The sequence below is a fragment of the Mesoplodon mirus genome (assembly GCF_964341445.2).
Source record: "Mesoplodon mirus genome assembly, chromosome: 5".
In the NCBI taxonomy this organism is placed as follows: Eukaryota; Metazoa; Chordata; class Mammalia; order Artiodactyla; family Ziphiidae; genus Mesoplodon; species Mesoplodon mirus.
Window position 1 is genome coordinate 101,265,228 of NC_138980.1, and position 222,938 is coordinate 101,488,165.

The window sequence follows — 222,938 nt, forward strand, 5'->3', positions numbered from 1 at the left end:
GAGAAGATGGGCTACGAGTTGGGTGTCAGCCACTGCCCTGTTGTAGCTCTGTCTCATCTGTCTCCAAAGGTCACTGAGATACATTGGGTTGTTCCACCATTCCTTAGAACTTGCACATGCCAGTCTGGCATTTGTAGATGTCCTCCTGATACTCTTCATTGAAATACCTTGCATTCATGTTGGTGAGAGATACACTAATAGTGTTGGTTCTCTTCAGGTCAGAGACTGGGACAATCTGAGCCTAAATGTGGCCAAGTCAGGAGCAGCTGGCCAGTGGTCCCAAAGTGATAACATGTCAGATTCCAAGAAGGCTTTCTGCAGCGCCTGAGCAGTCCCAAGCAGCCACTCCACTCAGCTGTAGCACCCTGACTGGGGAACTTGGTGGGACCCTCAAACAAGGATTTCTGCCGGCCCTAGATCCTGACTTGCCAACCCAGGCAAGAAGCTGAGGAGAGCATCTCCTGGCCCCATCTCACCAGAGGAGCTGACACCTGGAAGCTGCTCAGTTTCTAGTTTTTAAATTTTATGCCGTACATAGTTCAGTATCACTAAACATTGCTTTATTCATGCAATATATATAAAAAAGTGTCCATCTTATTTAAGTCATTGTGAAATTAAATGGGAAGTTCTAGATAAAGTTCTTATTTTAATGCCTGAAACATAGCATGTACTCAGTAAATAAAAAGTAGTTATTTTTAATTATGATAAACTATTCGGACCCTAGATGTACTTAAGCCAAAGTGGAGTGAAAAGGGAACTGAGAGAGGAGGCAGAAAATTTGGATTCTAGTCCAGCTCTGTAACTAGATGGTGATTTATCTTGGGAAAGTTGAGCTTCGGTTTTCTAATTTGTCAAATGAAGGGTTTGTATGGCTTATATGGGTCTCAACTGTAAGCAGTGCAGGTAAGTAAGTCACAGTAGTTGCCTAGGTAAGAACCGTACTTTTCAAAGAAATGGTAAACAGTCACTCTTCCTCAGTCTCTGTGATCTGCCATCTCTTTCCAGTTCTGCCTCTCACAGGTTATCTGTCTTAATTGAGTTGCTAGTCATAACCTTGAATTGTTTCAGTTAATCATGTTTCTCTCCTGTACTTGCCTAAACTTTTTAGATGTTCTTCATCTGTACTAGTGAGCTAGTGTGTATCTGAACCTCCTCCACTACTCTTTGAAAGAGGCCTCATGGATGACTCCATGGAGGGCAACCTGGGGTTGCAGACCAAGATGATAACAACTTGGAGGACCATGCCAACAGACTGGCAACTCCTGGCCCTTAGTTGCTCAGGGTTCTGTTTGTTTTCTTGACTTTCTTGTGTGTGTGTGTTTTTTTTTAAACAGTGATGTTGGTTCCTTGGCTTCTTGTCACCTCTTCCTTGTTCTTTTGGTATTCCTCAACCCCAATAACTAATTGGTTGAATTTATAATGTGAAAGGCTCAGTTATGCTAGAAAGGTTAATTCCTAAGATCTCTCCAAGCATAAGGATTTTATTCTAAAATCATGCAGGAAAAGCTTCTTCTAGAGCTAAAATAAGATGGTCAGCTTGATGTTTAATTGAGAATTGATCCCTTTCTTCTTCATAAAAAGAAAGTGTAATACTTATTCAAAAGCAGAGGCAAAGTTGTGTTTGTCATTATAAGAAATATCTCTGAGATTTGAAGAACTAAGTTTAAGGAGACTACAATTATTCTCAAAGTAGAAATAAATGGTTATTTAAAATGCATGTCTTATAGGCAAATGGTTCTAAAAAATGTTCACTTTTGCAAAGATGAGAAGACAAGGTTAAGAGGAAGGTTTTATTGACCTTCTGAGTACTAAAAGACATCCCTTTATCATTCTTTTAAGAAAGTTGGTGATATTCTAACAGGGCACTAGGTACAAACAGTTAAAAAATTAGGTCTGAGAGCCAGGTGTTAGAAGATGAATGCATTATGGTTGAATTATGAGTGTCAGCTACATCTCTTCTTGTCTTAATTAAACACCTCACTAAACCTGCTGGCAGATCTGAGCCACTTCATCAACAGACTCTTCCTCTCATGAGTAATCCCAGCGAATGGCAATTCTGCTTACCCTCAAGAAGTGTGAGAGATGCCTGTGAGGGCGTGTGTGCTTTCCATTTGAGGAATGGCATGTGAGGATCAGCTATGGAAATTAGCAGCTTTGGGGTAAGCTGGGTCAAGAGCAGGCAATATATACTCAAATGCTCTCTTAGACAAGAACAAAACATGCTAGGAATATGTAGAACAGGAAGCAGGGTGAGCTTCTGCTACAGTGATCAACAAAACATATTACTGGATATTTTTGGCAGGAGAATATTAAGCTTCCCAGACCCCTATGCACTTAGCCAATTGATATCAGTTTATGCCACTGATGGTAATTTTAGTGGAGTGGCATGATAAGTTAGGCAGACCAGCAATTCATTTCTCTTGGCCCACTGCAAAGCCCTACATGGTTATAATTTTCTCTTCACATTTACCATGACCCAGGGTTGCAGCACTCTCATACTCATTTTGTTCAGTATCAACCATCCAAACGTTAACACTCAGGTAATGGAAAAAGAATGGTTCTTAAGAATTACAAAGTTAAGAAATTTCATCTGCTGAATACAGGATAAGTAGATACAAGTATCTGAATACTACTGAGGTCTATAAAGCATAGAAATTATGGATAGTATTTTACTGTTACTTTATTTAAGAAAAAATAGTTTCCATTATAATCATCCAATTTAATACTAATATGCAATAGTATATTGAATACAATATAATATATTGTACATGTTTTAGTTTTTTTCATTTTAAGAAGTATATCTATCTCCACAGTAGACCATAAGCTCCTGGAGGGTAGGAGAAAGGGTCTAGCAATAAACCCTTATTCATGACAGGGTCTAGCAATAAACACATGCTAAAAAATGTTAATTGAATAAGCGAATGAAGTATTACCAGATCCCTTTAAAATAAACTAACAAAAATACTTACTACGTGTTAGGCTATGGAAACCTTATTTCACTCATTTCTAAGTTCTCTTTTCTAAGTTTCTCGTTTCACTTGTTTCTAACTGCCACTGTAAAATCTGGGTACTTTTATTTTTTCTAATTTAGGGAAGGAAGAAGAAGAGGCCTAGCAGGTTAATTAATGTGCCTAGTGGCATAGCTAGTAAGAGTTGCAACCAGGATTTGAACCCAGGTCTTCTAACTTCATAGTTAGAGTAAGATTTCCACTTAAAATGAACATATTTTGAGAAAGTGTTTGTGTTTTATTAATCAAGAGAGAAAGATGTGGTAATACTACTTTTTGTGCAAATTCGAAGGTAACATTATATTTGGACTAATGGCTCTTGGGAACTTGATACTTTTAAAATGCTATGGCCCTTATACAGTGAAAATCTTTAGTTACTTAGCTGTTGTTTTATATAAAACAGGTTTGGAGATAACAAGGACCTACTCTATAACACAGGGAACTATATTCAATATCTTGTAGTAACCTATAATGGAAAAGAATCTGAAACCGTATATATATGTATATATAACTGAATCACTTTGCTGCATACCTGAAACTAACACAACATTGTAAATTAACTGTACTTCAATTAAAAAATGATTTTAAAATAACAGGTTTAGGCAGAAGAACCTGCTGATTCCAAGTATGAGTCTAGGAGAATGGGCTGAGTCAGAACTCGCTAACATTTTCAAAATGGTCTGGGAACACTTTCTGCCAGCTAGACCGCAGGATGAGTCATCCAGGGGGAAAAATCACCCACTGTATTTTATTAATGGGAAATTTGTCATTCTGCTTTTAATTGAAGGATTAAAAGGGAGAAACAAGAATACTTCGTATTTGAATTCCTGTGTGATTTAGGGTTCCAGGCTTCAGAGATTTCTCCCAGGCACACAAGGATGGCAAGGCTTGGTCAAGAGTCACTGCCTTTGCTTGGTTCCCCCCCACCCCCCGGTCCCGAGCCGTACTGTGAGACAAGGATTTGTGTGCATGTGGTTTATTCAAAGGCACTCCAGGAAAAAGCATTGGGCGTAGACAAGTTAGACAGGGAAGGATAGGAAACCAACAGAGTTTAGTATCAGGCAAGTTACTACTGTGGTTAAACGGGCCCTTATTCCCTCTGAGGAATTACAGGAAGGCCTGTTGAAGGTGCACTTCAAGTTATTCCATCTGAGGGGCAAGGAAGCTGAGGTGTACTATCCACCAATCTCTCTGTCACCATTGATTGATGACTACTTCTGAGATAAGTAACTGGTACTTCCTGCTTGCCTGGAGTGGGCCAAGCTTCTCTTATGATCAGAAAGTCACAGGTGTTTTTAGTGATCAGCTTTGGGTGTGTAGAAGTGAATGCTAAGGGTATAAGGAGCTACATACCTCAGCACCAGCTACAGGTATGAAGGGAAAAATAATAATGCCCAACAACATCTTTAGCACTTTACATTTACAAAAGATTTTTAGAAGCAATACCTGATCTTAGTTTTGATTCTCACAACCATCTTGTGATATCAGGACAGGTACTACTATTTTTATTTTACAGAAGAGGAAATGGAGGCACAGAGAGGTTAAGTGTGCTGTCCACTCATATATCCATTCACCACTTATGGATGAAAGAAGAGGGTAAGTGAGATTATCTAAGAGAAAGAATTTTTTTTAATCCCATGGAGACTGTGTACCACATAAAGGGACTATTAAATTATCAGATTTTTTAAAGCTTTAAACAGTTGGCTATATAGTTTACCCTTTTCCTACTTAGCAGAGGAGTGGGGATGGGGAAGCAAAAGGAAGACTATATCATCTAAAGATAAAATGAAAACATTATTATTTGCTCTTCACTTCCAAAATGCACTGTGATTTAACATTTTCAACTCATATATTCATGTTCTTTAAAATATCAACTTTCTTAACCCTTACAAATGGGGACATCAAATTGGCCTTTACCAAATCCTCTTCATTCTACCTCTGTAATATTTCTAAATGCCCTTTGTCCTATCTCCCTTGCTATCACCATAGTCCAAATGCTTTTTTTTAACCTCACATGGACTAAATCTTCTAATTTGTATATTCAATTAATGTCTTCCCATTCCAGTCCATCTACAGACTTGCTGCCATGTGAATTTTACTGAGAACACCTCATATCTTGCCATTTCCTGCTCCAAAATCTTTTTGCCTAAAGAACAAATTCTGTGTACATCAAAATGGGATTTGAAGTTTTTTTGACAGGGCCTCAGTCCACCAGTAGATCCCTCCAGGATCTTTGGAACAGTGTATATGTCCCCCTATTGCATCTTTGTACTGGCTCTACTTCCTGGAAGGTCCTTCCTTTTCATCTGTATAGGCCCCTATACTCTGCAAATTCAATCTTTAGAACAAATGCCACCTCTTCCAGAAAGCCTTTCCTGATATGTTCAGGCAAAAATTATTTTTACCACCTAGTCTCAGCATTGTTTGCATGGTCAGTATCAGTGTATCTGTTTTATTCCTCCATTAGACTGTATCTTTTACAGTGACTTGCTCATGACAGATGTTCAAAATATGTTGATTTTTTTGAGTGATTAAAGGGAGGCAATATATCTGTTCAACTATAACACCTAATTAGTAATGTTAAACATCTTTGTGTTATTTACTATACATGGACACTGAATGATTTTTTTTTTAAATTTTTGGCTGCATTGGGTCTTTATTGCTGTGCATGGGCTTTCTCTAGTTGCTGTGAGTGGGGCTACTCTTCGTTGCGGTGCACGGGCTTCGTATTCTGGTGGCTACTCTTGTTGTGGAGCACGGGCTCTAGGCACGCAGGCTTCAGTAGTTGTGGCACATAGGCTCAGTAGTTGTGGCTCGTGGGCTCTAGAGCACAGGTTCAGTAGTTGTGGCACACGGGCTTAGTTGCTCCGTGGCATGTGGGATCTTCCTGGACTGGGGCTTGAACCTGTGTCCCCTGCATTGGCAGGTGGATTCTTAACCACTTCGCCACCAGGGAAGTCTGGACACTGAATGATTTTTAAGAAACACCAATTAAATACAAATAATTTCTTATGCCATGTAGCACATCTATAAATATTGTTGCTGATAAGTTAAACAGGAATGTGTGAAAAGTTATTGCAGGATCTAACAGTTGGAGTGGATGCCAAGACCTATAAATACCTAAAGAGAACTCTTGAAGACTGAAGGATGCTTTTAATGGCACACATTGTTCAATGTAGATTATATAAACGCATGGTTTTAAATACATAGTTAGAGTCTTGTTTGTAGTTCTGTACCCACTGGATCTTAGCAGATTCTTTATTTTCAAACCACTTGAAAAGAAACAAATAAAAACTTACATAACATGAATGAGTTAATATTTTTAACCTGATGTATTTTTTTAATGGAAAAGATTTCTTCCTTTGAATCATCATAGGTAATATTTATTCTGATGATGAACATGTATTAAACATAACCTATAATTTCCGACAGGTGAAACAAGATTGGATTTCACATATTAAAATAGTTTGATTTTCCATCTCCTTGAAATTTATTTGAAATGCAGACATTCTCATTGATTTTTGTTTCCACAGTCTACATTCCAAGGACACTGCATATTTTGGATACAAGTAGTATTTTCTTTCTTTTCAATTCTTGTCTTTGTGCAAGAGGAAAGTTTGGATGGCCAATAAAATGAAATTATTAGGCATTCCTCTAAACTGTAAAAAATAGGGCCAACAAATTGAATAAATATTCCTTAGACTCTTAAGATCTTTCATAGACTTAGATTTCTTATAGTTAGGAAAATATTTAATATAGGGGACCTATTTAAGGAGAGAGAAGTAATACTTTCCTTTCTATAATCTTCCTCATCTCCTGTTCCTTCTTCAAACAAGATTTGAAAACATGAAACTTGATTAAATAATCTAATTTTAAAATCATAAAATGAACACACAAAAAGGAAATCTTTGTATTTCAAATGAAATTCATTCTTGGCATTAGGGACACCCCAAAGGGAACTAATTTTAACCAGTGTCTCAAGAGTAGCATTACACTTTAGTAATTACACTTTAGTAGACTAAGCAATAAGAAAACGGCTAATCCAAAAAAAGTATGTCTATGTGAATGTTTTTAAAGACAGATTGGGGGCTTCCCTGGTGGCGCAGTGGTTGAGAGTCTGCCTGCCGATGCAGGGGACACAGGTTTGTGCCCCGGTCCGGGAAGACCCCACATGCCGCGGAGCAGCTGGGCCCGTGAGCCATGGCCGCTGAGCCTGCGCGTCCGGAGCCTGTGCTCCGCAGTGGGAGAGGCCACAACAGTGAGAGGCCCGCGTACAGCAAAAAAAAAAAAAAAAGACAGATTGGGAAACTGGGCTATCATGATGTGCATTTAACCATAACCCAGCAATCATTTCCCTTGCCCTTCGTGATCCAATGGAAGGAGACACAGGGAGGATTGCCACTTCCCAAGACCTCCACATTTCTCTCCTCTTTGGCACACCTTGATTGACAGCCCCTCACATCTCGTTTCCCTCCATTTGATTTATATACACCAGGTGACTGTTCTGAGGGCTACATGATTATGTTTGTTTGGTACAATTGATGAGCCTTGACCTCATAAAAACTGTATTGGAATGACACAAAACAATTGTTTTCAAATCCAGCAATCTTACAGCCAATTAAAAGACTCTTTAGAAAAAACAAAATGCATTTTATCAGGCTAAAAAATTCAGTGATTCGTGTGAGTGCATGTCCCTCTTTTGTTGTTTTTTTTAAGTTTCTACTGTATGAGAATGGCCCACCAGCCAAATATCCATTTGCAAAGCAAATATTATAGATTGGTACTCTATGGTGTTTTTATTACATGGTTAGTTTAGATATCTTTCCTTTCCCTAGTGAGGCATTTTGATAATTAGTTGCTTGCTTTCTGAAATTTAGATTCTAATTCATCCTTTAAATCTAGCTAGGAGGAAATTTAAGTTAAAATGATAAACATGGTATCTCACATACACTAATTGTCTTAAAAAAAAGATGGCTTGCATGTGTATCTGTTTAACATGTTTCATCAAAACTGTTGTGGTGGTATGTAATTTTAATGTAAAATAGCCCTCTTTGCAGGGAATTGAGCCTGCTGCTGGATCTTTAAATTTTCAGTGTCTGTTGCCATAGCAACCAGAATTGACTCTGGTACCCACTGTGTTCAACATAAATTAATTTAAAGACATAGCATTTGAAACAGTTTAATCAATTTTAAGTCCATGTCTGGCTAGGCCTCAGATTTCAATGCTGTTTTATATTTAAAATGTCATTAAAATTTGTTCCTTTTATGCTAATTAGACTTATTTGTAGGATTCAGTGCCTTAAGTGTGATTTAAGAAAAATGTTGGAAAACTAGTTCCTGTATTGTTTGTAAGATGTAAGCTTCTAATAATGTAAGGAGTGTTTCCTTTTTTTAAACAGTAGAATGTTACTGCTTCTCCTGCCCGAATACCCTGATATTAGCTGAATAGATAGGCTTGATGTTACCTAAATAAATCCTCATTTTTGCATACTTTAGTGGATCCCTCAGGCTCTGTACGCTGATAATCTTCTGAGAAGAAGGAAGCTGGCTATCTTCTGCCACTTTTTATGCCTAATCAGTCCCTGTTACCTTGAGACATGAATTTTTTCATTAAATAATTTTAAACAGTTTTAAAATATTTTTCTCATGTAAACTTTGGGACATTTGGTTTTCTAGGTAGACAGAGTTAAGAGACCAAAGAAGTAATATATATATAGGTATTTTGGTGAGGTTGAAACTTGTCCTGCTTGCTTTTTTTTTTTGACCTAGGCAATTTTTACAGCTAAACCTACTGCACTTGTTCAGTGAATATTTTTTATACTGTTATTATAAAAGCAAACATATGGAGGTAGACTACACATTGTGATAGATGTGAAAGCTTAAGAAGAGAGAAGCTGTGCTGTTTTTTCACAATAATATAGTATTAATATTTTGATTATAGAAAAAGATTTCTAATATTTTCTAATAGTTCTAATTTGTCCAGTAAAAGATATTACACCTCAGGAAAGACTGTTTTTCATGGTGCTATTTAGCTTTATATCATGCTCTTCTGATCACAGGAAATATTATGGCTACTATGTAGAAAATAAAATACACATTTAAAAATCTCCTCTTTCCAGAAAAAAAGTGTGATTTTCTTTGGAATAGTTTCATTTCTTCTGAACCATCTAATGCCAACTTGAAGTCATTTGAACCATAACCCTTCACGTTTGGATTTAAAATGAAAGACTAGCTTGTGGAATTTCAGGAGCACTGCCTTCATATTACTTCTGAAATTTGAAAGAACCCTGTATATTAAATATTTAGGACTTTAGTTAGATACATAAAACTCAGCTGCTACATCAGACTAAGGTCTATATGAATGAGTTGTTTTCTAGCTTGCTATATTGATGTAAATTAGAATAAGACATTTAAGGAAAGACAGGAATCTGTTATAGCCCTTATGTGACTCATTGATGCCCACCAGTGTCATTAATATACCAGCAGACAACACATCTGAAATTCACTGCTCCTGAGGGGATTTACTCTGTGTGTGTGTGTGTGTGTGTGTGTGTGTGTGTGTGTGTGAGAGAGAGAGAGAGAGAGAGAGAGAGAGAATCAAAATGTGGAAGTCTAAAAACTTTCCTGTTTGAATTAAATCCCATGAACACCTGTCTCTAGATGAGTATGCCATCAATCATTATGCTAAACCTTTTTTTTGCCAATTACCACAAATTTGGAAATTTATCACTAGATTCAATTGAGAACACATTTTTAAAAGAAGAGTAAGGGCTTCCCTGGTGGCACAGTGGTTAAGAATCCACCTGCCAATGCAGGGGACACGGGTTCGAGCCGTGGTCCGGGAAGATCCCACATGCCTCGGAACAACTAAGCCAGTGCACCACAACTACTTAGCCCATGCGCCACGACTACTGAAGCCCGCACGCCTAGAGCCTGTGCTCCGCAACAAGAGAAGCCACTGCAATGAGAAGCCCACGCTCTGCAACGAAGAGTAGCCCCGGCTCGCTGCAACCAGAGAAAAGCCTGCACACAGCAATGAAAACCCAATGCAGCCAAAAATAAAATTAATTAATAAAAGAGAATTCCTTAAATAATAAGCACCTACTTGGGGATTAAAAACAATAATAATAATTTGACCCATAATTGAAAGCTTGATATGAATGGAATCTGATGCAGTTTATAATGATCCAGAAGAGGCAATAGTTAATGATAGAGAAAAGAATCTACCAAGAAATTTCTGGGCTTAGATAGTATTTTCTCCAAATTATTCTTACTTTCATCCTGAGAAGCTTAAATTTGATATGGTGACTCAGACTCAGAGAATTGGGAAAAATAGGAGTTTGACTTCCATAAAGCATTATTGTGAGGCTTGTGACCAGAGCTACACCCTTCACTAATATGAGAATCTCATGCTAAGGAATTCTATCTGAAATGCAAGGGGCCTCAAGACTCATATGACTAGTAAAGTTATCCTGAAATGTATTTCTACCTTAAAGCTCTGTCCATGTAGCATAGTCATAAATAAAATACATTATGGAGTAATAGTAATATTTTGAAAAGTGTCACTGTACTTCTCTCTGTTTCTCTCTGTCTCTCTCTTTCTCTTTGTCCTATTCAGCCTCAGCAGTCCAGATGTCCAGGGAGAAGATCAGAGTTTGCTGGAAAACGAATGCAAAGACAGAGAAAAAGTAGCTTCTGCTTTGACAGGTAAGGTTATAAAACAACAATAGCCAGGCAATTGTCTTAAGACAGTATTTCCCAATTTTCTTTATCCCCTCCTGCTCTTAATAGCTCAGGTATTAAGGTTGTAGGACTCTGCTTATAGCATTCTTCTGTAGAATAGAGATGGTGCTTACACAGAGAGAAGGATATAAACTACAGGAAGAAATAATACCTTTTCCTGGCCTGGGAATTTTGTTAGAGGTTGCCAAGAAAGCAAGAAGGATTTCCTCTCTCCAAGTTAAAGTCCAGAGGGTGTAAGACAAGTCAGAGAGTATCAGTAGATTTGAGAGTGGAGAGGATAGGGAGGGTTGGGGGACAGGGAGAAAGTGTCATCTTGCTTCCAATTTGGGACTTTGAAAAGTGGTCACCTCTCTGGCTGTACCTGTACCATCTTGGAGGCTAGGTTATATCAGTGAGACTGTTCAGTGGTCAGGAAGGAGGCTGTGAAGCTCAGGATTCCAATGTGGCATTGAAGCAGAATTGAGCCGGCAAGTCTATCATAGCAGTAGAAGCCAGGGTTGAACCAATGGACCAAAAGGCTGGAAGAAGAATGCGGCAGATACTTGAGAGACAGTAGGAATGGGAGCTTAGGAGAGGCTCAGTCAGCCTCTGTCCTGCTCACAGCAGACCTTATTTTCACTAAACACAAGCTTTAGTTGTGAGTGTCAGAAGGGGCAGCTGCATTCAGGTGGACAGGGACATCATCCCAGAGATCAGAGGACCTAGTGCCCAAGGACCCTGATCCTTCTCTGCACAAGGTCAGCCAATTGCTTCCAGCATACAACTAGTCATCACCTTGGGAAAAGGGAGAATGTTTGTGGAAAGGAGCATTTTTTTCCAGGAAAGATTGAGAACTGCTACCTATAGAAACCAGATTTTCAGATTGAACTGAGTTTAAAGCTGAATTGAAACCTATCTATCTATCTATCTATCTTTCTTTCTATTTGGTTGCTCTGTTTTCCCTCACATTTCTCTCTGAAGGACTCCAGTCACTATGTGTCCCAAGTTCACAGAGGTTTTGTCCATTATTTTTTCAATCATGCTTCCCTCCATGCTTCAGTTTGGATGATATTTTGACTGTCTTCAAGTTAACTAATCCTTTCTTCAGTTATATCCAATCTACTATGAATTTCATCCACTGAATTTTTTTTTCTCATTTCAAAATTTTATTATTTATTTAGTTTCCACATCTGTTCTGAAATTCCCTATCTCTTTACCTGTTGTATCCAATTTTCATTATAGATTCTCTAATATATTTATTATTATTCTGAAGTTTAAGTCTATCAATTCTAACATCTGGTTTGTCTTGTCCAGCAACTGTTTTCTTTTTCCTCTTGACTATGAGTCATAATTTTAAATATTTTCATATGTCTGTTCATATTGATTGCATACTGGATATTGTATTGATACACTATAGAGACTCTAGATTCAATTATCTTCCTCTGAAGGGTGTAATTTTTTTTCTATCAGACAGTTAAATTATTGGTAGACCACTTAGTCCTGGTTTGTAGTTTTTAATCCTAAAACGGGGTCCTTCTGGAGCTTTAATGGAAATCCTGATGTATTCATTAAGCCACTCTAACTCAGCAGAACTCGAATTCCAAAATCTGACTGCTCTGTAGTGTCCATTCACTGAATTCTCTCCTAACTGTTGCTTTCCCCCAATACCCTACACATCTGCAGTTGAGGAGTCAGTTACGGATTTGAGTGGGGGTTATCTGTGGATTTGAGGGTTTTCTCTTCTCTTTCCTTCCCAGAATTACCCCTTCTCAGTTTCTAGATAGCCTCCAATTTTCTCCTTTGACTCCTCAAGCTAATAATGTTTTACTTGAGTTCTATTCACCCTGGGTTGTAGACTGGGAAGTGCCATTAGTGGAAAAACATATAAATGTTGGTCTCCACTAATGTGGTTTCCTTCTTTCAAAGGTTGGATCTCCTTTAGTTTATGCTGATTTTGTCACTTCTCTATGCCTTCAAAGAGTAGTTCTTTTCCCCAAGGTTTTTAGTTGTTACAAGCAGGAGGGCTAGTCTGATACAAGCTACTTTGCTTGTCTAATACAAGCTATTTGGCCTTTATACTGCCATTTGTAGTATAGAGGCCAAGGAGGAACGATGGGAGATAAGGTTGGAAATATAAAAAAAAACTTAATCATATAGGGCTTTGTAGGCCTTGGCAAGGAGATTGAAGTTTATTCTAGGCGTTAGAGAATTTTAAGGAGTTATTCAATCTTATTTAAAGATACAGTGGTAGTTCTACATGAAAATATGGTAAATAATAGTATTGGTAATTCAACATGGAAACAGGTATAAATAATAGTATTGGATAGGGTTTATTAATCATAAAATATATGTCTAGGTCAGTAATAGGTGACATAATATAAAACTTAATAGTGGGGAATAATAATGATGACTTTACTTACCAAGGAAGGATGCTCACTAGTTGACCTAGGAAATAAAAGAGGGATGGTTATGGCTTTAAAAACTGAGATTCTTTTGATACTGAGATACATTACCTCATTCATTCATTTATTCACACTTCCTAGCTACTATTCTAGGTACTAGGGATACAACAGTGAATAAATACATTCTTTGGAGAAACATAAGTCTATGTGGTTTTGACGTTTCATCTCTGACATACCCCAAATAAAGTCAGAGACTTGGTTTCTCAATGAGACCTGATAATTGAAATTTTCTTTAGCGTCTTTCACTAGTGATTAAATTTTAGCCCTAAATTACAGAAAAATATATATAGTGGAAAGAACGCTTCAGGCCATGGCTACAGTATGACAATAAAAATTCCTTTTAATTTGAGTTCTGATTTGACTAAATTAATTACCTTTTTTGGAACAAAAGATTATTTCTAACAGCATGGACTACTTCACATTTCTTATGGGAAAATGATGAGTTAGGGTTGTAGTTTATCTGTTAATGTTTTAGGTTTACAAAGGAGACTGTAAAAAAAATGGTGTAAATTAAGAAAAAGTCTTGCCATCAGTTTCAGAATGAAAACCATGTTCCTCCTGATGCAAATCTCTGAAGGGTGTGTGTGCATGTGCACACGAGTGTGTCAGTGTGGGCAGCTCAAAAGCCGGCAGCTAAATAATAAAACTAAAAGGAATATTTACAGATCCATTGCATACAGATTTGTTGTCTAGGTTTCTCAGGGAGTCTTACTTAACTTTATTATTTCAGGGCTTTTGGCTCAATTTTGAATAAACAGTGCACATCCATGTGGGAGCAATGAGGAGGAACTGTAGCATCTGCTATGACTTTAAAAATAACTTCCTACTTATATAACTGAGATTTCACCAAAGATCAATGAGATTTTTTAAGTCTGAGACCTAAGGTTGTATAGCATGAAATAGTTCCTTTAGAAGCTGTTGATTCATGTAGCACTGCTATTTGGAAAGAAAAACATTCCTACCCAAGAAGCAGATGTTAACAGACCACGGCCCTAGAGTCATAACTCCAGGTTACTGAGATCCGAGTTTGTATTCTCAGCTTCATTTACAATCATTAAGAGTCTTTTACTTTTAATTACTTCTTTATTGATCTCATACCTCACATTTCTACTAGCCTGTACAAAACGTCAGCTTCAGTGGAATGGGCAGGACGGCATTCGCAATTCACTATCAAGCCAGCCTGCTTAGCTACAACACAGAATGGTGCCTACCAGTCATTGTTTCTGGATGACAATGTTATTCATGACGCTGTATGCTTCTGAGACAAAAACCGCTTTATTGCTTTAGCAGCTAAGCTCTGTACTGTTTTTGAAATATGATATTGTAGAACTGTCTTTAGCTTTCTAGCTCTGGGGAGATGTGGAACATGTTGAAATCAGAACTTATTTGTGCCCCATCTAAAAAAAATATTCATCTGGGTTCTCTTTTAAACTTTCTTTGGAGGATGTTTTTCTTCAACATGAAATGTATCTGTAAGTGGAAATCACTTCCTGAAGAGTTCTGAGCTTTGACAAGTCACAATAAGTGTCCCACTATCTCTAAGTAAGAGCTTTCCAAATGTTACGTTATAAAGCCCAGTGTATAATAATGAATGTTAATCCTAGGCCCTTAAGCAATATTTTTTAGGGGAGATGGATTAAAAAGTGGGTACCCATCGTCATTTCTTGACAAATTTTAAGATATTTCTGTGACTTATCCCCTCTTTCTGTGTTCTCCTTTTCAGTTCTCTATCAATGGCATATGAAGTTGCTGCTCTCATGAGCTGAATCTGAGGTTCAGGGGAAACTGAATTAATGATGTATATTTTATTTTTATTTTATTTTTTTTTTGTGGTACGCGGGCCTCTCACTGTTGTGGCCTCTCCCGTTGCGGAGCACAGGCTCCGGACGTGCAGGCTCAGCAACCATGGCTCACGGGCCTAGCTGCTTTGTAGCATGTGGGATCTTCCCGGACCGGGGCACGAACCCGTGTCCCCTGCATCGGCAGGCAGACTCTCAACCACTGTGCCACCAGGGAAGCCCAATGATGTATATTTTAAAAGAAAGGTTTATAAAGGTCTTCCTGTACAAACTATCAAAAAGAAAGAAAAAGAGAGAGCGCACATATTTTGTAGGCTGTAGTATGCCTAGCACATATTTATGGTCTCTCATTCCATCATCTGGTCATTAGCAGTTGATTTCGCTGTTATGGTTGCTTTTAATAATTCCTGTCTCTTTTGAGTTCTAGAAAAATAATTTGTGTATCCTAATTGGCCATCTTTGCCTTATTTCTTTGAATTATGAAAATTTTAGTCATTCCTATACCCCAAATAATCAAATTACTGTGCTAATAAAACAGATTGCATATACTTAGGCCACAGACTCTATCATGTGCTACAAGAAACACTGTTGCTTTCCTAAATCATATTAAATGTAATAAAGAATTTCTTTCATGCATGAAGAAATAGGCCCTGAACAATGTTAGAGAAACATTATGCAGTGTGGAAAAGAATGGGGCAAGGAATCAAGGAAATAGCTTGATAAAGTACTGACAGGAGTAAATTTAGAAAACTTCTACTTCTTTTCATTGAATATATAGATATATATATATATTTAAACACTTCAATAAACATCAAATAATACTAGCTTACTTTTTGGTTATTTATTATACCCCTTATGTGTGCACAGAATTCTGCTGGAGGAACTCAGAAACAGTTAAAACTAAGACCTACAGTGTAATAGTCAAACCAGTGCCCAAATGTACATGTTCTCCAGGTGATTGGCTATACAAAACATTGTTTGATTTGGCAGATTTTCTCCAAGTTCTCTTAGAACCTTTATAATAGCTAAATGATGGGATATTTCTATTAGCCATCTGTGAAGCTGACTATGAGGTTATTGTAACAGAAATTAAGTACTAGGAAATGACTTGCAATAACCTTATTGTTAAACTGAGTGTGAGAACTGAAATTCTCCATGCTGACCCAATTCCAATCTTTGAATGGCCTTTTATTTAATGAGTGGTTTGTCTTCTTGCTTCATCTTTTCCATTGATTATCTGATGCCTTCTCTAGCAGCAGCCCTCCCAGCATTCCAAATGAATATTCTGTACTCCCATTGTGTGCAAGGCCTCCTGTGTTAACTTTGAATCCACTGCTTCCACTTTGTGCCTTTATGGAGAGAAAAATTGGAGACAAAATATTTTTTTTGCATCTTATCATTTTTATATTTTCTCTTTCTGTTGAAAATTTGCCATCCTATCAAATAAAATACAATACAGTTTACAAAGTCAAACCAAACCCAGCATATTCACATATGGTAATTCCTTTCGGAATATTTCTTCTATCCTTCGATTTGTAACAAGGCATTCTGGTTGTCAGTGCTGAGACTCATCAATGCAACTTGTGTGCAGTTTGACAAACTCAATCTCTCTAGTGCCTATCCCAGAGGTATTTTTTGTTTTTTTTCTTTCTTTGTGCTCTGTGCAGGCAAAGCCTCCTTTGCCGTCATAGAATCCTTGGGTATGTGATCGGCCTCTTGAGAGAAATATTCCTTTGTGTGAAGAAATGATCTGTCAGGATAGACTAAGCTAGCAGCAAGTCCTAGTAGTGTTCGAACCATCACGTTAAGAATTTTAGCAGCACCTGTATGCATTCGGAAGGAGAGAAAAGGGGATAAGTGTAAAAGAACTGTATTACTAGGTCTCCAGCCCCTCTGTTCTTGTGCTAAAAAGAGACTAGATGAGGAGCCCCACGAGTGCTTTAAATTTGTGCTTCTCAAACTTTAGCAAGCATGAAAATCATCTGGAAAGCTTGTAAACCAGAATTCTGAGATTCTGATTTGGTAAATTTAGAGTGTGGCCAGATATTTTGAAATTTAACAAGCCCCCAGTTCATCTGATACTGCAGATATATGGACCACATTTTGAGCAGTTCTGCTGTAAAGCACAGCCCGTCAGATTTCAGTGAGCATCAGAATCAATTAAGGTTTGTTAAAACACAGATTGCTTGGCTCTGCCCCCAAGGATTCTGACTCATAAGTCTCAATGGGGGCCCAAGAATTCGCATTTCTAACAAATTCCCAGGTAATGTTGATGCCACTGGTCCTGGGACCACACTGTGAGAACCACTGCTCTAAAGAATGGAGGTAAATAAAGAGTCACTAGCACTGTGTGGGCGGTCCGAGGAGTCTATTAGTAGCAGCTTTGGGACATAGCCAATCTGGAGACAGATTGAGGTGCTCTAAGTGACAGCTGTGACATTAAGGTTCTAGCAGTCCACAGGATTATTGGAGACATTTTGGAGACATGTTGCATTTTGTTCAAACCAAATTTTATTTGAATCTCAAAGAACAAGTATTGACCTAGAACAAATAGACTGCCAGTTATTTCTCTAGCCAAAAAATGTTTTTTTTTTTAAGATTAGCAGAGAATTGCAATTTGGCGTCTGCCAAATTGGTAAGCCACAAGAAATCCCCCTGTACAGTAAGAGAAGGAGAACTCTTTTACAGAGAGGAAAAAGGAAGTTGAGAGGGCTATAGTAAACACAGAGTCCACTTTTCATTGGCTGATTCATTGTCAGGAAAGAGGAATCTTTCTTCTTCCTGTTGGGCTGTTATCTTCACAAGGCGTGAGAGCTCCCCCTTCTGGTCTCCCAACTGTTTAAATGAGGTTTCTGTTTATTAATTTTTTACTCAAGATAACTTCACCTAACACTTGGTTCGTAAAATTTAGAACAAAGAAAGTGCAGTGTTCCAGGCATGACTCTAATTATACTTAAGATAGTCTCCCTTTGGGGGATTCGTAAAAAGGCATGAGAAGAAAGAAGGCTAAGTGAGACACTCGCTTTGCCAGTATGAGTGACTAAATGGCTGGGATGGGGGACAAACTTACCTTACTTAGGCCATGTGAGTAAAATAAAAGAAGGAAGGCTTTGGCTGTGATACTTTAATGAGAGTAGTTATGCTTAAAACACCCCCAAAGAACCCCATTTTCTTTATTTTTGAAGTGGAATACTTACCTCTTTACACCATAGTGTCAAGGGTAAAGTGTTTTCATCATCTCAGGAGAGTCTCTCTCACAATACTTCAAAGTATCAATAACTCTCTTAATAGTAATCTATTCATATGCATTTCTGTTCAATCTCAGAAATCAGTGTCTCTAAGGGGACCCTATATCCAATGCTCCGTTGGAATAAAACCTCTTTCTGTGACAGGGATATTCTCAACAGAAGGCTGAGAATCAGCCTATCATGGGGATGCTTGATCAGAATAACATGGTAGGAAAATGCCACACATCCTCCTGATGTTCTGATGTGGCTTCTTAGGTGAGAGACTCCCTCCCCAACTCTCTTCCCTCCCACACTGAGAATTCTAGCCAGCTTTATGGGTGAGGAATATGTGAGAATCCTTAGGAATGTTGAGGCAGAGAAAAAGTGATTAAATACTGTATTTGAGCCTGGTACATTAAGATTATGTTCATAGATTCCATCCACTGAGAGTTTTCATCAAGTCAGACTCTGCCTTTCCTTTAAGCCATGTATTTTCCTCTTGTGGGAAACTTGAGGAGGTAGCTAAATGGTTGAGCAGAAAATATTCCTCCTTGCTGGAAATAACTCAAAGTGGAAATATGCCTCTCAACTGTGGGTAAGTTGGGCTAACTTCTCATATACAAAGAATGCACATATCCTCATCAATACCTTATAGAAAAAGACACAATTACAATTTGACCCCCATCTGTAAAAATCCTTCAGGATACAGGGGGGACAGGACAATTGCAGCTTATGTATGTTTGTTGAAGCCACTGATTAAAGTTCTTTCCCAAATTTGGGCTGATTCCTGCTAAGTCAAGATTTGGAATTTGGGAACTGGAGAGCTAATATTCTGCTTCTCAAACATGCCCAGGTAATGATTGCTTGAATCAAGTACATCACTATTAAAGTTATGACAATCCTGCCTTTTGGTTCATTACCTTTTAGGAAGGTAATGAATTTGAAAAACATCCGATTGAACTTCTTTTTTAAAAAAATAAATGTATGTATGTATGTATGTATGTATGTATGTATGTGTGTATGTATGTATGTATGTATGGCTGCGTTGGGTCTTCATTGCTGCCCACGGGCTTTCTCTAGTTGTGGAGAGCAGGGCTACTCTTTGTTGTGGTGCGTGTGCTTCTCATTGCAGTGGCTTCTTTAGTTGTGGAGCACAGGCTCTAGGCACGCAGGCTTCAGTAGTTGTGGCTCACAGGCTCTAGAGCGCAGGCTCAGTAGTTGTGGCCCATGGACTTAGTTGCTCTGTGGCATGTGGGATCTTCCCGGACCAGGGCTCGAACCTGTGTCCCCTGCATTGGCAGGCAGATTCTTAACCACTGCATCACCAGGGAAGTCCCTGAACTTCTTTTTAACAATCTAAAATGAAGATAAATTTATATAAATACCAAGAATTAATCATGAAAAGAAGATAGAGCAATATTGAATAAAACTGATATGGTTTGCATTTAAAATGCAGTTCACCTCAGTTCAACAAACATTTATTGAATGCATATTATATTCCGGGTACTGGTGACAGAGACGAATAAAGTACTGTTCCTGTTTTCAGTTAACCCCAGTTAAGGGGTAGGGGGAACTGATATAAACAAATAATACAGGCAGAAATCGGAGGTAGAATGTGGTAGTGGGCAATGTATAGACTTTGGAGATAGACAGGCCTGGAGTACAATCCTGGGTCTTGCTTTAATTTTGTGGCTTTGAATAAGCTACTTTACTCTTCTAAAGTAACCTTTGTTATTTGTTTTATCATCTCTGGAACAAATGGAAGCTAATAATAATAATAATAAAAACTATGTATAAGGTACAAAGGTAATACAGCAGAGAAAATGATTTTGGTGAGCTGATCAGGGAAGGCTTCAAAGAGGAGGTTGTACCTCCAAAGTGTTTTGACACATGAATAGGAAATTTCCAGGTAGACAATATTTGTGAAAGGACTCCAGGTAGAGGAAATTACACTTTCAAAGGCATAGGAAGTGGAAACTGAAAAATAATAACAGTTTAATATTGCTGTTGCTTATTTGTGGATAGTAGTTGGAGATGGGGCCGGAGAGGAGGCAGGGGCTAGTTCCTCATCCCAGCCTGTGCTCTGATAAGAAGTTTGGACTTGATCCTTTAGATCAGAGATGGAAGCTGTGTTTTTTTGTAAAGAGTTTTCTGTTTCTGTTTTGCTTGAGTTTTGTTTATATCACCCAAGGTTTAAAAATAGGGATATTTCATTTAAAACCCCAGGTTTTTTCTGACTTCTCTTAGAAATTTGCCACATCGAATCTGCATTTGCTCATGGCAACAACTGGTTGAAATAGAGGCTGCCCCCTCAGGGGGCCATGTGCTTTCTTGCTATTGATGGGTAATGAGGAAACTTGGAGGTTTTAAGTAGGTTGGTTATATGGCAAGATATGTCATAGGGCTATCTTTGTCTCTTCCTACCACAGTTGAGGGAGAGGAGGCCAGGAATCGAGAAGAGGTGATTGGACATAACACCTTCCAAGGCCAGGTTAGTGGAAGAGGGATTTGTAATGTTATTCAGGTTGGTAAGGAGAGACATACTTTTAAAAAAAACAAAACAAAGTAAGGTTAAACATTACTCTAGGAGAGGGGATATGAATGTCATACATAGACCCCCTTGACTGTTATTGGCTGGAGAATAATCCTTGCAGGATAAGATCTCTGTTTTGCTTTTTTTTTTTTTTAAAGATACCTCTTAAAAACAAAAATAAAAACTAAGCTGCAATACAAAATGGTGATCACTCCTAATGTGCTTTCTCACCTCTTCTAAGAACTGGAAGTTCCCCTTCTTCCCCTTAGTCAGCAGTAGAAGTAGATAGAGAATGAATGGTTATGGCTGACTCACAACTCAAAACCAGCAACCCTCAGCATACAACTTGGAGACCATAAAGATTTCCAAAACCCAAGAAGACGCCAGAAACCTAATAATTGCTGGGGGAAGGTTCACTATCCAAGAAGGGAGGAGGAAGAAGAAGTTAAAAACTCCAGGCACAAGGGAGGAAAGAAGAGGGTAACATGAGGAAGACAGAGGAAGTGGTCTGTGGGGAGACACTCTGCGATTGAAGGGAACATCCATGTGGACACATGCTGAAGGTCTAGGAAGGGACCTTCAAGAATGGAGATTAGATAAAATAAGGATGCAAAGCTATCCAAAGTCCACCCTGACCCCACCCTACCACTCTATACAATTTGTATTTTATCCTCTGAAACCTCAGGTAAATAGCTGTTTGGATCTTCTTTAGATTAACTGGTCAGAAAGACGAGAAAATACTCTCCCTCCAGCCCAGAATGACAGGCATCATCATCTTTCCTATTACAGGTTGGGCAGCAAGAGGAGCCCCTTGTGGACTTCACACAACCAGAGAAAGAGGCAGAGTGCTTCCCTGACCATCCTCTTCATTCCCCAGAGGAGCAATACACACCTCTCCCGCTGTGGGCTGAAGATAAAGTGCCTGGGTCACAGATAGATACATCGCGGGGCTGAAGAGTACTGAGTGATTTGGTATGTGCATGTACAAGATTGGGGACAGTGGTTAGAGGCTATCAGTTAGAAGATTTTTGAAATAGTTTAAAGAAAGAGGAGGGCCTGAATTAACCTTAGGTATATGAATAGAAAGGAGATGGCTTCATGATATCTCATATCTCTGGGGCTTTGCATGTTCCTCTTACTTCACCTGGAGTAGATTGCCCTCCTTCATCCATTCAAACTCAGTGCTACCTCCACTGTGAAGATTTCTGTAAGAATACTCAGATATTTCTTCTCTGTATACTTTCTACCCTATAAATAACTTAATTTTAACAAGGAGGTATTTTGTTGAAACCCTGTCTGCCTGCTCACCAGAATTTAAGTTTCTTAAATCTAGGGCACAATGTCTTTGAGAACTGTGATCACCTACATCAGCATGACATAGTTATTAGGACTGAGAACAGAGACCACCTTTGTCGATATGAGTTAGTGTTTTGCTCCAGGAAACATTTGCCCAAAAAAGATAAGACTGTAAACCAATAAATAGTCTCACTATTTGTGTCAGGTAATTCCTGCAAATCAATTTATCTGAGACAACAGTCTGCTCATCTAGACAAATAGCTCACTTATCAAACAGCAGTTTATGACGACCAATTGTAAACTATTATGTCATGACCACTGCTCAATCCCAATCAGCTTTCTGCTTCAAAAGACCATTTTAAACCACTTGAACCTAGACCTGACCCCTTATCAATATCTTCTCTTTTGTGACCCTGCTAAGACTGTCAAAGAGATATTCTCTCTTACTATAGAAAAGGACATGTCTAGTGGTGATATTTTGGGGTATTCAGCATCTTTAGTCTTAGTCCAGCCTAGACTAGCATATAGTAGTGCTTAATAAATACCTGTTGAAAGAAGTATTGAACAGAGAAAATCAGTATAACATGGCGCTTTGACTGGATGGGGGCAGGTGGGGAAAGAGTCAGGGAGTCAGAGATGCTTCCAAAGTACTAAGTGTTAATTTGTGCCATCACTTAACATGGCAAAAACACAAGAGCAGATATTCAGTGAGAAGATGGTGATTTCAACTCTAGACATGTCGACTTTGCGATTCCTGCGATGTGGAAATAGAGATGTTCGATTCTGTGCTCACTGATGGAAGGCCCCAGGTATAAGTTTTGTGGGGGAGACAGGGAACTTGTTTTCTTAATCATTGGTTCTCAAAGTGTGGTCTTCAGACCAGCAGCAGCAGCATCACCTTGGGACTTGTTTGGAAATGCAAATTTTGGGGCACCACAACAGACCCACTGAATTGAAAGCTCTATAGGTGGGGTTCAACTGTCTGTGTTTTAATAAGCCTTTCCAGGTGATCTGATGCACCATAAAATTTGAGAACTATTGCCTTAGAGATTAATCACAACCACGAAGGTCTAAGACAAGATTTTACCCAAACTTCTGATGATGTGCTTGCTAAGGCATGCTAATCCTGTGTTCTCTGCATGAGCAGGTCTTCTCTAACATGGTGGCCTGAGAGGCTTTATAGCAAAGCAATTAAATATCTTACTTACTGCATCTGAATCTGGCTATACTACTTTCTTTTTGTGTGCCTTAGGGAGTCAATTGCTTAACCTTTCTGAGCCTATGTTCCTCATCTGTAAAATGGGAACACTAATAATACCTACCTTATTGAGTTCTTATAATTAAATGAGTTAATATACATAAAGTATTTAAATCTATAATAAGTTTGGTGCTTTTAAAATCTTTACTTCTTGAGAAAGTCACTGCCCTTTTATCTACTTAACTAAATATTTTCAGTCTTTACATGTTCACCTCAAAGCTCTCACCTGTTGAAAGCTTCTACGGGTTAGCCATAGCATTAATTATCTTGCTTGACCCATGGGAGGTATTCAGCAAGTTATTAGTTGAGTGAATGCACAGTCTAGTCTTCATTTCCTTATTTCTTCTCTGAGTTTTATAGTTTTTATTATCAGTACTCTTGTTTATACATTGTTGTATTTTTGCCTTGCTTCCTGATTATAAGCTCTTGGAGGGGAAGTATTATGCCTTACTTATCTTGTCCACCTACACAGCACCTGGAACAGTGTTGACAACATAAATGAAATCCAGTAATAGTCTGTGAAAAATAAAGAACTGAACTTATTTTGGTCTCAAATCCATTTACTAAGTTTTTTGTAATTTCCTATCCCTCAACCCCTCCATTACAATTTCAAGATCTTAAATCTCTACTGTCACTTTCTCCCAAGAGTCACAAGATGAAAAGAACAGGGATTCTTTTCCTATTTCTGTTGTCATCCAGTAAGATGAGTCATTATTTTGAGTCTCCATGTCAATGTCATGTCTCTCTCTCTCTCTCTCTCTCTCTCTCTCTCTCTCTCTCACTCTCTCAATACACTTTTAAGACTAAGATACAATGTTACTTACCTTCTATGTAGCCTTATTTTTAAGACTAAGATATGATGTTACTTACCTTTTATGTAGCCTTATTTTTACCAGCAGCTTCCATCAGCTTTCCTTTAACCCTTTTTTTTAAAAAACATCTTTATTGGAATATAAATGCTTTACAATGTTGTGTTTCTGCTGTATAACAAAGTGAATCAGCTATATGTATACATATATCCCCATATCCCCTCCCTCTTGCATCTCCCTCCCACCCCTCTAGGTGGTCACAAAGCACTGAGCTGATCTCCCTGTGCTATGCAGCTGCTTCCCACTACCTATCTGTTTTACATTTGGTAGTGTATATATGTCAATGCTACTCTCTCACTTCGTCCCAGCTTACCCTTCCCCCACCCCATGTCCTCAAGTCCATTCTCTACGTCTGCATCTTTATTCCTGTCCTGCCCCTAGGTTCGTCAGAACCATTTTTTTTTTAGATTCCATATATATGTGTTAGCATACGGTATTTGTTTTTATCTTTCTGACTTACTTCACTCTGTATGACAGACTCTAGGTCCATCCACCTCACTATGAATAACTCAATTTCTTTACTTTTTATGGCTGAGTAATATTCCATTGTATATATGTGCCACAACTTCTTTATCCATTCTGATAAGCTCACTGCTTTGTGTAGCCCTGAGTTAAAATTCTGCTGGCATGGAGGATTGAAAATGTCCCTTCTTATATAGTTATGAAGCTCCTTTAAACATATAAAAAATTGGTATAATGTATATAATGAAAGAAGGCACACTTTGGAGGCAAATAAATATGAGATCAAATGTTAGCTCTGTTACTAATTTGCCATATGGACTTGAGTAAACTACTCAACATGTCTGGGTCTATTTACTGGTCTATAAGCAGGGATGTAAATATTTACCTTATAGTGTTATGTGAGGAGATTAAATAAGGTAAGTTATATATTGTACTCAGCATATGGAAGGTATTTAATTAATGGTGAATATTATTACAATGCAAAGGAAAAGAGCAAAATACTGTAAATTTCAGAAACAGAGTCTACTTTAGAGTCTATACATTGTCATTATCTATAAAATATGATCCTTGATATTGTGGACATTAGTTCAGTTCTGAAATTCTATTTAAATTCTGATCAAGGATGGCCCCATCAAATCTCAAATCACTTTGCCTTTGACAATTGATCTTCAAATAAGGTTTTCTAACTAATTATGTAACTGAAGGGTCTCTCTCCCTAAGTGTGAAGGGAACCTGCCACACTTTACCCTGAAAACTGTTCACTGCTCACCCGTGATTCAGTAGACAGGGAATTTTCCTAACCTTAGGCAAAGGCTGGCTACAGTTAACTGATTATTCACTAAGTCTGTTTCCTCCCCTGGGAAACCTTCAGTGTCCTTCCTTTAGGGTCTCTTAGGAATAGTTTTTCTCCCCAAGGGCTCTTCCAATCTTTTCATAAGACTCTAGTGGAGACAGTGAGAAATTGGAAATCCAATGACATATTTTTTTCTTCTCTAGAAGGACATATGTATTCAAGAGAAAAACAGAAAAGCTATTCTAGGCAAGCAAGGTCCAGTGGTCCTGGGTGACTGAGAGGGTTCTGAAGGGCTGTTTGGAGATAAAATATAGTGAAATACAAACATGTCGCATGGCTTCTAAGGCTCTCTATCTATATTTTTTTCCTGCAACGTTACCTGGAATAAAATTCCTGATTAAAATTCTGAATCCAATTGTAAGTACCACTAACTTATACATAAGAATAGCTATCCTCATTCCTGCCCTCCTCCATCATCTCCTGCAAGGACCCACCAAGAGGGAAACGGTATTCTTAAATAACTTGGGGTTCAGAAGTGGAGGCAGAGAAGAGCTAGGGCTGGTTTATAGAAGTTGACTTCAAAGAAGGACTCATGTCCAGACAGAGGGCAGACTTTGCTGCAGGCCTTCTTCACATTTCTTCTTCATACTGCCAAATAGAGCTTCATTTTTATTAGTAAACTTTCTATATTTTAAAAGGGATCTAGAAACTCAAGTCATTAACACACTGACATGAATTGCTTACTTGAATTCAATTAAGTTATTATTGTCTGGTTGTCTACATTAGGAAACCTATCACAGATGTGTGATAGTTTGAATAGAAGAGTGAACCATTGACACCTATAAATAATGGTTAAACTGATTAAGTTACAGCTAAATATACTTTGTGCTGTAATTAGTTTTTGTTCTCTATCCCTCCTTCTCCTATGGAGAAAAGTGAAGGAGTATTTTTCATTTTCATATAAACATGGTTCTCAGTCATTTCACTTATGACTATAAAGAAGTATGTGTGGAGTCAGGAATAGTCAGAATGTTCTCACTTCAAATTTGGTTTTCATTTATGAAAGTGCCCTACTGGCATTTGCACTTCCAAGTTATTTCCATGCACTTTCCCTGTCATGGTTTCATCTTTTACCTTAACATCCCTTTTAATATCTTGAAAAATTAGCCTACATTTACTTCTACTTCCTCTCCCTCATTTGTTTTTCAAATCTTTGTAATCCAGATTTTGTCCCCACCATTTTACTAATGCACTTCTCAGAGCAAAAAGTATCCTCCTGTTAGTTAAATTGAAAGCCCCCTCTCTGTTCTCATTCTTTCAATTTTACTGCAGAATTGAATCATCTCATAGCTTCAATTTAGTGGGTTTTCTCCCATCTCGTAGAACATCTGATTTACTCATTTCTCTTCTAGTGCCCATCCTTCAGCGTTCTTTCACAAGCTTAAACCAGTGGTTCTCAGCCTTGGCTGCACATTTTAAACATTAATGATGCCTGCATCCTCCTCCCAGAGTTTCTGATTCAGTTGTTCTGGGGTGTAGCCTAAGTACTGGTTGTTATTAACAGTTCCCCAGGTATTTCTAACACTCTGCCAGGATTGAGAACTGTTTTAAACTGTAACTCAGATTTCAGGGGAGCCTCTTAACTATCTTGGAGGCTCAAACAAAATTGACTCAAGCTCTCATCCCATGGGAAGACTCAGGACCTCTTTAAGATAACCGTGAATCCTGAGGGCTGACATTCTCATGGCCTTCTGGTTCCAAGTTCCTAACCTCCAGAATGTTTGGTATCATTTGCATCTCACCTTCTAAATCAACTGGTCCTCTTGCCTTTGGCTCTACACAAGTCATGATGTAGAACTCAGCCTCCTTTCTTTGCCATCTCCATGAACCATACATTGAAGACAGTTTTATGGTGGCAGACTTTACTGCAGGTTTGTCAGTGTCAGGGTTTGGGGTCAATGTAATGGTTTTACATTAAAGCAAATAGACAAGGGCAATTTCTATGTAGACTCCAATCTCCAGCCATATACCTGAGTTTTCCCTTGCCTGCAAAATCCTTCTCACACTTTAATTATCCTCATAATAGTATGAAGATAAGTAATTTAATTAGTAATTTAGATTTCCATTCCTTTTGGTACCTCTTAGCAGGAGTCTTCTCTTACTACTGTTTTAAAGTGGAATGGGGTAGTATGTAGATTAACTTTTACTCTGATATAAATAACATCTCCTCATGCCTCTTTCCTTACCCCTACCTTCCTTAGAAGACAGAAGTTCCTACATTCACTTCTGGTTTTAAACTTTTTTTTTTTTAAATCCGGCAACACATGGCTTTAGTGATCCATTACTATGGTAGGCAGAATCCTAAAATGTCCCCTCAAGGTTCCCATCCTCTGGTTATTCAATCAAACACTTATGTAGGTACTGCTGTGAAGGAACTTTGCAGATGTAATTAAGATTATGGACCTTAAAATAGGGAGATAATATTGGATTATCCATGTGGGTCCAATCTAATCACATGAACTCTGAAAAGCAGGGGTCAACAGACCAGAAAGGCCTGCCAAAGACTCAAGAACATGAAAGATCTTTATGTGTGATGAAGACATTTCAATCAATGATATACTGGACTTCTAGGCTAGGTTGCATAGTAAATGCATGATTTGTTCACTCACTCCCTGTGGTCCAAATGTATAGCAGCAATGGAACATAAAAAGAAAGAAGAGAAAGATCCAGTTTCAAAAACAAAATAATCATTGCTATGAACTGAGAAAGTAATAAAGCACAATACAGTGAACAGGGCTAAATCTCCAGCTTATTGGTCTCTGAGTCATTTGTGCCTGAGATGGGGAATCTTATAGGGTAAAGGGTGGAGGAAAGTAAGTCAGAAGTCAGATGTTGGGGTTAGAATGTCTCCCTTATGAAAGGAGCCTTAAAAATAAAAACACACTAACCTGATCTCTGCTTTAGGCTTTGAGAAAGCTGTGGGCTTAGGGAGGCAGAACGAAATAGACATAAGACATGGGACCAATAAATGAGGCAAGTTATCCCTGTTCTGTGACCAAATCGGCAAAATCTACAATACCTCCATAAACAGGACCCCAAATCACTGTGATAAGGTCCTGATCGGGGTTCTGGAGGGCTGCAAGAGGCAACTGCAAAGTCAGTAGACTGCCAGGGATATTGCAGGCGGGGTGAAAAATGAAAAGAGAAAAAGCCTCTATTCACAATGTATTTGTAATTTGTCTCCACCTCTTACCTACTCCCTGCCCCCACCACCAAATAGTCTGGAAGAAATCTAATACCAGGACAGATAGATGACAAAATAGTGGTCGAAGCAGAAATTTACTCCAGATTAAAAATAAGCATTTTAAATAAGTATGCTTAGAATGTTCAAAGAGATGAATGAGGCATAGTTTCCATTTTTTTTTTTTTTTTTTTTTTTTTTTTTGCGGTACGCAGGCCTCTCACTGTTGTGGCCTCTCCCATTGCGGAGCACAGGCTCCGGACTCGGAGGCTCAGCGGCCATGGCTCACGGGCCCAGCCGCTCCACGGCATGTGGGATCTTCCCAGACCGGGGCACGAACTCGTGTCCCCTGCATCGGCAGGCAGACCCTCAACCACTGCGCCATCAGGGAAGCCCCTCCATTTTTAAAAGACAACAGATTAATCATCAACACCAGACAAAAATGAAATAAAATAGGTAAATATGAAATAGAATTGATTATAAATCTTAGAAATGAAAAATAGTCATTGAAATAAAAAAGTAATTACTTCAGTTATCTGTTACAGTGTAAAAAACTATCCCCAAATGTAGCAGCAGTCTTCCCATCATTTTGGGTCTGGACCTCATGCAGTGCTCAATTAGTAGCATTTGCAGGGGTGACTTAGTTGGCTGCAGTCAGCTGGGCTGTACGGTTCCAGGAGCGTTCATTTACAAGCCTCAGGGTTTTACCATGTGGCTTTTTCTCTCCACCTTGTGTCCTTTCATTCATTAGTCTAGTCCATGCTTCTTTAAAGCATGGCGGCTGGTTTCCTTGAGAGAGTATGAAAGCAGAAGCGCCAGACCTCTTAAAGCAATGGAACTGGTACATGCCTCTTGTGCTACAGTCTACTGGTCAGACAAGTCATAGGGCTGACGCAGGTTCATGTGGATGGGACATAGACTCAATCTCTTCCCGACAGGAATAGCAAAGTCTCACAGCAAAAAGCATGTATACATATATACTACCAAATGTAAAATAGTTCGCTAGTGGGAAGCAGCAGCATAACGCAGGGAGATCAGCTCAGTGCTTTGTGACGACCTAGAGGGGTGGGATAGGGAGGGTGGGAGGGAGGCTCAAGAGGGAGGGAATATGGGGATATATGCATGCATATGGCTGATTCACTTTGTTGTGCAACAGAAACTAACACAGTATTGTGAAGCAATTATACTCCAATAAAGATCTATTAAAAAAAAAAAAGCATGTGGGATGGGAGGTAGTGTGTGATCATCTTTGGAAACACAATCAACCACAGCAGTAGATGGGATAAACTTCATAGAGAAAAAAATTAGTGAATTGGAAGATGGTATTGAAGAATTAACCCAGAAAACAGCATGAAAAATAGACATAAACAAAGTGAAAGGGCAGTTAAGAGAATAGATTGATGGTTAGAATAGTGTTGAATGAATGACAAAGAAGCAATATTTGTTGAGATACCTGCTAAAAATTTTCCAAAACTGAAGAAGTAATGAGACCTAAGGTCAAAGTAACTGGATAACAAGCAAAATAAAAGGTGATAAATCTATACCTAGAAATACTATAATCAAACTGCAAAGTGTCTGAGAAAAAAAATGATTTAAAGCTCTTGGAGAGTTACTCTACAATGGAATGAAAAATGAAACCTAGACTGTTACATTCCAGAATGCAATGGAATGTATTCAATGTACTGAGAGAGAATAATCTTCAATCTAGAATTTATGTCTAATAACTATAAATCAAGAATGCTGGCAAATATAAGACATTTTCAGTCATTGTTAGCCTTAAAGAATTTATGATCCAGACTCCAGTTAACTTTGCAAGACAAAAAATGAACTGAAAACTAAGGATACAAGAAATAATGGAAATCACAGAGATTGATAATATATGTTAGTAAATTTAATTATATACAGTTAAAACAAATAATTGTACTCTTGTGTTTTGAAAATTGTTGATATTAAAATTTTAAACAAAATAATAAGATGGGGGTAGTGTTATAAAAGACTGCCAAGGTTCTTGTCATTGTCAGGAGAATCAAAATGTGGAATAACTATAGGCTTTATGAGAACAATTTATGGTTAATTATGTATGTTAAAATTTAAGATTAAGATCTAAGATTAAAAACCAGCAGAGTTTTGTGCAGAAAATATAGAATACTTTATCAAATCAACCAAAGATAAAGAATTAAAATGAAAAGATACAGGAAGTTAACAGAAAAAATAAAGATGTCAGAAATAAGTCCAAATATATCTGGAATCACAATAGTAAAATTGGATTAAACTCATGTATGAAAGAAAGATGGTCAGATTAGATTTTTAAAAATCTAACTGTATGCTGCTTACAAATAAAAAGCTGTGTAGCAAAAAATATAATTTAAGGCAAAAAGGGTGAATAGACATAGTAGCTCTACATAATAATACAATGAACAGTCAATCAGGAAGACATAATAATCATAGCTCTTTTTTCATTCACATCACAGCCCCAAGATATATAAAACCCGGGCTTCCCTGGGGGCGCAGTGGTTGAGAGTCCGCCTGCTGATGCAGGGGACGCGGGTTCGTGCCCCAGTGCGGGAAGATCCCACATGCTGCAGAGCAGCTGGGTCCGTGAGCCATGGCCGCTGAGCCTGTGCGTCCGGAGCCTGTGCTCCGCAACGGGAGAGGCCACAACAGTGAGAGGCTCGTGTACCGCAAAAAAAAAAAAAAAAAAAAAAAAAAAAGATATATAAAACCCAAACTGACAGAATTAGAAAGACAACTGGGTACGTCCTCAATCATAATGAGATTTTAAAGATATTCTGTTAGAAGTGGGTAACTTACGATGTCACAGACAAAAATTAATAATGGTGTATAACAGAACTTTTGTGTGCCCCATGGGTTACCAGTATGCTAATATATTGTCCTTCTTACCTTGTGATTGTTGAGTGGGCCTGGAGCACCTGGAACATCCCTCCACTCCCTAGAGTTATGAGCTGCTTAAAACATTTATAAAACTGATCATGTACCAGCTCAAACTGGTGAGAAAAGATTAAAAAAGAAAACATAACATCTAGCATAGGGAATGGAACCAGAAACTTAGTACATTCATACACAGTTTCTAGGTATTTAAATTGGTATAAACTCTCTGCACTGTAATTTGGCGATGCTTTTTAGGAGCCGTGGAATTTTGCATATATTTTGATTCAGCAAAAACAATTCTAGAAAGTTTTGTTAAGAATATAATTATACAAATGGGCAACTATATATGCAGAAGGATGTGCATCATGGTGTTATGTGTAACAGGGAAAAATCAAAAGTAACCTAAATGTCCAAATACATGGGATTGGTTTAAATATATATGCAATTATATGATAGAATAACATGTGGTATTAAAAGAGAGAAAGAAATGAACCAGCAAATATACGGTGTTTGTAGAACAGATCCCCTAACCTGGACTTGTGGGGACATTGCTAAATGGATCAAAGCCTTCTTTCTCACTTAGAACATGGTCTCAGAATCCTCACTATCAAACTCTAAGCAGCCATAATCAGGACCAGAAATAAAAGGAAACATGAAACATATGAGCCATACCTATGTTAGAGTAATAGCTAATGACATAGAAAAATGTTCATTGTATATTGTTAAGGGAAAAATGTAGTCTACAAAGGAGTATGCACTGATGATTACATTTTAAGGAGTATTCATGCTTACATATGTATAGATAAAAATGTTGAATGTTAAAAGTAATTATTTTCAGGTGATGGGATTCTGTGTGATTTTTTTATTTTTTTTTCTTTTATTTTCCACAGTGAAGTAAGAAAAGTAAAAGAGTTTTACTCATTTTTTAAGCCCCAACCTCTAAAAATCCTTCCTCATATTGAATCAATTTCTCCCTTGACTCCCTTAGGTTTCTGAGCCTCTTTCATCACACTTATCACAGTTTGACCTTTGCTAGAGTAATCTGTGTATGTGCATCTTTCTCCTCAACTAGATTGGACACTCTTGAGTGTAGTGATTCATTTAACTCAACGAAAGTGTATTGCTCTTAATAGGTGCTAGGACACGTTTTGTTGAATTGAATGAATGAACCTTTGGAACACATTTTCATCTAAGTCAGATAGCAATAATTCCTTATACCCTATGCTCAAGTACAGAGTCTGTAATTGGAAACTCTGATTCCAAGGGTCTGTGGAACCTTGAGAGAGGAAAGAAACTGGCTTGTTAGGCTTAATGAATTTGAATCCCTTTGTAGAGCTCTCCCCATTCAATATTTCCATCTTGTGCAAACAAAGACAGATATTTTATTTTACTTTCACTGTGTGGAACTTGGCAGGATGAATTATTTAGGCAATAATTTTTCAGTTTTCCGTCTGTAGCTGAAGAAGAGTTCACCTTTTCAAAGGTTCTTAAAGACAGCGAAGGTAGACTGTTTTCACCTCTGAAAGGCTATGATGTGTTACTGTTAAGAAAGGTTGAGCTGGAATAATTTCTCTACAGGGCAGAATACTCAGTGATGTGGTAAAGCAGTTCCCTACTCAGATGCCTTGTTTGTATCTTCAGAACTAATTTTTGGTAGAAGGCACATGAAAGAGGAAGTAATCTAAACTCAGGACCAAGTAGAGTGGGGGAGAGAAACTTCTGGTTCCTACTTAATGGAACAAAGAACTTGAGAAGCTAACCTGGGCCTGGAAAAAAGGTACTGGAGCTGAAGAATAGAAGTTCAGGAGAAGTAAACTATTATTAGCAGCTAATTTTTTCATAAGTTAAGGCTTAAACAATGACAACAAATCATAATGCTGGAGTCCATCTTGTTCACTGTTTTGCTTTTATATTGGTCATTGCCAAACCTTTTCTAGAAAGAAGAGGTGCCTTCTTTTCAATGATCTTCAAAGAAGAAACGTGTGTAGCCTTTCTTGGTAAACTATTCCAGAGTTGAGCAACACATACTCTAAACAGGGAAGGGCATTACATATATAAATAACTGACAGTAAAATGAAAGCCTAGGCCCTTTTGTTCTATGCTTGATAGATATGGGATTAGTGATCCTGGTTCTCAGTATTATCAAACTTCTTTTTTTTAACTTTTTATTTTATATTGGAGTATAGCCGATTAACCATGTTGTGATAGTTTCAGGTACACAGCAAAGCCTCTCAGCCATACATACACATGTATCCATTCTTCCCCAAACTTCCCTCCTATCCAGGCTGCCACATAACATTGAGCAGAGTTCCCTGTGCTGTACATGACAACTGATACCAGCACCAGAGTTATAATTATAAGGGAGATATCAGTAGGAGACTTAGATGTGCCTAAAGTTTACTGCAGTCTTTCCAATTACTTGTGGGTGGTTAAAGCAGTTGTTTGACAGGCATGAATCATTATGCCTAAGTCCATAAGTGATTTTGTGTAGGTCATGGAGCTGCGTCCAAGCAAATAATTTTCCCACTTTTCTCCACGTTAAATAACCTGGCCCATTTTTCTTCAGAAGTCTTCACTTTGTTTTTATTTATTTATATAGAATACAATTGACTTTTACATATGGCTTTTGCATCCCACCAAATAACTAAAAAGCCTCGATAAATTTGCTTTTTAGTTATTGTTGTTTTTTTGTCCCTAGATTATTTGATTGTAGAAAGTAAATTACAATATAATCAATGAATAAAGACAGTTTTGCATCTTCTTTCAGGTATTTATGCCTTGTGTCTTTTTCGTACCTTAATTCGTTGGCAAGCATCCCTCGTACCAAGCTGAGGTAAGAGCAGGCATCTTTACTTTGTTCTTTATCTTAAGGAGAACATATTATGTGTTTTACAATTAATTGTGACAGGAGCTGTAGGTTTTCAGTAGATACTCTATCAGTTTTGAAGAGTTACTTTCTATTGCTAATAATTTTTTAATCAATGGATATTAAATATTATCAAATGCATTTTCTGCAACAATTTTGACTATGGCATTTCTCCTTCATTCTGTTAGTATGGTGAATTTCATTGTTAACATGTGGATTTCATTTGCATACCTGGAATAACCCCATTTGGTCATGATGCATATTTCTTTCACCATAATGCTGGATTCAGTTGGCTAATGTTTTGTTAAGAATTTTGGCATCTGTGTTTATAGGAACTAGAGGTCTTTAATTTTTCCTTTTTTGCTTTGTTTTGTTTTATATTTGGTCTGATTTTTCTATCAGGGTGATAGGGTAAAATGTCTAATACAATGTACCAGTAAACCCTTCTGTGCATGCTGTTTTTTGAGTGACATTTTAAATTGTGAATTCAATCTAGTAAATATAAAACTATTCTGGTTTTTTAATGCTTCTTATTTCCGTTTGTGTCTTAGGAAGAATTTGCCCTTTTGGTTATAATTTGCCAAATTTCTTGGTGTAAAGTTGTTCATGATATTACTTGTTATCATTATAAATTGTGTAGTATCTGTAGTGATATCTTCTATTATATTTCTAATATAAATCATTGTGTTTTCTAGCTTTTGTTCTTAATGTGTCTAACAATATGTATATAAATATTATGGACTGTTTTAAAAACCCAGCTTTAGTTTAGTTGATGTACTGTATTTTTTCTCTGTTTTTTACCTCCTTGGTTTCCACTCATTTTTATTTCTACTTCCTTGTATTTACCTTGTGTTTAATTTACTCTTTTTCCCCCAGCTTCTTTTTTTTTTTAAACATCTTTATTGGAGTATAATTGCTTTACAATGTTGTGTTAGTTTCTGTTTTATAACAAAGTGAATCAGCTATATGTATACACATATCCCCATATCCCCTCCCTCTTGTGTCTCCCTCCCACCCTCCCTATCCCACCCCTCTAGGTGGTCACAAAGCACGGAGCTAATCTCCCTGTGCTATGTGGCTGCTTCCCACTAGCTATCTATTTTACATTTGGTAGTGTATATATGTCCATGCCACTCTCTCACAGAAGTCTTCACTTTAAAATCTTTAGTCATAAAAACATGAGGTTTTAGAGTTGGACAGGAATGCTAAAATCATTTACTAATCTCATAACTTTCCAGGTGAGAAAGTTGGAGGACTAGAGAGTTTCAGTTAGTAAAAGAGCTAGCATAGAATACAAGGTTCCTGATCTTCGGTCCTGGGCTTTTAACACCACATCATTATATTGGTCTGCCTCTTCTGCTCTACTATGGGTTTTCATTAAGAGATATATGTACACCAGTGATACGCCAGATGTTGTTCATGGACCTGTGTTGATTGAGGAATGTTTGTAACTGGTTCATGATGAGACAAGTAAAGAAATTGAAAGTAAGCATTTAGAAACTTCTATAAGCAATTTGACAGAATAGTTTATGTCTGTTGAATGTAATAATAAACAACTTGGACTTGTTTTTATGTCTGGTTTTATAATTTTGTTTACCTTATAATTTGTTTTTAGAGTATCTTATAAAAGCATCGTTCTTCAGTGGATTACAAATAAAAATCAGTCTTTCACCACAGATGGATTGAGAAGCACTGATCTAAGTGGGTCACTGGATTTTCATAACAAATAACAGGACATTAATGAACAGGATGCTTATAAACTTATAAAAGTAACCAAAAGAAGTGAGTTTAGTATTTCTATTATGGTAGGATCTGGATACTTTGAGTAGTTTATGGGAAATAAGACAGGAAAAGCTGAAGAGCATTGAGCTATGTATGACACATTTTCATGGCACTGTTCTAATTACCCTTCAGTTTTTTTTTTTCTTATTGTACAAATGTAATGCCTTTTCCACTTTTTTTTTTTTTTTGGTAGATGTTGGGGGTAGGAGTTAATTAATTAATTAATTAATTTTTGCTGTGTTGGGTCTTCGTTTCTGTGCGAGGACTTTCTCTATTTGCGGGGGCCACTCTTCATCGCAGCGCGCGGGCCTCTCACTATCGCGGCCTCTCTTGTTGCGGAGCACAGGCTCCAGACGTGCAGACTCAGTAGTTGTGGCTCACGGGCCTAGTTGCTCCGCGGCATGTGGGATCCTCCCAGACCAGGGCTCGAACCCATGTCCCCTGCATTAGCAGGCAGATTCTCAACCACTGTGCCACCAGGGAAGCCCTACCCTTCAGTTTTTAAAGTTCTTTTAGAAATGTGATTTTTTTTTGCAAAGGTCAAAGGTCAAGAAATCTTTAAAAATTTTGTAGCATATACAACAATTATTACATACTGACTCCAATACATTTTCCACTATACTTTTTAAAATTAATTTTTATTGGAGTATAGTTAATTTACAATGTTGTGTTAGTTTCTGCTGTACAGCAAAATTAATCAGTTATACATATACATATATCCACTCTTTTTTAGAATCTTTTCCCATATAAGTCATTACAGAGTATTGAGTAGAGCTCCCTGTGCTATACAGTAGGTCCTTATTAGTTATCTATTTTATATATAGTAGTATGTATATGTCAATCTCAATCTCCCAATTTATCCCTACCTCTGCCCCTTTCCCCCTTCATAACCATGTTTGTTTTCTACATCTGTGACTCTATTTCATACGTACCTTTCTTTTTAGATTCCACTTATAAGCAATATCATATGATATTTCTTTCTCTGTCTGACTTACTTCACTCAGTATGACAATCTAGATTGTCCACTATATTTTTTAATATAGAATCGTCTACTCTCTTTTTCCTCAATCTGAATTTTCTTCCCACATATGTTAGTACCTGCCCCAACTTACTTAACCAAGTTTATTGTAATCACTAGTCAAATTTTATCCTGATTTTAAAAGTTCTAATTCAGTCTTCTGGGCTTTCTTTCACCTCCAGATTCAGTAAGCATAATTGTCTCTATAATCCAGGTCAAAGAAAAATGCAAGGATGCTTGAATGCATTATCAGTCGCAATGAAATATTCCTGGATAGCTCCTCCAGGGTTGATAATGACCTACTGATAACTGCTCCCTCAGATACTCTAACCATTTATTAACCCATATAATGCAATAAAGGCAGACTCCCAGCAACCTCAGTTACCTGACACAGCTTAAATCTGTGAGTAGTGAATGAGAGCTATCATAAAAGCTGCACATGGTTCTAAATACCAGGTTGGAGCCTGGAGCTGCACCAGGTCAGCATGTAAAGTCTTGGTATATGCTCAGGCTGGGAACTGATGCTATTCTTTTTGCCCTGAATAGCCTAGTCACCCTGTACACCGACCCCTCAACACCACTTCCTCTATCAAGTCCATTCTGAGACCTTCATTCTCAGTGCACTAACAAGGTTTGCATGTATTTCTATGTCTCTGATCTTACTTTGTTGTACTATTTTGTTTACATATCTGCCTGTCAGTCCTTTCTAATGAACAGATAGAAGGCAGGGACTATGTTTTATGTATATTTGTATCCTTAGCACTTGTACATAATAAGCATTCCACGGTGTTGAAGGAATGAAATCTGATTTCACCTTCAGTTCTGAGGTATAAAAACACTCATGCAGCCCCACCTATTGTATTTTTCCTTAGTAAAAAACAATCTCTCTGACAAGTCTTTTACTTTTGTGTGTGTGTGTGTGTGGCTGCATTGGGTCTTTGTTACTGTGCACGGGCTTTCTCTAGTTGCGGCGAGCAGGGGCTGCTCTTCATTGCGGTGCATGGGCTTCTCATTGCGGTGGCTTCTCTTGTTGCGGAGCATGGTCTCTAGGCGCACAGACTTCAGTAGTTGCAGCCCGTAGGCTCAGTAGTTGCAGCACGCAGGCTTAGTTGCTCCGAGGCATGTGGTATCTTCCCGGACCAGGGATCGAACCCATGTCCCCTGCATTGGCAGGTGGATTCTTAACCACTGTGCCACCAGGGAAGTCCCACGTCTTTTACTTTTATAATCTCATTTACTTTTCATTAAATGACACCATTATCACTCCCATTTCACAGATAAGAAAAGTGAATCTTGGGGAGATTGTGTAAATTGCCCAAGATTCCATTACTTGTAAGAAACAAAATGAGGATTTAAACTTAAGATGTTTGAATACCAGCTTTGCACATGTAATTGTGCCTTAATGTCTCTCTATGGACGTTTGGGTCCCTTCCCAATCTCCTTCCCTGTGTTATCTACGAAATTCACTGGTGGGAGAAGAGTAGATCTCATTTTCCAGCTCGGTTTGATAAATTAGCAGGTATTATAGCTGTCATGTGTGGATTTATTTTCCTATATTTGTGGAGAACATGCAGAATCTTTTAAGTAAATTTGTAAGAGATTACAATCTGTAGCTTTACCCTAACATATTAGGCCTGTTACCTTAGCATAGATTAGATTATTATTTTAAAATTTATTATTAAAAAAAAAGCAGGTTAATACCCATTGCCCTGTTCTCTATAAGGATTTTGCAAATCATTTTGGCTTTGATTTCTTCTCAGTATTCTTTTCAGCTAAGCTAATAAGTTTTTTGCTCTAATTATGCAATTTTTCCTTTTTAAAATAGAATCACCATTTTTGTCTTCTGAAATCTGTTCAATCTTGTTCAGATGCTCAAAAACAACAGCTAGTTGACCCATAAGGACCCTGATAATTTTATAAACAACTCCTTATGAAAGCAATCAGGCACTTCAGGCTTGAACCCATTTAATTTACTCCCAGGAATCCTCCTACTGTGGCTTAATTTCTTGCCCTTCTATCTTTGGTAAAATCTGTTCTGTTTCCAATTACAGTTTATTTTACTAACATGATTTTTTAGTGTTTCCTATGATCAAATCTCCATTGCACTATAGCAGAGAAAAAACAATGTACCACTTTGTCATCCCTATGGTAAGATATGACACATTGAGCCAGAATCATGTTTTCCTATAAGATAGCAAACCCTTGTCTTTCTTATTCTTCAGGTGACTGGAACTGACTACAGAGTGGAAAATGTCTTCTCTATTTTATATGTTAATGCTTCTCTGATACTTTTTTCCCCATGAAGACAAAACAGAAACCCCATAATGTGTTGAAAAAACTAGGTATTGGTAACTCACTGGCGAATGAATGTATACGTGAGTGCTTGATGTGAAGTTTTGAGTTGTATTTTTATTAAAATTACTTTCTGCAATATTTGAAGCTATCTACTTACCTTGATAATCCCGCTACCCAAGAAGAAGCAACAGTAAATTCTGTGTATTTAAGTGGAAGCAACAGATTGAATTTTGCCAAATATTTGATTATTAATGCTGCAATTAGCCTTTTTATTCCTAGTGGAATTTAAATAATGAGAATTATGTTGTTGATATGTTATCAAATCAAGAAGCAGAATATTTCTTGAGCATTTCATAACAAGAGAGATTTTGGCATCAAAGATGTTTATCATGTAGGTTTACTCATACAATATAGTGTGATGCATTAGCCAGGGTTCTCTTGAGAAACAGAACCAATAGGATGTGTGTGTGTGTGTATATATATATATATGTGTGTGTGTGTGTGTGTGTGTGTGTATGTATATATATGATATTTATTTTAAAGAATTGGCTTACATGATTGTGGAGGCTGGCAAGTTTCAGTTCTGCAGGGCAGGCCAGAAGGCTGGAGACTCAGGAAAGAATTAATGTTGTAGCTCCAGTCTGAATGCAGTCTACAGACAGAATTCCTTCTTCCTTTGGAGACCTCAGTTTTTTCTCTTAAGGCCTTCTGTTGATTAGATGAGGCTTACCCACATTATGGAAAATAATCTGCTTTACTCAAAGTCTACTGATTTAAATGTTAATCACATCTAAAAACTACTTAAACAGCAACGTCTAGACTGGTGTTTGACCAAACAACTGACCACCATAGCTTAGCCAAGTTGACACATAAAATTAACCATCACAAGTCGTCATGTTTTTAACCTGTTCTTAATTATTTCAAAATTCACCACAAAATTTAAAGACTCAAAATAATTAAAGTAAGAATAACTTTCTAGAATGGATGCCAGAAAATTTTATAAAATCCCATATAAGAAAACAGACCAAACTGAGGCCATTTTTCTCTAGTCCTCCTACTTCAGGCACAAGTGTTTATGAATGTGGAGATGCAGTTTGAAATTAAGAAGTTAGGTGACTGTAATGAAGACTGTGTCATCTCTGAGCTAAACATCAACATGAGCTAAATAACAAAGGTTATTGTCATTTCCCCAAAGAAGGAATAAGTATCCACCTATGAATTTCTTGCCTTCCATATTAAGTTGTAAATGGCTTATGGACAGGGATTATATATCACTTTTTCTCTGCAGCTCATAGATCCTAGCATATGGTTGGACAGTTTAAGTGGAAAAGTTAATCTCTGAAAAAGTTAACCCATAGATTCAGTAAAGCCAAAGTAGATTGAGTAAAGCCAAAAGGCCATCAAGGGCAGAGTGAAGTGTAGGAAATTGAATGACTGTTGGGCTAGTGAGGGAGGAGATCAGGTACTATGAGTGGTGATGGAATAAGAGATGTTTGGAAAAGAGTCTGTTGTTGGAAAAAAGGCAGTGAACTAGACACCTTGATCATAGAGTAGTGCTTTTTGACCATGTGATTCCCCTTAAAGTGCAAATGTCCTGAGGTAGAGGTAAATGTATACCACTGATGTGAGGAAGAGCAAGAATACTGTGACGTTCAGGTGGCTCAGTTCATGCATACATCATATGTTACTTGGGATGATGGCAGAGGATATGGATTGGGAAGAAAAATGTGAGCCAAGCACCGTGTTATCTAGGAAGGTGGAAGAAGTTCATGAAAGTTATATATGAAAGCAGCATTGTCAGTATTAAGGTAATTGACGGATGTTTATGAAGGTGATAGAAAAAAGCAGCACTTTTGGAAGGCATTAAGGCTTTCAAGAATGGGAAGCCCAGAGAAGGTGTTCTTTTTATGATTCTTAAATGGCACCGGGAATGAAAAATTATGTCAGTTCAAGGGCTAATTTGGAAGAAGCAGGACTAAAGTAAAATGTGTGTGGACTGTCTTGGATGAGTGTTCAGGGAATGCAACTGAGCTAAAAAGTCTGGATTAAGACTAGTTGGTTTCAGGACTTCCCTGGTGGCACAGTGGTTAAGTATACGCCTGCCATTGCAGGGGACCCGGGTTTAATTCCTGGTCCAGGAAGACCCACATGCGTTGGAGCAACTAAGCCCGTGCCCCACAACTACTGAGCCTGTGTGCCTAGAGCCCGTGCTCCACAAGAGAAGCCACCGCAATGAGAAGCCTGCGTACCACAATGAACAGTAGCCCCCACTTGCTGTAACTAAAGAAAGCCCACGTGCAGCAATGAAGACCCAATGCAGCCAAAAAAAAAAAAAAAAGACTAGTTGGTTTGGAGAACAGCATTTCAGAAACTATGAATTGGGAATAACAAAGGTCATATATTAAAGACACAATCTTCTTTCCTAGAAACACTGGGGGATTTAATGCTTTATGAACCTTGTTAGACACACACACACAAACACACACACACAAGCATACACACATACTCATCAGCAATGCCTCAAATTCTATTAAAAAAATTTAGGAGTAAAGTTAAAATTATGAAGAACAGCAGATGTCTCATTGTTTATTTGCTAATGTTAAAGGACATTGATTTCAAACAGTATTTGCATATAAAATATTTTAAAAATTTAAATCTTTGTTAAAAAGAGTTCCAAAGAATGTTGTTATATAATGCCAAAATATGTACAAAGTATTACACAGCCTTTAGAATCAAGTTTCCTGTCCCGTGGATTAAAAATTTTGTCATGATAGATAAGACTTGGGAAATAGGATGCAGAGTAAAAGTGAAAAGAAAGTGGAGCAATTAGTAATCTCCATCCTATTATGGTGAATGGACCCAAAACACTACCAGCTTACTATTTGCACATGAATGATGGATGGTGGTTTACAGTGCTGAAATAAATCCAAATAATAATTTACCTACCTAGATATTCTGCTTCCAATACTTTTTTAAATCAAGAAATTTACTAATACAAGTGCCAGACTCTGAGTTCATTAATGTTAAATAGACAAATCTGCCTTTCATCATGTGACTCAACTCCAAAGGCAAACACAGGCCTCAGTTCACAGAACAGCTTATAAAGGAGAGCGAAGCACTGATCTCCAAGGTTTCTCAGACCTTTGATAGGCTTCTGACATTTACTGCTTGCTTTCTTGCCTTTCATGCTGAAGCTTTTGTCTCCTTTGAGGGTTTGTTCTAAGGAGCAGACACAGAGCAACAATTCCATATATCTGGCTATGCCAGTTGTTCCATCACATTTGGGGTACCATTAACTTTGGGAATCCACACATCTCATTACTGTACAAAGAACAATCAGCTCAATTCTTCCCTTCTCATTCTGCAGACTGCAGCAACATGTCCTCTGTGGGGATAAGCATAAAATCTCTCTGTCTCATCCTGTGGGAGGAGGCCTACTTCTCCCTTGCTTACATGAACCTGACAAGGGCATGCTTTAGCAGCACAGATTTGACCCATGGGTTGTAGAACTGGACTGAATAACTGAGTACCTTGTGAAAGCCCTCTGGGAGATGTCTCTTCCAAGACAATGTGTGCTCCTCAAAAACATATAAAGGAAAAACTTTGGGCTTGAAATGAAAAGATATAACTTTGAATCTAATCCCACAACTTGCTAGCTGTGTAAAATTAGGCCAGTTACCTTTCTGAGTCTCCTTATAAAATGGGAATAATAAGGTTTACCCTCAGGCTGCTGTGGAGAAATAATGAGATGCTATATGACCAATAACCTGGCAATGATCCTGGTCCAAAAAAAGCTGCTCAATAAGCGCTAAACCTGTCGTGTTCTTAGTGCGCAACTAAAAGAGGCCAGTCTTTGCGCTAAGTGCTTTCCAGATATCATCTCATTTAATCCTCCCAGCCATCTGGGTGAGGGAGCTATTGTTTATCCCCATGACTCTGATGAGGAAATGAAAGCTGAGAGATCAGATAACTTGCCCCAGTCACCCAAGGTAAGTATAAATCCTGGGATTTGAGTTCATCTGATGGCACACTCTTTCCTTTAGCCTGCGTTGGCTCTGAATATGAAGTATAAAGTTAAAGAGCCATTAAAAAAAAAAATAGACTGGAGCTCTACTGGGCTCCTGTCCTCATATCCAGGTTACTTGACCCTTCTCTTACCTGACTCTTGTTATCTGATAGTTCCCCAAGAGTCATTAGAATATAAGCTTCTTGAGGATCTGTTTTATTCATTATTGTTATTATTAATGTATCAAGCACAATGCCTGAAATATAGTGAAACTCAATAAAAAGGTTTTGAATGATTGATGATTTCATGTGCAGGCTGTGGGAGTTGCATGGAGGAAGTAGGGTCCACAACTGCTCAAGAGACGAAGAATGAAGAATGGGTTCAAACATGACTCTCAAAATTAGTAAGAACTTACAAGAAAGTTCTGGACTGCTGCTAGGTCATTCCAAAGATTCCTTAAACCAGAAACTAGCCTGGAAACTAGCCCAGATCTGAAGCAGATGTTGAGATGATTTGGGTTTCTTTGAGATTCCTCGTCAAACTGGCACTGATTTCAAGATGCTAGTGTCTCTTCAGGTTTCCGTAGTACCAGTCAGACCCAGGCCAATAATGCCATCTATGAGCTGTGGAGATGCACTTGGAATTGCAGCTATTTCAGAGTAAAAGGGAAGTAATAGATAAAGTGACTTATGAGGAATGTTGTTTCTCTTGGAATTCCATTGCAGGAGAGGATCTGTAGAACTAGAAAAATAAATCGTAATAACATTTCAAAATACTGAGAGAAATCCTCATGTAAACTGGTAGTAACTTCATCAAGGGCTTTGCCTAAGAGAAGAGGGCTCTTCTCTTGGACATTGATTCTGAAAATTTTTATCTTCTTTCCCCTTGTGGCATCTTATGATCTCTATCCAATAAAGGCAAAAAACACATAGAGAATAATTTGATTCTTTCTTATCAGCTGGAGACATACCTGATGAGCAGGTTTGGGAGAGGAGGAGAAAATGGGGCTAGAGTGAAAAGTTGGAAGCAGCCCACTAGATAATGGAAGAGAAGGATATCATGGATAAAGGATCTGCCCAGAATTTTAAAAAAGGGTTGTCAGATCTGATTCACTGTTTCCTTGTAGGCCCCTAACTCTCATAGTTTCTGCTTTTGAGGTATTCTAATATAAGTATGGAACACAAATGTTAAGCTAATTTCTTCTAGAGTGCTCACATTTTAAAACTTATTTTAAAAAATGTCTATTTCCCAAGCTGGAATATTCTTATCAGATTACAGTTTCTCAGTAAACAGGTTTAAAAAATTAGAATCTCTTTAGATTAACATGTTAGCAAATTATGATTTTAAGTGCTAGAGTTTCTTAGAAAAAAAAGGGTATTTTAAGTCTCTTTAATATTCATAAGACTCAGGAGTCTAGGAAGAAAGTGGCATAGTTTCAGTGGGGAAAGCCCCCACAATATTCTCTAATGTAGTAATCAGATACCTTGTATCCTGGTTTGGATCGTATATGAATAAGTCATCTCAATATCAGTAGACATTTTAAAAACTATCTCATGCACAGGGAACTATTCTTGGGTCTGAATTTCCTAACAAATATTTCCAAGTTCCTCTACCTTCCTTCCCCACCAGCTCAAACAATTCTACAAATGTGTGATTTTAATATATTTTTTGTTCCATTATTTAAAACAACCTACGGTGTATTTACATATGTTGCAGTTGTAACCACGAATGAAAATTTATTGTATCAGGAGAGATTATTACTGTCTATACTCCCCCAAAACAAAAACAAAACAAAACCAATGGGTGTGTCCATTCCATTCTTGACGTCATAATTAGACATAGGGAGGATAAACGAGATAATGAAGGGAGATCTTTGAGCTCTGAGGACAGCTGATCCATGCAGTCAAGACATCATTATTATTAATTACCTTTATCCATTTTCAAACCATCTGTTTTCAAACATGAGCACTTGTGGCCTGATTCTCCTGTTAGTGCCCCCCTCAGTGTGTTTCAGTATTTTGAAAATATTCAGCTGATTTCAAAAGAAGCAACATCTTGTAGAGGTGGATGGTGCTGGAACAAAGGAAAAACATAACCCATTTCTTTGATGATGATTTTGTTTAAGATTATTCACTCATGTATTAAACTATTTTGAATACTTTGCTGCTGGTATTATGTTAGTTTTTTTAAACTTAAAAATAACTAAATAGTGCCATCTGCTGGTGAAAATAAATACATTAATATCTGGACAATATTTCTAGAATTTTTCACATTTCCTTCTTGTATTGTAATAGCTTTATTGCTGTAATAATTTTTAATGAATTGACTGAGATCTTTGGGAAGTAAAATGAAGATTTGACATATCAGATATCAATAAATAGTTTGGAATATATCTAACCAGATACAAATGTACAGTGACAAAATTCCCAACTCAAAAATTCTTTTCTCCCATAAAGAGTGATGAGAAATTGAGATGATTGTATAAAGCTGTGAAGCTGGTTCTCATCTTAAGTAATTAGGGTGACATTTTTCTGGTATCTGATGTTATTATTTACTCTGTGGTCACATATTAAAAAAAAGAGATCCACCTATGAAATTCAGGGCTCTTCTTGTGGGAGATGGGCCAACGGCCTGAAGAGATACGATGTTTTACTGATTCCCTCTGAATTTTGCTCACTCCTGCAATCCAGTCGTGTCTGAAGCCTAGTGGGGTAGACTTGCTGGAAGGTTTTTTTTGTTTTGTTTTGTTTTGTGTTTTATGCATGGAAGTCTGAGGAACCTGCTATATGAACCCAACGGGGCTGAAGATGAAACTGGAGGCCAATGTAAATGAAAAACTGTATTTTACTTCTCTTTTCTATCCTTTAAGAACTGAAGTATGTCCTAAGAGAAAACTTATCGAAATGGGAACTGTCTCCAGGCAACAAAGTTGATTCCTCTTTCGATTTCACTGAAAATTGGCTTTTTCTGGGAGGACAGGGAATAGGTCTGGCACAAAGACAGTGTTCAATAAATGTTTGTTGAATTAAATAAAAATGAAGGATGCTTCTTCCCTTGTAGCCCTCATAAGAGGAGACTTCAACCAAAATGAAATTTCTAGTATTCCAATCTACCACATCACTTCCCTGCTTAAAAATCCTTCAATGGCTTCGTACAAACTCCTTCCAGAGTCATTGGCAATCTTGTCCCTGTGCACTTTGCTTGACTCATCTCCTCTCACTCCTCACACCCTCACTTCACTTCTCTGTCCTAATACAAATGTATATCCATGTGCACGCATGTGCATGTACACACACATACACACACACACACACACACTTTGAATAGATCTACTCATATGAGACTACTTGCCATTCCCCAAGGCCACTATATTCTGCCAAGCCTTTGCTCACCAAAGCACCCTTTTTCACTTTACCTTGTGAACTCTTTTTTTTTAAACACTGTGATTTTTAAAAAATATTTATTTTTATTTATTTATTTATTTGGTTGTGCATGGTCTTAGTTGCGGCAGGTGGACTCCTTAGTTACAGCTTGCCAGCTCCTTAGTGTGGCATGCGAACTCTTGGTTGCGGCATGCATGTGGGATCTGGTTCCCTGACCAGGGGTCGAACCCAGTCCCCCTGCACTGGAAGCGCAAGTCTTAACCACTGCGTCACCAGGGAAGTCCCTACCTTGTGAACTCTTAATCATTTAAAAATATTTAGCTGAAATACTACCTCTGCTATGAACTTCTTGACTTTCTTTTGTAGACAATAGTGGTTTTTTTCTCTATGCTCAAGAAACCTCATAACACACTCCAAAATAATACAGTTACTCTGCTAAAATTGTTTCCATGGACATCATCTTCACTATACTGTGTGTTTCTCAAGAGCAGTAACTGTATTCTATTTTTTAAAATCATATTTGCTGTTTTGAATGGTAATTGACCCCATTAAGCACTTATTAAATGCTTGTTAAAGGCATGTATGATAGCTGGTAAAAAGTCAAGCTCCAACATGCAACCTCTCTTACTTAATAGAACAACCCACTGCATAGCTCTTCATAGCTACCCAGGTTGGTATGGTCATACCACTAAGTTCTTACCAATAAGATGTGACTGAACAAAATATGTTTTGTTGCTACTTCCTTGTTAGGATACTGCTTGCTCTTCATTTCCTTTGTCTTTCCTGCTTCCTACTAACTGAGAAATGGTGACAACTGAGCAGTCTTGAACCCAGAGATGAAAACTCATGTTGAAGTTGGCTGAACTTCCCTGACAGCCTGGGAACCTACATAACTAGGTGACCAGACCACCAGACCACCCTACTCCGGGTTGTCATTTTAGAGAAAAATAAATTTCTGCCATATTTAAGCCATAATATTTTGGGGTCTCTTTGTTAGAGCAATTCAGCTTTTACCCTAGGTAATATGGTTAAAATGGAAACTATTTTCTATGATGCTGAAGCCTTATTTTCTTTAGTTTTGTACCATAAAAAATAGTTTCTGTTTTTATTTTGTATTACGGTACAGCCTGAAAATATACCATGAGAAACATTTAAATATTACTTTTAATGATGAGTTTCAAGATTGTATCAAATTATTCAAATCATATAACATTATCATTCATTGTTGAACTCAAATCAATAAAAAATGAAAGCAAAAATTAAAAAATCCAATTCAGAGTACAGAAACTTTCCTTAATCTTTAAAAAGGCCCTCTATTCTCAAGACTCTACATTACTCTCAACTTCTGCATCTTCTTTCCAGGCTTAGGAACTAATAATCAGTTTCAGGCTCAGCCTTGCCTCATGTTCTAGGAAAATCTTGACCTTACGTAGGAGAGTTGATGGAACTCCAGACCAAGAGTCAGGTGTTAATTGCTAGCATGGTATTAATACTTGCCCTCAGCACCAATTCAGATTCTTGTACTTTTTATTCTGAAAACCCAATATCCATCCTTCTTTCTGTCTCTGATATCTGCAATCATGTTTTAGAAAACTGAATGGTAACTCAAATACTATAAGACCAGAGTCCCTTCCTTGCAATTCCCAGGGACCTTTGTCAGGATACAGTCCATTGATCCAGATCATATGACTTAGTACTTGACCTGCTTATTAGAAATCCCCACTCTTTGGTGATTTTCCTCCAGTAAGGACCGCTAGATGTCTATTGGTATGGTCTGTACATATCATCTTTTGCTCATCATGAAGCTATCATTATACCTACAGTCTGGTTTTGTCTCCTATCCCACCCCAGTGTACAATGCTCTCAAATAAAAAAGTCCTCGTTTTAGTATGCCTTTGTTCACTGGAGTTAATGGTTCAGTCGTGGTAATGTCCTGAGATATGATGCTGTTGGTGAATTGCTTTAATTTGGCTCTGCTCTGCATTTCTTGCCTTTTTTTTCCTCATAAATTACTCCTTTCCCCCCCTTTTATTACCAGATTCTCTTACATCCAGCAAGGCTAGCAATCAAAGGTCTCTCTTCTCACTCCTTTTGCCTTTACAGGAGTGGGCATGTGAGGTATGCTGAGCACTAAGAGGCCTCCTTTCACTGGCAACACCAGTTGATCCAAGGATGGGAAAATGGCTTAAGCAAAGCCCCAATATCTTTTCAGGGACTGATATAGTTGCTAGAGGAGACAGAGTTTTTCCTCTCTCCTTCTGAGATTTCAAGTAGTAAAGGCATTTAAATCTGGAGATGCTGATGGTGAAGAAATGAGGAATGGGTACCTCATAACATCTTTTGAACACTTAGACTAATATTTTTTGCTGTTGCTGCCAATAAATATCCAACAGATTTGAGCTGGCTTTCTTTTATTTGCAAGGAGAGTAGTCTAGAACAAGGGTTGCAAACTATGACCCCACCATCTGTTTTTTTTTACTTTTTTTTTTTTTTTTTTTTTGCGGTATGCGGGCCTCTCACTGTTGTGGCCTCTCCCGTTGCGGAGCACAGGCTCCGGATGCGCAGGCTCAGCGGCCATGGCTCACGGGCCCAGCCGCTCCGCGGCATATGGGATCCTCCCGGACCGGGGCACGAACCCGTATCCCCTGCATCGGCAGGCGGACTCTCAACCACTGCGCCACCAGGGAGGCCCCCACCATCTGTTTTTATAAATAGTTTTATCGGAACACAGGTACATCCATTTGTTTACATAGTATCTATGGTTTCTTTCTCGCTACAGCAGCAGAGTTGAGTAGTTGTGCCAGAGATTGTATGGCCCACAAAGTCTAAAATATTTACTATAGGGCCCTTTACAGCAAAAGTTTGCCAACTTTGGTTGCTTTTAAAATAGACTTTCTTAAAGGAACTTTTTCTTCTTGAACAATTTAAAGCATTTTCAAATAGAACTTTTTTTTCTTTTTCCATAAGCACTATGTTTTTTCTGAAGTGGGCAGGATAAAAAAAAAATTATGGCTTGAATGTATGGTTCAAAGTGTGGCACCAAATAGTAGGCAGTTTTTGTATTGTTGGTTTATGCTTGCATATGCTTTGTTGATTTCTAAGTGACTTCTATCCATTTGCCTTAGGTATAATCAAGTTAGGTACGCCTTAAGAATTCTATACATTATAACAAGGCATGTACTACAGGTGCAGTTTATTTTTGAGGTGATATTGGCACTTTTTGAAACTTTTAATTAGTAAAACCTATTTATAACTAGTATAATGCATAATGACCTGACCCATCTAGGGCTGTCCAGTATGGTAGCCACTAGCCACACGTGGCTATTGACACTTGCAATGAGCCAGTATGAATTGAAATATGCTAATGGTGCAAAATACATAACTGATTTTAGAGTTACCATGAAAAAAAAGCAATGTAAACTATCTATCTCAGTGATAAATTTTTAAATATTTATTAAATTTTGAAATGAGATTATTTTGGATATATTGAATTAACAAAAATATATTACTGAAACTATTTTTTACTTATCTCTTTCAAACTTTTAAAAAAGGGATACTAAAAATTTAAATTTACATTTGTGGCTCACATTATATTTCTGTTAAACCATGTTGATCCAGAATTACAGAAACACTTAGGATGACTGAAGATTAAAATAAGCTCTCATAACTTTAAAGTATTTTAAATGATTTTTAAAAATGAGTATTTTTGTAGGATAGCATCTTTTATGTTATTATTTTCTATTCTCTAGAGAATAGGAAACAATGAGTATGTTATGAATATGCATATACTGTTGAACAGATATTTACAATTGACCCTTGAACAACACAGGGTTAAATGTGCCAACCCCCCACATAATCCATGTATCCATGTGTGATGTTTGACTCCCCCCAAACTTGACTAATAATAGCATGCTGTTGACTGAAATCCTTGCCGATAATATAGTCAATTGACATATATTTTTTGTGTTAATATGTATGATATACTGTATTCTTGCAATAAACTAAGCTAGAGAAAAGAAAATGTTAAGAAAATTATAAGGAAGACAAAATATATTTATAGTACTCTACTGTATTTAGTGATACCATAAGTTTATGTTGTCTGTTTTCAAGATAGTCTGCAATATCTACATCAATATTGTCTTATATGATACCATAGATGTTATATGTATTACTAACACTAGATATCAAAAATTAAAAGATAATGTGAAAAAGAAATTCACTTTTATTTACAGTTATAATGATTCATGCATTGATAAAGAAGAAGCAATATGATTGCTTTATGGTAGCCAGTATAACTGATACAATTGCTTCACAGTAACCTAGCCTATACACTAATAAACGAATCGTTATAAAAATTTTATGGCAGGGACTTCCCAGGTGGCACAGTGGTTAAGAATCCACCTGCCAGTACAGGGAGCATGGGTTCGAGCGCTGGTCTGCGAAGATCCCACATGCCGCAGAGTAACTAAGCCTGTGTGCCACAACTGCCGAGCCTGCGCTCTAGAGCCCGTGAGCCACAACTACTGAGCCCACATTGCCACAACTACTGAGCCCACATTGCCACAACTACTGAAGCCCGCGTGCCTAGAGCCCATGCTTTGCAACAAGAGAGACCCGTGCACCACAACGATGAATAGCCCCCCGTCGCCGCAACTAGAGAAAGTCCACGTGCAGCAATGAAGACCCAACACAGCCAAAATAAATAAGTAAATTAATTTAAAAAAATCTATGGCATACAGTATTAGTCATATTCATAATACAGTATTGGAAATATTGTCACTTTTTTTTAAAACCACTTACCTTTGATGATAGGCTGATAAGCAATTTCTCCAATTATGAGAGAGAGGCATACTATACAGTAATGTAATTCTTGGAAAGCAAAGTTTTAAAAGAGTAAGAATACTAAGACATTATTAATTTTATAATAAATATCACTCACCTTAAAATGTGCAGAAAGAGAAGATGCACTGAGGCAGTGTTTCTAAGATGATGGCAGTATGGGAGGAAAACTGCAATGTGCAGGTGAGAGAGAGTAAGAGAAAGACGTGCTATGTGGGAGAACATCCATAATAATAACAACAACGATACTAATTTGGAAACTAGAACCAGTGTACAAAGTATACAAATAAAACCAATGAAGCTTCAAGAGTTAAAACCACCAAACCAGAGACAGCAGAGTCACAGCAGATGTTTCACATGACAACTCAGAACAGGATGACTGACCAAGAGAGCAGAACAAGTGTGAGGTGGAAAAACAGCCCAGACCTGGACCTTTTGGCTCCTGAACTTGAGTCCACACCTTGCGTAAGAATAATTAGTGAGTAGATTGGTTCAAGATTGCGGAGTAGAAGGACATGCACTCACTCCCTCTTGCGAGAACACCAGAATCACAACTAACTGCTGAGCAATCATCAACAGGAAGACACTGGAACTCACCAAAAAAGATACCTCACATCCAAAGACAAAGGAGAAGCTGCAATGAGATGATATGTAGGGTGCAGTCACAATAAAATCAAATCCCATAACCGCTGGGTGGGTGACTCACAAACTGGAGAACAATTATACCACAGAAGTCCACCCACTGGAGTGAAGGTTCTGAACCCACATCAAGCTTCCTAACCTGGGGGTCCAGCAATGGGAGGAGCAATTCCCAGAGAATCAGACTTTGAAGGCTAGCGGGACTTGATTACAGGACTTTGACAGGACTGGGGGAAACAGAGACTCCACTCTTGGGGGGCACACACAAAGTAGTGTGTGCATCAGGACTCAGGGGGAAGGAGCAGTGACCCCATAGGAGACTGAACCAGACCTACCTGCTAGTGTTGGAAGTTCTCCAACAGAGATGGGGGATGGCTGTAGCTCACCACAGGGACAAGGACACTGGCAGCAGAAGTTCTGGGAAGTACTCCTTGGCATGAGCCCTCACCGTGAGCCCTCCCATCCACCATTAGCCCCACCAAAGAGCCTCTAGGCTCCAGGGCTAGGTCTCCACAGTACAAACAACCAACAGGGAGGGAACTCAGCCCCACCCATCAGCAGACAAGTGGATTAAAGTTTTACTGAGCACTGCCCACCAAGCAACACCCAGCTCTACCCACCAGCAGTCCCTCCCATCAGGAAGCTTTCACAAGCCTCTTAGATAGCCTCATCCACCAGAGGGCAGACAGAAGAAGCAAGAAGAACTACAGTCTTGCAACCTGTGGAACGAAAACCACATTCACAGAGAAATAAACAAAATGAAAAAGGCAGAGGACTATATACTAGATGAAGGAACAAGATAAAACCCCAGAAAAATAACTAAATGAAGTGGTGATAGGCAACCTTCCAGAAAAAGAATTCAGAATAATGATAGTGAAGATGATCCAGGACCTTGGAAAAAGAATGGAGGCAAAGATTGAGAGGATCTAAGAAATGTTTAACAAAGACCTAGAAGAATTAAAGAACAAACACCCAGAAGAATTAAATAACAAACAAACATAGATGAACAACACAATAACTGAAATGAAAAATACACTAGAAGGAATCAATAGAACTGAGGCAGAAGAATGGTTAAGTGACCTGGAAGACAGAATGGTGGAATTCACTGCTGCAGAACAGAATAAAGAAAAAAGAATGAAACAGAATGAAGACAGAGACCTTGGGGACAACATTAAGCACAACAACATTCTCAATATAGGGGTCCCAGAGGGAGAAGAGAGAGAGAAAGGACCCGAGAAAATATTTTAAGAGATTGTAGTCAAAAACTTCCCTAACATGGGAAAGGAAATAGCCACCCAAGTCCAGGAAGTGCAGAGAGTCCCAGGCAGGATAAACCCAAGGAGAAACATGCCAAGACACATAGTAATCAAATTGACAAAAATTAAACAAAAATTATTAAAAGCAACAAGGGAAAAATGACAAATAACATACAAGGGAACTCCTGTAAAGTTAACAGCTGATTTCAAGCAGAAACTCTACAAGCCAGAAGAGAGTGGCATGATATATTTACAGTGATGAAAGGGAAGAAAATACAATCAGGATTACTATACCTGGAAGGATCTCATTCAGCTTTGACAGAGAAATCAAAAGCTTTACAGACAAGCAAAAGCTAAGAGAATTCAGCACCACCAAACCAGCTCTATAACAAATGTTAAAGGAACTTCTCTAAGTGGGAAATATGAGAAGAAAAGAACCTACAAAAACAAACCCAAAACAGTTAAGAAAATGGTAATAGGAACATACATATCGATAATTATTTAAATGTGAATGGATTAAATGCTCCAACCAAAAGACACAGGCTTGCTGAATGGATACAAAAACAAGACCCATCTATATGCTGTCTACAGGAGACCCACTTCAGACCTATGGATGAATACAGACTGAAAGTGAGGGGATGGAAAAAGATATTCCATGCAAATGGAAACCAAAAGAAAGGTGGAGTAGCAATCCTCATATCAGATAAAATAGACTTTAAAATAAAGAATGTTACAAGAGACAAGGAAGGACACTACATAATGATCAAGGGATCAATCCAAGAAGAAGATAACAATTATAAATATATATGCCTCCAACATAGGAGCACCTCCATACATAAGGCAAATGCTAACAGCTATAAAAGAGGAAATCAACAGTAACACAATAATAGTGGGGGACTTTAACACTTCACTTACACCAATGGACAGATCATCCAGACAGAAAATAAATAAGGAAACACAAGCTTTAAATGACACAATAGACCAGATAGACTTAATTGATATTTATAGGACATTCCATCCAAAAACAGCAGATTACACTTTCTTCTCAAGCACACATGGAACACGCTCCAGGATAGATCACATCTTGGGTCACAAATCAAGCCCCAGTAAACTTAAGAAAATTGAAATCATATCAAGCATGTTTTCCGACCACAACACTATGAGATTAGAAATCAATTACAGGGAAGAAAACGTAAAAAACATGAACACATGGAGGCTAAACACTACGTTACTTAATAACCAAGAGATTGCTGAAGAAATCAAAGAGGAAATAAAAAAATACCTAGAGAAAAATGACAATGAGAACACGACTATCCAAAACCTATGGGATGCAGCAAAAGCAGTTCTAAGAAGGAAGCTTATAGCAATACAGTCCTACCTCACGAAATAAGAAAAATCTCAAATAAACAATCTACACTTACACTTAAAGGAACTAGAAAGAGAAGAACAAACAAAACCCAAAGTTAGTAGAAAGAAAGAAATCATAAAGATCAGAGCAGAAATAAATGAAATAGAAACAAAGAAAACAATAGCAAAGGTCAATAAAACTAAAAGCTGGTTCTTTGAGAAGATAAACAAAATTGATAAACCTTTAGCCAGACTCATCAAGAAAAAGAGGGAGAGGACTCAAATCAATAAAATTAGAAATGAAAAAGGAGAAGTTACAATGGACACAGCAGAAATACAAAGCATCATAAGAGACTGCTACAAGGAACGCTATGCCAATAAAGTGGACATCCTGGAAGAAATGGACAAATTCTTAGAAAGGTATAACCTTCCAAGACTGAACCAGGAAGAAATAGAAAATATGAACAGACCAATCACAAGTAATGAAATTGAAACTGTGATTAAAAATCTTCCAACAAACAAAAGTCCAGGACCAGATCACAGGTGAATTCTGTCAAACATTTAGAAAGGAGCTAACACCCATCCTTCTCAAACTCTTCCAAAAGATTGCAGAGGAAGGAACACTCCCAAACTCATTTTATGAGGCCACCATCACCCTGATACCAAAACCAGACAAAAATACTACAAGAAAAGAAAATTACAGACCAATATCACTGATGAATATAGATGCAAAAATCCTCAACAAAATACTAGCAAGCAGAATCCAACAACACATTAAAAGGATCATACACCATGATCAAGTGGGATTTATCCAAGGGGTGCAAGGATTCATCAATATATGCAAATTCAATCAATGTGATACACCATATTAGCAAATTGAAGCAGAAAAACCTTATGGTCATCTCAATAGATACAGAAAAAGCTTTTGACAAAATTCAACACCCAGTTATGATAAAAACTCTCCAGAAAATGGGCATAGAGGGGACCTACCTCAACATAATAAAGGCCATATATGACCCACAGCCAACATCATTCTCAATGGTGAAAAACTGAAAGCATTTCCTCTAAGATCAGGAACAAGACAAGGATGTCCACTCTCACCATTATTATTCAACATAATTTTGGAAGTCCTACCCACAGCAATCAGAGAAGAAAAAGAAATAAAAGGAGTACAAATTGGAAAAGAAGACATAAAACTATCACTGTTTGCAGATGCCATGAAACTATACATAGATAATCCTAAAAAATGCCACCAGAGAACTGCAAGAGCTAATCAATGAATTTGGTAAAGTTGCAGGATACAAAATGCACAGAAACCTCTTGCATTCCTATACACTAACAGTGAAAAATCTGAAAGAGAAACTAAGGAAACATTCCCATTCACCATTGCAAAAAGAAGAATAAAATACCTAGGAATAAACCTACCTAAGGAGACAAAAGACCTGTTCTCAGAAAACTGTAAGACACTGATGAAAGAAATCAAAGATGACACAAACAGATGGAGAGATATACCATGTTCTTAGATTGGAAGAATCAATATTTTGAAAATGACTGTACTACCCAAATCAATCTACAGATTCAATGCAAACCCTGTCAAATTACCAGTGGCATTTTTTACAGAACTAGAACAAAAATCTTCAAATTGTTTTTGCTTTATAACAAATTTAATCAGTTATACATATACATATGTTCCCATATCCCCTCCCTTTTGCGTCTCCCTCCCACCCTCCCTATCCCACCCCTCCAGGCAGTCACAAAGCACCGAGCTGATCTCCCTGTGCTATGTGGCTGCTTCCCACTAGCTATCTACCTTACGTTTGGTAGTGTATATATGTCCATGCCGCTCTTTCACTTTGTCACAGCTTACCCTTCTGCCTCCCCATATCCTCAAGTCCATTCTCTAGTAGGTCTGTGTCTTTATTCCTGTCTTACCCCTATGTTCTTCATGACATTTTTTTTCTTAAATTCCATATATATGTGTCAGCATACAGTATTTGTCTTTCTCTTTCTGACTTACTTCACCCTGTATGACAGACTCTAGGTCCATCCACCTCATTACAAATAGGTCAATTTTGTTTCTTTTTATGGCTGAGTAATATTCCATTGTATATATGTGCCACATCTTCTTTACCCATTCATCCGATGATGGACACTTAGGTTGTTTCCATCTCCGGGCTATTGTAAATAGGGCTGCTATGAACATTTTGGTACATGTCTCTTTTTGAATTATGGTTTTCTCAGGGTATATGCCCAGTAGTGGGATTGCTGGGTCATATGGTAGCTCTATTTTTAGTTTTTTAAGGAACCTCTGTACCGTTCTCCATAGTGGCTGTACCAATTCACATTCCCACCAGCAGTGCAAGAGTGTTCCCTTTTTTCCACACCCTCTCCAGCATTTATTGTTTCTAGATTTTTTGATGATGGCCATTCTGACTGGTGTGAGATGATATCTCATTGTAGTTTTGATTTGCATTTCTCTAATGAGTAAAGATGTTGAGCATCCTCTCATGTGTTTGTTGGCAGTCTATCTTCTGTGGAGAAATGTCTATTTAGGTCTTCTGCCCATTTTTGAATTGGGTTGTTTGTTTTTTTGTTATTGAGCTGCATGAGCTGCTTATAAATTTTGGAGATTAATCCCTCGTCAGTTGCTTCATTTGCAAATATTTTCTCCCATTCTGAAGGTTGTCTTTTTGTCTTGTTTATGGTTTCCTTTGCTGTGCAAAAGCTTTTAAGTTTCATTAGGTCCCATGTGTTTATTTTTGTCTTTATTTCCATTTCTCTAGGAGGTGGGTCAAAAAGGATCTTGCTGTGATTTATGTCATAGAGTGTTCTGCCTATGTTTTCCTCTAAGAGTTTGATAGTGTCTGGCCTTACATTTAGGTCTTTAATCCATTTTGAGCTTATTTTTGTGTATGGTGTTAGGGAATGATCTAATCTCATACTTTTACGTGTCCCTGTCCAGTTTTCCCAGCACCACTTATTGAAGAGACTGTCCTTTCTCCACTGTACATTCCTGCCTCCTTTATCAAAGATAAGGTGACCATATGTGCGTGGGTTTATCTCTGGGCTTTCTATCCTGTTCCATTGATCTATCTTTCTGTTTTTGTGCCAGTACCATACTGTGCTGATTACTGTAGCTTTGTAGTATAGTCTGAAGTCAGGGAGCCTGATTCCTCCAGCTCCATTTTTCGTTCTCAAGATTGCTTTGGCTATTCGGGGTCTTTTGTGTTTCCATACAAATTGTGAAATTTTTTCTTCTAGTTCTGTGAAAAATGCCAGTGGTAGTTTGATAGGGATTGCGTTGAATCTGTAGATTGCTTTGGGTAGTAGAGTCATTTTCACACTGTTGATTCTTCCAATCCAAGATCATGGTATATCTCTCCATCTATTTGTATCATCTTTAATTTCTTTCATCAGTGTCTTACAATTTTCTGCATACAGGTCTTTTGTCTCCTTAGGTAGGTTTATTCCTAGATATTTTATTCTTTTTGTTGCAATGGTAAATGGGAGTGTTTTCTTGATTTCACTTTCAGATTTTTCATCATTAGTATATAGGAATGCCAGACATTTCTGTGCATTAATTTTGTATCCTGCTACTTTACCAAATTCATTGATTAGCTCTAGTAGTTTTCTGGTAGCATCTTTAGGATTCTCTATGTATAGTATCATGTCATCTGCAAAAAGTGACAGTTTTACTCTTCTTTTCCAATTTGGATTCCTTTTATTTCCTTTTCTTCTCTGATTGCTGTGGCTAAAACTTCCAAAACTATGTTGAATAAGAGTGGTGAGAGTGGGCAACCTTGTCTTGTTCCCGATCTTAGTGGAAATGGTTTCAGTTTTTCACCATTGAGGACGATGTTGGCTGTGGGTTTGTCATATATGGCCTTTATTATGTTGAGGAAAGTTCCCTCTATGCCTACTTTCTGCAGGGTTTTTATCATAAATGGGTGTTGAATTTTGTCGAAAGCTTTCTCTGCATCTATTGAGATGATCATATGGTTTTTCTCCTTCAATTTTTTAATATGGTGTATCACGTTGATTGATTTGCATGTATTGAAGAATCCTTGCATTCCTGGAATAAACCCCACTTGATCATGGTGTATGATCCTTTTAATGTGCTGTTGGATTCTGTTTGCTAGTATTTTGTTGAGGATTTTTGCATCTATGTTCCTCAGTGATACTGGCCTGCAGTTTTCTTTCTTTGTGACATCCTTGTGTGGTTTTGGTATCAAGGTGATGGTGGCCTCCTAGAATGAGTTTGGGAGTGTTCCTCCCTCTGCTATATTTTGGAAGAGTTTGAGAAGGATGGGTGTTAGCTCTTCTCTAAATGTTTGACAGAATTCGGCTGTGAAGCCATCTGGTCCTGGGCTTTTGTTTGTTGGAAGATTTTTTATCACAGTTTCAACTTCAGTGCTTGTGATTGGCCTGTTCACATTTTCTATTTCTTCCTGATTCAATCTTGGCACTTTTTGCATTTCTAAGAATTTGTCCATATCTTCCAGGTTGTCATTTTATTGGCATAGAATTGCTTGTAGTAATCTCTCATGATCTTTTGCATTTCTGCAGTGTCAGTTGTTACTTCTCCTTTTTCATTTCTAATTCTATTGATTTGAGTCTTCTCCCTTTTTTTTTTTTTTTTCTTTTTGCGGTATGCGGGCCTCTCACTGTTGTGGCCTCTCCCGTTGCGGAGCACAGGCTCCGGACGCGCAGGCCCAGCGGCCATGGCTCACGGGCCCAGCCGCTCCGCGGCATATGGGATCCTCCCAGACCGGGGCACGAACCCGCATCCCCTGCATCGGCAGGCGGACTCTCAACCACTGCGCCACCAGGGAGGCCCATCTCCCTTTTTTCTTGATGAGTCTGGCTAGTGGTCTATCAATTTTGTTTATCTTCTCAAAGAACCAGCTTTTAGTTTTATTGATCTTTGCTATCGTTTCCTTCATTTCTTTTTCATTTATTTCTGATCTGATTTTTACGATTTCTTTCCTTCTGCTAACTTTGGGGTGTTTTTGTTCTTCTTTCTCTAATTGCTTTAGGTGCAAGGTTAGGTTGTTTATTCGAGATGTTTCCTGTTTCTTAAGGTGGGATTGTATTGCTATAAACTTCCCTCTGAGAACTGCTTTTGCTGCATCCCAAAAGTTTTGGGTCATCGTGTCTCCATTGTCATTTATTTCTAGGTATTTTTTAATTTCCTCTTTGATTTCTTCAGTGATCAATTCGTTATTAAGTAGTGTATTGTTTAGCCTCCATGTGTTTGTATTTTTTACAGATTTTTTCCTGTAATTGATGTCTAGTCTCATAGCATTGTGGTCGGAAAAGATACTTGATACAATTTCAATTTTCTTAAATTTACCAAGGCTTGATTTGTGACCCAAGATATGATCTATCCTGGAGAATGTTCCAGGAGCACTTGAGAAAAATGTGTATTCTGTTGTTTTTGGATGGAATGTCCTATAAATATCAATTAAGAAAAATGTGTATTCTGTTGTTTTTGGATGGAATGTCCTATAAATATCAATTAAGCCCATCTTGTTTAATGTATCATTTCAAGCTTGTGTTTCCTTATTTATTTTCATTTTGGATGATCTGTCCATTGGTGAAAGTGGGGTGTTAAAGTCCCCTACTATGAATGTGTTACTGTCGATTTCTCCTTTTATGGCTGTTAGTATTTGCCTTATGTATTGAGGTGCTCCTATGTCGGGTGCATAAATATTTACAATTGTTATATCTTCTTCTTGGATCAATCTCTTGATCATTACGTAGTGTCCTCCTTTGTCTCTTGTAGTAGTCTTTATTTTAAAGTCTATTTTGTCTGATATGAGAATTGCTACTCCAGCTTTCTTTTGGTTTCCATTTGCATGGAATATCTTTTTCCATCCCCTTACTTTCAGTCTGTATGTGTCTCTAGGTCTGAAGTGGGTCTCTTGTAGACAGCATATATATGGGTCTTGTTTTTGTATCCATTCAGCCAATCTGTGTCTTTTGGTGGGAGCATTTAGTCCATTTACATTTAAGCTAATTATCGATATGTATGTTCCTATTCCCATTTTCTTAATTGTTTTGGGTTCGTTACTGTAGGTCTTTTCCTTGTGTTGTGTTACTTGCCTAGAGAAGTTCCTTTAGCATTTGTCGTAAAGCTGGTTTGGTGGTGCTGAACTCTCTCAGCTTTTGCTTGTCTGTAAAGGTTTTAATTTCTCCATCAAATCTGAATGTGATTCTTGCTGGGTAGAGTAATCTTGGTTGCAGGTTTTTCTCCTTCATCACTTTGAATATGTCCTGCCAGTCCCTTCTGGCTTGCAGAGTTTCTGCTGAAAGATCAGCTGTTAACGTTATGGGTATTCCCTTGTGTGTTATTTTTCCCTTGCTGCTTTTAATATGTTTTCTTTGTGTTTAATTTTTGACAGTTTGATTAATATGTGTCTTGGCGTATTTCTCCTTGGGTTTATCCTGTATGGGACTCTCTGTGCCTCCTGGACTTGACTGACTATTTCCTTTCCCATATTAGGGAAGTTTTCAACTATAATCTCTTCAAATATTTTCTCAGTCCCTTTCTTTTTCTCTTCTTCTTCTGGAACCCCTATAATTCGAATGTTGGTGTGTTTAATGTTGTCCCAGAGGTCTCTGAGACTGTCCTCTGTTCTTTTCATTCTTTTTTCTTTATTCTGCTCTGCAGTAGTTATTTCCACTGTTTTATCTTCCACGTCACTTATCCCTTCTTCTGCCTCAGTTATTCTGCTATTGTTCCCATCTAGAGTATTTTTCATTTCATTTATTGTGTTTTTAATCATTGCTTGATTCATCTTTAGTTCTTCTAGGTCCTTGTTAACTGTTTCTTGCATTTTGTCTATTCTCTTTCCAAGATTTTGGATCATCTTTACTATCATTATTCTGAATTCTTTTTCAGGTAGACTGCCTATTTCCTCTTCATTTGTTAGGTCTTGTGGGTTTTTATCTTGCTCCTTCTCCTGCTGTGTGTTTTTCTGTCTTCTCATTTTGCTTATCTTACTGTTTTTGGGGTCCCCTTTTTGCAGGCTGCACATTTGTAGTTCCCGTTGTTTTTGGTGTCTGTCCCCAGTGGCTGAGGTTGGTTCAGTGGGTTGTATAGGCTTCCTGGTGGAGGGGACTAGTGCCTGTGTTCTGGTGGACGAGGCTGGATCTTGTCTTTCTGGTGGGCAGGTCCACGTCTGGTGGTGTGTTTTGGGGTGTCTGTGGACTTTTTATGATTTTAGGCACCCTCTCTGCTAATGGGTGGCGTTGTGTTCCTGTCTTGCTAGTTGTTTGGCATAGGGTGTCCAGCACTGTAGCTTGCTGGTCGTTGAGTGAAGCTGGGTGCTGGTGTTGAGATGGAGATCTCTGGAAGATTTTCGCTGTTTGATATTATGTGTAGCTGGGAGGTCTCTTGTGGACCAGTGTCCTGAAGTTGGCTCTCCCACCTCAGAGGCACAGCCCTGACTCCTGGCTCCTCAATTTGGGATGATTCTTTGTCTATTCATGTATTCCACAGATGCAGGGTACATCGAGTTGACTGTGGAGCTTTAATCCGCTGCTTCTGAGGCTGCTGGGAGAGATTTCCCTTTCTCTTCTTTGTTTTCACAGCTCCCGGGTCTCAGCTTTGGATTAGGCCCTGCCTCTCCGTGTAGGTCGTTGGAGGGCATCTGTTCGCTCAGACAGGACAGGGTTAAAGGATCAGCCACTTCGGGGACTCTGGCTCACTCAGGCTGTGGGGGATGGAGGGGCACCGAGTGCGGGGTGAGCTTGCAGCGGCAGAGGCCGGTGTGACGTTGCACCAGCCCAAGGTGCGCCGTTTGTTCTCCCAGGGAAGCCGTCCCTGGATCCTGGGACCCCGGCAGTGACGGGCTGCACAGGCTCCCTGGAAGGGGGGCATGGACAGTGACCTGCGCTTGCACACAGGCCTCGTGGCGGCGGCAGCAGCCCCAGCGTACCACGCCCGTCTCTGAGGTCCGTGCTTACAGCCGCGGCTTGCACCTGTCTCTGGAGCTCCTTTAAGCAGCGCTCTTAATCCCCTCTCCTCACACACCAGGAAACAAAGCGGGAAGAAAAAGTCTCTTGCCTCTTCGGCAGGTCCAAACTTTTTCCTGGATTCCCTCCCGGCTAGCTGTGGCGCATTAGCCCCTTCAGGCTGTGTTCACGCCGCCAGCCCCAGTCCTCTCCCTGTGCTCCGACTGAAGCCCGAGCCTCAGTTCCTAGTGCCACCTGCCCCGGCAGGTGAGCAGAGAAGCCTCTCGGGCTGGTGAGTGCCAGTTGGCACCGATCCTCTGTGTGGGAATCTCTCCGCTTTGCCCTACCCAGGTATGTGGGGAGTTTCTTGCCTTTTGGGAGGTCTGAGGTCTTCTGCCAGCATTCAGTAGGTGTTCTGTAGGAGTTGTTCCACGTGTAGCTGTATTTCTGGTGTATCTGTGGGGAGGAAGGTGATCTCCGCATCTTACTCTTCTGCCATCTTCCCCGGAAGTCTATATAGCATTCTAACCTCCTACAAAGAAAAAGTTTAGATATCTTTAGTTGTTATTTTATTGTTAATTAGTTCTTTTTTAATGACAAGGAGAGTTATATACAATTAAAACATAATTTCTTCAATGAATAAAGTTAAGGCTAAATCTTTGGGCACATTCATACTAATTTTCTTAGAGCAAATTTTAGAAGCAGAATTATGCATATTTTAATCAATGAATACAAATGAATGAAGCATGCTCTCCAAAGCTTTAGTCATTTTATGTTTCCTCTGTATTTTATGAGATAACCATTTCCCATTTCAAAGGGTGGGCATTTTTTGGGGATGTATTTACTTGTATCTGGGCAATATATAATAAGGAAAATAATAGAGCTTTAGAATAGATGAGGTGTTTTCCCGTTATTAATATTGCATTGCACTTTGAGGAAAAGAGCTGTGTTGAAGAGTATGCAATTCATTCAGAGGATGTGCTAATGACTACAAAGAATTTATATGAAGCTAAAGGGGAGAAAAAATCACACATTTTTAATAGATTTGCCTTATATCCACATGCAAAGAGATAATAGTACCCCTTTGTTTTATGTATACATGAGTACCTTCTAATGGATGAAATAAGCTCTGCTAAATATTGTAAACGTGATATATTAAAAAAGATTTGCTGTTTGCTTCAGAGCTATGAAAATGAAGAAATTTCATCAGTGGTTATTGTCTGGCCTATATGAGGGGAATAAACCAGATATGAGACTATAAATACTGGATTGTGTTAATGGGAAGAGAATAGCAAAATTAGTGTATTAATTCTCATATATGCAGTTCTGTTATAGACTGCATTTTAGTTTTAGTTTGGTTTACTGTCATAGAATATGCTTGCCTTTAATTATTCAGTGCTCAATGTTGATAAAGTAGAAAATCTTTCTTATCTTAATTTGACATAAATCAGTACTTACCCCACTTTCCAATTCTTATTCTATTGAAATAAGTATGGGAGTTGTGTGATGTGAGGCAGTAAAAAGAACCCAGGAGTTTAGAAGCAGAAAGACTTGGGTTTAAAATTTGAACCTGGCATTTATTAACTATGTAAATTTGGTCAATTTCACATGTAAAAGGGCTCATTTATATACTTTTATTGTTTATAAATTAGAGATTTATTTATAAATGAGAGCTGATAAAGATGTATGAATCTTAATTGTTGCAAAACTACTATGTTACTCAAGGTAGGGTAACTGATACAAATTGAAAAATTTTTAGGTGACTTAATATAAGCTTATTTCTTGCTTATGTCAGAGACATAAGTCATTGGGTTGGGCGACATCTATTGGTTCTGCCATCCCCCAGTATATCAGAGTCCTCTGCTGGCTGAGAGACCAGAGTGAGCATGAGGAGTCATATTGGAGATTTTAGTGGGCCAGGCCTGGATGTTGCATAAATCACATCCATCCACATTTCTCTGGCCAAAATTAAGTTGTATATACAAATAGGCTAGCTGTGGGCTCAATAAAAAGAAAGAAGAAATTCTGGTGGCCATCTAGCCAGGCTCTGTTTACTGACCTAAGTGACCTAGGTCAGTTTAACTGATCTAAGTAATCTATGCCAATTGACTTAAACCAGTTTTGCTTTTCACAAACATTAGGGGTTTTTGTTTGTTTGTTTGTTTTAAATAGACATCATTAGACTATAATTATAGTGTTGTCTACAGGTTTTTAATCCCTGTTATGCTTATCTTTGTCTTCCTGTATTTAACATGTCTTCTATCTGTCCATTTTAAAGATTTTATTTTTACATGACTAGTTTTTGAGAGTTTGATTATGATGTTCTCTGGTGTCATTTTTCTTATTTTATCCTGTCTTGGGCTTGTTGAGCTTCTTGGATCTGTAGATTTATAGTTTTCATTAATCTGGACATTTTGGTTCATAATTGCTTCAAATTATTTTTCTTTGCCCCTATCTTCTCTACTTCCAGGACTGCCATTATATGTGCATTAAACTGCTTGATATCACCCCATAAGTCACTGATACTCTGCTTTTTTCCAGTGTTTTTCCTCTCCTTCATATTCATAAATATTTTCTATTGCTACATCTTTTAGTTCACTTATCTTACTATTGCAATGTCTAAACTGCTATTAATCCTTTTCAGTTAAATTTCATTTTAGATATTAAACTTTTACCTCTAGAACTCCATATGGTTCTTTTAACAAATTTTCTATTTATCTCATTATATTGATGTTTTTCTTCAAACACTTGTAGATAATTATAGTAGCTATTTTAACATCTTTGCCTTCAAATTTTATCATCTCTGTTGTTTGTGTAACTGTTTCTATTGACTGATATGGGTCACATTTTCCTGCTTCTTGGAATATCTAGTAATTTTTTGTTGGATGTAGGAAATTTTGAATTTTTCACTATTGAATGTTTAGATTTTGTTGTCTTCCTTTAAAGAAAGTTTGATTTCTGTTTTTATAGGTAGTTAACTTAGTTCAGCTTAGTTTGACCCATTCATGGCTTGTTTTTAAGCTTTGTTTAGGTGGGTCTAGGGTTTTCTTTGTCCTAGAATATTTTAGTCCCACCACTAAGGAATTGACCTTCTGGATCTTTACTGAATGTCCCAAGGATCTACACTGTAGGTAGTTGGAACTCAAACATCTCCCAGTCCTGAGTGAGCTTTGGAATGATTTAACTCATAGATCTGCAGCTTCTCTTTTCCAGCCTGTGCAGATTTCTTGGGTTTTCTGTGTAGCTCTTTCTTCTCTGGAATTCTGCCCTGCAATTTCCAGCTGTCTCAGTCACTGAACTCTGATTTTTGAGTTCTTGAATGAGCAAACTAATTGCCTTGCTGGGTATCCCCCTTTCTGCTCCAATGTTCAGAATGTCCCTCTGAAAAGAAGCTGGTCAGTTATAGGACTTAAGTCATTTGTTTTCTTTTTCTCAGAGATCAGATTTTTATGTTGCCTGTAGTCCAATGTCTGAAAATCCTTTAAAATATATTTATCTAGTTTTCTAGTTGTTTATGGTAGGAAAGTAATTAAGTTACTGTTACTCTATCATGGCCAGAAATGGACATCTCAATTCAATCATTTTTGTGCCCATTATCTGAAATATATTATTAATGTTCACTTTTTAAAAAAAGATTTCCTTGTCTGTAAGGGCAGTCAACATATTTTTCTTTATTGCATGCTCTTATACATATTAAATTAAAAAAAAACTATACCTGACAGATTTGTCTGTTTAAATCATTCCTTCTTATAAACTCCTTTTACAACATACTCTTAACATTCTCACTTTTTAAAATTTGGTCTTTAATCCTTTTCCTTCTGCTCATTTTCTGGTGAAAAGGTGAAGTCATGAATAATCAAGACCCTTCCTTAAAAGTACAATAATTATCAATTTGAGACAGACTTCTCATGGGTGCTGTGGTTACAAGTAATGAAAAATGCACACAATTTCAGCTTCTAGAATAGAGGATTTGCTTGTTCACACACTAACACCAATAGCAATCATTGTGGCCAATTGCTGTTGATGCAATTCTAATCAATCATAAAGGGGATTGATAAAAACCAAATCAGATGTACAGATGATTTTCTGCCTACCTAGTGCTTTAAGATACTCTTCGAGTCCCTAGTTCATAATATACCCTCCTTTAGAGTATTATATTAAATTAACCAGGTTATTGGTATTTTTAATTAGTTCATGTGTTAAAATGTTTAGCTCTGTTTCTTTTTTTGTTATTGTTACTCTGTATTTGTGCATATACAATGGGGCAGGTACTTGTTTCTGAAAAAAATAGATGAGTGAATTATTAAATATGTTTTCCTTTAATGGCCTTAATTCTTTAAAAGTATATATTTACCTATGTTCTGGTTACAATATTCTGGTGGACCTGATGCAGATAAAGATTTGCTAGGTTATGTTTATTTCTTTACATTGCATCTACTCCCCAAATGATTTGAGGTGACTAATATCAGGTATAAGATTATCCAAATGCTTTTTGAATTCACTGAGCCTGTCATTAGTTTTCTTTTCTTTTTTTCATTTCTAATGAAAGAATACATGAACAAGAAGCGTTAATTCTACTAGCACCTATTGAGTGCCTACTGTGTGGTAGGAACTGCTCTATATGGTTAGCAATTAATAAGAGACAGATTTTTGCTCTCATGGAACTCACATCCTATTGCCAGGAGATGGAAAAGGAAAAACACACAAGGAAGCAAGCACAGGAACAAATAAGAAATTAAAGTAGCAATAAGGACCATAATATAAAATAAAATAGGGTAGGTTTTAAAGTGACTTCTCTAGAAGGTAAATACTCGTTGAGGGAGTGAAAATTAAGCTGAAATGTGAATGACAAGAAGTTAAGTATGTGAAGTTAGGTGCAGGAAAATCTAGTGCAAAGGCCTCAAGGCAGGTGTGTACCAATAACAACCATCCCTCTCCCCAAGCAAAAAGAGAAAGAAAAAGTGAAAAAGTTAGTGTGGCTGGGTGGAGCATTGTAGGACATGTGAAAGCAGGGACCAGATCTTATGAGGTTTTGAAACCTATCATTCAAAAAACTCTTCTGGACAGTCGGACAGTTTAGAAAATACTTTTTAACATATTTTTAAAATATGTTAGTGTGGAGTTTTGACTTTTCCATATGTGATTTATGGATACCATTTTCTTCTTATGACTGCATTTTCTTGGGTTGTTAATCTACAACTAATTTTGAATGTCTGGAAACTCTGTGACCCAATGAACACACTTAAATGTCTTTCCCAGCCACTTCTTGGCTCATTTGCACCTGCCAAAAGATGGTGAGCATTGGACAGCCATGCACCTTACTGATACTTATTATCCTAATCATCTTTCACACTGGATTAAAAAGTATATGAGAGTGACTCCAAGTTCTTTAGGCTGTAATCAAAGTTTGGCTCTTGTACTTTAATGAGAGCATAGCCAGTTAGTTTCTCTGCATATTACATATGCCCATTTGCAGTTCTAAACTTCTAAAGGATTGGGACAGTTTAGCTCTAACTACCATTAAAATTGCTGCCATAATGGAAAGTGTGAAGATGCTTATTACATTGCTGCTGCTGCTGAAAAGCAGAGATGGTCAAAATCCCAACAACTGTAATACCAGCTGTAAATGATTCTATATTAAGAAAGTGTTCTTTTTTCCCCAGAACAACTATGAATGGAGAAAATGGAACATATTTTTGTGTCCATCTGTTTGTGGCACAGTTTAGAAAAATATTTTAAAGTGATTTGAGGACTAGTTTCTGGTACTCCTCCACACTGTTTCAAGTATTTCATAATTTGGCAGCCATTTAGAACACTTTGGATGCAGTTGGCTTAAATAGCTCATGTATATTGGTTCTAGAATATTCAAATATCATTCCAAAGGACAACATTCTATTCCTGCATGCATACTTCATAACCCCTGTTGTTAATGCAAAGAAACAAATACCCACACACAGACAGACCCATATGAGCTATTTGCATTACCATGCTCTGGAGTCTATGGTAATTTTTCTTTCAGCTGACAACTTTTCAGCTTATCAACAGATAACTTTGTATTGATGATGTCAACAATTAAAGAGTTAAGTGAAATTAGAATATTTGAAAAGAATGTCACCCTCTAGATAAACCATTAACAAGTCTTTCATAAAATCTTTGGTCTATGAACATCATGCAAGATTGGACGGAAATCCTAAAAATTGAATCTCTCATTTTCAGCTGCCAAAGGTAAATATTGCCTCAAGAAAATGTATTTAACGTTTTACAAGGGCAATAATGTTTCTAAGAGAAATTCAGTCTCCTCTTAGTATTTCAGCACAAGTGTAAAAGCTCACAGTCTGGCTCTGTTCAAGATTCCTCATTTGTAAGACTTACTTTATTCTTCTGCACAGAAAGAACAAAAGTGTTTTCAAAAGGTTTATCTGTGAAGGATCCAAAAATATCTTTGAGAGGATTTTAATTTAACTTCTGAGATTAACATTCATAGCTGTGATTTGGCAATGTTTTTCTCTTCCAAATACTTCATCACCTTTCTCGGGTTATGAAAAGTGAGTTTGAAAAAGATCTTATTTGTGAACTTTGCTACCTTTCTTTAATGTTAAGAGTGACTATGTGAGAACAACTGGCTGAGACTCTAATACAAATTTATCCAAGAAACTAAAAGCAGTCAAAGAATATTTGTTGATTTCTTATTATGAGTTAGGCATGATGAACAAGATAATATTCCTGCCTTCAAGTAGTTTATTATGTATTGAGGGATTGGAGCATATAAAAGAAAAATCCAATCAAACGTGTGTGTGTGTGGTGCAGTCAGAAGGAAGGCTTTCTGAAGGAAGAATTTCTAAGCTGAAATCTGAATGATACATAGGGGTTGGCTAGAAGAGGAGTGTGGAAGCTGAAGGGAAGGGTGTCTCAGGTAAGACCAGCATATGTAATAGCCTGGGGTTGAGAGAACATGGTCCATTCTGAGAAATGAGAGTGGTTCAAAATGACTGGATTATCAAGTGCATTTTGTTAAGACTGGTGTCTTAACTCAGCCTGCTACAACAAAATACAATAGACTGGGTAGCTTAAACGACAAACATTTATTTCTCACAGTTCTGGAGGCTGGGAAGTCTAAGGTCAATGTGCTGGCAAATTTGATTCTTGGTGAAGGCCCTCTCCTTGGTTGGCAGACAGCTGCCTTTTCATTTTATCCTCACATGGCAAAGAGGAAGCTCTCATGTCTCTTCCTCTTCTTATAAAAGTATTAATCCCATCATGGGGGTTCACCCTCATGACCTCATTTAAATCTAATAGCTTCACAAAGCCCCTCCCTCCTAACACATCACATTAGTGGTTAGAACTTCAACATGAGAACTTCGGAGGGACACAAACATTCAGTCCATAACAAATAGGATTTTCTTATGGATATCAAAACATGTTAAATTATTAATAATTATTAAATCATTAACTATTTGTTATTAATTTAACAATAGTGTATAGGACCTTATTGTTAAGTGCTCAATAAAAATCTTTGAGTGGAATAAGAAATCTGTAAAACAATTTCTGTTCCCAGTTCTTCTCCCCAGAAAACTTAGAACTAGAATTTTAGATGTTTTTGTTCTTCTTAAAGTAATTTCCTAGTATTTTCTCTGGTTTAGCGAGCAACAAATAATATTCCATTTTTGACTGGAAAAGAATGTGCAAACTCTGGAGAGGAATGGTTTTTTGAACCAGTACTCTGGATAATGGGCTTAAGTGGAGATCGGAACAAATTACCTTCAACTGCTTAACTTTTTAATTGGTTAAATAAAGATAATTATCCTCAGCTGTCTCCTTTCCTTCCTCCTTTTAATCTCTATTTTCCCTAATAGTAAGGAAAGCCACAATGAAATGTAACTAGGCAAGAAAGCATAGTTTATATCTGCTTATATGAAAAAACAAGGTTAGAGATTATATCAGTCAGAGTCCAAACAGGAGATAGTAATCACACAATAACTTGAACAGGGAAAGTTTAATATACTAATTATTAATTATAACAGAGAACTGACTATTAAGATGTTGAGAGAACTCTAAAGACTATCGAGGGCTAGTTGGGAGTACCAAAAAAGGGACAAACTTGAAGGGGTGGCTCCTCCCCAAGGCTGGGATTCAGACCTCATTAGAAAAGGGATGGCTGTAGCCCACTTGATGGTAGAGAAGTTCATGGGGTTGCCTGGGCCAGAGCTGGCCTACATTCCTCAGGCAAGTAGGAGGTGTAGGTAGCCTGAGGCTGGGAGAGTGGATACCTAAAGGAGTAGAGGTATGGGTGGCACAAATCTTGGGGTATGTTATGTCTGTGTCATGAGGGTCTCAGCAAGGTAGTCACTGGACTGGGTTTAGAGCTGTGAGTTTACCAAGTGGCTCCATGCTTTGGGCATGTGCCAAGGGCAGGATGTCCACTGAATGTCCCCACCCATGCTCCTCTGGCTGTGGCATGGTAGGGAAAAGAAGAAACAAGCAGAACCCATATGGGAACCAGAAGGAGAATCTCCCTTCTTCTGTAATATCCTTCCAGTCCTCTCTATTGAAAAAAAAAAAAAAAAAGGCTTAACATTGTGTTCACTGCAAAGGAGAATTGCTTAGAGGGTCTAGCTCCATTGTCACTGATGAGATAATGAAGGATATCTTTGGAACTGAGGGGCAATAAATTAATAGATGTCACAAGGATAAGTGGAAGATAAATTGGCAAAGGCAAATTATAATCTTAATTTTTCTTTGACTAAGGGAAATACATAGATGTCTATGTATGAGACTGCTATTCCTCTCACCATGGCACCCTCTAGTACAACAGGCCTGGAATTTGATCCTGAGACAATATTGCTATGGTGAAAATTTCCAGTGACTTTGGGGCTATTTTTCTTTATTCTACCCCCCACCTGCATGTATATATACATACACACTTCACCCAAATTCTAATCCCAGCTCTGAAGTTATTAGATTAGTAATTCTCTAAGACCCAATTGCCTTTTTGTCAAAGTAGGAATTAAATATGTACTCATAGTGTTGTAAGGATTACAGAATAATGCTTGTGAAAACACATTTTAGGCACTTAAGTAAATGTTTGTCAAACTCAGATCCTTTGTAATTTCTAACTCAAAGACTATACAATAGTATATAAATTGAAAGGATTAGAGCTGGTTTTTAGCTTCTATACTTGGAAGAAACTACAGAAAATCCTAACAGAACTGGCTTCAAGAAAATATTAGGAGCATATCTGTTTTGCAATTAAATTGATTTAGGGTTTGTAAACTGATTGAAATCACAAATGCGTTTTCTAAAGGTCTCAAACTTCTATAAGATAAAAATTATTAATTGCTATTCTATTTACATAGATGTTTGAAAGTTATAGTTTAGAGTTGATCAATCAGTCAATCCCTCAATGTGGTTATTTTTAATAAGGTTTCCCCGTTCTGCTGAGTAATTACCTCTCTCATTGAATATGTACTCCTAGGTAAACACACACACACATTTATTCCAGTGAGCAGAAAATATTCTTTGTTGAAAAGTGAATGAAGTTGTTTTCCTTCCAAATTCCAGCATCAGTCATATTCTCTGTTTTTTTACATCTTTCAGTTCTTGGTGCTTCCCAGTAATGTACCACATTATTGTAATCAAATTGTGCCATTTCTTCTACTTGGAATGTCATTGAAACCTTATGCATCCATCAAGCCTTCACTGATAGTGCAAGCCAGAAGTGATCCTTCAGGCTTTTGACTCCTCCCTCACCCCCTAGAATGTGGTCTGCACACTTCTTTTGTGGGTGTTTTCCTCATGTTTGTAGGCTTGTATATATTTGCTGTGTCCAGTTAAATGCTGTTGAATGAGAGGGTCAGCATATCCTTTGTGTAATACACAATGTAATATGGTATACAATAGTTGGTACCCAATGATATTTGATTATAATAATAATAGTAATATCTATAAGGTAAATGATATCAAACTGATTATAATAATACTACTATTAGCTATACTTAAAATTTTAATTTCTCAAAGCTAATACTTTCAGAGGGTTCAAAATTCAAAAAGTATAAAGAGCTGTATGATGAAAATGCTCGTCCTCCTCCTTCCACTCAATTCCCCTCCAGATAGGTAATAAATGTTATTAAATTCTTAGCTATTCTTACAGAGAAATTTTATGTATATATAAGTTTAAACATATATATATTTATCATATGTTTTAGAGCAGCATTGCCTCCTGCCTGTTTTTTAAATTGAGATAACATTGGTTTATAGCATTATATTAGTTTCATGTGTGCAACATTACACCTCTGATTACACTACAGTGTGCTGACGACCAAAAGTTTAGTTTCCACCCATCACTGTACAGTTGACCCCCTTTACCCATTTCTCTTTCCCCCCACCCCCCTTCACCTCTGGTAACCACCTTTCAAATTACCCTAATTTTTATTTTATTTTATTGTATTTTATTTTATTTATTTATTTTGTGGTACATGGGCCTCTCACTGTTGTGGCCTCTCCCATTGCAGAGCACAGGCTCTGGATGTGCAGGCTTAGTGGCCATGGCTCACGGGCCCAGCCGCTCTGCGGCATGTGGGATCTTCCCGGACCAGGGCATGAACCCATGTCCCCTGCATTGACAGGCGGACTGTCAACCACTGTGCCACCAGGGAAGCCCTTACCCTAATTTTTAAAGGTATTCATCACTTTGCTTTTTCACCTTAACAACATATTTAGGATACCTTTCCATATAGCATATAAATAATTATAACTAACATTTATTTAGTGTTTATAATGTACCAGATTTTGTTCTCAATGTTTTACATGTGTTAACTTATTTAATCATTACAATAACTCTAAAAGGTAAGTAGTAGTATTATCCCTCTTTCACTAAAGGAGAAACTGAGGCACCAAGAATTTAAGTAAACTGCCCAAGAACACATGGCTAGTAAATAGCACAACTTAATATTAGAATACTGACAGTATCAGCTCTTTGGTTCATGTTTTTACCACTTTGCTACACTGAAATTTGCAGAACTTCCTCATTCTTGTTTACAGGAGAGGACTGGATTGGATATTGGATATTTAACCACTGCCTTTTTTAATGCTCACTATATGCTAGGCACAGGGCCAGTCACATTGCATGACTCCAGGAGGCACAATTCACGTGGAATCTCTATGGCTGGATCACACTAGGTGTTGTGTGATGTGGTTACCCTGGAAGGCACCTTCTAATAACTCATGAAAAAAATTAGGTTAAGCGTGGTAATTTGCCCAAGATTACATACAGTACTAGTAAGTGGTAGGATTGGGAACTGAATAGTATCTGCCTGACATCACTCTGAACCACTATACCCAGCTTCCTCAATTGCTTTCAGGCTTCATATCCTTAGCAAAGAGAAAATTTGTCTTTTAGGCTGTAGGTGATGTTGTAGAAGAAACAGTGGTGCCATCTCTGCTGAGTTTCCATTAAGATGATCATATAGGTTCTCTGAAGATACCTCTTTACATGTCCACTACTTCCTCCTCAAACTTGCTTTATCTATTCCATTCCTATACTTCAATCATAAGAGGAGATATTTGAGGGGCTCATTTGGGTAAGACAAATGTTCAGCTTAAAATATGGATTCTGGGGGCTTCCCTGGTGGCGCAGTGGTTGAGAGTCCGCCTGCCGATGCAGGGGACACGGGTTCGTGCCCCGGTCCGGGAAGGTCCCACATGTCACGGAGCGGCTGGGCCCATGAGCCATGGCCGCTGAGCCTGTGCGTCCAGAGCCTGTGCTCCGCTACGGGAGAGGTCACAACAGTGAGAGGCCCGCGTACCGCAAAAAAAAAAAAAAAATGGATTCTGGAAACACAAGCTTTAAATGACATATTAAACCAGACGGACTTAGTTGATATTTATAGGACATTCAATCCAAAAACAACAGAATACACTTTTTTCTCAAGTGCACATAGAACATTCTCCAGGATAGATCATATTTGGGTCACAAATCAAGCCTCGGCAAATTTACAAAAACTGAAATCATATCAAGTATCTTTTCCAACGACAACGCTATGAGACTAAATATCAATTACAGGCAAAAAGCTTAAAAAAATGCAAACACATGAAGGCTAAACAGTATGCTGCTAAATAACCAAGAGATCACTGAAGAAATTAAAGAGGAAATCAAAACATACCTAGACACAAATGATAGTGAAAACACAATGACCCATAACCTATGGGATGCAGCAAAAGCAGTTGTAAGAGGGAAGTTTTTAGCAATACAATCCTACCTCAAGAAACAAGAAAAATCTCAAATAAACAATCTAACATTACACCTAAGGAAACTAGAGAAAGAAGAACAAACAAAACCCAAAGATAGTAGAAGCAAAGAAATCATAAAGATCAGATCAGAAATAAATGAAAAAGAAATGAAGGACACAATAGCAAAGATCAACAAAAGTAAAAGCTGGTTCTTTGAGAAGATAAAATTGATTAACCATTAGTGAGACTCATCAGGAAGAAAAGGGAGAAGACTCAAATCAACAGAATTAGAATGAAAAAGGAGAAGTAACAACTGACACTGCAGAAATACAAAGAAACACAAGGGATTACTACAAGCAACTATATGCCAATAAAATGGACAACCTGGAAGAAATGGACAAATTCCTAGAAAAGTACACCCTTCTGAGACTGAACCAGGAAGAAATAGAAAAAATAAATAGACCAATCACAAGCACTGAAATTGGAACTGTGATTAAAAATCTCGCAAAAAAACAAAAGCCCAGGACCAAGTGGCTTCACAGGTGAATTCTATCAAACATTTAGAGAAGAGCTAACATCTGTCCTCAAACTCTTCCAAAATAGAGCAGAGGGAGGAACACTCCCAAACTCATTCTATGAGGCCACCTTCACCCCGATACCAAAACCAGACAAAGATGTCACAAAAAAAGAAAACTACAGGCCAATATCACTGATGAACATAGATGCAAAAATCCTCAACAAAAATACTAGCAAACAGAATCCAACAGCACATTAAAAGGGTCATACATACACCTTTTATATATTGAAGAATGGAAGGACTCTTCAATATATGCAAATCAGTCAATGTGGTAACCATATTAACAAACTGAAAGAGAAAAACTGTATGATAATCTCAATAGATACAGAAAAAGCTTTTGACAAAATTCAACACCCATTTATGATAAAAACTCTCCAAAAAGTAGGCATAGAGGGCATTTACCTCCACATCATAAAGGCCAAATATGACAAACCCACCGCCAACATCGTTCTCAATGGTGAAAAACTGAAGCCATTTCCTCTAATATCATGAAAAAGACAAGGTTGCCCACTCTCGCCACTATTATTCAACATAGTTTTGGAAGTTTTAGCCACAGCAATCAGAGAAGAAAAATAAATAAAAGGAATCCAAATCAGAAAAGAAGAGTAAAGCTTTCACTGTTTGCAGATGACATGATACTATACATAGAGAATCCTAAAGATGCTACCAGAAAACTACTAGAGCTAATCAATGAATCTGGTAAAGAAGCAGGATACAAAGTTAATGCACAGAAATCTCTTGCATTCCTATACACTGATGATGAAAAATCTGAAAGGGAAATTAAGGAAACACTCCCATTTACCATTGCAACAAAAAGAATAAAATACCTAGGAATAAACCTGCCTAAGGAGACAAAAGACCTGTACACTGAAAACTCTAAGACACTGGTGAAAGAAATTAAAGGTGATACAAACAGATGGAGAGATATACTATGTTCTTGGATTGGAAGAATCAACATTGTGAAAATGAATATACTGCCTCAAGCAATCTACAGATTCAGTGCAATCCGTATCAGACTACCAATGGCATTTTTCACAGAACTAGAACAAAAAATTTCACAATTTTTATGGAAACACAAAACTCCCTGAATAGACAAAGCAATCTTGAGAAAGAAAAACGGAGCTGGAGGAATCAGGCTCCCTGACTTCAGACTATACTACAAAGCTACAGTAATCAAGACAGTATGGTACTGGCACAAAAACAGAAATATAGATCAAGGTAACAGGATAGAAAACCCAGAGATAAACCCACACACATATGGTCACCTTATCTTTGACAAAGGAGGCAAGAATATACAATAGAGAAAAGACAGCCTTTTCAATAAGTGGTGCCGGGAAAACTGGACAGCTACATGTAAAGGAATGAAATTAGAACACTCCCTAACACCATATACAGAAATACACTCCAAATGGATTAAAGAGCTAAATGTAAAGCCAGACACTGTAAAACTCTTAGAGGAAAACATCAGCAGAACACTCTTTGACATAAATCACAGCAAGATCCTTTTTGACCCACCTCCTAGAGAAATGGAAATAAAAACAAACACATGGGACCTAATGAAACTTAAAAGCTTTTGCACAGCAAAGGAAGCCATAAACAAGATGAAAAGACAACCCACAGAATGGGAGAAGATATTTGCAAATGAAGAAACTGAGAAAGGATTAATCTCCAAAGTATACAAGCAGCTCATGCAGCTCAATATCAAAAAAACAAATAACCCAATCCAAAAATGGGCAGAAGACCTAAATAGACATTTCTCCAAAGAAGACATACAGATTGCTAGCAATCACATGAAAGGATGCTCAACATCACTAATCATTAGAGAAATGGAAAACAAAACCACAATGAGGTATCACCTCACACACACTGGTCTCAATGGCCATCATCAAAAAATCTACAAACAATAAGTGCTGGAGAGGGTGTGGAGAAAAGGGAACCCTCTTACTGTTGGTAGGAATGTAAATTGATACAGCCACTATGGGGAACAGTATGGAGATTCCTTAAAAAACTAAAAATAGAACTCCCGTATGACCCAGCAATCCCACTACTGGGCATATACCCTGAGAAAACCAGAATTCCAAAAGAGTTATGTACCACAATGTTCATTGCAACACTATTTACAATTGCCAGGACATGGAAGCAACCTAAATGTCCATAGACAGATGAATGGATAAAGAAGATGTGGCATATGTATACAATGGAATGTTACTGAGCCATAAAAGGAAACAAAATTGAGTTATTTGTAGTGAGGTGAATGGACCTAGAGTCTGTCATACAGAGTGAAGTAAGTCAGAAAGCGAAAAGCAAATACTGTATGCTAATACATATATATGGAATCTAAAAAAAAAAATGGTTCTGATGAACCTAGTGGCAGGACAGGAATAAAGACATAGACTTAGAAAATGGACTTGAGGACATGGTGTGGGGGGTGGGGAAGGGGAAGCTGGGACGAAGTGAGAGAGTAGCATTGACATATATACACTACCAAATGTAAAATAGATAGCTAGTGGGAAGCAGCTGCATAGCACAGGGAGATCAGCTTGGTGCTTTGTGACCCGTGGGAGGGAGGGTTAAGAGGGAGGGGATATGGGGATATATGTATACATATAGCTGATTCACTTTGTTATACAGCAGAAACTAACACACCATTGTAAAGCATTTATACTCCAATAAAGATGTAAAAAAAAAAAAAGGATTCTGGTTGATTCAGTCAATTTGCTTTTCAGACCACAGTTGTCAGAAAGAAAGTGCAAGAGATGTAATGACAAACTTCTCTTAGAATTAAAAAAAAATATTTTTTTCCGATCTGGTTCAGCTCTGATGGTCTTTGCTCTCTTTGAGGTTAACTTGTCTTCAGGTTACATCTGAGTGACTCATGATTCTGGAAATGGATGGAAATTTGTAAGTGCTTGAGCAGCCTTTTTAACTCCCCCTTCAACTTTTGAAAGGGATTACTCTTCTTGGGAAAAATGAGCAGATGGTGCCTAAAGCATTTGGCCAGATTTCTGTAACAATGCTATTACTTGACTCTGTGTCATCGGCTGGAGCATCTGTCAGGAGAAGGAGTTATGCTTCTGTATTTCTCTCCTTTGACAATTAATCACACCTCTCCTCCATTTCTCACTGTTCAGCGTGTTGTCTTTTTCAAAACCTGGTGCTAGAAGATTTCAGTGACTCTGACATAATTCAAAAAAAGATACTACAACAACATTATTGAGAGTGCTATGAGACAGAGAGAATGCACTAGAAGAGAGGCTGACATTTGTTTAGTTATTTCTGACAAGAAGACTATTTAGAGTCAGTCACTTAATCTCAAGGGAATTATGATCTATGATGACCTCTTAGTAAACAAAAAGGCCCTACAGCATCATTCTCCTCCATCATTCTGACTTATTTCCGGTCTATATTCAAATGTCTACACAGTGAAGAAAATCCATCATTTCTTCTTCTTTTTTAAATTTATTTATTTATTTATTTATGGCTGCGTTGGGTCTTTGTTGCTGTGTGCGGGCTTTCTCTAGTTGAGGCGAGTGGGGGCTACTCTTCATTGCAGTGTGTGGGCTTCTCATTGCAGTGGCTTCTTTTGTTGCAGAGCACAGGCTCTAGGCACGGGCTTCAGTAGTTGTGGCATGTGGGCTCAGTAGTTGTGGCTCATGGGCTCTAGAGCGCAGGCTCAGTAGTTGTGGTGCATGGGCTTAGTTGCTCAGTGGCATGTGGGATCTTCCCGGACCAGGGCTTGAACCCATGTCCCCTGCATTGGCCAGTGGATTCTTAACCACTGCACCACCAGAGTAGTCCACATCATTTATTCTTGCCACGTGTCATTATTCCTACATGAGATACCTGTGTCAGAGATCAGGTGTCCAAATATAACAGTATTTGTAATTTTGTCTGGATCTCTTAAGACAGTGATTTTAAATGCCCATGACTATGCTTTGGCCACAATGACAGAAGAAAGGACACAAGACACGCACAAAGTTACAACAGTCATAGCCATAGCAATGAAACCATTGGTCATGGATGTAGACATAGTGTGTTCAAGTAGAATACTGTAAGGCTCTTCAAGGATAGAATGGATAACTCCATTCCACAGGTTAAAAACTGGCTTATGTTTTGTATCCTAGGCATCCAGCAGTTCCTACGGCTTTCCAGATACTATCTCAATGGCCCTAAGCTCTTTAGCCAAAGTCATAAATTTTTAAATGTTTCTGCTCAGCACTGGTCCAGTCCAACTGAGGCTATATATGGATTAAGCTAAGCCAATGGGCTGTCCCTCTACATCAGAATTAGAAACTCAAGTGCTGTCCCTGGGAATAGGGCAAGGCAGATGATTCAGTTTTATTTATTTTTCTTCTTCTCTTTGTCAAATCCTATGTTTATTGTTGTTCTTGTTTTTGTTTGCTTATTTTTTTTGAGAAGGATTTGATTTTCTTGAGCTGATGTTGGAATAGAGAGGATATTTATGAGAAAAAAACAAGAACAGGGACTGTCCATGGAAAATGTGGAAAGAAAATCAAAATGGAGTTGATATTGCTAAGAGAGCTTTTTAAAATGGAGCCAGGAGGCCACTGAGTAAGTGTGACTTATGAAATCTGACCCTTTGACCACTTATTGTCCTAATGGAGGCATCCGGAATATCTGCCAGAAACTCAAGATACTTATAGGACCCTCACCCTAAAACAACCTGTGACAACCATCCCTTGAGGAAAAAAATTTTCTTTTTGTGTCAGAGTATAACTTCATGGCTTTTGCCTTTGTAAGTCCCTGACTCTTTCTCTTCCCTAGAACACTCCTTTTGTTTTACCCAAATGTGTGTCTCCTGAATTACAATTCTTAAGACCCCAAATAAACTCTTCTTATTTGCAGTTTTCTGCATTATTTTGGTTGACAAAAACTAGTCTAGCATGCTATGTTAGAAAGCAAATGTTCTTGTGTCCTATTCCTTTGTTCCTCAGAGACTTTACCAAAATGATGTGGAACTGTATCCTCTTCTCCAAGAACAATGGAGGCTCTAGATTTCTGTACCAAAGGGATTAGGGGCACAAACTGGTTGGAATTATTGGAAGTAGGAGGCTAGAGAGCTTGCCTTGAAGTTGTACTTGCTCACTGTGATTTACTTATATTTTATGTTACAGACAAATGTAGCAAAAATTCTTAGATACTTTTATGTTTCAGATTAAAAAAATGTCAACTGTTTATATCAAATAATATTAATATAAAAATTATAATCATTGTTTTTATTTGGAATGATTTTCAGGGATAGTGGATCTAGCAGAGCTAAAGTTTCCCAAAATTACCCTTTGGTTTTAATTATCTTCATGAGATCTTCCGTATTGTTCTCACTTCCACCCCAGCACTGTCACCTGCTCCTCTGTGTTTCCACTGTACTTAATATACTTTTCTGTTGTAGCTCTTATCACTTAGAGTTGCAATTATTTCTTTATACCTTCCATTAGATTATTTGCTCTTCAAGAGCAGAAATCTTATCCTTTTCATTTTTGCATTCATCACACATAGAATATGCTCAATGTCAATGTTGATTGAATGAGATATAGAAAATGAAAGTTTGGATCAATCTCTGGGATGACAGTGTCCAAAGCTCTGCTTACCCCTTCCTCAGTGAAATTCATAAAAATTAAAAAAAAGAAAAACCAACCATTTAAACCTTCTGGATAGGGTCCTAAGGACAAATAGCAAATTAGGAAACATCTATTCAACATCTATCAATGTTCTGTAAAAAAAAGTGAGAGTTTGTGATATTTGAACCAAGACTGTTCCCTCTTTTCCTCCCTCTCTGCTCAGCAAGGTGAAGATTCCACTCTAGACTGCTGCACCCAAGAACAGAGGACGAATTCTTGCCCCAGCTTCTAGTCAGAGGGCTTTTTCACCCTGGAGGAGCATGACTTTGGTGCTTCTTATCCTGCCCCTGGCTACCTGTTGCTGAGGCTAAGCTCTAGGTGATTGCTAATGAGAGGTGGGACTCCCATCTTCCAACCCTCTCCCACTTATGGAATGGAGGTACTACTTTGAATACAGAGTGCTGAAAATACTGGGATCCTGATTGTACTTGCCCCACCTCATAAGGTAGTGGTTCCATGCAAGGAGACCCAAGCTGAGAGAACCTTGGCTGCTGCCCACCCTTCACCCCCATACTGAGTACTCAGCTCCTAGGGTGGGGTGGTCGTACAGAGAGAAGCTTGTCATTGTTACCACCCCTAGCTCCAGAGCCCTGGCTAAGAGAGTTTGCCTGGGGGAGAATCAGTCCACAAAACATATAGCTCCTAATCTCTTCCCAAAGGAACTGACTTCATTTGCAACAGCATGGAAAAGTTCAAGCCTAAAAGCACTGTCAAGAACAGTAGAGATCTTGGTGAAAAGCAATTGGGAGGTGACTTTTGGATTTAAAGACGATAAATCCTAGACTGTTGGCTGAAAAGTTTGCAGGAGAGAACTAGAGGATAAGATAGCTGGGAGAAGCCTTCTGGGGTTAGAACAAACATCAGATACTGACCACAGACTCCATCTCTTTAAAGGAAGCATTTAATGGGATTAGTTTGTAGAACAATAGAGTAATCAGCTGGCAATTAATGGCATTTAACAGCTGGGTGTGGTCAGTGAAAGAGGAAGAAAGCCATACAAATACTGTTATTGCAGAGTGACTGTGGGCATACCTAAAGCTGTGCCTTCCTGAAAAGCAGCAACAGAATTTTAACATTGAGTATGTGTATGTGTGTGGTGGTGTGTGTGGGGGGTATGCATGGGGACTAGACTATATTAAAATAATCTAGCCAGTTACTAAACAAATTAAAAAAACCAAATGACAATAACAAGCCCCGGAATGGGGGTAATCAGTACCCAGAGTTTGAGACTGACCAAATATCAGATTTCATTTATACTTTTCAGTCCCCAAATTTCCATTTTATTCTATTTTATTATCATTTTTACCTCCTTATTTATATTCTCTATATGATTGAACGTTGTCATCATGCCTTCCTTTACTTCTTTAATCAAGCTTTCCATTAGCATTAGTTCTGTGATCATATTTCTAATGGCTGCTTTGAAGTCTTTTATGTGAAATCTGATATCTTTTTTTTTTTTTTTTGGCGGTACACGGGCCTCTCACTGTTGTGGCCTCTCCCGTTGCGGAGCACAGGCTCCGGACGCACAGGCTCACGGGCCCAGCCGCTCCGCGGCATGTGGGATCTTCCCGGACCGGGGCACGAACCCGTGTCCCCTGCATCGGCAGGTGGACTCTCAACCACTGCGCCACCAGGGAAGCCTCCGAAATCTGATATCTTTGATGCTCTAGGTATTCTTCAAAAGGTATAGAGCCAAGAAGACAAAGCACTCTTATTAGAAAATGACCAGAAGAACTCATAGACAGGCTAGTTTTCTCTTACTTTGTAGCTGTTTATAATCCAGTTTTATTCCTCTATGGCGCTAAAGACTACAATTCTATTACAATTCCCAAGGCCCAATTCATTTAAAAATATTTTCATATGTTGTCACACTGTTGAAGCTTTCCTGCCAACCTCTTTTCTTGGCCATCTCATAGGCTATAAAATTATGAGTTTTCTCACACATGAATTAAATATGTGATTTCACTGAATATATTTTAAAATGTGCCAACAAAGCATGATTTTTTTCAGATATACTGGATGTCTTCCCTCTAGGAAACCCAAGTCCCATTACTCCAAATGAAATACAGATGGAGATTTCTAAAAAATATATTTAAAGATGAGATTTACTCTATTTATAAATATTAGGTTATAATGGTAAAGCTAGAACTAAATATATTTATTATGTAACTTTCAAGTTGATGATGATACTTTTATATGACAAGAGAAATATATAACTTATATATGTTTATAGGTAGGTATATATCTCAGAATGCTCTTCTATCTAAAATACTTATTTGATTTCTCATCCTTAAGAGTAAGATTCTTTTCACATATATATGAAAGACAGTATCCAATTATAAAAGAACAATATGTGGTGATACTTGATTTGTATAGATAACCAAGATGTTGTTATTTCCCAGTTTGGAATTTTCATTATAAAACAAACATAATCGCTATCACTTTAGTGTCTTTGAGTCTCTTAAACAAATACATTTTTATTAGAAGGCATCAATGCACATCCTTAAACTATGGTAGGACAGAGAAAAAAAGTTAAGATTTTTATGTTAACAGAGACTTTTATAAAACCTGGCAGAATTCTTCAGCGTGTTTTTAATCTTAATTCTTTCTCATAAGCAATTTATTTGTATGTCCCATTAATCGAATATTAAAATATTCAATATTAAGAAAACAAAACCCAATAATAATTGGACAAAAGTCAGTAAAAGTAAAAGTCACCATTTTTGAACAGTAAAAGTCACCATTTTTAGGTGTATATTCAATGGCTTTTTACAAATGTCCATAATCATATAACTGCTAATACAAACAAGGTATAGCATAATTTAATCTCTTTTAATGGTTTACCAGTGCCCCTTGCACTCAGTCCCTTCTCCTCACTCCCAGTCCCTGACAACTACTAATTCAATTTCTGTTTCTGGAGTTTTTCCATTTCAAGAATGTCATATGAATGGAATCATACAGGGTTAGTAGACCTTTGGTCCTGTCCAAAATATCCAGGACCAATGTCCTGCAAGGGAGTGGCCAAGTGCTAATAAGACTTTGGAGCAACTGGAACTTTCATATGTTGCTGGAGGGAATGCGTAATGGTATAGCTACTTTGGAAAACACTTTTGCAGTTTCTTATAAAATTAAACATACACTATTCCAGTCAATTTTCCTACAACTAGTTTAAGCAAATGGCTCCACCTAGTGGAAATAAATGCTTATAAAATCTAAATTTACATTTGATTTAGAAGAATTGAAGCATATCAATTTTATCCTGTTTTTTAATTTAGACATTCTTTTTTTTAAAATTAATTAATTAATTTTTGGCTACATTGGGTCTTCTTTGCTGCGGGAGGGCTTTTCTCTAGTTGCGGCGAGCGGGGGCTACTCTTCGTTGCGGTGCGTGAGCTTCTCATTGTGGTGGCTTCTCTTGTAGTGGAGCATGGGCTCTAGGTGCGTGGGCTTCAGCAGTTGTGGCACGTGGGCTCAGTAGTTGTGGCTCATGGGCTTAGTTGCTCTGTAGCATGTAGGATCTTTCTGGACCAGGGCTCGAACCCGTGTCCCCTGCATTGGCAGGTGGATTCTTAACCAGTGCGCCACCAGGGAAGTCCCTATTTAGACATTTTTATTTTATTCTGAATCATTTCTATGTGGTAGTTTATGAGCTCAAGGTAAGAAAATCCCAAAGATAATCAAGTGTATAAAATAAAATATTTCCACATATTTTCTTTTAAAAAATTATACACATATATTTTTTATTGTAGTAAAATATAAAATTCACCATTTTAGCCATTTTTAAGTGTACAGTTTAGTGGCACTACGTACCTTCATATTGATGTGCAACCATCATCACTATCCATCTCCAGAACTTTTCATCATCAATTGAAACCTGTACCCATTAAATATTAACTCCCTACTGCCTCCTCCCCCCGGCCCTGTGGTCAAACAAAAATAAATAAATGGGACCTAATGAAACTTTTGCACAGCAAAGGAAACCATAAACAAGATGAAAAGACAACCCTCAGAATGGGAGAAAATGTGTGCAAATGAAGCGACTGAGAAGGGATTAATCTCCAAAATTTACAAGCAGCTCATGCAGCTCAATATCAAAAAAACAAACAACCCAATCCAAAAATGGGCAGAAGACCTAAATAGACATTTCTCCAAAGAAGATATAGAGCTCGCCAACACACACATGAAAGGATGCTCAACATCACTAATCATTAGAGAAATGCAAATCAAAACTACAATGAGCTATCACCTCACACCAGTCCGAATGGCCATCATCAAAAAATCTGCAAACAATAAATGCTGGAGAGGGTGTGGAGAAAAGGGAACCCCCTTGTGCTCTTGGTGGGAATGTAAATTGATACAGCCACTATGGAGAACAGTATGAAGCTTCCTTAAAAAACTAAAAATAGAACTCCCGTATGACCCAGCAATCCCACTACTGGGCATATACCCAGAGAAAACCATAATTCAAAAAGAGTCACGTACCACAATGTTCACTGTAGCTCTATTATAGCCAGGACATGGAAGGAACCTAAGTGTCCATCGACAGATGAATGGATAAAGAAGATGGAATGAGTACAATGTATTACTGAGTACAATGGAATATTACTCAGCCATAAAAATAAATGAAATTGAGTTATTTGTAGTGAGGTGGATGGACCTACAGTCTGTCATACAGAGTGAAGTAAGTCAAAAAGGGAAAAATAAATACCATATGCTGATAGATATATATGGAATCTAAAAAAAAAATGGTTCTGAAGACCCTAAGGGCAGGACAGGAATAAAGACACAGACGTAGAGAATGGACTTGAGGACAGGGAGAAGGGTAAGCTGGGATGAAGTGAGAGAGTGGCGTGGACATATATACACTACCAAACGTAAAATACATAGCTAGTGGGAAGCAGCCGCATAGCACAGGGACATGAGCTCAGTGCTTTGTGACCACCTAGACGGGTGAGATAGGGAGGGTGGGAGGGAGACGCCAGAGGGAGGAGATATGGAGATATATGTATATGTATAGCTGATTCACTTTGTTATAAAGCAGAAACTAACACACCATTGTAAAGCAATTATACTCCAATAAAGATGTTAAAATATATATATATATTGTTTAGAACTATGGAATATATTGCCTAGGTTTAATTTTACATAACTATATCAAGTATCTAGAGCATATTAACATTTTAACTTGTTTATTAATTTACAGAATACTTCTTTTCTATGGCATGTCAATTTATATAATAAACCACTCAGTGCCATTTTGTTTCAATTCTTAAAATAGCTAAATAAAAAGATGCAATTCCAGGCTTTTTGGAGAATGATTTCTATAACCTATTAATAGGAGAAACTCTATGTACATCAAGCATGGTTAGTTATGAATTGTGGGAGATTTTAACCATAAACCTTTACCCTGTTGTATATAATAATTTGTGTACTTTTTGTGGTAAAAGTTCTGTGTAAAAGCTATAAATGATTTCTCATAGGCTACAGACTTATACTTCCTGTGTGGCTACATTGGTGATCTCTGCTCTTAAGAAGTACAACTTAATGAGAACTATATCCTGTTCCAACTCTTCTAATGGAAAGGAGTTTGTAACCTAATGAATTTATGTTTTACAACTTTCTTCCTTCAAAGGAAGTCAATGTACGTTTCATTACAACATGCTTTCAACATTCTGGTGATGAAAGAGTCAATACTTGCTTTCACAACTTACAATGAGGAAACTGATGTATGTTGAAGTTAAGTGGTTTAACAGAAGTCACCCAGAGGTGCGGGTCTGACTCTCTTACCTGCATTTCTTTTCCACTCACTCAAACCATGTTCTTCACATATTATAGATCCATAGCAATCTCTTATTTTGCTTTCTTAGCCCCAGAGTTTCTGATTACTTAAATTCTACAAGTCAATGTGCAATAAAGATGATGCTGATGAAGAGATTGAGTTTTCTGCACCTGTTTTATAGTGCAGTGTTTTGGAGATAATCAGCATTTTACTAAAGCTGTATGTTTAAATTTGTCTTGCTAAATATGACTTTTCCTTTTATTTGTGTCTGCTTTGTCATCAAAATCATCATCTGCTTTTTCCTGCTAGTAACAGAGGAAGGACATCATCCTAAATGGGTTGAGTAGGATAATTTTATCTGAAGAAAAGTTCTTAATTGCACAGATTTGTGCAATAGTGACAGGAACAGATAAAGAAGTTCATGAACAGTTGGTAAACTCTTTGTGGTTGAAGCAAGTAACCCAAATTCTGATTGGTAGCTGGCAGAGAAACTGGAAATTCTCTGTGTTGATAGGAAGAAAATGACTCAGCCAAGTATGATCCAGTTACGGTTCTCCAGAAGAGGGCACCAACTTCCAAGAATAGAATCAGAGGATAAAAGAATCTAAATCTATACCAAGATAAGGATAAAGTCAATTTTCTGGCCTTTATTGACTGAGGCTTTTTTCTAGGAAGGAAACTTTGAAAATTAATACCAAACTATAAATTATACTGCTGTAATTTACTTCAAGTTTATTAAAGCATTGGGGTGCTTTAATAAACAAATTTATTATATTGTTTTCTTGTTACAAATATCAGTCCTTTGTTGTTGTTTCCAAAAGTCATGCATGAAAGTACTAGAAAACATAACTTACTTAGTCTAAACCAGGTAGACTAGGCAATAAAGGCTGTACAGCATTTTCCCAAGCACCAGCTTGCAGTAATCTCATCATGAAAGGAATCATTTCATGAGCAATTCCTTTTAGATTTAACACTTAGGGAGTCATTTTATAGGGGCTCTTGTCCTAGTTACTGAAAGTTCCTTTCATTAATTTTCCTCTCATTTTTAAAGATTTGATTATAATGAACAACTGAGTAATTACTATTTGAAAACTATTTAAATATTGTAAATATGACACTGGGATTATTTTTGGTCTTTTATATTCCAAAACTTAAAACACTTGGTTTTTTTCCTAGCTCTTATTCAGAATGGATCTTGGTACTGACCAGGTACCGTTTGTTATAACATGAAGTCTTTGTGCCAGAATTCAACAAACATTTATGGGGCACCAACTCATTTAAGCCACTGTCCTGAGAGCAGGGGTGAAGTGCTAAGATTATTAAGCAATTTGAATAAATTTCTCCAGATACACGTACTTCTGATATGATTATTTTTAACCAAAATAGTCAATCAGTGCAAACAATCGATTAGTTCAACCTTACAATCAGGAGATCTCTCTCTTTCTTTTAAAAATGAATTAACTATTTGCCTGACTGAATTGGCAGGTTATTTTTAGGTAAGTAACTAAATTGGGCCTTATGTGTAAGCACAACCTCAGTTGTCAGAACTCTTATTCTCAGTTGAACCAGGCATGTAGAGGCATTGATAGTTTTCTCTTTTCCTTTATGTTCTCTCGATCAGCTGTTGCTTTTCTTTTCTACATGGTCTGTGGATTTTAGTTTTTCAATGGCTTAGCAACTATTATCTAAGTTTACAGACCATGTACCTGTGTGAAGAACTCAGGTTCTAGGTGGTAAATGCCATACTAAAAATACAGTGACAAACAGAAGATATGAAAGTTATACTATAATTTCAGAAACATCTGGGTGAAATTCTCCAAAGTATATTTTAATTTAAGGAATATTAAAAGTATACATTTGTTATGGTTTTATTTTTGTTTCTTGTGTGATATTCTGGGCAGGCTTTTCTCTTTTTCTTTCTAGTTCATGATCCATGATACCTATTTTAGCTTTATCTCTTGTTTTTATCCCAATAAGTCAGGCCAAATTGAACATGTCATTAAATTCATAAGATATAATCTGTATATCTCATTGTAATTTCTTACAAGTCTTCTTAGCTCTTATGCTACAGTCTTTTGCTTTGCAAAAAAACAAAACAAAACAGTAAGACATAAATAAAAATAACCTATATCAAAATTTATTTCCTTGAGGCACTATTTGCAAGATGATAAAAATTATGAAGTTCAAGAGGACTTGGTAACATCTCATATAATGCTCTTCTCAGTCCTAGTGAGGAACAGTAACCGTTCCATAAATTCACTTTGTTTCCATCAGCATCCTTAGGGCAGATTAAAGAGGAAATATGCTAATCTTTAAGTTCCACAGTTTGCCCAAATAATTTGTTAAAAGGCACAATATTATTTGGTTTAGGGTATGATATATAGACTATCTAAAATATCACAGAGTAACCACTCAGTAAACATTCTTAATGAGCTTGTTTTGAAAATAAGAGTTGTGCAGCCCCTGTTGGCCTGTTGTTTTCCTTGCCCAGGAGATACAGCCTGGCAGACTCAGGGCAGTTAATCAGGAGATTTGTTCAGCCCTTTGTCCTTTCTTCTGGGAGGTAATTCACACCACATCTCTCCACAGCACTTACCAATGCAGTAAGGCATACCAACTAAAGTCAGGTTGGGAGGCTCCAGTGTGTCCTTCTGGCTGAAAACATTTGCTTCTACTTGGGAACCCATGAGGGACAACAAACTAGGAACCCTCTTTTGATCCTTCCTCAGATTGGGCTTTAGGGAGTTTAAATCCTCCCCTGCCAGTGACCAAGAGTCACTGATTCCCTGTTCCCCTTTTTTCCTTAGTGTGATGGTTCTTTCAAACTTGGTTTAAGGATTCCATGGAGATGCGAAGATCAAGATAAAGGACTGGAAATTATACTTGAAAGGGTCTAAGTGGAAGAAGGAAGTTTTTAAGAATACAGTATTTGTCCCACATACAGGAACGTGGACAAAACTTAATGTTGAAAAATTGTAGCAGAGGCTTCAGTATAACAAAAGCAAACAGTAAGATAGCAACTGGTTACTTTTTAAAAAAATTTTATTTTATATTGGAGTATAGTTGATTTACAAATGTTGTGTTAGTTTCAGGTGTACAGCAAAGTGATTCAGTTATACATATACATATATCTATTCTTTTTCAAATTTTTTTCCTGTTTAGGTTATTGCAGAATATTGAGTAGAGTTCCCTGTGCTATACAGTAGGTCCTCGTTGGTTATCTATTTTAAATATATTAGTGTATATATGTCAATTCCAAACTCCCAGTTTATCCGTCCCCCCATGCCCTGGTACCTTTCCCCTTTGGTAACCATAAGTTTGTTTTTTAAGTCTGTAAGTCTGTTTCTGTTTGGTAAATAAGTTCATTTGTATTTTGTTTTTTAGATTCCACATATAAGCAATATCACATGATATTTGTCTTTCTCTGTCTGACTTACTTCACTTAGTATGATAATCTCCAGGTCCATCCATGTTGCTGCAAATAGCATTATTTCATTCTTTTTAATGGCTGATCAATAGTCCATTGTATATATGTACCACATCTTTGTGCATTCATCTGCCGATGGACCTTAAGGTTGCTTCCATGTCGTGGCTATTGTAAACAGCACTGCAGTGAACATTGGGGTGCATGTATCCTTTTGAACCATGGTTTTCTCTGGATATATACCCAGGAATGGGATTGCTGAATCATAGGGTAGCTCAATTTTTAGTTTTTTAAGGAACTTCCATACTGTTCTCCATAGTGGCTTTACCAATTTATATTCCTACCAACAGTGTAGAAGGGGACCATTTTCTCCACACCCTCTCCAGCATTTATTACTTGTAGACTTTTTGATGATGGCCATTCCGACTTGTGTGAGGTGATACCTCATTGTGGTTTTGATTTGCATTTCTCTAATAACTGTGATGTTGAGCATCTTTTCATGTGTGTCTAGATGAGTCACACAGAATGTTATTTCTTATTGAGAAGCAATACAAAGCTATGTGAAACGTATAGTTCAGGTTTTAGGACAGTGGTTCTCAACCCTGGCTGCACATTAGAAATATCTGGGGAGCTTTTAAAATTCCTGATGCCCAGATTACACCCCACACCTATTAAATCAGAATCTCTGAAGATGCAACCCATGCATCAGTATTTTTTAAAGCTCTCTAGATGATTACAGTGGTCATAACTGAGAACCACTCCTTCAGGAATAAACTGAGTTGCCTGCAGTAGTATGTCACTTAGAAAAACAATATAGTATTCCAGAATGTGTAAAACAAACAACCCCCCAACCAAAGAAATAGGTAAATATCATGTCTTAGACTTTTTTGTTAAAGAGGCTATTTCTGTGTGGTGGTGGTAAAGGTTACACTAACACATTTGAAACCATCTTAGTAGTCAATATTACATTTAATGCCTTGCCAGTTCTACATTTGCCCTTGTTTTTCTGCCAGAAATAGGTAATTTTGAGCTTCAAGTTTTGTGATATTTCTGACACATGAAACGTCTACATTGATTAAGCATGTTGAATAATCAGTATTGTTAAAGAACAGAGTTTTTATTAATTTGACAGGATTTTCAGCTTGTAGTATTAGAATGCACTTCTAGTAATTACCACTGGGTTATTTTTCATTAGAACTTGTGCTGTCTTTAATCAATTAATAATTTAATGGTATTTATAAGTATCCATTTGGTTAAGCTTGGGCTTTTGTGTTGGACTTGTTTAGGTACTTCTTTTGCCCGTGTAAAAAAATTAATAAACAGAAACCTCAATTAAATAGAGTTGGGAGACCAGAAGGGGGAGTGCTCATGCCCTCTGTTGATAGCAGAGCCCAACAGAAAGAAGAAAGACTCCTCTTCTTTCCTGGCAAGGACTCAGCCAACGAAAAGCCATAGATTTTTTGTTTGCTATATCCCTCCCAACTTCCTTTTTTCCCTCTGTAAAAGGCTTCTCCTTCCCTAGTGCATGCAGGGACTTGCATGCGGCTTGCCATGGTTGTAGACCCTAAGTGGTAATTCTCTGCTGCTACTGAATAAACCCATCTTTGCTGGAGAAATATCTGGCAGCTTATTTGTTTTAGGTCAACACCTCCTTTCCTTTATATCTGTGAAATCAGGATAATATGTGTGACTAATTCATAGATTATAGGATTCAATGACAAAGCACATGAGAAGTGCTTTGCACGGTGCCTGATAAATAGCACTAAGTAATAGCTATTATTTAATTTTAATAATATTATGCACATTGGGATAATCAGGAGTAAGTAAGGTTCTCATTTCTATATATCAAAGAAAGGAATGAGTATTTATTATGTATTTTGAGTAGCTAGAATATATCCAACTTTGGGCCAGAAGGCTTGTATAGATTTCTCATTTCATCCTCTTTGTGTGAAGTAGATCTTATTATCCCAGCTTTACAAATGGGAACTCTGATGGCAAGGGAGTTTAACAATTTATACTAATTTTATTCCAGTGAGCACATTTATTTAGCAACCACCTTAATAATGAGTCCCCCAAACCCCTTGCTCTTATATTAATTTAAATAGTAGAAAATGGTCATTGTATTCATTGTATTGTATATTGTGGTCATTGTATGTTGTGGATTATTTTTTTTTCTTTTTGTAGTTCTCTTTGTGATATTTAAACTTGGAACCCAGGACAAGAAAAGTCCAGCAAGTATGGGAATATCTCTATGAGTACCATTAGGTGTTATTTTTTCCCCCTTTGGGAAACAGAAGAGAAAGGGATGTGGAAATGTTTAGAATTCAGAAAAGGGGCACCATGTATACAATAGACCCAGGAAACCCTGTACTGGCCAGAATGACCTAATCAGAGAAATAGTTTGATTTCTAATTTTAGTATTCTTTTTTCCTAAGAAAAGTAGTTCAAATGGACCAATAATAATTAGACCTGCTTGCTCTTTTAACTGGATCTTAAATGAGCAAAGAGAAATAACAGTCCCTTTGTGCTCCAGCTCCTTTTTTCTCTTTCTACTTTGTCTGCCTTAAAAGAGAATATCCATCACAAGCAGGCTTATTTTAAGTCATAGGAGCTAGGAGACAGTATGTGTAGGAGAAGCACAACATGTGTCTAGAAGTGGGGTGGTATGGAGAATATTTTACTTGATCTAATTATGCTTTGAGGCCCTACTTTTTTTTTTTTTCTTTTTTTTGGTACGCGGGCCTCTCACTGTTGTGGCCTCTCCCATTGCGGAGCACAGGCTCCGGACGCACAGGCTCAGGGGCCATGGCTTACAGGCCTAGCTGCTCCGCGGCATGTGGGATCTTCCCAGACCCGGGCACGAACCCGTGTCCCCTGCATCGGCAGGCGGACTCTCAACCACTGCGCCACCAGGGAAGCCCATAATTATGCTTTGAGGCCCTACTTTTATGCCAGTAGATTATTCTCTGTAAAAACAAGATAAATTATTACAACGGAAGCCCAGTGTAGACTGGTTTTCGCCTAAGAGGCTCATAAACGTAGTACTCATCACTATCCCATCTATCCTGAGGAAGAATATCCAGATGGTGAAATTCATTCTTCTGTGACTACAACCGTGAATACTTTCTGCCATTTCTATCTTTTTGTTTTATCCACAACACCTAAATAGTGAGGCTCTTTTCTTTACTAGTGCTAGTACTTGATATTAAAGGTTCTTAATTTAGTTGAAATTTGATCTCATATAATTCTTCAGTTAGTCCATATCTTCATCTGAGACATTCTAGAAAGCAGAGCCAGAAAAAAAGGGTTTGTGTGCCAGTGGTTATTTAGAAGGCAGACTTGAGGGGAAGGTCAGACAAGGAGGCAGGAGAAGCCAAGATGAAGGTAAGTTACTGAGATGGTCAGTGCTGTAGGTAACAGGGCTCCATCCTTCTGAGGAGGGTGTAGAATACCTCAGAGCTGTCCTGAGGGTGCGCGTGAGGAAGCACTTGCCGTTAGCTCTCATCCCCCATTGAGTGAGGCTTACCCAGTGTTCTTACTCCCTAGTTGCCCTTGTGTGTGTGTGTGTGTGTGTCTGTGATGGAATCCTGCAGAACTTTCAGGGCACAGAATTGGAAAGGCCTGGGGCTGTCACTTGACACAAGACACTGTCAGTACCAAGTGAGTCAAAGCAAGCCCTTCGCTGATCGCTAGTGCCAAGCATGGACTCAGAGGTAAGGCCTAAGGAAAGTGAGGTTGGGCATCTGAGTTAAGGCAAACTGAAACATTTTTGTGACAGACCAACCTGGATTTGAATCTGGACTCCATCACTTGCTCTGTGAGTCATTCTGAACCAGTTATTTATCATTACTATGTTTCAGTATACGCCTTGCAAAATGAAAAAAGTACGTGCTTCATAGCAAGGCTCTGATAATTAGCACTACTATAGGAAAAGTGTTTGGTGCAAATTGCCTGGAAGATACTGAGGCATATAGAAGAGGTGTTTGCGATCACATCACATAACTTTAAAAAAGACTGATCAAAATTATTTCTGTTAAACCATACAGCAATCTTTACATTAAATAGGGCAAGCATTGTATTTATTTCTTGAGTAAGGACCTTGATACACAGAGAAATTATATGGTTTAACTAAAATCTCTTACCTGCTAAGGGACAATGCTAGTTTTCTGCCTCTACTTCTAAGTGTTTAATTTCTTTCATTAATTTTTAGCAAATATTGAAACAGCTAAGTTGGTCTTCAGTTTGCAAATTACAATTTACTTACAATTTATGGGTCAAGGCTTAACTGCAGTGGACTAATATCTGTTTACTTACTGAACTTGGTAAGTTCTCATTTCCTATCATTGATTTTACCGTTGAAAATTGGGCAAGGCTTTGCCATGTCATTTTCCCATGTCAGAGTTCACTGTGAAAGGGCCAGTTTAATTACCTCTACTGACTTATAGCTCTTAATTAAATTACTGATTCCTGTAGTCTTCCTTAAATAAAGTTCTTAGTAAGCAATTTAGTTGTCAAATGATTCAGATTAAGTGTTCACATTTTTTAATATAAATTTATTTATCTATTCATATTTTTATTTTTGGCTGCGTTGGGTCTTCGTTGCTGCGCGCCGGCTTACTCTTCGTTGCGGTGCATGGGCTTCTCATTGCAGTGGCTTCTCTTGATGTGGAGCTTGGGCTCTAGGCACGTGGGCTTCAGTAGTTGTAGCACGAGGGCTCAGTAGTTGTGGCTCATGGGCTCTAGAGCGCAGGCTCAGTAGTTGCGGCACACAGGCTTAGTTGCTCCGAGGCATGTGGGATCTTCCCGGACCAGGGCTTGAACTTGTGTCCCCTGAATCGGCAGGCGGATTCTTAACCACTGCGCCACCAGGGAAGTTCCTAAATGTTCACATTTAGATGTTATTTTAAAAAATACCTAAGTAGGGGCTTCCTTGGTGGCGCAGTGGTTGAGAGTCCGCCTGCCGACGCAGGGGACACAGGTTTGTGCCCCGGTCCGGGAAGATACCACATGCCGCAAAGCGGCTGGGCCCGTGAGCCATGGCCACTGAGCCTGCGCGTCCAGAGCCTGTGCTCTGCAACGGGAGAGGCCACAACAGTGAGAAGCCTGCATACTGAAAAAAAAAATAATAATAATAATACCTAAGTAACTGAAAAAAGTATATAAAAATAGCTTATAATTCAAAGAATCAGAGACAGAGTTATATAAACTTCATTAATCCAAAATTCACCATTTAACAGAAATGTTATTAGTGACCACAATAACTTTATAAAGATTATTCTTTGCATTTGTTTATTTAATGAAAAGTATACTGTTGCTCTATACCACAGCTTAAAAATAGCATCATATTCTCTCTTAAACATTTATATAGTGTTTATTATACTCCCAGCACTGCTCTAAGCTTCTTACATATACTAACACATTTAACCTTCATAATACCCTTACAAGATAAGAGCAGTTATTATACCCATTTTATAGAAGAGGAAACTGAGGCATAAAGAGGTTAGGTGACTTGCTCAAGGTCACATAGCTGATAAGTGGCAATACCTTGTTCAAACCCTTGTGATGTGGCTCTGAAATCTATCACTTAATCACCTTGCCTATTTCCTCACATGATTCCTAAAAGAAAAAATGAGAATTTATAGTGAGTTTACCAAGCACAGGTGATGCTAATTAGGGATAGGAATTTTTGCTTCTCCCGAGACCCTATTAAGTAAGTATATATAGAACTTTCTATTGAAATGTTTAACAAGATATATGAAATGACTACTACAGATAAAATGTTCAGAGATGCTTGTGTTATTTTATTTTGTCTATTCAGTTGTCTTGATCATAATTTTCATATTCTCGATCATCTGTATTATATTTTGGTTGCTAGAGGCAGAAGTTCAACTAAACTGGTTTAACAAGAGGATGAAATTTACTGGCAAATATAACTGACAATCTTAATGGATAGTGCTGGTTTAAGACTGACTCTATCCAGGACATTTTTTCTTTTTCTCTTTCCATCTTTTGACTCTGCTTTCCTCTATATTGGCTTCAGTCACGCTTTCTGTATGTAGCATCAATATTGACCCTGGAAACACCAGAGTTACATAATCTTTAGAGCTCCCAATATCAGAAGGAGAGCTCCTTTCATCTAGAGTTTATATTTATTGTCAGAAAAGAACTGATTAGCTCTGCTTGGGTCAAGTGTCTGCTACTGGACTAATCATTAATTCCAGAGGCATGTGGCCAACCTGGGCTGGTTGGGACTGATACATTGTTAGAATCACATCAAATAGGTGAAAAGCAATTCCCAAAAGAAAAAGAGGATTCAGTTACCAGAAAAGGAAAAGCAATCTGTGTCACTGGTAAGTCATGGCTGCTTGAGATTACAAAATCTTCAGGTCCCTTCCGATACTTCATGACAATGGCAATTATAATAGACATGGCTGGCCCTGTGTTCTTATTTCCCCAGAGAACAAGATACTTAGGATGAATCATAGAGACTCTGTTCCTTATTTACCATCTCCATTAAAGGGTCAAAATAACATGTTTTTTATTATTTATGATGGATCCTAAATTGCTTGTGGTGATCTATGAAAGTATGCCATTTAATTTAAAGTTAAAATTCTATAATATAACTCTTTGCAGCACATATAATACTGTATATAAAACATGCCTAATAATATGTGTGAACTCACCTCTTCTTCTCTAGTCTCATTTTTTACTGTTGCTTTAGACTCACTTTATTCTAGTCATGGAAAAGTATTGGAAATTCCCCAAATGTGCTCCACCTTTTATACATTAGCATGCTTTTGTGTGTTGCTCTCTCTTCCTGCCATATCAATCTTTGTCTGCCACACACACTCTTGATCTAAGGAAATCTACCCAGTCCACAGCCCTTAGAGCCTTGCACTGACCTAACTCCTATTCCTATTCCCTCCCCCACTGCTCCAAAATAGCTTTTTAGACTAGGAGGGATGTGTGTCACAATTAATATGGCAACCTCTCTGTGAGAGAGGCATGAATGTTATCCTTAAATTACATTTGAGGAAGCCAAGGCACTGAAACATTACATGGAGCTGGTATATGACATAGTCAAGATTCAGGCTGATTAATGTCCAAACCTACGTTTTTAATCATTATATTATATTAACTCTTACTTAATGATGCTTATTGAATGAATGGATAAATGATTATTGAGAACCAGCCCGAATACTATGCCATGGCTGACTGGAAAAAAAGAGCTAAAATTAAAAAGAAATCAACAGAGAAAACCATAATTCAAAAAGACACATGCACCCCAATGTTCACTGTAGCACTATTTACAATAACCAGGACTTGGAAACAACCTAAATGTCTATTAACAGAGGAATGGATAAAGAAGATGTGTTACACATATACAATGGAATATTATTCAGCCATAAAAAGGAATGAAATTGTGTCATTTTTAGAGACATGGATGGACCTAGAGACTGTCATACAGAGTGAAGTAAGTCAGAAAGAGAAAAACAAATATCGTATATTAACGCATATGTGTGGAATCTGAAAAAATTGGTATAGAAGATCTTATTTACAAAGCAGAGATAGAGACACAGACTTAGAAAACAAACCTACAGATACCAAGGGGGAAAGGGGGAGTGGGATGAATCGGGAGATTGGGAGTGACATATATACACTATTGATACTATGTATAAAGTAGATAACCAATGAGAACCTACTGTATAGCACAGGGAACTCTACTCAGTGCTCTATGGTGACCTAAATGAGGAAGGAAATCCAAAAAAGAGGGTATATATGTATACGTATAGCTGATTCACTTTGCTGTACAGTATAAACTAACACAATATTGTAAAGCAACTATACTCCAATTTAAAAACAAAGAAATCAAAATGGTTTCACTCAAAAGACGGAGAAGGCAACACTTTCACATTTCATTGATGTAATGTCTTTGGTCAAAGCCTTCAGAGTAACATGAGGATAGTTTTGTAGAGCAAGATATACGTTTCTGGAAAAAAATTTCAATCTATTAGAATCATAGCATTTGATTTAAACACACACACATATACACACAATCACCTTTCCAGTATGTCCTATGAATTCAATATATACATTTAATATTTAATTTTTTCCTCGAGGCAACAGTCAAATTCATGGTAACCTACATGCATTTATTTTTTCTTGCATAAAATGTCACTTAATGTTTGTTCTTTGACATTTTAGGAATAAGGTCTTCTGACAGTGCTGCTGAATCTGTGTCTGCTTTGGCTGGAAATTCAACTGTGCATAGTGAGGTGTGACACACAGCTGTCTGAAAACTGGCATGTGGTTACTTTTGCCAAATAACACTAACTTTCAAAGCAAACACTTGAAATGGATTGGATAATAATTAAGATTCTAAGGAGTCTAAAGCAGAACCAAACACACCATTGTAAAGCAATTATACTCCAATAAAGATGTTAAAAAAATTGTAAAGAATGGAAGTAAAGAAGAGAAGATGGGTTCATGCAAAAAACCAAACCAAACCAAACCCATATCTCCCTTAAAAGCAAGCCTCTGTAGGAGTAGAATTTTTGTCCAAAAGTCAATAAGGTTTAGACTCCAAATAGCAGAATTGTCAGCATATACCATATCCAGGAGAGCTTTTTCCTGTGTTCATTTAACAATTATCTTTATGAAATTCCAAATTTAATCTCATTTAAAAGATCATTATTCATCTTGATCTGTTGGCTCTTCCATAGTTAATGCTGGATATTCCTATTTTTATCTGAACTTTGCCAATTACCTTATGAATCTTTCACTCTCATTTCAAATATATTATTCACTACTAAGAACTTCATTGCTTTTTCTTTATTCTTTAAATAAATCACTGTCTATTTTTGACTCTTCATATTATATATTTTGAGATAAATTGCAAATAAGTAAAGAAGAATAATTTTACTTAGGTGCCTTTTTCATCATCTTCATCAAATACTTAATATCAAGTCCTTAGAATCATGGTTCTAAACCCTTAACTTGTTGAAACTCAACATTTAAGGTCTCCTCAATCTGTTCACTTCACATAAGATAAGCAGATATGAGAGAGACCCATGGAAAATTGTCGCCCAACACTCAGGGCTCTTTTTCCACTAAGTTCTCCAATGAATCCCTCATTATTTGGCTAATTCACCCCACTGCAAAGATATACTAGTACTGGTTGTCTGCACTATACTCACACATATATTCCTATTTCAGTGCACTCACACTCCTTTCCCTATAGCATCATGGGTTTGTCCAGGGGACCATAGCAACAGGTGACAATTCCAAGGATCCTGTTAAGGGTTGAATTTTATCCCACCCCTCACCAAATTCATATGTTGAAGTCCTAACCCACAGTACCTCAGAATATTACCTTACTTAGAAATAGAGTCATTGCAGATGTAGTTAATTAAGATGAGGTCATACTGCAATAGGGTAAACCCCTAATCTAGTGTGACTGGATCCTTTATAAACATGGGAAATTTGGACACAGACATGCACAAAGAGAGAACATCATGTGAAAATGAAGGCAGAGATTGGGGTGAGGCTTTTACAAGCCAACAAATACCAAAGATTATGAACAATTAGAAGCTAACGGAGAGCCATGGAATAGATCTTCTCACAGCCTCAGAAGAAACCTACTCTGCTGACACCTTAATCTCAGATTTCTATAGTCTCCAGAACTGTGAGAAAGTACATTTCTGTTGCTTAAGTCACCTAGTTTATGGTCCTTCGTTGCAGAAGCCCTAGAAAACTAATACAGACAGACCCACACAGACTTTTAGAAGACCTGATCTTAAGAGCACTTACACTTGATGGGAATCTTAAAGCTGTTCTCCAACCTGAGCTCATATTATCTCCCCACCGCCGCCCCTCGCCCCCTAGACTCACAGTGTTACCATTCGGTGAATCTCCCAAACTCAGCAGAGCCTGTACCTACAACCTAACAGCAAGAAAGTATATCACTAATCTCAAATGGCATTTTTAATGTTAGGATTTTAGTGCTGAAGCAACTCCTCAGACCTAAACTATTAATATTATTTATGTGCCTCTCCTGAACTGCTGACCAAGTTTCCTTTGCTCTCAGCTCTTGTAAAACTCAGTCTGTCACAATTCTTCCCACTGCCTTCCTTTCCTGCATTTTATCTACTGGACTGTTCCTAAATCCTGCCTTAGTCATACTGTCATCACTATATAGTAAGATAGGTAGCCCTGGTTCTAGTGATCTGCACATGAACAAGAATGTGCACAGTAGAAAAATGACAAGGTGGAAGAGCTGGGCTACCATTTTCCCCTTCACAAAAGAACAAGGATTACTAATACATGGGTTCATGTGTGACATACCCTGTGTGTCCAACTTAAATAACTTGAACAAGAAGTTCCCTGTCTCTAGAATAATAACAGCAACTTATGTACATTGAGTTCCAACTTTTTGTGTCATGTACTGCACCAGGTACTTTGCCTATGGATTTCTAGTTGATCCTAGTAATGTCCACCATTGTCATCATTTACTGAGTACCTACAGTGTGTTTACACTGTAGTAGGTTTTAATACACTTAGTTTTAATTCATATCCAGTACAAAGTCAGCCAGGCATTATTCTCCACATTTTACAGATAAGGAAACTGAAGTTCAGAGATGTAAAATATTTACAGTGGCAAAGTGGGAATTTTGACTGACAAGATAAATGCTCTGACAATCTAGAACAAAGTTATAAACATGAAAAGACTACCCCCTCCCCCTCAAAAAGGAAATTTAATGGGCCATAGAAGTCTCTACTTACATTGTTTATAGTCAAAGAGATTTATTGCCCTATTGGACACACTAGTGATCAATACTATCTCAAATCTGAATGTAATAGAATAATGAGCTTGATTCTCTCTGTATATAACATGCTAAATTTTTAATGACACATCAGGCTCAGAATGTTGTATTTATTCCCTCTCTCTGTCCCCAAGCATGGGCATGGTCATGGCTTGAAATGCCATGACAAGGGCAGACAGAATGTATAAGCAGTACTTACCAGTATGTGGCTCATACCGTTACTGTACTTTTTATTTTTTTCATTATCTCTGACAAGTGAGTCTTTACTGGAACTCTAAATGAGAGTTGATTTCTACCAAAAAATTTACAGTAGCCTGTTGAATTACTATTGAAATGCAACAGACTGTGGCTAAATCTACTGTCTTTGAGACTGTGGGAAATGGAGTTTCCTAAAGCTCATAAGGTTAATATTACTTGCAGTAAGATGATTTTCCCAGAGATGATGTTTTGCTATTGAATACACTAGATTTATGGCACAGTTCCAATCTAGGTTTTGGATTCTTTCTACAGACACCCTCTTATAACTTTATGAATCAAAACACAAATTCAGAAATTAATGGAATCATGAACCTAAAGATCACAATTCCAAAAGCCACCTTGTCTTTTCTTGTCATTCAGAAAAAAATAAATTACTCTCAATAGGAATTTAGTTTAATTTACTGCTCAAATATTCAATTCTAAGGATTAATGACCCTTTAAATGGATTCTTTCTAAAGTAGTTCATAAAAAATTTGTTTGGAGATTGTTAAGAAAAATAAATAAATTAGATATGATACAAATGTAAGTAAAATGGTCATTCCTTATTTGAGAAGGAAAAATAGCAAGGAGCTGATCTACTTTTCTTGTGAGCAAAAGAAAAAAAATCTTCCAAGAATTGCAATAATATCGATTCAGGGATTCATATCTCCCAAAGACACTAATTGCACCTTTTCTTTATTTTTGCTCTTGAGACAATGGAACAAATGTGAAACAAGAACTGGAAAAGAGAGATGCTGATTTGTGTTCGTGTTTTCCTTCCTGACTGCTTTTCCTGGTACCAACAGGGAGGAAGTGTAAAAGAAGTATTTTAGCAAATAGAAAAACTGTAGGCTCTAAAAATTATTACCAAAGGGTAGTACTAGAAAAACTAGAGAAAAGTAAACCAAATGACATAATACTCCTGGTTACAAGTTACTATGAATTAAATAAATATTAAATACATAGTATTAGATATTTGGAACAAATAATCTTTGAGATCATTAAAAATTTCCTTTACTCTCACTTAACATTAATTTTTCCTTCCTAATTTTTTCTATGTGGCTTTAAAGCAAGATGTTGTATATATGTATTTATTTGTATTTGTGGTATGTGTAAGAGGTATTCAAGATAGTGCCTAAGAATGTGGGCTTTAGAGACAACCTGGATGTGAATCCTGGCTGTGCCATTTGGTAAGTTTGTGACCTTGGACAAGTGATGCTACATCTTTTTGTCCAAATGGTCTCATGAGTAAAATTGATTCGTAATAGCAGCTACTTCATGGTGTTGTTCTAAGGATAAAATAAGTTAATATGGTGGGCTAAACCAGGTGCATGAACACTTCAAAGAGTGCGGGCAGTTTTAAAGGAATCACTTTCCAGATCCTGAACTCAACAGTGCTGTGCCTGAGAACTTGTGGCTGGAAAAGTGGTCATGTTAGAGCATCATGCCTGTTTTCTTCTCTTTTTTTCACAACTCTTCTTTACCACATTCCAAAATAAGTACATTACTTACCCATTCAGAGTCTTACTGTGCTGCTTTCACTTAAAGTATAAATCCTCCAGTGCCAAATAAAGTGACTATGTGAAATAGTGTTGTTAGTGTTCAGATAGTGAGTGGCACCAATGAGTAAAATTATGTTTTTTTGAAAGGCTGGTGATTTCCAGTTCTCTGTCTTCAACAAAACTGAAGGAAGACCTAATTGAGTTTTCAGCCGATAGATCGTTAGAAAGAATTAAGGATAATAAGAACAGAGGATTCTTCCATTCCTATCTACCTCCATCTGTGAACAAGTTTCTTAGCTTATGTGTTGTTGGTCACAATTTTAAAAATTCTTTTAAATAAATAAACATATTATTTGCGTACACACACACGAATGTGTATCTATTGAATTGGGTATGGTAGGTATCAAATTGCTTTATGACCTAACCTCAGAAGGCAGATGGCGTCCCTCCATTGTAGTCACAGCCCACCCATATTCAAGGGGAAGATACATAGATCCCAACTCTTGGTGGAGAGCTGTGAATATCACATTGTGATGGAGCTTGTTGGGTAGGATGTATTTTTGCAATCATCATTGAAGAACACCTCATATTATGAAGGGGGAAATTCTACAATTTTAAAGTTGCAAGCAGTTTTTTTTTTTCTGTAAATGGAGAAGCTTGAATTTACCTTTGAAGTCAGCAATCTTTATTTTAGACAAGAAATCTAAACAGTTTAATAGGGCTTTTCCTATGGGAAACCAATATCCCATTTTGAAGCAAAGAGATATAATACAGTGAGCAGTGAAATTGCTCTGCATTGTAAATAAAAGTTTTTTTTTTTTTACTTAAAAATGGAGTCACATCTCTGAAGTCTGTTTCCTTTCAGAATGAAAAACTCCCTGTTTTCTCCTTTTCTGTAGTCCTTGGGGAGTCCTAGTCTTAAATTCTGGGCAGGAGGGTCATGCTGAAGGACACATACGTCAAGAGCTAAATCTAATGTGGCAGGGGGCTGGGGACTAAAAGAGAGATGTCCACAAGCACTTGCATTGGAAAGGTTTGACCAGGGGATTCCAAGTAGTAGTTATATGTAATGTCTGGTTTTGTGTTCTTTGATGATTCTGTCTTCTGATATCCCAAAACTTCAGTAAAATTTTGGTTTATGTTACATTATATTGTTTTTTATTCCTTTGTAGAATTAAGGGGGTGGGTTTGTGTTAGGATAAACAACTTGTCCCGATTTCCCCAGGGTTTTCTGGTTTAATACTGAAGTCCCATGTCCCAGGAAACTCCTCAGATCCAGGCAAATAGGGATGGTTGGTCCCTCTAGTGGGAGTCTACACTTGAAATTACTTGTTGGGAGTGAAGTGTAATAGCTTAGAGAAAGCTGGTTACAGGTCAGTTAGTGGTAACCTTCAAAGAGGTTTGCCATATATTCTTTGCTTGAATCAGGCAGCAATTTAGGTATCTAGTAAATGTTAAGAAAAAGTATCCAAATCTTAGAACTAGGTAAAAGATTACTAGGTATCTTTTCAGTGTCATGCTAATTATTGTCTAGCTGGTCCACAGAGGTATTATCTGAGTCTCTAGGAGTGAATAACTTTGTCTTTCTTGCTATTTTAATATTGATTAGGATATTTTATATCTCTGTAGAAATTATTAACTTGTAGAAGCTGACGCACATGATTATTTTCTGATAGCAATATAAATGAATTTTGTTTAAGGGATGAAATGATTTCTGTCTTGTAAAAAAGATGAACCTCAGAAGTTGTACTTTTATTGCCCTGTAGGATTTTAACTAGTTTTGTATTTAAATTAGCGTTCTTACTTTACTATCTTTTCTATAAACCACTATAAATACTCTGATTTTTTCCAATTCTTTTTCAACCAGCCTCACCATCTTGCCGGTTCCCTCATTAATGAGGTAAAAAATATTTGACTTTATTTGGGTGAGTGATGCTTTTATTTTTTTGAAGATCATATTTGGATATTAGAGATTTGTAGAATGTGTTAATATTCCTTAAAAATATCCTAGAAGCGACTTCCTTGGCTGTCCAGTGGTTAAGACTTCACCTTTCAATGCAGGGGGTGTGGGTTCGATCCCTGGTTGGGGAGCTAAGGTCCCACATGCCTTGCAGGCAGAAACCCAAAAAACATAAAACAAAAGCAATATTGTAAGAAATTCAGTAAAGGCTTTAAAAATGGTCCACATCAAAAAAGAAAATCTTTTTTAAAAAATATCCTAGAAATTATTGGAGGGAGTGAACCTGTAAAAGTCTGGGTTTCCTACATCCTCTCTGCCTCCCAGGGTTGGGGAGACAATGAATATGATGAAGAGATGGGGTGTTCCTACAGTGAAGAAGCCTTTCTGTCCCTCCATCTTCACTATCAGTCCCCCCAGACTTCTTCCATCTCCCCTATCTGCAGAGTCCCTCCTCTTAGTCAGTGGATTCTATTAATGTGGTGGGGTGAGGGATGGTGCAGATTCTTCAGAACATTCAAATCAAAATATCTGCCAGTCAAACCTTTCTCTTACCAAGATGGACCTCTTCTTAATGCTTAATTATACCACATTATGATCCCCAAAGAACCTCTGTTACTTTCCTCAGTCTCACCAAAGATGCTTTCCTAGCAGGAAGTTGGCGATGGAATCCGAATCAGAGGCAAACTATATACACTCACCTATATGTGTATGTGTATATTGTATATGTTGTCAGGGTCCTAAGAGGAAAGCATAACCCAGAGACCACCCTACAGTTTTATTTTAAAGAAGTTAATACCAGGAATTGGTTAAATAGGTTATGGAAACCAAACAGGAGGCACTTCAGAAATTAGCAACAGAAGGAAGCTGCTCCATCCCTGGAGGGAGACAAGGAGAAGGCAGTGTTCCTGAAGCCCAGGGGCTGGAGTTAAATGGCAGAAACTGGATCCATGGGGGAGATGCAGCTGTCGCCAGAGAACTGCCAAGGCAGAGAGAGAAGGAGAGAAATATCGTGGTTTCTTCCTTCCTCCCACCTTCCCACTGGCCAAACCTAACAAGGAGCAGTGGATTAAATACAAAGCCTGAGACTTGCAGCCTGCAGGGCCAGCACCCTTGGGAGAAGAGAATAGCAGGCAGAGGAAGAAGGAGAGTGAGAGGAAATGGGGCAACACCAGTGCATTGTGTAGTGGGACACATAATAGGCCAACAAATGTTATATTTCTGTTCTTTCCAATTTTGTTTCATTGGTCTTTAGGTTCTTTATCTCACTACTAGAAGATGTAAAGAAAAGTGCTTTTATAACATATTCCAGGATCTTGAATCAGGTCAAAACTTTCTAAGAATACAAAGGTCTGTCCTGCTCTGAATTTTCTTCAAAATATCTATATATGAGGACAGTCAGCTTGGTCAGGCTAAATAAATGGTCACTCTCTCAGATCCTGCATTTACTTCAATATTTTTTCAGTAACTCTCTCTCTTGCTTGGCCTCCCAAAGATCTTCTTTCTCTATTTATGACTCATCCCTAAGAAAAAGAGAACTTTTACCATTAATTCCTCTTCCTCTAATTCAATTGCTGTCCATACATACGGAAAATACTGGGTTTTGTGGTGGTACTAATTCCACCCCACTTTGCCTTTGAGTTCTGAATACATTAAAAAAGATACAGAAGTGCAGTACAGAGTAAAATATCAGCTGTACTACTGGAAAAGCTATATTGAAGAGCATAATTGGAACTTGAAAGTGAAATATACTTCTTGTTCTTCCCACTGAATTGAGCTTACCATGTCATCATAGGTAGAGAGAACAGATAACTGCAGCCCAGTGTCCTGCATGTTCAGTGTCCTTCCCCTATTTTCACCAATTTGGTAAATTAATCCTCCTTCTTGGGGGATAATCAAATAATGTGGTGATGGGAGTGACCAGAAGTAATCCTCAATGTTTCTTTCTGAGGAATATAGGAGACTTCTCTTTTTGTAGAAGTGAAAGAAGAAATATAATAGATGTTTCCCCCAGTCAAATTACCACCTACATAAAATGTCAATCAATCAGTTAAAAGCTAATTGTGGGCCAGTTTAGCCCCATTGGTTACCAATTTGTATGTAATCAATCCCTGCCTTAAAATTGTGCACATCAGGTATTCCTGATTAAAAGAATTTTAAAATACCGATTAAAAGAGTTAAAATTTTTTCTTTAAAAATGTTTTGCTTAAAAACTCAAGTTTTACAAATATATTATGCACTGTTATAAAAGTTAGCATGGTATAAACAAATATACTGTTGTACCCTGAGTATAATCAGTAAGTCCAATTCAGCTCTCACAGAGTACTGGAGACGTAATTAGGAACATTAAATCATTTTGTGGTTGAAAGTGATTGAAAATATTTTCCTGAAAGAAAGGTAAGTAAAAAATGTAACAGCATGTTGAAGTCTGTTTTAAATGTCTAAATCCTTTCTTTTAAACTTAGTATAAAAATGAAAGTATCTGCCCACTAGATGGCGGCAAATTAAATCTTTTAAAACGGTACCTCTGTTAAAGTAGAGGGGAAAGGATGTCCCTGCTGGCAGTCAAGTTGTTAGGGAAGAAGTAGGAATTTAGACAGAAACCATGACTTGTAAAATGCACTGGCAAGTCAGATAAATTCTATCAGCCAAATTGTGATTACAGACTATCTATATTGGTCTCCTAAGGTTAAACTCTTTTTAACACCAATTCCTTTGAATACATATGTTCTAAGAAAATAGCACAGACAAACTGATCCAACTCCCCACAGTCTTCTGAGTTCTGAAAATACAGTCATTGACTGTGACAGAGACTGGCCCAATTTACAGATTCTACGTAATGTTTGCCAAGATCACCCATGACTAACTCTCTAGCACCTCAAACCCTTTCTGTACACTTCCCTACCTCCCTCCTTTTGGTATTCATTCCCTCTTGCTTCAGTTAGACTTATAGAGGTGTTCCTGGTCATACTGGCTGATGAGCTTAAAGCTCATGTATCAATGAGATATGCTATTATCAAACTTACTAAGGAATTATTTTCAAAGTTGCTATAATATTGAAATAGATTTATTTCAGTAATGTAAGTCAAATGTTGTCAATAGGGAAGAAGCAAACCATTAAATATACATTCTGGTGAAAACTCTCTCCTTGACCAAACTTTACACAAGCTCCTTTGTAGCACTCTTTTCAACTAGTCTAAGCCACTCTTAGTAAAGAATCTGCTAAGTCATCATCCTCCACCCTTGATATTTGATCACTTTTGGTATCTCATCAAGTTCCTCATCTGCACCTTTGATGCATAAGTCCTTGGCCTTCCTTTAGCAAGAATCTTGTTAACAAGATACCCTTGATACCTCCTTGGTAATTTTCCATCCACTGACACCCTTAATCTACTCTTTGGCTATAAATTCCCATTTGTCTTTGTTGTATTTGGAGTTGGCCTCAATTTCTTACCCCTATTACAATAGTCTTGAATAAAGTCTTCCTTACTACTTTAACAATTGTGACAATAATTTAATAATACATTTTTATTTTTTAATGTTTTACTTGTTTTCAAAACTTTAACATGCGATCTAGCAATTATTCTGAATGGCTTTAAACCTAAGTTATTTTTAAAGTGCTTTATTTCTAACAGGCATACATTTCTTTTTCTTCACCATCTCTCTTCTCATTCAGCTGTATATTACTTCACTCATTGACCTCTTAAATGATCTTCTAGTATCTTCAACTCCAATCCACTCAGTCATCTTGAATTCTTAGGCTTCACTAGCTAATTAATAAAAAATTATATTCACTTTAACATAACGCATTCTTAATTGAAGGATCTCAGCTCTCCCAGATACTTCTGAGCACCCCTATTTCCACAAAAATGTCAATCAGGGAGTCATTCCCGGGTATCTATATATTCTTTTTTTCCAGGTCCTTCCCTGTCAGAGTAGTTTGCTGTTCTTAAAGCTGCTTCAGGGGACTTCCCTGGTGGCACAGTGGTTAAGAATCTGCCTGCCAATGCAGGGGATGTGGGTTCGATCCCTGGTCTGGGAAGATACCACATGCAGAGCAACTAAGCGCGTGCACCACAACTACTGAACCTGCGCTCTAGAGCCCACGAGCCACAGCTACTGAGCCCACATGCCACAACTACTGAAGCCCACACGTCTAGAGCCCATGCTCCGCAACAGTAGAAGCCACCACAATGAGAAGCCCGTGCACCGCAACGAAGAGAGTAGACCTCCACTCGTCACAACTAGAGAAAGCCGGCGCATAGCAACAAAGACCCAACACAGCCAAAAATAAATAAATAAATAAATAATTTAAAAGTAAAAATAATAAATAAATAAATAAATAAAAGTTATCCAGTCTGTGTTTAAAAAAAAAATCTGCTTCAGGAAACCTTAAAACTCATTGTTACAACTTTTAACTTTCTTTCTAAATGTCTTAAACCTCATCTGTAATGTCTCTCATAGAAAACATCAGTTTAGGCTATTCTGCTTCTTGAGAACATTATTACTTATTCTACCACTTCTTTAAGGATAATCTCAAGTGTTGCCCTCTCACTGTAGCCTTTTGTGAGAACATCTGCTCATAGATTCCCCCCTCAATTAAGTCAATTTCTATCCATTGATTGAGGTCTAACTTACAGAGGGCTACACATAGTAGGTACTTTTTAATATAAATGTTCATGATTCTAGTAACTTGATAAGTAATTATATTTGTTTGAATATCTACAATATGCCAAGAACTGTGCTAAACACTTTTAGTATGTTACTTTTAATATTCACAATAATCTATTAAATAGTATACTGTCATTGCTTTACAATTGAGGAACTAAGGGTCAGAATGTTTAAAAGACTTACCCCACACATAATAACTAAGCAGAAGAGCTAGATCCAAAGTCTATATTTCATTCACTATACATAATGCTTCTTTCATGCCACCTACCATTGTTTTCCTTTGGGTTTAAAAAATTATTTAGTGCTTCATTTATCCAGCAGTCAGACTTCTAAACTCAGAAAACTAAAGAGACTCATGGGAAGCCAAAACAAAAGTAAAATTAAAAACCTGTAATCATTGAGAAAAGCAGTACTTATAGCACCTACATTTTAAATACTTTTAGCGGTACGTTGCATTTATTTTCAGTGCAGTAACTGCAGATCTTAAATTTTGTGTAGAATATGTAATAAGTTTGATTACATAATTATGGGAGGCAACATATTAGAAACTGTAGCAAAAAGTCACTACTCTTAAGCAGAGAGGAAGCAAGAATCATTTACCAAGGCTAAGCTAAGCAAATGACGGCAATTTACTAAAGGAGCAAACAGTTCTATATCCCTTAAATAACTAAGGTCATTTCTGTATTAAACCACTTTACTGTAATTTGTACCATCATGTATATCTGCTTTATTGACTCATTTGGCAAAAAGAGTTTTATGAATTACTCTTAACAGTTTACTTTAGTGAGTAGTTCTTCCTATATACAAGTTTAGAGGTTGTAGCTGAAATAAATATTATATGGGGGATATTTAACAGCACCTCATATACATTCATTGTTTAATTCAAGCTGGTCTCGAAATATCTTGGATTGCTGAATTTATCAGGGACTGCTTTACTTGACAGCTATATTTCAACGCCTATATTGAAATTTTATGCAATAGTCACTTGTTAACTTCTAGAAAATATGCAAAAGGATTTTAATATCCATACTTTTATAGATTCAAAGACAGTTTTTTCACATTTAGTATTTCCAAAATTGGGATATGTTTTATAAGTCTTACTTACATTTTCTATAAAAAGCTGTTTTAAATCAGCAATCTGTCTTTTAGGAAAATTGTCTACATATGAAGATGTTCATTTCAGAATTGTCAGAGCAAAAATTGGAAACAAGCCAATTTCATCAATATGGGAGTTCTTAAATAAATTGTATTAAATTCATATGATGGAATTCTATGTAGACATTGTACCACCATATAAAGAGAATCAACATGGATTGTTGAGTGTGATGTTTACTGAGGTTAGATGTGCAAGGCAAGAAAGAGCTACTATTTCTTCTTAAAAAGTTAGGCTACAATTCTTGTAACTGAATGGCAGTGCCCCATTAGGTAATAAAAACCTTGTGATTAGACATTTCTCCACTTGAATAAGCACTAAGATTAAAAAAGACACAACTAAGTAATTTAGTTTGGCTTTAAAAAACAAATTTATTTATAAAAATGGAAAAAGCCTCATTTTATAGTAAAATATAAAAGATATAGAACACCAAAGCATCAGTTAAATAATAACTAAAATAATTATTAATTCTGTGATTCAAATAAATTCTAGCCCTAAAATTACTTACAGACTTAACTTTTTAAAACTAAAAAGGAACCTCTGTCATTGCACTCTCCATTACAGTAGTCATCAGCCACATGTGGCTTATTGAGCACTTGAAATGTAGCCAGTACAAACTGAGATATGCTCTAAGTGTAAAATACACACTAAATACTGAAGATTTAGTAGGAATGAAAGAATATAAAATATCTTATTATAGTTAATGGTTTTAAAATATTGATTACATGCTGAAATGACAATATTTTGAACATATTTGGTTAAAGAAAATATATAATTCAAATTAATTTGACCTGTTTTTATGGTGGGTACTAGAAAAAAAATTTTTTTAATAAATTTATTTATTTATTTTTGGCTGCCCCCACAAGAGGCTACTCTTTGTTGCGGTGTGCGGGCTTCTCACTGTGGCGGCCTCTCTCATTGTGGAGCACCAGGTCTAGGCGTGCGGGCACAGTAGTTGTGGCTCGCGGGCTCAGTAGTTGTGGCTTGCGGGCTCCAGAGCACAGGCTCAGCAGCCGTGGCGCATGGGCCCAGCCGCTCTGCAGCACGTGGGATCCTCCCGGACCAGAGGTCGAACCCGTGTCCCCTGCATTGGCAGGCGGACTCCCAACCACTGCACCACCAAGGAAGTCCCTAGAAAAATTTTAATTACACATGTGCTGACATTTTATATCTATTGGACAGCACTGCTCTAAAACTTTTATTTCTTAGAGACTTAGAAACTTCAGAGGTCTCAGTTCTGGCCAAAAGTAAAAAGAAGTTAGTAAGGAATCATTTATTACTTCTTTTTGACACTCCTTTGTACTTAAAAAAAAAAAATTGTGATCAGAATAACAAGCACAAAAAAGCCACGGGCAGAACTTCCCCGAGGACTTCATCTTTCCCTCAGGATGCAGTTGTGCTAATAAGGTGTCTTTGCAATGACCTTCTAACATATGCTGTCTTGTACAGTGAAAGGACATATCACTTTATGACTGTCACCTACTGCTTTCAGTAGTGATTTCCAGACTTAACATTCGTGATGTTTAAACCCAGTGATATTTAAAATATCCATGATATTTAAAATATGACTACATGATCATACAGTTGTATCCTTGCATAAAGGATTACTCAGATGACCTTGGAAGCAAGTCAAAGGTCAATAAATCAGAATCAGGGGAGGGGAGATCATCTCTGTCAGTTTCCTTGATAAGGTACTAGTGCTACCCAAGTAAGTAATGCAGTTGAGAATCTAGAAATATGCAGATATTAAAGGGTAAAATGTTATTTGTAGAATCATAGCTGGAAGTCTAATATTTCTAGCTAAAAATGGTTCTTATAAAATCTGTTGATGGAATGAATGTTCTTTGTTTTCTGCATAGGTTTCCCAGGGTAAATCAATCCAAGGACAGTATTTCTCTGGTTTGATCTTTACCCTAGTAATATGCTCCATGTTCCTTTAAAGATTTCCCTAAGTATTACAAATAGTTTCCATTGGTTGTAGGCATTGTCTTCCTGTAGCATCCAATTTTTAATTAGTTAATTAATTAATTACTAATCAAATCTTAAGAAAATTCTTCAAAGTGCTAAGCACTGTTCCCTCAAGATGTGTTCAGTTTGGTGGAGAAATATATATACAAATACAATGAGATGCTTTTTTTTGTTTGTTTTGTTTTTGCGGCACACGGGCCTCTCACTGCTGTGGCCTCTCCCGTTGTGGAGCACAGGCTCCAGACACGCAGGCTCAGTGGCCATGGCTCACGGGCCCAGCCACTCTGCGGCATGTGGGATCCTCCCGGACCGGGGCACGAACCCACGTCCCCTGCATTGGCCGGCGGACTCTCAACCACTGTGCCACCAGGGAAGCCCGAGATGCTTGTTTTAATGGAGATTTATATGGTCAAAGTGAAATTGTAGCATGAAGTCTTTGGGAAGTCACAATGAACTGAGTAGAACTGGAACATGAAGACCAAAGTCATAATAAAGTCAGTCAGAAGGCAGTAGTCAAAGCATGAAGAGCCTTGCAAATTTCATCCTGAAAAATCACAGGTTTCCAAATAGTTTTTGAACTATGGAATCCTTTATTCAAATAAAATATTACATAGAGTCTCAGAGGGTAAAACAGATAAATAGATTGCAGTACTGGGAATCCTCTTCTAACACTGGGTCTGAAGAGTTCCCAGGAGTTAGGAAGAAAAATAAATTACAGATGACTACCAAGACTTCAAACTGAGAGAGTGTTGGTGCCATTCACAGAGTCAAAGAATACAAAAATACTGGCCTTATAGTCTTCTCTTTTCTAGATCTAGAGTTATTATTGGCTGCCAAACTTCTAAAAAAGTATTTTGAAGCTACAAATTCTTGAACACTATTAAGCTCCAGTGTGATTTGCTTCCAAAAATGAAGTCTTTCTGGTCCAAACTTAGGTTGGGGCATAATACTGCTCTTATTCATGTATCCGCATCATTTTTCAAGAGGCAACTCCAAATAGGAATAGTATTCTTTCCTCTCTTTGGTGTTATACTACTATAGAGCTTCCTAGTGCCTTAGAGTTTCATGAAAAACTCCTTTAGTGTTTGCTTCCATTTCTTTCTTACCAGGACACAGTGCTATTTGGTGGGGGGAGTGGGTGGAGAGAAGGGGCCAGGGTGTGATCTGAGTAATATACCTACAGCCTTTCTCAAAATCATCCCTGCTCTCTGACCTTGAGTCATTTTCCTTGGACTGATGAGCATGAAATTTTTCCAGGAACCTTCTTTCTTGTTTGAATGAAAAGATAACTTAGTGGGATCTTAAAATGGAGTTTCCCAGACACACTGAGAACACAGAGAGAGTACACCTTAGATTGAAGTTGGTACATCTGTGATAGCTGAATATTGTAGAATATTTAAACTTAGAAACAGCTTTTATTTTCAATATTACATGGTAGAATGAGCATGAGCTTTGAAATTTGACCAAGACGTTTCAACCTTGGCACTATTGACATTTAAAGCTAGATAATTCTTTGTTGTGGGAGCTATTCCTATACATTGTAGGATGTTTAGTAGCATCCTGCCCCTCACCCTGAGTTGCGACAAACATGTCTCTAGACATTGCCAAATGACCCCCGGGGGCAAAATCGCTCTTGTCAAGAACCCTTGAATTAGATCACATATAGAATTCCTAGCTCCCTCCTGATCCATGTGACATTTTAAGCAAAGGGCTTAACTTTCCTGAGCCTGTATATCTGAAAAACTGAGTGAAATGCTAAATACCTAGCACAGTGATTGAAAGAGAGTAGGCACACAACAAATTACAGTTCTCTTTGCTTCCTCCTTCTTTTCAATTTTGAAAATCCAACAGGTTATCCTAGATTCTAGAAATGGAAACATATCATAACAAAGCAGTTTACCCTTTGTGTGGTAAATAATGGGACTTTATTTTAAGCTAGAAGTAAATCCCTGCAGTAAACATTGAAGAAAAGAACTGGTAATTTTGTTAATGTTTAAAATTTTTTTTTAATTTAAATCATTAAAAAATTTTATTTTAATATTTATTTTTAAGTTTAAAATCTGTATAATTTGTAGTTTTAATTCATTTTCATTTGTATTGTCACCTTTGATTTTCACAAAAACCATATGAAATAAGTAGGTTAAGGAGAATCCCCATTTTATAAATAAAGATTCTTGGATTAAGAGAGTTTAAATGACTTGTCAAAGACATAAGGTTAATAAGTAAGGAAGGCGGATTTTGACCTAAGTCTCTGATTCCAAATGTAGTACGTTTTCCATTTATAATAATTACCTTCTACTAGATTAAATATATTATTTGAATACAATGCTGCATATTTAGTTGCAGCACATATTATCTTTATTTAAAGATTTTGATATTTACTTATCATCATGTAATACAGTTCAAAATTTGAGGGGGATGAGGAGCAGACTTTTTTTTTTTAATGTTTCTTTTTGGTTGTTTTTAAATTTACACAGGTTGTACTTAATTTACCATGTAATAAATGTTATAGAAAAAAATCAGATGTGAAATGGACTTTGTCCAAATGTACAATTCTCTGTACAAACTCATAGACAGTTTCCTTTTTTTGAAATCTATGTCTGTAAGACAAGACTCTACAATAAAAACATGCTCTTAATCACTGGGAAAGAGCTTCCAAATCACTAGTTAAAAATGCTCCTTTCTCAAGAGAAACCAGTTGGTCACTTGCAAAGTAGCAACTTTTAATGTTCTATTTGAATAGCTCTAATTTTGGTATTATTTTTATAAATTACCATTATGACACACTTGAAAGTCTTAGAACAGGTTTTTGAAATCAAATGAGAAATATTAGGAAACTGAATACTAAGACATTATGTGAAAAAAGTAGAAGTTCAAAAAAATATCTTAGGTAAAAACTGTATTCCTATAACTTTGAAAAAGTTGTGGAGGATGGAAAATAAAATGGTATTTATTCCCAAAATAAGGACTGATGATAAAGATCTAATTAGTTAATCTCAAAACTCACTGACACAAGAAAAAGATTATTGTGTTTTAATTTTAATTTAACTAAAGGATTTTAGAATTCCCTTTGTGACTATCTTGGGATCTATGCTACTTCTTTTATTAGAGAGGGAAACGAGAGAGTTCCTTAACCAACGTTACCTGGGAATTTCAATACAATAAAGATAAATTTGACAACTCATTGTAATCTGCATAGTTACTGGACTCATCTTGAAGTTTCTGGAGCTGAATGACTAGAAATCTTTCTAAAGATTACTGCTGTCAAATGAAAAATGATCCAGAAAAAGTAGAGAGAGGAAGAAAGGGAAGGAAGGAGGGAGGGAAGGAGGGAAAAAGAAAGAATTAAGGGCCTGGGTGAAGGCAGCTGATCAGTTTAGTTTTGAAGGATATATTCACTGAGTGTTTTCTGTACACTAAGAGTGTTTTGATGACATGTCTTTGTGAGCTAGTGCAACTACCAACCTCATTCTTAGTATTACATGTAAGGACAACAAGTAACATTCTGAAAGCTGATATTTCACATAATTCTGAAAGCTGATATTGCCCATTCAGGAGCTGTCTTTACCTACATTTCATTACTTTATCCTTCCCTTTCCACTTCATTTTCACTTTCTCTCAACTAACCTGTGACCAAAATATCAAATCAGTAAGAAGTATGGACCAAGATTCTATTGAATACTTCTTATTGGGTTCTTTTAGGACTTTGGTATTCCAGGGTATAGGGTTCATATTTACCGTTTGAAGCACAGGAATCAAGACCATAGGAGAAGGAAGCAGGTTTGCAGTGTGGTACGTGTCATAAGTAAATGTTATCCTTGAGGCTTTTCACCCTCTTTTTCTTAACAGGAATATCTGCAGTCTATACCACATTTCAAAGTGATCCATAGAGGTGGCTACATTCTTGTATCAGTGGTTCTCAAACTTGGCACCCCATTGGAGTCACTGGGGAATTTTTAAAAATAATGATTCCTGGGTCTCACAACCAGAGATTCTGAATTAACTGGCCTGAGTGTGACCTGGGTATTGAGATTTTTATAAGCTTCCTAAGTATTTCTAATGTGAAGTCAAGGTTATGTATTTATGGTTTAGCTGGTGATCTGATATAGACTGTAGAATTGATGGAAGTTTGCTGAGGCACATGAGATTCTAACCGATGATAAACCAACAAAATATTGAGTGTGTTCTTAAACTCCATTAAGAATTCTCTCTTCAATTACATGTGATAGATCAAGGATGGAATCAGGAGCCAAATTAGTAGTCAGTGTTTTACCAGTGATGTTTGTCAATGAGCTTCCATTTAGGATTGCTTTGTACAGGTTTTTTCAAGTACTGACCAATTCTAGACTAACATTAGCCATGTTATTATTACTTTCAGAGGAAAGAGGTGAAGGAAAGAAGTGAATACAGTACTGATTCAGACGATGACCTCATAACAAAAGTTAAGTTTTATTAAACATCTATCCTGCAGCTAGGCCATGCTAGAAGTCTTTCTTGCCATAATGGAACCTACATTATTTCCATGAAATTTTAGGACCTAGTTTTGTTTTCATAGCTAAGCTATCTTTTGTACTAATGTATCAACAGTTACTTGAAGTGTTATCTCCAACACATTAAATTTCCTTGCAGCACAGGTGTGAGAAACCCTGCAGTTAACCATTGTTTCCCCACTAGATGTTTAATAAAAGTCTGTTTGTCTGTCATGAACAACATTGACAAAAGTTTAATTGAGGGGAAAGGAAGTAAAAAGTGAATAATAATATTTTAATAAACTATGCAAATAAAACACTGGTAAGTTTTGGCAACTTTCCTGGCAGTCCAGTGGTTAAGACTCCACGCTCCCAGTGTAGGAGGATGGGTTCGATCCCTAGTCAGGGTACTAAGATCCCACATGCCCCACAGCACAGCCTAAAAACAAAACAAAGCAAAACAAAATACTGGTAAATTTTTTAAAAGGGTATGCTGTCTAAACATAGCTAATTTAGTTGTCTCGACCTTAAACCCTAAGGGGGAATTGTGTCTAGAGCACATACTGTGTTAGAATAGTTTTAAGTCTTCAGAACCTCAGTTAGTTTGTTGAAACTTTCAATTAAGAAAACTTTAGGAGAAAGAAAAATATTCTAGGCCTGTGTTTTTCATTTAGAAGGTTGCTACCAATATTAAAAATTAATTTACAATGTATTGTTTATGAGTTTTTCATTCATGCATATGTTTGTGCTTCAGTCATACACACATACATATACACACTCATATACACATTATGGGTGTGTATATGTGTGTACTGAGTTGCAGTGTAAAATATGCTTTTTATTATAGGCTGTGGTTTAAAAAATTTAGTATACTGGATAAGCAAAAATTAGATGCTGTTCTAGTGCCATAGTTTTCTGCAAAAACAGAATTTTATTGCATTATGATAGTGGAATCTTAGCATATAAACAAATTCATTCTATACTCAATTATCCCTAAAGTTTGCATATACTAGTAATATAACTGTGAGAGCTCTTGGATTTATTTTCTTAAGAAATATTATGAACACATATAGAAACAGTAATATCTTATTTTTCTTATTCTCTCTCTTTCTTGCAATTACTATACTGTTGTTCCCTCTTCTGTTTTCTGGAAGAGTTTGTACAGACTTCATATTATTTCTTTTTTTTCCCAGTTTTACTGAGATATAATTGACAAATAACATTGTATTAGTTTTAGGTGTACAACATAATGATTTGCTATATGTATATATTGGAAAATGATTATCATGATAAGTTAAGTCAATATCTATCACCTCACATAGTTACAAATTTTTTTTCTTGTGATGAGAACTTTAAAGATTTACCCTCTTAACTCCTCAGAGAGGATTCTCTGGGCTCTCTTTTATAAAGACACTAATCCTATTCATGAGGGCTCTACACTACATTTATGAGGGTCTGCATTCATGAACTAATCACCTCCCAAAGGCGCTACCTTTAAATACCATCACATTGGGAGTTAGAATCTCAATATGAATTTAGGGAGACACAAACATTCAGTTTATAGCAAATTGTCAGTACAATGTTAAATAGAAATGGCAGGATTAGGCATCCTTGTTTTGTTCCTGACCTTAGGGAGGGAAACATTCAGTCTTACACCATTTTAAATATGATTTGGAAGTTTTCCACAGATACCATTTATCAGTTTGAAGAAGTTCCCTTCTATTCTTAGTTTCTTGAGTATTTTTTTTTTTTTTTTTTTTGCGGTATGCGGGCCTCTCACTGTTGTGGCCTCCCCCGTTGCGGAGCACAGGCTCCGGATGCGCAGGCTCCGCGGCCATGGCTCATGGGCCCAGCCGCTCCGCGGCATATGGGATCCTCCCAGACCGGGGCACGAACCCGTATCCCCTGCATTGGCAGGCGGACTCTCAACCACTGCGCCACTAGGGAGGCCCCCTTGAGTATTTTTTATCATGAAAGGGTGAAGAATATTTTCAAATGCCCTTTCTGCATCTGTTAAAATGACCATGTAGATCTTGTCTTTTAATGACATATTGTATTACATTACATACACATTTTTGAAAGATATTTTGCTGAATAAAGGATTCTTGGTTGGATCTTTTTTCTTTTACATTTTAGAGATATAGTTTCATTGTATTCTGGCCTGCATAAATTCTGATGTTATAATTTTTAAAAAATTAATAGCTCCATAAGTTATGTTTCTATTTTTTCTGACTTTCTTTAAACATCCCTAATTAGGATTGATTTTTACCAGCTTGACTATGGTATGTTTAAGTGTGTTTTTCTTTGTATTTATCTTGCTTGGAGTTTTCTGAGATTATTGCATATGTGGTTCTATATCTTTCATTAGTTCTGTAAAATTTGTAACCATTATATCTTCAAATAATTCTTCTACCTCATTGTTTCTCTCTGGTACCTCAATTATACATATGTTAGACCATTTAATACTAAGTTCCAGACATTGTATATAAAAGAATATTGGAGACATGTATTTATATCTAGAAATGATGGTTCATCTTTTGTTTGGCTATTAGTGTAGGTTTGTCAATGTTGACAGAAGTAGAGTTCGATTTGGGTTTTGTTTTTCCTATATTTATCTTCAGTGCACCACAGGGTTAGAATTCTTCTAATGGGGACTGCAGCTACCTTATATATCATGTAAAACCTGGAGTACTTGAGGGTTTTGGTCGGTGTTACTACTCCATCCTCAGCTTTCAGGCACCAAAGATTGGGTCTCCCTTTCCTCTCATGACCCACTTACATTGGTGGAATGCTATTGCTTTTTACTCACGCCAAACTCATAATGGAAGCAGGGGATAAGTTCCCCAGTCCAGGCTCAATCTTAGGCCCTGAGTGCCTGAGCTTCAAGGGTTGGACTTTGCCTTGTTTTGGTGACAGTCCTTGGGAAGGAATGATGTTCTTGTCCCTCCCTCTTTGGAAGATAGTTTTTATTTCTACCCTTCCCTCTGGTGGTAGCCAACTTCTGGGTGGACCACAGAACAGGATGGTTTCCTGCCCCTCCCTCAATGACAAATGGCTTTTGTTCTGTCCCTCTCCCTGTAACATCTAAACTTTACCAGGGGTTAGGGGCCAGTAATCTCAGAGACAGAACCGCTTTTGCTTTGCATTCCAAAAGCGTCAGGAATACAGAGCTGGAGGGTACAAGGATGAGCGAGTATTCCTGCTTCTCCCTTAGTGGCAACCTATCACCATTAAATGCTTTCTTCATTGAGGAGAGCACACTTATCCTTTTGAATAACAAAGATCTGGTAAGTGGGTGTAGATTCCCCTTGTGTCTGAGGTTCCTAAAGTTTCTAAACTGTTGTGCCAGCCTCACTTAGTCTTTACGTATTCATTAAAATTTCAGGTGTTTTCTTCCTATCTTCTTTTATGGTTGCTATTTCTTCCTTCTGTGCTCTGCCCAAGGTGAAACAGTTTGTGAGTCTCATCCTTCTTCCAAGGTGTTTGTATCCTTGGAATCATTTCACCTGGTTGCTTTGGGCTCAAAAGTGTGATAATTTAAAAAATTATCTAGCTTTCTTTTTGCTTTTTTTCCTTTGGTTATTGTTGTTGTTAGAATGGGGGTAACATTCAGTTTGGCTCTCTGTATTTTCAGTAGAAGTAAAAGTACTAGTACCATTTATTTTGATCAGATCTGTCTTTTTCATTCTGCTCTCAGGCAGTGCCCAGTCTGGTACCAAAGCATAAGAATAAGAGTTCAATCTCTTTCCTACCTCCTAGGCTTTCTGTTTCCTTTATGCTTATTAATGTCATGAAGCAATATGAAGGGAGAATCCTAGTTGAGTATGATGAACATGCGAAAACTAGGTCATTGTTCCTCTGTATGTAGTTACATATATTTGACAAATTAAGTTTCTTAGTATAGGCAAAATAACATTTCCATTCACCAATGGGCATATAGCTCTGCTGAAGAAAGCCCAGCCTCAGGTCAATGGTGGTGTCTCTGGTACCTTCCTCCCCAATTCTTCTCAGTGATTTTTTTTCCCCTGGTCTACCAGTCCCAGTACCATTTTAGCAGCACAAAAACTTGTTGAAGAGCTGGATTGTTTTTGATAACACAATGTCTAATCCAGGGGAGGAAAGATAGTTTCATTTCTCCTGGAAAGTCATCCTCCCCATACATATGTCCTGAATAACTTGTATTTCTGCCTAAGAAAAGAAAACCAATAAGAAATTGCATTTTTACATAAAAACACACGTTTCATATCCTGGTAATATTCTCTTACATTCTTTCTTTTCAGAAAGATTTTTGTGCCTGGGAAAGTACATTGTTTTTTCATCTTGCTGGTTTTCATCCATTTGCTCCTAAGTGAAGTGTTTTACACATAGAAATTATTGTCCTGGAAACTCTATCCCTAGTTAAGAACAGAAAGGATTATTATTTTCCTCCCTAAATAGGGGAATGGGAAAGCGATTTACTTTCCCAGGTACAAAAACAACCCTACTGTAATGGAAAGGAAGTTTCTTTTTCATGTCTTCTGATTTCTCCTGGTCATTTAACAATTTTCAGGTTGTTTCTAGTGAGATCATCCAGTTCAAAAAACACCACGATAAAATAAGTCTGGGTAAACTGGGAGACAGTTCTACTGTCCCATTATTGAACATTTCTCTTAACTTGCTTCCTAACGAGAAAGTATTAAATAAGTAGTAGCATCCTTTGATGCTAGTGGATCAAAATATCTAATGGATCCTTTGCATTAGAGTTCCTCTGGCGGCCCGTCTGTGTGAGCAGTTATCAGAATCTAGTCGTACTAGCTTTCGCTCCACCCCCCCTCCCCCTCCCCACGTGGAAGCAAAGAAGGAAACAGCCCTGTAAGCTCTCCCAGGGCAACTGTCAGCCTCCCCGCGGGACGTTTGCCTCCTGCCCAAGGAGAAACATTCCCTCTGGAGGTTTGGGTGGCCACCAGTTCCCCGACGTCCGGGCCCGGCAGGCTTTTCCGCTGAAGCAAGGAGAGCAGGCTGCACCGCGCCTGTGGGAACCGCAGCCCACGGCCCGCCCCGCCTGCGCCGCCCAGCGTCAGCCACGACCCCTGCCTCAGCGGGCCGCGGCGGAGCCATGCAAGAAGGCCTAGTGGAAGTGGAGCCCCGGGCTGCGCTGGCCCAGCCTGCCGAGAACACCGTACCGTCGGAGGCCGAGGCCGGGAAAGCCAGGGGAAAAAACCCGCGCTTCAGGATCTTTCCACCTAACCTGATCAAGTTCGGAAATTTCAAAAAAAGGGAAAGAGACCAGGCTGGGTCCACGCCCCCCAGTATCAAGAAGGTACGGGAAAAACAGGAAGAGAGTTTGGAGGGGCCCTGCGGCTTGGGCTGTATGGCTTTTCCCCGCTGTCAGCGTTTTAACAACATCCGTTGCTTCCTGATTTTCTTCTGCATCCTGGTCACCTCTCAATGTAAGCCTGGGGTGGGGCTGGGTAGGGGAGAGGTGGTTCTGGTGCGGGCCAATGCGGGGCGTCAGAGGGTTGCCTACGTTGGGGAGGCGGAAGAGGGACGAGGTGCGTGGGGAGTGCCACGTGTGGTGTGGCGGCCCCGCTTCGTGTGGCGGGACTCTCCAGCGTTCTCAAGGTACGTCTGGAATCAAAACTGGTTAAATGGGCCACCGCCTGGTTTACTTCACCTCATCAGGCACCTGATGGACATAATCCCCGCTTCGTGCGTGAAGGGGGCCTGGCCTCCAGAGAGCCTGATGGAGGGAGGGTGGCGTTGAGTCGTTGAACCGTTATTAGGTCACCAGCCCGGAGAAGCTCTGTCATTCAGGGCTGAATCACTTGGGAGATTAAAATAAAGTCGAAAACAGTATCTGTGATCACCAGGTTGTTTCTGCTTCTACCCACAATTTTTTTTTCTTCTTTTCTTTTCTTTTTTTTTTTTTTGCGGTAGGCGGGCCTCTCACTGTTGTGGCCTCTCCCGTTGCGGAGCACAGGCTCCGGACGCGCAGGCTCAGTGGCCATGGCTCACGGGCCCAGCCGCTCCGCGGCATGTGGGGTCCTCCCGGACCGGGGTACGAACCCGTGTCCCCTGCATCGGCAGGCGGACTGTCAACCACTGCGTCACCAGGGAAGCCCCCTACCCACAATTTTGAGACACATTGGCCAAGCCACTTGTCTCCTGGATCTTGTTTCCTTATGTGTGGATTGAAGAGGTGGAGTGGGACCTCAGACTATATCAGAGAAACCAAACTCAAAGGTGTTTATCTTTGCCCACACAGTTTGAAGAAGAGTGTGAATTTGAATGCCTTTAGAGGAGACGTATATTTTCTACTTGGCCACAGCCCTCACTACTCCCATTACACCTAGATTCTTTACTATCCTGTTTACACTGATGATATTGGAGTTTGCCAAACATGATCTCTTTTTGCTCTAAAATGCTGTGACTAAATAACTTCAATAAAAAGGCTGTATGTGATAAGTACCATATGAGAGGAACAAATAAATAGTCATCAATTTGTCTTGAGAAATCATCAAAGAAGTTTCTTTGAGAAAGAAGCATTTGAATTATGCCTTGACAAATAGGTATAGTGATAGCTGGGGATGTAGAATATTTATTGAATAAGGAAATGAATGAAAGAGTGTTTTGGTAAATAAACACTCAGATACAGGAAGGCCTTGTTTCAGAATGGTGAGTGACAAGTTTGGCTGGATGATGGTTTCACCTAACCACCCAAACTGCTAATTATATTTATTTTATTCATCATGTCTCCCCAGGACCTAATATAGTGACTGAGGCAGAAAAGAAATAAATATGTATTGAATACATAAGTAAATTTAAAAAGAAGAAAAAGAAAAATTGTAGCCACATTATGAAGGTCTTTAAATACCAGACTGAGAATTCTGAAAGGATACTAAAAGGTGTTTACTTCCCATTAATGTACTGGGTTAATAAGTCAGGTGCTTTACAAGCATCATCTCAATATAATCTCCCTATGCGGTGGGTAATGTGGAGCCAGTGAACGTTTTTAACGAGTGGTTGCAGTGAATGGTTTTTAGCTCTACTACTTATTAACTGACTTCATACAGATCATTAGCACAGTTTGGGTATAAATACTGAGTCTTTCATTCATAAATGAATTTATGAATTTATTTAAATGAATTCATAAATGAATTCTTCATTTTCCATTTATCAATTCATTTATTCATTGTTACATTTTAAACAATTTCAAACATACAGAAAGGGTGCAAAGGCAATACAAAAAATTCCTGCCTTCCCTTCACCCAGATTCTCCAGTTGTTTACATTTTACCACATTTGTTCCTTCACCTTTTCTTTCCTATACGTATAGACTTTTTCAGACATGGTGCCCCATCACTGCTAAATACTTCAGTGTGCATCTTCCCAAAGTGAGGACATGCTGCTGCATAACCACCTTACACCCCTCCCAGTCAGGAGTATTAGTGTGACACCACCATCATGTTATGAATTCATACCCCCACTCACATATTGCCAACTGTCTCAATATTGTCTCCTTTTCCTTTTTGGTCCAAAATTTTATCCAGGAACACATGTTGCGTTTAGTTGTCATACTTTAGACTTCCTCTTTAGTCTGCAACAATTCCTCATTCTTTCCCTGTTTCTTATGTCCATGCCAGTCTTAAAGTATATGGGTCTTTCATTTTCTATGTTGAACTTTGAAATGGGTTTTTTTTGATCATTCCTTATGACCAGACTCAGGCCATACCTGCCTGCCCGCCACCCTCTCCCTCTCTGTCCCCCAAATCTGTGGTTTGCCTTTTCATTTTCTTGTGCCTTTTTGATGAAAAAGGTGTTCACTTTTGTTGAAGTCCAGTTTCTTAATTTTTTATGGTTCATTCTTTTTGGTTTCTATCTAAGAATGTATTGCCTAACTCAATGTCATGAAGATTTTCTGCTTTGTTGTCTTCTAGAATTTTTATGGTTTAGCTCTTATGTTTAGATCTCTGATCCATTTTGAATGAATTTTTTGTGTGTGTATGGAAAGGGTCAAAAATCATTTTTCTCCATATGGATACTTTATTCCAGCATGATTTATTAAACAGACTGTCTTTTGACCCATTGCATTACCTTGACGCTGTTGTTGAACTTCCAATCTCTAGAGTCTTTTTCTAGCTTCTCTATTCTGTTTTATTGAACTAATATGTCTAACTTATGCAAATGCTGTATTGCATTGTTTATTCTGGTTTTATTGTATGTTTTTAAATCAGGTATTTTTCTGACTTTGTTCTTTTTAAAAGTTGTTTTGGCTATCTTAGTTACTTTGCCTCTCCACATTAATTGTAGAATCAATTTGTTTAATTCTGTAAAAAACTTACTGGGATTTTAGTTGGGTATGCTTTGATTCTATAGGTTTGGAGAAAATTCACATCTTTTTTTTTTTTCCTTTTGATTTATTGTAAGAAAGAATACAGAAATTACTATTGCTCAAAACAGTCATTCTCCTGGAAACCTCAAATAGCAAATTAGAATTATATATATATATATATTATTTTCTTTTTTTGAAAGATAGTTGCTAGGAGAGTAGATTTTCCAGACCCCAATGAAAGATTCATTTTGCAATCAACTTAAGCCTATATATATACGCTTTTAACATCTTTATTGGAATATAATTGCTTTACAATGTTGTGTTAGTTTCTGCTGTATAACAAAGTGAATCAGCTATATGTATACGTATATCCCCATATCTCCTCCCTCTTGCATCTCCCTCCCACCCTCCCTATCCCACCCCTCTAGGTGGTCACAAAGCACCGAGCTGATCTCCCTGTGCTGTGCGGCTGCTTCCCACTATCTATTTTACATTTGGGAGTGTATATATGTCCATGCCAGTCTCTCGCTTCGTCCCAGCCTACCCTTCCCCCTCCCTGTGTCTTCAAGTCCATCCTCTACAGAAAATTGACATCTTAACAATACTGAGTGTTCTGATGCCTGACCATGGTGTATCTATTTAGGTCTTCTCTCCTGCAAGTTTGCTATATTAATTTATTAGTTTTAGAAGCATTTTGGCAGACTCCTTAGGATTTTTAACTACATGATCATGTCAGCTGTGAATCAGGACAGTTTTACTTCTTTCTTCCCAGTCTGTATGCTTTTTATTTCTTTTTCTTGCTTTTTTGCACTGACTAGGACCTCCAGTACAATGTTGAATAGAAGTTCTGAAAAGAGATATTCATTTATTTTTCCTGATTTTAGGTAGAAATCATTTAGCCTTTCACAATTAAGTATGTTAACTGCAGGGTTTTTGTGGATACTCTTTACCAGTTTATAGATGTTCCCTTTTATTCTTAGTTGGTTGGGAATTTTTGTCATCAGTGGTGTTGAATTTTATCAAGTGTTTCTTTTCCTGTATCTATTGAGACCATGATATGGTTTTTCTTATTTATTCTATTAACATTATTGTGTTTTTTGATTTTTGGATGTTTAACCAACCTTGCATTCCTGGGATAAACCCTTATTGCTGGCCTATTATCTTTTTTTATAGGTTGCTGGATTAAATTTGCCAAAATTTTGCTAAGAATTTTTTTTAATGAGAGTATTGGTCTGTAGTTTTCTTGGAATGTTTTTGTCTGTCTTTAGTATCAGGTTATACTGGCCTCATTAAATTAATTTGGATGCGTTCCTTTCTCCTCTTTTTTCTGAAAGAGTTTATGTATAATTGGGTGCCTACACAAACTCTTTCAGAATTAGTTTGTCGATTTATTGCCTCTCTATATCAATATTAGTATCAGCTTTTTGCCTCTCAGCTTCAAACTCATCCCTTTTGCCTGCTCTGTGAAAATAGACCTGGGCCCTTTAAAAATTTTTCTTTACCAGCTGTCACAATGTTAAATTTTATCAGTAGAAGGTACTGGAGAGCCACTACACAGAAAATTTTACTTCTTGGTTCTAGTGTGTTTGCTTGGCAAGCTCCTGCAGTGTATACAGGTTTCTCTATCATCAGGCTGTTGCAGTGCTTGCATCTTCTCCAGTATCCCTCTGCTGTAGTGCATGGTGGCCAGAAGCACTCAGTGGCTGGCAGCTTCCTTTGGCATTCCCCATGAAGAGCTTTCCCCAGCACATAGAAGGAGAACTACCACAAAGTTTTAGAGTATAGATTTCCTGCCAGTTTTGTTAGCATGGCACCACAGTGACTTCTTTGTCATTCAATAAGCCATGGCTATGCTCTCTTCAGCAAGGTCTGAATTTTAGCCCTTGAGTGCTCCCTTTCAGCCCTGGGGGAGTGGTTGTTCCTTATATGGGCTATTTCTATATTCTTTAGCATTCTCTTTACATCTAACTAGCTGATGCCTTGTTACATTAATCTCCTGTTATAGTTAATAATTCTTTATATTAAACTTTTCTTGTTCAAATTACTGTGTGGTTTCTCTCTTCTGATTGGATTCAGACTGTGATGGAATTGGTATCAGGAGTAGTCCCAGAAGATATACTCATAAAGTTGTAATTTTAGGATTGGTTTTGTATGCCTTTAATCTTGAGTGAAGTGCTGAGCTCTTTGCCAGTGGAAAACGGGTAGTAGTTCTTGGCATGTAGTGGTATCATAATCAAGCTATCACCTATGCTTGATTGGGATGAAATGCCAAATGAAGCATGTACCTTGAAAGCCGAGTGGATGCTGTAGTTTACCTTATGGTAGTAATGATGACTATAAGGACTCTGGTGATGGATGGAATCTTTTGAATGCCCCTAAGCACTTATGAAGAGAAAATGACAAACTTAGGTTTGTTAGCTCTCAGCCCAAGTTATAGTCTGAGAATTCAAGGGCTCCCATCAAAGCCCTGAAGTAAGCTCTCATTTCTTTTAACCACAGAACAGATATTTCTGGAAATCAAACACAAAATGTAAATGTATGGATTGATGAATTATAATGACAGTTGAATTCAAAATCTTGTCAAATTTGCCCTGTGTCTTCCCCTCTCTTATGTATTCAAGATGAGTGTTAATTTTTCAGTCTGTTCAGTTTGTTACTTATTAGGACATAGTGGTAACTTCTAAGCTCTTTACATGTGGAACTGAACTGTGTGTAAGTATTTATGTGGACACATATTTTCATTTCTCTGGATTTATACCTAGGAGTGAAATTGCTCAGTCATACGGTACCTCTACAGTTTAATTTTTAAGTGTGCTCTAGGTTTTCCATATATGTACTTCAACGATTTGAAGAAGTTGCCTTTTATTCCTAGTTCATTGAGTGTTTTTATTATGAAAGGGGGTTAGATTTTGTCAAATGCTTTTTCTGCATTTTGATGTTCATGTGGCTTTTATTTTTTATTATGTTAATTTAGTGAATTACAATGATTCATTTTCATATATTGAATTGAAATTAAGGAGGCCTGTGGCTTTGGGCACTTAAATTTGGTGAAACATTCAAAATAATCATAGAGACAACCTATTTAAAGAGCTTTGCCTTGTAAAGTATTTGTCAAAGAAAGATTCTCTGAATTGAGTATTTTGTCTGAAATATTTCAGTACAAAAATATAACTGAAGACATTATTTAGTAGTATTTTCTTTGAGCTTATGGGATACTTGCACACTTATAAAGAGTGTTTATTCAATGAAAATATTATGATCTGTAGTAAAGAGTCATTTGGAGGCTTTAACAACTTCAAATTTAGTAACTATTATATTGGAGATCTCTAAGACCTTACTCAGGCTAAATGATTCACTAGAAGGACTCAGAGAAAGATGTTATACTCATAGTTATGATTTATTATAGTAAAAGGATACAGATTGAAATTAACAAAGGGAAAAGGCACATGAGACAAAGTCCAGAAAAAACCAGGCCAAGCTTCCATGTGTCCTTTTCCAGTGAAATTAATACTAGGGTTATGCTTAATACTCTCAGCAACAATGTGTGATAACACATATGCAAAGAGTTGCCAACCAACGAAGTACATGTGAGCCTTGGTGTCCAGGGTTTTTGCTTTTGCTTTTGTTTTTGAGGGGGTGTCAGTCCTCTAGGCATGCAGCATCTGTGTGACTGACCTCAGCTACTCAGATTCTATTACTCCATCCCTCACACCCAACAAAAAAGGCATTCACCATAAATCATGTTGTTAACATAAACTGTCTGACCAAAATGGGACTGTGTGGCTCAAGGCCACCAGCATATAAAAGCACTCTTATATGGTAGAATATTCCAAGGGCTCAGAGTCACCTCCCAGGAGCCAACCAAAGACCAGTCTTGAAGACAGGCCTTTTTTTGAGCAACCCAGGCCTGAGTTAACTCTTTACTGCAAAACTATAAAAAGCAACTCTGAATTACAATTTTTTTTTTTTTTTTTTTGCTGTACGTGGGCCTCTCACTGATGTGGCCTCTCCCATTGTGGAGCACAGGCTCCAGACATGCAGGCTCAGTGGCCATGGCTCATGGGCCCAGCCGCTCCGTGGCATGTGGGATCCTCCCGGACCGGGGCACGAACCCGTGTCCCCTGCATTGGCGGGTGGACTCCCAACCACTGCACCACCAGGGAAGCCCCTACAGTTAATTTTATAAGAACAATTAGAGATAAGATCATATTAAAATATATTCTTCAGAAAAAATATGAATTAACATTTTATTAGAGGTAAGTATGGCTAAAAAATTGGTTAAAGTATCTGAGTGTGTAATGAGAATAATATTCCTTTATTTTGTAAATATCATGATACATAATATAAAGCTATTTAAAAAGTTTTTGACTAAATTTTTAGCTTCACTAATGTAATAAAACTAGTTGGTTTATAAATTTAAAAAATTATATGATTTTTTAGGTAGTACTCCATACCAGGCATTGAACCAGGAAAAATACAAACAAAACAACCCTTAAAGATGGGAATCTGGAATTGGTTATCTGACCTGATTGGGCTTGAAAGCAATGAAGAAAGCAATATTTGTGCCTGTGGAAAATGGTACACTGGAAGTCAGTGGCATGTAATGACTTAAAAGAGTTATTTAAAATGTTGCCTGGGATAAAGTTCTTACTAGAGGCAAGACTTTGGGAGACAAATAGCTTCTGCAATTGAGTCCTATGGTGGAACTTTTGACTACAAAGATTTTGGGGTTGATTGCTTCTCACCGCACTGAAAAATTCACAGAAAGAAAATGAGAAGTTTAGGACATGATTAGAAATGCGTGAGCTTTTCTGCTGGTTCTGTGAGAATCTTATCACTTTTAGGCACATACTGCATATTTGGAACAGTACCAACCCGTATTCACACTTTCAGAATTACAACATAAGTTGAATTCATAAATTTATGAGATCACTTATGTGAGAGTTGGGGCATTGATTGGAGAAGAGTGGAGCCCTGAGAATTGGGACAAAAGCATTTGGGTGGAATTCTGTGAATCCAACAACTGTAAACTCTGAAATCCTGAACCTCCTTTCCCAGTAGGAGCAACTATTCCTGCTGTGTCTCAAAAAGAAGAAATTCCTTGCTTGGAGACCCTGAATTTACTTCACCTGAGTTAAGGGAATGCTGATTGCCCTCATGACCCACCCTACCATCCCTTATTGCTACTAGACTCATAGCTAGAATCAGATTCCAGCCTTCCCAGAATGACTAACATAAAATCTGTCCTGGGAGATAATATCTTATTCACCCCAAATTTGCCTGCCACTTCAGTGATATCTCTAGGGACCAATTGGTATGGAGTGTGCAGGGCTACCTCTTCTCAAACGAAGGAAAAGTTTTTCATTTCTACCACCCACTACTAAGAAAAAACATAACCTTTGGTGAACCTGTGGTTTTTTGAAGACGAAAGTCTGCTGTAGTATAATGCTATAGGAAGCATCATAGCCCTGAAAAACAGAGAAAAAAGGAAGTCCTTCCAGTGGGCAAAACATTGGAGAGTACATCTGATTGTCTGTATTGCCTAGATACCAGGCTGCCTTTGACTAACGGTTTGACCATTTGGTGACTAGGAAAGGGTTGGGTAAGTGATATGTGTCTCTGAATGGGCAAAGTTATCCTATGTGAATGTTCACCAAAAGAAATCCATTGCAGAGGAAGCTCTCAGTAATGAAGTAGATGGACAACTATCCTGTGAATATTAACCAGCCTCTTTCCTCTGCCATTGTATGTCTTGTTCAGTGGGCTCATATTTATAGTGACAATCACATCAAAGATAAGAGTTTATATGAGAGCTGAATGCAAGGCTTTATCTTCACCAGAGCTGATCTGGCTATTGCATTTCGGAGTGCCTGAATTGCCACCAGGAAAATTCAACACAATCCAGGAAATAACTCCATTCCCTAGTGAAACAAACCAGCTATCTGGAAACAGGTTGATTATGTTATCTGCTTCTATTATAGAGTGGGCAATAATTTCTCATCACTGAAATAGATATTTATTTTAGATCTGGGTTCTTCTTTTATCACCACAGTTCTGCCAGAACAACTATAATTGGATTTAATGAATGTCTCATACACCATCATAATCATCTTATGTAGTATCACATTGCTTTTAACGAAGGAACTCATTTTACAGCAAAAGAAGTACATCAGGAAGTTCATGTTCATGGAATTCACTGGTCTTACTACAGAGTTCAATAACCAGAAACTCTTGGCATTACAGATAGTTTTAGTGTCCTATTGAAGACTCAGATAAGGCTTCAGCTAGGAGACAGCAATCAAAAGTTTGGGTACTGTCCTGTAGAGTGAGGCATATGCTTTATGATAGTAACCTATATATGTTATCTGAAATCAAGAGGAAGAAGAGAGGGTGAATTTTGGAAGGAGGAAGTTATAAATATCAACTGTAGTCTCATAACCATTTAGAGACATAAAAACCGTAGCAACTATGCATTTTTCTCTTGTTTTAAGTGTACATACACACAAATATATATACATTTGTGTGTGTATGTATTTCAATTTTTAATTTTTTTCTCTTTCTCTTTCCCTTACTATTTTATAGAAGAGTATTGTGGAAGATAACTTTACAAATTTGTCTCTACATAATATTCCTGAATTGGAAGAGGAATTAATACCCCAACCCCAGAGATGGACACAGTTACTGACAGGACATTCTTTGCCTTGGCCAGTATCCTCCTTGGCCACATTTAAAATGAGAGTTGACAAAGTGAGAAAGTGGCATGGACATATATATACTACCAAATGTAAAATAGATAGCTAGTGGGAAGCAGCTGCATAGCACAGGGAGATCTGCTCGGTGCTTTGTAATCACCTAGAGGGGTGGGATAGGGAGGGTGGGAGGGAGGGAGATGCAAGAGGGAAGAGATATGGGAACATATATATATGTGTAACTGATTCACTTTGTTATAAAGCAGAAACTAACACACCATTGTAAAGCAATTATACTCCAATAAAGATGTTAAAAAATTTTTTTAAAAATGAGAGTTGAAGAAAATGCTTTTAGGTGCAGCAAAGTTTCTATATCTTGTTTCTTGCTGGTTTTGGTCTGTTAAACTGCTGTGGTTCTGGGTCTGATTATGGTTTCTTCTGCAATACAGTTCCCTCACAGATTTAGTTAGGCCTACATCTTTGCTTAATTATTTATTTACTTATACCATTTATACCTTACAATTTAATTTTAATGTTAAAGAAAACCCATTCAGGTTTGTGATTCAACTAGAAGAAGGGTTAAAATTACCTTGAAATGGATATGGTGACTGATTGGACTATGTGTCTCCCTTTTTGGGGAAAAAGTGAGAACATCTTTGTTTGTAAGAATGATAATTGCAACATGTTTGGCAGAAGCATGATTATGTTGCTATTAATTTGGTATGGAAGTTTAAATATGGGAAGAAAGGTGAAAATGTGTCCTAAGTAGTCCAGAGGGTGAACTCTTCAAGTTATTTGTTGGCCATGCACTCCATTGTTGCCCTTCTGGACTCACTCCTATTTCCAAGGGGACTGGCAGCCTGTAAACTACATTTACCAGACTTCCTTGCCAGCTGGCTTCCACTTAGGTGTTGCCAGTAAGAGACTGTGGCAGTACATTTGAAAAAGGGGCAAGGGGAAACCTCTCTCTTTTTTCTCTCTCTATTCTGGTGATGATTTTGGCATCAGCAGCAATACTGGGTAGGTGAAGGCTCCTGGATTTATAGTCAGGAATAAATAAAGCTCCATCAGAAACAACAGTGGATGATGCAGCAGTACAGTGTTCATGGGCACTGGCTCAAGCAACTGCAAGAGCAGCAGAAACAGCAGGTGACTATGAGGTAGCTAAATTTCATAGCATTAATAGGTGTGTGGGTCCTGGCTTCCTACAAAGAGGTAGTGATTGCAGTTCTAACAGCAGTAGCAGTCACTACTCCAGCAACTTTAGTGGCATTTATATCATGAGTTTTGATTAGTAACTATTTTTTTCTTTTCACTCCAACAAATGTATTACTTTTGTAACCAACACTGATATCAATTTCTTTCTGTTTCAAATATTTAGTATGTTTATTTTTCCCAGTTGGATGCTGAGTTATAGAAATACACATATATGATACCATTTACTTACTGTTCAAGAACATGACAAATGATACTCTATACTGTTAAAGGATGTATATATACATTGTCAAAAAAAGTGTTAAAACGGCTCAGAAATGGTAAACTCCAAATATTGGATATGGGTTACAGAGTGAGAAAGAAGAATGTGTTTAGGGAGTACATGTTGGGTTTCAACTATTTTGTTAATGTTTTATTTCCTATTCTGGATGGGAGATAAGCAAATATTCATTAGATTGTTATTTATTCATTTTTTAATAATTGAAACATAATACGTTAAAATAAAGATCAGTACTGAGATGATTAAAAAGAGCATATTCTTCAGTATATTACTCATAAATATAGTTTAAAAATAGTTACAAAAATTCAATTAGCTAATATTTCATAGAGGTTAAGACCTATTAGTGTTTTAGAAAAGGAATTATTATGTATTTGTAGATCTTAAACATTCAGAGTAATGTAAAATAAACTTAAGTCATTGCAAATTGTTTTGTTTTTCAGTGATTATAATGATGATCTATTTTGTCTTTATTATAAAGATAATTTAATGCATATTATTGCTTTCTTTTTTTCTTTTTACATTTTAGGTATTGTGTTTGGTCTTGTAGATCTGAGCAATGACAATTTTCAGAAGGAGAATCATCTGAAAACCATTGAGAATTTAGTGCTGTCATTGACCTATGATATTTCATCTTGCCTGGTAGTAGTGTTTATAGCATATTATGGAGGGAAAGGAAACATACCAGGATGGATTACAGTTTCCTCCTTTTTAGTAGGATCTGGATCACTTTTATTTGCTTTTCCATACTTTAGTGGTGGAAATTATAAAATGATGGTAGAAACTGAAGGTAAGATTTTAAAAGATACTATCATACATCAAATCATTATTCATTTAAACCATTGGCTCTGGGAACTTAAAATAGACTGTGATATTTATCTGTCTGTACATTCATTCATCTGTATCTACCTATATGATCAAGTTTATTAAGCTAATTAATGGTAGCTCCCTGGTAACATGTATGTCATTCTCCCATCTTCTCATGATCATAGACCCTTTCATCTAAGAGATGGGCCTAGTAAGATGAAAGAATATTTTGGATGATATGTGGGATAATTATTTTGTGAAATTGGTTTTCTTTTATCAGTTTTCATATATATTATAAATCTTTTGATTTATGTCTTCCACAGTCTACTTAAATTGATCCCTTTATTTTGACCTCAACACACATATACACAAGTACAAAGACAAAGATAACCAAACTTACACAGACACACACAAAAAGTCAGAACTTTTCTAGCTACTTCTGCCATTTCAAAATGTTGCCCTTTGACACAGGACTTCGAATCTGGAAAGATTGGAGGCTTCTTTGCTTTCTTCATTTTTTTTTTTTGATTTATTCCACAATTTTTTGCTACTCCCAGTAGATAAAAAGGCTATTTGAAGTTCATAGCACTATTTCTGACACTTTTGTGTCAGGGACTTTCTTGTTATGCATAGGCTTATAAAAGTGTTGGAATGCATTTACCAGTTTTGGAAACTTTAAACTGAGCTTTAGCAAAAACTGATAGAAAAGGCATGAGGATGTCTCTATATGTGTGTATGTGCGTATATACATGTTTATGATGTTTAAAAGTATGTTTGTGATGTGTGTTTATGCTGTGTGTTTACAATATAAATAAAAATAGTTCATATTAAATATAATTTATATAATAAGATATTTAGCTATATATACTATGTAATTCATATTATAAATAATATACTGATATGTATATGATATATATATAATTTATGAAATCTATAATATTCAAGTAAATTTATAATCTGTTTACTATTTGTAGACTATATGTAGAATAAATACATTTATTAATTTATAGAATATATTTGTAATATATTTATTATATTTGTATAATGGACAGCTAATTGAATTAGAAGATGACTTATGGGAAGAAGGGAATGGATAACACTTTACTCCCATTCTTCCCTTAACCCTGTTCTGGTCAGAAAGGGTGAAAAGTTAGGAAGCGCTGCTTGAAACATTAAAAATGCTGCTTGATGAGTACTCAGGAGTAATGAGAGTAGAAATAGTACAGTCTTTCTTCCTTTGTGTTTTCTTTATAGTATCTAGATTCTACATATTTTATTTTCTGCTTGTGATTAGGAACGTGTAATTTATCTAACAACAACCATTCAGTGTATTTACTGGGTAACCCTCTGCTTGTTAGAGAAGCAGAAATAAAGTAAATAAATGGTCTTTGCAGGTAGAAGTGCTTATTTCATACACACATCTATGCAGATATTTCACTCATTTTGTTGAAAAGTTTAGTTCTTACATAACTAATTTTCTACTCTATGTACATACTTCAGTTTATGTATGTATATATTTTTAATTTCTGTATTTTCTTCTTTCATCCTTTTTTTGGGGGGGGTCCTTCTCTTATTCTTTTCTGAATATCTCTCCTAATCTATTCTCTATTTTCCCCAGTTACCTGCCATACTCATCTTCCTGTATGACTGGCCTGAACCTTGGAGCAGTCCATTTATCACCACCTTACACTCCCTTTCTCTGCCCCCCTACCCCATCTCAGTTTTCTGTACTAATGACAAATTGGTCTTCAGTCCCTATGCGTCAACTAACATGTAGAAATCATAGTAAACCAAATCCTTCAGAAGTTAAAACTAATTTTCTCCTCTAGTTCATGCAAACAGTTGTATCACACTCTGCTAGATCTCTACATATAATTGAACACCCAACATATCCATGGTTGCAGTGCACTGTCACGTTACTAAGAACTTCCTAAATATCTGTTATCTCACTGTCTGATTATATCCACTAATTCTTCTAACTCACTCATATAACAGAAACATCAGATCTTTCCTTTCATTGGAACCTTTAGTGTATTGACGTTTACTTTCTCCCTTTATCAGATTCTCCTTGTTGTTACTTTCTTTCATTTGTAGCTTATTTTATGTTCCTTAATATGACATGTTAGAATATTTCAGACATACTCTAATCATTATACTAAGCTCTCTGTCCCATTGTCCTTTCTTGTTCCTGGTCTGGAAAACTTTTGATCCAACCATATACCTTTCTTTTATATCTATATCTGGGCTGCTGATGAGTGTTTTAGAGAAAAATCACACAAGAGGACAGCTTAGTCCCACAATGAATTTGTTACTTTCAACCGCAGTTATACTTTCAAATGGATCCATTCCCCTGATTTTTTTTTCAGTTCCCTTCTATAATTCACAGCAAAGATTTTTTTTTTTTTTTTCGGTACGCGGGCCTCTCACTGTTGTGGCCCCTCCTGTTGTGGAGCACAGGCTCCGGACGCGCAGGCTCAGTGGCCATGGCTCACGGGCCCAGCCGCTCCGCGGCACGTGGGACCCTCCCAGACTGGGGCACGAACCCGCGTGCCCTACACCAGCAGGTGGACTCCCAACCACTGCACCACCAGGGAAGCCCCACAACAAAGATTTTTGATTTTCCTCGTGTCTTAGTTAGTTTGGGCTGCTATAACAAAAATATCGTAGACGGGTTGGTTTAAAAAACAGAAATTTATTTCTCACCGCTCTGAAGGCTGAGAGTCCAAGGTCCAAGTGCCCTTCTTCACTTTAAAAAATCCCTTGTTTGGACTATAATTTCAAGAAGGGCACTAAAAGATTAGTTTTATCCTACTGGTAGAAGACATTTGTTTTCAGATGTTGGGCAGCAGGAATCTCAGGACCATGATCCTTAGGAGAAGGGAAACAAGTTGAATGTTTTTTTTCTAGAAGGAGACAAGAGTAGTAGATTAGGGACATACTTGATTATCAGGAGGGTGAAGGACCTACCTGAGTTTAATAATCATGCATTCAAAGTGAGATTTGCATTGTTGTACGTTTCCCTCCAGCCTCATTCAACTTTGAAAGCGTAGGTGTAGAGTAGGGAGAAGAGTTTAATTTGACCAGGGCTGAAGTTTTACTAAGGGATTTCATGATATGAAAAAGAACAAAGGATTTAAAAGTGTTAAGATGATAATGAGAGAAGTAAGGAGATGAAGGGGACATTGAGATAGTGGAAAGGAGCAGGATCAATGGATTGATTATAGGTCCTGGTGAGTTTTAAGGATTGTAGCAGCTGGGTTACTAGGAGTGATCTGGAAAAAGAGAGAGAGTTTGAGTGTAGGATGCTTACAATTAAGGAAGGTTTGTAGTTATTGTTTCCGAAAGTTTAAAATGAGTAGCTAGGGTAAGTGGAATAAAAGTACATGAATGGAGAGGAGTTCAAGGAACTAAGAAGCTAGGGTGTTGGAAATATCAGATTGATACTGATATCACCACAAGTTAACATGTCTATGTAAAATTGAATCATCAGTATTTTGAATCACAATTCTAGAGACCTCCTCCCATTTGACGTGGGATCAAGTTTCATTCTCTGTGGATACTGAACCACCTGAAAATTTCCATTTGTGTACTATTTTGCAATCTATACTATTACCAGTTTTCCACTAATATTTTAAGAGCATTTGTTAAATTCCAGTCAAAATAGACACGGTCAGAATGATCTAATTAGTATTACCTGGATCTACCAATCTAATGACAAATGTAATTCCAACAAACATTTATTTACTATTGATTTACAACCATGTGAATTTGAAAAAGCATAAGAAATACACTGTCACCTAAAGGAATTTAAAATCTAGTACATTACCATATAATGACTAACAGAGAGAAATTTTTATTGTATAGTTCCTTGTTTTTATGCACCTGTATTCTAGAAGTTAGTGGGTCTAAAATGGGAAACTATTTAGTGACACGAAGTTAATGTGAAGATTGCTGAAGAAGTGGATCTAGAACTAAACTCAGAAGGTAATCTTCAGTAATTCAGAAAATTTAGGACATTAGAAATACTTTTACCCTGGGGTCAAAACTCAGGGGTACCAGATGCCAAATTTAAGAGGAATATGTGTGTATGTGTGTGTATATACATATATACATATATGTATATATATACTTATGCACACATAAGTATATATATACATATAATCATGCATACATATTTACATTTGGTTTATAATATGTGCATATTTTCCAGTATTCCCACAAATTTTCTTTTATCGTTGCTTTTTTTCTGAGAACATGATGATTGATTATAGAACTACTATATTCAATATAAATGAGTGTCAACTAAAATAAAAGCATAATGGTGGAATAGCTTATAAAAGGTAAAACATTTCATAGAAGATACTGCATATTTGTTGTATGTTTAACTTTTGACTCATTTAACAAAAATATAATTGTCTTTTCAAAAGATATTTGCCGAGAAATGAAGATGGACAAGACTTGCAAGAAAACTTCATTATCATTCCAATCAAAATATATGACTTTCTTCATCCTTGGGCAGAGTGTGCAGGGACTAGCAGCTATACCTCTTTATGTCCTTGGAATAACCTTTATTTATAACAGCGTTGCCACACACTCAGCTGGTATTTATCTAGGCAAGTTATTTCCCCTTCTAATGTGATTTTTATATATTTTCATCCTATCAACCTATTTAGGCTGCAGTTCATTTCGCTAGGAAAAAAAATCTCAAATTACCAGATTAAATTGCTCGAGTAGTTGTATGTTTTAACTTTAAGGATATAGTGGGGTATCACTTCTTGGCCTTTTGACTGATATCAAGGATATAGTGGGATGTTGCTGCCATAATGTCCATAAGGAAACAGAAACATTTTTTATGCTTGCTTAGAGCAAGATTCAGTGTGGTGCTGAAATAATCATTACTAAGCTCTTTACATACATTAACAAAATCGTTTTGGGGAGCTTTGGTATTTTGAAGTTAATGAAAACATAATCTCATTCATCCTATCAAGGAGAGGAGTGATGTGCTATTTAATTAACTACAGTGTAGTATCCTCTATTTATAATATTTCATGCTAGTGTATCACACAATAAGTAGCCCTGGGGTACAGTAATCTCTACCTCTTTATACTGTAATAGCTTCTGGTCCTGGTAGATCATCTACTTATACAGGATTATCTAACTATCATTTTTGGAAAAAAATTTAAAGTTGTTTTTGCATACTTATTGTGAAGGTCACTTAACAGAAAATAACATTTTTCACCAGAATAATAATTTTTCCACCAGAGGTAAGGAAAGTCATATCAATAAACTAAAATAGATAATATTCATATTTATGTTTGTTTTTAGAAAAAAAATTGCAGCCATTCATTACCGTTGGCTGATGGTGGCAACAAATCTGTTTGTTTTACTTTTGGTTCTACTGAATAGCAGTTAAAACACATGTATACACTACAGAGAGTAGCTTACTTTATTGCTACCTCCTGCCACCCTGGCAGCTAAAGTGAAGGATGCAAAGGTGATGTTTATGTTAAAGTATCATCTTGCTTTAGTACCACAAATTAAATTGAAATAAGACCCGTTGAATTTGTATTAAATATACGCATATTTATTTATATTACATTAATATATAGATTAAATAAGGTACAGTGAATTACAAAATTATCTGAGTTTTTCTAATACGTGCATTGAATAATATGTATGATGATACATTTTATGTGTCAGCTTGGCTAGGTTATGGCAACCAGTTGTTTGGTCAAACACCAGTCTAGATGTTTTTGTGATAATTTTTAGATGTGACTAATATTTACAATCAGTAGACTTTGAGTTAAGCAGATTACCCTTCATAATATGGGTGAGCCTCTTCCAATCAGTTAAAGCCTTTCAGAACAGACTGAGGTTTCCCAAAGAAGAAGCAATTCTGTCTCCAGACTACAGTGTAGAAACTCTGCCTGAGTTTTTCCATGCTGCTGGCCTGCCCTGTAGATTTAAGACTTAATTATGAACTCAAGACTATAACATTAACTCTTACCTGGATTTCCAGCCTGACAGCCTGCCCTACAAATTTGGATTTGCCAGCCCTACAATTTCATGAACCTTTCCTTAAAATCTCTGCCTCCCTCTCTGACTCTGTCTCTCTCTCTTTCTGTCTCTCTCAATATCCTATTGGTTCTGTTTCTTTGGAGACTAATAGAATATTCCATGAAGCTTTCAGAAATAATCCATTGCAGTGAGATAATTTTTATCTTTTTACAACAAAGTTGGGTTATGTAGTTGTTTGATGTTCAGTATCCATTTTATAGGCCTTGTGGAAGCTGCAGGAATACTCGGATATGCTTTGGGGTATGCAATAGGAGCACCCTTAATTAAGGCCTCTGTGAACAGTACTTTTGAGAAAAGGTAGGCTCTTTTTTTTTTCTCTTTTTTTTCTGTTTTACACTGTATAAAATATTTATTGGATACATACTGTAGCTTATAAATATATAATTTGTAATAACTATTTTAAAAATATGTAAATGTGACTGATATGCACATATGTATACATATAAATATATCTAAAATACACATTTTATCTTTGCTGTTTGAAATATAATTCAAAAAACAACTTATAATGACAACCATACTACTATTTCCACATATAGTTTTTTTTTAAATTGAGGTATAAAACACATAGTGTAAAATTTACCATCCTAACCATTTTTAAGTGTATAATACAGTTATGTTAACTATATGCATATTGTTGTGTAACGTATCTCTAGAATTTTTTCGTCTTGCAAAACTGAAACTCTATATCCATTATACAACAGCTTGCCATTTCCCCCTTCCCCCCAGCCCTGGCAGTGATTCTTCTACTTTCTGTTTCTAAGAGTTTGACTACTTTAGACACCTCATATAAGTGGAATCATGAAGTAGTTGTCTTTTTATGACTGGCTTATTTCACTTAGCATAATGTCTTCAACGCTCATCCATGTTTTAACATATAACAGTATTTCCTTCTGTTTTAAGGCTAAATAATATTTCACTGTATGTATAAACCATATTTTCTTTATCTATTCATCTGTCAGTTGACATTTAGGTTACTTCAACCTCCTCTTGGCTATTGTGAATAATGCTACAATTAAAATAGGTGTGCAAATAACTCTTTGAGACTCTATTTTCAATATTTTTGGGATATATACCCAGAATTGTTAGATTGTATGGTATTTCTGTTTTTAATTTTTTTGAGGAACTTCCATATTGTTTTTTTTTTTTTAACAGCCATCCTAATAGGTATGTATGAGGCGATATCTCATTGTGGTTTTGATTTTCATTTCCCTGATGATTAGTGATGTTGAGCATCCTATCACATACTTGTGGGCCATTCATATATCTTCTTTGAAGAAATATCTATTCAAGTCCACTGCATATTTTTAAAATCAGATTTTTGTTTTTGCTGAGTTGAGGCAGTTCTTTCTATATTCTGGATATTAGCCCTACTCCAGATACATGGTTTGCCAATATTTTCTCCCATTCTGTAGTTTTTCTGTTCACTCTGTTGATTGTTTCCTTTGCTGTGCAGTTTTTAAGTTTGATATAGTCCCATTTCTCTAATTTTTTTTGTTGCCTGTGCTTTTGGTGTCATATCAAAAAATAATTGCCAAATCCAATGTCATGAAGCTTTCTTTGTATGTTGTCTTCTGGGAGCTTTATTGTTGCAGGTTTTATGTCTAGATCTTTAATCCATTTTGAGTTATTTTTGTATATATTTTAAGGAAAGGGTCCAACTTCATTCTTTTGCACATGAATATCCAGTTTTTCCAGCACCATTTATTGAAAAGATTATCCTTTCCCTGTTGTGTATTCTTTTCATCCTTGTAAAAAATTATTTGTCCATATTTATGAGAGTATATTTCTGGGATCTTTATTTTCTTCCATTGTTCTATATATCTGTCTTTATATCAGTACCATACTGTTCTGATCACTATAGCTTTGTAATATATTTTGAAACCAGGAGGTGTGAAGCCTCTGTCTTTATTTTTCTTTCTTGGGATTGTTTTGACTATTTGGGATCTTTTGAGATTCCATATGAAATTTTAGGATATTTTTTCTATTTCTGCAAAAAATTCTGTTGAGGTTTTGATAGGGATTGCATTGAATCTGTAGACCACTTTGAGTATTAAGGGCATTTTAACAATATTGAGTCTTCAAATCCATGAGCAGGTATGTCTTTCCATTTATTTGTATCTTCTTTAATTCCTTCAGCAATGTTTTGGAGTTTTCGGTGTACAAATCTTTGCCTTGCATGCTGCTCATCGTTAGTGTACAGAAACACACTTGATTTTTGTGTTGACTTTGTATCCTGCAACTTTGCTGAATTCATTTATTAGTTCTAACAGTTTTTTTCTTTGGAGTCTTTAGCATTTTCTAAATAGAAGATCATGTCATCTGTAAACGGAGATAATTTTACCTCTTCCTTTCCAATATGGATGCCTTTTATTTCTTTCTCTTGCCTGATTGTTCTGGCTAGAATATCCAGTACTATGTTGAATAGAAGTGGTAAAAATAGTTAGGTTTCTTTGCCTTGTTCCAGATATTAGAGGGAGAGCTTTCAGTTTTTCACCACTGAGTGCAGTGTTAGCAGTGGGCTTTTCATATATGGCTGTTATTATGTTGGGTAATTTCCTTCTATTATCAGTTTGTTGAGTGTTTTTACAATGAAAGGGTGCTCAATTTTTTTTAGCGATACGCGGGCCTCTCACTGTTGTGGCCTCTCCCGTTGTGGAGCACAGGCTCCGGACGTGCAGGCTCAGCGGCCATGGCTCACGGGCCCAGCTGCTCCACGGCATGTGGGATCTTCCCAGACCGGTGCATGAACCTGTGTCCCCTGCATTGGCAGGCAGACTCTCAACCACTGCGCCACCAGGGAAGCCCAATTTTGTTGAATGCTTTTTCTGCATCGAGATGATCATGTGCTTTTGTCCTTCATTCTGTTAATGGGGTAAATCACATTAACTGATTTTCATATGTTGAACCATTCTTGTATTCCAGAATAAATCTCACTTGGTTATGATGTATGATTCTCTTAATATGTTGTTGAATTTGGTTTGCTAGTATTTTGTTGATGAATTTTGCATCATTATTCATCAGGAATATTAGTGTGTAGTTTTCTTATAGTATCTTTGTCTGATTTTGTTTTCAGGGTAATGCTGACCTCATGGAATGAGTTTGGAAGTATTCTTTCCTCTTAAATTTTTTGGGAAAGTTTGAGAAGGATTGGTATTAATTCTTCTTTAAGTGTTTGGTGGTACTCTCCAGTGAAGCCATTTGGTCGTGGGATTTTCTTTGTTGGGAGGTTTTTGATTACTGATTTGCTCTCCTTAGTGGTTCTGTGTCTGTTTAGATATTTTATTTTTTCATGATTCAGTCTTCATAGGTTATATGTCTCTAGAAATTTTTCCATTTATTCTAGGTTATCCAACTTGTTGGCATAAAATTGTTCATAGTAGTTTCTTATGATCCTTTCTTATTTCTGTGACATCAGTTGTAGTATCTTCTCTTTCATTTCTGATTTTTGTTATTTGAGTCTTTTTCTTGGTCTAGCTAAAGGTTTGTCAATTTTGTTGATTTCAAAAAAAATAAACTCTTAATTTAATTGATTTTCCCTATTATTTTTCCATTCTATATTTCATTTATTTCTTCTCTAGTCTTTACTGTTTCCTTCTTTCTGCTATATAAATACGTATTTTTAAAAATTAATTAATTAATTAATTAATTTTTGGCTGCGTTGGGTCTTCGTTGCTGCACGCAGGCTTTCTCTATTTGCGGCGAGCGGGGGCTACTCTTTGTTGTGGTGCGCAGGCTTCTCATTGCGCTGGCTTCTCTTGTTGTGGAGCACAGGCTCTAGGCACCTGGGCTCAATAGTTGTGGCTCGCAAGCTCTAGAGTGCATGCTCAGTAGTTGTGGCGCACAGGCTTAGTTGCACCGTGGCATGTGGGATCTTCCTGGACCAGGGCTCGAACCCGTGTTCCCTGCATTGGCGGGTGGATTCTTAACTACTGTGCTACCAGGGAAGTCCCTAAATATGTATTTTTAAAGTTATATTTAATTATGTATTGGGAAGTGGTACTATAAGTGACTTATTGCCTTTTTTAGTTCTCTCATTAAGATGAAGGAGATAAAAATCTACCACTACAAGAAAACAGAAAGGTCCACCCTCCATTTCTGAACCTCTGGTTTTATATAAATGTAGAACTAATTAAAACTGAGGTACAGAAGCCAACTAGCTCCTGTTATTTATTGCCAACTTGCCAACTATTTCCATAATTATTTATTGCTACAGATAATATGTGGAAGCTCTCCTCCTAGCTCCCCTGCCAGCTCATCTGGGTTCTTACCTAGCCATAGTGAAGTTTTGGTAGCTGGAAGGGGCAGGGTGGGTGGGCAGATAAAGTATCAGAGAATATGTATTGGATGTATTTTTTTTGACCCTCTAAATTCACTTCCACCTTTCTAAAACCTTCTCCATTCTCTTTTCTTCCCCAGGAGGCTATATTGAGAGCCTCAACATAATCCCTTGAACTCTGGATTTCAGTTGGATTTGGCCAATGAGAGGCACTGGCAAATGAGAGGGCAGGAGCAAATTAAGGCTAGGGTATTATCCTTCCAGTTTCTGCAGGGGTTGTACCCAGATTGGCTGTATCCCTATTCTAAAGATGACACCTCCTTTGAGGCTTCCTTTTCCATTTATTAAGCACTGTTCCACTTGACATTAAGGCTTGTCATAACAGTTTGCTACTGTACTGCTGACCCCATAATTTTGTGCTGTACCCTGTTCATTTCCCTAAACTCTGCCCACATCACTGGAAATAGTCTTCTTGTCCCTCTCTCTTCAGATTATTTCAGATGAGTATACCATCTGTTTCCTATCAGTATCCTAACTGATACTAAAAATAGTATCAGAAGTAGCTTTAGGATTCCAGAATTAGGTTGCATATTTGTATGCACAGATAACCTCATTGCTGGGAGTAAATTGAAGATAGTTACTAAAATGATCATAGGTTGTAGGATGGGATTAAGTTCAGGGAGGGCAAGACTAGGAAATTAAATAGTTGTAGCATTTAATCACTGGAGGGACAGAAGTTATTTTAAGAGTTCTGGGTCATGTGGCTTCTTTTAACAATACTAGAAAATATTCCCAGGGAAAAGGAAACATTTAATTGTGTGAATATTAAGTTCTCTCATTGAGATGAGAAAGGGGATGGCCACTATATTGCAACTCCCCTCAACAGTGGCCTTGAAATCAGGAGATCATTCTAGTGAGTAGAACTTCAGGCTGGTTGTCCACTTAGCATAGAAGGAGGGATGGCCTGAGGTATAAATTTATACTAATTTATGGTTGGGTAGCCAAGGACTTAGAACAAGATTAAAAAAAAATAAGTAACCAGGAGAATATGTGGATGAAACTCTTAGAACTGGCACATGACAAGGGTATGTACTTTGGAAGAGGCTCTTTAATCAGCTGGACAAGATGACCCATCCTGTTAATGTTAGCCAGCCTCTCTCTTTTTCTTCTAACCACCCTAATTCTTCCTCAATAAGCTCATGTGAAAAGTGGCCATGGTGACAGTAATGGTGACTTTGCATGAGTGCAGTAACATGGACTTTTTCACACTAAGGACAATCTCTCAACAAGAATATTTACTAGGATATGAGTATTACTACTGCTGAGTATCCAATTCATCAGTAGTAGAGGTCAACCCTGAGTTCCCGATACGACACATTCATTGGGAGACAAGCTGTCATCAGGTTGATTACTTTGTTATTAGGTTGGCCCTCTTTTAACATAGAGATTTGTCTTTATAGGGAAAGATACTTATTCTAGGCAGGAATATTTCTTCTGTACTATCTTAGTCCATTTGGGCAGCTGTAACAGAAATACTATACACTGGGCTTACAAAAACAGAAATTTACTTCTTGCAGTTCTGTATGCTGGGAAGTCCAAGATCAAGGTGCTGGCAAATTCAGTGTCTGGTGAGATCTTGCTTCCTGGTGTCCTTGCTTCTCCCTGTGTCCTTACATGGATGAAGGGGCAAGAAGTCTATCTGGGGTCATTAATCACATTCATGCAGACTCTACCCTCATGACCTAATCACCTCCCAAAGGCCCCACTTCCTAATACCATTACATTGATACAAAATAATGTCACAGCTGAGAAAATCCCCCACAAAATTATGGCCTGAGCATTACTGAAGACAACGGATGTTGAAACTGCAAAATAACTGTGAGTAAAAAGGGAAAAATCAACAAATCCCAGCAGAGGATCCTTCACATTTTCATCTCACCCTGCCCACTGCAAGGCTTGTAGTTTGCAAAGGCCGACCAAGAAAAACCACAGGGAAGATAGAAGACAAAGTTCTATCAAAGCATGATTAGGTATGATCACTAGAAGGGTAATACACACTCAATCTGAGAGTTCAGAGAAGGGACTATAAGAAAAAGATTACCAAGTATATGTGATTTAAAGGGTCACGTACCCAGATACAGTGTTAGCTGTGCAACTTAAAGGGCCAGGCTTATCCTAAAGAATTGGGCACATGATTTAAAGGGGCAGGAATGATTTCTAAAAAGAGATGAGATTTAGAGTGATGTCTTCTAAATGCATAGTTTCTGTTGGAGAAACAAGCTAAAAAGGAACAAAGAATTACTCTTTGCCATCTGAATGGACAGGGGAAAAGTGGGGAAAGGAAAAAATTTAGTATCCTGCAGGACAAAAGAGAACCACATAACTAGAGAACTCACAACCACTCAGTTTCAGCAAAACAATAACAAATTAACAGAAAATGCTCTTTCTTGCTTTGTTTAATCATGGCTTTCTTTGTAATAAAATATACAAAGTTGAAAATTTTCATTTTCTCTATTAAAGTGTTGAAGACAGTGGTGATGATGAACACTGGCAGCAGAGTTGGTGGATTCATTTTGTTATTATTGCAGTTATTGCATGGTCTACATTAATACCATTTTCATGCTTTCCACATGGTATTCGAGGTGACTATAAAAATATAATTCATTAAATTAAAGGACAGTGTATTCTTCATCCCTACCAATTCTCAGAATATGGCTGAACTGCATTTCTTTCTGTGTACATTTCATTCTGTCATGGACATACAGTGACATGTACTAGTATTATTTGAACAAATAAAGCTGCATGTAGCCAAGTATTATTTTATTTATGTACCAGACTTTCATTAGTACATATTTTTGCTGCTTGTCATTCCTCTTTAAAAATGCTTAATATCTAAAATTCAGAAGTTTTCTTAAAGAAATAAGCATATTTAAACCTATTTACCTATCATGATTTAAGGCATGTATTACCCCATAGAATTGTTGTAAGATAGAGTAATAACTACTAAAATTCTTTTGGAAACACTAAAATATACATGTAATGTTAGAGAAATCAAATACTCTCCTAATGGTAGTACATTTCATTGGCACAAAATATTTTTAGTAATATCAAAGTTTGTGCTTTTATATTTTAGGTCTATGCTGTTAAATACTGTAGTCACCATATGTGGCTATTTAAGTTTTAAATTAAATTAAAAATCCATTTACTCAGTCATAGGAGCTACATTTCAAGTATTTAACAGCCACAGTACAGCTAATGGCTACAGCATTGGAGAATACAGATATGGGACATTTTCCTTATCACAGAATTTTCTTTAGGACAGCACTGTTTTAGAAGAATGTGCCTTTTAGTTAGATTGACTTTAGCAATTCAAAAACAGCTCACTTGCCATTTCAAGACAAACTGGGTGTATTGGCATGTGTATGTATGTTTATAATATGTGTTTTAGTTATTTGAACATGTCATAAGATTCTTTTACTTGTTAACATATAGGCACAACAAGGATAAAAGCCAGAGAAAGTAAACAGCCTCATTTGTTGGACAGAGATCAAACAAAAGATCAGGAATTTGGAGCTAGTATCAAGGATTTATTTGCTACTTTTGGGGTAAAGTAAAATATTTTACATAAACACATTAAATTGACATGTACAATTCTTTTGTAGTGGATTTAAGAAAATAACTATAAAGTGTTCAGCTTAAATCTGAGTGGAACTTTTTTTTTTTTTTTTTTTTTGCTGTACGCGGGCCTCTCACTGTTGTGGCCTCTCCCGTTGCGGAGCAAGGCTCCGGACGCGCAGGCTCAGCGGCCATGGCTCACGGGCCCAGCCGCTCCGCGGCATATGGGATCCTCCCAGACCGGGGCACGAACCCGTATCCCCTGCATCGGCAGGCGGACTCTCAACCACTGCGCCACCAGGGAGGCCCCTGAGTGGAACTTTTGAAGTCTTAATTAACCTTCTCATTTTATAGGTAATGGAAAATAGGACCCATTTCACCTAAGTGGCATCACCAAGAACTTGATTAGTGTCAAATACTGGTACCAAGTATTTTTCTTTCTTCTATTGCTTTTAATTTGACTTTTATATTATATTGAGTTTATTTTCTCCCTGCATAAATAAATAAGCCATTTAATGAGATGAAAGAGGGGGCTTCCCTGGTGGCGCAGTGGTTAAGAATCTGCTTGCCAATGCAGAGGACACGGGTTCGATCCCTGGTCCGGGAAGATCCCACATGCTGCGGGGCAACTAAGCCCATGCACCACAACTACTGAGCCTGCACTTTAGAGCCTGCGAGCCCCAACTACTGAAGCCCTTGGGCTTAGAGCCTGGGCTCTGCAACAAGAGAAGCCACCGCAATTAGAAGCCTGTGCACCGCAACGAAGACCCAACACAGCCAAAAATAAATTAATTTTTTTAAAAAAAGATGACAGAGGTATTAACATTATCTTTTTACTATATTTAAATAACTTAGAAGAATTTTAGAAGTTAACAAATCTTCTCACAAACATCTTCTTTTTTTTTTCATTTAGAAATGTTTATCTTTATTTCAGAATGACCTATAGGACCTTACCCAGATAAAGGTCCTGTCAGCCCTTCTCACAGGTTATGACTGAGTTTTGCTTCTATGGACCCACCAAAGCAGCAAAACTAATGAACATCTTATTTTATGGAAAATAATCTCATCTCAGTATCAAATGGAGAAGAACACTTCGTTTTCTGGGTGAGAAACACAGCCTACAGTACAGACATAGTGGGGTTAAAAAAACCCAACTTCTAGTGATTCTATATTCAATTTGTTTTCTCTTTTCCTATTCATAACTTCATCCTTTATGTTGTCTGAAGAGCTGTGTTTCTCACATGTAGGTTTTATCAAGTCATTTTCCACAGTACTTGGCAGGTGAATTTCACACTCTTTCAGTGGGACTTTGAAGACCCTTCACAATACCATCAACTGAATTTTCCTACCTCATCTCAGAAATTTATCCCTATCTCCCCCACTTGCTCTTTCCTGGACATATTGGGTACTTTTATAATTCTCTACCTTTGTAGATGCAAATCTCTCTACTTCAAATGTTTTTCTCTTTCTTCTCCATTTGAGAAGACCTCTTTGTCAAATCTTACCTTACATTCCTAGGCAAAATGAGTTTCTCTCTCCTTAATGCTTTCATAGATGTTTGTTCAAAATATCATATCATATAAATGTATATATTGGATGTGTACAGATAGTACTTTTTATTATATTAGTTTAATTCTTCTTAAAATGAATAGATTTGTTGTATAAAATCAGAAATTTTGTTTACTTGTTTTCATTCAAACACAAAAGTGTTTATTTTTTATCTAATCATGAACTCTTCCCAGTAATGGATTATATTTCATTCAATTTTTATTTAATTTTAATTTTTACAAAATATTTTGTGTGTGTATTTTAACAGTACTGAAATAAGTTGGGTATAACTTTTTCACATTGTTAAAAATTAAAATACAGTTGTTGAAATACACTTTTCAGAAAATTTAAACATGATTTTTTAAAAAAAATTATTGCTAGGCAAGAAACAAAAACAAGCCAATTCCAATATTTCTTTCTTGGAAATAGAGTGCTTTGATTGCTAGTGTTAGGATACAAAATAATATAATGTCCAGTTAACAGTCTTAGACTTCTGACTAACACCTGTCTGGGTGGGTAACTAGAAGATATCTTAATCTTCTTAAAAGTTTATTAGAAGGGACTTCCAGAATGTCAAGAGTGAGGGGCTTAGAAATTCTTAAGCTCCAAAAAACAGTAATTGAAACTGGCAAAATTGTCAACAACCATTTCAAAACTCTGGAAATTAGATTACAGTTTGAAAATCACTGATTCATCAAAGATTTTTCTACTTACCCTAATTCTGAAAGCACAATTACAGAGCAGGTTCTGCATATGTCGTTGGCTTGTAAACTTAGTTTCTGATAGGTGCCTGTCCTAGGAAGAAGGAAGGTTACAAAAATCATAAATCACCTTGTGAAATTCCTAACACACTGCCACAAAGTGGCCAAGAGCAAAACAGTAGTCAAGATGAAATTTCCTTGCTTTGAGCCCACCTGGACTTTATATAAACAATAATTTGAGAAATTCTCATTTTCATTTATCAAGTACAAATTGGTGTGTAATTTAAATGGAATAACTTGTTACTCTTTTAAAAAGTTAAACTATTTTTTTTGTTACAACCTGATAGACCCATACCCATTTAATTTTTTAATGATTACAAGCTAACAGTTGTTGAAGCCCACCATTTTTAATGATTCTTAAATAGTTTTGGGGACATTTATGTGCCTTAGTTTCTCTTCTATAAAATAATGGTAATAGTAGTGCATATCTTATATACATACTTAGAATTAAACATATTAATAAATGTAAGGTGCTTAGAACAGTGCCTGGCACATAGTAGTACAATATAATGGATTGTTATTTTAGTTTTTCTTATTCATCTCTTTTTAATTGTGTAGGGTCACTGTGTTTGGTATTTATATGGTCAGGCCACTCAAGGTGGCTGTTCTCTGGCTCTCTGTACATTCCTCTGCTCCACCAGTGCCTGCTTCACCTAAACCCTCCTGACTGACTGACCTTTCTACACACTTGCCCCAGGCCCAGCTAGTGACCGTTCTTATCAAAGGGGCGGTGAGGGGCATGCCGCTGTGCTAGTTTGCATGGTAACCTGGTGAGCCAACCTGACTCCCCCTATAACTGGCAGTCCCCACCCCTCCTCCCCACCCCCGCACCCCCAGCAAAGCCTGCTGCCATGTCTTGTCTGCTGGTCTGCTGCACACGACTAGATGTCGCTCCAGGACCTTGCCTCAGACATGTAAGCTCCCCCATCCATTAAACCATTGATGTCTCTGTCAATGACTCCAGGCTTTCTTCAGTCTTAAAGCTGGGCAGGCACTGGCCTTATAGGCTTGTGGGGTGCAGCCCAACAGTATTAAAGATAAACTAGTAAATAATACCCATGCCTTTATGGAACTTATGGGTCTCAGATTTAAAAAAAAAAACAAACCCACAGATTAAAAACAACTGATTAACAACTGAGTAGAGAAAATTGTGTGAAACCTGTTTTAGGTGAGGGGTAAAGAAGGCTTCACTGAACAGGGAGCATTTAAATGGAGGAACCTAAAGCATGAGAAGGAGTTCACTATGTGAAGAATGGTCGTTAAGAAAATTCCAGGCACAAGGTACACATGTGGAAAGACCTTGAGGAAGCAAAGATTTGAGTATGTTCAGTTTAGAGAAGACCTCTGTGTTGGAGCATAGTTACTTGGTGGGGAGAGTGATAGAATGATAGGTTGGAGAGACATTCAGAGGCTAACTCATGTCTTTGTGGGACAGGGTAAGAACTTTAGATTTTATTTTTAATGCAATAGGAAGTCACTAGTTTATTTTAAGTAGGGGAATAATATGAACATAATATAAATTTTGTTTTAGGAACTTTTAAACTTTGTGTAAAAAATGGATTAGAGTGGATTAAGAATTGAAAAGTCAGTACAGTTTGAATGTTGTTTCAGGAAGTTTTCCGTATGTGCCATAAAAAGTTGAATTTTTTATTCAGCTGTAGCATATGAGGACTCAATTTCAGGAGCCAATTAAAGAATCACTTGGCATTCATAAAATTCAGGGCTACTGATAATAATTTATGTAGGAAGAAAAAAGTAGACGTTCTAGGAAGCAACATGATCTGAGCTTCTGGAGCCATTACAAAGAAAGAAAAATAAAAAGCCTAAAATATGGGGACGCAAATGTTCTAAAATCCAGGTACCTTATAGACATGTAATGTTAAGATTCAATAGAAAAGCCCATACATCTAGGCTCTTGCCTTTAACATTATAGCAGGCTTGAGTTTCAGAAAGAAAACAGAGAGATAACGGGCCTACAAGATTTTAAAAATTTGCAGTGTTTGCTTTCTTTCATAGTTTAGCACCTGCCAAAGATGAGTTTCTTAGTAGAGCATATCTGTTAAGCCATGTTGGTAAAATTAAAGTAGAGCATGTCTTCCCTGATGATAAAGGGTTAGCCAGTGTTCTCTGGTGGGTTGGTGTTTACTTGTGAGTCAGTCAAGCAATGAAGATTATAAAGGAATTCAAGGAAGCAAGAGCGGTTTGTGCAGTGGGTAATGGTTATAATCTCTCCTCAGGTAAGGGCTAGAGAGTCTATGACTTTCTGGTAACGAGTAAAAGGTAGAACTAACTGTGAGTTTATGCTTCTCTGTGGTAGATCTAATAGGCAGAGAGATTTTCCTTGTTAGGGTCTGTTACTTTCACCTAAGCCCAAAAGTCAGGTTGCACACTAGAGACTGACCACCAGAGAGTAGCATCCTATTTTCCTTGATGAAAAGCCTTAAGAGAGCCAGCTATAGCCTACTCTTTGTGTTCCACATATATATTCAAGAGTTAACAAGGCTAATGGTGAATCAGGTCTCCCCTTATCCATAGGTTCTGATCTGTTAGCAGGCCTACCTACTAGTAGGACCACCCAGTGGAGACAGTATATAGCATTTACTGCTGTTGAGACCTTATATTGATACAAATATTTCTTTGATTCTGAGATACACTTTTTCCCCTGGACATTTTAACATCTTTGAAATTGGGTAGGATCTTAAACTTATGGAATCTTGAAATAGCTGTAAGTCAGAATGTAATTGTGACATAGTAGATATTGCCTGATATAGCAAACTTGGTCATGACTATTCATATTATTATTACTTTGAGTTATATACATTAGTGGTGCTGTCCATATTGAAAGAAACTGCTCTTTAACTCTTCAAAAAGCTAATGCAATATTTAAGCATTGAATTGTAAAGTTAATATATATATATAGAAAGACAGAAACAGCAACAGGATATAATTTTTGATACTAGTAAAGCAAATACTTGCTGTTGTAGGAATGATCACTAGTTCACATTTTCTTGCAAAGAAATAGTCAAGTGTTTTATGGGACTAAAGTAAAGAATTCCCACAAGTAGAGATAGCTTTATTGTTCTTTTATTGAGATATCTGCAAAAGGATTGCCTCCCACATGCCAAGTTGTGTAGCTGAGTCAGGAAAAATTGGCATTATTTGCAAATGATCTGGATGGTAATGGGTTAATATACAAAATATATAAATACCTCAGAAAACTCAGAAAAATTGACATTGTATCTTCTTAATAGATATAATGTATTTCAAAAGCTGGTGAGACTGAAATCTGAGTAACGTAGGACTTTCCTTAAGGCGTTGTACCATAATGTGAGTGGTAGTGATTTTTTTTTTACTTAGAAGTACATAAAATAATGGTGTCTCTTACAGTAGATGGCATTGGCATTTTAGATTCAATGAAATATGGTATTTCAACCTTTCTGAGCCTTGCTTTCTTCAGCCAAGAAATTGGTACAATAATGGTACCTTCCTCATAGGAATGTAAAGCGTACAGATCAGTGCATAGCCCATAGTAAAAACTCAATAAATGCATAAATAATATGAATTGAAATATTTCTGATTTTAGATTAGGGAAGGAAAATGCACAAAAAAATTAGGGGAAAACATCATGACAAGATTTTCCTTTATCTTGATAAGAAGTGTGGGTTATCAACTATAAAATAAGAAAATTAAAGACTAGTGTGAGGAGCTTCATTTACTAAAGGCCTATTGTCTTTCTCCTCTATTAATCCTGTAGTTCAGTACCTCATGGTTCATGACACTTAGTTGGTATTGTTTGCTTGAAGTCCAATGACTGTTTAGAAGCTCCTGATATAAGGACTAATGGAAAATCATTCCAGCAAACAGATCATTCCAGCCAGTAAAATGTATCACCATCATTATAAGACTTACTAATACTTGGTTGAAATACACACCTCCTGATTTTCTACACAGTTTTTTTTTTTTAAGTCTTCTTTACTTGTCATGAGTTTTTAATAAAGGGAGCCAGAGAAGTGGATATTTTTAAATGGATTCTCCCTAGTATTACTGTATTTCTTGCTTGGCATGATATATTTTAGAAAATTCAACAAGTAAGGAAAGAAAAGAGTTTTATTAAAATGTCAGTAAAGATAATTTTTATAGCTTATTATTTTTATTGAAATGTAGTTGATTTACAATATTATATGGTTTCAAGTGTACAACATAGTGATCTAATACTTTTATAGATTATATGCCATTTGACTGGGGCTAAGATCCACAGTACTGCAAGATATGGCTGTTGCACACAACTGTCTCCTACTGTGCGGAACTAATTCAGTTTCTCCCTTTGTGTATCAACAACTACCAGAATTAAGCCTAATTTTGCTACATGAAACCACTTGGATACCGATTTGTATATCTGGCCTTCTTCTTTGCCTCCTGTATTTTATATCTAAGAAAAGAAATGGGTTGATTTTTTTAAAGCAGGAACACCTGGAAGAGAATCCATGGTATTCTGAGTATTTGCTAGGCTCACAGTCCCTTTCTGAATAAAGTGCCCAGAAGTGTTTCCTTGTGCATTAGTTGCCTTGTTCTGTATGATATATTCCAAAAAGCCAAAAGTAGATCTGGGATCAGCACTTGAGTCCAAGATAGTAATCTTTAGATTTCCCCAAAACCTATTAAATATCATATCTTGAGAACAATGACCAACAGAGACACCTTGCTGTAAACCAACTAATCTAGTCAGTTCCTCTCTCTTGTGGAGTATATACATAGGAGAAGGAGAGGGAAACTCAAGCAACATAGCTTTGGTAAACTGACGTAGAGAAAATGAATGAGCAAAGGCCATTGAGATAAGAAAATGGAGAGAGAATAGTCAGTAGCCAAAATAGAAGCAGACATAGACACAATAAGCTGACAGAAAGAAACTGAATATTGGGCCTTTGAAGCAATCAAGATAAAGCAACGGAACTCCCACTACTGAGCAGACAAGATAGGCTGCCATCTTATTCTGAATGATGGTTCTATTTCTTTACGAGCTCTGAATTGTTTAGCTACTGAGAGAGTGTTTGGGCTTTCTTAACTTTCTGTGTAACATTATGATAAGTTACATCAACTGAATTAGCCACTAAGTCTGTTCATTTTAATCCTAAACAGCATAAACACAAAAGTTATCTCATGCATTGGTTCTCAGATTAACATCATCATCATCATTTGGGAATTTGTTAAAAATGTAAATTCTTAGGCCCCATTCCAGACCTACTGAATCAGAAACTCTGGAAGTAGGACCTGGCAATACATGTTTTATAACCGCTCTCCAAATGATTTAAGGCTAACTAAAGTTTACAAACAACAAATTTAGTAATCTCATGTGATTACTCTTATTTTATAAATTATCAAACTGATGCATATCCTTTACTGGGCACCTACTATGTGCCAGAAATTATATAAATTATTACATATATGCAATTCTCATAATCACCATAAATATAGATATTATCATTTCTACTTTACAGATGATGAACCACTAATTTAAAGAGGATGAGTAACTTTTCCAAAGACATGTATATCTTTGGACACACACTTACATACACACACACACACACACACATACAGGTGGCCGAATTGAGGTTAAGAATATAAGAATACCTCATGTATTTTACTCTCAGGCCATTGCTCTATCTACTATTACATAATACTTGCTGAAAATGAGATATGTAGAGATTGTGATTTGCTCATTGTTGCTCCAAAAATCAGTTGCAGAGCCAAGACAAAAAACCAGATTTTCTGTTTCTTGTTTTGCTTGTTATATCTAATACAGACTTCCATTTCATACAACATCATGGAATATTGCTATAACTTTCATTAGAATAAGGACTGTGCTTAATATTCAATTCTCAATAATTATTATGAATAAATCAACATTTGTGAACTAGAAGGACCTATAAAAGAGGTGTAATCCACTAATTGAGCAGTATCTGAATGTGCAACATAAATATAAAATTAAAAAAAATAAAATATTCAAATAAGACTATTCATAAATATCTATTTTTAAAATTAGATAATAAAGTAAAAATCACAAAACTATAAATAATTCAGAACTACTCAAGAACTTCATGAAAAAATTTAAAACTCTATGTAACAGTATTAGAGGAGACTAGGATAAGTTGAGAGATATACAATTTAATGAATAAAATGACAACTTTCATATGTGTGATTTCTTTCTCAATCTATGAATTCAATGTGATGTAATCAGTACTATGGCAAGAATTTTATTTTTTTAGTAAATGACAAATTGATTCTAAAATTATTATGGCAGAATAAGGGCATAAATAGGTAAAACAGAGTGTTGATCCTAGTACACATTAAGACAGGCTATAAAGCCTTAGTAGTGAAAAAAAAAAAGGTAGCATTTTCTTAGTACAGATAAATAGGCCAGTGGAACAGAATAAAGAACACAGCTACAGATTAATGTATCTAAGAACTTGTCATATGACAGAAGAGGCACTTCAAGGATAATTGTTCAATAGGTGTGATGACTAACTTCGTTCTCTATTTGGTAAAATGAAGTTGGCTCTCTACTTAACATTATGCAAAAAGGTGATTTCTAGGTTAATAGAATGTGACTAGAAAAAACAAAGTTAATGTTTAAAATGAAAGAAATACCTTGTGACATAGAGGTAGGAAAGGTTAGACAAGATTCCCAATAGCGTCAAATATTGGCTGATAATTTATGGATTAGGTTACATTAAGTCAAAGATTTCTGTTCAATGAAGGAAGCTATAAACAGTGCTAAAAGGTGGGCAACAGATATCTAAATCCAACAAGAGATTAATATTTGGAATAAACAAGGAATTCTTGGAAAATCTACACAAGAATTTCAGGAAGCCTAATAAACATGCAAATAGCCAGTTCATACACACAAAACAGTCCTAAATAGCTAAGAATTATATCAAGAAATGCTCAGTTATATTTGAAATTAGAGAAATACAAAATATAGCATTGTAGTAATATACATTCATCAGCATGGAAAATTTTTGAAAGCCAGCCAATATTAAAGTGTTTGTGATTATGTGGGGTGTGCCAGTTATCTATTGCTACATGACAAACCTCCCCAAAACTTAGTGGCTTAAAATACTAGAGCATCCGTTTTGCTCTCTGTGATTTGTGCAGAGCTTACTCTTCTCAGCTCTACTTGTGGTCAGTTGTAGTGAACTAAGTCTGGGGGATGGAGTCATCTGAAGACTTGCTCACTCAGATAGTAGCTTTTGATCCTGGCTGTTTGCTGGAATGCCTGCACATCGCCTCTCCATCTGGCCTGGGCTTTCTCATAACATGGTAACCAAGTTCCAAGGCCAGAGTCCTGAGAGAGTGAGAGTTCCCAGCAGAAGTCATATTATCCTTTTATGACCCAGCCTCAGAAGTCTTGCAGCATTACTTGCTTTGCTGAGGCAGTTGTAAAGCCCTTTCGAAGTTCAATGCCTCTTTCTTGGAGAATAGCAAAGTTCTGGAAGGGGATGTGAAGTCAGAAATATTGATCTGATGAATTTTAGAAAGTATCAGTTGCTACATGAAGAAAATGGAACTATCTTATATTATGGTGGGACTATAAACTGATAATTCTGGAGAAAAGATTTGGAGAAATAATGGAATGAAGTATACCAAATTCCAATGCCCTAGCAAACCCTTTCTAGGATATGTACTTCCAAAGACACTCTATCCTATTTCCTTAAGGGTTGCACAGGGATGTTTAATGTAGCCTTGTCTGTGCCAGTAGGAAGTTGAAGTCAGCCTAAGCATGTAACCCTATGGGAGTGGATAAATATTGTGGAATTACACTATGTAATGTTAAATAGCACTCAGAAGATGAATTCGATGAATATGCAGAAAATGAATAGATTTTAGAAATTGTGTTTAGGGCTAGAAAAAGAAATTTTAAGTTTGTTAAAAAATATGTACAAATATAAACCACCACTAAATAGTTTAAAGGATACATACATATTTAGGAAATACAGAAATTAGTTTGAAGGTTAGTGTTTTACTTCTAGCAGTTCTAGCAAACTGCCAGATCCCCAAGTAAAAATTATAGGTGGTGTGGAGATCAAATAACAAAAATGGTTAAAACACTACATGTCTTTTATGGTATGTGTATATTGGTGAATTTTAAATTTATATTTCAATTTTTATATACATATATATGTATTTTCAGTTAAGATTGAGAAAGCTAAACTTTTTATGGATTGGTCATTAACATACTAGTGGGTATATCTATTCCTCTTTACCTAACAAAATAAAATAATTCATGTGTAACTTATTTCTATTTCAGATTCTGATCAAGAATCCAATGTTTGTGTACCTGTCTCTGTCCAGAGCTTCAGAATCTTTAGTTATGATTGGAGCATCTGAATTTTTGCCTATATACATAGAAAATCAGTTTCTATTAACACCCAGTGAAGCAACTACACTTGCAGGTAGACATTTCCACTCGTATTCATTATGAAATTTTTATGTAAAGTTTTCTTATATGTATTTATGAACTATTTCAAATAAGCAGAAAGTAGAAGGAGTAGTAGCATTTGCTTAAACTTAAAATATCTAAATACTGCTTTTTGAAATTTTTAAAATATGAGCACTTTACCATCATTGCATCAATAGTTTTTAACACATAAAACTTTGTAAGACTTCTGTACCTCTTCTTTATCCCATTTCTCTCCCTCCCTCCCCATAGGTAACAACTCTTCTAAAGTTAGAGTTCATCCTTCTCTCACATTTATATATTTTTACCTCTGATGTACCTATCTGCATACAATCTGTTTCTAAAATTCATATATCATTTTGTATGTACTCTTCTGTTACTTTCATCTGAAATTATGTTCATCGATTCATGCTGATCTCTATTCAGTGTATTTTAACAGTGCTGTGGGATTCTATTTTATGAATACTGTTTATTTATCCATATCATATAAAAGGATATGAAGTTGCCCCCAACTTTTTCACTTTTCCAAACAGTGCAGTAACAAATAAACTTGTACATGTCTCCTTGTGCACATTTGTAAAAGTTGATCTATATTTAGACATTGAAGAGGCATTGCTATTGTGTACATCAGTTTTACTAGATACTGAGAATTGGCTGTCCAAAAGAGGTTGCAAATGGAATTAAATGTTTTAAGGTTCCAGCATTAATGGAAAGATGGTAAATGTGATCATTTATTTTATGCTATAAAAAGTCAGAGATGCATACTGTAACTTGCAGGTAACCAGTAAAAGAATACTAAAAAGAACAGTAAATGAGTATATTTATTTGAAAATTTTTACTAATAATTTAAAAAAATAAGAAAGGAAAAAAAAGAAGGAACATAAAACATGTGGGCCAAATAAAAAACGAATGTTAAGGTGCGCAAAAACATTGACTATCAGCCTATTATTGAGTAGATTTTGTGATAAAGAGCACACCACTGTCAGACTGCACATAGTCCAAAAGCCAAACATGACACAGTTTCAGGGGCCATGACAGATTTTTCCACAGGTATACCACATTGTTTGACACTCTGATTAATTAATAGAGATAGGGACTAAACCCATTCAATTTGTTTCATAGAGTATTTAATTAAGGCTCATATCAACAGGACTCCAAAGAACAGGATAAGGCCACTTGCAGTATTGGCCTAATCATGCTGGCAAATTCCTGGACCAAGCCAGCTGAACAAATTTCTTGACCCTCAGGGTCTACCTTAGAAAGCAAGATGGCTTTCTCCTAAAGTTTCCGTATTGACCTTTCCACTTAGCCTGAGGTATTAATCCAAGCATAACAGAATGCATTAGCAATTGCATATATATTCTACCCTGGCCTGCAAGGATGAAGTTTTGGGCAATTCTGTCATCCATAACAATGCTGATCAGTGACTGAGGCTGACCAGAGTGCTTTCCAGGGATGAGGTGTCATTGATTATTTCAACTAAAATTAGGGACAAATTTTGTACCACCTTTTCTAGTTGGATTACTCTTAGAGTAATAAAGATAACTGCCCTCAGGGTACATATAAATAATGTATCAGTAGTCCCTCTGGAAATCTTCCCTGAGTAACCAAAAGTAAGTACATTTAAAAGAGATTTCCACTGTCTTCTGAGGGCTCTGTGATACTGGTGGTGTTTCTTTAATCATTTGAAGATCTCTTGTGACCCACCTCCATGGCTTGAACACACCAATCCCAGTTGACAAGTAAGGCTTGTCAAATGGTTAGTGGTGAGTCTGTTTTGGTTCATCTCAAAATGAGAATATCAGTCCACAGAATCACAAAGTCTCTGTGGGTCCGAGCTTTGGTTGTGACAAGGGGTCAGTAGTAAGCTAAGAGTTGCTTTTAAATGTACCTGTTTCAGGGAGTCGGTGAGTCCTATACAAGCAACGATGCTTCTGAGTGGGGACTTCCTCCCTTCTCCATAGGCTCCAGCAAACAAAATCATCAGTCATGGAGCCTTGTAGCTCAAATAGGTCATTAGGTTTGTGGTACCTCAAAGTAGGGAGCATACCACAGCTTGCGGATTAGCATCCAGTGTAGGCCTGTGGGTTAGCTGGTATACAAGACCAAAGAGAATGCCCTAGTGAATCGGCTACTCTCTCTAATACTCAAGAATCCAAAGTGATGCTAGGCTGGCTTTTGGTTGGGGGAAGGGAGACAATTTTTCCCTAACCTCCAGAGTGATAGAGCATTGTGATTTTGTCTGCAGAATCCCCCCAAAACTAGATAGGCAGACTTCTGGATTTTGTTAGGGTTGGTCAGTCACCCTTGCTGGTGATGGTGTGCTAGTACCAGAGTCAGAGCCATTGAGTCAGGCTTCTGACCCTACAGCCAACTGAATAACATCTATCACTGAAAGCTTTGGGCATCATAGTGTAGTGGTAGTCACAATAAATCCTGACCTGCCCCCTTGTAGTAAATAGAAGAGGAATTTAGGTACTCCTCAGGGAATACTGCAAATGTATATTTGTGGCCTTGTAGCATGAATGAGAATTAGTCTTTTTCTTTGGGTGCTAGAGGGATGCAAAAGAAGACTTCAGCAATGTCCAAGACAGTGTATCCAGTGCCATCGGTCTGTGCCAAAAATTTAGTTACATCACAATGTGTGGAACATCCAGGGCTATAGGAACAATGGAATTCAATTGGTGGTTAATCCACTGTAAACCTCAAGCCCCTGGTAACTTTTTTCACTGAACATAAGGTCTGTTGAATTGAGATACTACAATTCTTACTACTTCTGCTTCATGTGAGTCCATAATGAGAGTTGGGACTTTCCTTTTTCCTTCTGAGATTCTATGTTGTTCCTGTTGGACCATACTTGAGGAGCAAGGGTAACAATTTATGTGTTCCAGTATCACTTTTGGAGTTTAGAGCATATACAGTACAAGCCTAAAATAGGTAAAAAATAATTACCTATTTTATATTTTGAAATTGGAGCCACAGCATTAGTATAGTGAAGCCACAACAAAAGTGCTCTAAAAGGGGGTCTATCTTGCTTATCCAAGCATGTTCACTATAGAAATATCTTAGAAAATATGAAACAAAAAGCAGTCAGTACTTCTACTTGTAGGATATACAGCATCAGAGGGTAGTGGAGAATTGTTGCCCAATAAATAGAGTAGTAGTTATAGTACATTTAAATAAAGACAAATCTTGACCTCTACCTCACTACATACATAGATACCAATTCTAGCTGGATTGCAGATCTCAATGTGTATGGTAAAACAATAAAACTTTTTAGAATAAGGCATACGAAAATATCTTCATGGCTTGGAGAAGACAAAGATTTATTAAACAGTACACAAATTACATAGCCATAAAGAAAAAAAATGTGCTATTACATTAAAATTAAGAACTTCTGTTCATCAGATGTCAGCATGAAGAGTGAAAATGCGTGCAAAACAACCTTTTCAATAGAAATATTCTACAAAGTGTTTGTGTCCAGAATATGTAAAAAATCTGACAATAATAAAAGGCAGATAATCCAGTAAAGATGGACAAAAGACTTGAACAGACATTATATAAAAGATGATATCAATTGGCCAATATTCATGTGAAAATGTGCTCACCTTCAGTAGTTTTTCAGGGAAATGCCTATTAAAATCACAATGCAATACTATTACCCATTCACCAGAATTGCTAAAATGAAAAAGAAAGATATATGTTGGCAATGGATGTGGAGCAATTGACATTTTATCCACTACTGGTGAGAATGTAAATTGGTTTATCATTTTATAAATCTGTTTGGCAGTATCATAAAAATCTGAACCTATACATATCCCCTGACCCAGGAACTCAACTCCTAGTTATATACCCAACATAAGTTCTCTTAAGAATATACCCAACAGAATGCAAACATTTACAAAAGGACATATACATGAATTTTAAAAGTAGCAGCACAATTTGCATCACAGTGAATAAATAAGTTGTGTTGTATGCATGTAGTAGAATGCTATACAGCAATGAGAAGGCATGAACTATTGTTACATACAAAAACATGGGTGGATTTTTCAAATATCATGTCCAATAAAAGAAGCCATAATGTATGCATACTTTATGATTCATATTTTATAAAATCCTATAAGTGCACAAAAGAGCCTCTGGCCTTCTGGTAATGTTTGATTTTTTTACCTGGGTGTGGTTACATAGTTATGTTCACTTTGAAAATTCATCAAATGTGTAATATTGATTTGTATATTTTTCTGTACACCAATAAAGTATTTACATAAGAAGTTGATTGGAAGTTCTGTGCTTTGCAGTTGAATTTTCAACTGTTTTGTGTCCTTTTAGGGTAGTCTTTCAAGGACCCAGCTATTTAATTTTTGAACTCCCAGTGTCCAGTATTTTCTTATTGCCTAGGGCAATAAGCCTGACAGCCAGTACTTTCTCAGCTGAGTTGTGTTCTCAGCTTTCTGCTCACAGATGTAATTGGTTTTCTTAACTCTATAGTTGTTGGGTTCAAACTGAATAAACCTAGGGTTCTCTGGCATTGTGGGTAGGGATAGGAATTGGGGATCAAACATTTTATATAGACGGCCATCAAATCCTCTTGTTTTTTAAGTCTACCTCACTCTTGCTTTCAGTCATACCTACTGCCCTTAATTTCTGAGATTATGAGGTAAAATGTGGTTTACTTCTTCTTGACTTCTTAACTGCAGCCTTGTTGCTCACCCTCTGATTCACTTCCAATTCCCACAATTTTCTTAATAAACATTGCCACTACACTATTTGTACTTTTTTTGCTTTCTAATAAATGAATTTGTCTGTAAATTGTACCTTTTAACAAATACTCATATAATGTTTGCTATGTGACTATACACTGTTCTAAGCACTTAAATATTAACTCATTTAGTTCTCCTAACAAGTTATAATGGAGGTATCATTAGTTATAGATTTTCTTTAGTAGCATCTCATACATTTAGATGTAATTTGTATTATTGTTCAGTTCTAAGCATTTTTAATTCTCATCAGCATATTTTTACTTAAGCCATGAATTATTGAAAAGAGATTTTTAGTTTGTAGAAATAGGCTCTTCTCTTTTGAAATAACTGCTTGTTCAAATCAATTAATACTTTCCATATCTTTAATAGTGTTGTAAGCTAGGTCTCTGTGTCTGAGAAAGCTGAGTTAGAACACTTTGTTTATAGATTTTTAATTTTCTTGAAATCTAGGCAGTGTTTGCATAATTTATTTTATGCATTGTCATTAGGTGTATACATGTTCATGATCTACATTTTCATGGTACATATTTTTTCACTGCTTTATTTTCAAGCTTTCCTTTTTTAAAAATATCAAATTTGATACTCTATCTTTTTAATAGTTGTTTTGTCCATTTATCATTATTGTAAATTCTGACATATTTAAGTAATTTTTAACTTTTTAATTGTACATTTTGTTTATTACACTTCTCTTTTGCTTCTTTTTTTCCCCCCACTATTCTGTCCTCTGTCAATGGACTCATTTTTTAATTCATTTTATCCCCCTCAGTTGGTTTAGGAAATTTTCACTACTCACTTGCAGTTTACTAACCCCACTCCTCAAGATCGTGTATGTGTGTTTGGCCTAGGTTATTAATTTTATCTTTTTAAAAAATTAGCTATAATTATAATTCTTTTGCAAGTTACAGGCTCTCTGGCAGCTTTTACAATTTACACTTTAATCTTGATGTTATGAAGTTTCCTTACCTTACTACCTTATGTGATTTAATATTTATTTATTTTTACTCTTTCTCAGTAATTGGAGTGCACTTTTATTCCCAGGACTAATATTTCTTTAATTATTGAAATTTCTCATTCTTAGCTACAAATTTTCAAATGTTGTTCCTCCGGTATGCCTTTTATTGTATTTCTCACAACTGCTGTAAAACATCTTGTGGAGCCTCTTATTCTAGGTCCTTTAGGCCTATAGCTTCAGCCCCACTCGCAAATTTGTATTTCTCTTAGGGTTCAGGGTTTGTTGAGGTATTTATTAATATCATGCTTTTAAGTTTTGTCTCGGTCTCTTAGTTAAATCTATGTTTGCTATATGTTTAGAGCAGAGGGGATTACCTCAAAGTATGAATTTTCTGTACTGTCTTTAGCTGACTATTTTTAACTGTGTTTTCTCTTCCTCCTTTCTTTTAGGACTTGTTTTAATTCCAGGAGGTGCTCTTGGCCAGATTCTGGGAGGTATCATTATTTCCAAGTTACAAATGTCTTGTAAAGGCCTTATGAGATTTGTAATTGTTACATCTGCTGTAACACTTGTACTGCTTGCATTTGTAATTTTTGTACGCTGTGATTCAATACCATTTGCTGGGATCACTGAAGATTATGGCGGGTAAATATAATTTTATATATATGAGATTTTTACATCTAATCCCAACAATATATTTCTTAGTCGATTAATAATTATTTATCCAGTAAGCCTAATATGCTCATATCATTCTTGGCATTATTGAACATGTAAAAGAAACATAAAGCATAGTTTCACCTTTCACATTAAGGGCAGAAATATCATAATGATAGCTTGTAGTATGACTGCTTATGCATTCATATAGTCTAAAGAAAAAAAACATATTGAAATGAATCAGAACCCATAAGTAGAAATCTGTATTAAAGTGAGTAGCAACTAGGAGACCATACTAACTGTCTGTAAAAAGCCAGTCTTACCTTTGTTTTTGAATTGGTATGTCTGCCTTCTTATCAAAGAATGGAACTGAAGACATCTGAAAATATGCATGAGTAATGTCTCCTTTAGGTTAAACATGCAAAAATTCAAAGAACTGGGCAGAGATTGATGTTAAAGAAGAGAAACAGAACTGGAATTGGAAACCAAAGGACTAAGCAAGTAAAATAAGTAAAGAAAACAAGACTTACACTTGAGCTAAAATGAAGTGGCTTATGGCAGACCAATGCTCCCACTAAGAACACCTAGAAAATCTGAATAACGTTTTAAAAATGTGTTTAAGGGCATAAGACAGTTGTTTCGGCAACTAGGAATTTAAAGACCAAAATCCTGGAGAAAGGCAAACCTTGTGAGGAGAAGCAAACTTCTGCAGTTGCATTTTACCCTGAGTATATTTACTATTTCTGGACATTGGCAAGAAGCTGGCACTTCTGGCAAAGTGTCTGGGCAAAAAGCATCTAGTAAGATGACAAAAACCTTTACAGACAAGCAAAACTAAGGGAATTCAGCACAACCAAACCAGCTTTACAACACATGTAAAGGAACTACTCTAGGCATGAAACACAAGAGAAGGAAAAGACCTACAATAACAAACCCAAAACAATTAAGAAAATGGTAATAGGAACATACATTTCGATAATTACCTTAAATGTAAATGGATGAAATGCTCCAAGCAGACATAGACTGGCTGAATGGATACAAAAACAAGACCCGTATATATGCCGTTTACAAGAGACCCACTTCAGACCTAGGGACACATACAGACTGAAAGTGAGGGGATGAAAAAAAGATACTCCATACAAATGGAAATCAAAAGAAAGCTGGAGTAGCAATTCTCATGTCAGATGAAATGGAGTTTAAAACAAAGACTATTACAAGAGACAAAGAAGGCCACTACATAATGATCAAGGGATCAATCCAAGAAGAAGATATAGCAACTGTAAACATTTATGCACCCAACATGGGAGCACCTCAATACATAAGGCAAATTCTAACAGCCATAAAAGGAGAAATCAACAGTAACACAATCATAGTAGGGGACTTTAACACCCCATTTTCACCAATGGACAGATCGTCCAAAATGAAAATGAATAAGGAAACACAAGGTTTAAATGACACATTAAACAAAATGAACTGAACTGATATTTATAGGACATCCTATCCAAAAACAACAAAATACACTTTCTTCTCAAGTGCTCATGGAACATTCTCCAGGAGAGATCAATTCTTGGGTCACAAATCAAGCCTTGGTAAATTTAAGAAAATCAAAATCGTATCAAGTATCTTTTCTGACCACAACACTATGAGACTAGATATAAATTACAAGAAAAAATCTGTAAAAAATACAAACACCTGGAGGCTAAACAATACACTACTTAATAACCAAGAGATCACTGAAGAAATCAAAGAGGAAATAAAAAAATACCTCGAAACAAATGACAATGAAAACATGATGACCCAAAACCTATGGGATGAGGCAATAGCAGTTCTAAGAGGGAAGTTTATAACAATACAATCCTACCTTAAGAAACAAGAAACATCTCAAATAAACAATCTAACCTTACACCTAAAGCAATTAGAGAAAGAAGAACAAAAACACTCCAAAGTTAGCAGAAGGAAAGAAGTCATAAAGATCAGATCAGAAATAAATGAAAAAGAAATGAAGGAAATGATAGCAAAGATCCATAAAACTAAAAGTTGGTTCTTTGAGAAGATAAACAAAATTGACAAACCATTAGCCAGACTCATCAAGAAAAGAAGGGAGAAGACTCAAATCAATAGGATTAGAAATGGAAAAGGGGAAGTAACAACAGACACTGCAGAAATACAAAGGATCATGAGAGATTACTACAAGCAACTCTATGCCAATAAAATGGACAACCTAGAAGAAATGGACAAATTTTTAGAGAAGCATAACCTTCCAAGACTGAACCAGGAAGAAATAGAAAATATGAACGGACCAATTACAAGCACTGAAATTGAAACTGTGATTAAAAATCTTCCAACAAACAAAAGCCCAGGACCAGATGGCTTCACAGGCGAATTTTATCAAACATTTAGAGAAGATCTAACAGCTATCCTTCAAAAACTCTTCCAAAATATAGCAGAGGGAGGAACACACCCAAACTCATTCTACGAGGCCACCATCACCCTGATACCAAAACCAGACAAAGATGTCACAAAGAAAACTACAGGCCAATATCACTGATGAACATAGATGCAAAAATTCTCAACAAAATACTAGCAAACAGAATCCAACAGCACATTAAAAGGATCATACACCATGATCAAGTGGGGTTTATCCCAAGATAAAAGAATGAAATTAGAACACTCCCTAACACCACACACAAAGATAAACTCAACATGTATTAAAGACCTAAATATAAGGCCAGACACTATCAAACTGTTAGAGGAAAATATAGGCAGAACACTCTATGACATAAATCACAGCAAGGTTGTTTTTGACCCAGCTCCTAGAGAAATGGAAATAAAAACAAAAATAAACAAATGGGACCTAATGAAACTTAAAAGCTTTTGCACAGCAAAGGAAAGCATAAACAAGACAAAAAGACAACCCTCAAAATGGGAGAAAATATTTGCAAATGAAGCAACTGACAAATGATTAATCTCCCTAATTTACAAGCAGCTCATGCTGCTCAATATCAAAAAAGCAAACAACCCAATCCAAAAATGGGTAGAACACCTAAATAGGCATTTCTCCAAAGAAGATGTACAGATTGTCAAAAAACACATGAAAGAATGCTCAACGTCATTAATCATTAGAGAAATGCAAATCAAAACTACAATGCGATATCATCTTACACCGGTCAGAATGGCCATCATCAAAAAATCTACAAACAGTAAATTCTGGAGAGGGTGTGGGGAAAAGGGAACACTCTTGCACTGTTGGTGGGAATGTAAATTGATACAGCCACTATGGAGAACAGTATGGATGTTCCTTAAAAAACTAAACACAGAACTACCGTACAACCCAGCAATCCCACTTCTGGACATATACCCTGAGAAATCCATAATTCAAAGAGTTATGCACCACAATGTTCACTGCAGCACTATTTACAATAGCCAGGACATGGAAGCAACCTAAGTGTCCATTGACAGATGAATGGATAAAGAATATGTGGCACATATAAGCAATGGATTATTACTCAGCCATAAAAAGAAATGAAACTGAGTTATTTGTAGTGTGGTGGATGGACCTAGAATCTATCATACAGAGTGAAGTAAGTCAGAAAGAGAAAAACAAATACCGTAATGCTAACACATATATATGGAATCTAAAAAAAATAAAAATAAAGAACGTTATGAAGAACCAGGACAGGAATAAAGACACAGACGTAGAGAGTGCACTTGAGGACACGGGGAGGGAGAAGGGTAAGCTGGGACGAAGTGAGAGAGTGGCATGGACATATATACACTACCAAATATAAAATAGATAGCTGATGGGAAGCAGGCACATAGCACAGGGAGATTATCTCAGTGCTTTGTGACCACCTAGAGGGGTGGGATAGGGAGGTTGGGAGGGAGACGCAAGAGGGAGGAAATATGGAGATATATGTATATGTATAGCTGATTGACTTTGTTATAAAGCAGAAACTAACACACCATTGTAAAGCAATTATACTCCAATAAAGATGTTAAAATCAACCAACCAACCAACTAACTAACTCATAGAAAAAGAGATCAGGTTTGTGGTTAACAAAGGCAGAGGGTTAAGGGATCGGGAATTGAATGAAGGCAGTCAAAATGCACAAACTACCAGTTATAAGGTAAATAAGTACTAGGGAAGTAATGTACAACATGACAAATATAATTAATACTGCTGTATGTCATATATGAAAGTTGTTAAGAGGGTAAATTCTAAGAGTTTCATTACAAGGAGAAAATTTTTTCGCTTTAATTTTGTATTGATATGAGATGATGGATGTTCACTAAACATTGTGGTAATCATTTCATGATGTATGTAAGTCTAATAATTATGCTGTACATCTTAAACTTATACAGTGCTGTATCAATTATATCTCAGTAAATTCTGGAAAAAACTTAAAAAAATGTTAACAATACTATCAAACAGAAAGAAATACTGTAGAAGAAAAGATCGATATATAAGACTCTATGGCATTTATATACTACCTACACACAAGTTGAAATTGATATTAAACAATACCATTAACAAAAGTATCAAGAAAAAGAAATTCTTTTTTTTTTTTAAGTATTATTTATTTATTTTTGGCTGTGTTGGGTCTTCGTTTCTGTGCGTGGGCTTTCTCTAGTTGCAGCGAGCGGGGGCCACTCTTCATCGCAGTGCACGGGCCTCTCACTGTCGCAGCCCCTCTTGTTGCGGAGCACAAGCTCCAGACGCGCAGGCTCAGTAGTTGTGGCTCACGGGCCTAGTTGCTCCACGGCATGTGGGATCTTCCCAGACCAGGGCTCGAACCCGTGTCCCCTGCATTGGCAGGCAGATTCTCAACCACTGCGCCACCAGGGAAGGCCAGGAAAAAGAAATTCTTAAGGATAAATATGATAAAGATGTAAAAGCCCTATGCACTGATTTCTGTAAAACATTGCTGACAGTAATTAAAGACCTAAATTTTTAAATGAAGAGATATCCCGTATTTGTGGGTTACAAAACTCAGTATCTTTAAGATGTTAATCCTCCCCAAATTGATGTATGTATTTGATATAATCACAATCAAAATCCCAGCAAGCTTTCTTTTTTAGGTATTGGAAAAATGACTTTTAAATTCATATAGTTATGCAAAGGATCTAGAAAAACCACAAACAATTCTAAAGAACAAAGGTGGAGGACTAACGCTATTTGATTTCAAGACTTATTATAAAGCTATAATAATCAAGAAAGTAGTATTGGAGTAAATATAGACCAATAAGTCAGTGGAACAGAATGGAGAGTCCAAAAATAAGCACACACATATATAGATAATTGATTTTTGATAGGGTGCATATGCAATTTAGCAGAGAACATACAGTCATTTTAACAAATGATGCTGGAACAATTAGATATCTATATTTAAACAAACTTTGATCCATATCTTATACCATATGATTAATTAATTCAAAATGGATTGTAGATGTAATTGTGAAATATAAAATTCCAGGAATATGAGGAAAATTTATGTGAAGTTGGGTTCAGCGAAGATTTCTTAGTTATGACACCAAATATGTGATACATAAAGAAATATATTGATAAATTGGTCTTCATTAAAATAAAAAGCATCTGCTCTTTGAAAGATCCCATTAAGGTAATGCAGAAACAAGCCATAGACTGTGAGAAGATATTTGAAAATCATATATCTAACAAAGAACTTGGTTTCTAGAACATATAAAGAACTTGCAATGCTTAGTAATATCCACAAAAATGGGCAAAAGATTTAAACAGATATTTAACCAAATAATAGATACAGATGGAAAATAAGCACATGGAAAGATGTCCAGCATCAGTCATTAGGGAAAAACATATTAAAAACCACAATATGAAGTTACTGTATCCTTGTTAGAATGTCTAAAATTAAAAAGACTGACTATTCCAAGTGTTGACAAGGAATATAGAAAGCAATTGAAATCTTACACACTGCTTGTGAGAATGCAAAATAGCACAATCACTTTGGAAAACTCTTTGACAGTTTCTTTTTTTTTTTTTTTTTTTTTTTTTTTTTACCATTTATATTATTTTTTTTTTTGCCTTATAACAAATTTAATCAGTTATACATATACATATGTTTCCATATCCCCTCCCTTTTGCGTCTCCGTCCCACCCTCCCTATCCCACCCCTCCAGGCGGTCACAAAGCACCAAGCTGATCTCCCTGTGCTATGCGGCTGCTTCCCACTAGCTATCTACCTTACGTTTGGTAGTGTATATATGTCCATGCCGCTCTTTCACTTTGTCACAGCTTACCCTTCCCCCTCCCCATATCCTCAAGTCCATTCTCTAGTAGGTCTGTGTCTTTATTCCTGTCTTACCCCTATGTTCTTCATTACATTTTTTTTTCTTAAATTCCATATATATGTGTTAGCATACAGTATTTGTCTTTCTCTTTCTGACTTACTTCACTCTGTATGACAGACTCTAGGTCTATCCACCTCATTACAAATAGCTCAATTTCATTTCTTTTTATGGCTGAGTAATATTCCATTGTATATATGTGCCACATCTTCTTTATCCATTCATCCGATGATGGACACTTAGGTTGTTTCCATCTCCGGGCTATTGTAAATAGGGCTGCTATGAACATTTTGGTACATGTCTCTTTTTGAATTATGGTTTTCTCGGGGTATATGCCCAGTAGTGGGATTGCTGGGTCATATGGTAGTTCTATTTGTAGTTTTTTAAGGAACCTCCATACCGTTCTCCATAGCGGCTGTACCAATTCACATTCCCACCAGCAGTGCAAGAGTGTTCCCTTTTTTCCACACCCTCTCCAGCATTTATTGTTTCTAGATTTTTTGATGATAGCCATTCTGACTGGTGTGAGATGATATCTCATTGTAGTTTTGATTTGCATTTCTCTAATGAGTAAAGATGTTGAGCATCCTTTCATGTGTTTGTTGGCAGTCTGTATATCTTCTGTGGAGAAATGTCTGTTTAGGTCTTCTGCCCATTTTTGGATTGGGTTGTTTGTTTTTTTGTTATTGAGCTGCATGAGCTGCTTATAAATTTTGGAGATTAATCCTTTGTCAGTTGCTTCATTTGGAAATATTTTCTCCCATTCTGAGGGTTGTCTTTTGGTCTTGTTTATGGTTTCCTTTGCTGTGCAAAAGCTTTTAAGTTTCATTAGGTCCCATGTGTTTATTTTTGTCTTTATTTCCATTTCTCTAGGAGGTGGGTCAAAAAGGATCTTGCTGTGATTTATGTCATACAGTGTTCTGCCTATGTTTTCCTCTAAGAGTTTGATAGTGTCTGGCCTTACATTTAGGTCTTTAATCCATTTTGAGCTTATTTTGGTGTATGGTGTTAGGGAGTGATCTAATCTCATACTTTTACATGTCCCTATCCAGTTTTCCCAGCACCACTTATTGAAGAGACTGTCCTTTCTCCACTGTACATTCCTGCCTCCTTTATCAAAGATAAGGTGACCATATGTCCGTGGGTTTAACTCTGGGCTTTCTATCCTGTTCCATTGATCTATCTTTCTGTTTTTGTGCCAGTACCATACTGTCTTGATTACTGTAGCTTTGTAGTATAGTCTGAAGTCAGGGAGCCTAATTCCTCCAGCTCCATTTTTCGTTCTCAAGATTGCTTTGGCTATTCGGGGTCTTTTGTGTTTCCATACAAATTGTGAAATTTTTTGTTCTAGTTCTGTGAAAAATGCCAGTGGTAGTTTGATAGGGATTGCATTGAATCTGTAGATTGCTTTGGGTAGTAGAGTCATTTTCACAATGTTGATTCTTCCAATCCAAGAACATGGTACATCTCTCCATCTATTTGTATCATCTTTAATTTCTTTCATCAGTGTCTTATAATTTTCTGCATACAGGTCTTCTGTCTCCTTAGGTAGGTTTATTCCTAGATATTTTATTCTTTTTGTTGCAATGGTAAATGGGAGTGTTTCCTTGATTTCACTTTCAGATTTTTCATCATTAGTATATAGGAATGCCAGAGATTTCTGTGCATTAATTTTGTATCCTGCAACTTGACCAAATTCATTGATTAACTCTAGTAGTTTTCTGGTAGCATCTTTAGGATTCTCTATGTATAGTATCATGTCATCTGCAAACAGTGACAGCTTTACTTCTTCTTTTCCGATTTGGATTCCTTTTATTTCCTTTTCTTCTCTGATTGCTGTGGCTAAAACTTCCAAAACTAGGTTGAATAAGAGTGGTGAGAGTGGGCAACCTTGTCTTGTTCCTGATCTTAGTGGAAATGGTTTCAGTTTTTCACCATTGAGGACGATGCTGGCTGTGGGTTTGTCATATATGGCCTTTATTATGTTGAGGAAAGTTCCCTCTATGCCTACTTTCTGCAGGGTTTTTATCATAAATGGGTGTTGAATTTTGTCGAAAGCTTTCTCTGCATCTATTGAGATGATCATATGGTTTTTCTCCTTCAATTTGTTAATATGGTGTATCACGTTGATTGATTTGCGTATATTGAAGAATCCTTGCATTCCTGGAATAAACCCCACTTGATCATGGTGTATGATCCTTTTAATGTGCTGTTGGATTCTGTTTGCTAGTATTTTGTTGAGGATTTTTGCATCTATGTTCATCAGTGATATTGGCCTGTAGTTTTCTTTCTTTGTGACATCCTTGTCTGGTTTTGGTATCAAGGTGATGGTGGCCTCGTAGAATGAGTTTGGGAGTGTTCCTCCCTCTGCTATATTTTGGAAGAGTTTCAGAAGGATAGGTGTTAGCTCTTCTCTAAATGCTTGATAGAATTCGCCTGTGAAGCCATCTGGTCCTGGGCTTTTGTTTGTTGGAAGATTTTTTATCACAGTTTCAATTTCAGTGCTTGTGATTGGTCTGTTCATATTTTCTATTTCTTCCTGATTCAGTCTTGGCAGGTTGTGCATTTCTAAGAATTTGTCCATTTCTTCCAGGTTGTCCATTTTATTGGCATAGAGTTGCTTATAGTAATCTCTCATGATCTTTTGTATTTCTGCAGTGTCAGTTGTTACTTCTCCTTTTTCATTTCTAATTCTATTGATTTCAGTCTTCTCCCTTTTTTTCTTGATGAGTCTGGCTAATGGTTTATCAATTTTGTTTATCTTCTCAAAGAACCAGCTTTTAGTTTTATTGATCTTTGCTATCGTTTCCTTCATTTCTTTTTCATTTATTTCTGATCTGATTTTTATGATTTCTTTCCTTCTGCTAACTTTGGGATGTTTTTGTTCTTCTTTCTCTAATTGCTTTAGGTGCAAGGTTAGGTTGTTTATTCGAGATGTTTCCTGTTTCTTAAGGTGGGATTGTATTGCTATAAACTTCCCTCTTAGAACTGCTTTTGCTGCATCCCATAGGTTTTGGGTCGTCGTGTCTCCATTGTCATTTGTTTCTAGGTAGTTTTTAATTTCCTCTTTGATTTCTTCAGTGATCACTTCGTTATTAAGTAGTGTATTGTTTAGCCTCCATGTGTTTGTATTTTTTACAGCTCTTTTCCTGTAATTGATATCTAGTCTCATAGCATTGTGGTCGGAAAAGATACTTGATACAATTTCAATTTTCTTAAATTTACCAAGGCTTGATTTGTGACCCAAGATATGATCTATCCTGGAGAATGTTCCATGAGCACTTGAGAAAAATGTGTATTCTGTTGTTTTTGGATGGAATGTCCTATAAATATCAATTAAGTCCATCTTGTTTAATGTATCATTTAAAGCTTGTGTTTCCTTATTTATTTTCATTTTGGATGATCTGTCCATTGGTGAAAGTGGGGTGTTAAAGTCCCCTACTATGAGTGTGTTACTGTCGATTTCTCCTTTTATGGCTGTTAGTATTTGCCTTATGTATTGAGGTGCTCCTATGTTGGGTGCATAAATATTTACAATTGTTATATCTTCTTCTTGGATCGATCCCTTGATCATTATGTAGTGTCCTTCTTTGTCTCTTCTAGTAGTCTTTACTTTAAAGTCTATTTTGTCTGATATGAGAATTGCTACTCCAGCTTTCTTTTGGTTTCCATTTGCATGGAATATCTTTTTCCATCCCCTTACTTTCAGTCTGTATGTGTCTCTAGGTCTGAAGTGGGTCTCTTGTAGACAGCATATATATGGGTCTTGTTTTTGTATCCATTCAGCCACTCTGTGTCTTTTGGTGGGAGCATTTAGTCCATTTACATTTAAGGTAATTATTGATATGTATGTTCCTGTTCCCATTTTCTTAATTGTTTTGGGTTCGTTATTGTAGGTCTTTTCCTTCTGTTGTGTTTCTTGCCTAGAGAAGTTCCTTTAGCATTTGTTGTAAAGCTGGTTTGGTGGTGCTGAACTCTCTCAGCTTTTGCTTGTCTGTAAACGTTTTAATTTCTCCATCAAATCTGAATGAGATCCTTGCTGGGTAGAGTAATCTTGGTTGCAGGTTTTTCTCCTTCATCACTTTAATTATGTCCTGCCACTCCCTTCTGGCTTGTAGAGTTTCTGCTGAGAGATCAGCTGTTATCCTGATGGGGATTCCCTTGTGTGTTATTTGTTGTTTTTGCCTTGCTGCTTTTAATATGATTTCTTTGTGTTTAATTTGTGACAGTTTGATTAATATGTGTCTTGGCGTATTTCTCCTTGGATTTATTCTGTATGGGACTCTCTGTGCCTCCTGGACTTGATTAACTATTTCCTTTCCCATATTAGGGAAGTTTTCAACTATAATCTCTTCAAATATTTTCTCAGTCCCTTTCTTTTTCTCTTCTTCTTCTGGAACCCCTATAATTCGAATGTTGGTGCGTTTAATGTTGTCCCAGAGGTCTCTGAGACTGTCCTCTGTTCTTTTCATTCTTTTTTCTTTATTTTGCTCTGCAGCAGTGATTTCCACTATTTTATCTTCCACCTCACTTATCCGTTCTTCTGCCTCAGTTATTCTGCTATTGATCCCATCTAGAGTATTTTTTATTTCATGTATTGTGTTTTTAATCGATGCTTGATTCATCTTTAGTTCTTCTAGGTCCTTGTTAACTGTTTCTTGCATTTTGTCTATTCTATTTCCAAGATTTTGGATCTGGGAAATAGAATCTTGGATCATCTTTACCATCATTATTCTGAATTCTTTTTCAGGTAGACTGCCTATTACCTCTTCATTTGTTAGATCTGGTGGGTTTTTATCTTGCTCCTTCTCCTGCTGTGTGTTTTTCTGTCTTCTCATTTTGCTTATGTTACTGTGTTTGGGGTCTCCTTTTTGCAGGCTGCAGGTTCGTAGTTCCTGTTGTTTTTGGTGTCTGTCCCCAGTGGCTAAGGTTGGTTTAGTGGGTTGTGTAGGCTTCCTGGTGGAGGGGACTAGTGCCTGTGTTCTGGTGGATGAGGCTGGATCTTGTCTTTCTGGTGGGCAGGTCCACGTCTGGTGGTGTGTTTTGGGGTGTCTGCAGACTTTTTATGAGTTTAGGCCACCTCTCTGCTAATGGGTGGCGTTGTGTTCCTGTCTTGCTAGTTTTTTGGCTTAGGGTGTCCAGCACTGTAGCTTGTTGGTCGTTGAGTGAAGCTGGGTGCTGGTGTTGAGATGGAGATCTCTGGAAGATTTTTGCCGTTTGATATTATGTGGAGCTGGGAGGTCTCTTGTGGACCAGTGTCCTGAAGTTGGCTCTCCCACCTCAGAGGCACAGCACTGACTCCGGGCTCCTCAATTTGGGATGATGTGTTGTCTATTCATGTATTCCACAGATGCAGGGTACATCAAGTTGATTGTGGAGCTTTAATCCGCTGCTTCTGAGGCTGCTGGGAGAGGTTTCCCTTTCTCTTCTTTGTTCTCACAGCTCCTGGGTCTCAGCTTTGGATTTGGCCCCGCCTCTGCGTGTAGGTCGCCGGAGGGCGTCTGTTCTTCGCTCAGGCAGGACAGGGTTAAAGGAGCAGCCTCTTCGGGGACTCTGGCTCACTCAGGCCGGGCGGGAGGGAGGGGCCCGGAGTGCGGGGCGAGCCTGCAGCGGCAAAGGTCGGCGTGACGTTGCACCAGCCCGAGGCGCGCCGTGCGTTCTCCCAGGGAAGCCGCCCCTGGATCCCGGGACCCCGGCGGTGGCGGGCTGCACAGGCTCCCGGAAGGGCGGTGTGGACAGTGACCTGCGCTCGCACACAGGCTTCTTGGCGGCGGCAGCAGCAGCCCCAGCGTCTCACACCCGTCTCTGGGCTCCGCGCTTTCAGTCGCGACTCGCGCCCGTCTGTGGAGCCCCTTTAAGCAGCGCTCTTAATCCCCTCTCCTCGCGCACCAGGAAACCAAGAGGGAAGAAAAAGTCTCTTGCCTCTTCGGCAGCTCCAGAGAGTTTTCCCGGACTCCCTCCCGGCTAGCTGTGGCACATTAGCCCCCTTCAGGCTGAGTTCTCGCCGCCAGCCCCAGTCCTCTCCCTGCGCTCTGACCGAAGCCCGAGCCTCAGCTTCCAGCGCTGCGCGCCCCGGCGGGCGAGCAGACAAGCCTCTCGGGCTGGTGAGTGCCGCTCGGCACCGATCCTCTGTGTGGGGATCTCTCCGCTTTGCCCTACCCAGGTATGTGGGGAGTTTCTTGCCTTTGGGGAGGTCTGGGGTCTTCTGCCAGCGTTCAGTAGGTGTTCTGTAGGAGTTGTTCCACGTGTAGCTGTATTTCTGGTGTATCCGTGGGGAGGAAGGTGATCTCCGCGTCTTACTCTTCCGCCATCTTACCCCGACAGTTTCTTAAAAGCTAAATGAACACCTACCATATGATCCAAACATTCTACTCCTTAATATTTATCCAAGAGACATGGAAGCATATGACCATACAAAGACCATGTAAAGACCAGCTGCATGAAAGAAGCCAGACAAAGAAAGTGCACCTAGTGCACTATGAAATTCCAACTAATGAACAGTTTCAGAAAGTAGATCAGCAGGTGCCATTGGGTGGAGGAATTACAAAGGAGAACGAGGGAACTATTGGGGGTGATGATTATGTTTGTTAACATGATTGCAGTGATGGTTTCACAAGTGTATGCAGATTGTATGCTTTAAAAATGTACAGTGCATTGTATATCTGTTGTACCTAAATCTGTTAAAATTATTTAAATAATCATATTTTATTGATCTCATTGATATCTTTGTGTATACATTAATAAGGATAATACAGTTGTATTATAATTACATTCAATCTCTTCTTTTACAGAACAGGGCAGTTGGGAAACCTGACAGCTCCTTGCAATTCTCATTGTAAATGTTCATCTTCATTTTATTCTGCTACATGTGGAAGAAATGATATTGGATATTTTTCTCCTTGCTTTGCAGGTTGTACATATTCTAAAACATTAAAGAATCACAAGGTAATTATCTTTTTCTCTGCTTCTTCCTCTCCATTAAGAAGTGCAACTTATAGATGATGTTTATATTTTACTCCTGCTCTCTATAAAATCCTTTCCCCTTCTTATTTTCCCTTTCTTAAATTTTTCTTAAATTATGGCTTCATGTGATCACAATACATAGGACTTGTGAGAATTGGGAGTGAAGTAGGGACCCAGGTTTTAAAAATTCCGTGTTTCTCTCTCCTCTCTCTTTGTCTAGTCTTTGCGAGGGGAAGAGAGCAACAAAGAAGATATTTCCTGACCCATGGGCATTATGTCATCTTCCTTAGCAGGCAATAAAGTACTTTATTAGTACTTTATTTATTAGTATGTACATAACAATATTCTTCCTGTTACACAGATCATTTTATTATAGTATATTAGCATGCCTGACCAACTTTAGTTCCTCATTGTCGTATTTTCACTGGCCTACTATTTAACAATATATCTTCAGTTTTTAATTGAATATTAATATTAAAAGGATTATATACCCTTTAAAAAATCTTTCTTCTTAAATGTTTAAAATGATTCTTTAAAAATTTTAAATTTAAAATGGTTATTTATATGTATTATATATTTTAAAAACTATTACATGTTTTAAATGATTTATATATTTTAAAATATATTTAAAATGATATTTAAAATCTTTAAAATATATTACTGTGGGAAGCTTTAAATGTAATAGAAAACCAAAATGAACTCCCATATGTTAGTTACCCATCCTCAACAATTTATTAACTTATGGAAGATCTTAATTTACACTCCTGTTTACTTCCTCTCCTCCATTTTATTTTGACAAGTAAATGATTTTTTAAATCTCATGTTGTCACCACAGAATAAAGCAGAAATGCTTGACCTTGGGGTTTTGATCCATGGGATATTCAAGAGCTAAAAATGCCAGCCACTATATAGCTCCAACCCATCTTTCTTTTTCTGGGGAATCCCTTTTAGGGATTTGTTTCTATTTCATAAAAATCTTTATAATTTCCTTTCATTTCTCCAAGGAATAATTAATAATGAATAATGAAATAATTCACAAAATAGTGACTCAAACTGTGTGATAACATTTGATGCTGAATAAAAATTGAAAGAATAAAATATTTTTGACAAAAATTAGATCTGTTATGAATTACCCAGGACAATTAGCCTTGAAAGAAATAATGGCTCTGAAGGAAAACTGACAATAGCAGAAGTTATGATTAATACAATTTGATACAGATGAAACCAATTAATGGATAAAATATACATTAATTTCAAATGGGAAAGAACTGATGCCAGTAAAAATAATTTTAACAAAATGAAAATAAGAGAAATACCATATACAAAAAATTATTGTGTCTAAATTGTGTTAATGGAATTCCCTCTGGAAAATTTTTTTCAGTGAAAATATGTCAACTTTGAAATAATTCGGATTAAATGTTCGTATTCAAAATATAAGGGTCAAATGTATTAGAATTGAGTGCTCTTCAATTACACTTATGCAAAAGTTTACAAGAGGAGTGGTAGGAAATACTACACCTTTGAAGATTTCTAAGTTTCTATAGAAAATCACAGCTTTACCAAAACTGAAAATAGATATCTGCTCTTCATGTTGATAATATTCCAAGTGTTTTGCCTCATTGAGACCCACATATTCTTATCCATGCTATCAAGATCTTCAAATTTCCTTATATAGATACGAAAGAAATCTTGGGATTTTCTTCATGATCTTCTCACTGGGACTAGCTCTTTTCAGCAGCTGATATGGCTTTCAGTATAAAATAGCAGTATCAGGGGTCTTCTTCCAGAGACTGCTGTAGTCCAACAGGAGCCTCATTCTACATATCTATAGAGAAGGGAAGTCAGTCTCGTCCAAAGTATTAAGGATTACAAGAAGCCAGGCTTCAGGATCTCTTCCAGTTGAAACATCCCTAGAATATTTTAACTTCATTTACTGATTTCCAACCTTTGTGTTATTTTTGTCATATATTTTATTTCTCCATATATTTTAAAGGACACATACTGTTATTGTTGTTTTTTTGTACAGTCAATATGCACTTATATTTACCCACTTCCTTGCATTTCCATGTTTTCATATGAGATTTTTTTTTTCCTTAAGAACCATATTTCACTCTCATTTCTGAAAAGAAAAACTGTTTTCACTTGGTATGGAATTCTGTATTGGCAGTGATGCCCGCCCACCACCCCACCCCCTGACCGTGCCCCAGCATTTGAAAGATGTCATTATATTGTCTTTATGTCTGTGGCTGCTTAGCTGCTTTTAAGATTTTCTCTTTGTTTTTGACTTTTAGCAATTTTACTTTGATATGCCTGGATGTGGTTTTCATTATATTTATTTTGCTAGAGTTTCACAGAATATCTTTAGTCCGTGGATTTATGTCTATCAGTTGGAAAATTCTCAGCTATTATTTCTCCCTCACTTTCTCCTCTTTTATTGGTTGTGGAGGATGCACCATATATTAGTTTAATATTGCTGCATAACAAATTACTACAGCCTTAGTGTCTTTAAATAATACCCATTTATTAGCTCACAGGTCAGAAGTCCAGATATGGCATTGCTGGTTCCTCTGCTCAGAGTCTCACAGACTGAAATCAGGGTGTTGGCTGAAATACATTCCTTTCTGGAGGCTCTGGGAAAAAATCTACTCCCAAGGTCATTCAGATTTTGGGCCAAATTCAGTTCCATTGGGCTGTAAAAAATGAAGCCCCTATTTCCTTGGTAGCTGTCTGCTGAGGGCCAATTTTAGCTCTTTAGAGGCCACCCCCATTCTTTGCCACATGACTCCTTCCATCTTCAAAGCCAGCAACAGAATCTCCCTTATGACACATGCTTTGAATCTTTGACTTCAGGAAAAGCTCAGTTCCTTTTATATATTATCTAATTAGGTGAAGTTTACCTCTGTTTCTTAAAGTCAGCTATGCCATGTAACATAACTTAGTAAGGGGATTAAAATCCACCAATTCACATCAATCTAGGGATTATGCAGGTTTATAAAATAACAGGATGGGAATCTTAGGTGCCATCTTAGTATTCTGCCTAACAGCAGACTACAAATAGACCTCTCTACTGTATCCCATACTCTTTTGCTCTTTTCTCTATTTTCCATCTCCTTTTATCTGTTTGTTTAAATGTAGATATTTTCTGTTGACCTGTCTTCCACTTACTATTTCTGTATTCTGCCATGTCTGCTTTGTTGTCAAACCCATTACTGAGGTTGTAAGTTTACTCATTGTATTTTTCCGTTCTAACTTTATGTTTCTGTAGAATCCAAGTCCCTGGTGAAATTCCACATCATTTAAGATAGTTTATCCATTTACCCTCTATTTTCTGGAAAATATTAATCATAACTATTTAAAGTTCTTGCTATTAAGTCTACTATCTGTAGCAGTCTACTTATATTTGTTCTTTTCCTAATTTTAAGGCAATTATTCTTGTCATTTTGCATACCTTGTAATAATATATGAAATCCTGAACATTATATATGAAAAATATATCTTAATATAATTATACAGTTGTCTATTTCTCTCTTTATTTTGACTTCCTGTATTTTAGACCCTCTTATTGTGTGCATACACATTAATAATTGTCACAGCTTCTTGATGAATTGTTCCTTTCATCTTTACAAAATGTCCCTTTCTATCTCGGCAGTACTGTTTGTCTTGAAGTCTGTTTTATATATTAAACAGTTACTGTAAGCTTTCTTGCTGTTTTCATGGTTTATCTTACTTCTATCATTTTATTTTCCAACTATTCATGTCTTTATGTTTAAAGTTGTCTCCTGTAGCCAAGGTATAATATGCTTTTGCTTTTTCCTCAATTCTGTTAATGTCTGTCTTTCAATTGTAGTTTTTAGACAACTGACATTTATTATAATTATTGATATGGTAGACTTAGATCTATCTTCTTCTTTTATTATTTGAATTGAATATATTTTACTATTTCATTTTAATATAATTTTTCCCATTTTGGTTGTATCTCTTTGGATATAACTCTACAGTTCTTCAGCCCTTCCAGAGCCTAATATCTTGTGATTCTACCATCTGTTCACTAAACTTTCTTCACATTTTCACTTTTCCCCTTAGTCATCTTAGGCTCTATGGTCTGCAATTATTTATTGTACTGGATATCTTTTTTCTGACCTCCAGATCCACTTTTCACCTTCTCTACCCTCCTCACTGTTCCAAGAGACCAAACTATAGGATGAGAGTTCTATTATCATATATAATCTATTATCATATAGACTATGATAATAAGGAGTCTTGATAGAAAGTCAGAAAGATGGGGGGAAAAAGTGAAGTCGTTGTGTTTATTTTCTTGGTTCCCTCTCTGAGCCATGGACTGACTGCCTCCCTTGCCTGCAAGTCTTAATTTCTTTCAGGGAGGCCTTCTCCATATGATTTTCTCCTTCTGGTAACCATTCTTACCCTAGGACCCTTCAAATCTACTTTCAAAATGCATACTAGATCTGACTATCTTCATCATTTTCTCTGATACCCGGGCCCCAGTCACCAATGACTTGCATCTTACTTCAAGAGCTTTTTAACTGTTTTCTCTGCTTTTACCCTTGCTTCCACAGTTCAGTAGCCTCAATATAGCAGCTAGAGTGATCTTTTTAAAAATGTCATTTATACATCTATCCCTCTAATGGTTGGTTTCACATTACTAAGAATAAAAACTGAAGTTCTTAAATTGCTCTTGCAATTACCTACCAGTTTCTATATAAATCCTTCCCTCATTGCTCCAATTTTATCTTCTCTTAGTTTCCCTCATGTTCACTCTGATTCAACCAAATTTTTCTCCTTGCTTTTCTTTGAATTTGTCAAGCAAGCTCCAGTCCCAAGGCTTTTCAATTTCTGTTTTGTTTTTCCCACCTGGAATATACTTCTTTCAGGTAACCACATGGCTCACTCCCTTACCTTCTTTGAATCTCTGCTCAAATATCACTGTATCATTGTAGCATTACCTGATCATGCTAAATTCACCCCTATAATCCCTGTTTTTTTTTCCTTACTTTACTTTTTCCTCCATAGTATTCGTCACCATGTGCTCCATTAAAGGTTCTTTTTTTTAAAAAAATTGCCTATCTCATGCAAGTAAAAAATTTCCTACATGAGGGCAGGGATTTCTATTGTATTGTTTACTATGTTTTCACAATACCTAGAATGATGTTTGGCACATAAGCATTATAAAAAAAATATGGTAGAATGAATGATTTGCTATTTAGATATTTCTATTTTTCTTTACTATATCCAGTAACCACTTAGCAGCTCCCCTAAACAACGGACATGGTTTTTGTACCATCATTTTCTGAATCACCCAGGTTCAAGCCATCTTTATTTCCTCTTATTCCTTCACTGGTAACTTAGTTTAATATTTCTACTGAATTTTTAAAATTATTATTATTATTTAATTTAGAATCTTTTCAATAGATTAACAAATTGCTAACTGGTCTCTGTATCTCCAACTCTGTTTAGTTCTTCTTAGAAAATATCACCTATTCATCTTCCTTGAGTTATCAATAATAATATAACAACCCCAAGTTTTCATTCATTCCCATTAGGGACTACATTATGACTTATATTGGCTTTAGGCACTTTTGCCTTTTTAAACCCCTTCCTTCACTTAAAAAAAGAAAGAGAGAGAGAGAGAGAGATTGATTTAATGTACAACTGCTTTGGCGTAAAGACAAATATGATCCAGGCTAGATGCATTATAATATATTCATTATTATGATATTTATTTTTTCTCTGATTTTAAAAGACACTAAAATTAAAACCTTTTTTTTTGGTTCTGAAAGTATTGTGGGTCCTAGGTACACTGTGCCTACTCTGCCTGATAGATAACAGCCCTGTCATCATCATATACAAAATAAAGTCTTGCCTTTGCAGCATAGTTCTAAAACTGTCTATGATTGGGTAACTCTCCGGATTTCAAATCCCAGCTAAAATTCCACTTTATTCATTACATTTTCCATATTTGTCCTTAATCTATATCTCTCTCCAACAATTATTTGTACAATTAAATGTAAATATTTTTAGTGAAATTTCTTAAATTAATAGAATTTTTCCTAAGTAACTATAATTATATATAAACATACACAATTCTTTGTTAGGTAAAATACCTTGATCTTATTTATCATTAGTGGTTCATTTGTAAGTTATGAATGGCAGATTTATATAAGGATATTTACTAATAAAACTGCCTAGTCTCCCTGCAGTTATTGATTTAATTTTTATTTTACAATTATAAGAGTTTTTGTCTTATGACTATATTTCTAAAAGATTGTTTCCTGTCTTCATTTTCATAGACATATTACAATTGTTCTTGCATTAAGGAAGGATTAACAACCTCAGATAATCAAGGTGATTTTATCGACGCTAGACATGGGACATGTGATTCAAAGTGCTATAAATTACCTTTGTTCATTGCTTTTATCTTTTCTACAATTGTATTTTCTGCTTTTGCTGGTATACCAAGCATCCTGACCATCCTTCGGTATGTATATGTTATTCATAATCATTATTCATTTAATATATATGAAAGACAAGTTTAGGAAGGTTTTAGAATATTGTAGTAAATGATTTATGCTTTTGTTTCAAGGTAACAACTGCTAGAGGGGAAAATTGTTATATTTTCAAAATTCATGTATATGCTTAATTCTCTATTTTAACTAAGTTATTTGCATAAAGTATGTATATAGATAACACATTTAGTTTAACTTAAAACTAAATTTATTTACTTAATTTAACAACCTGGAAAATTCATAAATATAGGAAAAATCTTAATTATAACACATATGATTACAATGTTGATTCATTGGTTATAGAAATTTATTGACTATTTACTTCTATATTAGCCAGTTTGACTATGAGAAAACATCAGTGTCATCAACAAAGGAACATAATAACTTCTAGAATTTTGGAATTTTAATACATAAGTTTATTACTATTCTAAATTAAACCAACATTTGTTATTCATTTGTTCTTCCTGAATATATGAAATATATTTAACATTTGTTTTTATCATAGTAGCAGAATAATTGGTCATTATTTTCAAATTATTTTTTTCAAAAGGCTAACATAAACCTTTAGGTCATGAGGAGCAATTTGTTGTCCCCTAGGAAAACAGACTAAAAAACATGAATAAATATATGCAAAAAAAATTTGAGTTGGGCACATATGGTCCCTGACTTCAATGAACTTGCAGTTTAGGTGGGAGACAAAACTTTAACATATCAATACAGTGAAGCAGGTTTTTACTTATTCACCTAGATCTGGCACTGAAACTACAAAAACTAATAAAATATGGACCTTGCCTTCAAGCTGCTTAGAGTTTACTAGGGGGAGAAAAACACATAAAAAGGAGTGCCGGGAGGGCTTCCCTGGTGGCGCAGTGGTTGAGAGTCCGCCTGCCGATGCAGGGGACACAGGTTCGTGCCCCGGTCCGGGAAGATCCCACATGCCGTGGAGCGGCTAGGCCTGTGAGCCATGACCGCTGAAGCCTGCGCGTCCGGAGCCTGTGCTCCGCAACGGGAGAGGCCACAACAGTGAGAGGCCCGCGCACCGCAAAAAAAAAAAAAAAAAAAAAAAAAAAAGGAGTGCAGGGAGTTCCTAGAAATGCCTTGATTAAAGCTTGTACAGATTGACCTGGGAACAAAGTGGAGAAAATGTTCATTTTTATCTAGGATGATTTGGAAATGCTTATAGACAGTGTGGCACTTGAACTTAAGTTGTGAAGGTAAGTGATTTCTCATAATGCAAGCAAACTGGGGGCAAGTTCTTAACAGGAAAAATTAGTAGGAAAAGTAGAGGCAAAAATGTGTGAAATATCTTGACAGGGAGTTTGTTATGACAAGAGTAGCATGATTGTAAATTGTACAGGGAGATTTGAGCTTGGTAAGGGCCTGGTCATGGGAGGCTTTCTTTGCCATGTTAACATGAATGATGTTATCCTGTATGCACCTAGAAGCCATTGAAAAGAGTAAACCTCAGAAGTAAAAGTTATCAAATATGTGTTTTAGATAGATTAGTTTGAAGATAATGTGGATGAAGCTGATAGGGGAAAACTGGAAACAAAGGAAGATACTTAGGAGACCAGTTTAGAATGTAGCTCTATTTAGAGATAGAGAGAAAAGAACATAATAGAGAAATATTTAGTTTGGATAAAAGGGCAAGGTTATTAATTTGATGTTCCTGGTATAAAATGTGTAAAAATCTAGAATTATGTCCACTTGTCCAGTCTGGGGAACTAAATGAATGATAATGCATTAACTGAGATAAGAAATTCAAGGAGAAGAGAAAGTCAGATTGAATATAATCAGTACAGTGTTGAGCATGCCTTATTTAAAGTTCGTGTGAAACTTCTGAGCAAATATTCTCAGCAGCGAGATGAGAAAGATGATAGTAATACTCTAGAAGTCTAGTTCTGAATCTTCTCATGTCTCCTGGTAACTGTAGAGAGCAATAAGTAGAATAAAATATAACATGCATGCACACACACATAAACACACATGCACACATATACTGTTGTTTCAGTACAATTATGAGATCAACAAAAAATGACAGAGTTGTAATTGCATATAAATATTGCCAAAATTGAAGTAGAACAACGAACCAGCTTGTAGATTCATAAAGATGTTACAAAGAATAACAGGGAATGTGGAGAGGGTCTCAAGATTGACAGACCTCAAATATCTCCAGCATATATTTCTGCTCAAGAAGAGAGGGTTGTACCTTAAGATGGAAGTTCTGGGAGTAGGACCGAGGTAGATAACTCAAAGCAGAGTATTTTTGGAAAGAATGGGGAAAAAGTTTTGCAAAATGCCTAGGGGGTCCAGACATAGCAGATCTAAAAAAGTGCCAGCAAAATACCATCTACAAGTGAATACATAACTTTGGAAAACAATAAATATGAAGAGATCTCGAAAGCCCAGATCTGGCAGTACAAGTTCTTTTGAAGCAGGCCAGGTTTGCAGAGGCAGAGAAGGTATAACCACACATAGGGACTATATTTAACTCCTCTATATAAACAGAGAAGATAACTCTTCAGTTTTGAAGCTTGGAAAGCTGGTGCATGTTCTATTCCCATAACTTTCTGCCTCTAGTTTAAGAAAACCCATCTCATTTAAAATGATTAAGTAGAAAAGGAAAAGCTTCTGCCTACATACCAAATAATTATAGTGAGAGAAATGAAAATTATTAAGCATTACTTTACAATGGACAGTGAAAACTCACTAGAACAATGTTACCATGAATCAGATAAAAATATAAATGTAACTCTATGTAAGTTTAAGTTAAAAAAATTAAACAATCTTGGCCATGAAACAAGAGAAAAATAGCTAGATGAAGGAGGCTATGGAATGAAAACTGACAGAACTCAGGAAAGAAATAAATGGGAAAAAATTTATAGATGAAGACTAAATTATGAAGCACACAAGGAAGAAAAGACAACATAGAAAGCATGTATGTGGCATAGAAGGGGGAGGATGGAGAATATAAAAGTAAGAAAAAGTATTAGAGAAAATAGGCAAATATAGAAGATAGGAAAAGGAGAGCCAAAATGCACATAATTGCAGTCCCTAAAGAAGGAAACCAAAACAATAAATATTTAAATCTATAAAGTTTACTGATATAATAAGTAATGATAAATAATGAATAAATAATTAAATAAAATAAAATTTGAATCTACATATTGTAATGGCACATCAAGTGTCTAGGGAAATTGATCCAGAACAATCAATGCTGAGATGTACTGTGATAAAATTATTGGATTTAAAGATGCAGAAATAATCCTTTTGTCATCTAAAAAAAAAAAAGGAAAAACAAAAGTTTGGCATCAGGTTTCTCAACAGCAGCATTCACCTCCAGAAGACTGGAGAAACACTTAAAAGATCCTCAAGGAAGGAAAACATGAGCTCATTATTTCATCATCAACAAACTGCCCTACAGTTATAAACAGTTTGCATATGGAAGTACCCGGGATATGTTGATATTAGATACTCCTTAAGAACTGACAGCAAGGCAAATTGTAACCAACCAAGATATGATTGGGGAAATTTTGATAAACGGTCTGGCGAGGGACTTCCCTGGTGGTACAGTGGTTAAGAATCTGCCTTCCAATTCAGGGGACGTGGGTTTGATCCCTGGTTGGGGAACTAAGATCCCACATGCCATGGAGCAACTAAGCCCACGTGCTGCAACTACTGAGCCTGTGCGCCACAACTAGAGAGAAGCCTGCGCACCGCAACAAAGATCCCACATGCCACAACAAAAGATCCTGTGTGCCTCAACGAAGATCCCGTGTGCTGCAACTAAGACCCCGCGTGCTGCAACTAAGACCCAACGCAGCCAAATAAATAAATATTTTTTAAAAAAAGGTCTGGTGGCAAGCATCAAGTATGTTAAACTACTTAGATTTAACTATCTATATTTAGCTAATATATTTAACTAAGTGCAATTAATTTATGCTAGAACTAAGGCAAATACTAAGCTGAGCATAAGGGTGGCAAAATAGAATGAAATGTAATATGCTTTGATAAAGTAGAAATTGTACAACTAACAAAAATGGGAGAAGTAAACAGGGTAGAGATCAAAAGAAGGATAAGCTTGATGGCTGCCTAATAGATAATAAATGGAGAGTCAAGGGATATTATTTTTATAGACATTTTATTGAAGCATAATATATTTTCAGAAGAGTGCACAAATTGCAAATGTAAATTGATGGATTTTAACAAAGCGAAGACACCTGTGTAACCAGAGTCCAGCCCAAGAAACGGATAATACAAGTATTCCAAAAGCCCCTCCTCCACCTCCCTTCTTGTCTAAACCCTTAATGCCTAAAGTTTACCACTCTCCTGACTTCTGCAGTGAATAGGCTAATTTGTTCTGTATTTGAACTTTATGCATACACAGGAGAATACAGCACATAGTCATTTGTGTCTGCATTTCGTTATTCAACAACGTGCTTTTAAGAGTCATTCATATGGTTGTATATAACAGAAGTTCATTTTCATTGCTCTGTAGCAGTACTATCCAATCAGATTTTGTAAAATGATGGAAATGTTCTATATCTCTGACATCCAATATAGCCTCTAGCCACATGTGCCTATTGTGCATTTGAAATGTGGTCAGTGTGAATGAGGCACTGAACTCTTAATTTTATTTAGTTTTAATTGACTTAAATTTAAGTAAGCACACATGGGTAATAGTTACCATATTGTACAGCATAGTTTTATAGTAGTCCATTGTGTGAATATACTAAAATTTATTCATTCTGTAGTTAATGTTGTTTCCACTTTAGGGCTAATATGCTGTTTCTATGAACATTCTTTTACTTGTTTTTTGGAAAACATATGAATACATTTCTATTGAGTACACATATAAACAGCAGAATTGCTGAGTCATATGTATGTTAAGCTTTTTAATAAATTTTTAAAGTATCTGCACTAGTTCATTCTTCTAGCAGTCTATTTTTAATTGTTCTTAAACTCAAGCAATTTTGATAGGTGTATAAGTGTTGATATTTCATTGTCATCTTAATTTCCCTATTCAGAGGATTAATATTATTGAACATGTTTTCCTTTATTCATTAGCCATAGGAATGTGCAATTTTGTCAAATGTCTTTTCTGTTCTTTTGTCTATTTTTACATTGGGTTGTCTGCCTTTTTTATTATTGATTTGCAGAATTTCTTTATATACTCCAAATGTGGGAGTCATTTGACATATATATTCATGACAAATATCTTCAACTCTATGACTTGCCTTTTCACTCTGATAATGGCATCTTTTGAATGAAATATAATTTTAATGTCCTGTTTAAGAAATCTTTGCCTAATCAAAGTCATGCGGACATTTCTTATGTTATTTTAATAAGAGATTATAAAATCAATAATTCAACGGGGAATGATATTTTTTGTATAAAGTTGGAACCCAGGTTCATCTTTTTTTGTATGGATACTAATTGACTCACCACCATTTATTTAAAGGCTGTCTTTTCCCCCCACGGACATGCACCAGCAGACTCTATATATGTGGTTCTATTTCTGCACTCTGTTCTGTTCCATTGGTCTATTTGAGCATCCCGGTACCAACATTACACTGTCTTAATTCCTGTGTATTTTTTGTGAATATTTACATCTGTCTTTGTTGTAAGTCCATCTTTGAGATTATCTTGGCAATTCTTGGCCCTTTGTATTTCTAGGTGATTAAAATCACCTAGTTAATGTCCATAAAAAAAACATGCTGAGATTTAGATTGGAATGTCTTTGAATCAATTTGGGAGCATTGCTATACTTACCACACTGAGTCTCTTGATCAATCAGTGAAGTATGATTCCTTCAGTTATTTAAATCTTCATTTATTTCTCCAATAACGTTTCATAATTTTGTTTTTCAGAGTTGAGGTCTTAAACCTCCTTCATTAGATTCATTCCTGTTTTTGATATTTAGTATAGCATAGTATAAAATAGTTGTTTATTACTGGTATGAAGGAAATGTAATTCATTCTTATTGCTTTGACCTTGTATTCTGCGACTGTGTTCATATTAATTTCTAATAGTTGGTAGATTACTTCAGATTTTCTATGTAATAATGAACAAAATTCACCACAGCAAAGCTGCAAAGAAATAAAGGCTTTATTTGGCATCTGAGAATTCCAATTCAGGAGACACTGATCTGAGCAGGAGTTGAAAATGTGTTCCAAGGAGGAAATAAAAGACGGGTTTATGAAGGCAAAAAAACCCAACAAGGTTGCACAAGTTGTTTCAAAATAATTATAATTGGTACTGGCAAGCCAAAGCTATTTTTATCTTTACATGATTGGTTGCGAAAGGCTACCACTAGAGGGAGGGGAAAGTTCGTTACTGTGGCAGGTTGCAGGTTTTCTTGTAGAGTCCTTGGAATATTTGTGGTTTGGCCCAATTCAAAAGTTCATGGTTCCAGCTGGTGAGGATGTGCATAAGCCCTGCTTCCTTAATGGCCTTCCAGCTCCATTTTAAAGAGCTCTCTTAGCAATACTGACTACATGCTGAAGTTCCTTTTTCCACAGTACATAATCACAATCTGCAAATAATTTTTATTTCTTCTCCAACGCCTATACATTTTTTTTCTCTTGCACTGATTAAGATATCCTGTACAACGTTGAATAGAAGTAGTGATGGTATACTTGTTTTTTATGCCCATCAAGATGAAAGTTTTTGGTATTTTATTGTTAGATATAAAATTTGCTGTAAATTTACCCTTAAGTGTGATATTGGGACCATCTATCAGAATAATAATCTATTTCTAGTTCACTAAAACTTTTTTTAATTAATAAATTTTAAAATTTATCAAATGCATTTGATGCATCTATTGAGATGATTGCAATATGATACCTCTACTTTATTCTAGGAATAAATTGGATTTAGTCAGTTGCTTGATTCAATTTGCTGATACTTTGTTTAGAATTTTTACATCTATATTCATGAATAAGGTTGCCTTATAATTTTCCCTTATTAATGTGCTTGTTAGGTTTTGGCATCAATGTTACTCTGGTTTCATAAAATAAGTTGAGAAATATTTCCTCTTAATATCTGGACTAATTTATGGAGGTATGGTATTATTTTTTAATTAAATCTTTGGAAGAACTCACTTGTCATGTACCTGACCTAGAATTTCTTTGTGAGAATGTTTTAAATTAAAAATTGAATGTCTCCCTGTGTGTGTGTGTGTGTGTGTGTGTGTGACTAACAAATCTTTCTGCTTTTATCTTTATAATTTCTATCATTTTACTTCTGTGTTTTTAGTATTTTTATTTTATTCACCTATATCTTCTGTCTATTGGTATATATGCCTTTTCTATCCAAGTATAAATTTAGCTGCATCCCAGAAGTCTTGATATATATTTTACTCATACTTTCAATTCAAATATGCCTTTCAATGTATTTTTCATTTAAACCATGTGTTATTTAGAAGTGTACAGTTGGTGCAGGATTGGTTCCTTCTGATGGCTATGAAGGCAGGGTCTGTTCCAGATATCCTTGGCTTGTAGATGGCAATCTTTTCCTGAGTCTTCACATTATCTTCCCTCTGTGAATGTCTATGTCCATATTTTCTCTTCTTATAATGACACCAGTTATATTGGATTAGGGCCTACCCAACTGAACTTATTTTAACTTAATTACCTCTGTATCCAATATGATGGCATTCCAAAGTACTGGGAGTTAGGATTTTTGGCATATAAATTTTGGAGGGAACAGAAATCAGTCCATAACAGTAACAAACCATCCCAAGTTTAATCACTTAACAACAATAATTTATCCTTATCTTTTATGGTTCTGCAAGTTGACTCAGCTCAACAAGGTAGTTCTTGCTTAAGGTTTCTCTTGAGCTTGTGGTCAGATGGCACATAACATTTGAGTTACCTGATAGCATGACTGGGTTAGATTTCCTAGATGGCTGACAGTTTAGGCTAAATTTTCCTAGGAGCCTAGGTGGGGCTGTTGATTGGTCATAGAGGCTTCTTTATGCAACTTAAACATCTGCTAACAAGGTGCAAGTATTCCAAAAGGGAACATCCCAAGTTTTAGTGTTCTAAGAGACCCAGGCATAAGATACAAGGCATAAACTGCAAGGCTTCATTAGACCTAGGCTGAAAGTCCAAGAATGTCACTCTTCTGCATTCTATTTGTCAAAAAAGTCATGTTTCAAAAAGAGGGTGATTAGATTCCATCTCTTGATGTCAGGAGCAACAAGCATGTATTGGGGGAAAAGAGGAATCAATGATAGCCATGTTGAGTGATTATCTACCACAGTATCTTTCACTGGTTTTGGAAAATACTTAACTATTCTTTCTTCAAATATTGCTTCTGCTCCATTCCTTATCTACTCACCTTTTGGATATCAGTTACACATATTGTAAACCTTTCACTATATCCATGTATCTTTTATTCTTTTTTTTTTTTTTTTCTTTTTTTTTTGCTGTATGCGGGCCTCTCACTGTTGTGGCCTCTCCCGTTGCGGAGCACAGGCTCCGGATGCGCAGGCCCAGCGGCCATGGCTCACGGGCCCAGCCGCTCCGCGGCATATGGGATCCTCCCAGACCGGGGCACGAACCCGTATCCCCTGCATCGGCAGGCGGACTCTCAACCACTGCGCCACCAGGGAGGCCCTCTTTTATTCTTTTTTACTTTCTGTTTTCATTTGTTTTTATGCTCTGTGCTTCAGACTGAAGTTTTTTCACTGATCTCTAATGTATTAATAATATTTCCACCTGCTTTTCCAGTTACCTGTACTCTAGTTTACTAATTCTACCATCTCCTGTGTCTAATTAGTTGTTAAATTCACCTATGAGTTCGTTATAATTAGTGTACTTTTCTGATATAGAATTTTATTTCTTTTTAATAGATTCTAGTTCTCTGATAATATTCTCTACCTTGTCATCTGTTTTCTTGGACATATTAATCTTCTAAATTTAAAATGTCTGTCAGATATCTAGTATCTGAATATTCTGTAGTACTATTTAAATTTAATTTTTTTCTCTTGACTCTGTCTCTTGTAACTCCTATAATTATTTTTAATCATTTGAGATTTTGTGTACCAAAAATAATAGAGACTCTGAACATTAATAACTCCAAAAATATTTTACAATAGCTTTATTAAGGAAGGTAGAATAGGAACAGTTCCCTGTAAGCCAAGCAGGAATTTAGCTGATTTAAGGAGAGGTTTAAGTTTTTTAAAGACCTTATCAATTTTCAGATTGTCCTTTATCCTAGAGTATAGTCTTTCAAGAGGTCCTGATTGAAAGGTATGTTAAACATAGGATCCTTCACTTTTGATGACATTTGAACTCCAGTATTTGTCTACCCAGTCACAGTAAAACTTCCTAGAGCAATATTATCAGTTCTTTTTACATTGCATTAGAAATAATAGGACTTCCCTGGTGGCGGAGTGGTTAAGAATCCACCTGCCAATGCAGGGGACACGGGTTTGAGCCCTGGTCTGGGAAGATCCCACATGCTGCAGAGCAACTAAGCCCGTGAGCCACAACTACTGAGGCCCCGTGCCACAACTACTGAAGCCCATGCACCTAGAGCCCGTGTTCCACAACAAGAGAAGCCACTGCAATGAGAAGCCCGTGCACCACAACAAAGAGTAGCCCCCGCTCTCTGCAGCTAGAGAAAGCCCACACGCAGCAACAAAGACCAAATGCAGCCAAAAATAAATAAATTATTTAAAAAAGAAATAATAGCCAGTACATTTAGCTAACTATTTGGTAAGGTAACAGCATATAAAAAATAACAGATATATTGAGCTATACACACACACACACACACACACAGACACATTCAGTTAAAAAAATTTAACATATATTAACTGAAAAATGAAAACAAAATAAGGTCTGTAGTCTGGTTAACAGCAGTAAGCCAATGTCAGTTTCCTGGTCTTAATGTTATATTACAGTTCTATAAGATTTCACCATTTAGGGATGCTGGGTGAGGGTACACATGATGCTTTGTACTATTTTTACAACTACCTGTGAGTTTCAAAATAATAATTTCAAAATAAAAATAGTTTCAAAATGAAACACACTTGAATGTCACAAAAACTGACTTGAACAATTTGAAAGGATATATCTCAGATTATTGAATAGGAAGACCTAACACCACCAATATATCAGTTCTTCTTAAGTTAATTCATAATTTTAATGTGATAATGAAAATACTAATGGAATTATTGAACTATAAAACCTGATTCTAAGTTTTTATGGAAAAATGAGCAAGAGTGGCTTGGGAATCTGAAACAAAGAAGCACAGTAACAGAGGCTTAGCCTCATAAGCTAAAATGCACCATAAAGTCTCAACACTGAAGCAATATAATATTGATTTATGAATAGACTGACATTAAGTCTAGAAATAGATCTCAACTCATATAGGAATTTAATATAATGACAGTAAAATTCTAAATAAGGGCATCAAAAATGGACTTTTAAGAAAGTGGTTTGAGTATAATGGGGACAAACTTTGGGGAAAAAATTATATCCAGAACCCATATGATACACCAGGAAAAACTCAAATGGGACAAAGATTTAAATGTAAAAAAAATTAAATAATACAAGTGGTAAAAAAATCAGCTAATTTCATTATTATTTTTAAAAGGTGAAGGTATTTGTAACTATGACTAAAAATCTAGAAGTCATAAGGGAAAGACTGATAAGGTTTACTCCATAAAATTTTAAAAAATAAGCAAAGTCAAAAGCCAAGCAACAATGAATTTATGCAACTCATATTCTATAAAAGATTAATTCCTCTAATAAGTAAAGCTCTCCTAAGATTAACATCCCAACAGAAAAGTGGAAAAGCATCAAAGAAAACAAAATACAAATATGAAAGGATATTCAGCCATATCTACAGTAAAGGTCATAGAATTAAAAATTTTTATGTGATAGTATTTCTTTTGTACCTAGTTGACAGGAATAAAACATTGATAATAGATCTGTTTATGTGGCTGTATAGAAAAAAGTATTCATATATTGCTTGAAAGAGCACAAAATGGTGCAACTCTGATGAAAAGGGTATCTTTAATACTTAAAAAAAATTGCAGATATGTTTACCCTTTATGCCAGCACTTGTACTTCTTGAAACCATTTTTGCAGATATCCTGCAAAAAATATATTTACATCCATGAGGCTATCTATATTACATACAACCACATATTATGTATGTACTATATACATGAAACAACAAACACTGGGAAAAAACTAAGTGTGAAAGAGCAACAGACAGGTTGAGTAGATGATTTCATTTTTGCACAATGTAATATAATGAAAGTGAAAACAAATAGGGAGGGGCTCTATGTTCATATAGGAGGGGATCTTAAGAATATATTGTAACATGAAAAAATCAGGTACAAAACAGTCAATGTATGGGGTTCACCAAAAAGTTCATTCAGGTTTTTCCATGAGATGTTACAGAAAACCTGAACAAACTTTTTGACCAACCCAATAGTTTGCTACTTCCTCTGAATGAATGAGAGTATAGAGGTATGCATTTATAATCATTTGTATTTTCATAAAGAAACACTGTGAAGGTATAAATAAGAAAGTGATGAAAATGATAACCTAAAGGGATGGGATAGAAATGAGAGTAGATGAGAGCAGGGGTATAAGTAAGCATGTCTCTCCAGCATGTGCTCTTTGTATAGCTTTCCAAAATATAATCATACTCCAAATTCAACAGAATTTAATTTTTTTAAAGTACAATAAAAGTCAAAAACAAATACATAAATTGTGAAATCATTATCAAGTGCTAATGTCATGGAAGTGGTGTAGGATGGAATAGCATTGCAGGCCAATGCTCCTACAGAGGATAACTAGAAAAGCTGGGTTAAATTAAAAATCATATATTTAAAGGCACAAAGTGGCAGAGAACTAGAGGGATTAAAATTCCAGAGAGAGCAGAAGCTTTTAGAGATGAAATAGGGATTTAAAGCTGTCCCTGACATTCTTGTCAATTCTTTTTTTTTTTTTTTTTTTTTTTTTTTTTTGCTGTACGCGGGCCTCTCACTGCTGTGGCCTCTCCCGTTGCGGAGCACAGGCTCCGGACGCACAGGCCCAGCGGCCATGGCCCACGGGCCCAGCCGCTCCGCGGCACATGGGATCCTCCCAGACCGGGGCACGAACCCGTATCCCCTGCATCGGCAGGCGGACTCCCAACCACTGCGCCACCAGGGAGGCCCTCTTGTCAATTCTTGATGACGGGTAGATGCTTGACAACATGGACTAGGTCTAGGTAGAGTGTCACACTAGGGGGCAAGCAAACTGTCATAGTTTCTGGTGACCAAATGGGGCCAAGAATGACACCATTCTTTTTCCTCTGGAGAATTCTGATGAAATCTGAAGCTGTGAGGCTTAAGTCTAAACAGAAAAGTATCAATATCATGATTTGTCAGTTCTCGCTCCATCAAGGTGATCATTAAGAAAAATTAGTTCTTCATTTCTTTCCCTTCCATCCCTCATTTAATTAATTAATTTTTATTATGATTATTTTTTAATTTCTTGTGGCACATGGGCTCTAGAGTGCAGGCTCAGTAGTTATGGCGCACAGGCCCAGCCGCTCTGCAGCATGTGGGATCCTCCCGGACCAGGGATCAAACAGTGCCCCCTGCATTGGCAGGCAGATTCTTAACCACTGCACCACCAGGGAAGTCCCCATCCATCATTATTTTAATATGTGTATGTATTCTCACCTGTGATAGTTACCATGGATTTAAACAAGAAGGTGGATGAGCACTTTAAGGGAAAAAGGTGAAATAAAAGAGGAACAGAAGTGACCAGATTCCTGCTTCTCTAATGGACTTTACAGAGTGGCAAGATAGAAAAAAAAAAAAAGTAGTTTCACTAATAAGTTTTCAGTTGTAATATTAAAACATACTGCAAAGAAAATGTAGAATAATGCCAAGAGAGAATTATGGGACAATCTAAACTAAATCTCCTCTCTGGGGATTTAGAGAGGGTGTCCTGAAGGAAATCGCATTTAAGCTAAACCCTAAAAGATGGGGGATGAGAATTTCACACAGTGGGAACAATGTATGCAAAGACTCTGACTCTGAGTGCAAGAAATAGCTATATAAGAGTGTTGTATGATAGAATGTCGTAAACAAAGAGGGTGGTAAAGGCAAAAGTTGTGAGGTGGCATGCAATGAGACTGATGAGCCATTGAAGCTTCCTAGTGGGTTAGTGAAATAATCAGAATTTTACCTTAAAAAAATCACTGTGGCTCTATGTGGAGAGTGGACTGCAGGGATAAAAATGGTTGTTGGCAGATAAGTTAGGAAATTGTTTTATTTTCTTCAGGCAAAAAATGCACGCTTGGAATAGGCCAGTGGAATTAGAGATGAAGAAAATCAGAGAGATATATAAAAAGAGTTATTTATAAAAATCACAGTATTTTATTATTGATTGTCTGTGGTGAATGAGGAAAAGAATACTCTTTCAAGCATGCTTCTTTCCAGGTTTTGGGCTTGAAAACTGCATGGGTGATGATTCCATTTCTTGTGACAGGGAGCACCAGGGGAAGAGCAACTTTTGTGTGTGATAGGAACTTAAGTCGAGAACTCAAGAAAGATATGGACTGAAAATATATATTTAGAAGTCATAAGAGATAGTGGAAGCTGTCTTTTACATCCTGGAAGAGTACTAACCAATATTTTGTTTATTCCATGAAATTCTTAAACCATACCATCATAGCCTTACTCCTTAGACAAAATACCAAAAAATTCACTTTATTCTTAAAACATAGTAATGTTTTTCACTAAAAAATTGTGTTTTATGAATATTATTTCTTGTTTTGCTGTTCATTTAACTGATTTTGGAGAATTATGAGAATCATTCATCTTTTCATCTTCTTTTGTATATCAGAAAGAAGGTTATAATCAAACTGAAGATACATAAATATTTGTTAATAATTATGAGTTATTGTTAGCTCTTTATATACTTCAGAGAACACCATTATCATACTACATATAAAAAAAACTGCTTATGCTAAATGAAGCAGAATACTCAATTTTAGTTAAGCATATGACCCACATTTCTATTTTATACCAAAAACTTTATCCTAAAGTGTGGTTCTAAAATGTGACACTTTACTTCCTTTATATGTCTTTAATGAATCTGCTCATAATAAAAGTTAAATTATTTTTCATTTAAAAACATTATCTTTTAAGAATTGGTAAATATGTTTTCATTTCCTAGTAGTATATATTTGAGGAAAGAACATATATTTTTACCAGGTTGATACAGGTGGAATTATCTCACTTTTTACAAAATAGTCATAAAATACTGAACATATGCTACATTTTAATAAATTGAGTCATTTTGGATGACAGTATTGGTCATACTTGTTTATTATTCAAGTTCCAGAACAAGGAAATAAAGGGTAAGCATAGGATTTATTTAAAATATCCATTTTAAATGTAGCTTTTATTTCTTTACTTTCTAAAATGTTCAAGGGTTGATTATTTTTTGTTGTATTTTAGTTTATTTTCCAAAATACTAATATGTGATTTTTGTACATTATTTTTCTTTTTAAAACAAATACTTGACCAATACAAAATACAGAGATCTTCATTCTTTATATTTGAGAAAGTTATTTCTTATTTATTTTAACTTTTGAATAGTGAGGGTAAAAGTCAGAGGTCCAACCGAAAAGAGATGGCACCCTCAAATTAGGACAATTCAAGTAAGGTTGAATAAAGTGGCTATTTAAAATGTGGGCAGGGTATAAGGAATCCCAAAGTATAGTGCAATACTTCAGGTCTGTTACCACTCAACACCCAAAGGGAAACAAGGGTAGGAAGAAGAGAGACCTGTAGAGGGTACTGCTTTGCCTAGTGACCCAGTCAACTTGGGTAACTGCAGAGAGGGAGCCTGGGAATGAAGACCTTGACTTCACTTTCCTTTCTCACTCTGGAGCACCCTATTGGCATAACTCAATCAGTATCCAGAGGCAAGAGAGCCTATTGATGTAGTCCATTACCTAAATGGAGAGCAAGGTAGAGAAAGGTAGAGAGTAAGTTTCACAGGGACAAAAGGAAGAGATCTGAAACAATGGATGTGCACCACAGAATGAAGAATGTGAAATATGAAAGGTAGTGCTAAATTTTTTTCAGCCAAAGCTGGGGCAGAGAGTTTGGGCCATAAATGCTTCCTCCTAGTGAAGCTCAAGTAACTTTAGAATTGGTTGGCAGGGGGCAGAATATGGAAAAATGGGAAGAGTTGCAGTTAATTCACCCAGATTGAACTCTGTCAACTGGCCAAAGAACCTTAAGTCTAATGGATGCACAGGGAAAAAAATTACCCCTGAACCTAGCAAACATTTTCTACAGCTAATAATAATGATTTTTCATGATATCATTGCTATTTGCTTGCAGGATTGTATCTGACAAACACCGTTCTCTGGCCATGGGTGTGACCTTTGTGATTTTGAGAATATTTGGTATGGACTTCTGGCAATCTGTTATTACATTGAATTGAATTGTTTCTTTTTTGATTTATACATGTGTCAACATGTATATTTAGAATTTCAAATAAATAATTATGATAAACTGACACAAAACAATTGAATGGGAGAGCTGCTTTACAGAATTTAGGAGACAATACTTAGTGTAAAAAAGTAATACTTAATGTAAAGCCTATCCTGTCATGTAAAATATGCATTAATATTATATTCAGTTAGAAGAGAATCCTTTTGATCAGAAGTATGTTCTTCAAGCTTATACAAGTGGTTTGGTAAGCTGAAACAAAGCACATATAAGCACAGAAACTATATTTTGCATTGCTTGCATGTTTGAGAAGTCATTAACCTAGACTAGTGCTTTAAAAATTTCTCATTACCAAAGACACTGAATCTGATGTTTTAAAAGATTTATGTCCAAAGAACAAATTGGCTTTGCTGAGGGTGATGCACTGTGTACTTCAGGCTTTCTTAAAATGCAAAAAATAGCTTTCAAATCCACATTATGACTATATTAGGAGCTCTGATTCAAGAAGTTGACTAAAATTATTGGTGGGGTAAAGAAACAAGATTAGACTGGATTGAAGACTGAAAGCCATATGGTAAATGGAGTCAAGAATGTAGAAAATTTTAAGTGTGGCTCTAATGGGGATCAGAGAAATTGTTCTATAGCTAGATCAATATGCAGGGTTTAAATTAGCTTTTTTAATTGAGAAAAATTAGAGCATGTTTTTATGGTCAAAAGTGATCCAGTGGATAACGATGGATTCTTAATGGAGGAGGGAGCATAAGAAACAGCAAGTGCACAACTTCCTACCTCAGAAAGGAAGCCAGTGAGGCTGATGCATTTTTGAATGGGAGAGGGTGGAATAAGATGATGATATTTTAGATACAACTGTCTCTAGATCTTTCAGGGTTTTGCCATCAGAGAATTTAAGCAGAGGGTAGATATTATCTGATTTACATTTAAAAGATAACTCTGCTGCTGGAGGGAGAAATATTTAGCAAAGATAAATGTGGAGGAAAAGAAAAAGGAAGCTTTTGCTGAAGTCTAAGTCAGAGTTATATTAAATTGGGTTCTGGGGGTTATAATGAAAAAGAGAAATCAACTTATTCAAGGTGTACTTGGAGGTAGTGTTACAGTGGTTTATCATGGATTAGAAAAAATATGGTGGGAAATAGAAAAAAATGAGTAGTAGCCCTAGGTTTTTCACTTTGAACAATTATAAACAGAGTACCAGCACTCACTGAGACTGGGAAATCTGGTGATGGGCAGTGGTCTTTGACAGGAATCAAAACGTCATGAGGCATGAGCACTCCGAAAATTTCTTATGGAAGATGGTCAATCATTAGATATGTTAGTTCTGAAAACCCAGTTCTAATGTCTTTGTAGTGGCATTTATTTATTTATTTATCTATTTATTTATTTTATTTTATTTTTAAGACTGCATTCACTTTTACCTGAAAGCAATACTGTTCCTGAGGAAATGTCTCTGTGAGTATATAGAGATTTCCCTCAGCACACAACTATTCCTCTGCATATGAGGCCTTCTGAAGCTAGGGCTGCTACAAACATGCCAAAGCATTTACATTTTCAGTTATTTTTGCAATATCTTGATACATAACAGGCATACATTGCATTTCCAAACTAAATTTTCAGTCATTGAAAATTTCACAATTTGAAATCTTAGGAGATATATTGAGGTGACAAAATCAATATTTAGTATCTCTGTTTTAAATACTTTCTCCTAAGTTTTTCATTTAGAAATTAACAAAAATGTTGAGATGTCAACTAAATAACAACATGCATATCATTCTAAGAAGATGAAGATCTGCTAGCTTTTTTTATATCTACAGGGATAGGGATTTTCGAAAACACTCAATTACATTTTCAGTTTTTAACAATCCTATTGATAAGCAACTTCTTAGATAACTTTAAATGATATGTTTACAGTGATGATGACTAAATATATAAGTTTATGTTTAGGATTAAAATCATTCTGATCCCAACCTACAGTGTTTTCATGGTGAATTTACAATCATTGCGTTTTTTCATAGGGACTATACCTGGACCAGTAATTTTTAAAATAGTAGGAGAAACTTCTTGCATCCTTCGGGATACTGAGCGCTGTGGAAGCACTGGAAGTTGTTGGATCTATAACAAGACAAAAATGGCCTACCTGTTGGCAGGAGTATGTAAGTGATATCTATTGAAGAATATTGAGAAGTAAAATTGTTTTTATTTATTTATTTAAAAAAATTTTAACATCTTTATTGGAGTATAATTGCTTTACAATGGTGTGTTAGTTTCTGCTTTATAACAAAGTGAATCAGCTATACATATACATATATCCCCATATCTCTTCCCTCTTGCATCTCCCTCCCTCCCACCCTCCCTATCCCACCCCTCTAGGTGGTCACAAAGCACCGAGCTGATCTCCCTGTGCTATGTGGCTGCTTCCCACTAGCTATCGGTTTTGCATTTGGTAGTGTATCTATGTACATGCCACTCTCTCACTTTGTCCCAGCTTACCCTTCTCCCTCCCCCTGTCCTCAAGTCCATTCTCTGGTAGGTCTGTGTCTTTATTCCAGTCCTGCCCCTAGGTTCTTCATGACCTTTTTTTTTTTTTTTTTAGATTCCATATATATGTGTTAGCATACGTCTGTATGACAGACTCTAGGTACAATTGTTTTTAAAAACTTACGGTTTAGAATAAGTTATAGTCATAATAAACTAAGAACAAATGGATACTTTGATTATTAAAGAAGCATATATTATTATATACAAAACATTTTAGAAACCAAATTACTATAGAACTGATGTAAATATTTGAGACATTGCATTAACTACACAATTGTTTTATGTTATTCCTGAATAAAGGGTGATGATTAGCAGAATTTCAATTTGGGAAGCAATTTTGCCTGTATACATATACAACTAAGTTGCTTGACCTTATGGCCCTTTCCATTTCTGCAGTAAAAGAGATTGGATAATTTAAAAAAGAAATTTTACACCACTGAAAAGTATCAAAATACTCTCACCCCACTTAAATGTAAATTTCACATCGTCTCTTTTGCTCAGTGATAAAACAAGGCCGACATATAGCAAACATTCAGTATTGTTGAATAAATAAGAGATATAGAAAATTGGGATGCTATAGTGATATGGTCAAAGTGTTGGGGAAAGTCTAGATATGCTTGTATTACTTCGGGAAATTCACTAGATCTTCTTGTGAAATGAAGATGTTGGACTACATAATTTCTGAAGCCTTAATCAGCATTAACTTTCAGTGGTTTTTTTGTATAGATACTTCTGGTGTGCTAAGTATTTAAAAGTGTTTATATGTTTTGTGATTTTACTGAGTGGGTTCAGTAATTCAAAGAACCACATAATGATAGCCTCTAATATTTAACAGTAATAAATATCTGTTTGATAAACAGTATTCAGCAATGCCTTCTAAATCAGAAGTCAATTGTCCAGTGAGCTTATTAGTCAATACTGAACACTAAATAAATTTTTAAAAAATATAAAAAGTCAAAAATGGCATTTAAGAAGTCAAAATTAATCTCTCAGAGATAATTCAACAAAACTAGGCATTATTCCTAAGAAAGTCTGCTGAACCTTTTAGTTTTCATTTTAGATATAACTGTAATATGCTTAGCTATTTTCAAATGGGGCATATAATTGAGAAAATTGATGAACTATTAGAAACCCTACTAGGGAGCTACTAAAAGGGATAATGGGGGCTTCCCTGGTGGCGCAGTGGTTGAGAGTCTGACTGCCGATGCAGGGGACACGGGTTTGTGCCCCGGTCCGGGAAGATCCCACATGCCGCGGAGCGGCTGGGCCCGTGAGCCATGGACGCTGAGCCTGCGCATCCGGAGCCTGTGCTCCGCAATGGGAGAGGCCACAACAGTGAGAGGCCCGCGTACCACAATAAATAAATAAATAAATAAATAGATAGATAGATAGATAGATAAAAATAAAGGAAGAGGGACTTCCCTGGCCATCCAGTGGTTGGGACTTCGCCTTCCATTGTAGGGGATGCAGGTTCGATCCCTGGTCAGGGAGCTAGGATCCCGCATGCCTCGGGGCCAAAAAACCAAAACATAAAACTGAAGCAGTGTTGTTAACAGATTCAATAAAGACAAAAAAAAAAGGGATAATGATAATACAGAACATAGGGAATTACAGTCAGAAAGGGCAAATACAGGAAACTGAAATAGGAATATACATTTGCAGCAATTTAGTGTAAACCAGTATTTAAATTTTATTCCATGAGTCATTTGAATCAGAATCACTTGGAGTGCTTGCTAAAATATAAGTTCTGAGGTCTTTATTTAGAATACCAACCAAGAATTAGTGGTAGGAATGTATATATATATATATATATATATTTTTTTTTTTTTTTGCTGTACGCGGGCCTCTCACTGTTGTGGCCTCTCCCGTTGCGGAGCACAGGCTCCGGACGCACAGGCTCAGCGGCCATGGCTCACGGGCCCAGCCGCTCCGCGGCATATGGGATCCTCCCAGACCGGGGCACGAACCCGCATCCCCTGCATCGGCAGGCGGACTCTCAACCACTGCGCCACCAGGGAGGCCCGGAATGTATATTTTTAATAAAGCACCTCAGGTGATTTTTATCACAGTAAACTTTGAAGACGCTATGTGAGAGATCCTGGAGCTGCACTGTCCAGTATGGTAGACATTACCTGCACATAGCTATTTAACTTTAATTTAATGCAATTAAATATTCAGTCCTTCAGTATCAACAGCCAAATTTCACTTGCTTAATGGTCACATTTGACTATTCTATGGGACAGTGCAGATGTAGAACACTGCCATTGTCACAGAAAGTTCTACGCATACCACTACTCTAGAACAAGGCTTATTCAAGAGGGATGCATGAGCCCTAGGAGCCCACATTAAACTTTAGTATATTTTGGGGATCCTAAAATTCTGTTTGTACATTGTATGTCTTCTGTAAAGGAAGGCTGTGGTATTCATCAGATTCTCAAAAGTTTTATCAACTCAAAAAAGTTAATAAAAATTTATCAGTCTATCAATCACCTGTGGAACCAGCACTCAACAGAAGCTATAGAAATTTCTCCTATGCCCCTGGCTAGTCAATTTCCCTCCCCCACAGATAAACCCCTTTCATATTTCTATTAAAATATGTTGGTTTTGCCTGTTCTATAAATTATGCAAATATAATACATGCTGGTGGGGTTTTCACCTGTCTTGCTTAATGGTATGCTTTTGGGAGATTCATCCATGCTATTCTATAGCAGTAGTTTGTGCTTTTAAAAAATTTCTGAGTATTGTTTCATTTTATGAATAGGCTATAGCTTATTCATGCTCTTATTAATGGACATTTGGGTTGTTTGCAGTGTTCAGCTGTTATAAATAAATGTTTGAAGTATTGTATCATTACAAATAACTCATTAATGTTTCCTATTTTATCTTTGAAACCACTGTAATTGATAGTGTCAGATAACTGATATTGTTGCTGTAAAATATTTTTTACTTTAATGACCAGGGTTATTTGCATACAAACTTCAAGTACTTTTATATAATTCCCATAATATATTAACTTTCCGAAACTTGAAAAATGAAAATGAATTTAAAAACTTACATAGTCAATTAATTTTTATAAAATATTTCTATTGGCATTTGGAAAATGATGACTATTTCAAGGAGTAAAGCTGCATGAACTGGTATAAAAATGTTCCAGTTTCTGCTGATAATTAAGTTCTGAAAGTAGAAATACATTTTTATGTTTTAGAATTAATACATTCTGTGAAATAGTAACACACTTTGCATTTGTCTTGGGCTATTTGTTTAAGAAGTCTAAAAGGTTTTATAAGCATATCTTTAAAATTTCCTTTAAGTAACTTGACATAAGTTTATGACATTAATTGCATTCTACAATTGGAAAATTGGTACATTTATAGATGAAATATACTTACCTTTTCTTTGGTAAATGGCTCTTTCCACAAACATTTTTGCTCTAAATAAATTGACACATCTGATGGCTGTATTTTTTTCGAATTCAGGTTTTATTTGCAAAGTAGTTACTATCTTCTTCACTGCTATTGCATTTGGCCTATATAAATATTTACCACAGGAAAACTGACATCCTGCCTACAGTTGTGAAGAATCTAAAAGTTAAAAAAAAGGAAAGAACTGGATCATCATTATGTAAGAATTACACATTGTCAATCTATCAATGGGATATTATTAAATATTAATAAAATTTTAAATGATTTAATATAACTACATGTTTAATAAGTGAATGTGATTCATGTGATCTTATAAGCTTTATATATTTTGAGTATAAATATAATATAGTCTCTGTGTTTTGCACTTTTAAAAGATATTATAAGATACATATTTAATACTTTCAATAGAAAGGTAATACTTTGAAAGAAAAGCATGAAGTGGAAATGGGAAAATACACATAAGTTAATTCTGACTGCAATGGTATCGTATATATTAGTTATTGCTCTTTGGTTATGTAGGCTTACTTAGGTTTCATATAGTTTATTCTTATTACTTTTCATTTGGGCTGTGGATATTTATTTCTCAATAATTTTTCAAAGTAATATTAGATGTGCCAGTCTAGTTCATATAATAAAAATTTATATGAAGGTCATATTTATTCTCCAAAAGGAGACATTTTAAAATTAACATTTATCTCTGTTAATGGAGAGGTTTCCTCAGAAAATTTCTCTGGTCAGTTGGCCAGTTTGCAATACATATTTTCATGCTTCTTTAATTTTAGTAGACATAAAATTCAATTTGATCATATACCTCTCTGTTTTTACCTTGACTTGAATTTTATTGATAAAGACTACTGGTACCTAAGTTGATATCCATTTTTGTGTTTTTATATTTAATTTTATGATTAATTGTAATTATTTCACTTAAAGAAATGTTCAAATTCGAATGCAGAAAATGTGTCAACCATTGGTGGAATTTTTCTTAAGCTTAAATGTGTTTCTATAGAAAAATTTTGATATAATTATTTCATACATGATTCTACATCTATCCAAATTATATAGCAATTTTCCAAATATTGAAATAAAAATCAAATTGTTCTGAAACAAAAACTTCTCTGCAGTGTTTCTTTTGTTCTCTTGGGAGAATGAATAACTGACAAAATTTCTTCTTTGTTATTCACATTAGTCAATGACCCTATGTGTAAGGGCAGACATTGCCCTATTCATCTTGGCTGGCAGAGGGAATTGTGAAGCAGGGAGTATTCATATCTTACCATATGTTTTTCTTACCTAACTTTAACATGCATTTATGAAAATCTGTAAACCAGTCTTTATGTGAAACTCTACTCGACAGTTTGACTCTTCTCTGTTTGAACCAGCAGGATGGCAGAATATCTGAGGATCAGAGTGTGAAAACAGAATCTTTAAAGATTCTACAAGATCTGTTGCTGTCCTACTTTCAGAAAAGGGAAATCACATGTGATGTTTACCGAAGTAGTAGAAATGTATCTGTGGTGATTTGTATTTTCATAATAAAGTACATTCTTATAAAGCATTTCTCATATGTTTTTAATGTATGTAAGATTTTAAACATCAATGTACAATATAGGTTTATCTAGAATTAAAGATTAATAATTTTAGGTTATTTATATTCTTTCTTAATATTCTATTGTCTAAAAATACTATTTGAAAATTTATGCAACTAGGAAATAAGGTAAAACAATAATATTCAGATCCAATTTGAAGGTGCTTATAATATATTTCTGTGTGTATGTGTAAATATCTACATACTTTTTTTGTTTTTTTGGAAAACAAACCAATTATAATAAAGATTTGAATAATTTGGAGAGTAGTGTTAAGACTTAAATTTGCGTATAAGTTTCTGCTACAATAGACCATGTGTTTCTATGTCACAAACTATTATAGTTCATAGAGGATTGATAAATAGAGAAAATATAACCCAAAGTCACTGGTTAACACCAATTTAGCAGCTTTTGAAACAATCAGAGGAAGCTTTCTCACTACTAATGAGAAGACCTTAAGAAGAAGTCTTTAAAAAAAAAAACAGCTAAAAATCTTATTGAAATACCTTTCTTTGGAGTCAGTTTTGAATGTTTTAATGCTAACAAGGATCATTACACTTTCTACGTTAATGTATCTAGTGAAGCTGCAAGTGCAGATGAAGAAGCTGCAAAGACACTTTTAAGTATCAGATTTTAAATTTTTGATGAAACTGTTCTCTATTGAGAATTCATGCCCTCAAGGAACTACATCTCAAAGGAGGGAGGTGAGCCCCCCAGCATTTAAACCTACAAAGGACTGAGTGACTGTGATCCTGGGTGAAAATGCTATGGAGATTTAGTTGTGCTAAGATTTATTAAGATGTTTTTGTTTTCTTTGGATATATACCAAGAAGTGGAATTACTGGATTATATGGTAGTTCTATTTTTAGTTTTTTTTTGAGAAACCTCCATACTGTTTTCCCAGGGGCTGCTCCAATTTACATTCCCACCAACAGTGTATTAGAGTTCCCATTATCCACATCCTCACCAACATTTGTTATTTGTAGACTTTTTGATGATAGCCATTCTGACAGGTGTGAGGTGATAGTTCATTGTGGTTTTGATTTGCATTTCTCTGGTGATTAGTGCTATTGAGCATCTTTTCATGTGCCTGTTGGCCATCTGTATGTCTTCTGTAGAAAAAATGTATATTCAGGTCTTCCGCCCATTTTTTAATCAGGTTGTTTGGTTTTTGATATTGAGTTGTATGAACTGATTATATATTTTGGATATTAACCCCTTATTGGCCATATCATTTGCAAATGTTTTCTCCCATTCAGTAAGTTGTCAGTGGTTTTCTTTGCTGTGTAAAACCTTTTATGTTTAATTAGGTCTGAATAGCTTATCTTTTTTATTTTTTATTTTGGCTACATTGGGTCTTCTTTGTGGCGTGGGCTTTCTCTAGTTGTGGCGAGCGGGGGCTGCTCTTCGTTGTGGTGCACGGGCTTCTCATTGCAGTGGCTTTTCTTGTTGCAGAACATAGGTTCTAGGCACGCAGGCTTCAGTAGTTGCTGCACGAAGGCCCTAGAGCATGCGGGCTTCAGTAGTTGCGGCGCACGGGCCCAGCCACTCTGCGGCATGTGGGATCTTCCCGGACCAGGGATAGAACCCATGTCCCCTGCACTGGCAGGTGGATTCTTAACCACAGCGCCACCAGGGAAGTCCGAATAGCTTATTGTTTACTTTTGTTTCTTTTGCCGCAGGAGACAGATCCAAAAAAATATTGCTACGATTTATGTCAAAGAGTGTTCCGCCTGTTTTCTTCTAAGAGTTTTAAGATTTTAAGGCTTACTTTTAGGTCTTTAACCCATTTGAATTTACTGTTGTGTATGGTGTGAGAAAATGTTCTAATTTCATTGTTTTATGTGTAGCTGTCAAGTTTTCCCAGCACCATCTATTGAAGAGACTATCTTTTATCCATTGTATATACATGCCTCCTTTGTCATAGATTAATTGATCATCATAAGTGTTTGGGTTTATTTCTGGGCTCTGTATTCTGTTCCATTGTTCTGTGTGTCTGTTTTGTACCAGTACCATGGGGTTTTGGCTACTGTATCTCTGTGGTTTAGCCTGAAGTCAGGGAGCATGATACCTCCAGCTTCGTTATTTTTTTTCAAAATTGTTTTGGCTATTCTGGATCTATCGTGATTCCGTATAAATTTTAGGATAATTTGTTCTAGTTCTGTGAAAAATGTGATGGATATTTTGTTAGGGATTGCATTAAATTTGTAGATTGCTTTGGGTAGTATGGGCATTTTAACAATATTAATTCTTCCAATCCAGGAACACAGGATATTTTTCTATTTCTTTGTATTATCTTCAATTTACCTTATCAGTGTTTTATAGTTTTCAGAGTATGGGTCTTCCACCTCTTTGGTTAAGTTTATTCCTAGGCATTTTAGTCTTTTTGATGCCATTTTAAGTGGGATTGTTTTCTTGCTTTCTCTTTCTGATAGTTCATAATTAGTGTATAGAAAAGCAACAGATTTCTGTATATTAATCTTGTATCCTGCAATTTTACTGAATGCATGTATTAGTTCTAATAGTTTCTTTGTGCAGACTTTAGGGTTTTCTATATATAACATCATGTCATATGCAAATAGTGACAGTTTTACTTCTTCCCTTCCAATTTGGATGCCTTTTATTTCTTTTTCTTGTTTGATTGCTGTGACTAGGATTTCCAATATGATGTTAAATAGAGGTGGTGAGAATGAGCTTCCTTGTCTTATTCCTGATTTTAGAGGAAAGCTTCCTGCTTTTCTGCTTTTCTCCAGTATGTCTGATGTTAGCAGTGGGTTTGTCATAAATGGTCTTTATAATGTTGAGATATGTTCCCTCAACTTTTATGAGAGTTTATATCATGAATGGATGTTGAATTTTGTCAAATGCTTATCTTGTACCTATTGATATGATCATGTGATTTCATCCTTTTTTAAATTTTGATTTGCAGATATTGAACTATCCTAGCATCCCTGGAATGAATCACACTCGATCATGGTGTATTGTCCTGTTTATATATTGTTGAATCCAATTTGCTAATATTTTGTTGAGGATTTTTGCATCTATATTCATCAGAGATATTGGCCTTTAATTTTCTTCTTCTTCTTCTGTTTTTTTTCCAGTGTCTTTGTCTGGTTTTGGTATCAGGGTAATGATGGCCTTGTAGAATGAATTTGGGAGTATTCCCTCCTCTTCAATTTTTTGGAATAGTTTGAGAAGGATGGATATTAGCTCTTCTTTATATGTCTGGTAGAATGTCCCTGTAAAGCCATCCAGTCCTGGACTATTGCTATAGTTTTTTTAATTAAAAATTCAATTTCACTACTAATGTTTGGTCAGTTCAGGTTGTCTATTTCTTCCTGATTTGGTCTTGGAAGTTTGTATATTTCTAGAAATTTTTCCATGTCTTCTAGGTTGTCCAATGTATTTGCATATAACTTCTAGTAGTGTTCTCTTGTGATTTTTTGAATCTCCGTGATATTGGTTGTTAATTCTCTTCTTTCATTTCTTATTTTGTTTCTTTGGACCCACTTTCTTTTTTTCTTAATGAACCTAGCTAAAAGGCTATCCATTTTGTTTATCTTTTCAAAAAACTGGCTCTTGGTTTCACTGATCTTTTCTGTTGTTTATTCTCAATTTTACTTATTTTCTTTCTGATCTTTATTAAGTCCTTCTTTCTGCTGACTTTGGGCTTTGTTTGCTCTTCGTTTTATAATTCCTTTAGATGATAGGTTAGGTTACTTATTTGAAATTTTTCTTGTTCCTTGAGGTAGGACTGTATTGCTATAAACTTCCCTCTTACAACTGCTTTTGCTGTATACCATAGATTTTGGAAAGCTGTGTTTCCATTTTTATTTTTCTCAAAGTATTTTCTGATTTCCTCTTTGATTTCATCAACCTATTCTTTTTTAGTAGCATGTTCTTTAGCCTCCACATGTTTGTGTTTTCCATTTTTCTTCCTGTAACTTATTTCTAGTTTCATACCATTGTGGTTGGAAAAAATGCTTGATATATTTCTGTTCTCTTAAATTTGTTGAGACTTGTTTTGTAGCCTAGCAAGTAATCTATCTTAGGATAGACTAAGCTAAGAGAATTCAACATACCAAACCAGCTCTACAACAAATGCTAAAGGAACTTCTCTAAGTGGGAAACACAAGAGAAGAAAAGGACCTACAAAAACAAACCCAAAACCCAAAATCTACCACTCTGATGGGGAATGTTGATAACAGAGGAGCCTCTGCATGTGTAGGACAGAGGACAGAGTTTATATGGGAAATCTCTGTACATCCTCTTATTTATGTATTTATTTATTTATTTTGCTATAAACCTAAAACATAGCTCTAAAAACTAAAGTCTATTATAAAAAAAATACTTACTCTTGTCCCATCAGACTTTTTTTTCTGGATAATTACCCATTTTTCCTTCTTTTCCTTCTTATATAACTCTCATAGCATTTAACTAAAGACACTTTTCTGCTTATTTCATGCTAGGTGTAGCTAGTTATCCCTTTATGTGTATGATTTTATCACTCCAAATAAATGTTATGCTCCTTGAGGGAAGGGATTTTTCTTCATTCTTTGGAATATTCTCTCTTCTGAGTACGTGCATACCTTGCTCTCTATATGACTGAAAATAAAATATAAGAACAAGTTCATTCTGTAGAAAATGTTCAAAATGTATTTTTCCTTTCACTTTGCATCCAATATTCTATAATTTTTCTTTCATTCAGCAATAGTGACATTATTATTCTATTTTTGATTAATGTACTTAAAACTTTTTGTTCTAAAAGCATTGGAAGCAACAGGGAGCACTTATTTTAAGGAGAAATAAATTATAAGACTACCTAGGAAAACAGGATTCACTTGCTTCAGAAAATGATACTGAAATGCATATGGCAATGTATTACCGAATTCATTTTTCTTCTTCTTGTCTCTAAGACTAAAAGGAAAACATGTTGTGTTACTTTGTTCTTATGAATTGATGAAAGGAAGTTTTAACAGTTTTTTAAATGTAAATTTTTTTTTTTTTTGGCCGCGCCACCTGGCATGCAGGATTCTAGTTCCCCGACCAGGGATGGAACTCATGCCCCCTGCAGTGGAAGCTCGGAGTCTTAACCACTGAACTGCCAGGGAAGTGCCTTAAATGTAAATTTTATATAAAAGTCATTGCTTAACAGGCAGTATACCAAAGCTGCACATATGTTTTTCATATCCTACTTTGATAAGCAGAATGACAGCCCCTCAAAAATGTCCATGTCTTGTCTCTGGGGCCTGTCAGTATGTTAGAGTATATGGCAAAGGAGAAGGTTGCAGATGGAATTAAAGTTCTAATCAGCTGACCTTAAAACAGAGAGAGATTATCCTGGATTATCCAGGTTAAATGTAATCATGAGAACCCTGAAATGTGGAAGAGGGAAGCAAAAGAGTCAGTGTCAGAATGGTGTGATGTGAGAAAAATACAACTGTCCACTTCTTGCTTCGAAGACAGAAGAAGGGGGCTTCCCTGTTGGTGCAGTGGTTGAGAGTCCGCCTGCCGATGCAGGGGACACGGGTTCGTGCCCCGGTCTGGGAAGATCCCACATGCCGCAGAACGGCTGGGCCCGTGAGCCATGGCCGCTGAGCCTGCGCGTCCGGAGCCTGTGCTCCGCAACGGGAGAGGCCACAACAGTGAGAGGCCCGCGTACCGCAAAAAAAAAAAGAAGATAGAAGAAGGAAGGGGACCATGAGCCAAGGAATGCCAGCACTTTGATTGTAGTCCAGTGAGACCCATTTTGGATTTCTGACCTTCAAAGACTAAGGTAATACATTTTTTGTTGTTTTAAATCACTAGTTTGTGGTAATTTGTTAAAAGAGCAACAGCAAACAAGTGTATCTATCATACTTGTCCTCACAAACGTATAGGAATGATACTGTCACAGAGATAATATTCATCAAATATTCTATTCCCTACACTCACTTACATTTTCCAGTCCCCTTAAAGTTAGATGTTAGTTGTTCTGGCCAGTGAAATGTAAGCAGAAGTGAAATGGGTCACTTTCAGATCAGATTCTTTTCTACTGCCATGTCCATATGGTTTAGATGGTACAACTACAAGATGGCACCTCAGTCAAACTGGGCCCCTGAGAGCCTATGTAAAGCACAGAAAACACTCTCAAATCATCTTTGAACATGTAGTGGAGCTAGAAATAAATTTTTTTTTATTACTTTAAGCCACCACAGTTGGAGTGGTAATTTGTTACTGCTGTTTGACATAGTTATCCTAAAAAAAAAATACAGATACTAAATATAACTTAGTAAAAATATTTCTGTCAGGAACTAAGTTTCTCTAATTTCTAGAGTTCTGGCTTAAAGATAGAACTTTCAGAATTTAGAAGACTTCATGGCTAACATTGCCCTTAGACTGTAATATCTCATCTATACTTTTAGCACACAAGATTTCCAATTCTAAGTTATGCTCTCTGGCCAGTGACTGGAATGAAGACTGTGTATCTTATTGAAAAGAGTCATATGTTCTTTACGGATTATGATCAATAGCAGAATAAGATGCAGTTATACAAATTAAAGAAGTTGTTTTATTTTTGCTCAGAGGTAATCCGTAATCCCACCTCAGGGAGGTGCCTGGGACAAGAGTCTACAGTAATGCCTGGAGAGGAGCCAGTATTTTTCTCAAAGAATTTTGAGCCTCTCATATGCCTGAATAATACTTCTGTGGCAGTGCAGAGTTACCTGAGAACTAAAAGTTATGGTTTTACTTTAGCTGAGAGATTTTTAAAGGCAAGTTGTTGCTATTTAACCTAGTTAATTACAGAAGAACTTTAATGTAAATCTGTTCTATAAATGAACCAAAGATGTCCCCTAGGTTGTTTGTTTCATCACAGGAGACTGTGTCCTGTTAGCTCAAAAGGTCATTGGTTCCAAAGTAAAATTTTTACACATTGTTTTCAACATAGCCCAAATAAACAGAATTTAGTCATTTTGACTCTGACTGCTTTGTGTATCTTGTGAAGCTATGCCCAACATCTGCTGGCCATGGATAAAATAAACCCTATAGCTACAAAAGCAGAGCTGCTGCTGCCCTTTGGAACTCTCTGAACCAGATTCCCTACTGGTCTCCTGAATGACATCCCCTAGACATGTAAGCCCCCTTTCCCCTGGGAGTTCACTTGTCCCTCCATCCCCTTCTAGATAGTGCTTTAGGCTCCAAATACTATCATGCCATGAGGGACTTCCCCCACGTGCAAACCTGTCAAAGTGTTGCTGAAATAATGCTGATATGTACAACAGCCACTTCATGGTCATATCTTTTTCCCTTGTTCAGCCCTGAAATCCCTCAAATGCACTGAATGTGTCAGCTTTGGCTGCAGTCATCTCAAGTCTTACATAGAGAAGAACCTTCTTCCAAGTTCAATCGTATGAGAATCATACTGTTGTTGGTAGGATTCAGCTTCTCAAGGTATGTTGGACCGAGGGCCTCAGTGACTCCACCAGCTTTTGACCAGAAGTTCTTTGGCATGTGGGCCTCTCCATGTGGCTCATATCATGAAACTCATTTCATCAGAGCAGCAAGCAGGAAGAGCCCAAGAGTAAGTGCAAGCCAGATGGAAGTTGCAGGGGTCTATAGCATAGTCTCAGAATTGACAGCTCATCACTTAAAAAAAAAACAAACTAACTAAACTACAATTTTATTCAGATTTCAACAATTTTTCCACTCAGGATCCTATTCAGGGTTGTCATGTCTCCTTAGTCTCCTTGATCTGTAATCATTCCTCAGTATTTCCTTGTGTTTCATGATCTTGACATTTTTTTGGAAGAACTTCTAGTTATTTTGTCATTTTGTAGGACTGCCCCTCAATTTGGATTTGTTGGTATTTTCTCATGATTTTGTTGAGGTTTTACATTATTAGAAGGATAACACAAAAGTGATTTTCCCTTTCCATTGTATCATATCATGGGTACATGATGTCAGTATATATTGGCAGTGTTATTAACTTTGATAAATTGGTCAAGGTTGTATGCATCAGGCTTCACTTCAATGAAGCTACTATTTTTTTTTTATCAACTCAGAACCACCACCACTTTTGACATATTCTATTTGTTAGAGACAAGTCGCTAAGTCCAGCCAGTACACACAAGGACGGAGATGATATAATGGCATAAGTATCAGGAGGCAGGGTTCATTGGGAGTCATTTCAGAAGTTGCTCATCATACTATGACAGGTAAGGTAAGTAAATGTCCATCAACAGATGAATGTATAAAGAAGATGTGGTGTATATATATACACAATGGAATATTACTCAGCCATTAAGAAGAATGAAATATGCCATTTGCAGCAACATGGATGGACCTGGAGATTATCATACTAAGTGAAGTAAGTCAGACAGAGAAAGACAAATATATGATATTGCTTATATGTGAAATCTAAAAAAAATGATACAAATGAACTTATTTACAAAACAGAAACACTCACAGACTTAGATGACAAACTTATGGTTAACAGGGGGAAAGGGCATGAGGAGGGGAGGGATAAATTGGAAGTTTGGGATTGACAAGTACACACTACTATATTCAAAATAGATAACCAACAAGGACCTACTGTATAGCACAAGGAACTTGGCTCAATATTCTGTAATAAATGGGAAAAGAATTTGAAAAAGAATGGATACTTGTAAGGGTATAACTGAATCACTTTGCTGTATACCTGTAACTAACACATCATTGTTAATCAAGTATACTCCAATATAAAATAAAACTAAAAAAATAATAAAAAAGGTAAGGTAAGGATACAGTTGTAAGTAAGTTAAGGATATAGTAGGTAAGGTAAGGATACGATAATGCACATAAAGGACTTAACATGTTACTGTTTAAATGGTAGCTATCATAATGATAATTATGATAATTATTTTGTGGCTCTCTTTCAGATTGATTCATTTGACAAATGTTTATTGAATGCTTATAATGTTAGAAATGGAAATACAAAACTATTTGGTTTGGGGAGAAATAATAATAAACAGGTAAGGAAAATATTTGTGAATTAAAAAAAATAAATTTATTTATTTATTTATGGCTGAGTTGGGTCTTTGTTGCTGCGTGCAGGCTTTCTCTAGTTGCAGTGAGCGGGGGCCACTCTTCATTGCGGTGCGCAGGCTTCTCATTGCGGTGGCTTCTCTTGATGCGGAACACAGGCTCTAGGCACGCAGGCTTCAGTAGTTGTGGCACGTGGGCTCAGTAGTTGTGGCTTGCAGGCTCTAGAGCGCAGCCTCAGTACCTGTGGTGCACGAGCTTAGTTGCTCCACGGCATGTGGGATCTTCCCAGACCAGGGCTCAACCCCGTGTCCCCTGCATTGGCAGGCAGATTCTTAACCACTGCGCCACCAGGGAAGCCCAATACTTGTGAATTTTGATGAATGATATAAGGAAAGCTATCAGGACAAGGTGATTGTGTGTGTGTGTGTGTGTGTGTGTGTGTGTGTGTGTGATGATTGTTTCAGTCAAGACAGAGAAAGCCTACTTGATATGATACTTATGCTGAGATTGAATGTTGAGAAAATATCAGCTTTATAAGATCCTGAAAAGTAATATTGTAGGCAGAGAGATTAGCAAGTTCAAGGACAGTGAGGCAGAGAAGAGTTTGTCATGTGAAGGAAATAGGAGAACCTTATGACTAAAGTATGCTAAGCAAGTGGTAAAGTGTTATAATGTTGGTGAGGTAAACAGGGGCTAAATTATATAGGAACTTGTAGGCTGTGGGAAGGATGTTATTTTATTCTAAGTATGATGGAAAGGATTGTAGTGTTTTATGAAAGGTAATGATAAAATCTTATTTTTAAACTTTTATTCTAAATTTATTCTAAATTTATATTTCTACAAATTATAGAAAACTTGCAGTAGTGTAAGGATAGTGTAGTAGAATAGTGTAAGGAAGTTCTGTATATGTGTGGTGAAAATTATAACAATGCCAGCTCTCTCTGATTGAATCTATTGTCTTCAAAACATCTAAAATGGTATATTGGCCTTTACTTTTCTAGTATTCAAAGAAGACAACATTTCTGTACCTACTATATAAGGACAAGGAATCATTATAATTAGGTTATTTTCTCTTTAAATATTCAGATAATAAGTGCAAAAATGTTTGGAGACTATTGAAATTACCTCTAGTGTTTAAGTTTGGGACAGCCATAAAATGGCACCTACTGACTGGTAGGAAACTATTTTCCAGATCAGTCTGGTGTCATTGCAAGTATCCCATGGGCAATTTTATTTTACTGTTTGAATTTCACCTTAGGATTTTTGCCTTTATTCTTGACATTTTTTTTTTCGGCAAGGAAATATAATATAGGTACAATTTTCTGAACCATGGATATTTTAAAGGAATGTGTAACTGATCCAAAACTTTGACACCAACAACGATGCTTGAATATTATGGCACATACATGGTAGTACCTAATTAACACTTGTGCCTACAGTATCTCCATGCTCATAGCATGCCATTCTTACTGATTTTTTACACTTGCTTTAGAAAGTGTTGCATGGCATTCATTTAATATACCTTTTATATTCAGGTTCATTATTTGGGAAAGTATTTGTTGGTGTACAATTATATGTGCTTTACTGTTTTATGACTCATCCCACTCCATGGATGACCTCAAAACTAGGTAGTATTTCATCTGGCTTCTTTCTTATTTTCTTCCCACCCACATCTCACAACTGAATCTTTGTTTGCTAACATGTACTCTGAATGCCTTAGACACAAATAGAAAACAAGAGTCATGGTAAACAGCACACCAGAAGTCCAAGAAATCTATTGTCTATTCAGTCAAGGAGTGTTAAGAAAGGAAGCTGGTCACAACCAACAAACATCTTAGCTGGTGAGCTCATGAATGGTTCTAGTTAGAATAAAACACAGTCCATTTATTTGCCTGGCCAAGGCCTGGAAGTAAACATAAGGTTGCTAGGTATGGGAACAGGATAAGGGGAAGAAATAAAAGTGGTTTAGTAGAAAGACGACAGAATTCTAAGTATGGCTCTGACACTAAATAGATGTTAGATGAAACAAATTTTAATTAAGTTTATATTCTTATCAGTGTTTTATGAAATTACTGGATTACTGAGTTTTAGCATCATTAAATTTCAGATTTGGAAAGGGGTTCAGTGGTTGGCTAATCCAAATCTGTAGTATGAATGCCTCCCACAATACCCCTAATAACTGACCAGCTAGCTCCTTCAGTGAAAGAGAATTCAGTACCTACTGAGGCAATCCATCCCATTTTGTATAGCTCTAATTCAATGGGTCTTAAACTTTTTTGTCTCAGGACCCATTTATACTGTTAGAACTAACTAAACATCACAAAGAGCTTTTTGTTTATATGGGGTATATCTATTGATAGTGATATTAGGAATTAAAATGAGGCATTTAAATAATTGGTTCATTTAAAATAGCAACAATAAGCCATTAGATATTAGCATAAATGTTTTAAAATTTTAATAATTTTGAGCTAGGCACAGAAAAACAGTTACTACATGATCTCACTTATATGTGGAATTTTTTAAAAAGTTTAATTCATGGAGACAGAGAGTAGTATGGGACCAGGGACTGGAAGAGGTGGGGGAAAATAGGAGATGCTGGCCAAAGAGTACAAACTTTCAGTTATAAGATGAATAAATTCTGGAGACCTAATGTACAGCATAGTGACTACAGCTAATCATAATGCATTGTATACTTGAAATTTGCTAAGAGAATAGATCTACAGTGTTCTCACACACAACACACACACACGCTAGCTGTATAAGATGATGGGTTTGTTAGTTAGCTTGATTGTGGTAATCATTTCACAATGTATATATATATATATATATATATATTAAGTATGTTGTACACCTTAAATATATACCATTTTTATTTGTCAATCATACCTCAATAAAATTGAAAAAAATAATTATATTTAAAAAATTATAGTGAGAAGAATGAAATGGTTTTATCTCTTTTCAAATCTCTTTAATATCTAGCTTAATAAGGGGTTCTTATGTCTTCTTTTTTGTGATATGACACATCAAGTAGCCTCTGGAAAACTTCACTGTTCATTTGCATGAAAATGGGGATCTAAATGGCAAATAACATCCTAGTATTATTTAAATATAGTTGTGAACTAGCAGACCCCCTGAAAAGGTCTCAGATTGTGCTGGGACTCTGGATCACATTTTGAGAACCATTGCTCCAATTATTTATAAAGGATTTTCTTTATTTTGAGCCCATATTATCCTTCTACTTGAAAGGTCCTTGTACTAATCTCAAGAACCATAAAGAATAAGTGTGATCTCTGTTTCATATGATCCCCTCACTCAAATATTTTATAACAGCTATTTGTTATCCCTGTATCTTTCTTTCAGGATAAACTTTCATAGTTCTTTCAACTAATTATCATGTGAAAGTTTTCAATTTTCCACCTTAGTTATATTGGGTTGGCCAAAAAGTTCATTTGGGTTTTCTGAAACATCTTCCAGAAAACCCCAAATGAACTTTTTGGCCAACCCAATATTATCCTTGGGCCTACTCCCATTAGTCAGTTGTTCTCTTCGTGCATCAATTAGGGTTGAATACAGTATTTCAGGATAGTCTGAATGGTGCAGAGAGAAAATCTTAACCTGGATTTCATACTTCAATTAATGTCTCAAATTAATACATATTTGATCCATATTTTAACTAGCTGATGTTTAGTCAAATCTTTACTTTGCAATTTTGATTTAAGTGGATTTATAGAATTTTTTAAACCTATGTCACCTTGTTAGATATGGATCATGGTTTTAGTTTGTGGATCCTGATGCTGTTATACAAAGTATTCATAATATATATGGCAGATATAATGCGACATGTTCACCAAATTGCTTTATTTTCCTCCTGGGCATACAGCACAACTACATACTGAGCTCCTGTTGCGTCTAGGCATAGGACTGAGTTTTGGTCAGTGGGATATAGGCAGAAGTGCCCTATGATCTGTTTCAGTGCTGGCCAGAAACATGCAGTGCAAAGGTGTACTCTCTCTCCAATTGACTTGTTGCAAAAAAAGACCTCAGAGAGAACAAAAAGTGGATCCCTGAGTCCATCATTTGAAGGAGACATTCCAGGAGAGCCTCCTGAAGAGGAAAATTTACACTGAACCTTCCATGAGCCAGAAAGAAACTGTTATTTATTGCTCTACGCTCACTGAATTGTTTGATAGCCTACATGTTCTCAGCTTCTATTAAAATTCTCTACGGTTGACATTAGTCTGTTATTCAATCACTGTTTTGCCATAGTCAGTCAATCAAAAAGGACTGTACTACCTCAACAATACTAAGAGTACTAACTGTACTGTCATTTACCCCATATTTATCATATCCACATGAATATAAGATAATTTTTGGTAGATGGTATGGTGAAATTTAGATAAATGATGAGTGATGCTGGCATCATAGAATAAGTTGGGATGTATTCCCTTATCTTTGATTTTCTGAAAGGGTTTATGTAGAATTGGTATTAGGTCTCCCTTAAATGCTCAGGAGAATTCACTACGGAAGTCAATGGGCCTGAGGTTTTCTTTGTGGGAAGATTTTTAACTACAAATTCAATTTCTTTAATAGACCTAGGCTTGTTTAGAGTATCTATTTATTACCTCTTAAGAGTTCTTTTGTAATTTGTCTTATAGATATTTTGTTCATTTCATCCAAATGTCAAAGTTTTAGGCATAAGGTTTTTTATAACTGTATCCCTTTAATATCTGTAGAATCTGTAATATCACCTCTCTTGTTCCAGATATTGGTGATTTGTACCTTTCTTCTGGTCAGTCTGGCTAGAGATTTATCAATTTTCTTTATCTTCTAAAAAAAATCAGTTTTGGTCTTATTAATTTCTCTATTGTTTTCCTGTTATCTATTTCATTAATTTCCTCTCTGGTCTTTATTAGTTCCTTTATTTACTTTGCATTTAACTTGTTCTTTATTTTTCAGTTTCTTATGGTAGAAAGAAACTGAAAAATAAAGTTTTTTATATAAAAAATAAAAAAAACTTGAAGTCACTGATTTGAGACCTTTCTTCTTTTTAATACAGGCACTGCTTTAGTAGCATCCTACAAATTCTGATGTTTTGTTTTTCATTCAGTTCAAAATACTTTCTTATTTTCCTTTTGATTTTGTTTTTGACCTATGGGTTATTTGAGCTGTTATATTTTTTTCACACATTTGGAAATTTTCCAGATATCTTTGTTATTGATTTCTTTTTTTTTTTTTTTGCGGTATGCGGGCCTCTCACTGTTGTGGCCTCTCCCGTTGCGGAGCACAGGCTCCGGATGCGCAGGCCC

The 222,938-nt window shown here is 36.6% G+C and overlaps 1 protein-coding gene across 1 annotated transcript; it reads left to right on the forward strand.

Annotated features, from left to right (window-relative positions):
- Positions 1–245: 245 nt before the first annotated feature.
- Positions 246–203,247, forward strand: SLCO6A1 (solute carrier organic anion transporter family member 6A1; the record flags this gene model as incomplete). Its single annotated transcript, XM_082623305.1, has 16 exons — positions 246–437; positions 10,627–10,715; positions 43,350–43,509; positions 52,013–52,213; positions 120,472–120,660; positions 121,923–121,977; positions 122,251–122,802; positions 134,394–134,654; positions 139,012–139,284; positions 148,521–148,633; positions 159,258–159,402; positions 165,569–165,764; positions 178,886–179,039; positions 185,366–185,553; positions 200,961–201,025; positions 203,102–203,247. 16 exons carry the CDS (start codon positions 246–248, stop codon positions 203,245–203,247), a joined length of 2,979 nt encoding a protein of 992 aa, XP_082479431.1.
- Positions 203,248–222,938: the final 19,691 nt, after the last annotated feature.